At 42.4% G+C, this 242,277-nt stretch overlaps 12 protein-coding genes and 1 pseudogene across 44 annotated transcripts; 3 read left to right on the forward strand and 10 right to left on the reverse strand.

Annotated features, from left to right (window-relative positions):
• Nucleotides 1–268: 268 nt before the first annotated feature.
• aakb1 (5-AMP-activated protein kinase subunit beta-1) lies at nucleotides 269–3,088 on the reverse strand. Of its 8 annotated transcripts, none has more exons than XM_021604960.2 (8): nucleotides 2,931–3,088; nucleotides 1,880–2,065; nucleotides 1,552–1,721; nucleotides 1,329–1,422; nucleotides 1,133–1,247; nucleotides 836–969; nucleotides 640–708; nucleotides 269–443 (listed from the first exon to the last, which is right to left on the reverse strand). In XM_021604960.2, the coding sequence occupies exons 2-8, from the start codon at nucleotides 2,039–2,041 to the stop codon at nucleotides 366–368; spliced, it is 822 nt and encodes a 273-aa protein (XP_021460635.1). In that variant the 5' UTR covers nucleotides 2,042–2,065; nucleotides 2,931–3,088; the 3' UTR covers nucleotides 269–365.
• A 5,120-nt stretch (nucleotides 3,089–8,208) lies between these two features.
• On the reverse strand, nucleotides 8,209–28,750 carry LOC118965070 (transmembrane protein 233). Its single transcript, XM_036981822.1, has 5 exons — nucleotides 28,623–28,750; nucleotides 28,309–28,441; nucleotides 28,017–28,213; nucleotides 8,359–8,492; nucleotides 8,209–8,245 (listed from the first exon to the last, which is right to left on the reverse strand). The coding sequence occupies exons 3-5, from the start codon at nucleotides 28,203–28,205 to the stop codon at nucleotides 8,233–8,235; spliced, it is 336 nt and encodes a 111-aa protein (XP_036837717.1). The 5' UTR covers nucleotides 28,206–28,213; nucleotides 28,309–28,441; nucleotides 28,623–28,750; the 3' UTR covers nucleotides 8,209–8,232.
• Nucleotides 28,751–30,396: 1,646 nt separating this feature from the next.
• Nucleotides 30,397–53,770, reverse strand: LOC110525548 (RNA-binding protein Musashi homolog 1). Of its 12 annotated transcripts, none has more exons than XM_021605753.2 (15): nucleotides 53,633–53,770; nucleotides 53,253–53,293; nucleotides 52,298–52,379; nucleotides 52,046–52,130; nucleotides 47,034–47,075; nucleotides 46,235–46,327; nucleotides 40,582–40,630; nucleotides 39,837–39,919; nucleotides 39,614–39,731; nucleotides 38,632–38,712; nucleotides 37,693–37,749; nucleotides 34,651–34,707; nucleotides 33,282–33,415; nucleotides 32,590–32,635; nucleotides 30,397–32,425 (listed from the first exon to the last, which is right to left on the reverse strand). In XM_021605753.2, the coding sequence occupies exons 1-14, from the start codon at nucleotides 53,689–53,691 to the stop codon at nucleotides 32,594–32,596; spliced, it is 1,023 nt and encodes a 340-aa protein (XP_021461428.1). In that variant the 5' UTR covers nucleotides 53,692–53,770; the 3' UTR covers nucleotides 30,397–32,425; nucleotides 32,590–32,593. The 12 variants fall into 12 exon arrangements, with proteins under 12 accessions (XP_021461428.1, XP_021461426.1, XP_021461424.1 ...); XM_021605751.2 differs by having other exon boundaries at nucleotides 33,282–33,436; XM_021605749.2 differs by having other exon boundaries at nucleotides 33,261–33,436.
• Nucleotides 53,771–62,875: 9,105 nt separating this feature from the next.
• On the forward strand, nucleotides 62,876–88,693 carry LOC110525549 (hepatocyte nuclear factor 1-alpha). Its single transcript, XM_021605757.2, is given in 11 exon segments — nucleotides 62,876–63,513; nucleotides 67,434–67,633; nucleotides 83,176–83,356; nucleotides 83,509–83,711; nucleotides 83,920–84,065; nucleotides 84,555–84,696; nucleotides 87,349–87,495; nucleotides 87,649–87,764; nucleotides 87,933–88,014; nucleotides 88,267–88,294; nucleotides 88,296–88,693. Coding segments are annotated over 11 exon segments (1,623 nt in total). The 5' UTR covers nucleotides 62,876–63,226; the 3' UTR covers nucleotides 88,387–88,693.
• A 3,265-nt stretch (nucleotides 88,694–91,958) lies between these two features.
• On the reverse strand, nucleotides 91,959–95,630 carry LOC110525551 (protein CUSTOS). 8 transcript variants are annotated; one of them, XM_021605759.2, is made up of 6 exons: nucleotides 95,402–95,617; nucleotides 95,169–95,199; nucleotides 94,941–95,039; nucleotides 94,004–94,068; nucleotides 93,801–93,900; nucleotides 91,959–93,652 (listed from the first exon to the last, which is right to left on the reverse strand). In XM_021605759.2, exons 1-6 carry the CDS (start codon nucleotides 95,529–95,531, stop codon nucleotides 93,532–93,534), a joined length of 546 nt encoding a protein of 181 aa, XP_021461434.1. In that variant the 5' UTR covers nucleotides 95,532–95,617; the 3' UTR covers nucleotides 91,959–93,531. The 8 variants fall into 8 exon arrangements, 2 of the variants coding, with proteins under 2 accessions (XP_021461434.1, XP_036835573.1); XR_005052043.1 differs by having other exon boundaries at nucleotides 94,004–94,057; nucleotides 95,169–95,630; XR_002473771.2 differs by lacking the exon at nucleotides 94,004–94,068 and having other exon boundaries at nucleotides 95,169–95,231; nucleotides 95,402–95,616.
• Nucleotides 95,631–99,352: 3,722 nt separating this feature from the next.
• LOC110525552 (protein unc-119 homolog B) lies at nucleotides 99,353–103,232 on the reverse strand. Of its 2 annotated transcripts, XR_005052044.1 has the most exons (6): nucleotides 102,879–103,232; nucleotides 102,580–102,693; nucleotides 101,856–101,964; nucleotides 101,152–101,324; nucleotides 100,261–100,835; nucleotides 99,353–100,050 (listed from the first exon to the last, which is right to left on the reverse strand). XR_005052044.1 is itself a non-coding variant. In XM_021605763.2 (5 exons), the coding sequence occupies exons 1-5, from the start codon at nucleotides 103,114–103,116 to the stop codon at nucleotides 100,723–100,725; spliced, it is 747 nt and encodes a 248-aa protein (XP_021461438.1). In that variant the 5' UTR covers nucleotides 103,117–103,232; the 3' UTR covers nucleotides 99,357–100,722. The 2 variants fall into 2 exon arrangements, 1 of the variants encoding a protein (XP_021461438.1); XM_021605763.2 differs by having other exon boundaries at nucleotides 99,357–100,835.
• Nucleotides 103,233–103,781: 549 nt separating this feature from the next.
• Nucleotides 103,782–114,381, reverse strand: LOC110525553 (malectin). 2 transcript variants are annotated; one of them, XM_021605765.2, is made up of 6 exons: nucleotides 113,731–114,381; nucleotides 112,040–112,292; nucleotides 110,831–111,009; nucleotides 110,429–110,605; nucleotides 109,071–109,128; nucleotides 103,782–108,741 (listed from the first exon to the last, which is right to left on the reverse strand). In XM_021605765.2, the coding sequence occupies exons 2-6, from the start codon at nucleotides 112,245–112,247 to the stop codon at nucleotides 108,494–108,496; spliced, it is 870 nt and encodes a 289-aa protein (XP_021461440.1). In that variant the 5' UTR covers nucleotides 112,248–112,292; nucleotides 113,731–114,381; the 3' UTR covers nucleotides 103,782–108,493. The 2 variants fall into 2 exon arrangements, with proteins under 2 accessions (XP_021461440.1, XP_021461439.1); XM_021605764.2 differs by lacking the exon at nucleotides 113,731–114,381 and adding an exon at nucleotides 112,653–112,844.
• Nucleotides 114,382–115,401: 1,020 nt separating this feature from the next.
• Nucleotides 115,402–136,240, reverse strand: LOC110525554 (calcium-binding protein 1). 3 transcript variants are annotated; one of them, XM_021605766.2, is made up of 7 exons: nucleotides 135,234–136,231; nucleotides 118,778–118,808; nucleotides 118,520–118,663; nucleotides 118,302–118,411; nucleotides 118,098–118,172; nucleotides 117,918–117,990; nucleotides 115,403–117,378 (listed from the first exon to the last, which is right to left on the reverse strand). In XM_021605766.2, exons 1-7 carry the CDS (start codon nucleotides 135,933–135,935, stop codon nucleotides 117,353–117,355), a joined length of 1,161 nt encoding a protein of 386 aa, XP_021461441.1. In that variant the 5' UTR covers nucleotides 135,936–136,231; the 3' UTR covers nucleotides 115,403–117,352. The 3 variants fall into 3 exon arrangements, 2 of the variants coding, with proteins under 2 accessions (XP_021461441.1, XP_036835575.1); XR_005052045.1 differs by having other exon boundaries at nucleotides 115,402–117,378; nucleotides 117,918–118,172; nucleotides 135,234–136,239; XM_036979680.1 differs by lacking the exon at nucleotides 115,403–117,378 and having other exon boundaries at nucleotides 117,414–117,990; nucleotides 135,234–136,240.
• A 6,965-nt stretch (nucleotides 136,241–143,205) lies between these two features.
• Nucleotides 143,206–165,122, reverse strand: LOC110525555 (aspartate beta-hydroxylase domain-containing protein 2). 4 transcript variants are annotated; one of them, XM_021605768.2, is made up of 4 exons: nucleotides 164,728–165,122; nucleotides 146,106–147,306; nucleotides 145,700–145,813; nucleotides 143,206–145,517 (listed from the first exon to the last, which is right to left on the reverse strand). In XM_021605768.2, exons 2-4 carry the CDS (start codon nucleotides 146,968–146,970, stop codon nucleotides 145,408–145,410), a joined length of 1,089 nt encoding a protein of 362 aa, XP_021461443.1. In that variant the 5' UTR covers nucleotides 146,971–147,306; nucleotides 164,728–165,122; the 3' UTR covers nucleotides 143,206–145,407. The 4 variants fall into 4 exon arrangements, with proteins under 4 accessions (XP_021461443.1, XP_036835578.1, XP_036835580.1 ...); XM_036979683.1 differs by lacking the exon at nucleotides 164,728–165,122 and adding an exon at nucleotides 164,287–164,708; XM_036979685.1 differs by lacking the exon at nucleotides 164,728–165,122 and adding an exon at nucleotides 158,278–158,299.
• An 11,723-nt stretch (nucleotides 165,123–176,845) lies between these two features.
• On the forward strand, nucleotides 176,846–186,553 carry ggt5a (gamma-glutamyltransferase 5a). The gene is made up of 12 exons (XM_021605770.2): nucleotides 176,846–177,222; nucleotides 179,763–179,890; nucleotides 180,005–180,100; nucleotides 182,979–183,165; nucleotides 183,391–183,551; nucleotides 183,773–183,919; nucleotides 184,143–184,273; nucleotides 184,812–184,996; nucleotides 185,146–185,237; nucleotides 185,369–185,475; nucleotides 185,727–185,837; nucleotides 186,026–186,553. Exons 1-12 carry the CDS (start codon nucleotides 177,056–177,058, stop codon nucleotides 186,170–186,172), a joined length of 1,659 nt encoding a protein of 552 aa, XP_021461445.1. The 5' UTR covers nucleotides 176,846–177,055; the 3' UTR covers nucleotides 186,173–186,553.
• Nucleotides 186,554–200,203: 13,650 nt separating this feature from the next.
• Nucleotides 200,204–217,943, reverse strand: LOC110525558 (leucine-rich repeat-containing protein 75B). Its single transcript, XM_021605771.2, has 4 exons — nucleotides 217,306–217,943; nucleotides 212,356–212,484; nucleotides 210,802–210,917; nucleotides 200,204–202,729 (listed from the first exon to the last, which is right to left on the reverse strand). The coding sequence occupies exons 1-4, from the start codon at nucleotides 217,588–217,590 to the stop codon at nucleotides 202,138–202,140; spliced, it is 1,122 nt and encodes a 373-aa protein (XP_021461446.1). The 5' UTR covers nucleotides 217,591–217,943; the 3' UTR covers nucleotides 200,204–202,137.
• Nucleotides 217,944–226,876: 8,933 nt separating this feature from the next.
• LOC110525559 (glutathione hydrolase 1 proenzyme-like) lies at nucleotides 226,877–232,743 on the forward strand. The gene is made up of 12 exons (XM_021605772.2): nucleotides 226,877–227,067; nucleotides 227,258–227,388; nucleotides 227,475–227,564; nucleotides 227,921–228,113; nucleotides 228,474–228,634; nucleotides 228,770–228,919; nucleotides 229,950–230,086; nucleotides 230,243–230,430; nucleotides 230,648–230,775; nucleotides 230,925–231,037; nucleotides 231,170–231,283; nucleotides 231,397–232,743. The coding sequence occupies exons 1-12, from the start codon at nucleotides 226,895–226,897 to the stop codon at nucleotides 231,541–231,543; spliced, it is 1,725 nt and encodes a 574-aa protein (XP_021461447.2). The 5' UTR covers nucleotides 226,877–226,894; the 3' UTR covers nucleotides 231,544–232,743.
• A 2,668-nt stretch (nucleotides 232,744–235,411) lies between these two features.
• Nucleotides 235,412–240,917, reverse strand: LOC110525220 (annotated as a pseudogene).
• Between the last annotated feature and the right edge of the window lie 1,360 nt (nucleotides 240,918–242,277).

Consider the following 242,277-nt stretch of genomic DNA (forward strand, 5'->3'; position numbering starts at 1 on the left):
TGCAAAAGCAGTCTAACAAGGTAATTTCTGGACTGAATCCAATAACTTTTTGTCCACCTTGGTTTGTGTATTTATATGGCTATCTCCACTTTCTGGTGTAGTGTTGTAGCAGCTGGTTTTGTCTCACCATTACACAATGATACTTTTCCATTAACTAGCATGATAAGCGTCTGTTTGGCAAATGCAGGTATTTTTCCATGCGCTAATATGAAGATATCTGAACATTTTAACTCTTAAAAGGTCAAGTGGTCATATTATTTACAGATCATCTGAGATAGAGAGAAGTTTAATCATCGATATAAAAAACAGAATTATACAAGAATAGATTTGAAACGTTTCTAGGCAGGACGCACATGATGGCATGATTAGATCGGCTTGTACAGAAGTGTGGTCACATACTTCTTTTTGTAGCGGTGAGTTGCGCTAAGAACCATCACCCCATCCTGAAAGAAAATAAAATAGACATGGATCAGGCAGGAATGTCTTGAGATGCAGAGTTGAGGTCTATTTAACACAAGATTTGAATTGCGCTATTCTATGTCAAATTCAACTGACAACAGGGAATGTAATTGACCCCATCTCTGCTGAGGTGTCTGATCTAGTGAGGAAACAAATGAGTTGAGAGCAGCAATGATTGACCTTGATGGAGAGGGCATAGAGGTGGTTGAGCATCACATGGTTGGGCTCTGGAAGAAGGGCTGGGTCACACTGTTCAGGATATAGAAAACAAACAATTAGCACTAAGAAATTGACATCAATCAGAGAAAATAAAAACATATTTCCATAATCATGACTCCCAATGAAGGTGTTCTCAATCCTCTGAACCATCACTCACAGACACGCCAGTGTCCTTATTGAGTAGGACTTGCAGCAAGTGTGGTGGCAGGATGGGGGGGTTCTTGAGCTTGTCGCTCGTCTTGGTTATGTATGGGTCCTGCTGGTAGGGTCCCGGAGGGGAACTCGAGAGGTCTGAAATCACAGGGACACATACTATGATTTAATGTGCAGTAAACCATCAGGTGAAATTAGGCACGTTAATTAATTTACCATCAGAAATTAAATGGCCTTCAACACTAAATGGAGTTGTTATTGGTAAAACACATAAATTATGATGGTAATCAAGCATCAGTACCTGACATGTCTGCACATTCCTGAGAATCAATCATGAGGGCATCAAACACCTCAAAGTCAGTCCTCTTCACCTGAATGACATTATTGACCGTGCCAGTTTTGGTCGTCAACACAGCCTGTGAAGGATGAAATACAGTTGAAAGACTGAACACAGAGGGAATGGTATTATATCATTCCGACAGAGGGTTTGTACTCACCCCTGTCGGGTCGAGGGTCCACTGTCCATCTACACAGAATTTGTACTGGTGTTCTCCCTCAGGCAAGTCCACAACCGCTGCAAAGTTGTTCTGGCTGGGTCAGAAAAATAACGCAATACAAAGAATATTGAGCAGGTAACATCATTCCATTTCAATCCGTATCAACTATTCACATTTTGCCAAATTAAAGTGCTTTTTTCAGGTTTTCCCCAAACCTGCTCACCTTTTGTTGAGGGGAATCTTGGTGGCCCAGTTGTTGAATGATCCAGACACAAAGATCTCTTTGCCAGCGCCTGTCCAACGGAACACAGTGGGCTTGGCCTGACTGGGACATTTACTGTCACTCTCAAGGTCCCGCTGCCAGGCTAGAAACTCCTGAATCTCCTGAGGAGCCTGGCACAATTGGACTCACATTAACATCATCACTACACATGGAGGCCCACAGAAAAAAAAAGTTGGGTTTAGCCTGCCCTACAGGCAACCTTGTAAATACTTCCATGTAAATCTGAATGAATTAACCTCTTTAGACTTCACTATCTATATTTCTGTACATTTTTAGCCTCTCTGGTGTTAAACAGGTCAGCATCATCTGTGCTGTCCATGATAATCTTGGGCCGTGCTCCATCCTTGGCACCTTGTCCATCGTCACGCTGATAGGGCCTCTCACCCTGACCTGCACTGGCCCGCTCACCACTGCTGCTGTTGTTTCCCATTCTGACTCAGCAACAACCACTGCACTGATCATCAACACACAAGTATGAAAAAATGATCAACAACAATAATACTGTTAATATAGTACACATCAGCCCTGATATATACAAGGAACATTGACATAACGTAATATGAATATATCTTCTAATATCTGACATTTACATGACAGAAAATATTATCAGAAGCTGGCCTGGTTGAACATTTAGCCAATCTGAGCATTTCCTTGTTGAACAGACACGCTTGCACCAGGGTGGGACAGCAGCGTTCCTGTGTATATTAAGGCACGTGCACAGTGCCGACGTCAGATATGGCTCGGGAAAACATACCTCAATCCAGGGATGAGAAATGGGTTGTGCTCAGAATTGATAACTAGGACAAAAACGGCAGTTTACTTAAAAACTATCCGTCATTCAATCTACTCGGTGTAACAGTTGGGATAATGGGACGATTCGAAGCCCATTTCTCATCCCTGATTGAAGTAGGGGCCTATGTTTCCAAGCCATATCTCGCACAGGCTACACCGTGCCTCAATATACACAGGATGTAAATAAGCAGGATCGAATCAGCTGGCGAATCCTCCACCAAAGCCTATTGTAATTAATTGAGAAATGGCCAAGACCAAAATGTAAGCATTTTATAAAATATCCCCGTCTCCTGACATGACCAATACCCCTACCCCCAACACAAACTTGCTCGCAAAAACAAACACTGGCGCAGACACACACTGACATTAGGTTTGCGTTTCTGTGCATCAGCAAAAACCATATGACCTACTATATATACCACCTATGGCAAAAACTGCCTCGCTACTCAAACTTAAAACACATCACATCCGGAAGATCCATGCCAAAGTAACATTGAAGTAGGCCTAATTCTTTTCACTTTTCTTACCTTCCTTTAATTTCTGGAAATTATAATACTGGGAATCTACGCTATTGTATTTCCTATCGCCATTTTCCCCTGAACGGGTAAATTGTAACCTAACCCAAAGACAGACTGTAGGCTGCACGAGCACACACCTCTTCCTGTTTTTTCGCATTCGAAGTCACGCCTGTCTCGGAATGATTTTTCAGACCATTGAGTACAGTACAATTTCAAAAACTAGTGTAACCTTTTCTAGGTCACAACAGAAAACACTACTGTGAAGCTGGAGCAAATTTTAGGAATGGCCATGATGGATTCCTAGGTTTAAAAAAGGAAACGTTCAGGGCCCGGTTTCGCAAAAGCATCTTAAGCCTAAATTTATTTTAGAACCATAGAATTTATCCTATGGTTCTAATTATGAATTTAGCCTTAAAGTGGCAATCAGCATCTGAAACAACAACACGTGAATTCGCTCCTGTTTCGGCAAAAAGCCAAGGAATGGGACTGGAGAAATGTAACAACTCTCAAATTCATAGACAGAGCTATGGATTCAAGGACTGACCATCCATGATATCACAATTATAGTTTTAACCATGTTTTGAGGCTATATAGTTTTCGTTTACATGTACTTTGTTTACCAATATTGGAGTAAAACAAGTTTATATGTTGGGTTCTGATGTGGTATGACAGTTATACAAAGCTCACGAGGCATTCTTCAAGAATCAAGTAAAAAAATTAATGTAGGGAACTGCAGATTGCCTCTTTAAGATGATTTTGGGAAACACTCCATGAACAGACCTGGGTTGTGTCGCTTGAACTTTTGCTACGTTGCGGTTTGTGCTGAACTACACGTTTTTCCAAAACGTTATGTAGGATCTTGAACAGACTTTGAGAAACGTTGTAAAATAATTATAATAATTTGTACACTGCAAATTGACGACAACTAAACTGAAAAAGAGATTGAATTTGAAAATAACAATAATTTCATACCTGGATTACATTGATAAAGGATCACATTCTCTTTTTTTATTTGTGTGAATACTTGGGAACAGATTTCCTGAATGATTTTATTTTTGGATGAATTCCTGGTGATTCTGGTGATTCTATATGTCTTTTTTTAAATTATTATTATTATTTTTTTAATCAAAATGTTGTTTTTTTGTTTTTTAAAAACTTTTATTAAACTAGGTAAGTCAGTTAAGAACAAATTCTTATTTACAATAACAGCCTACCAGGGAACAGTGGGTTAACTGCCTTGTTCAGGGGCAGAATGACCTTGTCAGCTTGGGGATTCGATCCAGAAAGTACCTGCCGCCACTTTGGGGGCCTGTCATGCCAAAGTGGCGGCAGGTACTGTCATGCCAAATAATGTCCCCCGACCAAATAGTGTCCCCCTCTACGTCACAATGGGATTTGATAAACTATTAGTGTCTGGGTGTTGGGCAGAACCCCTAGGTCCTGGAGAACAAGAGCAGAGTTAAAGGGAACAGGGTAGGAGACAGAGACGTAAACAAGAAAACACACAGGTTACTCTTTACTTGAAAAGATTTGATGGATTAGTGCAGTGTTATAAATGGAAGATATGTACTTTTCAAAAGTTTTGAAGGTATAGCCTACCTGAAGCTGGTCCCCCTCCGACTCAGAGCACAGAGAATTAGACTGATCTGAACTCTCTGGTTCTGGTGGATGGGATACCTCCTGGGTGGCTCGGACAGTCAACGGTCCTAAAGTCATTAGGAGAGGTAAATTGAAGAGGTACATTTTTATAAGCTTAGCATAACTACAATTTCTTGCTTTCTCTAATATCAACCAAAGCTTAACATACTTTGTCTATTGGGCTTCACTGAAGTGTAGGGCGTCAATGCTTCCAGTGGTCGACCGTCCAACTGTCCAACTGCAGAAGATTGTTTGCTTCCACTCAGGTAACCCTAGGAAGACAAAGAGAAAAATATCAGTGTTAGGGAAACTAAAACTAGCTCCAGGTTATTTTGTGTGAAAATACAAATAGTGATGATATTTTTTATGCTCACTTTATCAGACGGTGACCCCAGCTAGGAGCAAAAGAGCAGCGAGGTTTCCCAGGTCACACCTTCCTTTCATCCTTCTTCCAAACCAAGCAATTCGCCCGGATGTCGTAGCACTTGTTCCCCTTCTTGACTCTGCTCCGGTAGCTCTCCTTCTGTTTCTCCTGCGTCTTGTCCATGTTCAGTCTCACCTTGATTGATGACAGAAATACATGCAATTGTATTTCATATTACAAATACATTTCTTACATATCTCTTGGAGGGCCAGAAAATAAATTAACAGCAGACAATAATTTTTACCTGGTCAAAAACCTCCACGTCCTTCTCAGTCCGTGCCTGAAGGTAGTACTCAAAGGCGTTCTGATCTGGTTCGACAACCTCCACCACATCAGGTGGGGTTTCCTTGATTTGAAAATACGTTATACAAACATAGCAATAGACAAACAACAACACTAAGTCGATCGCAAATTTGAAAGACTACAGCATATACAATAATTGCATATACAATTGCATTGTACTCGGAGGGAGGAAAGTGATATCTATTGACAATGTAAGATATTGAAATATGTCTGATAATGTACCATGGAATGTGTAAAAAATAAATAAAACAAACCATTGGTGACAGAAGATAACCTATAACATCCATGCCTGTCCAGAGTTCACGACCTCGGTCACTCAAGATGACCTCAGGAAAACCGTGGGTGTTGAAGATGTCCACCATCACCTTGGAGGTGGCCTAGCTAGTCTCGTCATTGATGGGTATCATACAAAGCAACATTTATTTTTGGTTCAAAGCACCCTTTTTAATGGGTTACAGAAGGGAATTGAGAGTTAAGCACGTGCTCTTCCTTTACTGACTGGCTGTCCACCTCCAATTCCCCGGCAGAAGAAACGTAGGTTGATTTTGGCAATCATGCGCTTCACTACGAAATGGCCAGCATGCATCTCGGTCAGAACGGCCTCCTTCTCCTTACCACATAGAGGGGGACACTATTTGGCATGACAGACCCGTCATATAGCCTAGCCATACTGAATAGATGCATTTTACTTTTATTTTTAGTAACATTGAATCAAGTTTTTGATAGCCTAAAATAAATAATATGGAAATGCTGTGCAAGTGGGGTTTACACTGATAAAACATCTTTGGCACTTATCAATCAAGTTTTAGAAGACTAATATCACGTGTCTGTCTCATATAGTTGGACGACATAACATTGTATCTGTCCCATTATGGCATCTCTGAGAGCATGGCCAGCACCATTGAGGCCATCTCCATTTTAAAGTAGTACATTTTCTTCCTCTATGACTTCTATGAGTTGGTAAACAAACTGAAAGGGTGCATACTGGAGTGTGTTGTTTGAACAGGTATAACGCCAAGGTTGGCGACTTACTACCAACTGCAGTTATGAAATGTTTGTTTACAAGTATAATTCATTGGCGGATCCCTTTTGATGACCTGGATGGAATTATGTTATCGTTTCTTAACCCATAGGAAGTCCCACCTGCTGACTACTTCAAAATGATGGAAGTCCTCAATGGGGCTGCCGATGTTAAAATGGACTTTTGGGAACTAGAGTCCTCTATGGTCTGTTTACACATATGACTCCTGATTTAGATATCCTACGGTATCCCTGCTCAACCATTGCAGGTTGACTTATTCCTCTAATGCTTTCACACGGCTATCCAGTTTCACCGTCTCACAACTGGGCCACACCAAAATATACACTGGGAAACCAGTCTCAAAGCTTTCCTCAGAGGCTCCAAAAGGTGTACCCACTTAGATAAACTCAGACTGGGGTGTGAAAAGCAGTCTTAGCAGGTTTGTATTTTTTTATTTTTTAACATTATTTAAACAGGAAATCCTATTGAGACCAATACTTCTTTAACAAGGGAGCACTGCACACAATCATACAAATTAACAAAATTGACAGTTTACAGTTTTGACCCTGAGGTGTAAAAAAAGTTCTTATTTTGTGCATGGATTCAGTTTGCTGTGCACTGCTCAATGTTGAATCCTTAAATTCTTGACTGAAATGAAATAAAAGATAAATGATCATCGTTCTCATCTTCACCATCTTCATCACCACCACCATTGCATCATCCAAATAATGACTAAGGGATGTTGGGTTGTTGAAGCCATCGTTAAGGTACTAGCTAAGTGCCAGGCCTCTATTTATAGCCTTTAATTATGATGTTATTACATATCAGAATACAGGATCCTCCAGACTCTGCAGATTGCAAAGGCTGTGAAGGATACGTGGGAATGTGGGACATGGGGCATGAGGGGGGAGTAAGGAAGGCAATCAGCCAAACAAACAATCTCACCCATCAGTGCTTTAACATGTAAAAAAAATCACTTTTGGCTTCTTGGTGTATGAATAAGTACATGTATGCTTGTGTGTGTCTGTGTGAGAGAGCGAGAAAGAGAGAGAGGTCATGCAGGTAGAATGTCAAAATCAAACGCTAACTTTAAAATTGCACAACATTTATTGGAATACAACACACACGTTCTTTACCACAAGTGGCTGAACATCCATTTCAGTTCCATAGTAAAAGTAATAAAATATGAATACATAGTAAATTCTACATTCATCAGTACTATTTCATTTGTATAATTTGTCCATTAGATTATAAAATATAAGACAGAGCAGCTGTAAGACAACATCAGGCTATGATACAGGAGAACACCACAGGGTATATGGCATGTTTGTACTGAACCCTATCTGTGTTCACATTTCATTAGGATCATGCAAGCTCTCAGTGCATCAACAACTGTTTGTCCTTTAAACAACCCTACATAGATTTTACTCTGTCTAGATCTACAAAATGAAAAACATACACACATAGAAATGAATGACAGGAATTATGCCCCTTTAACCATCTGAGCACAATTCATTTGCCTCTGCCCTTCAGGTTGGTGTACAATACTTTTGTGTTTTTGGTATGTATAAACAATAAGCATTCATAAAAAAATGTATAAAATGCTACTGTACAATACTGACAATATAATGCTTTTTTAAGTTTCATGTCAGAAAATGATCTGTGGGCTGGTTCCTTAGACTGCATGTTCCATCAGATACGGCCAACAGCATACTGTACATTACAATAAGACCGCTGAATGTTGCTTTCTGTTTTCACTACAAAGTAAACTGATGTGAGGGTTATCATGATAATAATACAGACAAGATGATCCATCCCAGGATTCAAAGGCTCAAGCCCGATCAGCAGATGATGCTCTGAAGAATGTCTGGTCTGATCATGAAAGTGCCCAGAGAGGATCCTTGCCATCTTTCATCCTCCAGCATTCATACAGCATGCTATGGAATTGAAGAGATAGAAAAGCAGAAAATAGTTCATTATTAAGATCTCCCTATAATTCTAAATGAAGCAAGAAAAACATTATTATGAGTATGGAATCAGGTACACTGATGGTTGTAAAGTGCACTATGGATAAGATCAGGAAGATCAGGAGGCCAATGATCATGGAGGCTATCGCCATGTGAAAGGCTTTCCTACCGAGCCTCTCGGAACCCTCATAGTCCTCCTCATCATAACTGTTCTGAGACTTCAGAAGACAGGAGAGGGAGAAACAGAGAGAGAGGGCGGGAGGACAAGAACAATGGGTACAGTTGAGGCAGAGCAACAGAAAATATCACTTTTAAACAATTGGAACCATTAATCAAGAAACGGTGTAAAGTTTTCTATAATTATTCATCAATAACCATTACTGTAACAGTGTACACCATTAGTGGACACTGGGGAGATACAGGTAGGTTTAATCCCAGCCAATAAATCATCTAATATTTAGCCAGAGATTCAGAGGGTGACACACCAGTTAAAGAGATCATAATACTACGAATGGAGGGAAGAGTGACTCTGTATCATTGGTGAGTCAGATGAAAAGGCTGGACTGGACTTGTAAACACTCAATCATTTCTATGGGAAACCCTTCTGGCACTGATCAGTACACTTCTCTGTTTCTCACCCCGTCCCTGTGGCATCTTAAATTCATCTTTATATTAAGGTTTGTCAGAGTGCTGTGGATTACTCAGTGTCATGTGCTCCTCATCTTGTTTCTCACAGCCACAAAGCTGCAACAGCTGCCATTGGCACACATGAGGTTTAATGGATCCTTAAGTCGATCTAATTAATATAATAAAATAAATCCATCAAAATCAGTCTGTTTGAGAAAGAGATATCTGTTTACCACATCTGCCTGTTTGCCTTCCTCATCTGCTGTGGAAAGTGGCAGAGCTACAGCCTTGTTTGTCAGACTCGGGGCCTCATTTAAAACCGTTGCGTACATTTTATACTAGATATCTGCTTGCACCATTTCTGAAAAGCCTGCCCATGCACGCAATATTGAGATTAATAAACTTGGTGCACACCATAAGTAGCCTATGCATTTTTCCCTAATAAATCAGACCTGTCGTAAAACTGTGCGTGTGAACGAGCATTATAACTCCGCCTAAAAATTGCCAACCATTCACCTTTTATGGTGACAATAATGTCCTTATTTGCTGTATACTTTGGAAGTATTAGAACTAGGCTAAGACACCATCTAAAGGAAATAGCAATGGAAAAGTGTATCAAATGTTTTTGGAGAATGTTTTCTTTTGCAGTGATATTTGGTGTAGTCTAACTGACCGTTTCTGAAAGACAAAAATAATTGCAAATTGTTGTCCACCTGTAAGCACACTGTTTGATTTCAATAACGTTTTGCATTTACTTTTTCCCGAACCTAAATATGTTGCACTGCCTGCGAATTCTGAAACATTGCCTACTCTGAAAAATATGAAAACTACAGTAGGCCTACTTACAGTGGTAGCCTAAACATTTCAATGCAAAGCATCAATTGTGTATCAACTGTCTGTTCACCTGTTCAATTCTACTATATGCATAGAGCAAAAACAGGAAATTAAAAGCCTATTTAATACCTGTAGGCCCAATTAAATTAGACATGCACATGGCAATTTGTTGTATGGCTACTTTGGGAATATGAACTCATGTCCAGAAAAGGTGAAAACTATTGCAAAATATATTTATTATATGTATTTTGTATTATATTTATCAATTAAATATTGTCTACTCCAGAAATTTGACATTACATTATTCAGACGTAGCCTACAAAAGGTGAACCATCTGTTCTACGTTAAACTGAGCTTCATTTCCGATCACAGAGCTAAATAGTTGTAATAGCTTAACTACGCTGAACCAAAATATAAGTAGCTTATCTACACTGAACCAAAATATAAATAGCTTATTTACACTAAACCCAAATATAAATGTAACATGTAAAGTGTTGGTCCCAGAATAAAATAAAAGATCCCAGAAATGTTCTATATGCACAAAAAGCTTATTTCTCTCAAATGTTGTGCACAAATTTGTTGACATTCCTGTTAGCGAGCTTTCTCTGTTGCCAAGATAATCCATCCACCTGACCGTTGTGGAATATCAAGAAGCTGATTAAACATCATGATCATTATACAGATGCACCTTGTGCTGGGGACAATAAAAGGCCACTCTAAAATGTGCAGTTTGGTCACACAACACAATGCCACAGACATCTCAAGTTATGAGGGAGTGTGCAATTGGCATGCTGATTGCAGGAATGTTCACCAAATCTGTTGCCAGAGAATTTAATGTTCATTTCTCTACCACAATGTTGTTTTAGAGAATTTGGCGCTACTTCCAACCGGCCTCACAACCGCAGACCTCGTGTAACCACGCCAGCCCAGGACCTACACATCCGTAGGATCGTCTGAGACCAGCCACCCAGACAGCTGATGAAACTGGGTTTGCACAACCAAAGCATTAATGCACAAATGGTCAGAAACCGTCTCAGGGAAGCTCACTTGCGTGCTCGTCATCCTTACCAGGGTCTTGACCTGACTGCAGTTCGGCGTCATAACCAACTTCAGTGAGCAAAAGCCTTCCATTGCCACTGGCACGCTAGAGAAGTGTGCTCTTCACTGAAGAGTCCCGGTTTCAACTATACTGGGCAGATGGCAGACAACGTGTATGGTGCTCAGTTTGCTGATGTCGACTTTGTGAACAGAGTGCCCCATGGTGGCGGTGGGGTTATGGTATGGGCAGGCATAAGCTATGGACAACGAACACAATTGCATTTTATCGATGGCTATTTGAATGCACAGAAATACTGTGACGAGATTCTGAGGCTCATTGTTGTGCCATTTATCCGACGCCATCACCTCATGTTTCAGCATGATAATGCATGGCCCCATGTACACAATTCCTGGAAGCTGAAAATGTCCCAGTTCTTACATGCCCTGCATACTCACCAGACATGTCACCCATTGAGCATGTTTGGGATTCTCTGGAACATCGTGTACGACAGCGTGTTTCAGTTCTCGCCAATATCCAGCAACTTCGCACAGCTATTGAAGAGGAGTGGGACAACATTCCACAGGCCACAATCAACAGCCTGATCAACTCTTAGGTTAAATCAAACATATGCACTACAACTGCCTCTGCAATGCAATGCTGCAGGGCAAATGCAGCGTTCCATTGGAAATGAATGTACTTCTGGTGTACCAAAATGTAAAATGTAAAATGGGTTTGATTGAGGCGTTACACCTCGATCACACAGACAGCTTCATTGCGTTTTGGTACACCATAAGCAGTGGCGACCCATCATTCAGGGCAGGTGGGACAATAAAGCTGCATACACACATGGTCTCTTTTTTGTTTTCTTGAGTAAGTCAGCTCCAAAATGCAGGTGTTTCAGCCTAGCTCCGTGCTTCTGCGGTGGTGGAACGAGCCAACAGAAAATAGGAGCACTGCACCATGATTGGCTCAGTGTTCTGTCACTCAGTTTAAGTCCTTAGTAAGGGTAGACATCCAACATTTTAGCCCTTTGGGTCCTGCCATAGAGTTATATTACAAGTGCCCTTCCAAGAAGGCTCAAGGTCATTGGCCACAGATAAAATTACGTCAAATCATGTTATATGTACAGTAGCTTTGATTGGACTGAGGATGTCAAGAGTCTTAGCTAGCAGTCATCATGAATTAAGTCGACAATCTACTAGCACATCCTTTTAAATCCTTGTCATATGAAGAGAAATAATGAAGAGAAATGATAGATAAAATGTATCGTTGCTCATCGGCCATTGGACATAAAGATTACACAACAAGTTGAAAATCGCAAATTCAACAAATGAGTAATCTGTAAAGAATCAGTGGCTAACTGCAGGCATTGCAAAGCAACCACTAACGTTAGCCTGCTATTCATTGGAGTGCTGTGTGTTTTTTCCCCAGAATTCCCACCATAAATCCAGAGAATGCCAGACTTTTATGACAAAATTTGCAAACAAAGGACTGCCGCGCCACCTTCAAAAGGTGAGTCCAAAAATGTCTTGTATGCTGCTGCATAAATTATGTTATATGCCAGGGAGATATGTATACTGTAGCTAAGAAAGTAACACTAAGTGTATGTTGTGTAGTAAGCTGTTTGTAGCCCATGTGCCTCACCCTAATAATTTGGTATATTTTAACCAACGCGTTATTGTAAACACATTGTTCATGGCTGGTGTGTGCTTCTTTTTGTACAGCATAGACAGTGCTACCGATAGTAGTGGTGGTGCTTGGCTTGCACATGCAAATTCAGCACACCAACATTCTACAATAGAATTGTGTTATTTAATGTGTCAATTGAAAAGCTTATTTAACGTGTCAAATAGTCTTATATGACGTGTATTTTTTTTGACTCTCAAAGACCCAAACGACGTGCAATGTGCCTCACCCTAATAATTTGGTCTATTTTCACCTCTCAATTTCGCCTACTGTTCTAACTTGGTGCACATGTAGCCTATAACCTGTTTTATAGAAATGTAATCATTGAATATTGTAAGAGCTTTCATTGTCTGTTGATATGTCCCCTGTATTTATCCTACGGTTCTGACTTGGTGTACGGAGAGAATACTGTAAGAACGGCCCATGTTCTGAATTCTTTTGCTGTATAAAAGTGCTGAAGAAATAGTTATATTGACTACGTCCGTCATCGCTTGCTCATTAATGTCTTAATCAAAATTACGGATTGCCTCTTATCCTCTTGTCGTCCCCTTGTGCCATAGTTTGCACATCTCAACTGTCAGTAGAAACCACATTTTTTAAGCAAGTCAGCCATATCAACTATGTTTTTTTAAAAGGCAGTAAATGAGGCTGAATGAACAGTTTTGCTGCCAGATAAGGCCTCACTGAAAGCCAGGTGTAGCAGTGGTAAGGTGTTGGGATAGCTTTTTGTAGGCCATAACAGTTTGTGGGTACCGTTTGTCACAGTTATAGTGAAATTAATGTATTTAGTGTTGTGGCTTTGCTGGCATGCATCCCACATGTTTTGTTTGTTTGCCCCACTAAGATTTACATGCTAAAATCGCCACTGAAAAGTACATTCATTTCCAATGGAACGCTGCATTTGCCATGCAGCAGGCAGAGGCAGTTGCAATGCGTTCTGTGTATGTTTACTTTATTGAACGTGTGCGTCAAACTGTATGCGTAGACGTCTTGACAGACAAGGTAGCAGAAGGTGAATGTTGAACTTTTGTTGCATACATATACAGATGACGTCCTTACAGAGTAGACTACGTGTGCTTCAATTAGCTGGCTCGGTGCAGTAGGAGGAAGATTTTTGTGTGTGAAAAAATATGAATGTCTAGATTACACTATCCCGCGAATCTCCCGCAAAATCATCTTGTTGTCCCACATTTGGGTATTTTCATTTAAATGTGGTCACCCACGTCTGAAGGTAACCCGGTACCATTTTTTTTAAATGATGGAAGTATGAGTAGTTTTGTGGCAGGAAAAAAAAGGGTTAACTGTGTCTCTCTATATATATATATCCTGAGCTTTCTTATATCTCCTAGATATAGGACAGACACTTCAAAACCTTATTCCTGATGATACATTTTGGACTGTTTTGCCATTTATGAACGTGTTATTCAATGCATTTCTAATGGCTGTAGTAGTAAAGGCCAAATTCAGTATTTAATAAAAATATATAGAGTATACACAACATGGCCAAAAGTAGGTGGACACCCCTTCAAATAAGTGGATTCGGCTATTTCAGCCACACCCATTGCTGACAGGTGTATAAAATCGAGCATACAGCCATGCCATCTCCATAAACAAACATTGGCAATAGAATGGCCGATACTGAAGAGCTCAGTGACTTTCAACATGGCACTGTCATAGGATGCCACCTTTCCAACAAGTCAGCTCATCAAATTTCTGCCTTGCTAGAGCTGCCCGGGCAACTGTATGTCCTGTCTCCAGAAACAACGTCCGCACAAGAACTGTTCTTCGGGAGCTTCATGAAATGGGTTTCCATGGCCGGGCAGCAGCACACAAGCCTAAGATCACCATGCACAATGCCAAGCGTCGACTGGAGTGGTGTAAAGCTGGAGCAATGGAAACGGGCTCTCTGGAGTGATGAATAACGCTTCACCATCTGGAGTCCGACGGACTAATCTGGGTTTGGCGGATGCCAGGAGAATGCTACCTGACCCAATGCATAGTGCCAACTGTAAAGTTTGGCGGAGGAGGAATAATGGTCTGGCTCTGTTTTTCATGATTCGGGCTAGGTCCCTTATTTCCAGTGAAGAGAAATTGTAATGCTACAGCACACAATGACATTCTAGACGATTCTGTGCTTCCAACTTTCTGGCAACAGTTTGTGGAAGGCCCTTTCCTGTTACAGCTTGACAGTGCCCCTGTGCACAAAGCGAGGTCCATACAATTTTATTTTTTTAACATGGTATTAATTGTCATTTTTTACAATTTAACAATCATCAGAAAAATACGACACAGATAATTCCTCGTTACTCCTTCCACCTACACAAAACAGCATGCTACATGGGAGCACATCGTACAAAACCCTTCCCTCCCCAACCCATTAACACCCCCCTCCCTCCCATCTACCAGTATTAGCGTTGATGATTAACAAAAACTAAACAGAATGACCCTCACATTCAATGTAGAAAATAAATTATCAACGCAAAAACAAATAATACATTAAGAAAGAAAATAATAATGAGGCAGCTAAGGTGACGTCTCTAGAAACTGCTGAAAGTCCCCACAGACCTCAGTAAATTCAAAGGGTTCATTACGTGAATTGTAGTAATTTTTTCAGATGGAATATAGCATGTTAGTTTTAACCACATCTGCTTGCTTGGCGGAGTGTCACTCTTCCATTAAATAGCTGTGCATTTATTGGCTGCCAATTGAATTAATCTGGTTTTGCAGTCATCTTCAAGAAGAATAAGGGAAGGATCTAGTGGTACAGTCATTTTAGTGACCTGTGATAAGATCTGAATAATGTTATTCCAATAATTGCCTTGCTCAGGGCAGGACAAAAACATATGCATAATATGTGTGTTAAATTAAAGATGCTGAGCATCTAAAAAAGAGCTTTTCTCATCCTCAACAATGAGACCAAGGTCATCATGCCACTTCATGCAAGCCTTCAGAGCGTCATCGTACCCCAACAGACCTTGAAGACCAGAGTACACGTAAGAAATTAAACCTTTGACCCTGTCACGGTGAGTGAATGAGGACCCAAAAGCGAATTAACTTAACAGAGCTTCTTTAATTACCAAACATAGGTAGGTTCAGACAGACCGGCAGATTCCGACAGGACAGGACAAGGTTACAGCAAACATGACGATAGTCTGGTTCAGGCATGAAACACAACAAACAAGAATCCGACAAGGACAGGAACAAAAACAGAGAGAGATATAGGGGACTAATCAGAGGGAAAAAGGGAACAGGTGGGAAACGGGGTGACGAGGTAGTCAGGAGGAGACAAGGAACAGCTGGGGGAAAGCGGGGGAGAAAAGGTAACCTAATACGACCAGCAGAGGGAGACAGGGTGAAAGGAAAGGACAGAAAGACACAACATGACAATACATGACAGTACCCCCCCACTCACCGAGCGCCTCCTGGCGCACTCGAGGAGGAAACCTGGCGGCAACGGAGGAAATCCTCGATCAGCGCACGGTCCAGCACGTCCCGAGAGGGAACCCAACTCCTCTCCTCAGGACCGTACCCCTCCCAATCAACGAGGTACTGGTGACCACGGCCCCGAGGACGCATGTCCAAAATCCTGCGGACCCTGTAGATGGGTGCGCCCTCGACAAGGATGGGGGGGGAGGGGGGAAGACGAGCGGGGGCGCGAAGAACGGGCTTAATACAGGAGACATGGAAGACCGGGTGGACGCGACGAAGGTATCGCGGAAGAAGAAGTCGAACTGCGACAGGATTAATGACCCGAGAAATACGGAACGGACCAATGAACCGCGGGGTCAACTTGCGAGAAGCCGTCTTAAGGGGAAGGTTCTGAGTGGAGAGCCAAACTCTCTGACCGCGACAATATCTAGGACTCTTAGTTCTACGCTTATTAGCAGCCCTCACAGTCTGCGTCCTATAACGGCAAAGTGCAGACCTGACCCTCTTCCAGGTGCGCTCGCAACGTTGGACAAAAGCCTGAGCGGAGGGGACGCTGGACTCGGCGAACTGAGATGAGAACAGCGGAGGCTGGTACCCGAGGCTACTCTGAAAAGGAGATAGCCCGGTCGCAGACGAAGGAAGCGAGTTGTGGGCGTATTCTGCCCAGGGGAGCTGTTCTGACCAAGACGCAGGGTTGCGAAAAGAAAGACTGCGTAAGATGCGACCAATAGTCTGATTGGCCCGTTCTGCTTGACCGTTAGACTGGGGGTGAAAGCCGGAAGAGAGACTGACGGAAGCCCCAATCAAACGGCAAAACTCCCTCCAAAATTGAGACGTGAATTGCGGACCTCTGTCCGAAACGACGTCTGACGGAAGGCCATGAATTCTGAAAACATTCTCGATGATGATTTGTGCCGTCTCTTTAGCAGAAGGAAGCTTAGCAAGGGGAATGAAATGAGCCGCCTTAGAGAACCTATCGACAACCGTAAGAATAACAGTCTTCCCCGCTGACGAAGGCAGTCCGGTGACAAAATCTAAGGCGATGTGAGACCACGGTCGAGAGGGAATGGGAAGCGGCCTGAGACGGCCGGCAGGAGGGGAGTTACCGGACTTAGTCTGCGCGCAGACCGAACAAGCAGCCACGAAACGACGCGTGTCATGCTCCCGGGTGGGCCACCAAAAACGCTGGCGAATGGAAGCAAGCGTACCCCGAACGCCAGGGTGGCCGGCTAACTTGGCAGAGTGAGCCCACTGAAGAACGGCCAGACGAGTAGGAACGGGAACGAAAAGAAGGTTCCTAGGACAAGCGCGCGGCGACGGAGTGTGAGTGAGCGCTTGCTTTACCTGCCTCTCAATTCCCCAGACAGTCAACCCGACAACACGCCCCTCAGGGAGAATCCCCTCGGGGTCAGTGGAGGCTACTGAAGAACTGAAGAGACGAGATAAAGCATCAGGCTTGGTGTTCTTAGAGCCCGGACGATAAGAAATCACGAACTCGAAACGAGCGAAAAACAGCGCCCAACGCGCCTGACGCGCATTAAGTCGTTTGGCAGAACGGATGTACTCAAGGTTCCTATGGTCAGTCCAAACGACAAAAGGAACGGTCGCCCCCTCCAACCACTGTCGCCATTCGCCTAGGGCTAACCGGATGGCGAGCAGTTCGCGGTTTCCCACATCATAGTTACGTTCCGACGGGGACAGGCGATGAGAAAAATACGCGCATGGGTGGACCTTGTCGTCAGAGAGGGAGCGCTGAGAAAGAATGGCTCCCACGCCCACCTCTGACGCGTCAACCTCGACAACGAACTGTCTAGAGACGTCAGGTGTAACAAGGATAGGAGCGGATGTAAAACGATTCTTGAGGAGATCAAAAGCTCCCTGGGCGGAAACGGACCACTTAAAGCACGTCTTGACAGAAGTAAGGGCTGTGAGAGGAGCTGCCACCTGACCGAAATTACGGATGAAACGACGATAGAAGTTCGCGAAGCCGAGAAAGCGCTGCAGCTCGACGCGTGACTTAGGGGCGGGCCAATCAATGACAGCTTGGACCTTAGCGGGATCCATCTTAATGCCTTCAGCGGAAATAACAGAACCGAGAAATGTGACGGAGGAGGCATGAAAAGTGCACTTCTCAGCCTTCACAAAAAGACAATTCTCTAAAAGGCGCTGGAGGACACGTCGAACGTGCTGAAGATGAATCTGGAGTGACGGTGAAAAAATCAGGATATCGTCAAGGTAAACGAAAACAAAGATGTTCAGCATGTCTCTCAGGACATCATTGACTAATGCCTGAAAGACAGCTGGAGCGTTAGCGAGGCCGAAAGGAAGAACCCGGTATTCAAAGTGCCCTAACGGAGTGTTAAACGCCGTCTTCCACTCGTCCCCCTCCCTGATGCGCACGAGATGGTAAGCGTTACGAAGGTCCAACTTAGTGAAAAACCTGGCTCCCTGCAGGATCTCGAAGGCTGAAGACATAAGAGGAAGCGGATAACGATTCTTAACTGTTATGTCATTCAGCCCTCGATAATCTATGCAGGGGCGCAGAGACCCGTCCTTCTTCTTGACAAAAAAAAACCCCGCTCCGGCGGGAGAGGAGGAGGGGACTATGGTACCGGCGTCAAGAGCTACAGACAAATAATCCTCGAGAGCCTTACGTTCGGGAGCCGACAGAGAGTATAGTCTACCCCGGGGGGGAGTGGTTCCCGGAAGGAGATCAATACTACAATCATACGACCGGTGTGGAGGAAGAGAGGTGGCCCTGGACCGACTGAACACCGTGCGCAGATCGTGATATTCCTCCGGCACCCCTGTCAAATCACCAGGCTCCTCCTGTGAAGAAGAGACAGAGGAAACAGGAGGGATAGCAGACATTAAACATTTCACATGACAAGAGACGTTCCAGGAGAGGATAGAATTACTAGACCAATTAATGGAAGGATTATGACAAACTAGCCAGGGATGGCCCAAAACAACAGGTGTAAAAGGTGAACGAAAAATCAAAAAAGAAATGGTTTCGCTATGATTACCAGAAACAGTGAGGGTTAAAGGTAGCGTCTCACGCTGAATCCTGGGGAGAGGACTACCATCCAGGGCGAACAAGGCCGTGGACTCCCTTAACTGTCTGAGAGGAATGTCATGTTCCCGAGCCCAGGTCTCGTCCATAAAACAGCCCTCCGCCCCAGAGTCTATTAAGGCACTGCAGGAAGCTGACGAACCGGTCCAGCGTAGATGGACCGACAAGGTAGTGCAGGATCTTGAAGGAGAGACAGGAGTAGTAGCGCTCACCAGTAGCCCTCCGCTTACTGATGAGCTCTGGCTTTTACTGGACATGAAGTGACAAAATGACCAGCAGAACCGCAATAGAGACAGAGGCGGTTGGTGATTCTCCGTTCCCTCTCCTTAGTCGAGATGCGGATACCTCCCAGCTGCATAGGCTCAGCTCCCGAGCCGGCAGAGGAAGATGGTAGTGATGCGGAGAGGGGGGCAACGGAGAGCGCGAGCTCCTTTCCACGAGCTCGGTGACGAAGATCAACCCGTCGCTCAATGCGAATAGCGAGTTCAATCAAGGAATCCACGCTGGAAGGAACCTCCCGGGAGAGAATCTCATCCTTTACCTCTGCGCGGAGACCCTCCAGAAGACGAGCGAGCAAGGCCGGCTCGTTCCAGCCACTGGAGGCAGCAAGAGTGCGAAACTCAATAGAGTAGTCAGTTATGGATCGATTGCCTTGACATAGGGAAGACAGGGCCCTGGAAGCCTCCTCCCCCAAAACAGATCGATCAAAAACCCGTATCATCTCCTCCTTAAAGTCCTGATACTGGTTAGTACACTCAGCCCTTGCCTCCCAGATTGCCGTGCCCCACTCACGAGCCCGTCCAGTAAGGAGAGATATGACGTAGGCGACACGAGCAGTGCTCCTGGCGTAAGTGTTGGGCTGGAGAGAAAACACAATATCACACTGGGTGAGGAACGAGCGGCATTCAGTGGGCTCCCCAGAGTAACACGGCGGGTTATTGATTCTGGGCTCCGGAGATTCGAAAGCCCTGGAAGTGGCCGGTGGATCGAGGCGGAGATGGTGAACCTGTTCTGTGAGGTTGGAGACTTGGGTGGCCAGGGTCTCAACGGCATGTCGAGCAGCAGACAATTCCTGCTCGTGTCTGCCTAGCATCGCTCCCTGGATCTCGACGGCTGAGTGGAGAGGATCCGAAGTCGCTGGGTCCATTCTTGGTCGGATTCTTCTGTCACGGTGAGTGAATGAGGACCCAAAAGCGAATTAACTTAACAGAGCTTCTTTAATTACCAAACATAGGTAGGTTCAGACAGACCGGCAGATTCCGACAGGACAGGACAAGGTTACAGCAAACATGACGATAGTCTGGTTCAGGCATGAAACACAACAAACAAGAATCCGACAAGGACAGGAACAAAAACAGAGAGAGATATAGGGGACTAATCAGAGGGAAAAAGGGAACAGGTGGGAAACGGGGTGACGAGGTAGTCAGGAGGAGACAAGGAACAGCTGGGGGAAAGCGGGGGAGAAAAGGTAACCTAATACGACCAGCAGAGGGAGACAGGGTGAAAGGAAAGGACAGAAAGACACAACATGACAATACATGACAGACCCCTTTCCTCTCCAGCCACAGTTTATCAGTTATAGGTTTACACATGGACTGAATCCTACCTCCATGCCTAGTGGCAATATAATGCCTAACCTGTAGGTACTTGAAGAAATGAGTTTGAGGTAACTGAAAATGAAATGGCAGTTGTTGAAAGTATAGTAGTTCAGCTTCTCAATACAGATGACCAAATGTTTTAATTCCTTTGTTGAAACAAGAAAATGTAATAGCATCTCTCAGGGGTTTGGGTAAGATGGGGTTATTATAGAAAGGTGTTTGTTCATATATAGATTTATACCCTTCTGTTTGTTTATGGACTTCAATCAATAAGTGGAGCGGCAGGGTAGCCTAGTGATTAGAGCGTTGAACTAGTAACCGGAAGGTTGCAAGTTCAAACCCTGAGCTGACAAGGTACAAATCTGTTGTTTTACCCCTGAACAGGCAGTTAACCCACTGTTCCTAGGCCGTCATTGAAAATAAGAATTTGTTCTTAACTGACTTGCCTAGTAAAATAAAATAGTATTTTTAATGAAAACGTTGTTTATGAGACCTAGCAAAGCTTTAGGTGGGCTAATGTAAGGTATATTTGCCAATATTGCAAGGGACAGACACTCTTCCGCTATCTGTCTCCAAGAGGGTGAACTTGTTGTATTTTACCATACCCACACAGCCTTTACAGTAATACAACTGTAAGTCAGGTAGGGTAAGTCCTTTTTCTGAGTATGGTTGGCATAAAGTTGTAAGTTTCACTCTTGGGGGTTTCCCTTTCCACAGAAATGAAGACATCTTCCAATTAAGTTGTTTGAAAAAAACTTTGGGAATAGGAAAGGGCAAAGTTTGAAAAAGGTACCAAAGAATTTTGGTAATATGTTAATCTTTACACAATTGACCTGCCCAGTAAGAGAAATTGGTAAATCCCACCATCAATCCAATTCTTCCCCAACCTTTTTGAGAAGTGGAGTATAGTTCAGTTGATATGTCTTAATAATTTCAGAAAGAATTTGCAATCCAAGGTATGTCATTTTCTGAGGTCTCCAAGAAAACAGCTGGTCTAAGATTGGTTTCTGCATAGCTGCCCTGTTAATAGACATAATTATACTCTTCGATAGGTTCATTTTATACCCTGCAAAGGTCCCATATTCTTTCAGGATGTCAACTAGAGTGAAATTTCTGGTTTAGTGAGGTAAAGCAAAATGTATCAGCATATAGCGAGACCAGATGTTCACGCCCACCTATACGAACACCATGGATGGATGGATGAGATCTAAAAGCTTCTGCCAGTGGCTCTATAGCCAAAGAAAAAAGGAGAGGACTAGCGGGACAACCCTGTCTTGTGCCACGTGATAGAGAGAACTGTGAGGAAATGTTTCCATTAGTCAGGATCTGAGCTACCGGACATTTGCACAGTAATCTAATCAGACCTACATACAGTGCCTTGCGAAAGTATTCGGCCCCCTTGAACTTTGCGACCTTTTGCCACATTTCAGGCTTCAAACATAAAGATATAAAACTGTATTTTTTTGTGAAGAATCAACAACAAGTGGGACACAATCATGAAGTGGAACGACATTTATTGGATATTTCAAACTTTTTTTAACAAATCAAAAACTGAAAAATTGGGCGTGCAAAATTATTCAGCCCCTTTACTTTCAGTGCAGCAAACTCTTTCCAGAAGTTCAGTGAGGATCTCTGAATGATCCAATGTTGACCTAAATGACTAATGATGATAAATACAATCCACCAAGTCTCCGTATAAATGCACCTGCACTGTGATAGTCTCAGAGGTCCGTTAAAAGCGCAGAGAGCATCATGAAGAACAAGGAACACACCAGGCAGGTCCGAGATACTGTTGTGAAGAAGTTTAAAGCCGGATTTGGATACAAAAATATTTCCCAAGCTTTAAACATCCCAAGGAGCACTGTGCAAGCGATAATATTGAAATGGAAGGAGTATCAGACCACTGCAAATCTACCAAGACCTGGCCGTCCCTCTAAACTTTCAGCTCATACAAGGAGAAGACTGATCAGAGATGCAGCCAAGAGGCCCATGATCACTCTGGATGAACTGCAGAGATCTGGGTGGGAGACTCTGTCCATAGGACAACAATCAGTTGTATATTGTACAAATTGTACAAATCTGGCCTTTATGGAAGAGTGGCAAGAAGAAAGCCATTTCTTAAAGATATCCATAAAAAGTGTTGTTTAAAGTTTGCCACAAGCCACATGGGAGACACACCAAACATGTGGAAGAAGGTGCTCTGGTCAGATGAAACCAAAATTAAACTTTTTGGCAACAATGCAAAACGTTATGTTTGGCGTAAAAGCAACACAGCTGAACACACCATCCCCACTGTCAAACATGGTGGTGGCAGCATCATGGTTTGGGCCTGCTTTTCTTCAGCAGGGACAGGGAAGATGGTTAAAATTGATGGGAAGATGGATGGAGCCAAATACAGGACCATTCTGGAAGAAAACCTGATGGAGTCTGCAAAAGACCTGAGACTGGGACGGAGATTTGTCTTCCAACAAGACAATGATCCAAAACATAAAGCAAAATCTACAATGGAATGGTTCAAAAATAAACATATCCAGGTGTTAGAATGGCCAAGTCAAAGTCCAGACCTGAATCCAATCGAGAATCTGTGGAAAGAACTGAAAACTGCTGTTCACAAATGCTCTCCATCCAACCTCACTGAGCTCGAGCTGTTTTGCAAGGAGGAATGGGAAAAAATGTCAGTCTCTCGATGTGCAAAACTGATAGAGACATACCCCAAGCGACTTACAGCTGTAATCGCAGCAAAAGGTGGCGCTACAAAGTATTAACTTAAGGGGGCTGAATAATTTTGCACGCCCAATTTTTCAGTTTTTGATTTGTTAAAAAAGTTTGAAATATCCAATAAATGTCGTTCCACTTCATGATTGTGTCCCACTTGTTGTTGATTCTTCACAAAAAAATACAGTTTTATATCTTTATGTTTGAAGCCTGAAATGTGGCAAAAGGTTGCAAAGTTCAAGGGGGCCGAATACTTTCGCAATGCACTGTACTTAGGTCCAATATTCATCCTCTGTAAAACTTCAAACAGTTAGGTCCATTTTATGCGGTCGAAAGCTTTTTCCGCACCTAATGAAGCTGCCAGTACAGGTTCTTGGTCATTCTCTACATAATGCATAATATTAAATAATCTTCTGATATTATCAGGAGATGAGCGGTTTCTGACAAAGCTTGTTTGGTCCATATCAACCAAGTCAGGAAGAACCTTATCTAGTCTAAGAGCTATGAGTTTTGCAAGAATCTTATGTGAAGTGTTCAACTAAGTTATTGGTCTATGCGACCCACAAAGCAGAGGATCTTTCCCAGGTTTGAACAAAACTGTGGTCAGTGCTTATTCAAGTGTGTCTGGGAGCTTTTCTGTCTCTATGGCATAATTAAACATATCTCAAAGAGGCTTGATTCGTTTGGGTAAAAATGATCTTTAGAATTCAATAGGGAATTCGTCTAACCTTGGTGATTTTCCCCCAGCAATGTTGAAAATGGGTTCCCTAATTCCCTCAAATGTATTCTCTTTCTCATAGTACTCTCTGTCCTTATCAGTTATAGCTTGTAAATTGAGTTTGTTCAAAAACTTATGTATTGTGGCAGGGGCATCCCCTTCAGACTTGTACAGTGTTTCATAAAACTCCCCTAAAGACTAGATTAATTACCTCAGGACCCTGAACAACTGCATTATTTGTTAGCCTAATAGAGCTAATATCTCTACCAGCTTCCTCTCGCCTTATCTGCCAAGCCAGCAACATTCCTGCTTTATCATCTCCATGTTCATAAGACTCCTGAACATCTAATGAAATGGCGACCCAGACTATTTGCATGCCCCCCCATTTTACATGGCTGCTACTCTCTGTTAATATATATGCATGGTCACTTTAATAACTCTACCGACATGTACATATTACCTCAATTACCTCGATACCAGTGCCCCCACACATTGACTCTGTACCGGTACCCCCTGTATATAGCCTCGCTATTGTTATTTTACTGCTGCTCTTTAATTATTGGTTTATTATTTATTTCTTATTCTTATTTATCTTACATTTTCAAGGTATTTTTATTTATTTTTTAACTGCATTTTTGGTTAGGGCTTGTAAGTAAGCATTTGACTGTAGGGTCTACACCTATTGTATTCCACGCATGTGACAAATATAATTTGAAGGGGGTAGATCCAGAATTTTGGGAATAGTTTCCTTCTACAGCCTCCGGGTAACCTTGAAATCACAAATTCGAGCGCTTTTGGAAATGTTCGTAAGAATCTAATTTCTACCCGAGTTTAGAGATGGCGTCTTCCAACTTCTTGCACTTTTGATTCACGTCCTAGCGGACATCCAGGATGGCAGCCTGGTGGTCAGCATGGTCTTTTACTAGCTTTGTCACTCGTCCCTTTGACTTTCTGGTTTTAGAGGAGTTTATTGACCAGCACATCAATTTTGCTGAGGCGTTCAGAAAGTGTCTCTTGGATTTTTGTTACACCCTTGTCCATCTCCATTCTGAACCATGCTGGTGCTTATTCCAAGCTAGCATCCGTCGAGGCTGAAGAAGGGCTGTCAGAGGTTGACGCTTTTCCATGCCTCGTCTGAGGCTTTGCTAGATTGGGCATCTTTTGTTTTGGCGATAAAAGAGATGTTTTAACTTCCAACTCACTATTAATGAACAGGTAAACCATGTCAAAATGCCTTAACATTTTATGAAAGTTCAAGGGCGCTACGCAGACAGGTCTTGTTAGAGCTTCGCCATTGCTGGAAGTCTACAGAAATTATTTGTTGAGATCGGTGTGGAAGAACTTGACTGCTCTGCACAGAGCCCTGACCTCAACTCCATCTAACATCTTTGAGATTAATTGGAATGCCAACTGCGAGCCGGGCCTAATCATCCAACAACAGTTTACGACCTCACTAACGCCCTTGTGGCTGAATGGAAACAAGTCCCAGCAGCAATGTTCCAACATCTAGTGGAAAGCCTTCCCAGAAGAGTGGAGTCTGTTATAGCAGCAAACGGGGGACCAACTCCATATTAATGCCCATGATTTTGGAATAAGATGTTTGACGAGCAGGCGTCTACATACTTTTGGTCATGTAGTGTATATATTAATTTCATACCTACAGGGAACCTAAAATGTTATGCTACGACCATATTAAAACAACCCCCCCCCCCCCCCCCCACCCCCCACCAACGGCTTAGGCTTTTTGGGGTTAATGAAAAGGAAAGGAGAAAGTTAACAGTGGTGATTGCTCTACTGAAACTACAAAACCCTATCAGATACAGATGGAGGCCATCCAGAAGTGTGCCTCTCCACCCTAACCCCCCTTGCTGTTACTTCAAAAACAATATGGCTTTACTCCAAATTTGGACACTCAGGGCTGAATACTGGTGTGTTAACTCAGACAGTCACACAAATCATACATTGATGTCACATACTCTTAATCAGTCCATACAGTGCCTTGCAAAAGTATTCACCCCCCTTGGCGTTTTTACTATTTTGTTTCATTACAACCTGTAATTTAAATAGATTTTTATTTGGATTTCATGCAATGGACATACACAAAATAGTCTGAGTTGGTGAAGTGAAAACATTTAAAAACCTGTTTCAAAAAATACAAAACGGAAAAGTTGTGCGTGCATATGTATTCACCCCTTTGCTAAGAATCCCCCAAATAAGATCTAGTGCAACCAATTACCTTCAGAAGTCACATAATTAGTTAAACGAAGTACACCTGTGTGCAATCTAAGTGTCACATGATCTGATCTCAGTACATATACACCTGTTCTGAACGGCCCCAGAGTCTGCAACACCACTAAGCAAGGGGCACCACCAAGCAAGCGGCACCATGAAGACTAAAGAGCATTCCAAACAGGTCAAGGCCAAAGTTGTGGAGAAGTACAGATCAGGGTTGGGTTATAAAAAAATATCCGAAACTTTGAACATCCCACGGAGCACCATTAAATCCATTATTAAAAAATGGAAAGATTATGGCACCACAACAAACCTGCCAAGAGAGGGCTGCCCACCAAAGCTCACGGACCAAGCAAGGAGGGCATTAATCAGAGAGGCAACAAAGAGACCAACGATAACCCCGAAGAGCTGGGCTTTACAGAAGAGTGGCCAGAAAAAAGCCATTGCTTAAAGAGAAAAATAAGCAAACACGTTTGGTTTTCGCCAAAAGGCATATGGGAGACTCCCCAAACATATGGTAGAAGGTACTCTGGTCAGATGAGACTAAAATTGAGCTTTTTGGCCATCAAGGAAAAAGCAAACCCAACACCTCTCATCACCCCGAGAACACCATCCCCACAGTGGTGGTGGCAGCATCATGCTGTGGGGATGTTTTTCATCGGCAGGGACTGGGAAAATGGTCATAATTGAAGGAATGCTGGATGGCGCTAAATACAGGGAAATTCTTGAGTGAAACCTGTTTCAGTCTTCCAGAGATTTGAGACTGGGATGGAGGGTCACCTTCCAGCAAGACAATGACCCTAAGCATAATGCTAAAGCAACACTCGAGTGGTTTAAAGGGAAACATTTAAACGTTTTGGAATGGCCTAGTCAAAACCCAGACCTCAATCCAATTGAGAATCTGTGGTATGACTTAAATTGCTGTACACCAGCGGTTGTTAGTTATGCACACTCAAGTTTTCTTATTTCTTGTTTGTTTCACAATAAAAAGTATTTTGTATTTTCAAAATATGTTGTTTAAATCAAGTGATACAACCCCCCCCCCCCCCCCCCCCCCCCAAAATCAATTTTAATTCCAGGTTATAAGGCAAGAAAATAGGAAAAATGCCAAGGGGGGTGAATACTTTCGCAAGCCACTGTATGCTCTTCCTGCCCCACAGTACTGCTGTTGATGAGGGGAAACTATAATCACAATAGTCATTGTATTGTGCAAAGCTGTGTCCATTTACTTTGGTTGTCTAAACTCTCCCGGAATGTTAACCCTCCAACACATCTGGGATCTGGGATTTGACACAGTCGTGGACATTTATCCTATCCTATAGTTGAACTTCAGCTCCATTCATGGCCGAGCACACATCGTCAGCATTATGTGTACGTGTGTGACGCTGACAGGGGTTCAAAGAGTTGGATAGGCTATTTTTGTAACTCATGAGACTGAACTTCACAGGCACACTGACTCATTAGCCATTCAGTGATCATACACCACTGACACACTTGCACTGAGACAGGTGCATCACACAGAACAGCATGTATACTTTCAAATAAACTGTTGTGCCACAAAATTACCATGAAGAGTTGTCATGGCTGAGATTTCACTCATGATATACTGCTAATAAAATGATCAGTGTTTCTCAAACATTTTTAAACACAGTCAAAATAACCAGTCCTCAATACCTTAACAGTATCCATATCATTGATCCATCCTCTTTACATCATGCCTGTCTAAAGATGAGACGTGTACTCTATTCTTGACCAACATTGAGGTAGAGGCAAACTCTTGATCAGACTCACCAGTACAGAGAAGACCAGAGCCACGATGTTAACAGGCCAGGCTGGGCAGAAGCAAGTGAGGATGGTCAGGTAGACATAGTTCTTCAGAGGGGGGATCTCCTGGGCCTCCCTGCCCCCCAAGTGGTCAGCACTCACATCCAGCAGCTGCTTGGTCTTCACCTCTGTTGGCTGGGGCGTCCCTGGAGACATTGGACCGGCTAAACAGGTCACACTGGTCAGTCAGAGATGGACAGAAAGGAAGTAGAGGAGCCAGGTAAAAAAGTAAGCCAATGTATGGGAGGAAAAACCTTACCTGGGGACGAGTGTCTTAAGACTGTCTTAGGTGTGAGAAGACTGAAGCAGACTAGGGGCTCCAGCCAGAGATGAGAGATGACCTAATTACTTTCAGGGGTGAATACTATCCTTCTTCTGAGAAAGGAGGGGCACTAGAGGACGGAGAGAGGGAGGGACAGGGAAGAAAGTGAGATGAACAGAGTTCAAGACAGAAAAAGTGAAGAGAAAGTAGATTAAGGCATGCACATAGGGCCCGATTCCAATTTAGTTAATTATGCCTTTCTTACGCACGTCTTTCCTACACACTTCTCAGTAGTTGGTATTCAGACTTACCTTGTGCAGGTGCTCAATGGGCTTTGCAGGCGTGGTTCCCTTGCACGCATTGAATACATGTAATTCAACAGCTGAAAAACCCTCCCACTTGCTGGCAACAGATTTTCTCATGGAATTTTCATTCAATAGGGTTTTCAGTACATTTATCTGAAGCCATCCCTTTAAATACAGCGTACCTTTAAGTATGAATGTTGTCCACACTCACTAGAATATATGGAGAGAACGAGTTCAGAATATTAGGGATAATGTAAGAAAGCCATTAAAATATTTGCGTTTTTTTCTGATAGAAATAACACCATTCTCTATGCACTGCAATTTACTTCATAAGAGCATAGTTATTATTGAACCTTTATTTAACTAGGCAAGTCAGTTAAGAACAAATTCTTATTTTACAATGACAGCCTACGTACAATATTGGATAGGAGTGAGACGTGGGGTGCGTTCGATCGGATTACTTATGTTAAAATCGGTGACCAACTTTCAGTGTGTTGCACTGTGGGGATATAAATTGTCTGACTTGTACCTACATTATCATGTTTGAAGGTATGACCCAGGTGCAGACAGTGTTGAAGAAACAAAAGTTTATTATTTAAACAGGGATAGGCAAACAGGTCAAGCAGGCAGGGGTCAATAATCTAGAGAGAGTGTAAGGCATCGGAACAGCAGGCGGGTTTAGGGTCGGGTCAGGCAGAGGTCGGTAATCTAGAGTAGAGGCAAAGGTACAGGCGGGCAGGCAGGCTCGGTCAAAACTAGAAAACAGGGACTATAGCAAAGACAGGGTGCACCAGGAACCACTGGTAGGTTTGAACAAACAAAACAAACTCACACAGACAGACAGACAGAAAACACAGGTATAAGTACCCATGGGATAATGAGGAAGATGGGTGACACCTGGAGGAGGGTGGAGACAAGCACAAGGACAGGTGAAACAGATCAGGGCGTGACATACATGTCGACTGCATGAACTTTACAACAACCATGTGATAAAAGGTCCTGAAGTTTTGACTGCAGTCTATTTAAATTTTCTTCAGTTGCTCGTCTCTAGCGGCAACTTGCAGCCATCGCCTGCATTGTGGGAGGCACTATTTGTGTTTTTGTTTGACCCATGCGAATAGGACCAAAAACATGACTGAAACAGGAAGTAACTTTGCTGCAATTCACTAGTATACAGTGGATATATTTGAGGCTCTCTCTCCCCAATTGACAGTATAATGTAGGCTACGCACATATTTAGTGTGTGATATGGGGTTGGAGACATGTTAATTTTGACATTACAAGTAAAAGCCTTTTTAAACAATGGCAACACTGCCATGTTGCACTGAGCTTTGCAGTTGGAAAACTACATCAGTGTCTCACTTTTGGCTGTATACAGATGTACCTCCTCTGACTTCACTCTTCGACTTTCAACAGCAGTCGCATGCTTCAGCCTTACTACTCAAACAAGCCCCATGGTGTTGGAGGTTGGGAGATTATGGACAAGTCATGGACCATGATGTTTGTGTGCCTCTGCCCATTGTAAATGGCTCAGAAGAGTAACTTAATAACAATTCACCTAAGAATCACTACTTTGATTACTTTTCCGTTATGCTTACATTTCCAATATGGATGCATAACAGTTAATCTAAATGACTAAATTGCTTTTTTTTTAAACTTTTCATGTAAACCTTTTGGAGCTTAAATCCATCCATTACTACCCCCTCCCTTCCTCCTCTCATACTGTTTCTAACCCTTTTCATCAAAACAATGTTTGGAAAGACAGTTACAACGCAAAGAATGAATGGAATGTTTTAAAATAATTTATTAGGAATTTTAAAAAGTTTTTTTTTCCGAAGAAAAAAAGAAAACAGGAAGAAAAATAACTGAAAGAGGGTTACAGTGTTGACAAGAACATTACCTTTCAGAGTAAACACAGCATCCAAAGGCTGCAACACCGTGGCAACCAGCAGGCTTAGAAAAATATCAAAATCTACAACTTGGTGATAGAAATTGACAGTGCCTCTTTTTCTTAAACTAACCATAACATTAAAACACTTTATTTTGACCTCCCAGTGCAACAATGTAACATTTCTGAACAAAAGGATTGAGTTCTCTTAAAAAAGTATATTGCTTCTTTTGAGTTTCATGGCTACAGTCTGTGTCGCCCAGCAGATATGTAGTGTCTCTGTCGGTGTGGAGGAGGGGTTGAGAAATACATACAATCTCATCATGGAGGAGCCTCAGGACCACCTCTGAGATAGTGTTCATTTAGAAATGAAAAAATCCCTTCCACACACCGAAAGAGACAAGGAAGTTCAGTAACAAACCAAAATAGCAGTAATACGTTCACATTTACCACCAATGTATCCATTCCCTGACAATACATTTCACACATGATGCCAATAAGTGTGACCACATATAGCCATACAATGCACACACACACACAAACGCGCACTCACACACATCAACACAATCTGCAGAAGAATTGAGTCGTAAAATCGTACCATTGTGAAACTGTTTTACGACTGTTTCTGCATCCTTGTCCTTCATTTTCCTTTACAACCATTACATATAAAAAAAAATGATCATTCTAAAACAACAATAAAATAAAACAGTACCAAGTAATGAGGATAGAAACAGCTAGTTTTTCTCATATTAAAGGAGTATCCCAACACCCGCGTCTCCCACGTTAATGTAACATCTCAAGCTTTCTCTCTCCCAGTGCTGATAAAAGGGATTCCTGGGTGAATTCACAGTATAGGAGAAAACCCTTTCACTCTGACAGGGTCAGGCTCACAACCAAGACAAGTAAATATTATGAATCAAACAAATACATCAGTAATAAACCCTCCAATAAAACTATATAACTTCATGTTAGTGTCATGAATGTTGTCCAGTGGAAAGAGAATGATAAAACTGACTTGACAAAAACACAGTTTGTGTCTGACAATACCTGTGATGATGACTGACCTCCCGTCTCTATTATACTATGATATGGAACAGTCTGGATTTCCAGTCTGGGTTTCCAATGAAACTATAAAACCATCTGCTGAAAACAAATACCATCGTACCATTTCCCCTGCCCTCCCAACACTCTTCATTTTTTTTGCAGAGTCCAAAATACAGTTATATTTACAATATTTTACAAAAACAGACATCACACGGTTCAATCTGACTGGAAATAGACTCAAGACTATCAATTTTGTTACTTTGATCATTATTAGTATAACAAATGCTTGTTCAAAACCTACCAAGATATACATTTTCAACATTGTAATACGTTTTTTTAAATTTAATTAATTAATCAGACATTTTCTGTTAAAATTCAGTATGAACTAAAAGACAAATATACACTTATTCAATAGAAATTATTGTTCCAGTCCTTCACATATTTCGTACCTGGAGATCACTCTTTTTCCCTCTCCGCCTCTCAATAAAACACCTTCTGACAAAAAAAATCCCGAAAACTAAACAAAGAATCAAGACATGTGAGATTACATTACAATTTTCACAAAACATTTAAGTGAAATAAAACAAAAGAAAAAAGTAGCTAGAATTATCTGTATGTCTTTCTAATACAAGCAGAAACATTTAAAGGTTGTTGTTCCTTTCTGCTAACTACAGTAACATGTTAGACAGGAGGTGATGTTAAGACAGAACACAGGAAGTCTGAAGAAGAGAGATCCTCAGCGGGAGGAGGGGCGGGGACATCAGGGGTCAAGGGTCAGGGTCCAAACTGCAGGGTCACACAGCCAGAGAGGAGTAACCATAGAGAGTCGGATCAGCTCAAAGCAGTTTCAACTCCTTCCATCTCTCAGATCACAGACCTGCGGAGAAATGGAGACAATGTTTATTTTATTTTCATGTTTCTATTAGACAACATATCTATACATTTGTTACAATAAATGTACAGAAAGTTAGTGATTCATTTGAATGGAACATGACACTTCTGAGTATGTGATGCTATGGGTGGGTGTAGTAGCAGACTCACTCTCTCAGTGATAGCCGTTAGTGAAAGCCGTAGCAATCAGAGGGCCCTATAGGGAGCAGTGAGACACACAGGAGTGATTAGAGGGCGCGCCCAGTCATTACAACACAACACCAATATCACTCAACAATACAATAATACAACCCTCACTAAATCTGCCAGACAAGTCTGTCAAAATAGACAGTATAGATAGAATCTCATTACACGAGAGCAACATTACTTGTTCATTTGACCTTTAAAAAAAAAAAAAAAATCACACAATGACAGACAGTTGCTCATACAGTCATAACTATGGGGTTTTGTATTGTGTATTTATAAAGTGTATTCTTGACATAGCTCATTCTAATATTTCTACTACTGTACATTGCATTTTAGTTACACTGTTTATACACCGGATAAGTATTTACAGTGCAGTCAGAAAGTATTCAGACCCCTTGACCTTTTCCACATTTTGTTACGTTACAGCCTTATTCTAAAAATTATGAAATTGTTTTTTTTCATCTGTCTATTTCAAACAATAATTTTTTGATTTGACTTGATATTGCACTCAATCTATAAACACATGCCAAGATCAACATCTTAGAAGCACTGCTATGAGGCATAGATATTCTTCCTATGACAAACTGAACAGATAGTTTGCATTACCAAAAATGAATAGGGTCTAAAATACCTACGTGATAAGGGCTGTGTCTTACCCCCAGACTATGGCCAAACCCAGTGCTTGGGGAGGGGCTTGCAGCGCTGAGGTAGCTGCTGACAGCAGACTCCTGATTGGCTGCTGCATACAAGTCTGCCATTGGCCCAGGGCTGCTGGTTCCCAGGAACCCTCCTGAACGAGAGGGGGTGGAGCCTAATATATCAAATACAGATGCAAATAAGTGGACAGTCACAGAAGAAATACTGTACAACAACCAGACAATTTCTCCATTCAGTCATACCCTGGCAGAGATACAGATGACAGAGGTTTTCAGTCTTTCAACCCCTCATACCAGTGGAGGCTCCTCAGAGGAGGAAGGGGGAGGACCATCCTCCTCAGTGAATTTCAGAAAAATTGTGAAACATTAAAAAAAAATATTCCTTTTTTGATTAAACTGTACTAAATATATTCACATCACCAAATAATGAATTAAAGCACATTGTTTTACAATGTAGGTCTACAGTAGAATCAACAGCCCTCTGTAGGGTAGCACCATGGTGTAGCCGGAAGACAGCTAGCTTCCGTCCTCCTCTTGGTACATTGACTTCAATACAAAATCTCATGGTTCTCACCCACTTCCATAGACTTACACAGTAATTTCCGGAGGACGTCCTCCAACCTATCAGAGCTCTTGCAGCATGAACTGACGTGTAATCCACCCAATCAAATGATCAGAGAATGAATCTAGAACATTTTAGTGGCCCCCTTCGTGACAGCGAAGAGGGGGACAAAAAGTTTTAAAGTTAATTTCCTTCAATTCTGCACATTTTGCCATGGGACGTAGAGAAAATGTTGCCATTTTAAAGCAAGTTTGCTGCAATTCTACACATTTTGCCAGGGGGTGGAGGCAAATGTGTACCGTTTTTAATATGATAACTGATGATCAAAGGGCCCCATGCCGGTCAGTAATCAACCACGCTTACTAAAAGTTTAGATAGCTGGCCTCTAGACTAACTTACCAATCAAAAACATTTTAGTTGACATGATCTCATTGAGTGAAAAAATTGCACCTTGTGTATTCTATTATTCTAACTCTCAACAGTAAGTTCTAATTTTTAATTGGTCCGCATGCCACCAGTTGCCCATCCCTGAGCTTGATGTGCGAGACGGTATTGAACGTGTCACTGTCTGTCACCTTGATTACTCAAATTTGTCTCTTGACCTGTGCACCTACATTGTAAATGTTTATTCGTAGGCTATGTTGTAGCAACCTCGTGATGGGTATAGGGAGAATCTGCGTATCATGTAGTGGCCTAAACCTATCACTGTTACATTGAACTGGGTGAATGGAATATGAATGACAGTCATCCAATATGCTGTAATAGAAGAAAAATCATCGTCCCTCATCTTAAACAGCACCGACATACCTCTAGCTACTGCTGCTGCCGCTGCTGCCATTGGTCCGTATGCCGACAGAGGAATGGCTGACAGGGAAGAGGAGGTACAACAGGTTACACATCCAGCTCAGGCTGCAAAAACATGCATGACCTCTCTAGACAAGTCAGTCAGAAAATGAGTTTTACCATTATCATCGACATCATGTCAAAACTCTAACATATGGAGCTACATAGCGATGCAGGTACACTACCGTTCAAAAGTTTGGGGTCCCTTAGAAATGTCCTTGTTTTGAAAGAAAAGCTCATTTTTGTCCATTAAAATAACATCAAATTGATCAGAAATACAGTGTAGACATTGTTAATGTTGTAAATGACTATTGTAGCTGGAAACGGCAGATTTTTTATGGAATATCTACACAGGTGTACAGAGGCCCATTATCAGCAATCATCACTCCTGTGTTCCAATGGCAAGTTGTGTTAGCTAATCCAAGTTTATCATTTTAAAAGGCTAATTGATCATTAGAAAACCCTTTTGCAATTATGTTAGCACAGCTGAAAACTGTTGTTCTGATTAAAGAAGCAATAAAACTGGCCTTCTTTAGACTAGTTGAGTATCTGGAGCATCAAATCAAATCAAAATCTAATTTTATTAGACACATGCGCCGAATACAACAGGTGTAAACCTTACAGTGAAATGCTTACTTACGAGTCCCTAACCGACAGTGCAGTTTCAAAAATTACAGATAAGAACAAGAGATAAAAGTAACAAGTAATTAAAAAGCAGCAGTAAAAATAACAATATATACAGGGGGTGCCAGTACAGAGTCAATGTGCGGGGGCACCTTATTAGTTGAGGTACTATGTACATGTAGGTAGAGTTAATTAAAGTAACTATGCATAAATGACAACAGAGAGTGGCATTGGTGTGGAGAGGGGAGGGGCAATGCAAATAGTCTGGGTGGCCATTTGACTAGATGTTCAAGAGTCTTATGGCTTGGGGGTAGAAGCTGTTAAGAAGCCTCTTGGACCTAGACTTGGCGCTCCGGTACCACTTGCAGTGTGGTAGCAGAGAGAACAGTCTATGACTAGGGTGGCTGGAGTCTTTGACAATTGTTAGGGCTTTCCTCTGACACAGTCTGGTATAGAGGTCCTGGATGGCAGGAATCTCGCACTAGCCTCTGTAGTGCCTTGCAGTCGGAGGCCAGCAGTTGCCATACCGGGCAGTGATGCCTCCGATGGCGCATCTGTAGTACTTTTTGAGGATCTGAGGACCCATGCCAAATCTGCATCAGCATTTGTGGGTTTCGATTACAGGCTCAAAATGGCCAGAAACAAAGAACTTTCTTCTGAAACTCGTCAGTTTATTCTTGTTCTGAGAAATTAAGGCAATTCCATGAGAGAAATTGCCAAGAAACTGAAGATCTCGTACAGCGCTGTCATGTTGGCATGAATGATCCGGGAGACAGGCGCAGGAATGCGTAATAGCTTTTTTTATTCAGCCAAAATTACGGCGTGCCGATTAAGGGCACGGGGACGAAGACCAAACAAACACGTACACAAAAACACAGGGTTGAAACCCAATGATTGTCCCATGATTTTCCCGTTATGTCAAGCAAAGAGGCACTGAGTTTGAAGGTAGGCCTTGAAATAAATCCACAGGTCCACCTCCAATTGACTCAAATTATGTCAATTAGCCTATCAGAAGCTTCTAAAGCCATGACATCATTTTCTGGAATTTTCCAAGCTGTTTAAAAGCACAGTCAACTTAGTGTATGTAAACTTCTGACCCACTGGAATTGTGATACAGTGAATTCTAAGTTAAATAATCTGTCTGTAAACAATTGTTGTAAAAATGACTTGTGTCATGCACAAAGTAGATGTCCTAACCGACTTGCCAAAACTATCAACAAGAAATTTGTGGAGTGGTTGAAAAACGAGTTTTAATGACTCCAACCTAAGTGTATGTAAACTTCTGACTTCAACTGTATATACAAATACTAATCAGTGGGAATAGGGGACAGGTGTGCGTGATGAAAGTTCTGGAGGGATCCGTGACAGTACTCATTAAATAGTACCCGCAAAACACCAGTCTCAACGTCAATATGGAAGAGGCGACTCCTGGATGCTGGCCTTCTAGGCAGAGTTGTAAAGAAAAAAACATATCTCAGACTGGCCAATAAAAATAAAAGATTAAGATGGGCAAAAGAACACAGACACTGGACAGAGGAACTCTGCCTAGAAGGGCAGCATCGCCTCTTCACTGTTGACGTTGAGACTGGTATTTTGCGGGTACTATTTAATGAAGCTGCCAGTTAAGGACTTGTGAGGCATCTGTTTGTTTCTGGCCATTTTGAGCCTGTAATCGAACCCACAAATGCTGATACTCCAGATACTCAACTAGTCTGAAGAAGGCCAGTTTTAATGATTCTTTAATCAGAACAACAGTTTTCAGCTGTGCTGACATAATTGCAAAAGGGTTTTGATCAATTAGCCTTTTAAAATGATAAACTTGGATTAGGGGCGGCAGGGTAGCCTAGTGGTTAGAGCGTTGGACTAGTAACCGGAAGGTTGCAAGTTCAAACCTGGGGGCTGACAAGGTCTGTCGTGCTGCCCCTGAACAGGCAGTTAACCCACTGTTCCTAGGCCGTCATTGAAAATAAGAATTTGTTCTTAACTGACTTGCCTAGTTAAATAAATAAAAATTAGCTAACACAACTTGCCATTGGAACAGATGGTTGCTGATAACGTACCTATGTAGATATTCCATTAAAAAATCTGCCGTTTCCAGCTACAACAGTCATTAATTAAATACCTACACTGTATTTCTGATGAATTTGATGTTATTTTATTGACAAAAAAATGTGCTTTTCTTCCAAAAACAAGGACATTTCTAAGTGACCCCAAACTTTTGAACGGTAGTGTATATTAACAAAAACACTGATGAGTGCAAGCCCACGACTCTGTAATGTGTAATTACTGGTGTCACTGTGTAATAACTAGTTTGTAGCACAGTAAAGGGGTGTGTAGCAGACTGACAGCAAGCTGCTTGTAAAGGCCAGAGGAGGGACTGACCTGTGAGCTCAGGGGGGTGGGATGATGTCAGAAGGGGGGTCCTCTCTAAATGGAATTCTAGAACAAAAACATCAGAGTGCTGTTGAAACACACCACCAGTGAGGCAAGGGACACACTTATCCGTACACACACACACAGACACACAGACACACAGACACACAGACACACACAAACACACACACACACACACGCACACATACACACACACACACACACAGACACACACACACAGACACACAGACACACAGACACACAGACACACACACACAGACACACAGACACACAGACACAGACACACAGACACACAGACACACAGACACACACACACACACACACACACACACACACACACACACACACACACACACACACACACACACACACACACACACACACACCTGCAGGGAACACACAACTAGGGTGACAAAAGGGGAACACAACACTGAGCTGGAGAGATGGAGTAAGAGGAAGAAATGAAAGAAGAGAGGGAATGGGAAGTGGCAGATTGACGTAGCCGAATAATTCATTCGCCTAACTGGTCATACAAGCCTAATACATGGATTAAGAATATACTGGCCCTCACAAACACACCCACTCTCTCTCTGTCTCTTACTAACACATACAATCACACACAAAGCATGCAAAGCATATGTAATTCCACTCCCTGATATTTACAAGCAGCCAATGACACACACAGAGTGCTTTATGAGCTTCCATGGAGGCATGTGTGTGTATTGGTTAAAGAGTTTGTCTGTATTTTGTGGGAGCTATATACAGTATGACGAGTCTAAACACACACCAACTGCAAATGAATAAACCATTACACAACCATCGTCAAATGATTGGACTCCTCTACTGATCAGTGATGGTCCAGGGAACGGGCAAAATGGCCATGATTGACTCAAGGGAGTATGAATGGGTGGAGGAGTAGCTTCTTACCAGGGAATTGATAGGTATATCCAGGGGTGATGCCAGTGTAACTTCGACTAGCATATGTAGCTGCCTGGAACCCTGGGTAACCTATGGTGAAAGGACAGTCATGGGTCTGTGTTTGAGTGAAACAGTGCTGCCCCCTGCCTGTGAAAGAGGATACTGTCAATGTAACAACAGGTTCATAGAAACAATGCAGTCAATGACATTCTCTAGTCTAGATCAGCCAATAGGATATTTAGTGTAGGTATGCTCAGCCCACAGTTGATCTAACTTAACAACTGTACCCTTGACTATAATTCCCCTTGTCCTGCCAATGTCATTGTGAATATTGCAGTTCTCAGACTGAACAGTAGATGATGGTGGTGTCATATAACCCCAAATGACAAAATGACATGCTGATTTCCTTACCCTGTAAGCAGTCTAAGGATAAGGTATAACAGCAATCCATGCATTGGTGAAAATTGCTAATATCGGTACCATAACTTCAATGGGATTTTTGCCACAAATGCTAAAACATTAGCATTTGGAAACAGTGCCAGGGAAACTAAGCCAAAGCATGGATTGCTGTCATACCTTGTCCATTGACTGCTTACAGGGTAAGGAAACCAATGTGTCATTTGGGATTTCATAAATAGCAGTATTACACACATACAAGAACTACTTTACCCTAAGACCATAGATTGCATAAATTCCAGGGTACAACGTTAGACTAATTTGGTAGTACATGTTTTAATAGACTTTTCAGTTGGCAGGCTCAAGTATGGAATGATCTTATTATGGGGAGATGATCCTATAAAGAGTATGACATCTGTCCCCTAGCGGTTGTACTTTCTGTGGTAAATGATCTCCACATGATGTAAAAGATGATATTACGAGAAGATTCTTTACAGTGTTTCAAAATCATTTGACGATATGGAGTAACAAGATATAAGGGGCCACATCATTATCGTTGGCATTACTGTCGTCCGCATCGTCACTATGAGCTTACCCAGCATGCCGATACCCAGCATGAAAGCGTCCATGCCATAGGGCATCACCCGAGAGCGCCCCCTGGCCGAGCCCATGGGTGACATCACTTCCTTGGGCTGAGCCTTCTTACACTCCACCTGTCAGAAACACAAGAGGGGGAAAAAACAGTCAACAACTGTACCTCTCACAATTACATTGTGTATTGAATTACGAAGGATTGATTTACGCCCTTCTTAGCTCACCATTTTGTTATTTATCTCATGGAAGTGGATCTCACACACTTTATCTACCACGTCCTCATTCTCAAACGTGACAAAGCCAAATCCTGGAGTAGACAAAATACAAATCATGTATGTGAGGAGGTTCAACTCGTGAAGCATTGTGCACGACACAATGGATTAAAGCTCTTGTTTCCATTACTGAACATCTCAGACCCAAGTTTGGGTAAATCCCTTCTACTGTCTCTAGGGGGTTAGAGTGTGGGGCTAATGCACTGCTGCTAACCCCCTCCTGTATTAGGTCCTGTAATAACTGCTTAGAATGTTGGCACCCTCCCCCCTCTGGGGTGCTGTTCCTGGCTCATCCCCTCCTCCTTCCCATCCCTCCTGGCTAGGCCAGCGAGCCTCCCCTCCTCCCTCAGCCCAGTAAAGCTGGTGGGCTGTCATAATCGATCAGGCCCAGGGTGGGGAGGAGGAGCTTAAGGAGGCTTTAACCTGATCCCGATTAACGGACTAATTAGCCTAGCCTCGTTCCTCTCCTCATGCTCAGTTCTTCCTGTTCAGCCTATGGGGGGGGGGGGTTGTGTTTTTTTTCCTACTAGCATTGACTTTGCTGATAGTTGCTTTCTGGAGAAAAGTTTAACTTACTCCGATTGTGATACGTGGTTGTCTAACGTAGCTAGCTACCTTAAGATGAATGCAATAACTATAAAAGTGTCTGCTAAATGACCAAAAAATTGTTGTTGAGGATACAGAGATTTAGTCTCACCTCTGTGTCTGTTGGTGGTCTTGTCAAACATGAGCATGGCATCGTCAACCTAGACGAAACAAACACAGAGTTGTACACACATCACCTCAAACAACGCACGCTCGCACCATATTGTCTGACCTCATCCCTTCTCAAGTTCTGCAGGGAGGCTCAGCAACAGATGGATAGAAAGGGCAGAATGAGGAGGAGGGGGGTTACAAAGGAGGAGAGGGAAAGATAATAAGAAAAAAAACCTGAAAAAATCTTGAGGGGACATTTGTGGTGCATGGGCACAAGATGGTCGCTAGGAAAGGCTTCATTCATGCCAGAATCAGATACCCTTCACTGTTAGATTTCCTGCCTCTGAACTGCATTGTCGCAATCTCTTTGAAAAAGAAGACATAATCCATCCTTGTTCCCCCTACTTTCGAAAGTTTGCCCTTCCCATGGCAATTGTGCAAGAAGTTCTCCTAAAGAGCTTTATCGGGCAACAAGCACTATTTGTGAAGAGAGAGAGAGAATGTGTGAGAGAGAGAGACAGAGAGAATGGTAAGGGGGTACAATAAGTAAAGTAAAAATGTGGGCAAGTATAGAATTGATGACAAGAAGAGGGACTGGGGAGAGAATACGGGTATAGACCATAGTGAGGTAGAGATGAGTGTGTGTGAGAGAGTGAGAGGAAGAGAGAGTGAGAGAGAAGATACAGTGTCGTGAGATAAAGGTGGAGACTGAAAGTATGGGACAAAATAGGGAGGGAGGAGAACAGAGAGAGACAAAGAATGGGAGCAAGAGAACAAAGAGGTGTGGAGGCTTTGTCTGTTGGCAGAGCCAGCCATAACTCCGCCTCTCCTTGTGCCCTTTCTCTCTCCCTCTCTGTCCCCCCTTCAAAGTGAAGAGACCCAGGTATAACCTTTAACTGAACATAGACTAACACCTTTCAATACAAAATCAAATTTAAAAAAGCATGAAATATCACACACCTATTATAATTCAAATAAACTCCTAAATGAATCTGAGTTTTCCACATAAAATGTGTTTCGGTTTGTAATAAAGCCATTGACAGGTGTACATGGTTCCACTTAACTTTTTGCCAGAACCATTGACAGGCCTATACGGTTCCACCCAGAACTGGTACATTGTGTTAGTGTCAGTGAGTGTGTGTGTGTGTTCGTGATTGGGGATATCATTGGGCAGCTTGCACGCAGAAAGGTCAAGGGTGAGGGAGGAGTGCCTCCAGCCAGTGTGAAAGAAGACCTGTTGGTCTTAGCCCTCTCAAATCACTGACTCCTTCCACTCTGACATTTCCCTATCACCCCTCCTGTCTCCCTAACCAGGACTGCCTCTTTCTAGGCCAAGCCCCATGACACAGCAATGAAACACCACAGACAACGTCACTCCACGGTTTACACCACCAAACTGTACTGAATTAGAAGCTGAATTATATGCTGAAATCTAAAACTCGCAAAAAGGCAGAACTGACACTTAAGATATGTTATTCACATGTGCTATAGAGTCATCAACAGAGATGAACCACAAGCACCCAGTGCAATTAAAAGTTAAAACAGTAATAATGTCCTCATTTAACAAAATCAATAACTGTCCTTGAAATCTAGATATTTCAAACACGGGACCTTTTAATGGCGCACTGGACAATATTTCCCTCTTCCACCGTTCATCCTCCCTGTCATTCTCTCCCCAACTCTCTCTCCACCCCCTTGTCCAGAGCAGGACAGAATACAAAAGGTCCAGTGAGGCAGTATAATCAGGAACTTCCATGGATGGCTGGAGCCTACATTTCTCAATCCATCCATCTCTCTCATTCCATTCAAGCTGTTTTATGATTGGGAGTGAAGCATTTCATGTGTCACATACAGTATTGTATATGATAGATACAGGAAGTACCATTTCAACTATCAAGACTTCGAATGTAATATTACATAATCAAACTCTGCCCTGACTGACTAGACTAGACTGACTAGTGGCTGACTAAACTACATAAATGAGCTTTGCCTCAGCCTATTACTGGGGTTGAAAGCTAATCTAGTTAGCATCCAGGCTCATTGGTTTATCTGATTTCCTATTGAATTGCACCGTACCGTACCTTGCCTGTTTAAAATAGGTACAGTGTCAACAAAAAGTAAGAATATTTTGAAGATTCAACATAGGAGTAAAAGTGCTCCTCCTTGTAAATACTAAACTCCTGTACAAACAAACAAAATATTTGCCTAGCTTTGTTCAAATACCTAATAGTCCCACTAAATCCCTGCACCCCATCTCCTTGGCCTAGTTCCCCTCCCTCTCTCTCTCTCTCTCTCTCTCTCTCTCTCTCTCTCTCTCTCTCTCTCTCTCTCTCTCTCTCTCTCTCTATCACTCACCCTTAATTTATTCTCTCCAGTCTACATTTCAAGACCCTTGGAATCTATGGTGGGAAGAGTAAAAACAGTACACTACGGATATTCAAATAATTATCTATGAACTGATGACAGACTGGAAGTGAAAAGTAGGTTGGTTTGGGTCTGTTTTGACCGTTGGTCAACGAGTGTTATTGTTACACAACTCCTGGGTTGACACACCCCCCACCCTCAACACAAAACCCCTTGCCCGCTGAATTACTTGGGGACAATGGGCAAGCCGGGTCACCACGGTAATGGGCCAGGAGGGGGTTGGGGTAGAAGCAGCTGTTACATCAGATTAATTCAGATTCTGATAATCCCTCCCCACCATTGCCACACACACTCACTCCAAAACTTTTTTCTCCCTATTTTCCCTAACTTAGCCTAGTGCTCCATACCTCCCTAAGCCTGTCCACTCTGGTTCTACTCTCTCTATCCCTCTTCTCCTCCACCCCTCCCACAAGTAACTCTCCTTCCTTCCAAAGCAACTCTTCTATTCCACTTAATTTGTACACTTTCCTCAGCAATCAGTTTCATCTAAACAACAAAGATGTGAGACGTGTTGAGGAAAACACTGCCATGGAGAAGGATACAACATCACACTCATCTCCACTCCCTCCTCCCCTCAACAACAGTCTAAGAAACAGATCCACCAGCCCTCCAGTGTCCGGTCTGGAGCTCTGTTGGTCGGCTACTGTGTAGCAACCTAGCCGTGCCAAAAGCCGGACAGGAAAGCCATTGTAAATTACGATCGGCATAAATCCCTGAGGTGAATTATTTAAAAGTTGGCTACAAATCAATATATTTAATGAAATAGTGATCCAGTCCGACTACTACATTTGTCGTCACACAGGACCACTTGCTGACACAGACCAATCACGGGTCGGCAGGCTACGAGAAGGCTGCCGGTTCACTCTCTCAGGCAGGATGAAAATGACTACATCGACCATGATCCTTTGCTAGCTACGGCCACTTTCACAATGACATGTAAAGATTTTTTGGTGCCATTCAGCAATAAGGCGCCCTTCAAATTCAAATACTTCCGGCTTCATGCGCCATCAGGAGTTTTCCATAGGAATACGTGAATGACGTCAGCACTATTACTATCTACTGGTTTTAATGGCTATGAGATTCAGAGACGTTTACTAGGACAGGGGTTCCCAAACTTTTTCACTCAGGCCCCCCTTCCAGCATTGGGAACATCCCACACCACCCCTGCACGTGCACCCGCCACATCTATTTCTATAGGCACTATTCATAACAGAAACTGTTGTCGGCAGAGAGAACATTTTGCAGGTTTAAAGCTTTTTTCCTGCAATTCTACACATTTTTGTCATGGGTGCAGAGATATTGTGCAGTTTTAAAGTACATTTTCTTGCAATTCTATACATTTTGCCATGTCTAATGTGTATTCATGTGATATTTAAGTGACTCAAACATTACAACTAAATCTTTAGGCTAAAAAAACCTAGCTAAAAAACATGAGCTGACATGGGCTAGTTGATCTGGACTTTTCTGACAAGTTATAAATAGCTCTTTAAGGTATAGATGAGGAAAACTGATGATGCACTAACCAATTTTGAAATTGCACCTTGTGCATTCTACTATTACAACTTTCAAGAGTAAGTTGAAAGATGGACCCCCGCACCACCCCTGTCGACCCTAGGGGTGTGTGCCCCACAGTTTGGGAACCACTGTACTAGGGCTGGGAATTGCCAGGGACATCACGCTATAAAATTGTCACAGTACTCAGGTGCAGATACAATATGTATCGCAATTCTACAGGGCATTTGGAAACTATTCAGACCACTTCACTTTTTCCATATTGTGTTATGTTACAGCCTTATTCTAAACATGGAATAAATATTTATTTACTCATTAATCTATACACAATACCCCATAATGACAACGACAAAACAGATTTTATGAATTTGTATTAAAAATAAAAAAACAGAAATACCTTATTTACATAAATATTCAGACCCTTTGCTATGAGACTCGAATTTGAGCTCAGGTGCATCCTGTTTCCATTGATCATCCTTGAGATGTTTCTACAAATTGATTGGAGTCCACCTGTGGTAAATTCAATTCATTGGACATGATTTGGAAAGGCACACACCTGTCTATATAAGGTCCTACAGTTGACAGTGCAAGTCAGAGCAAAAACCAAGCCATGAGGTCGAAGGAATTGTCCGTAGAGCTCCGAGACAGGATTGTGTCAAGGCACAGATCTGGGGAAGGGTACCCAAACATTTCTGCAGCATTGAAGGTCCCCAAGAACACAGTGGCCTCCATCATTCTTAAATGGAAGAAGTTTTGAACCATCAAGACTCTTCCTAGAGTTGGCCGCCTGCCCAAACTGAGCAATCTGGGGACAAGGGCCTTGGTCAGGGAGGTGACGAAGAACCTGATGGTCACTCTGACAGAACTCCAGAGTTCCTCGGTGGCAATGGGAGAACCTTCCAGAAGGACAACCATCTCTGCAGCACTCTACCAATCAGGACTTTATGGTAGAGTGCCCAGAAGGAAGCCAATCCTCAGTAATAGGCTCATGAAAGCCCGCTTGGAGTTTGCCAAAAGGCACCTAAAGGACTCTGACCATGAGAAACAAGATTCTCTGATCTGATGAAACCAAGATTGAACTCTTTGGACTGAATACCAACTTGAACCTGATCGGACATCTCTGGAAAGACCTGAAAATAGCTGTGCAGCGACGCTCCGAATCCAACCTGACAGAGCTTGAGAGGATCTGCAGAGAAGAATGGGAGAAACTCCCCTAATACCGGTGTGCCAAGCTTGTAGCATCATACCCAAGAAGACTCAAATCTGTAATCGTTGCTAAACGTGCTTCAACAAAGTACTGAGTAAAGGGTCTGAATACTTATGTAAATGTAATATTTCATATTTTTGGTTTTATTTAAAAAAAAAAGTTTTTTGCTTTGTCATTTTGGGGTATTGTGTGTAGATTGATGAGGAGGTAAAAAAAAAAAAAAAATTAATCAATTTTAGAATAAAACTGTAACGTAACAAAATGTGGAAAAAATCAAGGGATCTGAATACTTTCTGAATGCACTGTATATGTATCACAGCTTATAACGCTAAAAAATAATTACATGTTGGCACACCATTTAAAAAGAAGCTTGAGGCCAAGCTATAGGAGGAGAAATACCGAAGTGTTGGTGCCGGTACAACCGACTAGCGCTAGCTAACTACCTAGCTAGCTAAATAAAACATTTTAAAAAGTCACATTCAATAGCAATACTAGCTCACATGCTGCTTACCTTTCCGAACTGGTCGAAATACGCCTTAACATCCTCGATGGTCGTGTTCACGGACAGACCTCCAACAAAAATCTTCTTGGTCCGAGTCACTAGCTGCAAGGAGAAATGGGTCAGTTTATTAATGGATGGAGAATGAATTCATGAATGAGTAACTGTGATAAAACCAAAGGTTAAGATCAACCATTAATGGTGGCTGTCGTTGGGTAGCCTGGTATTGTCCATCATATATTTGTGTTATCATCTCTCATGTGTTTCGTCTAAATTCTAAAATAATTCAGGTGTCATTGGAAAAACCACCAGCAGGCATGTTTCCAATCTCCCCTAAAGCTCCTAAAAGATCGCTTTGCATGACAAATAAAGGAATCAGATGAAATAGCTCTGCCCATGTATAACCACAAAATGGTCATAGACTTTATGTTGATCTTTCTGCCATCCCGACCAACAGTACAGTACATTATTAACATACTATTGCACTGCTTATGTAGAAAATGACTTCTGCTACCACAATCAGCATTAATGCCGGTGAACTTGCCGTATACACTTTAGGCTCTTGAGAATATACCATGTACATTATTGTGCTGTATAAGGTGTTAACAAAAGCCACTTGATCACATAAGAGTGTACGGAGCACAGTGATGTCACAGGAGCAGTCATGTTCATCTCATTACAAGGCATTAGCCCAGATAGAATGTGAAGAGCTAAACACAGCAAGCACAGGCTAACCTGCTCCCTCCCAGCAATGTCATTCACACTGGACTGATTAAGCCCTGACAAATAATGACTAGACTGGCTCACTCACCTTGGGCTGGGCTCTACGCGGGAACGCAACTTTCGGATCAATCTAGAGGAGGGAGTTAAGAGGAGAAAGGCCTGTTTACACACACAGCTCAATACAGATCAACTAGCCCATGCAATCAGGTGGATCTGTGTGAACCAAGTCCATGGTTATGGTCTCTTTGATGCTGCTCCTTGCCTCATCCTGTAAGGGTTCCTTAGCATGGGTGTTTGGGTTATAAAGCTACACCAGTACATAGGTCATTATGAGACCTAGAGGAATAAGACAAGTAGAGGATAGATAGAGGGGTAATTGTTTCCACAAGGTGGGGCATAGAAGGTGAAACAAATGTTGAGTATAAAATGTGCTTTCTCTTTGAAGAAATGTTCTCTTTTCAGCATTGTTGGAAAAGGACCCACGAGTAACCATTTCCCTGTTAGTCTACACCTGTTGTTTACGAAGCATGTGACAAATAAAATGTTTTGAATTGAAAGAATCTGCGGGTAGATTTGGAACTAAGTAATTCTCATTTTAACTTCATTCTCGTCAATAACCAAATTGGCCTACACCGTGCACTGGCCAGAGCTGGTCTCAGATGTACTGAACACTGATCCAACCTCAGAAGTGCTGGTCTATTGGTGTGCTTGTGCAGGTAGAATGTGTGGGAATGTTGGAGTGACAGAGGCACAGAGGTGCCTCTCCTCTCTGGCCCGCCTGCCTTCCAAAGCCCTCTCCTCCTCTCGTCACCAACATGTGACATGTGATCTCCTGGAATCTCACACAGGCACTACAATCACAAACACATCTCACCTCCGCAAAAAAAGGACAGAGAAAGAGACAGACACAGTGAGCTAAAGAAAGGGAGAAACAGCACAGAACAAGAGGAAGACAAGGAGGGAGAATGGACGGATGCAAACAGAGGAGAGAGCCATCAACCTCACACACTGACAGCACATCAGCCTCATTTTGTTTGTGTTTGTTTGTTTTTGCCTCCCTCTCCCACTAAGACAATATGATGATCTTGTGCGCTATTTAAAAATCAACCGTGTTTTCATCCCACAGTTCTTCCACTGGGTTGACCTCTGCTCTAAAAGCATCAGTATACGTGAGAGCTAAGCTATCACTTACAGTGCAGAGACTGACATATTGGTCATTTTATGATGATGATGATGATAATAATAATACTAAATAAATATAATAACAATGCAACTACATAAACTGTCAGGTCAATTGTAGATTCACCAGGATATGTGTAACACAAAAGCCAAACCCATTTGAATTCATACATTTACAATATAGTAATTTACTCAGATTGGATAAAGAGTAACTACACCATGCCAAAAAGATGCAACTATAGAGACTATAGTACAGCAATTGGAGACCTCTAGCTATAGTATTAGTCTATACTGATCTAACAGAACTAAAGAATGACTAGACTACTCCACGCTGTACTGTTGTTATGCTACGAGACAGTAAGACAGTACAGTGCTAAGAGCACTATATTAGTCCGTAACCATGACGGGGACGAGCAGAACTACAGTAAACAGCTAGAGCCTCTATGGTAAACCACGTGTGTTTACCAGAGTAAAGTACAGTGTTTAGTCTACATGTGTAGTGTTCTATAGAGCAGTGTGAGAAGGCTAGGCTAGACTGGACGAAGTATCGGATGCAGAGTCTACTGTTTAGTTCTATGGTCTCTAGACTACTCTGATAGTCACCTCCGGTCACCAACCCTCCTGATGTCCAACACTCCTGTGCACATTCAAAAACAAACAAACAGACAAAATCAACATAGAGCAACCAACACACATCCATGGGGGAAATATGGACATTAGACAGGTGAGGGAACTTTTTAATAAAAGTATTTTTTTTAAACAAAATTAATGTCCCGAATAAACAATTGATTTTTAGAAAAAATGAAATGCCCCCTTTCTTCTATATTTATGACAAAATAACAGGCATAATCATGCAAATTGAATAAAAAATCTAATGATCACATATTTATTAGATGGTAACAGTTCCAGGATGCTAAACGTGGCAGAGGTGTTGGTGTTGGAGAGACAGGCCAGGCCGTAACCCAGGCTCACCCCCAATGTCCACAGAGCTGAGTCTAAGAACAAGGCAAGGGGGTTTATCAAATCAGAACAATCCCTTTGATCAATTACTGTCCAACCATAGGCAACAGTTGGTGAGGTGCACGACCCATCCTTAGTTAGCAACACACACAAACTCAGGGGTCAAACACACTGTCAAGTAAAATATCTGTGACTCAGAAGTACAACCCAAGCATTTTTCCTTCAATCCTATTAGCTGCTTTGTAGATCCATACTAATCACAGATGGGGTGATCCCTCCTGCCACCTTCCCTCCCTTCCTCCTCCTCATCTTCTTCTTCCTTCTGGGTCAGCTTGTAAGTCTCTTCACATTAGGGTGAACTGAAACATCGTATTCTATAATCAATAGAATTATTGATTTTAGGATGTCTCAAACTGCTTTGATCTAACCTGGACGATTTTGAGGACAGGTGAATATGTTCCTTGTCTTAGGACTGAGCACCTGCCTTGTGGGTGCATAGCAGGTGTGGGACTGCACCAATGTCCATATTCAGGAATGAGTCCGACAGACACAGTTCTCCATGTTTAGACAGAATATGTTCTACAAGCTGCAGGGGTCTTGAACACTCTGTAACTTGAAGCACTTGAAGTTTAACTACTGTTTTTATCATCAATATACTGTATATCTGCCTATTGAAGTATCCTTGTGCTAAAGCTATGCTGGAGAAATGTAGGATGATATAATATCTTGTAAAACTAATTTTCCCACAAACACTATTCTAAACCTTTAACATCCAATGTCACTCAGATAGGGCCATCTCTATCAAAATCCCATAGCAGCCAACCAGTCTATCCCCCTCCGTCAACTTGTGTCAACTAGGACCCAATAACATTTAGTTGTAGACACCATGGGGAGCTAGTATAATGTTACAACAACATAATATAATAATTCTGCATAGATGGGTAGATGGGCTACTCAAGTCACTAGCAGACAGTGTGCTAGCAGCTACAAATAAAAGTCCATTAATTCCTCTCCAACTCTGAGAATAGTTGCCCTCTACTCTCCCGTCTGAGTAAACCTCTCTCCATTCTTGTCCTGGAGCAGTTCAGTCTGTCAGAGCATGGCACATTCTTTCTGTTGCCACTGGAGAACTCTCTAACAGGATAACCTGCCTGTGGCTGAGAGAGAGGAGAGGGGGCAGGGTATTCTCTCTAAACTAAAGCCTACTCTACTCACCATCCCACCCCTGCCGCTGGTCACTGAGCCTTCTCCTTGCCAGAAACACACACTCTAAAGATGCCACAGAGCACCATCCATGCAGAGCACAGTCCCACCCTGTTACCAACCACACTCAGCCAAGATCCCTCCAGCTGACATCACATTGATCTAACCTATTATTGCTCTAGGGTTTTGCTATGAGCTTAAACTGTTGGCTAGTTTGGTATTGAAGAAATTATCATTTTCAAATATGTTGGTTTTGTGTCCATTTTCTTTGGAGGGAAGTATCATGGAGACAAAAAAGCCATGGCGACTAACCATTAAAACCCTCATTCTAAGTTATCATCATGCCAAATCAGACTGCTGCAGTAACTTTTGATTTGGTCAGACTTTGGTATATTGTTTATCCACAAACCACTTTCCATACTTCTGTACAGAATGCTTGTGCAAAACTACTGTACCACTTTGAAACTGTCCCGTTCCCATCCCATGAAGTGCTCCACCCTAAGTATGACCCCTTTTAATCCTTCATTCCTTCCTGAGTGGTGTCCTCTTAAGTGTCTACAAATCTTCCTTGTGTGTATCTGTAGATATGTTGAGATGGTGTCCCGCTCCAAACACAAAATGGGAGAAAGAGCCTCAACACACTTCAATACACTGATCTACCCCCAGCCATCACTGATCTGCCCACAGCCGCCACCACTCCCACCCTGTAAAGGGGAACTCAGCCGTCCCTATGGCGACCAACGGGCAGCATTGTTCCCAGACCAGCCCACATTCATTACTGACAAAGACACACACACACACAACAGAGTTTTCAAACACAAGTTACACACATTCCCTCACGCACATGTACACATAGAAACAGGTCATGTCTGAAACAATGGGGCAATCTTTGATTTGGCTAATGAAGTTCTGAAATGTCTTTTAGTTTTCCCACAAGTGATCATAATGCCATTCCATATGGTAGTGGTTGTTCTGACACTTCCTATGGAATAGCACCTATATGATGTTAGGAAAATCACTATCTTGCCCCAACTACATCAACATCTGTAGCTTACTGGTTTCAGGGTGCAGAGGCACACATTAATTAATAGATTTGTTCACATAAGACATATTTGCAAAGTGAAACACAAAACAGCATGCGGAATGTTTGATGATGAGTTTGCTATGAAGCAGAGACTGTGCTATTGAGCACAACCCTGTCTGGGTCCCCCAGTTACCATGGAAATTGACACTGAGTAACACTTTCTTGACTGTTTCACTGTGGGAGGGTGAGGGGAGAGAGCACATTCTGTAGCCCAGTCTATTCCTGAGCTTTCCTCCATGGTTCAACGTGTACATTTTAGATCCCATTATACTTCACGTGTGAAGAACACTTGTAAATCACAATGGGAACAGCATTCCAAAGTATTTTACTAGTAGCCTCGTTTATTAGTCCAATTTAAATTAAAGTTAGTAATGGCAACTTCTTTAATAGTGCCAAATAAAGGCAATAATGTAGGCTTATCTATATTTACTTCATTTTTTATTTATATTCAACTTATTTCCTAGAGATGATGCAAGAACTTTAAAAAAGTAGAACAAGTAGTGTATGTCTGAAAGATTATTCAAAGTGACCAAACTGCTACAGCCATTTGCAATAATGTTTCAGTTAGTTCTTGAGAGTGGAAACATGTCTTGTAGTATTGGGTGAAATGGAAGTGATAAGACTTTAAGAGTATGCTCGTCTACATGAACACTGTTAGTGGTTTAATAACTCACTGTTTTTGAATCCAACTCATGCCTGGTTACTGCCGAAACTGAATCCACACCGGCCTGGTCAACAAAAGTGACAAATCCAAAACCCCTTCAAAGAAATATCAAAATATGCAATCATTAAACACAAAGAATCGACACAGATAATAATCTGAATATAAATGAACTAGACCTATATCATTACTAGCAGTTGAACTGTTGTGTTGTGACCGAGCGGGCTTTTCTGATAGGGCGCTGCACCGCGGACGCCTCCCTCACCTCGAGCGCTTAGTAACTGGATCCCGCATCACCATGCACTCTTTCACCTCGCCATACTTGCAAAAGTACTCTTTCAATCCCTCTGAAATAAAGAATAGTAAGAAATTGTGCGCCAACAAAAATGTATGTCCGTAGCATAAGCCTACAGCAGGTGGTGTGTGACATATAGCCTACTACGGCAGAATTGTAGCCACCATTGTTAAACTTTCTGATGGTCGCAGTCTGTGATTGTCTTCAGACATCAACAATGCTACTGTCCAGTGTCCAGAAATGAGAACGTAAAATAAGGGATGTTTAAAGTTGACAATGACAGCCTATACAGAACATGCTCCCTTAAAATTACATCAACCTACTTACCGCATAAAGAGTCAATTATGATCCAATGATAGAATCTGGACAAAAGTCATCCCCCAAGAGATGCTAGAAAAGCTCTCTTACTATGTTATAAGTGTTCAATTATTGTCTTGAACAGTCTTGAAGAATTATTGTTCAAGACTTATTGGAATTATTGTCTTGAATTATTGTCTTGAACCTGTTGCCAAGGTTTATCGATCAGAACTTTTGTAAACTCCTTTTCCAAAATGCCACACATTTTTTCACGGATTTATAGCCTAAGGCCAATTGTAGTTTTTTCTAATTACTTTAGGATTGGTTTATTTTCAACTTGGCATTCTTTATTGTATCCCCCTGTAGGCTTCTGATCTGTGTTGAATGAGCGCTTTGATTTCAGCATTGGACCACAGATTTGATTTATATAGACGGCAAGTGAGAGTAGTAGCCTACAAGTAGCACAACTCATTCATCACTTTTAGAAATCTTGAATCAAAACAATGATTTTTACAGATTCTTATTTCCAACTCTCACTTTGTATTTTAAACAGCTTCATGACCGAGAATTGTATAAGATAATAAACGGCGTAAAGTTTGATAAAGTTTTGAGGCGATAATAAGCTTACCTTGTGTCGTCTGCCAGCTGAGACCGCCTATGAACATTTTGCTAAAAAAAAAGAACACATGCAAGTGTAAATGTAACATGTAAGCTTTGATGTTAGGTAACGAGGACAGTTAAATTATTTAGAAATGTCGACCCGTTATATAAGTTATTATAAATTAGAACACCGTTATTAAAACCAAAATATATTTTCTCTGTCCACAAAAATACTATGAATGAGCGGTCTCTCAGAAGATGAGCACTGCTACCAACAACACAAAAAGTGCGAGCATGCTCTCCTTCATCTCAATACTCCAATAGGAAGTTTCTTTCAACTCATGGGCTTGTCTTGAAGGTGTATCCGATCTCAGGACTAGGTAGAGCCGACGGGGAAGGTAAGTTTACCATGGATCGTGAGGGGAGTCCGTGGATGACAGGCTGCTCTGGCTCCTTTCCATCTCCATTCCGTGCCCGTGTGTTCAGACTGTACCGTATGGAAAAGCAGGCAGAGTGGAGTGATGGGGCGGGGGTTTGGCCAAGGGTTTTAAGGGGGGAACGGGCTGTTGCAGAGAGAAGGGAGGAGTATATCGGGCTCAAGGAGAACTGGTAGACTCCTCCTCTCCCTGTGCCGGCTAGTTCCCCTCATCCGCGTCAGCGGTGCACGGCTCTATCCTATACATTATTTCGAAATTACGCACGCTTATTTTACGCACGCTTATAAATACAACAATTTCTTAAAATGTGTAAAAGATACAAATAGAGATATCAATAAAGGTATTCTAATTTGGATAAATGATAATATTGTATGAAATAATTGGAATTATAATTTTTGTTCAAATCAAATCAAAGTTTATTTGTCACGTGCGCCGAATTCAACAAGTGTAGTAGACCTTACAGTGAAATGCTTACTTGCAGGCTCTAACCAATAGTGCGAAAAAAGGTATGTGTGTGTGTGTGTGTGTGTGGGTGGGGGGGGGGGGGGGGGGGGGGGGGGGGGTGTAAGTGAAGAAATAAAACAACAGTAAAAATACATTTGAAAATAAGAGTATCAAGGCTGTATACAGACACGGTTAGTCAGGCTTATTGAGGTAGTATGTACATGTAGGTATGGTTAAAGTGACTATGCATATATGATGAACAGAGAGTAGCAGCAGCGTAAAAAGAGGGGTTGGCGGGTGGTGGGACACAATGCAGATAGTCCGGGTAACCATTTGATTACCTGTTCAGGAGTCTTATGGATTGGGGGTAAAAACTGTTGAGAAGCCTTTTAGTCCTAGACCTGGCACTCCGGTACCGCTTGCCATGCGGTAGTAGAGAGAACAGTCTATGACTGGGGTGGCTGGAGTCTTTGACAATTTTTAGGTCCTTCCTCTGACATCGCCTGGTGTAGAGGTCCTGAATGGCAGGCAGCTTAGCCCCAGTGATGTACTGGGCCGTACGCACTACTCTCTGAAGTGCCTTGCGGTCTGTTGTGGTCTGGGCACCAAATATCATACCTGTTTAAGGTGTTAAGCTTGGCCATATTAATATTTGAAAATAGAAGTAGACGTGTAACGTGTGCTACTATGACTTCTGCCAAGAGGTCTGGGCCTTTATGCCACAGGAAAGATGGAGCTTGTCCAGTTATTGCATGACCACTGGACCATGATGGCTGTTTCCCCTCAGTCTCTACAATGGTGTCAGTGATGGGATATTTCAAGAGTTATAAAATGTCCTTTTGTAAGTGGGCTTCAATCTGTAAGCATTGGATTTATTAAACTTGTGTTCCCACTCCTTGATAGATGAAAATGTACAGGCCTCTTCCTAGAGATTTGCCTCTAAGGCACAGGAGGTAGTGCACTCTCCCTATAACCTCAGGGTTTCTGGTTCAAACCCCACTGTGGGTGCTCCCACTCACTAGGTTTAACTGGGATTCTCTTTCAACAGGTGTCTTGAAAAGAGAGTCATTTTTATTAGTTTGACAAATGGTTTACAATGAAACAATCCTAAATTGAATGTGCTAGCATCTCTTCATTCAGTTGGATAACAGGATTGAATTAACTGGCCCACAGGCCTAATACATGTGCTTGAGTTCACCCAACTCACTAAGGTGACATAAGTTGCTGCAAAACTTTACAAGACATAGTCAACAAAACAAATGACTAGGTTTGATGAACATTAACACCAAATGGCGCTCACACTAACCCATATTGTTTCCAATCCTGTACAGCCTACAAGCTTAGAATTCTATTTTGTTTCACAGTAGGTCATATATAGTAGTTGTTTGTTAGCTTTCTGACCACTGCATTACTAAATATACAGTAGCTTGCCTTTATAAATCTGCTCTCCAATTTGAATCAATCTCCCAAAACATGCCATTGTACAATTACAGTATAGGCTATCATGAAAATGTGCCCTTTTTTGAGAAAATGAAACTTTTAGGTCTAACTGATGTTCTTTGTTCTTTGAAAGACAGACCATCATATCAGTGTCCACGTAGTTTTAAATTCTGTGTCAGTGTCTCCAGGCCTTGGTTCGCCTACTCCTAACACTAGCATCAGTAAGACAGTCCCTCACTTTGGCAGGATCCACCCACCACCCCCCCCCCCCCCCCCCCCCCCCCCCCCCCCCATAACCCCCTGATGAGGGTTGTGTTTCATATAGGAAGTGGTTTTGTGCAGTGTGCTTGCTCATTCACTGCTGGGTCTTAAGTATTTAATTAGTCCCAAAGCCAGCTCCACCTAATCTCCTCTCCAACACCGACTCAACATGTGACTCGTTAACCGTTTGGAGGCCGATCACAATGTCGCTTCTCAGAACAGCCATTCTAATAATTCAAGCAATGGTAATACATTAGCACCAATGCCTAGAGTGATAAAGGTAAACAATGTTGTTGATTCACATGCCTCTGAAAGACTGTTGAGGGAACTCTGGGAAGTCTAAACTGCATTAAAACTTCAAATTGACTAACCATAACTACTGTATTATCAAACAAGCCTCTGGTTCTTCAACTCCCCTTTACACATGCAGCTTGTTCCATTAGGAGGTGCACTCATGACAAGCTGTTAAACTAATTCCAGATTATATTAAGAACAAGAATATCGCTCAATATGTGAAACGGCAAACTTTCTTACATTCCTATTGCCATGTCTGTTGACTGGTTTTGAAACTGTTTATTTGTTTGTGCTCTGGATGATAAACCCTGTGTGTGAAGTGTCCATGAGGTTCATACTGGGTGAGTTGTTGGACGTTGTTGGAGACACCCAGCGTAGGCTACACAGCCTCGGTCCTCAGCAGAGGAATCTCCAAAAATGGGACAGGGCCTATTCGGGCAGGAACTAAGGGGTGTGTTAAATTTCTGCATGCATGATCAATGGGGTTGAATAGCGTGTGGGGTAGAGGGGGGTGGCGGGGCGGTATGGACACAATGCTGAGAGAGGAGGGGACAGAAATAGGGAGAGAGGTTGGCTGACTAATGAGACTATGAGGAGGACAACAGGAAAACAGTAGCTCTGTTCCCTTTTCAAGTAAAGAACATGTAAACTGGTTCTGTGGTTCTTTATTTCTAGAAACAGAAAATACAGTAGGTTACATATTAACACAGCACACTTTTTAATATAATACAAAAATTACATAACTGCATATTTACTTTCTCACACGAAATGTATGCTAGAATGTGTGATATAATGCACTGTATGGGATTTAAATGCAGTACAAGCCACACTACCATGCCCCCTGTTTCCCTCGCTAGGCTGTCCTCTGAACAGTGCAAACTATGGCACAATGGGACTTAATTACTGGTCAGAAAGATAGAGGGAGTCCTGTTTCTCAGAGTTTCCCCCCTTTCAAATACTGTACAATGCCATCTTCCCTAGGGTAGGGCGGGTGAGGAGAGAGAGCTCAACACAAAAAGGCAGGTGATAGGCTGAACCCGGAGGAAGGCATAAGGTAAGAGAGGGGGAGGGAGAGAGAAGGAGAAAGGAGAGAGTTATTGGAGTTGAATCCACACTGAAAGCAACACTACCAATACAGCATAGCTACAATGCCACCTGCAGGGGTTCTTAAGTATTACTGATTCCGAAGTAAGCATAAAGTTAGACAAAATCATGACAGATAATACAGCAGATGTATGGCATCTAAAAGCTACGTCAATCAGACCTCATCTGTCTAAGATGACACAATCATGCTCTCTAGTGCTGTGCAGGACAACACCTACTTTCATTTTCTCTGTCCAATTCATTCCTAACATGTCTCAACAGACACCTATCAGGTGTTCTGTTACGGTGCGTGAATGAGGACCCAAAAGCGAATTAACGTAAACAGAGCTTCTTTAATGACAAAACATAGGTAGGCTCAGATGGACCGGCAGATTCCGACAGGACAGGACAAGGTTGCAGCAAACATGACGATAGTCTGGTTCAGGCATGAATAACACAAACAAGAATCCGACAAAGACAGAAACAAAAACAGAGAGAGATATAGAGGACTAATCAGAGGGAAAAAGGGAACAGGTGGGAAAAGGGGTGACGAGGTAGTTAGGAGGAGACAAGGAACAGCTGGGGGAAAGAGGGGGAGAAAAGGTAACCTAAAACGACCAGCAGAGGGAGACAGGGTGAAGAGAAAGGACAGAAACAAGACACAACATGACAATACATGACAGTACCCCCCCACTCACCGAGCGCCTCCTGGCGCACTCGAGGAGGAAACCTGGCGGCAACGGAGGAAATCATCGATCAGCGCACGGTCCAGCACGTCCCGAGAGGGAACCCAACTCCTCTCCTCAGGACCGTACCCCTCCCAATCTACTAGGTACTGATGACCACGGCCCCGAGGACGCATGTCCAAAATCCTACGGACCCTGTAGATGGGTGCGCCCTCGACAAGGATGGGGGGGGGGGGGGGGGGGAAGACGAGCGGGGGCGCGAAGAACGGGCTTGACACAGGAGACATGGAAGACCGGGTGGACGCGACGAAGATATCGCGGAAGAAGAAGTCGCACTGCGACAGGATTAATGATCTGAGAAATACGGAACGGACCAATGAACCGCGGGGTCAACTTGCGAGAAGCGGTCTTAAGGGGAAGGTTCTGAGTGGAGAGCCAAACTCTCTGACCGCGACAATATCTAGGACTCTTAGTTCTACGCTTATTAGCAGCTCTCACAGTCTGCGCCCTATAACGGCAAAGTGCAGACTTGACCCTCTTCCAGGTGCGCTCGCAACGTTGGACAAAAGCCTGAGCGGAGGGGACGCTGGACTCGGCGAACTGAGATGAGAACAGCGGAGGCTGGTGCCCGAGGCTACTCTGAAAAGGAGATAGCCCGGTCGCAGACGAAGGAAGCGAGTTGTGGGCGTATTCTGCCCAGGGGAGCTGTTCTGACCAAGACGCAGGGTTGCGAAAAGAAAGACTGCGTAAGATGCGACCAATAGTCTGATTGGCCCGTTCTGCTTGACCGTTAGACTGGGGGTGAAAGCCGGAAGAGAGACTGACGGAAGCCCCAATCAAACGGCAAAACTCCCTCCAAAATTGAGACGTGAATTGCGGACCTCTGTCCGAAACGACGTCTGACGGAAGGCCATGAATTCTGAAAACATTCTCGATGATGATTTGTGCCGTCTCTTTAGCAGAAGGAAGCTTAGCAAGGGGAATAAAATGAGCCGCCTTAGAGAACCTGTCGACAACCGTAAGAATAACAGTCTTCCCCGCTGACGAAGGCAGTCCGGTGACAAAATCTAAGGCGATGTGAGACCACGGTCGAGAGGGAATGGGAAGCGGCCTGAGACGGCCGGCAGGAGGGGAGTTACCGGACTTAGTCTGCGCGCAGACCGAACAAGCAGCCACGAAGCGACGCGTGTCATGCTCCCGGGTGGGCCACCAAAAACGCTGGCGAATGGAAGCAAGCGTACCCCGAACGCCAGGGTGGCCGGCTAACTTGGCAGAGTGAGCCCACTGAAGAACGGCCAGACGAGTAGGAACGGGAACGAAAAGAAGGTTCCTAGGACAAGCGCGCGGCGACGGAGTTTGAGTGAGTGCTTGCTTTACCTGCCTCTCAATTCCCCAGACAGTCAACCCGACAACACGCCCCTCAGGGAGAATCCCCTCGGGGTCAGTGGAGGCTACTGAAGAACTGAAGAGATGAGATAAAGCATCAGGCTTGGTGTTCTTAGAGCCCGGACGATAAGAAATCACGAACTCGAAACGAGCGAAAAACAGCGCCCAGCGCGCCTGACGCGCATTAAGTCGTTTGGCAGAACGGATGTACTCAAGGTTCCTATGGTCAGTCCAAACGACAAAAGGAACGGTCGCCCCCTCCAACCACTGTCGCCATTCGCCTAGGGCTAAGCGGATGGCGAGCAGTTCGCGGTTTCCCACATCATAGTTACGTTCCGACGGTGACAGGCGATGAGAAAAATACGCGCAAGGGTGGACCTTGTCGTCAGAGAGGGAGCGCTGAGAAAGAATGGCTCCCACGCCCACCTCTGACGCGTCAACCTCGACAACGAACTGTCTAGTGACGTCAGGTGTAACAGGGATAGGTGCGGATGTAAAACGATTCTTGAGGAGATCAAAAGCTCCCTGGGCGGAAACGGACCACTTAAAGCACGTCTTGACAGAAGTAAGGGCTGTGAGAGGAGCTGCCACCTGACCGAAATTACGGATGAAACGACGATAGAAGTTCGCGAAGCCGAGAAAGCGCTGCAGCTCGACGCGTGACTTAGGGACGGGCCAATCAATGACAGCTTGGACCTTAGCGGGATCCATCTTAATGCCTTCAGCGGAAATAACAGAACCGAGAAATGTGACGGAGGAGGCATGAAAAGAGCACTTCTCAGCCTTCACAAAAAGACAATTCTCTAAAAGGCGCTGGAGGACACGTCGAACGTGCTGAACATGAATCTGGAGTGATGGTGAAAAAATCAGGATATCGTCAAGGTAAACGAAAACAAAGATGTTCAGCATGTCTCTCAGGACATCATTGACTAATGCCTGAAAGACAGCTGGAGCGTTAGCGAGGCCGAAAGGAAGAACCCGGTATTCAAAGTGCCCTAACGGAGTGTTAAACGCCGTCTTCCACTCGTCCCCCTCCCTGATGCGCACAAGATGGTAAGCGTTACGAAGGTCCAATTTAGTGAAAAACCTGGCTCCCTGCAGGATCTCGAAGGCTGAAGACATAAGAGGAAGCGGATAACGATTCTTCACTGTTATGTCATTCAGCCCTCGATAATCTATGCAGGGGCGCAGGGACCCGTCCTTCTTCTTAACAAAAAAAAACCCCGCTCCGGCGGGAGAGGAGGAGGGGACTATGGTACCGGCGGCAAGAGCTACAGACAAATAATCTTCGAGAGCCTTACGTTCGGGAGCCGACAGAGAGTATAGTCTACCCCGGGGGGGAGTGGTTCCCGGAAGGAGATCAATACTACAATCATACGACCGGTGTGGAGGAAGAGAGGTGGCCCTGGACCGACTGAACACCGTGCGCAGATCGTGATATTCCTCCGGCACCCCTGTCAAATCACCAGGCTCCTCCTGTGAAGAAGAGACAGAGGAAACAGGAGGGATAGCAGACATTAAACATTTCACATGACAAGAGACGTTCCAGGAGAGGATAGAATTACTAGACCAATTAATGGAAGGATTATGACAAACTAGCCAGGGATGGCCCAAAACAACAGGTGTAAAAGGTGAACGAAAAATTAAAAAAGAAATGGTTTCGCTATGATTACCAGAAACAGTGAGGGTTAAAGGTAGCGTCTCACGCTGAATCCTGGGGAGAGGACTACCATCCAGGGCGAACAAGGCCGTGGACTCCCTTAACTGTCTGAGAGGAATGTCATGTTCCCGAGCCCAGGTCTCGTCCATAAAACAGCCCTCCGCCCCAGAGTCTATTAAGGCACTGCAGGAAGCTGACGAACCGGTCCAGCGTAGATGGACCGACAAGGTAGTGCAGGATCTTGAAGGAGAGACAGGAGTAGTAGCGCTCACCAGTAGCCCTCCGCTTACTGATGAGCTCTGGCTTTTACTGGACATGAAGTGACAAAATGACCAGCAGAACCGCAATAGAGACAGAGGCGGTTGGTGATTCTCCGTTCCCTCTCCGTAGTCGAGATGCGGATACCTCCCAGCTGCATAGGCTCAGCACCCGAGCCGGCAGAGGAAGATGGTAGTGATGCGGAGAGGGGGGCAACGGAGAACGCGAGCTCCTTTCCACGAGCTCGGTGACGAAGATCAACCCGTCGCTCAATGCGAATAGCGAGTTCAATCAAGGAATCCACGCTGGAAGGAACCTCCCGGGAGAGAATCTCATCCTTTACCTCTGCGCGGAGACCCTCCAGAAAACGAGCGAGCAAAGCCGGCTCGTTCCAGCCACTGGAGGCAGCAAGAGTGCGAAACTCAATAGAGTAGTCTGTTATGGATCGATTACCTTGACATAGGGAAGACAGGGCCCTGGAAGCCTCCTCCCCAAAAACAGATCGATCAAAAACCCGTATCATCTCCTCCTTAAAGTCCTGATACTGGTTAGTACACTCAGCCCTTGCCTCCCAGATTGCCGTGCCCCACTCACGAGCCCGTCCAGTAAGGAGAGATATGACGTAGGCGACACGAGCAGTGCTCCTGGAGTAAGTGTTGGGCTGGAGAGAAAACACAATATCACACTGGGTGAGGAACGAGCGGCATTCAGTGGGCTCCCCAGAGTAACACGGCGGGTTATTGATTCTGGGCTCCGGAGATTCGAAAGCCCTGGAAGTGGCCGGTGGATCGAGGCGGAGATGGTGAACCTGTTCTGTGAGGTTGGAGACTTGGGTGGCCAGGGTCTCAACGGCATGTCGAGCAGCAGACAATTCCTGCTCGTGTCTGCCTAGCATCGCTCCCTGGATCTCGACGGCTGAGTGGAGAGGATCCGAAGTCGCTGGGTCCATTCTTGGTCGGATTCTTCTGTTACGGTGCGTGAATGAGGACCCAAAAGCGAATTAACGTAAACAGAGCTTCTTTAATGACAAAACATAGGTAGGCTCAGATGGACCGGCAGATTCCGACAGGACAGGACAAGGTTGCAGCAAACATGACGATAGTCTGGTTCAGGCATGAATAACACAAACAAGAATCCGACAAAGACAGAAACAAAAACAGAGAGAGATATAGAGGACTAATCAGAGGGAAAAAGGGAACAGGTGGGAAAAGGGGTGACGAGGTAGTTAGGAGGAGACAAGGAACAGCTGGGGGAAAGAGGGGGAGAAAAGGTAACCTAAAACGACCAGCAGAGGGAGACAGGGTGAAGAGAAAGGACAGAAACAAGACACAACATGACAATACATGACATGTTCATGATAAACGTTAAGCTTCAACATCCATTCCATTGGGCTTTTACATTACAATTTATTTGAAATAGTATAGTATAGTGTAACCAGCCGTAAATTACATCAAGGCAGGCCAAATATTAATTTTGCTGTCATCCTTATTGGATCCTAAAATGAATATCTATAAGTGTCATAATGAATTGTGTCAATTTTGAATATATTGAAAAAAAATGAACATTATAATTTGTAATGGTTGTATTATTTTTTTAACCTTTCATGTATGTGTGTTATACAGGAAGGAACCTGTATGAATGTGCATGTGACAGGAAAAGTTCATTTTCATTTAGAGTTTTTGACTGCACTTTGCTCACTTTTAGGATTGGAGGGAGATGGGGACAAAGTTCAAAGAGAGCACATGGGGAGTAAGGGGGAGGAAGATAAAAACTAAAAATAAACATTTGAAAGCTTAACAGCAGGTGGAGGGCTTAAACCAGATAGCTCAGAACGAGACAAGAAGAAAATTGAATGGGGGAAAATGAAATGTATTTTCCTGAACTGAAGAAAGACAGAAAGGTAATGACTCCAGAAGCCACAATTCTTCGTCTTTTGTGTAAGCGCTTGACTGCAGTGTGTCTGTCTTAGTGTGTGAATATGTGTATGTTTGTGACCTGTGGCCTGCGTAGTCTGTGTGTTGTGCTAGTGAGGTAAGGTTTAGGCAACAGTGTAATGGAGGGAGAGGAGAGGAAATGGGGCCCTGGGCGTCTGACTAATCTCCAAAATGAGCTTATCTGGGCACTGCTGGGCTCTGGACTGTCCCGGGAGGTCCTGGTCCAAGCACTGGAAGAACTGGAGCAAGAGAGGGTCACCCCTGGAGCAGAGAAGGGGGACAGGGGAGATGGAGAGAGTTCGGAGGAGGGAGAAATGGATTTTCCACCACCAATATTCCAGGAGCTGGAGGCACTACCCTCAGAGGAGGCAGCCAGACAGAGGGCTCTGGTCGACCAACTTCTGCAGTAAGTAGCTCCCAAATCTCTGCCCTCCACCCTATCCTCTCCTTAACAACATACACATCAATCTCTTCATTTCATCAAACCTCATCTAGTAATACAACAACAAAATTGGCACATCCCTTTGCTGTGGTTTTATTTTCTCACACAAGCTTTCAACTCATTTGTTAAAAATTATTTAAAAACAAATACATTTTGGGTGGTTACTTGATTCTGTTTTCCATTCTCTTTCTTTTCTGCTATCTTTTCCTGATGTTTTCTCACCAAGAAAAGAGTACAAATAAGTGAGTTGTTCTTGGTCTTTATCAAATTTGTTTCCCCACTCCCCCCTTCCTCCCTCATTCTCCTGCCCCCTCTTCCTCTTTATGAGATCTCTCTCAGCCTCTGAGGTGGATTTAAAGGAGGGTTCCTCCTTTCCTGATTACTAATTACCCAGCATTATTCTCTGGCCATTTCTATCGCTGAATGAACTGCATGCATGGGTTAAGATGAACAGAAATGTGCTGTGTGTGTGTGTACTTACTGTGTGTGTGTGTGTGTGTGTGTGTGTGTGTGTGTGTGTGTGTGTGTGTGTGTGTGTGAACAGATGTTAGTCAATATTTACTACAACTTGGAAGGCCATTTCATTTTCACCACATTTCAAACTACAACAAATACCTCATATTTTGGTATAACTGCTCATTGTATATAGCTTAAAGTTGGCAATTGTACAACAATTAGCATGAAAACACAGAACTTGACCAATCATGCCTTAGTATCAAAATGTATCAAACATAGATAAAGCACTCCCCCTTCCTCCCTCATTCTCCTGCTCCCACTCCCCACTTCCTCCCTCATTCCCTTGCTCCATTCCCCACTTTCTCCCTCATTCTCCTGCTCCACTCCCCCATTCCTCCCTCATTCTCCTGCTCCACTCCTCACTTCCTCCCTCAATTGCCTGTTCCACTCCTTACTTTCTCCCTCATTAACCTGCTCCACTCCCCCTTCCTCCCTCATTCTCCTGCTCCACTCCCCCTTTCCTCCCTCATTCTCCTGCTCCACTCCTCACTTTCTCCCTCATTAACCTGCTCCACTCCCTACTTCCTCCCTCATTCTCCTGCCCCCACTCCCCACTTCCTCGCTCATTCTCCTGTTCTACTCCTCACTTTCTCCCTCATTCTCCTGCTCCACTCCTCACTTCCTCCCTCAATTGCCTGTTCCACTTCTTACTTTCGCCCTCATTAACCTGCTCCACTCCCCCTTCCTCCCTCATTCTCCTGCACCACTCCCCCTTTCCTCCCTCATTCTCCTGCTCCACTCCTCACTTTCTCCCTCATTAACCTGCTCCACTCCCTACTTCCTCCCTCATTCTCCTGCCCCACTCTCCACTTCCTCCCTCATTTGCCTACTCCACTCCCCCTTCCTCCGTCATTCTCCTGCCCCTAACCCCTCCCTCATTCTCCTGCACCACTCCCCCTTTCCTCCCTCATTCTCCAGCTCCACTCCTCACTTTCTCCCTCATTAACCTGCTCCACTCCCTACTTCCTCCCTCATTCTCCTGCCCCACTCTCCACTTCCTCCCTCATTTGCCTACTCCACTCCCCCTTCCTCCCTCATTCTCCTGCCCCTAACCCCTCCCTCATTCTCCTGCACCACTCCCCCTTTCCTCCCTCATTCTCCAGCTCCACTCCTCACTTTCTCCCTCATTAACCTGCTCCACTCCCTACTTCCTCCCTCATTCTCCTGCCCCACTCTCCACTTCCTCCCTCATTTGCCTACTCCACTCCCCTTTCCTCCCTCATTCTCCTGCCCCCACTCCCCACTTCCTCGCTCATTCTCCTGTTCTACTCCTCACTTCCTCCCTCATTCTCCTGCCCCACTCTCCACTTCCTCCCTCATTTGCCTACTCCACTCCCCCTTCCTCCGTCATTCTCCTGCCCCTAACCCCTCCCTCATTCTCCTGCACCACTCCCCCTTTCCTCCCTCATTCTCCAGCTCCACTCCTCACTTTCTCCCTCATTCTCCTGCACCACTCCCCCTTTCCTCCCTCATTCTCCAGCTCCACTCCTCACTTTCTCCCTCATTAACCTGCTCCACTCCCTACTTCCTCCCTCATTCTCCTGCCCCACTCTCCACTTCCTCCCTCATTTGCCTACTCCACTCCCCCTTCCTCCGTCATTCTCCTGCCCCTAACCCCTCCCTCATTCTCCTGCACCACTCCCCCTTTCCTCCCTCATTCTCCAGCTCCACTCCTCACTTTCTCCCTCATTAACCTGCTCCACTCCCTACTTCCTCCCTCATTCTCCTGCCCCACTCTCCACTTCCTCCCTCATTTGCCTACTCCACTCCCCCTTCCTCCCTCATTCTCCTGCCCCCACTCCCCACTTCCTCGCTCATTCTCCTGTTCTACTCCTCACTTTCTCCCTCATTCTCCTGCTCCACTCCTCACTTCCTCCCTCAATTGCCTGTTCCACTCCTTACTTTCGTCCTCATTAACCTGATCCACTCCCCCTTCCTCCCTCATTCTCCTGCACCACTCCCCCTTTCCTCCCTCATTCTCCTGCTCCACTCCTCACTTTCTCCCTCATTAACCTGCTCCACTCCCTACTTCCTCCCTCATTCTCCTGCCCCACTCTCCACTTCCTCCCTCATTTGCCTACTCCACTCCCCCTTCCTCCGTCATTCTCCTGCCCCTAACCCCTCCCTCATTTTCCTGCTCCACTCCCACTTCCTCCCTCATTCCCCTGCTCCATTCCCCACTTCCTCCCTCATTCTCCTGCTCCACTCCCCCCTTCCTCCCTCATTCTCCTGCTCCACTCCCCCTTCCTCCCTCATTCTCCTGCCCCCACTCTCCACTTCCTCCCTCATTTGCCTACTCCACTCCCCACTTCCTCTGTCATTCTCCTGCCCCCACTCCCCACTTCCTCCCTCATTCTCTTGCACCCACTCCCCACTTCCTCCCTCATTTGCCTGCTCCACTCCCCCCTCATTCTCTTGCCCCCACTCCCCCTTCCATCCTCATTCTCCTGCTCCACTCCCCCCTTCCTCCCTCATTCTCCTGCTCCACTCCCCCTTCCTCCCTCATTCTATTGCCCCCACTCCCCCCTTCCTCCCTCATTCTTCTGCTCCACTCCCCCCTTCCTCCCTCATTCTTCTGCTCCACTCCCCCCTTCCTCCCTCATTCTCCTGCTCCACTCCCTCCCTCATTTTCCTACTCCACTCCCTCCCTTATTCTCCTGCTCCACTGAACACCTCCTCCCTCATTCTCCTGCCCCCTCTTCCTCTTTATGAGATCTCTCTCGGCCTCTGAGGTGGATTTAAAGGAGGGTTCCTCCTTTTCTGATTACTAATTACCCAGCATTATTCTCTGGCCCTTTCTATCATTGAATGAACTGCATGCATGGGTTAAGATGAACAGAAATGTGCTGTGTGTGTGTGTGTACTTACTGTGTGTGTGTGTGTGTGTGTACTTACTGTGTGTGTGTGTGTGTGTGTGTGTGTGTGTGTGTGTGTGTGTGTGTGTGTGTGTGAGAGAGAACAGATGTTAGTCAATATTTACTACAATTTGGAAGGCCATTTCATTTTTTCATACCTCATATTATGGTATAACTGCTCATTGTATATAGCTTAAAGTTGGCAATTGTACAATCATTTGCATGAAAACACAGAACTTGACCAATCATGCCTTAGTATCAAAATGTATCAAACATAGATAACTTTTGTATATTTTAATATACATAATAGCTATGTTATGTACTATTGCTAGCCATGAAGGTTTGTGTCACAGCAAGTAGGCTATGTTTCTGGGTATTATTTCAAGTGACCGGAGAGAGCTGGACTTTGCCCTACTGTGCGTCCCCTTATCTCTTGCCAACATCCCTCTCTTTCCCTCCCTCCCTTTATGCGCATGAGTTTTGTCTGTGTGTGTATGTGTCTGTGTGTGATAGGAAGGATCCATGGCATGTGGCAAAACTGGTGAAGAGCTACATGCAGCAGCATAACCTCCCCCAGAGAGAGGTGGTTGAGTCCACAGGCCTCAACCAGTCCCATCTCTCCCAACACCTCAACAAAGGCACACCCATGAAGAACCAGAAACGGGCTGCTCTATACAGCTGGTATGTCAGGAAGCAGGGCAAGATTAGCCAGCGTGAGTATTTGGCCAGCTGATAAGCTGACCCTGCCTGTACTGCAATATGACATTACAGTATGGACTCTCTAAGTGTAACATTTACACTACCGTTCAGAAGTTTGGGGTTACTTAGAAATGTCCTTGTTTTTGAAAGAAAAGCAATTTTTTTTGTCCATTAAAATAACGTAAGAAAAGATCAGAAATACAGTGTAGACATTGTTAATGTTGTAAATGACCATTGTAGCTGGAAACGGCTAATTTATTTTGATGGAATATCTACACAGGCGTACAGAGTCCCATTAGCATCAACCATCACTTCTGTGTTCCAATGGCAAGTTGTGCTAGCTAATCCAAGTTTATAACTTTAAAAGGCTAATTGATCATTAGGAAACCCTTTTGCAATTATGTTAGCACAGCTGAAAACCGTTGTTCTGATTAAAATAGCAATAAAACTGTCCTTTAGACTAGTTGAGTATCTGGAGCGTCGGCATTTGTGGGTTCGATTACAGGCTCAAAATGGCCATAAACAAAGAACTTTCTTCTGAAACTCATCAGTCTATTCTTGTTCTGAGAAATGAAGGCTGTTCCATGCAAGAAATTGCCAAGAAACTGAAGATCTCGTACTACTCCCTTCATAGAACAGAGCAAACTGACTCTAACCAGAATAGAAAGAGTAGTGGGAGGCCCCGGTGCACAACTGAACAAGAGGACAAGTACATTAGATTGTCTAGTATGAGAAAGTCCTCAACTGACAGCTTCATTAAATAGTACCCGCAAAACACCAGTCTCAATGTCAACAGTGAAGAGGCGATGCTGGCCTTCTAGGCAGAGTTGCAAAGAAAAAGCCATATCTCAGATTGGCCAATAAAAATAAAAGATTAAGATGGGCAAAAGAACACAGACACTGGACAGAGGAAGATTGGAAAAAAGTGTTAAGGACAGACAAATCTAAGTTTGAGGTGTTCGGATCAAAAGAAGAACATTCGTGAGACGCAGAAAAAATGAAAAGATGATGGAGGAGTGCTTGTCGCCATCTGTCAAGCATGGTGGAGGCAATGTGATGGTCTGGAGGTGCTTTGGTGGTGGTAAAGGGGGAGATCTGTGTAGGGTAAAAGGGATCTTGAAGGAAGGCTATCATTCCATTTTGCAATGCCATGCCATACCCTGTGAACGGCACTTAATTGGAGCCAATTTCCTCCTACAACAGGGCAATGACCCAAAGCACAGCTCCAAACTATGCAAGAACAATATAGGGAAGAAGCAGTCAGCTAGTATTCTGTCTAAAAGGGAGTGGCCAGCACAGTCACCGGATATCAACCCTATTGAGCTGTTGTGGGAGCAGCTTGACCGTATGGTATGTAAGAAGTGCCCATCAAGCCAATCCAACTTGTGGGAGGTGCTTCAGGAAGCATATGGGGTGAAATCTCTTCAGATTACCTCAACAAATTGACAACTAGAATGCCGAAGGTCTGCAAGGCTGTAATTGCTGCAAATGGAGGAATCTTTGACGAAAGCAAAGTTTCAATGACACAATTATTATTTAAATTAAAAATAATTATTTACAAAGTCTTGAATATATTTCCTATTCATTTTGCAACTAATTTCATGTATGTTTTCATGGAAAACAAGGACTTTTCTAACTGACCCCAAACTTTTGAACGGTAGTGTATGTCAAATCATGACTACCTCATTCATTAATATTCACAATTAATTACCATAAATCTACACTGAGTGTACAAACCATTGAATACTCCCCCCCCTTTTGCCCTCAGAACATAAATGTATAATTGTTCTGCAATTTATAGGCTATATCAAAATCAAATCAAATCAAATTTTATTTGTCACATACACATGGTTAGCAGATGTTAATGCGAGTGTAGCGAAATGCTTGTGCTTCTAGTTCCGACAATGCAGTAATAACAAGTAATCTAACTAACAATTCCAAAACTACTGTCTTGTACACAGTGTAAGGGGATAAAGAATATGTACATAAGGATATATGAATGAGTGATGGTACAGAGCAGCATAGGCAAGATACAGTAGATGGTATCGAGTACAGTATGTACAAATGAGATGAGTATGTAAACAAAGTGGCATAGTTTAAAGTGGCTAGTGATACATGTATTACATAAGGATACAGTCGATGATATAGAGTACAGTATATACGTATGCATATGAGATGAATAATGTAGGGTAAGTAACATTATATAAGGTAGCATTGTTTAAAGTGGCTAGTGATATATTTACATCATTTCCCATCAATTCCCATTATTAAAGTGGCTGGAGTTGAGTCAGTGTCAGTGTGTTGGCAGCAGCCACTCAGTGTTAGTGGTGGCTGTTTAACAGTCTGATGGCCTTGAGATAGAAGCTGTTTTTCAGTCTCTCGGTCCCAGCTTTGATGCACCTGTACTGACCTCGCCTTCTGGATGATAGCGGGGTGAACAGGCAGTGGCTCGGGTGGTTGATGTCCTTGATGATCTTTATGGCCTTCCTGTGACATCGGGTGGTGTAGGTGTCCTGGAGGGCAGGTAGTTTGCCCCCGGTGATGCGTTGTGCAGACCTCACTACCCTCTGGAGAGCCTTACGGTTGAGGGCGGTGCAGTTGCCATACCAGGCGGTGATACAGCCCGCCAGGATGCTCTCGATTGTGCATCTGTAGAAGTTTGTGAGTGCTTTTGGTGACAAGCCAAATTTCTTCAGCCTCCTGAGGTTGAAGAGGCGCTGCTGCGCCTTCTTCACGATGCTGTCTGTGTGAGTGGACCAATTCAGTTTGTCTGTGATGTGTATGCCGAGGAACTTAAAACTTGCTACCCTCTCCACTACTGTTCCATCGATGTGGATAGGGGGGTGTTCCCTCTGCTGTTTCCTGAAGTCCACAATCATCTCCTTAGTTTTGTTGACGTTGAGTGTGAGGTTATTTTCCTGACACCACACTCCGAGGGCCCTCACCTCCTCCCTGTAGGCCGTCTCGTCGTTGTTGGTAATCAAGCCTACCACTGTTGTGTCGTCCGCAAACTTGATGATTGAGTTGGAGGCGTGCGTGGCCACGCAGTCGTGGGTGAACAGGGAGTACAGGAGAGGGCTCAGAACGCACCCTTGTGGGGCCCCAGTGTTGAGGATCAGCGGGGAGGAGATGTTGTTGCCTACCCTCACCACCTGGGGGCGGCCCGTCAGGAAGTCCAGTACCCAGTTGCACAGGGCGGGGTCGAGACCCAGGGTCTCGAGCTTGATGACGAGCTTGGAGGGTACTATGGTGTTGAATGCCGAGCTATAGTCGATGAACAGCATTCTCACATAGGTATTCCTCTTGTCCAGATGGGTTAGGGCAGTGTGCAGTGTGGTTGAGATTGCATCGTCTGTGGACCTATTTGGGCGGTAAGCAAATTGGAGTGGGTCTAGGGCAGGGGTGTCAAAGTCAAATGGACGGAGGGCCAAATAAAAAAATCAGCTACAAGACGAGGGCCGGACTGTTCGAATGTTCATTGAAAAATTTTTAAATGACGCATATAGTCTAGTGAACCTAATTGAACCTACTGAAAACCTAACAAATATATTACAATATGATCAGATAAATAAAGCAATATTTTCTTATGGCTCTGTCAGTAATCTTTAATTTTCAACAGACACAAAAGACAAATTTCCTTTATATAAATATCCCCATAACATGAACATTAAATGAAAGAAACCGGTATTCAAGGCACCATCAGTAGACTATATTTTCTATTTTAGCAAAAGTGGGCTAAATTTACTTCAAAGAAAAAACAATAATAGCAATTTTCTATCATCCACTCAACTGAAATATTTTTAAAATATAATTGGATTGAAATACAAAAAAATAAAGTGCAAAAATCTATTAATCAAAAACAACACTTTGTTTAAGGAGAAGTAACATGCAGTGAAAACAAATATTAAATTTTAACTTTTAAACTTGAACTGAGTAAAAACTCTAAATATGTGATTGCACAGTAATGTTCACTTGTTTGAGGTTGAGGGTGATACTTGGTGGTGTCCCATCTTTTCCACAAGTTCATCAATGTTCGGGGTAAGGCTCTGAGCTGAAGAAATCCTCAGAATTGAGTGGAGGTGTTCAGCAGTAAGTCGACTTCTGTGTGATGTTTTGTTCAGGTTCATCAAAGAAAACAGTTGTTCACACAGGTATGTGCTGCCAAACATAGACAACGTTTGAGCAGCCTGGATGCGCAGCTGGGGCATATTTTTCCCTCAGTGCATCATTGCATTGGAGGTCAATCAACTCCATTTGGAGGTTTGGTGGTGAGCTTTCCACGTCAACAGCAAATGGGTTACCGAGCAGTTCCAACCTGCTTTTTTGTGCTTCAAAGTCAGCAAATCGGCGTCGAAAGTCAGTGGTAAGCATACCTATTTTATCAGCCAACTGTGTGCTCGGGAACGCACTGGTAGAGAGCTTCTCTTTCATGGTCTGGCAGCTGGGAAAGTGGCTCAAATTTTCTTTCCGCATCTGCGTCTCCCACAGAGTCAGTTTGGTTTTAAATGCCTTCACTGTACTGTACATATCAGAGATGACACGATCCCGACCCTGCAGCTGCAAGTTTATTGCATTCAGATGACTCGTAATGTCACACAGAAAAGCCATTTCACACAGAAACATTTCGTCTCGGAGTTGTGTTGTGTCTTTCCCTTTGCTGTCCAAGAATAGACAAATCTCCTCACGAAGCTCGAAACATCTTTGAAGCACCTTTCCCTGGCTTAGCCATCGCACCTCTGTGTGATAAGGCAAATCACCATGCTCCGTTTCTAACTCCGTCAGAAATGCCTTGAACTGGCGGTGATTCAAACCTTTGGCTCTGATAAAGTTAACTGTGCGCGTGATGATGCTCATTACATGCTCCATTTTCAAGGCTTTACCGCACAACGCTTCCTGGTGTATGATACAATGATAAGCTGTCAGCTCACCTGTCGCGTTTTCCTCTTGCATCTTTTCCCGTATCTTCGCCACCAGTCCGCTCCTGTGTCCACACATCGCAGGTGCTCCGTCGGTTGTCAAACCCACGAGTTTTTCCCAAGGCAGCTCCATCTCATTTACACATCTTGACACCTCTTCATACAAATCATGCCCCGTAGTTGTGCCATGCATAGGACGTAAAGCCAAAAACTCCTCTGTCACGCTTAGGCTGGAGTCCACTCCGCGGATGAAAATTGACAACTGGGCAATGTCAGAAATGTCGGTGCTCTCATCCACAGCCAAGGAATATGCAATAAAATCTTTTCCCTTTTTCACAAGCTGCTCTTTTAGATTGATGGACAACTGGTCTACTCTCTCGGCAATGGTGTTTCTGCTCAGACTCACATTTAAAAAGAGTTGCCTTTTTTCTGGGCAAACTTCGTCACAAACTTTAATCATGCAGTTTTTGATGAAATCCCCCTCCGTAAATGGCCGGGCTGATTTAGCGATCTCTTCTGCCAAAATAAAACTGGCCTTGACAGCAGCCTGGCCTTGTGATTTGGCTTTTTTGAACAGAGCCTGTCGAGATTTGAGGCCTCGTTTTAATTCCTCTGCCTTTTGTAGCCTTTGTTCCATGTCCATATTCTTGTTTTTGTCCGCGTGTTTCGTTTCATAATGTCGTCTCAGATTATACTCTTTCAGTACCGCCACACTTTCTCCACACAGAAGACACACAGGTTTTCCAGCTACCTTCGTGAACATATACTCCGACTCCCACCTTGTTTGAAACCCCCGGTTCTCAGTATCCACCTTCCGTTTTGCCATTTTTGATGGGTATCTGAAAGTTAATTTTACTGTGATGCTGACGACTGCTGTGCCAATAAATATTGAAATGAAGCAGCCTACTGCTCGGTGCGTCACCTTTGCATTGTGGGAAATGTAGTATTGGTGCGTGTAAAAGATCTGCGGGCTGCCGGCTTGCTGCGGGCCGGTTCTAATAATAAATCAAGATCATCCCAGGGGCCGTAAAAAACCTTCTTGCGGGCCGGATGTGGCCCGCGGGCCTTGACTCTGACATATGTGGTCTAGGGTGTCAGGTAGGGTGGAGGTGATATGGTCCTTGACTAGTCTCTCAAAGCACTTCATGACGGATGTGAGTGCTACGGGGCGGTAGTCGTTTAGCTCAGTTACCTTTGCTTTCTTGGGAACAGGAACAATGGTGGCCCTCTTGAAGCATGTGGGAACAGCAGACTGGTATAGGGATTGATTGAATATGTCCGTAAACACACCGGCCAGCTGGTCTGCGCATGCTCTGAGGGCGCGGCTGGGGATGCCGTCTGGGCCTGCAGCCTTGCGAGGGTTAACACGTTTAAATGTCTTACTCACCTCGGCTGCAGTGAAGGAGAGACCGCATGTTTTCGTAGCAGGCTGTGTCAGTGGCACTGTATTGTCCTCAAAGCGGGCAAAAAAGTAATTTAGTCTACCTGGGAGCAAGACATCCTAGTCCGTGACTGGGCTGGATTTCTTCCTGTAGTCCGTGATTGACTGTAGACCCTGCCACATGCCTCTTGTGTCTGAGCCGTTGAATTGAGATTCTACTTTGTCTCTGTACTGGCGCTTAGCTTGTTCGATAGCCTTGCGGAGGGAATAGCTGCACTGTTTGTATTTGGTCATGTTACCAGACACCTTGCCCTGATTAAAAGCAGTGGTTCGCGCTTTCAGTTTCACACGAATGCTGCCATCAATCCACGGTTTCTGGTTAGGGAATGTTTTAATCGTTGCTATGGGAACGACATCTTCAACGCACGTTCTAATGAACTCGCACACCGAATCAGCGTATTCGTCAATGTTATCTGACGCAATACGAAACATCTCCCAGTCCACGTGATGGAAGCAGTCTTGGAGTGTGGAGTCAGCTTGGTCGGACCAGCGTTGGACAGACCTCATTGAGGTTATATGGCGTTAGTGTGAAGCCTATAAGCCTAATTAAGCTACAGGTAGAAAAAGTTCATGTTCATCCACTGAGGCAAAAAATAACAATCTGATTTTAACTCAATAAGATAAAAGCTGTGAAATTGAGAGTTGAAAAAGAGAAGGGAGGGCCAGAAAAATAGACTGTTTGGGAAAGATTTGGTGAAGTGGTAAAAGAGGATGATAGCAGTGCCGGCGATGTTATGTGAGGCATTCTAAAGTCATAAGATAGGGACTTCAAATAGGCCTATGGCACGTCAAGGGAACTGTAGTCTACTGTTCAGATGGGTTAAATGGAAACTGAAATCTGGACACTGACTGTAGGTCTATAACCTCTAATATAGCCTTAATATTAACTCCTGCAGAATAAATGATTTCTTGCAGTAAAAAGACACCAAAATGTAGGCTAAATTTTGACTCCGGAAAAGGAATGGAGAAATATGATTTCTTTCTTTGCTGAAAGCTTAGGAGAATTCGAATGTGCAGTTAGTTACCGTCTGTTGGTTGTGCCATCTTTATCAGCATCATAAACGCTGACAACTCAACCACATAAAATATGCATTCAAGCCAAACTGAAATCTTATCAGAAACACGTTGGTTCATTTTCACAGCTCTCTATTTCCTTACAACCGGTCAAACTGATGTCATTTGGAAATTTAGCATAGAAAAGCTTTTTTGTTGTTATTTATTGCATTTTCTTCCTGGTCCCTAAAAGTCTTTGCTCAGCGAAAGAAGCAAATATGACTGAGAACTTCACATATGTCAACTGGATTGAAGCATTCATTCTATCGATCTATGACATTATTTTTGAAGAGCAAGGTTTTATTTAGTCTTCTAGGGCAACATATAGCCTAATGGCAGAAGAGAAACTGCATGTATCTAATAATAGACAAGTTAACTAACAAATATCCTACCAAAATGAAGGAAATTATAAGCAGAAACATATCTAAATCAGGCAACCCCTGTCAAAAAAATAGTTCTGCTGTCTCTTAATGACTTATTAAGTCATTAAAACTCAATTCTGTTACCAAATCTTTAACGGAATTACTGCAATTGTGTCACGTGTGCTCCCTCTCCGGCCTCTAGGTCACCAGGCTGCTCTTTATGTTATGGCGCACACCTGTTACCATGTTCCGCGCACCTGCGCGTCATCAGACTCACCTGGACTCCATCACTTCCCTGATTACCTTCCCTATATATGTCACTCCCGTTGGTTTCTTCCCTAGGTGTTATTGTATCCGTTTCAGTTTCCTGTCTGTGCGTTGTTCATGTTTCTTGTTTTGTTTATTAAATGATGCACTCCCTGAACTTGCTTCCTGACTCCCAGTGCACTCATTACAAATTAAATAGGCTACAATGGGAAATCATAGTAGTCCCAAACCACAGTTGGATCTCAGTTGCCACTGTCCTCCCTTCCACTGGCATACTGTTATGTTCAGCTCATAACTTTTTCTCTCTGTCATTTCGTGGTCAAAACAAGACTGTGAAAAAAGTCTGGACAACCCCTTCCTCTCACTCTGCCACTCTCTTGCTCTACTCTCTCTCTCCAGTTAATGCCACCTCTCCCAGCTCTTACTGGCACCTACCATGACACCTACCACCTACCCTCTTTCCATTTACTGTAATAAGCATCCTCACCCATTGAGCACTGCCCGACACCGGACGTCCATGGGCGTTCAAAAGTAGTTGAAATTCAGTCAGCCCGCCCTGGCCTGACCAAATCTGAACCAATCATAGACTATGTTTCTCAAGTTTGGCGAGCACAGTACAGTAGAACACAGTAGAGAACAGAGTGCAGTACAGTAGAGCACACTAGAGTAGGGTACAGTATACTGTACTTAACATATCTACTTTTCTCTACCGTGATGTACTGTATTGTACTGTACTCTACTGTGCTGTACTGTGATGTCCAAACCTGTGAAACATAGACGTCTATGATTGTTTAAGATTTAGTCTGGTCCGGACAAACCAAATGTGGCCTTGTTAGGGGCCAGAGCTCCTTACAGTAATAGCCAGTGTGTAGAATAATACCCAAATGTGTACCTATTCAGGATACATCACCATGAAGAGAATGATATTCCTGTCCATAATTATGCATTTCTGTATAGTAGCTTACAGATCAGAGACCCATGATGTCAGGGCTGGTTCCAGGTATAAGCTACATAAGTGACCGCTATTTTTAACTTATTTATTTAACTAGGCAAGTCAGTTAAGAACAAATTCTTATTTACAATGGCGGCCTACCCCGGCCAAACCCGGACGACGCTGGGCCAATTGTGCGTCGCCCTATGGGACTCCCAATCATGTCCAGATGTGATTCAGCCTGGATTCGAACCAGGGACTGTAGTGACGCCTCTTGTATTGAGATGCAGTGCCTTAGACTGCTGCGCCACTTGTTATGGGGCCCCGACTCAAATGATTCTTATTAAAAAAAAGGAACTTAGTCGAGAGTTAGAATAGTACAACATTAAAGGTGCAATATCTACATTTGGTTGTGCATCAGTAGTTTCTCTTCTTATGTCAGTCACTGACAGTCTCTCAATTAGCCCATGTCACAGTGTTCATTTTGGCAGCTATTTTAGATTTTGTTTTAGTCTTAGTTTTAGTCTAAAAATTCCTTTTTTTCAGTCAATCACATTTGAGTCATTTTTATCCATCCTTAGTTTTAGTTATTATTAGTTGACTAAAACTCTGGACAATTTCAGTCTGGTTTTTGTCAAATAAGTCAATGCATTTTTTTTTGTATCAAATAATGAATATTTAGGCTACCTCTAACTTCCATTATGTGCACATTCAGATAGCCTCGTCCATCTAGGCCTACTGTCCCCTCTTATACCTTTATTGGCAACATTGATAATGTGGCAGATTGTAACCAATGCCAGCCATATTTAACCATATAGGCTATAAAGTAGGGTTCCCAAACTAGCGACCCGCGGGCCAAATGGTTTTATTTGGCCTTGCAATTCTTCATTTTTGGACTTAAAAGACTGTAAAAAGACCAGGAAATCAACTCAAAGGGATTTTAATTTAAGCATTTTGTTCCCATGTATTCCCATGCATAATAGAGACATGTGACAGTATACAAATGTAAGCAAGGTTTGAAATGATAATGTTTTAGTCAAAGATTATATCTGTTTGGGCTTCTTGCGGTCAATTTGCAGTCTACAAAATATTTGTAATTATGTTCCGGACCCCGACTAGCCACTCTCTAAAAAAATCGGCCCGTGGATTAATCTAGTTCAGTGGTTCCCAAACTTTTATAGTCCTGTACCCCTTCAAACATTCAACCTCCAGCTGCGCACCTCCTCTAGCACCAGGGTCAGCGTACTCTCAAATGTTGTTTTGCCACCATGGTAAGCCTGCCACACACATGATACATTTAGTAAACATAAGAATTAGTGTGAGTTTTTGTCACGACCCGGCTAGTCGGAGGTGACAAAGAGCTCTTATATCACCAGGGCACAAATAATAATATAATAATAATTAATAACTTTGTTCTTTATTTAACCATCTTACATATAAAACCTTATTTGTACATTGAAAAATGTAAATAACTCACCACAAGCTAATGAGAAAGGTGTGCTTGAAAGGATGCACATAACTCTGCAATGTTGTGTTGTATTGGAAAGAGTCTCAGTCTTAAATAATTTTCCACACACAGTCTGCACCTGCATTTAGTTGTCATGCTAGTGAGGGCTGAGAATACACTCTCACATAGGTATGTGGTTGCAAAGGGCATCAGTGTCTTAACAGTGTGATTTGCAAAGGCAGGATACTCTGAGCGCAGCCCAATCCAGAAATCTGACAGTGGCTTCTGATTAAATACAATTTTCACAGAACCGCTTGTTGCAATTTCGATGAGGCTCTCTTGTTCAGATATCGGTAAGTGGACTGGAGGCAGGCTGACGAATCCAGTTGTTTGTGTCATCCGTTTCGGGAAAGTACCTGCATAATTGCGCACCCAACTCACATTTGACATTGTCCGTAAGCTTGAGTTCATTTGCACACAAAAAAATCATACAATGATGGAAAGACCTGTGTGTTGTCCTTGTTAATGCAGACAGAGAAGAGCTCCAACTTCTTAGTCACAGCCTCAATTTTGTCCCGCACATTGAATACAGTTGCGGAAAGTCCCTATAATCCTAAATTCAGATAATTCACGGGAGAAACAACATCATCCAGATAGGCCAGTCGTGTGAGAAACTCGTCATCATGCAAGCGGTCAGACAAGTGAAAATCATGGTCAGTAAAGAAAACTTTAAGCTCATCTCTCAATTCAAAAAAACGTGTCAATACTTTGCCCCTTGATAACCAGCACACTTCTGTATGTTGTAAAAGCGTTAAATGATCGCTGCCAATATCATTGCATAGTGCAGAAAATACACAAGAGTTCAGGGGCTTTGCTTTAACAAAGTCAACCATTTTCAATGTAGTGTCCAAAACGTCTTTCAAGCTGTCAGGCATTCCTTTGGCAGCAAGACCCTCCCGGTGGATGCTGCAGTGTACCCAAGTTGCGTCTGGAGCAACTGCTTGCATGCGCATTACCACTCCACTATGTCTCACTGTCATGGCTTTTGCGCCATCAGTACAGATACCAACACATCTTGAACACCAAAGTCCATTTGATGTCACAAAGCTGTCCAGTACTTTAAAAATATCCTCTCCTGTTGTCCTGGTTTCCAGAAGAGGATGTCTTCCTTAATTGACCTCCCATAAATGTAACGGATATATACCAGGAGCTGTGCCAGGCCCGCCACGTCTGATGACTCATCCAGCTGTAACGCACAGAATTCACTGGCTTGTATGCAAAGCAGTAATTGTTTCAAAATATCTCCTGCCATGTCACTGCGTCTTGAAACAGTATTGTTTGATGAAGGCATTGTCTGTATAGATTTTTGGGCCTTTTCCCCCAGCAGTGTCACTGCCATAGCCATGGCATCAGGAAGAATTAAGTCCTCCACAATAGTATGGCGCTTGCCTGTCTTAGCCACTCAGTAGCTCACCATATAAGACGCTTCTAGCCCTTTCTTATTAATGGTATCTGTTGCTTTTATACACTTCTTACTACTCGAAAGTAGTCTTAATTCTCAAATTGGCCTGTTTTGTTTCTAAATGTCTGCGCAAGAGTGAAGGTTTCATCGAGTTGTGAGATAGTACTTTTGCACATATAACACACTGTGGCTAAGGAAAGGCACTACTCCCAATATAAGTGAAGCCCAAATCAATGTAGTTCATCAAATTTGCGCCTCTTCGATGGTCCAACGTCTCTGTCTGTTGTTTGGTGCTTTTCCGGGTAAGGGAGCTACTGTCAGTGTCCATGCTAGCTGGGCTTACAACAAATGTAGAATTACTGATGCTAGCAGAGCAACTTGTGTCGTCGACAAGTGCAGGTGTAGTACTGCTGGTAGTAGCAGTACTACCAGTAGAGCTGGTATGTGTCTCTATGGACGAGGGCCATACTTTTTATTTTTACCATATATCCATTTTCAAACTGAATGAGCAACAGCTACGTTTGGCTACGTACAGACCGTTAGTGGAATTCCTGCGAGAGAGTAACGGTTAATGTGATTGGATGTTAATTATTTGACTAGGCTACCTGTATTTGACATTGTGTTGTTATTTCGCTCAACACTAGATGGTTTCATTTTATTTTTGGCAGTGAAACGAGGCTACTCAGGCAAGAAAAAAACCTCACCCAAATGTATAACCATGTTGGAAAATATAAATGGGCTGTATGAAAATGTGGGGAAAAAAAGAAAAAAAGAAAAAAAGAAAAAAAAAGTGAATCACATTTTTATTTGGCGTACCCCTGACGGCATTGTGTGTACCCCTGGGGGTATGCATACCCCAGTTTGGGAATACCTGATCTAGTTGATGATCTCTGCTATAAAGCCTTGGCTACAGGTTCAACAATTTACAGCTCTGATTTTCTCCCCATCATAACCGTCAAGGGTGTAAATAACAATGGTTTCCTCGAAAGGGGATAATTTGAGCTTTACAAAAATGCTAGAAGTATTACTTTTTTCAACAAATTGCACAAAAAAACCCAACATCCGCAACTTGCATTTGCGGACTGCGGGAACACAGATGAGAGAGTAGTAGTGCACACGGGAAAATAGAGCTTCTAATGTGAGGAAAGTAAAACTAGCCTACATGAAAGTAAGAGAGAGTAAACATTGTTTCTAGATGAGGTCAGTTACAAGTCAAGTGTCCTGGCTTCGCATCAGTTCAAAAAGATTGATGAGTGACTGAAGTGACCGCTTGGGAGCTGTGCGGGAGAGCTGGGCAGATTAGCTCAATCAGACCGTGCAACTGAGAGAAGTCAATTCTGCCAAGAATTGCATGAAATATTCTGCATGCATTCTTAGGATTGGACAAAACAGATAAAAGGCGCTTCATGTCAAATGTAATGTCCATTAGTCTCACATGGAGTTATTGTCTCGTCCCATTTTCGTCAACTACACTGAACAAAAATAAATGCAACATGTAAAGTGTTGGTCCCATGTTTCATGAGCTGAAATAAAAGAACCCAGAAATGTTCCATATGCACAAAAAAACGTATTTCTCTAAAATGTTGTGCACAAATTGGTTTTGCCAAGATCATCTATCCACCTGACAGGTGTGGCATATCAAGAATCTGATTGAACAGCATGATAATTACACAGGTGCACTTTGTGCTGGGGACAATGGAAGGCCACTCTAAAATGTGAAGTTTTGTCACACAACACAATGAAAAAAGATATTTCAAGTTTTGAGGGAGTGTGCAATTGGCATGCTGACTACAGGAATGTCCACCAGAGCTGTTGCCAGAGAATTTTATGTTAATTTCTTTACCATAAGCCGCCTCCAACGTCATTTTAGATAATTTGTCAGTACATCCAACAGACCACGTGCATAGCGTCGTGTGGGCAAGTGGTTTGCTGATCTCAGTGTTGTGAACAGAGTGCCCCATGGTGGTGGTGGGGTTATGGTATGGGCAGCCATAAGCTATGGACAACGAACACAACTGCATTTTATCGATGGCAATTTGAATGCACAAAAATACTGTGACGAGATCCCGAGGCCCTGTATTCCCAGTCATGCAAAATCTATAGATTAGGGCCTAATGAATTTATTTCAATTGACTGATTTCCTCATATGAACTGTAACTCAGTAAAATCAATGAAATTGTTCCATGTTGCGTTTATATTTTTGTTCAGCATAAAATTATAAGTAATTGTAATAGTTAGGTCTTTTATTGGGCCATCATGATAAATGAGAATTTGATTTGAACTGACTTGCCTAGTTAAATAAAGGTTGAACATTTTTTTCAAAATGTTTTTTTTCCAGGGCTTCAGGAATAGGTCGTTGACAAGTATTTTTCGTCATTCATTGGTTACAAAATGAACACTGGCATGTCAGCAACAACATTTCAAATTGGTAAATTTGTATACTCAGCTATCTAAACTTGTAGTAATCATGGTTGAATTACCAACAGGGCACGCAATTTCACTTAGGGCCCCCAAAAGGTTAGAGCTGGCCCTGAATTCCGTTACCATAATTCCATTGCCAGATGTAAAACCACTTCACTTACTGTAGTTCAATAACCAAAATATTTGTTTTTCAAACTCAAGGTGCCATGTCATAGCTGACACCCAGTTATTTTTGAAGCCATCTTTGAATCTTAATTCGGAGCAGATATTTAACCGTTTTTGGTAAACGTGAACGCATAAAAAACTGAGGGAGATTTTACCGTAATTCTGTTACCAAACAAACTTTGCATCTGCACACTTCTTCTAGTAAATGTGTTTTTGTTCAATTGTCTGTGTACATTGTTCAAAATAGTCCTTGTGTATAGAGTTGAATGGTTTGTTAAACTTTGAAATCAATGTTTTTTGTTTGGCATACATTTTAAAGTCAAAGAGTAATTCCGTTACCGTGGAATGTAATTTTTTTAAATATATTTTTTTAACCTTTATTTAACTAGGCAAGTCAGTTAAGAACAAATTCTTGTTTACAATGACGGCCTAGGAACAGTGGGCTAACTGCCTTGTTCAGGGGCAGAACGACAGATTGTCACGCCCTGACTTTAGAGAGCCTGTTTATTTCTCTATTTGGTTAGGTCAGGGTGTGATTTGGGTGGGCATTCTAGTTTTCTATTTCTTTGTTGGCCAGGTATGGTTCCCAATCAGAGGCAATCTATCGTTGTCTCTGATTGGGAATCATACATAGCCAGCCTGTTTTCCACCTGAGTTTGTGGGATCTTGTTTTTGCACAGCTGCTGTATAGCCCTGCAGAATTTTATGTTTGTTGTGGTTTTTGGGTGTTCATCTAAAATAAAGTAAGCTGTACATTTTCCTCGCTGCGCTTTGGTCTCATTCCGACGACGGATGTAACACAGACTTTTACCTTGTTAGCTCAGGGATTCGATCTAACAACCTTTTGGTTACTGGCCCAATGCTCTAACCACTAGGCTACCTGCCGCCCCAATTGCCCATTACGTAACCCCTGTTACATGTATTCCGTTATTACCCAATATGTAACATATTAAGTTCCTGTGAATTATCCCTATGTTTAAAAATATATATAACACAATCCTGTCTGAATAATACTGATACTAATGTAAATACTGGTATTAATATGACGATAGCAGATGAACAATACAAAAATATGCATGTTTTCCATGCAGAGTTTACCAATGCCAGTCATGGCCTTGGGACCGGAGAGGAGCAGGGAGAGGACATAAGGAAAGGACGGAGGAACAGGTTCAAATGGGGACCCGCCTCCCAGCAAATCCTATTCCACGCCTATGAACGACAGAAGAACCCAAGTAAAGAGGAGCGAGAGGGATTGGTGGAGGAGTGTAACAGGTGAGATAGAGGGGAGGGGTCAGATGAAAAATAATGGAAATGGTAAGAAATGTTCCCAGTTTCAGTGCAATGGAGGAGCTGTCATTGTAATTTTAGCGTGCCCCTTTTAAACATGTTTTTCTTGCTCTGGGGCCTTTCTGACTCTCCCTCAGGGTTGAGTGTCTCCAGAGGGGTGTGTCTCCGTCCCAGCTGGCTGGACTGGGCTCTAACCTAGTGACAGAGGTACGAGTGTACAACTGGTTTGCTAACCGCCGCAAGGAGGAGGCATTCCGCCATAAACTGGCTCTCGATACGCCTTACACCAGCCAATCAGCAAGCACCACCAACCACACTCTCTCACACAGCCCTGTGCAAGGTATCACTCACTAAGACCAAAGTGAATAAAAATATTAATTAATTTAATCCACAAACAGCATAATTAATCATTCATGTTGTCCTCAGATGTTCTGTTATGTACTATTATTAGTACCACGATACAGAGGAACAGAACCAAGACTGCCAGGGTGCAAAATGTCCTTATACCAGGAAACACCTGATCCTAACTCATCCTAACACTCTTCCAGGCATGAAGTACAGCCAGCAAATCCCATGTGACAGTCTGGGATCAGCAAGGGGTCGCAGTGGAGACCGAGGCTTGGGAGGCCACCTGGCCAGCCCCATCCAACTTGAGCCCAGCCACACACTCCTGGAAACACACTATCACAAACTAGTGAGATCACCTACCATTATACAGTGCATTTGGAAAGTATTCAGACCCCTTCCCTTTTTCCACATTTTGTTAAGTTAGTCTTATTCTAAAATACCAACAAATCCTCAATCTACACACAATATCCCCATAATGACAAAGCAAAAACAGTTTTTTGAATTTTTACAAAACGTATTAAGAATAAAAACAGAAATACCTTATTTACATAAGTATTCAGACAATTTGCTATGAGACTCGAAATTGGCAGTGAAACGAGGCTACCATATTTATTACATCATAATATAAGCCAATGAGATCACAATCCATATCATCACAAGTGATAGATCATCATGTAAGCCAGTGAAATTACAAAGCCATATCGCATAAAACTAGTAAGATCGTACAATACTTCCCTCCATCATAAACCTTTGAGTTTACAAAGCATCTCAATCCTCACAGTAATCTATGGCTGTGGTTGTCACTATCTGCCAACCACCCTTTTTCCCATCTCAGGTATCAGGAGGTGGTCCACTGCCCCCAGTAAGCACCCTGACCTCACTCCACAGTCTGTCTGCCTCGCCTTCTCCCCCCCAGGGACTCGTCATGGCCTCCTTGCCCAGCGCCATGAGTCTGGGAGAGTCCTCTCTCCTCATTGGTAACTTATGACATTATCAATCATAGTCTGCTGCTGGAAGATATATGTGCAATGGCTTTACATCAACTGCTATATTGTGGATAAAAAGTTACCTGTCTAACAGAACACAGAGGGTTTTCTTTCATGGAAGCCTCTCCAACATAATCCATGTAGAATCAGGAATTCCCCAGGGCAGTTGTCTAGGCCCTTTACTTTTTTCAATCTTTACTATTGACATGCCACTACTATTGACATGCCTATGTATGCGGATGACACAACACTATACACATAAGCTACTACAGCGAGTGAAATCACTGCAACACTTAACAAAGAGCTGCAGTTAGTTTCAGAATGGGTGGCAAGGAATAAGTTGGTTCTAAAGATTTCAAAAACTAAAAGAATTGTATTTGGGACAAATCGTTCACTAAGCCTCAACTTAATCTTGCACTAAATAATGTGGAAATTTAAAAGGTTTAGGTGACTAAACAGCTTGGAGTAACCCTGGATTGTAAACTGTCATGGTCAAAACATGTTGATACAACAGTAACTAAAATGGGGAGAAGTCTATCAATAAAGCGCTGCTCTTCCTTTTTAACAACACAATCAACAAGGCAGGTCCTACAGGCCCTAGTTTTGTGACACATGGACTACTGTTCAGTTGTGTGGTCAGGTGCCACAAAGAGGGCCCTCAGAAAATTACAATTGGCTCAGAACATTACTGCCTTAATGTTGCTGGACCCGAGGAAGAGTAGCTGCTGCCTTATCAGCAGCTAATGGGGATCCTTAATACAGTTGAAGTCAGAAGATTACATAGACTTTTTCAACCACTCCACAAATTTCTTGTTAACAAACTATAGTTTTGTCAAGTCGGTTAGGACATCTACTGTGTGCATGACAAGTCATTTTTTCCAACAATTGTTTACAGACAGATTATTTCACTTATAATTCAGTGTATCACAATTCCAGTGGGTCAGAAGTTTACATACACTAAGTTGACTGTGCCTTTAAACAGCTCGGAAAATTCCCATGGCTTTAGAAGCTTCTGATAGGCTAATTGACATCATTTGAGTCAATTGGAGGTGTACCTGTGAATGAATTTCAAGGCCTACCTTCAAACTCAGTGCCTCTTTGCTTGACATCATGGAAAAATCAAAAGAAATCAGCCAAGACCTCAAGAAAAAAAATTGTAGACCTCCACAAGTCTGGTTCATCCTTGGGAGTAATTTCCAAACGCATGAAGGTATCACGTTCATCTGTACAAACAATAGTACACAAGTATAAACACCATGGGACCACGCAGCCGTCATACCGCTCAGGAAGAAGACGCGTTCTGTGTCCTAGAGATGGGCAAATCAATCCCAGAACAACAGCAAAGGACCCCGTGAAGATGCTGGAGGAAACAGGTACAAAAGTATATATATCCACAGTAAAACTAGTCCTATATCGACATAACCTGAAAGGCTGCTCAGCAAGGAAGAAGCCACTGCTCCAAAACCGTCATAACAAAAACAGACTACGGTTTGCAACTGCACATGGGGACAAAGATCGTACTTTTTGGAGAAATGTCCTCTGGTCTGATGAAACAAAAATAGAACTGTTTTGGCCATAATGACCAAAGGGGGATGCTTGCAAGCCGAAGAACACCATTCCAACCGTGAAGCACGGGGGTGGCAGCATCATGTTGTGGGGGTGCTTTGATGCAGGAGGGACTGGTGCACTTCACAAAATAAATGGCATCATGAGGCAGGAAAATTATGTGGATATATTGAAGCAACATCTCAAGACATTAGTCAGGACGTTAAAGCTTGGTTGTAAATGGGTCTTCCAAATGGACAATGAGCCCAAGCATACTTCCAAAGTTGTGGCAAAATGGGTTAAGGACAACAAAGTCAAGGTATTGGAGTTGACATCCCAAAGCCCTGACCTCAATACCATAGAACATTTGTGGGCAGAACTGAAAAAGCGTGTGTGCGCAAGGAGGTCTACAAACCTGACTCAGTTAAACCAGCTCTGTCATGAGGAATGGGCCAAAATTCACCCAACTTGTTGTGGGAAGCTTGTGGAAGGCTACCTGAAACATTTCACCCAAGTTAAACAATTTAAAGGTAATGCTACCAAATACTAATTGAGTGTATGTAAACTTCTGACCCACTGGGGATGTGATGAAAGAAATAAAAGCTGAAATAAATCACTCTCTTCTATTATTCTGACATTTCACATTCTTAAACTAAAGTGGGGATCCTAACTGACCTAAGACAGGGAATTTTTTACTAGGATTAAACGTCAGGAATTGTGAAAAACTGAGTTTAAATGTATTTGTCTAAGGTGTATGTAAACTTCAGACTTCAACTGTAAATACAAATTCTACACATGCGGGCGGCAGGGTACCCCGAGCTGACAAGGTACAAATCTGTTGTTCTGCCCCTGAACAGGCAGTTAACCCACTGTTCCTAGACCGTCATTGAAAATAAGAATTTGTTCTTAACTGACTTGCCTAGTTAAATAAAAGTAAAATAAAAACATCTCAAATGGCTCTAAATCTGTGCATATTATAAATCCACTGTAGTGTATCGTTTCCTTTTCTAGTGATGATCAGAAAACTGTCAGATATCAACTTTAATTGACATTTACAAAGTAGCCTAATCCATGTTTTCCTGGCCTGTTGGTCAACAGGTCAAACAGTACCTGTCATCAACAACATGGGAGGCGGGTTCACCACCCTTCAGCCAATCTCTTTCCAGCAGCAACTCACACAGCAGTTTCAGAATCATATGGGCCACAGTTCTTTCATGGCAACCATGACAGGGCTTCCATGTCACAGTAAGGCCACAGTGGCAGCATGTTATTCCTTCATTTGCCCTGTTGACATAAATACATCTATGAAACAAGGAATACGTGACATAATAAAACAGCTAGAACTAACAAGGGTTTCATAAAGTATCTCTGCGCCTGCTCTCAATTTCTCCATTGCAGTGTACAGCAAGTCCGATATGTCTCCCTACCCTCCGTCCAGCCTACTGTCCCAAGCCATGGTTGTCACTGACAGCAGCAGCCTTGGAACACTGACCAGTCTAAGCGCAGTCAGACAGGTACTGTGAAGCCAAATATTAACCAATATGAAAGTGACGCCATTAATATTCGCTTACATATAGGCTAAGTTATAGGATACAGGTACAGAAAAGTCTAGACTCACCGGCTAATGATCAGAAATAGTATTAATGTGGATTGAATCTGATAATTACTTTTGCATTGGTTAGATTCTGACAACAGACCCTGAGGAGGAGACAGAACCCATCCAGGATGACTCTCTACACCTGCAATCCCCTTCACCTGTGCCAGGTAAGAAACATCACTCTGGTGTGAAATATTTCCGTGAAGATGCAGTTTGACACTACAGGGGAGATTCAAGACATAAAAAAAAAAACTTAGCGTAACACATATTTCAAAGTCATTTAACCCATGGTAAAATATAAATATAACCCATGGTATTCTCTAGTTGGCAGTGAAAATAGGGAATTTTAAATGCAGGTTTGTAATTGGAATGTTAGTAGAGAACCTGGAAACTAATAACTTACTATCGCTTTTTTCTAGTTTCCTCTGGGAACTTAGAGTTTTATCCTCCCTGAAACTCATCCACCTCACCTCCGCTCATCTTCGCCGGCAGACATCAACTCCTACATTCCTGAACATATGGTCTCTACTGCACAGTAGCAACAGAATGTAACTACTATGTAATGTGAAGGGCTGGGGGTAGAGGAGGTGAAACTAAATGTTTTACAGTAGGTAGAGAACTGGAATAAAGACGCAACACAAATTCACGAAATTTGCATAAAAACTATCTCTGCAGTAACATTTTCCAGAGAAGCCATATTTCCCATTCTGCCAGATGCAGGCAGTACCAGTGAAAATGTGGACACACCTACTCATTCATGGGTTTTTCTTTATTTTCTACATTGTAGAATAATAGTGAAGAGATCAAAACTATGAAGCTTTGATGCAGTAGGGACTGGTGCACTTCACAAAATAAATGGCATCATGAGGCAGGAAAATTATGTGGATATATTGAAGCAACGTATCGCTGCAGAAAAATGTGGACACACCTACTCATTCATGGGTTTTTCTTTATTTTCTACATTGTAGAATAGTGAAGAGATCAAAACTATGAAATAACACATATGGAATCATGTAGTAACCAAAAAAGGGTTAAAAGGATTCTTCAAAGTAGCCACCCATTGCCTGAATGATAGCTTTGCACACTCTTGGCATTCTCTCAACCAGCTTCACCTGGAATGCATTTCCAACAATATTGAAGGAGATCCCACATTTGCTGAGCACTTGTTGACTGCTTTTCCTTCACTCTGCGGTCCAACTCATCCCAAACCATCTCAATTGGGTTGAGGTCGGGTGATTGTGGAGGCCAGGTCATCTGATGCAGCACTCCACCACTCTCCTTCTTGGTCAAATAGCCCTTACACAGCCTGGAGGTGTGTTGGGTCATTGTCCTGTTGAAAAACAAATTATGGGAATGGGAATGGCGTATCGCTGCAGAATGCTGTGGTAGCCATCCTGGTTAAGTATGCCTTGAATTATAAATAAATCACTGAGTGTCACCAGCAAAGCAACATCACACCTCCATCCTCCATGCTTTATGGTGGGAACCACACATGCAGAGATCCTCCATTCACCTACTCTACGTCTCACAAAGACACAGCGGTTGGAACCAAAAATCTCAAATTTGGACTCATCAGATCAAAGGATATATTTCCACTGGTCTAATGTCCATTACTCGTGTTTCTTCTGCAGCAGAGGTAACTCTGGGTCTTCCGATTGTCTGGCGGTCCTCATGAGAGACCGTTACCTCATGATGCTGGTTGAGAGGATGCCAAGAATGTCAAAGCTGTCATCAAAGCAAAGGGTGGCTACTCTGAAGAATCTCAAATATAAGATATATTTAGATTTGTTTAACACTTTTTTGGTTACTACATGATTCCATGTGTTATTTCATAGTTTTGATGTCTTCACTATTATTCTACAATGTAGAAATAAGTAAAAATAAAGAAAAACCCTGGAATGAGCAGGTGTGTCCAAACTTTTGAATGGTACTGTACATCAGGGAGACTCACTGCCAATTACCAGTCTAGTCACTTGAAGAAGCTGCCTTACTATTAGACAGAACATTTGATTTGAACAGTGTACTTAGTACACAGGGTGTCACACACAGCCTCACCTAAATCAATGCAAAAACTGCTGAGCCATTGATCCCCGTTTTACAATGAACACATACACTCACCGAACAGTTTATTAGGTACACCCAACCAGTGCTTAATTTGTAAATCGTCACCTGGGGGGGCTCTGCAACCTCGCTCTTAGGTATCGGAACGCATAAAAAATAATCCCCTTTATAATAAAGTATTGTAGGCATATCATCGCATGTGTATTTGTGTTTTACTTTGTAAAACGCACGCACGCACACACACCTAGGCTATTTTACTTTGTAAAACGCACGCACGCACGCACACCTAGGCTATTTTACTTTGTAAAACACACGCACGCACACACACCTAGGCTATTTTACTTTGTAAAACACACGCACGCACACACACCTAGGCTATTTTACTTTGTAAAACACACGCACGCACACACACCTAGGCTATTTTACTTTGTAAAACGCACGCACGCACACACACCTAGGCTATTTTACTTTGTAAAACGCACGCACGCACACACACCTAGGCTATTTTACTTTGTAAAACGCACGCACGTACACACACCTAGGCTATTTTACTTTGTAAAACACACGCACGCACACACACACACCTAGGCTATTTTACTTTGTAAAACGCACACACACCTAGGCTATTTTACTTTGTAAAACACACGCACGCACGCACACACACCTAGGCTATTTTACTTTGTAAAACACACGCACGCACACACACCTAGGCTATTTTACTTTGTAAAACGCACGCACGCACACACACCTAGGCTATTTTACTTTGTAAAACACACGCACGCACGCACGCACACACACCTAGGCTATTTTACTTTGTAAAACACACGCACGCACACACACACACCTAGGCTATTTTACTTTGTAAAACGCACGCACGCACACACACCTAGGCTATTTTACTTTGTAAAACACACGCACGCACACACACACCTAGGCTATTTTACTTTGTAAAACACACGCACGCACACACACACCTAGGCTATTTTACTTTGTAAAACACACGCATGCTGTTCAAAGAGGTCTTCCCTCACTGTAAATCTCACATTTGAGAAGGGCCCACAAGTTCTCAATAGGATTTAAGTCGGGTGAGGAATGGGGCCAGGCCCTTATTTGGGCATCTTTGAGGCCCTTGCTGGCTTGCCAAGCAGTTGAGTACTTGGATGCATGTGTTGGAGCATTATCCTGGATAAAGATCATGGCCTTCTTGAATGCTGAGGACTTCTTCCTGTAACACTGCTTAAAGAAAGTATCTTCCAGAAACCAGTAGTAGGTTTGGGAGTTGAGTTTCAGACCATCTTCAACCTGAAAAGGTCTAACTACCTCATCCTTAATGAAAGCAGCCTATACCAGTACCCCTCCTCCACCTTGCTGGCACCTGACTCCCATCCATCAAGTCACTCTCATTTCATCTGCCCATAAAACCTTTGGGCAAAGAAATACCTGAAGACAGATTTGTCAATCTTGACACTTCAACTTGTGAATCTTATTCAGTGGTGGTCATGTTTCAGCCTTCTTGACCTTGGCCATGTCTCTGAGCACTTGACACCTTGTACTTCTGGACACTCCAGGTAGGTTGCAGTTGTGGAATATGGTGGCACTGTAGGAAACTGGGTTCCTGGTAGCTTTAAGTTTAATTTCTATCAAGTCTTCTGCCGCTTTTCTTCCCCATGTGTTTTTTGCGCCCCAGTTGACTATTCGCAAACACAACGTTTGATTGTCCGGTGGTCACGCCTCAATAGTTAGGTATTTCAAGTGTTGCTTCCGTCTGAAAGGTATTTTACCATTTTTGACTTTTCAGTGTCAGTTAAATCTCTTTTTTGGCCCATTTTATCTGAGGTAATGAAGATGCCTAATAATTATGCACACCTTGATATAAGATGTTATTCACTTTCACCACACCCTCCCTCATTACACAAATACATATCACCTGAAAATGATTAAATCCAATAAGCATTCAAGTTTATATGGTTTGGAATTGGAAAATATGCATAAAGATAATAAGATCAGAATACTCACTTGTCCAATAACTGTGCACGCAGGGTAGTCCTTCTCATTGTGTATTCTGAATTATTTAATTTCTTTCTGAACAGACAGCAGTAATTCTATAACTTTGGCAAATGTATTTCAATAAATCAGATAAATAATTGTTCATGCCATGAGAGGTACCGGATCAGGCCAAATAGTCCAAAACGGAGAGGTGCCAGATCCTGTTCTGGCAAGATCTAACTGAAATGAAGCACTGCACCCATCAAGTGCCGGTTCAGACCCCCTTTGCCTCCAGAGCAGCCTGAATTTTTCGGGGCATGAATTCTATTAGGTGTCGGAATATTTGGTTGCTCAATTGGTATCAAGAGACCTAACGTGTGCCAGGAAAACATTCCCCACACCAGTACACTACCGCTACCAGCCTGTACTGTCGACACCAGGCAGGATGGGTCCATGGATTCATGCTGCTTACACCAAAACCTGACTCTGCCATCAGCATAATACAACAGCATTTGTCGGTGATCGCATCCCCACTGTAGCCGCTTCTTCTTGTTTTTAGCTGATAAGGAAAGGAACCCAGTGTGGTTGTCTGCTGCTATAGCCCATTCGTGGCAAGGATCGACAAGTTGTGCGTTCCGAGATGCCCTTCTGCGCCATTATATGTCTATTTGTGGCCCGTCTGTTAGCCTGCACGATTCTTGCCATTTTCCTTCAACAAGTTGTTTTTGCCCACAGGACTGCCACTGACTGATGTTTTTGTTTGTTGCACCATTCTCTGTAAACCCTAGGCACTGTTGTCCGTCAAAAGCCCAGGAGGGTGGCTGTTTCTGAGATACTGGATCCGGTGCACCTGGCACAGATGATCATACCATGCTCAAAGTCGCTTAGGTCACTCGTTTTGCCCATTCTAACATTCAATTGAACAGTAACTGAATGCCTCGATGCCCGTCTTATATACCAAGCCACAGCCAAGTGACTCACTGTCTGTACAAGCGATCCATTTTTGTGAACAGGGTATTGTACCAAATAAACTGGCCAGAGTGTGTACGTTATCAACAAAGAATTGTTAATAAAAAAATCATTGTAGCCTCCTGCTCATAAATTTACATGTAAGTCGAATTCAGTGTAAACAACGTCCTTTACGAAACAAGGCATAGAACAAATTGTGTTTTGGGTAGAGAAAACGGTAATCAAATATCTTGTGAAAAACGTATTTCACATTTCTGAAAGTTCACATTGTTATTTTCTGGAATGCAATCTACATTGTACAACATTGCTGTGATATAAGTGTATGACCTGACCATGTTATAATCAGTGATAAGATTCCCAAGTACAACAGGTCTCACAAGTATGGAACAAACAGCCAACATCCCAAATAACAGCACACAAGTCTCTCAGTGCTTTTATACTTCATCTTTCATCGGTGCCTTTCTTCTTCTTCTTCAGGGGTAAAATGTCCTCTTCTGGCCTCTTCTGCTCCTCATCAGATTTAGCATCAGGTGATGATTCTCCACAGTGCTCTACCTCTCCACACTCCCCCTGGAGAGCTTTCCTTTTCTTATTTTTCTTTGGGACAGGGCTGTTATTATGGTCCTCTCTTTCTGCCTCCTCTCCTTTGTTGTTGTTGTTCTTCTTCTTCATTTCTCTGAGCTGGGGGACTCCGGCAGGGAATGTGTAATCTCGCTGGGGAGAGCTGATGATAGGAGGTCTGTGACTGACACTGCTGCCTCTCTCAGTCTCATCTCAATTTCACTGTCACTAGAATAACATTGCAGAAACAAACATTTATTACAGTATGCAATGCTACTGTATAAGGATTCCTCCAAACGTAGAAATGAAGGTGACATCAAACCACCTCACACATCCCAATGGTTAAAAGGCCAGGCCTAAATAGAACAACCATCACCTTGAGCTGGAGATGGGCCTGCGCCTTACAGGAGGAGGAGGGGGATCAATGGTAAACTCTCCTGGGACAGATGTGGTGAACAGCCGGAAACCTTCCAAACCTAGAAATAAGATCAAGACCAAAACCAGCATCTACATCACATCACACATTTTGTAATTACTGTACCAGTTTCAATGCAAACCAATTTATGGATAAACCCTAACCATCTTCACATTTGGTTGACTCTGTGCAGGGTCTTGATGTTTCTGCAGATATCACTGAAATATAACTGAACATCAAATTTCAAAGTTGGATTAAAGTAGGCGACTGAAAAGTAGACAGGTGATGGTAACATGAGGCAAAGGCTATAACAGTTTGATGTAGCTAGCTAAAATAGTAAAACTGATGTTTATTAACATTTTCCCCATGACAAATAAGAAATACCTGTCAGGTTCAGGAATGGCTGAAGAATTGCAACATTTACCCTAGAACTAATGCTGCAGATAGCAATACTGGGTGATTTGAAAAGTCATAGTCAATCGATCAATAATATAATAATTATTTTTGAAAAAAATGTTTCATTAAATTTATAATCTGTAGAAACGATGAGAATAGAAAGGTTCAGTACTTTTGTGAAGCATCACAGCAGAGTTGAAAAATATATGGCAAATATAAATCCAAAATGGATGGTGTTAAGGGATAGATAGGAGGGGTTGAATGGAACTGAAGGGTGGGACTAATAACAACAAATGGTGTCTGTAAAAAGTATATAGGTTCAGAACTTTTGTGAAATAGCACAGTTACAATAGAAATCAAACTGGATTGACCTCAGAAATAGAAGGCCAGGACGAAAAACAAACCAAATATAACTATTGTAAAATAGATTGTCTGTAAAATGTGTAGAGTATGTGTAAACTGAAGGTAAGCCTAAGTATGATTGTTTATTAGTTTACTCCAGTTGGGGGAGGGGTGGTAGGGTTTGCAGAGAATAATAAAGGTATATTCTAAATTTAAAAAAAGTGTGTGTAATATAATATTATTTTTTTTTAGCTCAAAAATATATGGGGGATTCGAAATAGCGCAATTACATTGATGGAAGCAAAAATCTATCTAAATAAATATATATATATATTTATTTATAAATAAATATAAAATAAATACCTGTCAAGCAGAGCCCCTAATTTATTTGCAACGTGCGCACGGAACTCCGGGGTCGTCTGCAACTCCTTCCCATCATGTTCATGTTTAGATACAGCCACACTGTTGACCATGGTATATCATAAAACAGTATAAGCGTAGCTGGTAAAGCGAAGCTTGATACAAAACCTCTACTCACGATGAGTCAAAAATAGATGGGATAGCAGGATTTCAGAGTAAATTAAAACTTACCGACGGGATTGCTTGACATTGCTTACCCCATCTAAAGCAATAGTAGTTACTGTTAGGACGTTGCTGTCGTTTTGGAGAAAGATAGATTTGCTCGTTGGCTCAAGATTTCACACACTTAGCTAGCCATCTCCCACCCCACATTTGTTGTTATGACTAACTGTTAGCGTTAGCTAGATAACTACACTCTGGGTCTTAGCTAAAGCAAAGGTACACTAAAGTTTGGCCGAATTTACCTGCCGGGTTGGCATTGTGTGTGCCATTAGTTCCATATGTGCCAAAACTCCAAGCTGCTTCCTTAAAATGTTCTAGATCTTCATCTTCACTGCTTGAGTCTTCGGCCATCGTCCCAACAGGCGCTGACATGTTGGATCGAGCACGTGTGACAACAAAGCAATGCACTATGGGTAATTAATTATTTCAGGGCAAACGGTTGTCACAAGTTCCCCAGCCACAATGTCCAAATTGGCTATGTATCGTAAACATTTATAAAAACACAAATGAGCTTTTTGGTCTTAATTTAAGTTAGGCACAATGTTTGCAACGTGGTTAAGGTTTGGTTTAAATCTTATTTTAAGATGATAAATTGTAGAAATGGACGTGGTATAGCCATAATTATGACTTTGTGACTGTGGTAACTAGCGGCAAACCAGCACACTACAATGGTTAGAGCTTGACGAGTGAAACCAACATTTTTCTTCAATTACTTTTGATAATTTCCCCTTCGTTCTGCAGAATATAAAAGGCAATGTTAGGTGGGCTTCTAGTTCTTACCAGATCCTCACTAAGTAGACATCCAAAGATGTAGACAATAGTATGTGATATAGAGTCTATGGTTCCTGAAATGTAACATTCAAGACACCACACTGTAGTCACTGAGATGTCTGACAAAAAACACATTAATCTATAGTCAATAAAAATCAATGGGGTTTCAATTTACTCAGTATGTGGGTCCAACTAAATAAGAGTGAAAAATTATATCAGTAGCGACCATTTTGTAAAATCCATAATTAGTGTTAATTTCAAATCAAACTTTGCCACAATACAAGTGTAGACCTTACCGTGAAGTGCTTACTTACAAGCTCTTAACCAACAATGCAGTTCAAGAAGAGTTAATAAAATATTGACAATAAAAAATAAAAGTAACACAATAACTAGGCTATATACAGGTGGTACAGGTACCGAGTCAGTGTGCGGGGGTACAGGTTAGAGGTAATTTGTACATGTAGGTGGGGGTGAAGTGATTTTGCATAGATAATAAACAGCGAGTAGCAGCAATGTAATAGTTCAGTGGCCATCTGATTAATTGTTCAGCAGTCTTATGGCTTGGGGGTAGAAGCTGTTAAGGAGCCTTTTGGTCCAAGACTTGGAGCTCCGGTACCGCTTGCCGTGCGGTAGCAGGGAAAACAGTCCATGACTTGGGTGACTGGAGAGTCTGACAATTTTATGGGCTTTCATCTGACACCGCCTATTATATAGGTCCTGGATTGCAGGAAGCTTGACCCGTGATGTACTAGGCCTTATGCACTTCCCTCTGTAGCGACTTACGGTCAGATGCCGAGCAGTTGCCATACCAGGCGGTGATGTAGCGGTCAGGATGCTCTCAATGGTGCAGCTGTAGAACTTTGAAGATCTGGGGACCCATGCCAAATCTTTTCAGTCTCCTGAGAGGGAAAAGGTTTTGTCATGCCCTCTTCACGACTGTCTTGGTTTGTTTGGACAACGATAGTGTGTTAATGAGGTGGACACCAAGGAACTTGAAACTCTCGACCCGCTCCACTACAGTCCTGTTGATGTTAATGGGGGCCTGTTCACCCCGCCTTTTCCTGTAGTCCACAATCAGCTTCTTTGTCTTGCTCACATTAAGAGAGAGGTTGTTGTCCTGGCACCACACTGCCAGTTCTCTGACCTCCTCCCTATAGGCTGTCTCATCGTTGTCGGTGATCAGGCTGTTGTGTCATAAGCAAACTTAATGATGGTGTTAGAGTCGTGCTTGGCCACTCAGTCGTGGGTGAACAGGGAGTACACGAGGGGACTAAGTACACACCCCTGAGGGGCCCCAGTGTTGAGGATCAGACGTGGCAGACGTGTTGTTGCCTACCTTTACCACCTGGGGGCGGCCCGTCAGGAAGTCCAGGATCCAGTTGCAGAGGGAGGTGTTTAGTGATGAGCTCCGTGGGCACTATGGTGTTGAATGCTGAGCTGTAGTCAATGACCAGCACTCTCACATAGGTATTCCTTTTGTCCAGGTCGGAAAGGGCAGTGTGGAGTGCAATAGAGATTGCATCATCTGTGGATCTGTTGGGGCGGTATGCGAATTGGAGTAGGTCTAGGGTATCCGGGGAGGATGCTGTTGATGTGAGCCATGACCAGCCTTTCAAAGCACTTCATGGCTACCGAAGTTAGTGCTACGGGGCGGTAATAATTTAGGCAGGTTACCTTCGCTTCCTTGGGCACAGGGACTATAGTGGTCTACATGAAACATGTAGGTATTACAGACTCGGTCAGGGAGAGATTAAAAATGTTGTTGAAGATATTTGCCAGTTGGTCCATGCATGCTTTGAGTACACGTCCTGGTAATCCATCTTGCCAGCGGCTTTGTGAATGATGACCTGTTTAAAGGTCTTGCTCACATCGGCTACTGAGAGCATTATCACACAGTCATCCAGAACAGCTGGTGCTCTCGTGCATGCTTCAGTATTGAATGCCTCGAAACGAGCATAAAAGGCATTTAGCTGGTCTGGTAGGCTCGCATCACTGGGCTTTCCTGGGTTTCCCTTTGTAGTCCGTAATAGTTTTCAAGCCCTGCCATATCCGACGAGCGTCAGAGCCGGTGTAGTACGATTCGATCTTAATCCTGTATTGACACTTTGCTTTTTTGAAACCGGCAGCTCTAGTTTTTAGCTCAATGCAGATGTTGCTTGTAATCCATGGCTTCTGGTTGGGATATGTACATACGGTCACTGTGGGGAGGATGTCATCGATGCACTTATTGATGAAGCCGATGACTGAGGTGGTATACTCCTCACTGCCATTGGATGAATCCCAGAACATGTTCCAGTCTGTGCTAGCAAAACAGTAGCGTGGTATCCGCATCATCTGACCACTTTCGTATTGAGCGATTCACTGGTACTTTCTCCTCAAGTTTTTGCTTGTAAGCAGGAATCAGGAGGATATAATTATGGTCAGATTTGTCAAATGGAGGGCGGGGGAGAGCTTTGTATGCATCTCTGTGTGTGGAGTAAAGTTGGTCTAGAGTTTTTTTTTCTCCCTCTGGTGCATATGTGACATGCTGGTAAAGATTTGGTAAAACCGATTTAAGTTTGCCTGCATTAAAGTCCCCGGCCACTAGGAGCACCACTTCTGGGTGAGCATTTTCTTGTTTGATTATGGCGGTATACAGCTCATTGAGTGCGGTCCTAGTGCCAGCATCGGTCTGTGGTGGTAAATAGACAGCTACGAATAATAGATGAGAACTCTCTTGGTAGATATTGTGGTCCAAAGTTCATCAAAAGGTACTCTACCTCAGGCGAGCAATACCTTGATACTTCTTTAATATTAGACATTGCACACCAGCTGTTATTGACAGAAAGACACACACCCCCACCCCTTGTCTTACCAGACGTAGCTTCTCTGTTCTGCCGGTGTATTGAAAATCACTCAGCTTGATATTATCAGTTTTGTCGTTCAGCCATGACTCGGTGAAACGCAAGATATTACAGTTCTTAATTTCCCGTTGGTAGGATATTTGTAAGTCTTCAATTTTATTTTCCAGTGAATGCATGCTAGCAAGTAGAATTGATGGCAGTGGGAGTTTGCTCGCTCGCCTACGGATTCTCAAAAGACAGACCGATCTGCTTCCCCTCTCTTTTCTTCAAGCAAATGACAGGGATCTGGGCCTGTTCACAGGAGAGCAGTATATATCGTTCTCGTCGGACTCGTTAAAGGAAAAAGCTTCTTCCAGTTCATGGTGAGCAATCCCAGTTCTAATGTCCTGAAGTTATTTTTGATCATAAGACAGTAGCAGCAACATTATGTGCAAACATTTTTTTTTACTAAAGTTACAAACACACAAAAAACCCAGCACAATTGCTTACGGGCATGTAAAACGTCAGCTATTCTCTTCGGCGACATCTTAACAATTTGAGGGCGCTATTAGAAATACAGAATTTATAATGGTGGATGCCATCACAATTTTCCATCAGCAACTGTAATTATTAATAATAATAATAAAAAAAATACACATATCACAAGTCTAGAAAGTGATTATCATCACATACCTTCCACTGAGCATTGACCTGTAGTTATCATTTCATAGCTGAAAAATATTTTACCCACAAAATCTTTTCCAGCCTTCTTTTTACTGTTGATGAGTGTTGGAGGAGATGTGTAGCGGAGCACAGCTGATCGACAGCTGGACTTGACAGGGATTTCTCTCACACACAAAGCCTTGAGTTTAACAGTCTGAATACAAAGGCCCATGGAGAGGTTTAATTTAGTGTTGGGAGGCTCTGTATCACTCCAGCAGGCACAAACACACTGCAAGTAAATTTACAGCACTGTCACAAATGCTAACAACTTAAAAAGGCCAGGGGTGCCATCTGTGACTTACTACCAATGGCAGTTAATACAAAAATGTCTCATAGCCAACAGGGATTATTGGTTGTATATACAGCTAGAGGTGAAATGGGACACCCAATATGAATAATACAGCTTCTATCAAGGCAAGATTTCTAAGTCATGGAGCATTTGTTAGTCTCACAGCTGAATATTTAGCCCACTATCTGAGGAGGAAAGACACAGCAAAGGATAATGATTGTTACTAGAGCACAATGAGTAGCAAAAATGTATTTACTTGTTCAATCAAATTAGGTGGTATCAAAAAGTTGTAATTGGCTTGCCATCTGTCAACTATTGTTGTATAGACAAAATAACAACATGCTCAACTTCAACCAGTGTTCATCTTATGGGCTAAAATATCCAGTAATCAACATTCACTTTGGGATCATGTAAAGTTCCAGATTCCCTCTGTAGAGCCGTTTGGTAACAGAGTGGCCTTTCACCAGGGAAATGGCAACCCTGAAAAAAATGACAATTTGAAAAATTGAAACTAATATTATTACATTTGAATGAGTGTATTAGATCATTAGGCTGATTAGTTACACAAACCCACAAGATATGCCTAAATGTATTCCAACAAAAACAAGGATATTGAACTAACTAACTCAAGGCAGATTAAAATTATACGAATTAAAAGTAACCATTTAAATGTTCGAAAAGATTAAAAGAAAAACATGTTCAACATTACAAAAGAGTGATTGACAACAGTTTCCTATGAGTCCCAGCAACAGAGGGGTACGGGGTAACAAATAAATGATCAACTTGTTTTGAAGGCAGACATGGTCCTGTTTTCCCAAACCTGGGGCTGGTAAAGTTTGTTGGAATGTCTGAAGTGGAGGAAGTATACTCCTGTTCCCAAAAGGGCTATATTGTGGTTGTGTTCTGGGGCAATGTGACCGCTGCGTTGCATTGCACACAAGACGCTAATATTCAGGCACTACTCGCCCCCATCGTAGGCGTAGTCTGCCTTATTGTGCATGATCAGTTTGTTGTCCACAAAGTAGAAGCTGTCTGACCTGGTCTCATACGGGTGCTCCACCATTAGGCAAACTTCAAAAGAAAGAGGGAAAAAAACAAAACAAGGGATTTCAGTTTGGAAATAACTTCATAAGGAACAGCAGAATGCACATTAGCCTGGCTTACAGTAAATTACTCCTGAAGGGGATCCATGTGACTGTCTAGTACCACATTACATTACTTACCTTACAATTTGAGTGGCTCTGTATGGATGTGTATAGTATACAGACTTGGCTAGCTATGTTGTGGCCAGTCTGAACTTTAGCTTGTAGGACACAGGCTAAAACAAAGATGATAGACAAAGTGAGAGGGGGCATTGCTGGTGCGCTCCTACTACTATTAGACTTACTGAGGTCCTCAGGGAGCTGGGGAAACTCATAGATATGTTCACAAGTGTTGCAGCTGTTTGGGATGCAGAATCCGAAGTCAAAGTCAAAGTTCTTGAGAACTTTATCCTGGAAATAATGCCTCTCTATCATGCGAAAGCTGTTAACAGGCCGGTCCCCCACGGTGAACTCCACACTGAAAGCGGGGAAGAAAGAGAGGCACTTGAGATACTGGTAGGGACATGCTGAACATAGCTGCATGAAATGGCTTAAGCCACTAGAATTGAAGCTTTATTCATTAACCATCTATATTTCTAAAAGTCAAAAAGAAGGATGATTATTTCAATTGTATTGTTGCCAGCCATGTAAAACAACTTTAGGAGAAAAGCATTAAGTGTGTTGTCAGGGCTCTGACAAATCGTCTCTGTAACCACAGTTGGATTGGTTGCCAGAGCTGCAAAGCCACACCAGCAAACGAAATTGAGCATGAAACTGAGATCATGATTCGTCTGCATAAGTAACTGCTGAGTTATAAGCAATGGACCTGTACTGTATTTGAGGGTGCTAACAGCATACTAGAGCTTGAGGTAAGCCTGCCATATTGAAAAGCAGAAAGCACATATATTATGAAACATTTAAGTATAATCACAGTATGTGGTTTTTCAACTACGAGTTATATGACTTCTAATAATGAATGTGGTGTTTCCTGTTTAATCCACTGATTTACGTTGCACCAACAGTCCGCAGTCTGAGGAAGGCCGGCGTAAACTGATACCGCACAAAGCGTCCAGCACTGGTGTCTACGTCTCCATTCTCTTCTTCCTCATCTTCAGGGTCTGATAGAGAACATGAATTAAAATGGAATTGACATCCAAATAAGTGTCAACATGTCATCTCTGATTTCAACCTAAAATTGTATCTACAACATTTGTGTAAGGACTACATCAATTATCATAGGGGGAATAACTTGGCTTGTGTTATGCCTTACTTGAAATAATAGACTGATTCATTTGGTCTGGGCCCTTCTAAGTAGACTTAGCGATACTACATCATACACAGCGGGGCAACTTCCTGCTTACTAAACGAATGCTAAAATCTGCCAAGACTATGGGCATTCTCATTTATACCTTCTAATGGGGCAAGTCCTCATTGGAAAGAGAAAATATAGTGGCAGATTTGAGCATTAGTTTTGTACCCCAACCTAATAACACGAGTGCACCGTCAGCAGTGGTTTTTCCAACTAGGCTGTTTTACAGCTTGAGCCTGGTGCCCTGTTCAAGTTGACAGTGACCTGGACTTGATTTCTATAAGTAGGAATACACTCCAATGTGTATAATGATGTCATATTGCTGAGTTTACCTTTAAGATGTGGCCTATCCAAGCTATTTATGCTGTGCCAAAGTGTGGTGGAAAAGTTGAAACTTCATGCTGGGCAAGACATTTGAGTTTACCACAGTTGTGAGGTTTAGCAATCTCAAAGAGCACTGTCCCAGTCTCCAGATCTCTAATCTTGAAACGTGTGAAGTCAATATTGTAGACATTGTCCTCAGGTTTACATAGATAATCTGGAAGGAAATTCGTAGTTAGAAGCACATACAGACAGGGAATCTGGTGTGTTTACGGATTCTTTGTTTGGTTACCTCAAACCATTGGTGCAAATTTAGCTTGCTAGTTCACTAACAAAGGGAACGTTAGCTAGAATACATTAACTTGAATTTTATCCAAATCCCATCAACGCCGGCACACATACCCCGTGTAACAGCACGCAGACCAAGGACTTCGTCCGGTGTGATGTGTCTTCCTAGCGCCCTTAGCTCTTCTTCTGTAATAACAGGCCGCTGTTTATCGGTTTGATTTCGTCGCGATTTGAGTCTCTTCAGTACACCTCCACCGGACTTTCGCTCCCTGGAATTTGCAGTTGGGCCGATATCGGTGTCCGGTCCTTTGACTGTGGCTGCAGTCTTGTTTCGAGAGTTAGAGCCGCTCATATCTTGGTTGTTTTGTGTTTGTTAAGGCGACTGTGTCGATGGCTGTCTGCAACTTTTACTAAATTCAAGATGGCGAAGCGTCTCTACGGAGAACATATGCTGAGAATAGTCGATTGTAATTGGCTTAAAACGCTAGGTGGTTACCATAGTTACCAGTAGGGCGGACAGTTTAGAAACGTAGCGAGTAAATTGAATTCCAGTTAGAACACCAGCGGTAACGTTCAGTTGCGGATAGAAATGCCACGAATCGATCCGACATGATTCCTTGATCTACATGTCAGAGACATGTTTGTTCTACATATCCTATTTATATCTTAACGTTCCAAAACATTGTGTCCTGCTGAACGCGCAGCCGAGTATGGTCCAACTTCATTAGTATATTGAGCAATTTGACCATACCTATGCAATTTGCCCATGCACTACATTTATATAAAATATAACGTCTCTTCTTACATCTCTCATCTGCATTACTGTCATGTCTCTCTACATGTCACCCCAATATAAATATCTCATTCTACTTCTAAGGTTTCCCCATTACTTATAGTATCTCAACGATATACAGCATGTTGAACAGTTCACTTACATGAGGGGTACTACAATAACCCCAAGGATAGTAAAACATGAGATAAATCATATGGAAAACATTTGCCAGAACACCAGTTAGATAAAATAGCACATTTATTTAAAAAAGAGACAGCATTTATCAGCAGTTCCCACTTAGATGTTATTTGTAGAGCCACAACTGAGTATGGAGGGGGCATCTCAAAGGACTCCATCAGTCCACCTGCTGCATGAAGCCCTCATGGGGTGGGAGAAATCAATAAGTAGAGTAGGATTCCTTATTGACATTGATCGCTTTCTTTCACATTCACACTAATTAATTCATACCCTCATTCTGTGATTCATAAGACTGTGTATGGACTGCACAAGAGTGTATGGTTGTTCCGTCTGCACCTCAGTAGGGCTAATGGGAGAGTGGTGTAGCAAGTATTTGGTTCTTATCTTAGGTGAGCTCAAGTAAGGTTAGGATTTTTGCACACTAGGACTTGTGGGCAAAAAAAATTAAACATCCAATGAAGTAATCGAAAGCACACCAAAAAAATGGAACCTCAAAGCTGACAATGATAATGCACAACTGTATTCAAATTCAAGGCAACAGGGATTCAATTAAAATAAAATGTACAAACAACAAATGACAGACAAATGCTTTGAAAATAAACCAAGTAGTCACACCACTAAAACATCCTGGTAAAAAGTCAAACAAAACAGATCCTGAGAAAGAATAAAAAGCTACAAATCCTTTAGTCATTAAGCAAATATCTCAGATTAAACCCCTTTCTTAAACTATACATGTAAAAATGTCCATGCTTCATCAATCTCCTCTCTTCCTGACAGTCAGTGTGGTCAGTCAAGACCTTTTCTTTTCTACAGTGCCACCGTTGTAACTTATCCCCAGCAGAAATGCCAGTCTTCTTTAAAATTAACTATTAAAAACACCTCAATAGTAACAATATTTAGATTAGAAAATAACCGCTGTCACACTACAATAAGTGTGATATTGTACCTTACAGTATATACACACGCAACTGTGTAGCAATTTCAATTAGCCAACAAAAGATTGTAACTTTGGTACTGAATTAAATAAACTTTTTTTCATTTTTTCAAATAAGTAACAAAGGTGCTTCTCTCTTATTAGATACTGTTTCTTTTTGTAAATGTATTTTTTATACAAAACAAATCAAACAACTATCAGCTGACCAAGTATTGTAACCTCTCCCTTGTTTTTTTCCAGCAGCATGGAACATAGAGGGGGAAACCACAAGAGTGAGAGAGAATTTATAACACCTGGATCATCTATTTGTCAAGTATTCAGCAAGTATAAAACCAATGACAAGTGTGGAGAGGCAAGTGTAATAGGCTTGGTAAAAGATTTTTCCCTCATGGAAAGAGCTTTGTTCCTGATACAGAGGCAGTTAAACACAAAAACAATGCAAACATGCAGCTACTGACTTCCAGGCTAACTGTACTGAAGGACATATGGATATGTCCGTGGAACACCTCAGAGATTAGTAATAACAAAATGCTGCGGTCCACTTTAAGGCAAGTTTTTTTTAAACAGCTTCAGAAAGGAATCAAAGGGCCTAAACTTAAAATATTATTTCATGGAGAGATGGGAAAGAGGGAAAATATTCCCTATAGTGAAACATGTACACACATCTATAGATACTCACATGTGCAAGGTAAATATAGATCATAATTAAGACTGGTGCAAGCCCACCGTTTATACATGTTGATTTGACTGATTGCACACTTTTCAAACTAATTTGGGGAGCTGGCTTTTAGAAACACTTTTCCCTGGGAAAAGAATCACAATTTAATAATTGTTAAGTTGGCTGCTCTTAAGCTTTCTACTCAAAGCCAGTTTCAATTTAGGCTACCACTGACAATCTTGGTTGGCCTTAGTAAAAGTTGTGTAACAACTAGTTCTTTCCAACTCCCCTCACTTTCTAACCTTCTATGTAGCTGTGTAGCTGACACACACACACACACACCCTACATTTATATTCCAATATACTAAAAGAATCCAGCAGTTTTTCCATGAGGACTTTACATAAATAGTAAATAAATACAAAATAAATGCGTAGGCCCTTCCGGTTATTCATTCTAATGACACACTGTATTGGGATAACTTCTGATGTTTACGTTATATCTTGACCTAGTACTTAATCATCACTCCAGCACCAACATTGTGAGTTAAAACATGAAATTATATCAATCACAGTGTTATGAACAGAGGATTACTGGGAGTTTTATAGAACAAAATTCTACAACACAAAACACTTTGGTGAATCAAAAGAAGGCATGCACAGCCATGAATGGAAAAGGCAGTGACCATGACAAAGGACTACACTACATGCATCTCTGTGACAATTCAGACATGTTACTGATTCGGGACCTGTCCCACTTGCTTGAGAATTTGTTTAATTACCAGGTCCCTCAATGTTGGCAAAGTAACTAACTTAATCACTCTATACTATTTCAGATAACCTTTCAGAGGTGGCCTTTCACCAGATGCAAACCAAGCTAATGTACCGTTAAGTGGAAAACACATACAAGTTAGAGGGTTTCATCAATGTGGTTAAATACCATGTAAACCCTCAAAGGATTCAAACTCTCCAGGGCTGGAACATTAAGGCTTGTCCTCTTGTCTGGGACAAGTTAAAAAAAAAAAAAATTGTACAACATTTTTTTTTAAAGGTAGAGAAGAATAATATAGATTTGGAGTTGTCTGAATGGACAAGTAAATGTTTTTTTTGTTGCACAAAATCAAACAATTACTCAGATCAGAATTAAATCAGAGGGGCCAACATTGGAATAACATTTACATCTATTTTTCATGTACATAAATAAAAAAAGCCTACATGCCAAATTCTAGGTGATATGCATATTGGCTGCAGCTTCATGTCCAAACCGATGCTGACATGAGGCTCTGTAAAATGTAGCCAAACTTTAATGAGACTGTTAATTACATAAATATAGGCAAACACCAGTCATTTTTTACAAATATAATGAAGGAAAATTAACATTAACGTTTAAAGGCTTGAGGCATGGTTTGTTCAGATCAAATGGTCACAAGACCGGAGACAGTGCCTGTTGCGCACCACACATCACCCACCTTGAATCTGAGCAGAGGTGGTCAGCATTTTAACTATAAACTTGTTTAAAACCTGGATGTTTTATGTTATTTTATGAAGCATGGCTTACCTTGTTTAAAAGTAGCCTAGCCAAAATACAACCATAGAAATGTTGAAGTAATTATTTTAAACACCTAACATGCCAAATGTTCTATTGGTTTTCACATTTATATTTTATTGTCGAGCAGCCAAAGGCATAATCCTAGTCATATAAGTAACCCATGCTAGTTGATGCATCTTTAGATCTCCCCTCTTTCTTAATTTCTAACAGATATTTTTTTATCTCTGTCACATGAAACCACTCACATGTGCGGTGCACTTTTGGCAACAGTTTTCCCGCTAATAGCATTTCGGAACCTTCCCAGATAGCACAGCCATGTGCACATTGTTGAGCATATAATATGAAGAAATAATACTTAATCAACATTTTAAGCTAAACGGTCTGATCTGTTGTATCAGCCTCATTGTTTTTTTTGTCTGTTTTGAACCGTAGACATTTATTGTCCCAGGGACAACAGGACACCCTTAATTTCAAGCACTGGAAGACAAGTGGCTGAAAATGTTAAATGTCAAGCCCTGCAATTTCTGATAACTCTATAGTCTAGCTGTCTCGAAAGGTACCTGCTAGTACAGACAGTTATGCATGCCAGCACAACAAGTAGACTTCTTACCTGTGACCACATTTGAGGAAACTTGCATTGTTATATGAAACAGCACAGCATGGTATAGTCCCATGGAGGTACACATGCATTTTTAAACACGTTATGCAACATAATTGTGAAATCCACCTTAGATGTGAAAACACAATCAGCCTTCTTTTCAAACAGCACATGAAACATCAATTCTCCGCCATAGAATAGACTGAGGCTGTAACAGTACAGACTTGTTGAAATTATTAGCATGTTGTTTCTCAACAAATTATGGCACAACTTTGTATCAAAAGCTCAAATAAATTGTAGCTTTACAACACTAGCAAGTTTGGTGATAATCAAGCCCAAAAATAAAGTAAAAAAAGAGCAAGCAAAAACATTCAAATGCCTAATTGGCCAAATTGGCAACCGTCTCCCACTGTCCCCTCCAATCTCCACCAAACATACATTCTCTAAAACATCTTCCAATTTCCAAATTTGTAAGAATCAATAGATTTTCTGGATATTATCTCCTGTATCATCTGTGACTAAATACTGGGCCTGACTTTTGTTGATCACCATAGCAGCCTATCTGCATTCACTTCAAGCCACACCTCATCCAAAGCCATACTCATCTATAAAGAGGGACAGCCAATCACATTTCAGCACCCCTCTGTATAGTCCCAGCCTCTTCCTACAAGACAAGACAAACCTGGTTTGAAAGTGGTCAATCCTGTCTCATGCGAGATCATGTCTTTGTGATGTGATAATTTGAAACATGGTGGAAATGTGTAAGATGTACAATACACACAAACTCACTCTCTCCATCCCCTTTTCTCTGTGTGACCTTAAAGTTAGTGAGGAAGGCATTTTATTCTGTCACCTGCACTGCATTCCAAATTTGTTGTCTCTTTTTTGTCCACTTAATGCCATTGGCTCTCGTGCTTACTCCTGTCTATTTGCCTAGACTTTCCTTGTGTCTCTTCCTTGTCCGCCCCCCCCCCCTTCAGTCTCTTGTCCATCATGTTCCGTTTCCCCCTCTATTTTACATTCTCACAGCCGACAGAGGCAGAAGAGTGTAGGGATGAACACCCCGAATGCCACCAGGATAGGGAACATGAGGCTGCTATTGTCGGCCGCATACGGGTTTGGTGTTCTGGGGCCTGACTGGACCCTGTACTTGGGAGCTGTCGAGGTACTCTTCTTACCACCCTCCTCTCCTGCCTCAGACTCCTCTTCTTCCTCCTCCTCAAGTTCTTCATGTTTCTCCAGTCCAGGGTGAGGCTGAAGTTTTGGTACATCTGCGATGCACAAAATATAGAGATGGGAGAGATCATGGGTTTAAAGATATGGTTGAGTGAAATTCATTTCATGCAGAACTTAGAGGTAAGACATTGAGGAGAGGGTGTGATGTCTTTAGATTGTGCATACAATTAATTGTTTGAGCAGCCAATGAATAACGTTATTGAAAAAGAATGTGAGATAAAAAAAGAGAGCAATCATTTTGTAATACAACATTCCATTACAATTTTTTTAATAATTTCAGAATTATTTAGACAACATCTTAGAAAATGCTATTTTTCACTGGCACTGCCGAATATTCTCCTGTTAATAGACTGATGAGGCTCACCATCTAATGTCCCCTTCATCACATACAGAGCACAGACCTTGGGGTTGTCGTAATAACCCTAAGAAAACAAAGGGCAGGTTATCAGTTCACAGCAGAGAAAGCCATGTGTCAAATGAACATACAGAGAAATACAGTCCTACCATTATTTGCACAAAAAAATGACCCAGAAAAGGTATAAACAAACACACAGTCATGGCCAAAAGTTGAGAATGACACAAATATTAATTTCCAAAGTTTGCTGCTTCAGTGTCTTTAGATATTTTTGTCAGATGTTACTATGGAATACTGAAGTATAATTACAAGCAGGATTTCCCTACAGGCCAGACCCTCCCTAACCCAGACGAGGCTAGGCCAATTGTGCGTCGCCCCACGGACCTCCCGGTCGCGGCCAGTTACGACAGAGCCTGGGCGCGAACGCACATGGCTGTGTTCTTAGGCAAAATTGTGAGTTAGCCCACTCCCTTGGCTGAGAAGCAACCCCACACATGAATAGTCTCAGGATGCTTTACTGCTGGCATGACACAGGACAGATGGTAGCGCTCACCTTGTCTTCTCCGGACAAGCTTTTTTCCGGATGACCCAAACAATCGGAAATGGGATTCATCAGAGAAAATGACTTTACCCCAGTCCTCAGCAGTCCAACCCCTGTACCTTTTGCAGAATATCAGTCTGTCCCTGATGTTTTTCCTGGAGAGAAGTGGCTTCTTTGCTACACATCTTGATACCAGGCCACCCTACAAAAGTCTTCGCCTCACTGTGCGTGCAGATGCACTCACACCTGCCTGCTGCCATTCCTGAGCAAGCTCTGTACTGGTGCTGCCCCGATCCCGCAGCTGAATCAACTTTAGGAGACAGTCCTGGCGCTTGCTGGACTTTCTTGGGCACCCTGAAGCCTTCTTCACAACAAATGAACCGCTCTCCTTGAAGTTCTTGATGATCCAATAAATGGTTGATTTAGGTGCAATCTTACAGGCAGCAATATCCTTGCCTGTGAAGCCCTTTTTGTGCAAAGCAATGATGACGGCACGTGTTTCCTTGCAGATAACCATGATTGACAGAGGAAGAACAATGATTCTAAGCACCACCCTCCTTTTGAAGCTTCTAGTCTGTTATTCAAACTCAATCAGCATGACAGAGTGATCTCCAGCCTTGTCAACACTCAAGGCTGGAGTGTTATGAATATTTGTGTCATTCTCAAAACTTTTGGCCACGACTGTACATTCAGAGTTGTGTGCAGGTAATCATGACTTTAGTGCTCGACTTTAATTTGAGGACACATCTGAAAAATATTTTTTAAATGGGTCAGGAGAAGAGGAGAAAACATTGAGCAGTGACACACTTCAGTTGTGTCAACTCACCTTGACAAACTCCACAGTGAGCTTGCCGTTGAAGGTGGACACCTCCCCCTGAACACTCAGTTTACCGCGGCGTATGGAGAAGGGCACAATCTCGTCATGAGCTGTACTGTGACCCACCCGCTCAAAGATATCCAGATCTTTCACCACCACATGGTCATTAAGACGCACGTCAAATACCTGTAGAATGTCAAAGGTATTTATATATTACTAATAAATTAACTTGCAATAAAACATCTGTTGGAAACTGTATTTTTTTGGAAACTATCAATATCTAAGTTCAACAACATTATTTGCTGCAAAATTAGAATAACATTACTATGACTTACTGTTTACAGTAGTGATAACTTTGAGATCTAAACTGAAAACATATTTTGATGATTTGATTGGAAAGCTGAGTGGTACCTTCTGCTGAGACTGAGCAAAGTAGACCTCTGCATACTTCAAGACAAGTATATAGTCTCCTTCCTCACGAATCGGCACCTCATAGCCAAAGGTATCCTCATTGTAGCGCTCTGTCTGGTAGAGAATCTGGTCCTCAGGACTAGAGCGCAATATGGGCAGACGCACTCCATAATCTGAAGCTAGAGGGAAATACAGAGTAGATTGTTCACTATGTTGTCGATTTATAAGCAATTCAGTCACATATGCACCCAACACACTCCTTACATAAGCTTACATAATACAAGCCCATTTGCTTACCCATGTACTGGAACAGTATAGTGATGGCTGCATACATTTATTTACTGTACTTGCACACAAACTGTGAAAACCAGGAAAATAGCACATGCATTTTATGGCTGATAAGGTTCTTTTAAAAATGTGAGATGCAAACTTGCTGGCTAACAATAGCTTGGCATGTTAAAATATTCATGACTTATCTGTTCTGGCAAGTGAGAGGCGATACCTGTGCCAAGTGTCAATGTTTCCTTAACTGTCTGGTTTCTATTTGCAGACAGACCCATTTGGTCTTTAGTTTTACTGGGATGGATGTCAGAAACAATATGAAATGTCGCTTCAGAATGAAGTGTGTTTAAAAAAATCTATGAACATGCAGTGGAACTAAGCATAGCGGCTATAATTCATCAAACAAGAAATGTCATCAATATATCCTTTACCTCAATATACTTTCATTTTAACTGCTCATGTTTTTAGTTTCCAATTGATTTTAAAGAAATACATTTCTGAATATCAGTCATTATCACTTTCCTAGTTAAAGGTTACATAAAAATAAAATAAACATCACAGTTGAGTTTACTATTCTTCCATGAGATGGTTCATTTTCGAAGGAGAAGCTCAACAAATATGACAGCACTACTAATACTGACTATTCATTAGGTTAAATCGGTTCAATAGCAGAAGTCAAAACAATACATGAGTTAGCTTGAAATATCTTCTTAATGGGAAATACACACCTCTACAACCATATGATCACCCTCTGGCAGAAGCAAATATTTCACTTTCTTTTAGCCAAATGGCTACAATTGGCTAATTTCACACAGACTGGCTGGCTATGGCGTTCAATTCAATTTAGAAGTCACATTTGCTATTATTAACAGGAAATTGTAATCTAATAGAGCCATTTTGATGACCCAGCCATGCCTACATACTCACCTTTCCCAAGCTTTCCTTCCAATGGATCCTTCTTGAAATGAATGCCATGCATGTCTGTGTGAGCTTCCCCGCCAGCGTTCACTGCCCAGATAACTCGTTCAGCAAGGCCCCCACCATCCGCCAAACAGTGTTCAGCCAGCAGCGACAACACCACCACCACCACGACCAGCCCGGCGACCAATGGCACCGTTACCCGCCGCATTGCCATACACAGCTTGGTACAAGCAGACACACACGAGTTGGCCCAAGGAAGCTGTGTGAGAGAAGGCATCAATTGTAGCTAGCTAGCCAACTAGCATAAATGACAGCACAAAACCCTCCCACCCCCTCCCCAGATAAGGTAGTCAAATATATTTAGGTAGCTAACTATCTGACTAACATTAGCCAAGTATGACTGCTGAATGGTTGCAGCTGGCAAATGTTCGCAACCACTAAACATGGCTAAATCTCAAATACTCTCAGGTAAACGAACAGCCTCGTTGGCCTTCACTATAACTAGTTAGAGTTGAGCAGTCTCATCTGTTAGCTAAAAGCTATCTGTGTGGCTTGCTAGCTGACTTAATGCTCGGTCATCAACGTTCCCAGAAGCTCTAGCGGAATATGATGTTCTTACGTTGCAAAATCTTTGGTGCAACTTGCTTCTATGCCTGTTTGCTTCAAATCGAAGTCCACAATCTACACTGCAGCTCTCATTGACAGCAATGATCGTTTAGTCTTCTCTGCCAAACCGGTATAACTGACGTTGATTTCCTCAGATGCACACACAGTGCATGAAGGCTGAGGCGAGAGAGGGTGTGAACATGCTGGTTCACTGTAGAGAGGAAATGAATGACTGAAGTGACAACCAATCACATTGCATTAGTTTAACATGTTTTCTCTCTCTCTCTCTCTCTCTCTCTCTCTCTCTACATTTATTTATATATATATATATATATATATATATATATATATATATATATATATATATATATAGAAAGAGAGAGTTTAGCATATTCATAGAAATGCATCGGATTCACGAATCAAATACAATTCCATACCACCAATGTATATCAACGAGCTAAGGTTCTGTTTGATGTAAAGCTGTTTAGTTGGAAAAATGCAGGTGAAAGAGACACACAATTACACCTGATGGGAGTTATTCGTAATTGTATTAATCTTCGAAAATAAAACATTTAGAATAGAATGTATATACGAATTTCATAAAAACGACAGTTGCAGTCCACATGTATGCGATGTATTTTATGCAAACTTGAAGGACGAAAGTGATATCAATTTCCTCAAAAAAAGTGTTTAAACGACTGTAATGCAATGGCCCTATTCCAGGTCGTATTTATTGTGGTTGTGCAGTATTCAGATGATCCAATTTCACAATGTTAGGAGAAGTGTCAACTTCTCAGGAAGAACATTAATATTATACGAAACAACGTGGCGCTCGATAAGTTAAAACTCTCTCTCAGACATTTTGTGATCTGATAATCGGCGCAGCGCTACTACAATATGGACGACCTGGAACGCAACTGATGTCTGAAATTTTGGCCAATCAGGAGAGTCCAACGCAGCGTGCTTGCAGTGCACCCTGGGTTTGTCAAAAAGAATGAATGAACAAATAACGTTGCCGTAGTAACATTTGACGCTTAGATTTAATATGAGGGCTCTCTGGGCAAAGATGGTTTAGATCAGTGGTCACCTACCTTTTCTGAGTCAAGATCACTTTGGCAATCAAAAAACAAGCCGAGATCTACAGCTAAAAAAAAACAACAAAATAAAGAGTTCTGCAGAAATGTGGCCTAAAACGTTATCCCATCATAGTGGCTATTGTCCTATGCCCGTCCTGCCAATATTGTTATCCTCAGACCATATTGTAGGTTATTTCAAAATTCGAGCTTTGATAACAAAATAGATCAGGTGTAGCATTTGCAAGTGATCTTCAGGTCGGAAAGTCGGAGCTCTGGAAATATGCTGAGTTTCCGTCTTGGAATTTCGAGATGGATGTCCGTTCAAAATGATTTTTCCCAGTTGGATCTCGTTTTTCCCCCCAAGTTCCCAGTTGTCTTGAACGCACTGGAGTCAGAGATTTATTTTGTTATCAATTCTCGAGTTTAGTCTCAGTTGTGAGACTGACCAGAGAGAGGGGACAATGCCTTCCACCTGATGGCGAAACTCGAGTCGCATTGCATCTGCCTCATGCACAAATTCATGCTATGACCAGAGAAAGTGAAATATTCCTAAATATTAAAACAGACACGACGAGCTGCTAATAATAGCCTGATCACCGACAACGATGAGACAGCCTATAAGGAGGAGGTCAGAGACGACAACAACCTTTCCCTCAATGTGATCAAGACAAAGGATCTGATTGTGGACTACAGGAAAAGGAGGGCAGAACACACCCCCATTCAAATCGACGGGGCTGTAGTGGAGAAGGTCGAGAACTTCAAGTTCCACATCACCAACAAACTACCATGGTCCAAACACACCGAGACAGTCGAGAAGAGTGCCATGTCTAGGTCCAAAAGGCTCCTTAACACTTTCTACCCCCTATGCAGTCACTTACCCCCTACATACATGTACATTTTACCTCAAATTTACTCAATTCTTCATTGCTGTGACTTGCTTGCTAGTTGGGATTTTTCTGATCATGGTAGGCTGCGTTTCATTTGATTTATTCATCTCGGTTTGATCGCGGGGAGGCACTAGTAATGTCTGCATTTTTCGGTTTGGCTATTTGTTTCAAGTGTATTAGTCTATAAATACATTTCTTTGCCAAAATTCGTCATCTCTCCCATGTCGTATTCGACTTGTAGTTGTTCTGAAATGTTTATTGCTTGCCTACATTTTACTCCCTCGTCTACATTTAATATAACACATATACATTAATTATTAATTTCGGTTGCCTATCCGTGAAGTTGGTTCTATAGAAAGTATATGACTCTGATGTGTGCCACAGAAAGTATTTGACTCTAGCCTCTAGCCCCCCCTTCTAATTTCCTTAATTTTGTGGCTAGAGTCAAATACTCTCTGTGGGTCACACGACTGGTCAACATGAGTTACCAAAATTATTCCGAAGTGTGCTAGGCCTTGCAGTTCCAAAATAGAAGGGGGGAATTTCGGCAGGCAAGAAAATTGACGTTCTAAAATGTTTATTGCTTGCCTACATTTTCTACCTCCTCTATGTTTAATATAACACACACACATTAATTATTAATTTCCTTTGCCTATCCTGACGTGAAGTTGGTTCTATAGAAAGTATTTTACTCTAGACTCTAGCCCCCCCCCCCCCCCCCCCCCCCCCTTATAATTTCCTTAATTTTGTGGCTAGAGTCAAAACGTTGTCATTAACTCACTCATATAAACAGCAACTGTATTCTTTAAAAGTATTTATCTGAACATGGTTGTAAAAGTTATGAATTCTCACGCTGGCTAGTATCAAACTTTCTGTCGCCGGGGTCTTCCTGTCTTGGAAGCTTGTAGGCACGGTGATGTGAGCTATCCGATTGGCCAGCAGAGTAGGCGCACTCGATTTAGCCACAAATCTCCCTGGTCTGCCGCGATCGAACAATTGGTGACCACTGGTTTAGAAACTGTGCCATGGGTTTTGATCAACCACAGACCATGCCGATATGTTGTCACTAGAAAAACACAACCTGTAGCCCACATAATCATATCAACAGATGACAATTCAGCAATACACACAACACAATTCACACACAATATGCATACAGCGAACACTATGATGAAAGAAACCTGCACCTGACTTTTTTTTTTAAAGTGCTGTGTAGCTAGCTGTATGCTAACGATTAGACAGTTTTATCTCGTGCATCTCTTGAGTTTCGAAAATTGAGAACATCAAGAACTCAAAACAAAATGTATTCTAGACATTTACCACACGATGGAGCCCGTGTGGATTTTGGGTCATGTCCAGACAGACGGTAGGGAACAAAGAAGAGAGATGTTGCGCCGCTCCTGCGGATCCAGGTGGAAGAGCGAGACAGTTGCCATGACAACTTGTTCTGTTCCAGCCAGCCAGTCATTCGCGCACCATTGTTGTGTCCTGGTACCATGAAAACGTCTCTTTAGTAACTGAAGTCTACAAATCATTTCTGTTCTGTCAAGGTCGGCCTTTAGCCATATCTATTTGAATATTTTCTTAAATGTTGATATTGTTTGAGCCCAGAATGGTCTAGGCCTATTGCTCTGTATTGTTTATCCATATGCAAAAAATGAAAAAGAAGGTTTGATGTGTCAGTCCAATGTCCTTGTGAGACACTTCTTCACTTCACAGAAGCCCCTAGTATGGGCCCTTTACATGTTTGTCTGGTATTGCAATAGTTCAATCTGTCTCTTCTTTCCTGGCTTCACACCATATAGCTATTTCCCTGGGACTTATTGCAACACTGGAAAAACAGGTTCACAAGTAGACATTTATTTTTAGTAGATTGCGTGGCCTACTTTATACATTAGACAATGTATTACATTTACTGTCACACCCATACAGATAATACTATATTTAAAATTAGGTTTGTCTCTGGCATGCATAAAAACAGCACAATGACAAACTAGGACTCTGCAATTTATTTGTCAAACTGTACAGACAGACAGACAGACAGACAGACAGACAGACAGACAGACAGACAGACAGACAGACAGACAGACAGACAGACAGACAGACAGACAGGATACTGTACACATAAACCATCATGTTTATGCACTGCACACAAATGTGAAGAAAAGCTACTATTTTCCAGATCTGGGAAAAGCGTGTTTGCTGAGGTCCTCTTAGCTCTTGCTTGTCCCATAAACCCAGTGCATTAGAGAGGATCTGGTGCATTTATGGTGCTGGGTAAACACAGTGATCACCTCACAAAAGATCACAGTGACAAACACACACACAAATAAGACTCTCTGCTTTTCTCACTCTATTACCCAAACTTGAAGAACATATCAGTAGTCACAAGAAATATTGCCATTTAAAGGTTGAGAAACAAAACTTGCCTAAACAGCAGGCTACACACAAGTGTATACAGTTCGTGGAGGGTTAATAGTGTGGAAACCATTAGCGGGTCAGTCTGTAAGCTACAGTAGAACCTGTCTAAGTTGGAATGTGGGGCTTTTAGGGAAGAACACTATTTTGAGCAGTACCGTGGTCTTCCGTTTCTACTTAGAGGTAAGGGCTTTAATTCCAGTTTTTCTCAGGAAAAGATAGCTCAGAGGTCCAAGTATTTATTCCGTTTTGCTCATTCAATGATGATGACAAAGGGGCCGAGGTTCACATTCAGAATAATTAACTTGAAGCCATATCGACCATTCCTCCTCTCAGCGGGACATCATTCGTACAAACTCTGTGAAAAGAGAGGATAAGACCTGTCAAATATTAGAAGTTCAGTCTGTGTGTGTGTGTTACAATATGCAGAGGACATGCAGACTGTGTGAAAGTGGACAGTATCATATGTTACTGCACGTCTATTTTTGAGTCACAGTGACCAGTGGGCCCCATAGTTGTCTGCAGCCGACAGACATATTGAATACTGTATCATAATGCATTTACCAGTTTAAGGATTGGGGTATAGGGATTGTGTTCTCGCTGTTATAAGGAAAACACAGGAGGAGACCACACTTTCCTTACATGGTTGAAACAGGCCGTTTGCAAATGTCAAAGCTATTTGAAGCTTTGCCAGAAAGTGGATAAAAGGAAAGAAATATCATGAAATTGAAGAGTAAGGAAGACCAGTTGACATCAAGTGTTTACGAAGCACTCCTGTCCCATTATCTGAAGACTAGCTTGCACACAGCATGAATAGCAAAATCTCTAGCTATTACAATATTGTCTGTGATTTTATTATTCTGTTGGTATAGATAAATAAACTCTGCATCAGCTTACCTTCAAAGTCAACATGCCCATCACCATTCAAGTCGATGTCCCTCAGGATATCTTCTAAGTCCTTGTGGCCAACCTACAGTCCAGTAACAAAGGAGGAATACGTGTGTGTAAAACAACGTTTTTAGTAGTGATGCATACATCGGTTAAGCTACTCAGACAGACTTCATTCTGTAACCTCACCTGTTGTCCCAGCAACTTCCTCATGGCTTCTCTCAGCTCAGATGTGCTTATCGCTCCATCACCATTGGTGTCAAACTTCATGAGGGAAAAAACAAATGATCACATTCATAATCCAGAGCATGAAATATTAGACCGACAGGCAATAGAACTACTTTTCTCCGTAATCACCCTCTCCTCCCTCTCTCTGGCAATCCAGTTTCTCACCTCTTTGAAGGCATCTCTCAGTTCTTTTACACCAATCATATCTGCAGTTTCAGCGAGAAGTTTGGGGCCCATCAACTCCACAAAATCCTCAAAGTCAACATGACCTCCCACTTGCCAAAAAGAGAAGGAACAAGGGAGAACATGTTAGGGGAGGGAATTAGCAAACCATGGTGTAATGCACCTGTACTGCAAATATCTAGACTAGGGCACACTCTTACAATTCATGTTGATCTGTTGGCTCAGTTCTATCAACTCCATTTCAGTAGGCATGTATCCCATGGTTCTCATACAGTTTCCCAGGTCTTTACAGCTGATGAAACCATCTTTGTCCTTATCAAACTCCTTAAAAGCATCCCGCAACTCTGCAGAGAGAATACAGAGAAAGATTACTCTCCTGTAATCTGAAAACTCATGCCACTACCAGAGACACAACTACAGAGAGACAAGCACAGGAACATTTGTTTTTCATTACTTACCATCAATCTCCTCTGGCCTCAGGTCTCTGTCCTATTGGGGCAAAGAAGACAGTGTCAGTGTAATCAGAACTTCAAATAAAATTAAGTTATTAACAATTAATAAATAAAGATTATGATTAAGTTGTTTAGAGATAACAATTGTCAAAGTCCATCATATTATATTCCTACGCTATCTGATGTTAACAATCCCAGGAACATAGCGACTTCAAAAGGTGAATCTGCGGTCTGCGCCATGATAATCCTCTATCTATTCTGGTGGAACTCAAGCAAGGGACAATAGCTATATAGTCACTGGAATGTTTTCAAACATCTTAATGACTCCCATTCAGACTGCTCCCAGCGTCATCAGAGACAGAGCACAACCGGGAAACGCATGTCTTTCAGTCTGCAAGGAATGTAGCTATGTTCTTTTTTCAGCTCTTGCTTATAATGAAAGCAACCTTTAAAGGATATGGAGGACAGAGAGAGAGAGAGAGACATATCCCAGAACCGTTAGGGGTTAATCTGCAGGGAGAAGTGTAAACACAGTGGCCTGAAGAAATACATTTGGTTAAACATCAAACGGCCATCAGAATCCTAAATTAATCCAATAATGTAACAAACTGCAGGGGTTTATTTTGACATCAGTCACAACACAAACATAGAATGTAAAAGAAAGAGGGTCGACCAAGGAGTACAGTAGCCCCAGGTAGGTAAGTCCCTGTTTGCGGTCTCATCCACATATTTGTACTTTATCTGCCAAACACATCATGTCTGGTTACATTTAACACACACACACACACACACACACACACACACACACACACACACACACACACACACACACACACACGCGCACACACACACACACACGCACACACAAAGTATACAAAGCATTAAGAACACCTGCTATTTCCATGACATAGACTGACCAGGTGATTCCAGGTGAAAGCTATGATCCCTTATTGATGTCACTTGTTAAATCCACATCAATCAGTGTAGATGAAGCGGAGGATACAGGTTAAAGAAGCATTTTTAAGCCTTGAGATAATACACATAGATTGTGTATGTGTGCCATTCAGAGTGTGAATGGGCAACACAAAAAATGTAAGTGCCTTTGAACGGGGTATGGTAGTAGGTGCCAGGCGTACAGGTTTGTGTCAAGAAACTGCAATGCTGCTGGGTTTTTCACGCTCAACAGTTTCCCATGTGTATCAAGAATGGTCCACCACCCAAAGGACATTCAGGCAACTTGACACAACTGTGGGATGCATTGGAGTCAATATGGGGTAGCATCCCTGTGGAACGCTTTCGACAGCTTGTAGAGTCCATGCCAGACAAATTGAGGCTGTTCTGAGGGCAAAAGGGGGTGCAACTCATAATTAGAAAGGTGTTCTTAATGTTTGGTATATTCAGTGCATATGTGTTTGTGTGTGTCCAGACTTACTTACAGCCTGCCTCATATCGGCCTGGCTCTTGAGCAGGAAGATGCAGGTGGGCCCCATAATGTTGTGAATGAGAGCGCAGTTTTGTGCTAGGGTTATGAGCGGCTCCTGATAGGCCCCTCAAATGGGGAGGCCCCTTTCATCACAGGACTGCACCACCTCTGTACTGCCTCCTGTCTTCCTGGACCAGCTTTCCAGGGGGGCCAGGGGGGTTCAGGTATAGGGGGACAGAGACAGTGTTAGAGACGCGTAGTCAACAGCAGCTTTGGGACAGAATGAACTCAGAGGTAGAGTTGAGAGGGAGTAGTAAGTCAATTAGACGTGTATAGCGTCAGTGAGTCTCTAATTTCTCAAAAATCTACATGCCTTGTCAAATAAATCTGATAGAAAAAACAAACATTGTAAGGTCTGTAGTGCATAATATCCTTTCATATGAACGACCTGCTCAATGTGTTTCGGACCCTACCTTTGACCTGTTAATTATGTCATGCTGCAGTCATGTTGTAATGCTTATCAGTCAGTAGCTTGTGCTGCTTGCTACTTTATCAAATTTCCTTTATGCTAGTCTAGCAGGAATTATCGACAGCTTTCACACCCAAAAGCCCTCTCCTGTTTAATAAATTACTCCCATTCATCCTACTCCCACTTCCTAATTTATTAAAGTGATTTTTTTTTACATAAACCTTTCACACAGCAAACATGACTGATTGCAATAGTTATAGTAGATCTGCTAATGCTGCCAGCGGGATGGGGTCTGTTAGCAAGCCTTTTGGCACATCAGTGGAGACTTTTACAGTGCTTGTTATCAGTAACGTCACACTTGCTGTCAGTAAAATGTGTTCTAAATGTGAATGTTTTAGTGTGTGTGTGTTTGAGACAGAGAGAGGGAGAGAGAGAGAACAAGAGAGAGAGAGAGAGAGAGAGAGGGCGTAAAAGAGAGGGGTGGAGGGACTTTATATCCACATCAATAAAAAAGTGTGGACAACTTTCCATTCTTTCATCATAACAGTTTACTGGTCACATCATGTATACTGTCTTACTGTCAAAACGACAGTAAGCACACACACATGGGGAAGGTGAGAAAGACTAGTGGATGAAAGGCAGAGAATAGATGGAAGAGAATATACTTTCTTTCAGTGAACTAGGACTGCACTCACAAGTGTATTCCATTCAACTCTTAATCCTCTACTAGAACCTGGATCTGCTTCTAGAACCTGGATCTGCTTCTAGAACCTGGATCTGTCCATCATTCTACACTGATGCCCAAGACCGACCATTTGTGCCAAAGACTTCACTTGCAATTTTATCCCTACGACAGAGCAGAGTTTCAAGAGGCAGGCCAAGTATAGGTATAAATAGTCATGGTAAGAGGCATTGTGAAAGTAGTAGATGCCCCCAAAAATGTTTTGCTGTCGTGAGTGAAATATAATTTTAAAAACGTGGCCTGACATGAGTAGACAAACAGTATAAAAATACTCTTCATCGCTTTGTAAACTAATTTACACAGATGAAGAGCTCTACAGTCTACAAACTGTTATGAACTTTACTGTATATGTAATAAATCAATGACAAGTGACTTGTTCTTCTTCTAGTAATACAGTACCAGTCAAAAGTTTGGACACACCTACTCATTCAAGGGTTTTTCTTTATTTTTACTATTTTCTGCATTGTAGAATACTATGAAATAACACATATGGAATCATTCAGTAAATGAAAAAAGTGTTAAACAAATTAAAATATATTATATATTCTTCAAAGAAGCCACCATTTGCCTTGATGACAGCTTTGCACACTCTTGGCATTCTCTCAACCAGCTTAATGAGGAATGCTTTTCTAACAGTCTTGAAGGAGTTCCCACATATGCTGAGCACTCGTTGTCTGCTTTTCCTTTACGCTGCGGTGCAACTCATCCCAAAACATCTCAATTGGGTTGAGGTCAGGTGATTGTGGAGGTCAGGTCATCTGATGCAGCACTCCATCACTCTCCTTGGTCAAATAGCCCTTACACAGCCTGGAGGTGTGCTTTGCGTCATTGTCCTGTTGAAAAACAAATGACAGTCCCACCCAAGCTTAAACCAGATGGGATGACGTATCACTGCAGAATGCTGTAGTAGCCACGCTGGTTAAGTGTGCCTTGAATTCTAAATAAATCACTGACAGTACCACCAGCAAAGTATCCCCACACCATCACACCTACTCCTCCATGCATCACCGTGGGAACCACACATGCAAAGATCATACGTTCACCTACTCTGCGTCTCACAAAGACACGGCGGTTGGAACCAAAAATCTCAAACTTGGACTTATCAGACCAAAGGACAGATTTCCACTGGTCTAATGTCCAATGCTCGTGTTTCTTGGCCCAAGCAAGTCTCTTCTTATTATTGGTGTCCTTTAGTAGTCGTTTCTTTCCAGCAATTCGACCATAAAGGCCTGATTCACACAGTCTCCTCTGAACAGTGGATGTTGAGATGTGTCTGTTACTTGAACTCTGTGAACCCTTCTTTTATGCTGCTGCTACTCTCTGTTTATCGTATATGCATAGTCCCTTTAACTATACATTCATGTACATACTACCTCAATTGGCCAGACTAACCAGTGCTCCCGCACATTGGCTAACCGGGCTATCTGCATTGTGTCCCACCACCCGCCAACCCCTCTTTTTACACTACTGCTACTCTCTGGTCATCATATATGCATAGTCACTTTAACCATACCTACATGTACATACTACCTCAATAAGCCTGACTAACCGGTGTCTGTATATACAGTGCCTTGCGAAAGTATTCGGCCCCCTTGAACTTTGCGACCTTTTGCCACATTTCAGGCTTCAAACATAAAGATATAAAACTGTATTTTTTTGTGAAGAATCAACAACAAGTGGGACACAATCATGAAGTGGAACGACATTTATTGGATAATTCAAACTTTTTTAACAAATCAAAAATTGAAAAATTGGGCGTGCAAAATTATTCAGCCCCCTTAAGTTAATACTTTGTAGCGCCACCTTTTGCTGCGATTACAGCTGTAAGTCGCTTGGGGTATGTCTCTATCAGTTTTGCACATCGAGAGATGTGCATTCCTCCTTGCAAAACAGCTCGAGCTCAGTGAGGTTGGATGGAGAGCATTTGTGAACAGCAGTTTTCAGTTCTTTCTACAGATTCTCGATTGGATTCAGGTCTGGACTTTGACTTGGCCATTCTAACACCTGGATATGTTTATTTTTGAACCATTCCATTGTAGATTTTGCTTTATGTTTTGGATCATTGTCTTGTTGGAAGACAAATCTCCATCCCAGTCTCAGGTCTTTTGCAGACTCCATCAGGTTTTCTTCCAGAATGGTCCTGTATTTGGCTCCATCCATCTTCCCATCAATTTTAACCATCTTCCCTGTCCCTGCTGAAGAAAAGCAGGCCCAAACCATGATGCTGCCACCACCATGTTTGACAGTGGGGATGGTGTGTTCAGCTGTGTTGCTTTTACGCCAAACATAACGTTTTGCATTGTTGCCAAAAAGTTCAATTTTAGTTTCATCTGACCAGAGCACCTTCTTCCACATGTTTGGTGTGTCTCCCAGGTGGCTTGTGGCAAACTTTAAACAACACTTTTTATGGATATCTTTAAGAAATGGCTTTCTTCTTGCCACTCTTCCATAAAGGCCAGATTTGTGCAATATACGACTGATTGTTGTCCTATGGACAGAGTCTCCCACCTCAGCTGTAGATCTCTGCAGTTCATCCAGAGTGATCATGGGCCTCTTGGCTGTATCTCTGATCAGTCTTCTCCTTGTATGAGCTGAAAGTTTAGAGGGACGGCCAGGTCTTGGTAGATTTGCAGTGGTCTGATACTCCTTCCATTTCAATATTATCGCTTGCACAGTGCTCCTTGGGATGTTTAAAGCTTGGGAAATCTTTTTGTTTCCAAATCCGGCTTTATACTTCTTCACAACAGTATCTCGGACCTGCCTGGTGTGTTCCTTGTTCTTCATGATGCTCTCTGCGCTTTTAACGGACCTCTGAGACTATCACAGTGCAGGTGCATTTACACGGAGACTTGATTACACACAGGTGGATTGTATTTATCATCATAAGTCATTTAGGTCAACATTGGATCATTCAGAGATCCTCACTGAACTTCTGGAGAGAGTTTGCTGCACTGAAAGTAAAGGGGCTGAATAATTTTGCACGCCCAATTTTTCAGTTTTTGATTTGTTAAAAAAGTTTGAAATATCCAATAAATGTCGTTCCACTTCATGATTGTGTCCCACTTGTTGTTGATTCTTCACAAAAAAATACAGTTTTATATCTTTATGTTTGAAGCCTGAAATGTGGCAAAAGGTCGCAAAGATCAAGGGGGCCGAATACTTTCGCAAGGCACTGTAGTCTTGCTACTCTTATTTTCAAATGTCTTTTTACTGTTGTTTTATTTCTTTACTTACCTACACACACACCTTCACCCCCCCCCCCGCACTATTGTTTAGAGCCTGTAAGTAAACATTTCACACGTGACAAATAAACTTTGATTTGATTTGAACGTATCTTCTGCAGCAGAGGTAACTCTGGGTCTTCCTTTCCTGTGGCGATCCTCATGAGAGCCAGTTTCATCATAAAGCTTGATGGTTTTTGCGACTGCACTTGAAGAAACTTCCAAAGTTCTTGAAATCTTCCCGATTGACTGACCTTCATGTCTTAAAGTAATGATGGGCTATTGTTTCTCTTTGCTTATTTGAGCTGTTCTTGACAAACTATGGACTTGAGCGGTGTTTGAATACCCATAATAACATACTGTATACAACGTACTTAATGAGTATATACTACATACTATTATTTCATTTTAGTATACTGTAAAGGAACAGTATCGTTTCAGTTGAGCAAACTAGCGATTCGCCTGTTAACCGGAAGTTGATGGTGTTGCTATGCAACCTCTTGCTAGCTTGTTTGCATAACAAATGACAAGCTAGACATTTTATGATGTCGAGTGTGTTCGTAAATTCAATCTGGAGTGCCAGAGAGCGCTCTGGGCATTCGTAAATTCAGAGCGTTGTCAGATTGTCCATTCGTAAATTCAGAGCGTTTTGCTCTGGCCAAGGAGTAGGGTTAGTGATCCGAGCATTCTGACCTTACAACGGCAGTCAAGCACCCAAGCTAGCTACTTCCAGACACAAATGAGAGAGCACCTCACTCTGACCATTTTACTCACCCTAGCAGAGCTGGTTAGGCTGTTTTCATGTTATCCAGATTGTTGGTGACTGTAACTGTGCTGCTGGATACAATTTAATTATTCTTTTTTTGGCAACTTTTACTGACACTCTGACTCTGGCACACTCTGAAATCGGAGTAGATAGCCAGAATTAACAATGTCCATTGAGAACGCACAACAACTATAACACTTAGCTAAGAATTACGTGAATAATCAAGTCAATAAATGTTGGGTAGTTATTTAGCATATAGTTAATATACTGCCTGGCAAGTTTGATGTATTAGCCAACTAGGTAACTAGCTAACATACCGGTACATACTTCTGTAATGCTGTGTGTTTCATAAGGATAGCGTAGCTAACAAATTGTCAGCCAACATAATGTGTAACCTAACTTATTTAAAAAGTAATTTCTTTATTACATTGCTAAACATTTTCTTAAAATTTGACATAATTAGTTAAAGCAATGCATTTGTAACCACTCTCATCGGACATCGGCTGCATATTTTCCACCATTTTCTTCAAATCTGAAAATGTGAAGCCACGTCCATTTTGGAATGAGTAGGTGTGTCCAAACGTTTGACTGGTACTGTATATTTGACATAATTGTCAGGTGGTAGATTAAAACAAAAATAAGCAGTGGATAGTAACAAAATAAAGTCTCCTCATCAGAGCAACAGTTTCACACTCCAACTGTAAATATGAAGGTTCCTAAATACACCACACAGTAGTAAAGGCAGTTCTAAAATTAGGTGCAGTAAAAAACCCTTTCACATTTAATCACTTTTCCAATTAGCATATCTCTGTACAGCATTTTGTACAAATTGTGAAATAGTCCAGCACATGGGAACAGACACAAGATAGACAGCTGCAGAGGTAAAGCACATGCGCTATAGTCAGGGTTGGGTAGGTAACTTTGTAAATGTAATCTGTTACAGTTACTAGTTACCTGTCCAAAATTGTAATCAGTAACGTAACTTTTGGACTACCAAAACTCAGTAACGTAATCTGATTACTTCAGACTACTTTACCCTTAAGAGGCATTCAAAGAACACAAAAAGGATCCATCAAATGCATTTGGTGTGTCATCATTGCGGTCTCTGACTTTTCAATGCTGAATTGAATGTCATTAATAAAACAGAAAAGTGTTATGTTTTTTTTCTTCTCGCAAACATCCTTTCTGAATTTAAAAGTAATCCAAGAAGTAATCATTTACTTTTTCAAATGTATATGTAATCTGATTTCAATATTTTTTTCTGGTAACGTATCTGTACAGTTAGTTTTTTGTAATCAGATTACATGTAACTGATTACATGTAATCAATTACTCCTCAACCCTGGCTACAGTGCATCACATTAAATACAACCTTACCTTTTTGGAGAGGATTCTAAAAAGAGATTTTACACAGTTCCCAATGGTAGAAAACAAGGGTTTGCACCAGACTTAAAAAGACGACAAGGGTCTTTCTGAGAGGGCTTGGAGGAGAGGAGAGTTAACACAGGTTTGAGGTAGAGCCATGTGGATAGAGGTCGAGAGCTTCAAGATTCTTGGTGTCCACATCACCAACAAACTATCATGGTCCAAACACACCAAGACAGTTGTGAAGAGTGCACGACAATGCCTATTCCCCCTCCGGAGATTTGGCATGGGTTCTACAGCTGCACCATCGAGAGCATCCTGACTGGTTGCATCACTGCCTGGTATGGCAACTGGTCGGCATCTGACCGCAATGCGCTACAGAGGGTACTGTGTACAGCCCAATACATCACTGGGGCCAAGCTTCCTGTTGTGCAGGACCTGTATACCAGGAGGCACTAAAAATGGTCAAAGACTCCAGCCACCCTGTTCTCTCTGCTACCGCATGCCAAGCGGTACAGGACCGCCAAGTCTAGGTCCAAAAGGCTCCTTAACAGCATCTACCCTCAAACCACAAGACTGCTGAACAGTTAATCAAATGGTAACCCGGACTAATTGAATTGACCCCTCGTTTTTTGTTTCATGCTGCTGCTACTCGCTGTTTATTATCTATGCATAGTCACTTTACCCCTACCTACACTACCGTTCAAAAGTTTGTGGTCAATTAGAAATGTCCTTTTTTTCCATGAAAACATACATCAACAGAGTTGCAAAATGAATAGGAAATATAGTCAAGACATTGACATGGTTATAAATAATGATTTTTAATTGAATTAATAATTGTGTCCTTCAAACTTCTCTTTCGTCAAAGAATCCTCAATTTGCAGCAATTACAGCCTTGCAGACCTTTGGCATTCTAGTTGCCAATTTGTTGAGGTAATCTGAAGAGATTTCACCCCATATGCTTCCTGAAGCACCTCCCACAAGTTGGATTGGCTTGATGGGCACTTCTTACGTACCATACGGTCAAGCTGATCCCACAACAGCTCAATAGGGTTGACATCCGGTGACTGTGCTGGCCACTCCATTATAGAGAGAATACCACCTGACTGCTTCTTCCCTAAAAAGTTATTGCATAGTTTGGAGATGTGCTTGGGTCATTGTCCTGTTGTAGGAGGAAATTGGCTCCAATTAAGTGCCGTTCACAGGGTATGGCATGGCATTGCAAAATGGAGTGATGGCCTTCCTTCAAGATCCCTTTTAACCTGTACACATCTCCCACTTTACCACCACCAAAGCAACTCCAGACCATCACATTGCCTCCACCATGCTTGACAGATGGCGTCAAGCACTCCTCCAGCATATTTTCATTTTTTCTGCATCTCACAAATGTTCTTCTTTGTGATCCGAACACCTCAAACTTAGATTAGTCTGTCCATAACACTTTTTCCCAATCTACATCTGTCCAGTGTCTGTGTTCTTTTGCCCATCTTAATCTTTTATTTTTATTGGCCAGTCTGAGATATGGCTTTTTCTTTGCAACTCTGCCTAGAAGGCCAGCATCCCGGAGTCACCTCTTCACTGTTGACGTTGAGACTGTCACGCCCTGGCCTTAGTAATCTGTGTTTTCTTTATTATTTTGGTTAGGCCAGGGTGTGACATGGGTGATTTATTGTGTTTCGTCTTGTCTAGGGGTTTATTAGATTTATGGGGTTGTGTTCAGTGTAGTTGTCTAGGTGAGTCTATGGTTGCCTAGAGTGGTTCTCAATCAGAGGCAGGTGTTTATCGTTGTCTCTGATTGGGAACCATATTTAGGCAGCCATATTCTTTAGGTATCTGGTGGGTGATTGTTCCTGTCTCTGTGTTTTGCACCAGTTAGGACTGTTTCGGTTTTTCCACGTTTTCTTATTTTGTATAGTGTTCACGGTTTCATCTTTCATTAAAAGATGTTTATAAATAACCACACTGCATTTTGGTCCTCTCCTTCCCAGGAAGAAAGCCGTTACAGAGACTGGTGTTTTGCGGGTATTATTTAATGAAGCTGCCAGTTGAGGACTTGTGAGGAATCTGTTTCTCAAACTAGACACTAATGTACTTCTCCTCTTGCTCAGTTGTGCACCGGGACCTTCCACTCCTCTTTCTATTCTGGTTAGAGCAAGTGTGCGCTGTTCTGTGAAGGGAGTAGTACACAATGTTGTACGAGATCTTCAGTTTCTTGGCAATTTCTCACATGGAATAGCCTTAATTTCACAGAACAATAATAGACTGACGAGTTTCAGAAGACAATTACTTGTTTCTGGCCATTTTGAGCCTGTAATCAAACCCACAAATGCTGATGCTCCAGATACTCAACTAGTCTAAAGAAGGCCAGTTTTAATGCTTCTTTAAAATCAGAACCACAGTTTTCAGCTGTGCTAACCGGGTTTTCTAATGATCAATTAGCCTTTTAAAATTATAAACTTGGATTAGCTAATACAACTTGCCATTGGAACACGTGTAGATATTCCATAAAAAATCTGCCGTTTCCAGCTACAATAGTCATTTACAACATTAACAATGTCTACACTGTATTTCGGATCAATTTGATGTTAATTTAAATGGACAAAAAAATAGCTTTTCTTTAAAAAACAAGGACATTTCTAAGTGACCCCAAACTTTTGAACGGTAGTGTACATATTACCTCAATTACCTCGACTAACCTTTACCCCCCCCCCCTCCCCCGCACATTGACCCGGTACCGGTACCCCCTGTATATAGCCTTGTTATTTTGTGTTACTTTCTTCTACTATAGTTTGTAAATATTTTCTTAACTTTTTTTTCTTCTTAAAACTGCATTGCTGGTTAAGGGCTTGTAAGCATTTCAAGGTAAGGTCTACACATTGTATTCGGCGCATGTGACAACATTTGATTTGAGGTAGAGTGTAAGAATTATTGAGAGAGAGCTGAGCTGCTTAGCACCTAACGAAAGTGGAAACGACAGTGACAGGACCAACAAAAACAGTAAAAGAGAGGGAGAGAGAAGGACAGAGGGAGGGAGGGAGGAAGAGATGGAAAGGGGGGGGAAAGGGGGAGGTTGATCCAACTTTCCCATGAAATGCACAAGCTGAAACAAATAATGCAGAGAGAAGATGCCGATCCTTTACCCACAGTCTCCTTCCGTCTCTCTCAAAACACATGACACATTTCATTACCTACACAAACATACACGATTCTAATCAGCAGGAAGGTTGTGCAGCGATATTTAGGGGGCAGCAGGTGTTTAAAAAAAGGCACATCTGTCTAAAAGCGGCAGGATACCATTTTCTGGCACATATAAAGAATGCAAGCTTGACTAAACAACATCAACAATGTTAAGCAAATATATAACAAAATGAGGAAAATATGCAGGGAAATTAGCAAAAGTATTTGTAACAATGTTTTTACCCTGCGTTAAGTGCAGGTTTAGGTGGGACTAATAGTGATTCATGGTTTAATGAATGGATTATTATATACTGCTGTGCCATTGAGTGTTTTTAATTCCACTTTCTCTCAAATGCCAAGCCATGAAAATGATCCCTGACTGTTACAGTACTGATGAATAAAGTAGTAGACCGCTACACCTCAATAATTTTGTCTTTCAGGCGTATCAGAGGGGGCAATTTGCACTACGGTTGGTTGCACTGCCATTGATATCACAGTTATCACTGTGAGACAAATACAACATGCCCCACTCATTTATTGCACCATTTCCTTAAATTGTTCATCAATAGGCTATAAATGTAAAACCAGCTAAATATGCAGCTACTTTGGGAGACAGGCAATGAGAATTGGCTGACACGTTGGATGACAGTGAAACACGCAGATGGTGTAAGTTATTTGTACAACATCTCTGATATAACCTTCCTCCCTCGCACTCTCTCTCTCGCTCTCTCTCAGGTGATGATTAATCTTGGTAGGAGCATATTTAGCTAATGTAGCACTCTTTCTCAGAGTTATGGTGAACTTCATCACACATCTGATCAGAGCCATTCTTTGATTTGCTTGCATCATGTTAGCATCATGCAAATGTGTACGCATGCACATCCACATGTAAACAGTACACATCAAACTCTGTTCAATTTCACACCTGGTTTTAAGCACTAGATGGAACTGACTGTAAAATGACACAGTTCCTTTAATTGTGCCTGTAAATAATTAATTGTAAATGTACAGGTACACCAGAGATGAATACATTTTTCTGCTCAACTGTCACCTGGCTCTCTATCTCCTACCCTCTATTTTCCCCATCATCCCTCTATCCTTCACTCTCCTCCCCCCTCCCAACTCCACCACTCTGTAGACAATGACAAGGTCACACTGACCTAACAGATACAGAGCCAAATGAACAGAGAACGTCATGGAAGGGGAGGGAGAGAAAACCATGGAGGGGGGGGGGGGGAACATTGGAGCATTGGATTAATTTTGGAACATTCTGTTATACCGGTAGTCTGTAAGAAAAAAAAGCAACTAGGTAGAATGAGATGGCTGCTTTATTTGTCTCAGAAACATTGTGTCTTATAACACATGCTTCATTGGGATCTAATAGAAGATGTGTTACGCTTCTCCCTGTGTCTCACCACCTCTCAATTAACGTGTCATAAAGAGCTGATTCATATTGCGCTTATGTTTCACTGGCACACACTTCCTGACTGACTCACAGATGACAGGGAAAACACACAAGAGAAAAAACAAATATGGAAATAGATTGACTGCTGAGCTGAGGGTTGTCACAAAGACCCACTGACTTCATTGTTAGAAGCACCAAAGCTTCAGTTTGCAAACGCTCATCAAAAACACAAAAGGAAACTAATTAAACATTGAGAACACATAATATACTCCACCTAATCCGTAGGACACTTATTGAATAGATTATAACCACAGTATGAGGCATAGCATATCACAACACACCATCACCATACAAGTCCCAAGAGTGATCCACAAAGTCAAGAGCCCATTCCATGATGCCGCACACTCCCAATGACAGACCAATACCAACTTCCTCTTTATGAACACTAAGTACCCCAGTCTGCAGAAGGGTCAGCACCCGCACATTACTATGTTTACAGAGCAGGGACACAAATCATTCACTAATATAGCAATGTTTTCTGATCTAATCATGTTGAATTTTGAGCAATACTAATACATTATCAGTGTCCTCTAGCGTAAAGTGTCATTATAATGCCTGAATGTAGTTACTTCTAGAGGTCGACCATGTCACGTTCGTTATAAGGATCGGACCAAAGCGCAGCGTGGTATGCGTACATTCTTATTTTTTTAAAGAATGAAACACTGAACAAACTAACAAAATAACAAAACGAAATGTGAAGCTATACAAATGAGTGCTGACAGGCAACTACACATAGACAAGATCCCACAAACACCAAATTGAAATGGCTACCTAAATATGATCCCCAATCAGAGACAACGATAAACAGCTGCCTCTGATTGGGAACCATATCAGGCCACCATAGACATACAAATCACCTAGACCTACAAAAACCCTACACATACAAAAAACCCTAGACAATATAAAACTAGCGTACCCACCCTAGTCACGCCCTGACCTAACCAAAATATATAGAAAACAGATATCTACGGTCAGAGCGTGACAGACCAATTATGATTTTTCAAACGATACTGATTATTGGAGGACCAAAAAAAGCCGATACCGATTAAATCGGACAATTTTATTTATTTATTTGTAATAATGACAATTACAACCATACTGAATGAACACTTATTTTAACTTAATATAATATATGAATAAAATCAATTTAGCCTCAAATAAATAATCAAACATGTTAAATTTGTTTTAAATAATGCAAAAACAAAGTGTTGGAGAAGAAAGTAAAAGTGCAATATGTGTCAGAAAGCTAATGTTTAAGTTCCTTGCTCAGAACATGAGAACATATGAAAGCTGGTGGTTCCTTTTAACATGAGTTTTCCAATATTCCCAGGTAAGACGTTTTAGGTTGTAGTTATTATAGGACTATTTCTCCCTATACAATTTGTATTTCATATACCTTTGACTATTGGATGTTCTAATAGGCACTTTAGTATTGCCAGTGTAACAGTATAGCTTCCGTCCCTCTACTCGCTCCTACCTGGGCTCGAACCAGGAACACATTGACAACAGCCACCCTCGAAGCAGCGTTACCCATGCAGAGCAAGGGGAACAACTACTCCAAGTCTCAGAGTGAGTGACGTTTGAAATGCTATTAGCGCACACCGCGCTAACTAGCTAGCCATTTCACATCGGTTACACCAGCCTAATCTCGGGAGTTGATAGGCTTGAAGTCATAAACAGCACAATGCTTGAAGCACAGCGACGAGCTGCTGGCAAAACGCACAAAAGTGCTGTTTGAATGAATGCTTACGAGCCTGCTGGTGTCTACCATCGCTCAGGCAGACTGCTCTATCAAATCATAGACTTAATTATAACATAATAACACACAGAAATACGAGCCTTAGGTCATTAATATGGTCGAATCCGGAAACTATCATCTTGAAAACAAAATGTTTATTCTTTCAGTGAAATACGGAACCGTTCCGTATTTTATCTAACGGGTGGCATCCATAAGTCTAAATATTCCTGTTACAATGCACAACCTTCAATGTTATGTCATAATTATGTAAAATTCTGGCAAATTAGTTTGCAACGAGTCAGGCGGCCCAAACTGTTGCATATACCCTGACTCTGCGTGCAATGAAAGCAAGAGAAGTGACACAATTTCACCTGGTTAATATTGCCTGCTAACCTGGATTTATTTGTGCTAAATATGCAGGTTTAAAAATGTATACTTCTGTGTATTGATTTTAAGAAAGGCATTGATGTTTATGGTTAGGTACACGCTAGATAAACTAGTAAGATAAACTAGTAATATCATCAACCATGTTTAGTTAACTAGTGATTATGATTGATTGATTGTTTTTTATAAGATAAGTTTAATGATAGCTAGCAACTTACCTTGGATTCTTACTGCATTCGCGTAACAGGCAGTCTCCTCATGGAGTGCAATGTAATCAGGTGGTTAGAGCGTTGGACTAGTTAACTGTACGGTTGCAAGATTGAATCCCCCGAGCTGACAAGGTATAAAGCTGTCGTTCTGCCCCAGAACAAGGCAGTTAACCCACCGTTCCTTGAAAATAAGAATGTGTTCTTAACTGACTTGCCTAGTTAAATAAAGGTGTAAAAAAAATACAGATTTTCGATTGTTATGAAAACTTGAAATCGGCCCTAATTAATTGGCCATTACGATGAATCGGTCGACCTCTAGTTACTACTGTATTCCATGTGGCTTATAAGCATCAACGGTAGTTGACATATTTTGACATTTACACAACCATCCTAAAACAATTGCTTGAGCTATAGATAGGCATAGCCTAAACACCAGTAAATCGACTATGTGAAGGCCTATGTCACTATGGAGATTAAGCTCTGTGCATGAATAATAATTGGTTGTTTATTTCTGGGCAATAATTTGAATATCTATATACACATCCAGCACATGTTTGGAAAACACCTGTTCGGAGCGCAGTGACATCTGTGAGGAACATCTAACATCCTTTCATCGTGACGAGATACTTCAAAGTGACTAGGCTACCTTCAACGTGACTAGGCTACCTTCAACGTAACTAGGCTACCTTCAAACAGCAAAATACAAAAAAGATAGTTATATATATTTTTAAATCAATGTATTTATGAATATGCAAATCACATTGATTTCAGTGTCATACAAATGGACACTTCAGAAGCGTTCTACTCTGTATCTCTCTCTCCTCTGCCTCTTTCATTCCAATGTGTAGGCCTACTACTGTACATCCATGCTGAGAAACCATCAATCGAGACATGGCTTTATATGGCAATGTGTGTAGCTGTGAATATTACAGAGGCAGAGAAATCTGGAACGTTAAGGCTAAATCACCTGTGACATCATGGTACATGTGAGGATAACAATTTGTGCACCAAATGTGGCCATTACATTTCTGGATAATTTTATGTGAAATGTACAATGAGGACAGCCTATATGGTTCCCTTTTCACAGTTCATTAACATAGAAGCTCTAATAAGAAGACTCACTGAAGCCCTCTGTGCTTTCAGAGACAAGCTCATCCATTAATAATGTCATTGATTTACTGGGCTCAGTGAGCCAGGCATATTCAATGGCTGTACGATTCCACTACAAGACAGTAATGTGACCCTCAAATACTATAGTTTTCATGCACTATCAATTACATTCAGACTACTACCTCTAGCTGAGATCAATACTGATAATGGTAGGCTTTCTCCCTCTTAAGAAATAGCCTACATTACTAGGCTAAATAGGCCTTATTGATTATGAAACTATTTGAAGAAGCTTAGCCTATAATTTGTGATTGCAAGTGAATTACTATTTTTCATAATTAAGAAATTATTTTAATTAAGAATTTAATGTGTATTATGTTTTAGGCAAGGGTCTTACCTGTCCAAAAACCGAGTTGAGAATTGGCCGCAAAAAGTCAGATTCACAAGATGCTGCGCTGGACCTTCGAGAGCGGTGAGAGGATCGGCTGGATACGGGGATAGGCGAGGAGGAAGCTGGGGACGGGATGCTGACATCCACGCTAGCAGACGAACTGGCCCTTGTATGGTCCCTCGATTCAAACAAGAGCGCGGTGTCGTCTTTGCAGTCTGAGTGGGGCTGCATGCCTATTCTGGGGTCTAAACGGGTAGGGTGAGTGTGGCTGTGGTGTTGTGCAGCTGGCTGGTCGTCCCGGGTCGTTTTCCGGTGGTGTCGGTGATGCTTGGATGACTTGCAGCGTTCTCTCACACCTCGAACCACACCATGTTGCTCAGATGGGTCATCCTGGGAGTGGGCGGCGGGAACGTTGCCATGTGGGGCGTGGGGCTGGCTCTTACTAGCTCGGGTCGTCGCCCTATTCCGGGTACCGAGGAGCGAAGGGTGGCACAGGGGTCTCCTCGCAGTAACGTCGCACTCTGCCGACCAGAAAGACTCCTCTGCGGCATTGCTGCTCACTTGACTTGCAGCTGGACGGTGGTGATGATGATGATGATTTCGGTCGGTTCCTGTCGTACGTTCAGGGAAGTGTGTCGATCTTCCGCTTGCCGAGGAAGATTTCAGCAATGAGGTCTTGGATTCGGATTTGGGAAAAGAGGAGCTCATGATTGTCTTGCTTCTAGTCTCGTTTCATCCGGTTAACCTACTCATTGCCGTTTAGTTACCCATCAAATATGTCATTTTCTCATATTGTCGGCCCTTGTAAGGTAACAACAACACCATAGCTGCCTTCAAAAGCTATCCTTAAAAGTTGCATTTTACCACCTGATTGCTATGTGGCCCGGCCGCTGATGCAGGGCGCGCGCAGACGCGTAACCAAAATCATAGTGATGAGGGAGAGCACGATGTTCACGTCGCGTCATCCTGTCACTAATGTGAACGTCCCTGGAACCCTGAATTTACCGTGCGTGTTCTGTTGTGGGAGGACCAAACACCGTGCTCATAAATGATTGCGGTAGGCTATGCTGTCTTCAATTGGAATGGGTCATAATTCAGCAGTACATGTCAATGCCCATCTCTCGGTTGCCAGCTATGGTAGGCTACATCTCTATTGATTTAAACAGAGAGGGCTAAACTCCAAAATGAATGCAGATAATAACTATGGATATGGAAACCCATTTTCTCAACCATTTTTTGAAAGTTCCAAGGCAGTAGTTTTTATCTCAATTAATCAAATATTTTTGGGATAACAATTAAGTACCTTACTGTAATTGTTTACAATTAAAAGGGTCAAAAATAAGCAAAAATAGCTTCTTAGCAAAGAGCAATTTCTGGAAGGGGTCTGAGTGGGGAGGGGGAAACTGAAAACTAGCTGTTATTGGCAGAGAGATTTGGAACTCTCTTTCTTATTGGTCTGTTAATTTACCACCTGGTGATGTCAACAGGCAGGCCAAAACTCCATCCCACCAAAACAGGGAGAAATTTCAGGTGGTCTTTTCAAACAGCTCTTACACTAAAAGGTCATTATCATAATTCTCACAATTTCACATATTATTCCAACCTCATAGTGTGGAAATATATATAAAGCACAAGACGATCACGTTTTTTTGACTGCACTGGGCCTTTAAATGTCAATACTATCTAAAAGTTGAGATAGTAGCCTATGTAAACATTGAGATACCCAAGTAACATTTTTTAGATACTAACCTACCTGAAAATGTTGATATAGTAGATCATAGAGGATATGTTTCTTAATTTGTAGCATTGTGTGGCGATTTCCATCTATCAATTCAATTCAATTCAAGGGCTTTATTGGCATGGGAAACATGTGTTAACATTGCCAAAGCAAGTGAGGTAGACAACATACAAAGTGAATATATAAAGTGAAAAACAACAAAAATTAACAGTAAACATTACACATACAGAGGTTTCAAAACAGCAAAGACATTACAGATGTCATATTATATATATATATATATATATATATATATATATATATACACAGTGTCTTAACAATGTACAAATGGTTAAAGGACACAAGATAAAATAAATAAGCATAAATATGGGTTGTACTTACAATGGTGTTTGTTCTTCACTGGTTGCCCTTTTCTCGTGGCAACAGGTCACAAATCTTGCTGCTGTGATGGCACACTGTGGAATTTCACCCAGTAGATATGGGAGTTTTTCAAAATTGGATTTGTTTTCGAATTCTTTGTGGATCTGTGTAATCTGAGGGAAATATGTCTCTCTAATATGGTCATACATTGGGCAGGAGGTTAGGAAGTGCAGCTCAGTTTCCATTTCATTTTGTGGGCAGTTTTGTGGGCAACCTTGTAATTGTTCATATGAATTCTGAGCATGCGTGGCGATTTTCCTTTACACAGCCAAAGAGACAACTGCGTTTGTACAATAGAACCAACAGGGCTAAGCTTGCTTTATGCAGGGTTGCATCACGTAGGCATTTAAATCTGTAATTGAAAAGTTACTCACACAGTATTTAATCACTAATGTTGATTGATTAATTCCAGTCAATCCTTTTGTATTGAAAAGTACTAGGTAACCTAACCACCCGAAATTTGAATATTAACAACATTTGATCACATTCACATTTTCTTTTAACACAAATAAATTGGCGTATTTTATGCTATAAATACAGTACATGGCTTAGTCTATAAATTAAGGATGTTAAAATCAAATGTTATTGGTCACATACACATATTTAGCAGATGTTATTGCGAGTGTAGCGAGATGCTTGTGTAGCGACGTGCTTGTGTTCCTAGCTCCAACAGTGCAGTAATATCTAACAATTCACAACAATACACACAAATCTCAAAGTAAAATAATGGAATTAAGAAATATATAACTATAAAGGATCAGCAATGTCGGAGTGGCATTGACTAGACTACAGTAGAATACAGTATATACATCACAGGAGGCTGCTGAGGGCAGAACGGCTCATCATAATGTCCAGAACAGAGAAAATGGAATGGCATCAATCCCCTTGAATCCATGCGTTTGCTGTATTTGATACCATTCCACTAATTCCACTCCAGTCATTAACACAAGCCCCTTCTCCCAAATTAAGGTGCCACCAACCTCCTGTGATATACATATGAAATTAGTAAAACAGTATGTAAACATTATTAAAGTGACCAGTATTCCATTATTAAAATTATCAGTGATTCCCTGTCTATGTACATAGGGCAGCAACCTCTAAGGTGCAGGGTTGACTAACCGGGTGGTAGCCTGCTAGGGACAGTGACTAAGTTCAGAGCAAGGTACTGGGTGGAGTCTGGCTAGTGATGGCTATTTAACAGTCTGATGACCTTGTGATAGAAAAACAGTTTTCAGTCTCTTGGTCCCAGCTTTGATGCACCTGTAGAGCAGAGCGCATAGACTTCTCTAGGCTACTGCAGCTGTGGTTGTTATCAGTAGGCTACAGTTGACCAGACTACAGTAGGCTACAGCTGATAGTTATCTAAACATTTCGAGATATTATCTAAAAAATGTTGAGATACTATCTTGACATTTTGACTGACAAATCTCAAAATCTTTAGATAGTATCAACGGGAATGGGCTTCCATACATATTAACTGTCAACCTCCTCCTACTTGCATGAATATTGATGTTGCTATGTGTAACGGATGTGAAATAGCTAGCTAGTTAGCGGTGGTGCGCGCTAAATAGCGTTTCAATCGGTGACGTCACTTGCTCTGAGACCTTGAAGTAGTGGTTCCCCTTGCTCTGCAAGGGCCGCAGCTTTTGTGGAGCGATGGGTAACGATGCTTCGTGGGTGACTGTTGTTGATGTGTGCAGAGGGTCCCTGGTTCGCGCCCGGGTATGGGTGAGGGGACGGTCTAAAGTTATACTGTTACATTGATGCTGTTGACCCGGATCACTGGTTGCTGCTGAAAAGGAGGAGGTCAAAAGGGGGGTGAGTGTAATGGATGTGAAATAGCTAGCTAGTTAGCGGTGGTGCGCGCTAAATAGCGTTTCAATCGGTGACGTCACTTGCTCTGAGACCTTAAAGTAGTGGTTCCCCTTGCTCTGCAAGGGCCGCGGCTTTTGTGGAGCGATAGGTAACGATGCTTCGTGGGTGACTGTTGTTGATGTGTGCAGTGGGTCCCTGGTTCGCGCCCGGGTATGGGCGAGGGGACGGTCTAAAGTTATACTATTACATATGCACATATGGATTCTTGCCAAAAGCTTGCTCAAAAGCTTCCTCTATGCTCGTGTAACGGGAGTCAGTTTGTTGCTAATAGCTTCCCCCAATGTCTGACTGTCCCATACGGGGCTTGAACCAGCGATCCCCTGCTTCGCAGCACACGTGACTGCCTTTCTTGACAACCCAAAAACTACAGATTGGAAGGCTCCATCCTCAACATTTCAAGCTAGCTGTGTAGTGATCTTACGATATGTTCTTAACTACGTTACACATTATCAACTGCATTTATGGACCATTGTAGTGGGTCTAGGGTTTCTGGCATGGCTGGGTTGATGTGAGCCATGACCAGACTTTCAAAGTACTTCATGACTACCGACGTGAGTGCTACGGGGCGGTAATCATTTAGGCAGGTTACCTTCACTTTCTTGGGCACAGGGAGACTATGGTCTGTTTGAAACATGTACTGTAGGTATTACAGATTCGGGCCAGGGAGAGGTTGAAAATGGCAGTGAAGACACTTGCCAGTTGGTCCGCGCATGCTTTGAGTACACGTCCTGGTAATATGTCTGGCCCCGTGGCTTTGTGAATGTTGACCTGTTTAAAGGTATTGCTCACATTGGCTACGGAGAGCGTGATCACACAGTTGTCCGGAACAGCTGGTGAGCTCATGCATGCTTCAGTGTTGCTTGCCTCAAAGCGAGCATAAAAGGCATTTAGCTCGTCTGGTAGGTTCGCGTCACTGGGCAGCTCGTGGCTGGGTTTCCCTTTGTAGTCCGCAATAGTTTTCAAGCCCTGCCACATCCGACGAGTGTCAGAGCCAGTGTAGTAGGATTCAATTTTAGTCCTGAATTGGTGCTTTGCCTGTTTGATGGTTCGTCTGAGGGCATAGCGGGATTTCTTATAAGCATCCGGATTAGTGTCCGACCCCCTGAAAGTGGCAGCTCTAGCCTTTAGCTCAGTGCGGATGTTGCCTGTAATCCATGGCTTCTGGTTGGGAAATGTCAGTACGGTCATTGTGGGGACGATGTTGTCGATGCACTTATTGATGAAGCCGGTGACTGAGGTGGTATACTCCTCAATGTGGATGAATCCCGGAACATATTCCAGTCTGTGCTAACAAAACAGTCCTGTAGCGTAGCATCTGTGTCATCTGAGCACTTCCATATTGAGCGAGTCACTGGTACTTCCTCCTTTAGTTTTTGCTTGTAAGCAGGAATCAGGAGGGTAGAATTATGGTCAGATTTGCCAAATGGAGGGCGAGGGAGAGCTTCGTATGCGTCTCTGTGTGTGGAGAAAAGGTGGTCTAGTTTTTTTTAAACCTCTGATTGTGCATGTGACATGCTGGAATAAATTAGGAAAACGGATTCATGTTTGCCTGCATTAAAGTCCCCGGCCACTAGGAGCGCCACTTCTGGATGAGCATTTTCTTCTTTGCTTATGGCCTTATACAGATCGTTGAGTGCGGTCTTAGTGGCAGCATCGGTTTGTGGTGGTTAATAGATGGCTACGAATAATATAGATGTGAACTCTCTTGGTAGATAGTGTGGTCTACAGATAATCATGAGGTATTCTACCTCAGGCGAGCAATACCTTGATAGTTCTTTAATATTAGACATCGCGCACCAGCAGTTACTGACAAATAGACACACATCCCCGCCCCTCGTCTTACCAGAAATGTTATTATTCTGCTGGATGTGTAAAGCACAAACAGGGAAAGATTTGCATACTGTATGTTATGGTCTTGTGAAGGCCAATTGAATTCTGGCAAAGAATATGTTAGTTTATCTCAGCATGTCTACAGGTTTTCCCTTCTTCCTGTTTTTGTTTGCTTGGAAATGTTGATACTGGAGACTGTTATCAGAAGAAACTGTAACATAGCATTTATAGTGGCTAAGAAATGGATTGCTATTAATTGGAAGGTTGGTTATCCTCTCACAGTATATGAAATAAATGTCAAGGTATGTACACTAGATTTGTTTTATTACAAGATTTTGTATTTGTATTCAGTACGAATCCCCATTAGGTGCTGCCAAGGCAGCAGCTACTCTTCCTGGGGTCCAAACACATTAAGGCACTTACATTACACATAAAACAATGTAATATTATTACACCATTACATATCTACAATACAAAATGCATAATACCGCCATATAACAATGTATAGAGTGCATGTGCTAGTGTTTATACTGTGCAACTATCATAAGGTCTGGATGCCTTATATGGAATACTATACGACAAAAGGAGTCTTTATTGAAAACATTTCCACATCAGCGGAGTTACCTATTTAGGCAATCCCTAGCTGCTGGTCTGCTCAGTCCGGGTGTGCAGGTAGCTCGGGCTGGCTGGCTGGGCGATCTGGTTGAAATTGAAAACAGAGGATGTCTTAATAAAGACAATCAAAAGTTAAGTCTTTGTACTTTATTTGTAACAGTTGTTAATATGTTAGGCTATTGGTTAAAGGTGCAACACAATATTGATGATTGAATTATCATTGATCTAGTTCAGTCTTATCAATCACTTAACAAATAATCTCTTACCTAGCTTGTTGACTGTGGGCATTTTTGTTGACTTTTTTGTTGTTCTAAATAGAGACTGATTTGATTGTGTAGAAATTAAGGAAATGTGCTTTAGACACACCCAAAAATGGGAGGACCCCAAGACCCCCCACCAAGTTATGCCCCCCCACTTCTAAATCCAAAATTGCACCTCTGAATAATTGAATAGTCCCACTACTGATTCACTTGAATCATCACTGAACTCTGAGGTGCAGGGTAAAATATGACCAATTTTCACAAATGAACAAATTGCAGCTTTATGCAGATGGACCAAATTACAAAACAGCCTGATAAACTACTCAAACTATGCTGAACAAAAATATAAATTCAACAATTTCAAAGATTTTTCCTGAGTTACAGTTCATAAAAGGAAATCAGTCAATTTAAATAAATACATTTAGCCCTAAACTATGGATTTCACATGACTGGACAGGGGTGCAGCTATGGCTGGGCCTTGGAGGGCACAGGGCCACCCAATAGGGAGCCAGGCCCAGTGAATCCTAAATTAGTTTCCCCCCACAAAATAGCTTTATAACAGACAGAAATACTGATCAGCAGAAATATGTGGTATTGTGTTGTGTGACAAAACTGCACATTTTAAAGTGGCCTTTTATTGTCCCCAGCACAAGGTGCACCTGTGTAATGATCATGCTGGTTAATCAGCTTATTGATATGCCACACCTGTCAGGTGGATGGAAATGTTCACTGACAAGGATGTAAACAAATGTATGCACAATTTGAGAGAAATAAGCTTTTTGTGCGTATGGAACATTTATGAGATGTTTTATTTCAGCTCACGAAACATGGGACCAACACTTTACATGTTGCGTTTACATTTTTGTACAGTATACTTAGTCATATGTAGAAGAGTAGTAGCCCCAGAACAGGTGTTCATTCCAGTAACCATTTTTTTTTTACTGACTTCACACTTTTTTTTTTTTACAGTGCATTATAATTCCTCTGCTGCTAAGGTTGAGTAGCGTAGATGTGTTAGTGTACTGGCCTTGCTTTGCTTCAGTGGAATCTCTATATTCACCTCTCCATCTGCTCATACTATATATGGCACACCTACGCCTCCTGGTGCCACTAATATGAAACTGCAGGACAACGTTCTACCCAAGGGTACTGATATGCAGACACACGCACTGAATACATAAGCGGTTACAACAGTGTTACCATGCACCAAATAGATTATGAATTCAAGACTGAAGCTGTCTGATTCAGATAATTTGCCATTTATTAAATACTGTTCAAAATGAATACAAATGCCACAAATATGACTATTGGGGAAGAATATCACCAAACATTTGATATGCAGCTGAAAAATCACAGAATGGTATAAAATGTTACTGAACAATAGCCAAACCACTTGATAAACATTTCAAATATCTAAAAATGAATGTCTCAAAATGACAAATACTCGGGAGAGAAGATGACAATGCAGTACCAGTAAATTAAGACCACACAATACCTACCGATTGTAAGACAATTATATTTCAAAACCTCTCAGATATGTTTTGTAATCCAACTCTATTTACATAAATACAAAGTTGATATCAAATACAACCAACAATATTACAACCATTAATTAGATAATTTACCAAATACACAGTGGCGTGTATTCATGGATGTCAAGGGAAGCCAAGCTCCCCAAAAAAATGTATCAAGAAAATAACATAAAATCATTTAGCATTCATCTCTCGGTTTCATAATTTTCCTTCAATTCGCAAGTCTAAATGTATCTCAGAGGAGAAAGCATCCGAACAAACGAAACAGCGCCCCCTCTGTCGCTCTACATGTATGCCATCTATCTGATTCTGTCTGGTCCCAACGACAGCCAGCATCAGATAGATGAATGACATTGTTGCCGCCCCTAGCATTGAATGGAAAGCAAGGAACGCCTGAGAGCATTTGGCCTCCCTTGATAAAAATAAAAAAAACTAGTTGCTCATCGTTGAGCTAAACTGTCTTGGCGCACCCCCCCAAAAAAGTGTCAATTGAAGTCAGCTTGGATTTTGGCGTCACTACTATCAAATCGCATTGAGAGCATACATCATTGATAGAAACAAGTTGAATTGTTGCATCTCGTTGTGTGTTGTTGTCTTCCAGTGACTAGCTAGCTAGCTAAAGTTTTCCGTTTCCTAAATTAGCCATGGATGGCGATAGGGATTTGGACTTATTGTTTTACTTAATTCTCTGTACTGGCCAATGATTATAACGGCATTCTGACCATTCATTCATACATTGTTGTGACCCTGGCCTGAGAGAGAATGTTAGTTCAACATGTAGCTAGATGTAGAAGACTAATGTTATCTAGCTAACATTGCCCATGAATGGAAGTTAGGCCAGCATGCATTTTAGACAGCTAGCCTAGGACAACAAAAAATAAAACCGTGTACTGTATGATAGACCGTTTCGTCAAAATGAAAGAGGAGGATGGCATTGGCATTTCTCTACAAGTAGGGCGAGTCAACATATTATTCTACTTGCACAAATGCGCACACGCACAAATAAATTAGATCCATGGACAGCCACATCATGTTTAGCTTACGTTGATTGGACTAAATTGTTTTTGGTATTTTTTAGTTCAGCGTATTAGACTAAGCAGAGGTGATTTGATGATGTTGAAATGTTGAAGTTGAAATGGTGCTGGAATAGTCAGAAACATTAACTTATTTGACCATGCTGTAGGTCATGTCTGTTACATGCAATATGCTTTGTGGACTAAACCGGACAGAGGTTGCTATCCGGGTTTTGTGATAAAACAAAGGTGGTTGAATTTATTCTGCCACTGTCTTCTTATTGTCTCGGTCTTTAGACCTATATAACACAGTCGCAAGGCATATGAATTAACAGGTTACAGAGCAAACAACGCAGTTATCACAACACATAGGTTGTAATATGGCTTTTTTTTCTGGCTTCCTCAGTGATTTCTCCACTACTGCAAATACAACCATTTCTCCTGTGTAGCAACACAGGCAGTCTCTAGCAAATAATTTGATTTCTAAAAAAAACATTTTCCATGTGCTTATCCAACTGTTTTTGTGAAAGCTGTATTGATTTCTAAAGGAGAGCACAGTAAACTATCACACATGGGCAGGAATAATCACAGATATAAGGATTGGGGCTGTAAACATTCAAATGTAACATTTTACATTACGTCTGTTTGGTCAAAGTCAGTAGGTGCTAAGAGTTACAGGGAGAGAGCCAATTCGAACAAGACAGAGAATATGTACACAGTGAGTGTGGGAACGGAACAAGAGACAAAGAAGAAGATGTCTCACCTCACTCACAGTGTTCTTTTCTCACCAACTCTCTCTTAAATTCTGACACATTCTCTGTCTCTCTTTACCTCTCTGTGTTTCTCTCTTTAGCTCTGTCTCTCTTCCTCTCCCCCCCACCCCACCCCACCGCCTGCTCAGCGTCCAGGGGTGAAGATGTAGTCCAGAGCCTGCCTCTCAGCAGCTGCCACATTAGGGTGCCAGAGGTCCACCATGAAGACCACCCTGGGGCCGTCCTCTGGGCTGCCTGAACATAGAGAAAACACAGATTCATGTTTTCCTCCAATCAACCCTTTATAACAGCTTAATAACACTTTGTCAGAATATTACACACACACACACACAAACACACACACACACACACACAACCCAGGGTAGAAAAAGGCGACCCTTTTCATCCCTCCTCACAAACAGCTGTCCCTCTCTCACCCTCATGGAAGGCCCTGTGGAGGAAGGAGTCATCAAACAGCAGACAGCTCCCCTCAGACCAGCACTGCGGCTCCCCTCCAACTACCAGCTCACAGGAAGAGGGCACTCTAAGACCTACAGAGGACAGACAGAAAGTCAGTCTATATAATTACTAAAGAAACTAAGGGAAATATTGTATGACACAAACACATATGAATATATTCTAAAATGTCAGCTGTATATGCTGCAAGCAAAGCAAGTTTTAAAACCAACCATACTATAGTGAAAATCATTATTATCATTGTAATACTTTCACAAAGACACAGGTGAACACATACATATGGGAGCCAGGTGCATTTTGGGAGCCAGGTGCATCCCTATATTTAACAGTGTTGTAGCCCTCCAGGGAGCTCCCTCCATTTCTTACCCAGGTGGCAGCGCAGCCTGACGTTGGTTGGGCCGTAATGCTCAGTTATCAGGGCTCCGGGGGTCAGCACAGAGAAGCAGGCATTTCCAAACACGTTGTTGGCAATGAAGGTGCGCAGCTGGCCCAGTACCCTCCAGGCCCGGGGGCACCTCCTGGCATTCAGGGCCAGCGGAGTTCCCTGGTTCACCAGGTAGAAGGTCCACCACTGGCCATGGGGGGTGCTGTTGGCCTTCCAGCCCGGAGGCAGGGAGGAGCCAGCCCGCGCTGGGGGGGCGTGGTAGATGTTCTCAAACTCAGCCAGCAGAGCAGGGAAGCTCCTCTCCAGCAGCTCCACGTCGTGTTTCTGTGCGTCCCGGGAGAAGAAGGGTGCTGAGGGCAGGTCAGGAAGGAAGAACACCTCTGGCCTCTGGATGGTGGGCCGGCTGGTGAGGTAGCGGCCCTGGTCTCGTACCCCTTTGTGTACCCTGCCCATGCCCGACCAGGTGTAGCGTTTGGCGTAATCCTGCAAGCTGTGGTACAGCCTCTGATTAAGACCCTCCCCTGTGTTGGTGCAGCGAAAACACTCAGTGGACTGGCAGTAAGCAAAGCCGTTCTGCTCCTCCACCCCTGACACTGGCCTGCCTTTTGCCCTACCATCCCCATCTGTGCTGATCAAGGCCCCCCCACCCCCTCCTACTCGACTGGGCTCATTGCTGTACCCCCCACGCAGGGGAGAGGAGCTGTGCTCACGACCTACCCTGTAACAGTACCACACAAAGAGCAGCAGCAGGCACATGGCTGTGCCAAAGGCACTGGACTCACAGTCCCTCATAGACTGCATCCCTCCAGCCACCATCTCCCTCACCCTTTCTAGTGACCACTCCATACTGGCTCCTCGCTAAACCCCCTGGCGGTCTGGTCTGGAGAAACTACTGTTGAGAAGGTCAATGACCAAATCTGTCTGACTGATTCAAAATAGTATTTTAGAGGAAAATCTTCCACAGGGTGTCTGAAAGGCTACTTTCTATAAACTCTTATCATCCCCCCTGCTGGATGCAGTCTGACACTATCTGATGACACATTCAGGCTCCAGTTTCAGCACTCAGGGATGAGGGGAGGGCTCCCCCTGCATGGCGTCTGGCTGTGCGGTATTTGTGCTGCTCCCTCCCTTTTTCATTTTAGACAAATGCAGACAGACAACATACCTCAGAGTGTCTGGCCTCTGCATCAGAAAGAGAGGGAAGGAAAGATAGGGAAAAGGTCATTAGGCATAAGCATTGCACAAACAAATACACTCAAGACTTTAGGCAGCATCTAATACAGAAGTAGAGTACCAACATGCAGATGTCATTTCAAGTTCAGTTTTCCACATGACTTCCCTCACTTAGTTCCGTATTAAACCAGCTAACTCCCACCCCCACACTCAGCTCTGGACACACACACTGCACCATGCACACACCCATACGGATGGCATTTCAAATTCAGGTCTCCACACACCTCCGCACTGCATTGTACAAAGCCATGAGTCACATTTCATGCATATGACTCATGGCTTCATGAATCATTTTTTCGGGATGGTAAAATGTTTTCAATATAAACTTAAACGACTAAAACCAGATATAAAAGTATGTATGTATGTATGTATGTATGTATGTATGTATGTAGAACATACCATGAAGCAATATATTTTTTAAATAAGATCATCTTTGAGGAAATAAAAACTTGACAAGGAGAATTTGAAATTTAAAAAATGGCATGGCATGGGGCCTCCATTGACTTTGTTATAATGTTTGAGTCAATCAGATAGCAAAATGTATAGAATTGCAGGAAACCAGCTTTAAAACTACAAATCAGCCCCATGGCAAAATGTGTAGAGCTGCAGGAAATTACCCATGAAACTGCAATTTTTCTCTCAGCGCCATGACAAAATGTGTAGAATTGCAGGAAATTAGCTTTAAAACTAAAATGTCTCTATGGCCTTTAAAACTGCCCCATTGGCCACGCCCACTACCCCCCACACTAACTTTGCCACCGCTGCTGGAAAAAATCCTAGGGGAAACACTGCAGAGAGATAGAGTGTGTGACAGAAAGAGAGAGCACGTAGTCGGATAACATTATGCATGAAACATAAATAGACAGTGTTGACATCTGCCTACATGAATCAATAGTGAGAGCAGCTCTAAGGATATGTATACTAAACGAGAGCCACTACGGTGTTCTAGAATAGCACTACTGTACTGGCTTGTTATACATTAGGGACAGTTAGAAATGTACTGGGGGTGTGCTGATCCAATTCTAGGTGTCCAAAAGAAAAATGCACCACCCTCCCAAACATAAAAAATATTTTCACATGACCCTCCCCTTGTACTGTAAAGTTTTTTTACACACCCCGCCCCCTCATAAAATTAACTCAAAAATAATTATTACCACCATAACTAACAATAACTGTAGCAACCCTGTGTTTATAAACGTGGATTTCGACTTTACCACTTCAGCTAACGGGCCTGGAGGTTAAGGGTTTGCCGACCACCACATCACTCTCCGCGCCTGTATCATTATACCACGATCAGATCCGTCTGCAGACAATGATCAGCTAGGGGGAAAATCAGGTTCTACATTTTGATGCTTTATTTATAATAATTTAAAATATATACACACACAACACATTTTCCATCAACAGGTTTCTGTGCCAATGCACCACACAGAACCAATAAGCAACGCATAACCGCACAACGATTAGACTTCCAAGTGCTTATCAACAACACAATCAAGAAGAGTATGTCAATCTCGACATCCCTCCTTACTCAGTATTGAAACTTTTGTGTTTTGTAACAGATGTCTCTTTTTCCATTAATTGAATGGCTGTTGCGCAGTTTGGATGCTGGAATTATATTAGAGTGGAGTGGATGAATGTGAGCAGTTAGCCGACAAAGAGACTTTTGGAGTAGCTTAAATCAGATTAGAACTCCGTCTCTTCGGAGGACAAAAGTAACTTTGTTACAAATACATCTGTACATAATATATTTCTATTTTATATACACATTTGGATTCATTGGATTCTTTGGACATTTGGATTAAAAGTGACCGGTACACATTATATATTTTATTTTCCCGTCTATTACAGATGAATAACTATTACAGATTAAATCCACCCCTCAGCTTCTCTCAACCCATCCCACCTATCTCCATAGACCACCCTCTCTTGATTTCCTTGTGCCATATACAGTGACCTCCAAAAGTATTGGGACAGTAACACATTGTTGTTTTGGCTCTGTACTCCAGTCACTTTTATTTTAAACAAGAATAGAATGTTTCTAAACACTTCTACATTAATGTGGATGCTACCATGATTACGGTTACTCATGAATCAATTGTGAATAATGATGAGTGAGAAAGTTAGAAGCACAAATATCATATCCCCAAGACATGCTAACCTCTATCCATTACAATAACAGGGGAGGTTAGCATTTTTCGGGGGTATGATATTTATGCCTCTGTAACTTTCTCACTCATCATTATTCAAGATTATCCGTAACTATGTACAAAAAGTGCTGTAACTTTTAAACGGTTCACCCGATATGTATGAAAATACCCTAAAATTAAAGCTGACAGTCTAAACGTTAACCCAATAGTCATTGTATCATTTCAAATCCAAAGTGCTGGAGTACAGAGCCTAAACAAAATACAAATTGTCACTGTCCCAATACTTTGAGCTCACTGTATTTTCAACTGTGCTGTGATGTCTTACATAGATTCTGAACCTTTCTAAATCTCATATTAAATCAACAGATTGTGATTGAAAGTTGAATATTTTGTTAAGAGTATTATGTTGTTGATTGATTGAGTATGGCTTTCCAGAACGCCCAACAGTGATATAATTTGTGAACAATGTTATGACTTTTAGTCACTCATGGACCTGTGACCAAAAACAAACTACATAATCAAATACAATTGTATTTATCACATGCACTGAATACAACTGGTGTAGACTTTACTGTGAAATGCTTGCTTACGAGCCCTTCCCAACAATGCAGTTTAAAAATAATGTATAACAAGTAAATAGTAACACGAGGAATAAATTAAAATACACAAGGGAACTATATACAGGGAGTACCCGACTAATTAAGGCCTGCATTTTGTGACCGTAGCGTACGTGTAGGTACACTATATATACACAGCAGTATGTAGACACCCCTTCAAATTAGTGGATTGGTCTATTTCAGCCACACCCATTGCTGAAGTGTATAAAATTGAGCACACAACCATGTAATCTCCTTAGACAAACATTGGCCGTAGAATAGCCCATACTGAAGAGCTTGGTGAGTTTCAACGTGACATCACCATAGGATGCCACCTTTCCAACAAGTAAGTTCGTCAAATTTCTGCCCTGCTAGAGCTGCCCCGCTCAACTGTAAGTGCTGTTATTGTGAAGTGGAAACATCTAGGAGAAACAACAGCTCAGCCGCGAAGTGGTAGGCCAAACAAGCTCACAAAATGGGATTGCCGAGTGCTGAATGGTCTGTCCTCGGTTGCAACACTCACTACCGAGTTACAAACTTCAACTGGAAGCAACGTCAGCACAATAACTGTTCATTGGGAGCTTCATGAAATTAGTTTCCATGGCCGAGCAGCCTCACACAAGCCTAAGATCACCATGCGCAATGCCAAGCGTCAGCTGGAGTGGTGTAAAGCTCGCCGCCATTGGACTCTGGAGCAGTGGAAACATGTTATTTGGAGTGACGAATCATGCTTAACCATCTGGCAGTCCGACGGACAAATCTGGTTTGGCGGATTCCAGGAGAACACTACATGCCCCAATGCATAGTGCCAACTGTAGTGTTTGCTGGAGGAGGAATAATGGTTCAGCCTAGACCCCTTAGTTCAAGTGAAGTTAAATTTTAACGCTACAGCATACAATGACATTCTAGACGATTCTGTGCTTCCAACTTTGTGGCAACAGTTTGGGGAAGGTCCTTTCCTGTTTCAGCATGACAATGCCCCAGTGCACAAAGTGAGGTCCATACAGAAATAGTTTGTCGAGATCGGTGTGGAAGAACTTGACTGGCCTGTACAGAGCACTGATGTCAACCCCATTAAACACCTTTGGGACTGCGAGCCAGGCCTAATCGCCCAACATCAGTGTCCGACCTCAGTAATGATTGTGACTGAAGGGAAGCAATTCCCTGCAGTAATGTTCCAACATCTAGTGGAAATCCTTCCCAGAAGAGTGGAAGCTGTTATAGCAGCAAAGGGGACCGACTCCATATTAATGCTCATGATTTTGTAATGAGATGAGTCCAAATACTCTTGTCATGCATGTACATCACGGCAGGGTAACGTGACTAGGCATCTGGATAGATAATACGAGTAAAATAAAGAACAGAGTAGCAGCAGCACATTATGAGTGTAAAAGGGTGTGCACATGTATTTAATAGTACAGTTGAAGTCGGAAGTTCACATACACCTTAGCCAAATACATTTAAACTCAGTTTTTCACAATTCCTGACATTTAATCCTAGTAAACATTCCCTGTTGTAGGTCAGTTAGGATCACCACTTTATTTTAAGAATGTGAAATGTCAGATTAATAGTTTAATTATTTATTTCAACTTTTATTTCTTTCATCACATTACCAGGGGGTCAGAAGTTTACAGACACTCAATTAGTATTTGGTAGCATTGCCTTTAAATTGTTTAACTTGGATCAAATGTTTCGGGTAGCCTTCCACAAGATTCCCACAATAAGTTGGGTGAATTTTGGCCCATTCCTCCTGACAGAGCTGGTGTAACTGAGTCAGGTTTGTAGGCCTCCTTGCTCGCACGCTTTTTCAGTCCTGCCCACAAATTTTCTATGGGATTCAGGTCAGGGCTTTGTGATGTCCACTTCAATACCTTGACTTTGTTGTCCTTAAGCAATTTTGCCACAACTTTGGAAGTATTCTTGGGGTCATTGTCCATTTGGAAGACCCATTTGCGACCCAGCTTTAACTTCCTGACTTATGTCTTGAGATGTTGCTTCAATATATCCACATAATTTTCCTGCCTCATGATGCCATCTATTTTGTGAAGTGCACCAGTCCCTCCTGCAGAAAAGCACCACCACAACATGATGCTGCCACCACCATGCTTCACGTTTGGGATGGTGTTCTTCTGCTTGCAAGCCTCCCCCTTTTTCCTCCAAACCTAACGATGTTCATTATGGCCAAACAGTTCTATTTTTGTTTCATCAGACCAGATGACATTTCTCCAAAAAGTACAATCTTTGTCTCCATGTGCAGTTGCAAACCGTAGTCTGTTTTTTTTATGTCGGTTTTGGAGCAGTGGCTTCTTCCTTGCTAAGCGGCCTTTCAGGTTATGTCGATCTAGGACTTGTTTAACTGTGGATATAGATACTTTTGTACCTGTTTCCTCCAGCATCTTCACAGGGTCCTTTGCTGTTGTTCTGGGATTGATTTGTTCATCTCTAGGAGACAGAACGCGTCTCCTTCCTGAGCGGTATAACGGCTGTGTAGTCCCATGGTGTTTATACTTGCGTACTATTGTTTGTACAGATGAACACGGTACTTTCAGGTGTTTGGAAATTGCTCCCAAGGATGAACCAGACTTGTGGAGGTCTAAAAATAAGATTCGGAGGTCTTGGCTGATTTTTAAAAATGTTCCCATGTTGTCAAGCAAAGAGGCACTGAGTATGAAGGTATGCATTAAAATACATCCATAGGTTCACCTCCAATTGACTCAAATGATGTCTATTAGCATATCAAAAACTTCTAACGCCATGACATCATTTTCGGGAATTTTCCAAGCTGTTTAAAGGCACAGTCAACTTAGTGTATGTAAACTTCTGACCCACTGGAATTGTGATACAGTGAATAAGTGAAATAACCTGTCTGTAAACAATTGTTGGAAAAAATACTTGTGTCATCCACAAAGTAGATGTTCTAACCGACTTGCCAAAACTATAGTTTGTTAACAAGAAATATGTGGGGTTGTTGAAAAACGAGTTTTAATGACACCAACCTAAGTGTATGTAAACTTCCGACTGTGTGTTTGTGTTGTGTCAGTATGCGTGTGTGTGTTATGTGTGTTACATGTGTATGTGTGTGGTTTTGTGTGGGCAATACCATAGAGGCAATACCAGAATAAGTGATCTAATGGTTCTGTCTCTTCGCAGCAAAATCTGCAAAGCTAACATGGTTGTATGCCCCATATCAGCGCCGTGAGAAAGTATTTGTCTCCTTTCTGATTTTCTCTATTTTTGATAGGTAATGTTAACAGCTCTTCAACCAAAGCCTACTATTAGATAAGGGGAACCTGTTCAAATAACAACAAAAAAATATTTTATTTATTTAATTGACAAAGTTATGCAACACCCAATTCCCTGTGTGAAAAAGTAATTTCCCCCTTACACGCAATAACTGGATGTGCCACCTTTAGCTGCAATGACTGCAACCAAATGCTTCCTATAGTTGTTGATCAGTCTCTCACATAGCTGTGGAGGAATTTTAGCCAAGTATTGCATGCAGAACTGCTTTAAATAGGGACATTTGTGTTTTTCAAGCATGAACTGTTGGTTTCAAGTCCTGGCACAACATCTCAATTCGGATTAGGTCTGGACTTTGACTAGGCCAGTCCAAACCTTCAAATGTGTTGCTTTTTAGCCATTTTCATGTAACCTTGATTGTGTATTTTGGATCATTATCTTGCTGCATGAATCATCTGCGCTTCAGCTCACAGACTGATGGCCTGACATTCTCCTGTAGAATTCTCTGATACAGAACAGAATTCATGGTTCCTTCTATTAAGGCAAGTCGTCCAGGTCCTGAAGTAGCAAAGCATCCCCAAACCACCACCATGCTTGACTGTTGGTATGAGGTACTTACTGTGGAATGCAGTGTTTGGTTTTTGCCAGGCATAATTGGACCCATGTCACCTAAAAGGTTGACTCAAGTTTACCAAAAAGCACCTGGATGGTCATCAACACTCTTAGAAGAATGCTCCATGCACGGATGATTCAAAAGTCTAACCCTTTGGACAACATCGGTCCCATTACGCCTGGCAAAAACCAAACACTGCAGTATCAAAAATGGACAAAATATGAGAAAAATAAGGGGGTAAATGCTTTTTCACAGCACTGTACATAACAGTCTGTTCATGGCAAGAATTTTGTATAATAAAAAATACATACATCTTAAATACATTTTGAAACAAGCGTTGTTTTGTGTATCAGTTCATAAACCATGTGCCATGGAATCGGCACATCGAAAATCTAAACTATTTTGCAACCTGTAAAAGATTTTGATCCTCAAATTAAAATGTGTATATTTTTGTATTTATGACCATTTTTGGAGGCCAATTTTAGTATTTAATAAAGGGCAGACAAGTTCCCTACCTTCTCCCCTTTCCACTTGCCTCCTCCATATTTGAGTTAACGCTGAAATCAGTTGGTTGTAATTTGGGATAGAGCAAACATTTCTATATTTTTGTTAACGGCACGTGACATAACTCCACCTTCCCTATTTATAAGATAATACCTTATTTTTTCCCCATAAAGAATGCTTTTTTTTAAATGTACTGTGCTCAAAAAAATAAAGGGAACACTTAAACAATACAATGTAACTCCAAGTCAATCACACTTCTGTGAAATCAAACTGTCCACTTAGGAAGCAACACTGATTGACCATCTGGACCTGCAACCTTGTGAGGGTTAACACGTCGGCTGCACTGAAGGAGAGCCCGCAGGTTTTGGTAGCGGGCCGTGTCAGTGGCACTGTATTGTCCTCAAAGCGAGCAAAGAAGTTATTCAGTCTGTCTGGGAACAAGACATCCTGGTCCGCGACGGGGCTGGTTTTCTTTTTGTAATCCGTGATTGACTGTAGACCCTGCCACATACCTCTTGTGTCTGAGCCGTTGAATTGCAACTCTACTTTGTCTCTATATTGACGCTTAGCTTGTTTGATTGCCGTGTGAAGGGAATAGCTACACTGTTTGTATTCGGTCATGTTTCCCGTCAACTTGCCCTGGTTAAAAGCAGTGTATTGCGCTTTCAGTTTCGCGCGAATGCTGGCATCAATCCACGGTTTCTGGTTTGGGTACAATAGTGATATTATATAATGTATGTATTCAAATAGCTACATTCTTAAAAACTGAACAAGTCTAATTCAGAAGTGTCAGATAGAACCTTTGCAATTGCACCCTCCTGAAAAAACAGATTTACATATGCCTCAGGATTTTGATACTCTGCACTTTAGGTGAGGACCTTAAAGTGAGGGTCTACATCCAAGATGGTGTAGCAGTCAGACGTGTGTTTGGTCTTGTCACATGTTAATATTGTTTTTCCTTGTTCTTTCGTATATATTCGTAAATATTTTATTATCACTTTCCATCTACGGACTGAATATACTCTCCTGCAACCCGCCTCACCCAATGTGGTACAGATCTGCTATTTTTATATACTTAAGAACCAGAACCCCCATCAAAAGCTAGCCAGGTAACTGGCTACTAAATAGTAGTCAGTTAGCCATTGCTAGGCCCTTCCCGGCTAGCAGTAGAAGCCCATCAGCCACTCCTTGGGCTACAATACCTGGACCCCCACCGACCCATCAGGACTGGACTACCGACGTAATTCCACCCAAAGTTTTTTTTCAACTGACTCCTCCGTCGCGACGTCCCCTGTATGCCCACCCGCTAGCCTGCTAGCCGCGGCCCACTAGCTGTCTAGAGCACATCGAACTGTTAGCTTAAGGAGGCCCATCAGACAAATTCTTTGGCCACTATACCTATTTTGCCAATTGGCCTGGTTCATCACACGGAGCACTGCTGATCCGTCCTCTGAACCAGAACCCCACAAAAGAAGCTAGCCAACTAACTAGCTACTAGCTAGTAGTCAGCTAGCCACTGCTAGCGGTCATCAGCTACCTTTAGCCCGGACAACTCTCGCCAGTCTGCACAGAGCGACTCAAACCACAACAAATCTGACTTATTTTTCTCCGTATCCCTACCGCAAACTCTGAACGTTTTTTCCTCTTCCTCACCTGGATCACCGCAGCCAGCTAGCTGCTATCCGAGTGGCCACTCCTGGCTAACGTTTCTGTCCCGAAGCAAGAACCAATTAGCCTGGAGATAGCCTTGCTAGGCCCATCTTCTAGCCTGCTAGCCGCGGCCCGCTAACTGTCTAGAGCACATTGGACTGTTAGCTTCAGAGGCCAATCGGACAAATTATTTGGCCACTATACCTATTCTAACAATTGGCCTGGTTTACCACACGGAGCCCTACTGATCCATCTGCCGACGTCACAGCACGAGGGGGCCACAACACACTTTTCCCGTCACGATGTCCCTGTCAAATGCTCCCTAAAATACTTCAGCGAGCAGGCCTTTCTAATCGACCTGGGCCGGGTATCCTGGAATAATATTGACCTCATTCCGTCAGTAGAGGATGCCTGGTTATTCTTTAAAAGTGCTTTCCTCATCATCTTAAATAAGCATGCCCCATTCAAAAAAAATTGAACCAGGAACAGACATAGCCCTTGGTTCACTCCAGACCGGACTGCCCTTGACCAGCACAAAAACATCCTGTGGCATACTGTATTAGCATCGAATAGCCCCCGCAATATGCAACTTTTCAGGGAAGTTAGGAACCAATATACACAGGCAGTTAAGAAAGCAAAGGCTAGCTTTTTCAAACAGAAATTTGCATCCTGTAGCACTAACTCCAAAACGTTCTGGGACACTAAAGTCCATGGAGAATAAGAGCACCTCCCAGCTGCCCACTGCACAGAGGCTAGGAAACACTGTCACCACCAATGAATCTACGATAATTGACAATTTCAACAAGCATTTTTCTACGGCTGGCCATGCTTTCCACCTGGCTACCCCTGCCCTGGTCAACAGCCCTGCAACCCTCACTGCAACTTGCCCAAGCCTCCCCCATTTCCCCTTCACCCAAATCCAGATAGCTGATGTTCTGAAAGCGCTGCAAAATGCCCTGTGTAGGGTGCCGTCTTTCGGATGGGACGTTAAACAGGTGTCCTGACTCTGAGGTCATTAAAGATCCCATGGAACTTATCGTAAGAGTAGGGGTGTTAACCCCGGTGTCCTGGCTAAATTCCCAATCTGACCCTCAAACCATCACTGTCACCTAATAATCCCCTGTTTACAATTGGCTCATTCATCCCCCTCCTCTCCCCTGTAACTATTCCCCAGGTCGTTGCTGCAAATGAGAATGTGTTCTCAGTCAATTTACCTTTAACGGATAAATTAAAACATTTAAAAGTAGCCTGTTCAACCTCTCTTTCGTATTGTCTGAGATCCCCAAAGATTAGAAAGCTGCATCGGTCATCCCCCTCTTCAAAGGGGGAGACACTCTAGACCCAAACTGCTACAGACCTATATCTATCCTACCCTGCCTTTCTAAGGTCTTCGAAAGCCAAGTTAACAAACAGATCACCGACCATTTCGAATCCCACCGTACCTTCAGTCCTCAGGCCGACTCTTTTCTCTGTATACATCAGTGATGTTGCTCTTGCTGCTGGTGACTCTCTGATCCACCTCTAAGCAGACGACACCATTTTGTATACTTCTGGCCCTTCTTTGGACACTGTGTTAACTAACCTCCAGACAAGCTTCAATGCCATACAACTCTCCTTCCGTGGCCTCCAACTGCTCTTAAATGCAAGCAAAACTAAATACATGCTCTTCAACCGATCGCTGTCCACACCTACCCACCCGCCCAACATCACTACTCTGGACGGTGCTGACTTAGAATATGTGGACAACTACAAATACCTAGGTGTCTGGTTAGACTGTAAACTCTCCTTTCAGACTCACATTAAGCATCTCCAATCAAAAATTAAATCTAGAATCGGCTTCCTATTTCGCAACAAAGCATCCTTCCCTCATGCTGCCATACATACCCTAGTAAAACTGTCTATCCCTACCGATCCTTGACTTTGGCGATGTCATTTACAAAATAGCCTCCAACACTCTACTCAGCAAATTGGATGCAGTCTATCACAGTGCCATCCGTTGTCACCAAAGCCCCATATACTACCCAACACTGCAACCTGTACGCTCTCGTAGAGCTGGCCCTCGCTTCATATCCGTCGCCAAACCCACTGGCTCCAGGTCATCTAGAAGTCGTTACTAGGTAACGCCCCGCCGTTATCTCAGCTCACTGGTCACCATAGCAGCACCCACCCGCAGCACGCACTCCAGCAGGTATATTTTACTGGTCACCCCCAAAACCAATTCCTACTTCGGCCGCCTTTCCTTCCAGTTCTCTGCTGCCAATGACTGGAACGAACTGCAAAAAAAAAAAAATCACTGAAGCTGGAGACTGATCTCCCTCACTAGCTTTAAGCATCAGCTGTCAGAGCAGCTCACAGATCACTGCACATAGCCAATCTGTAAATAGCCCACCCAACTACCTCATCACCATATTGTTATTTATTTTGCTCCTTTGCACCCCAGTACCGCTACTTGCACATCTATCACCCCAGTGTTTAATTTGCCATACTGTAATAATTTAGCCACCATGGCCTATTTATTGCCTCGCCCCCCTTATCCAACCTCATTTGCACACACTGTATATAGACTTTCTCTATTGTATTATTGACTGTATGTTTGTTTATTCCATGTGTAACTCTGTTGTTGTTGTTTGTGTCGCACTGCTTTGCTTTATCTTGGCCAGGTCGCAGTTGTAAATGAGAACTTGTTCTCAACTAGCCTACCTGGTTAAATAAAGGTGAAAAAATAAATAAAATAATGGGTTAAGAAAGAAGAATTCAACACAAAACAGTTAATATTCTTGATCAGCAAACCATTTTTTGTAGCTGCATATTTATTTATGTTAACCCTCTCTCCCTACATTTGCGCTGCACCCGATCCTATAGCTGTACCACAAATCAGCAACCTGTTCACTAGCGCAGTGGATCTCAAACTGTTTGACCTGCGGACGGCAAAAAGGAGGGGTTCAAAGTTTGAACTTTTTTACACATTTTGTTACGTTACAGCCTTATTCTAAAATTGATTAAATAAATACAAATATGCAGCAATCTACACATAATACCCCATAATGACAAAGCAAAAACAGTTTTGACATAAAAAAAACAGAAATTCCTTATTTACATATGTATTCAGACCCTTTGATATGAGAAATTAAAATAAGGTCAGGTGCATCCTGTTTTCATTGATCATCCTTGAGATGTTTCTAAAACTTGATTGAAGTCCACCTGTGTTAAATTCAATTGATTGGACATGATTTGGAAAGGCACACATTCGTCTATATAAGGTCCCACAGTTGACAGTAAATGTCAGAACAAAAACCATGACATGAGGTCGAAGGAATTGTCTGTAGAGCTCCGAGACAGGATTTTGTCAAGGCACAAATATGGGGAAGGGTACCAAACCATTTCTGCAGCATTAAAGGTCCCCAAAAGCACAGTGGCCTCCATCATTCTTAAATAGAAGAAGTTTGGAACCACCAAGACTCTTCCTAGAGCTGGTCGCCTGGCCAAACTGAGCAATCGGGGGAGAATGGCCTTGGTCAGGGAGGTGACTAAGAACCTGATGGTCACTCTGACAGAGCTCCAGAGTTCCTCTGTGGAGATGGGAGAACCTTCCAGAAGAACAACCATCTCTGCAGCACTCCACCAATCAGGCCTTTATGGTAGAGTGGCCAAACGGAAGCCACTCCTCAGTAAAAGACACATGACAGCCCACTTGGAGTTTGCCAAAAAGGCACTTAAAGACTCTCAGACCATAAGAAATAAGATTCTCTGGTCTGGTGAAACAAAGATTGGACACTTTGCCTGAATGTCCAGCGTCACATCTGGAGGAAACCTGGCACCATCCCTGCGGTGAAGCATGGTGGTGGTGGCATCATGCTGTGGGGATGTTTTACAGTGGCAGGGACTGGGAGACTAATCAGGATTGAGGCAAAGATGAACAGAGCAAAGTACAGAGAGATCATTGATGCTCCAGAGCATTCAGGACCTCAGATTGTGGCGAAGGTTCACCTTCCAACAGGACAACAACCCTAAGAACACACACAATACAAGAATGGCTTCGGGACAAGTCTCTGAATGTCCTTGAGTGGCCCAGCCAGAGCCTGGAATTGAACCCGATCGAACATCTCTGAAGAGACCTGAAAATCGCTGTGCAGCGATGCTCCCCATCCAACCTGACAGAGCTTGAGAGGATCTGCAGAGTAGAATGGGAGAATCTCTCCAAATACAGGTGTGACAAACTTGTAGCGCCACACCCAAGAAGACCCGAGGCTGTAATCGCTGGCAAAGGTGCTTCAACAAAGTACTGAGTAAAGGGTCTGAATACTTATGTAAATGTGATATTTCAGTTTTATTTGATACATTTTCTAAAATTTCTAAAAACCAGTTTTTGCTTTGTCATTATGGGGTAGTGTGTAGATTGAGGTTAAACAAACAATTGAATCAATTTTAGAATAAGTCTGTAACCTAACAAAATGTAAAGGGTTCTGAAGGCACTGTAATTCACCAGAATATGTTACATCTTCATCGCATAAGTCCTGAAGCTAGTGCGATGTTAGATATATAACCAGTACCACCTCTGCGGTATATAATTATAACTAGGGTTGTTGCAGTGACCGTATTACCAGCGGTCACAAGTCATGAAGGCAGTCAAATTCCACATGACCATTTACTTACGGTATTTAGGCTTGTCGAAGCTCTGATGCTGCTGCTGGTCATTAGGAGCCTACCAAACTTGTTAACTGTCTGGTACTCAGCACAATATTGTCCCTCTACTCCCTCTGACATCAATGCAAATGTATTTGAACATCTAATCAAACACTTCATGATGCGCAACATTTCTATTGGCTATGCAATTACGGGAGAAAAGAGAGTGATGGCCGCTAATAAAAAGAGGATCCCATGAGCGTTCTATAGACTAGGCCTACTATATTTATTAATCTTTCCTAATATTAAGCACAATGCTTATATTTACAACAGGAATATAGCCAACCTTTCCTGGTATGAAAATAAACCACAGGAAATGCGTCCATTTGCTATTTAAGTGCATAGATGACATGTATTTTTTCCGCTGCCCCTGTTTCGATACAGGTGCATGATAATGGTCCATTCTAAATCATAAATGTCACACATATATTGTTTAGTATATGTAAAGACAAGATTAAATCAAGAATAGTCTGATTAATTATATATCATCACTTGTGAATGATGCCCCGCATAAGAAACAATTCCTGTGTGACTTGTTCAAATCATAGTCACACACCTCATGTAGGCTTATATGTTTTAATAAGGTTTGCATCACAACTAAAGTGGCCAAATCATTTCTTAAAATTAAGCACATTAATTTGCTTTCCTCGTGAGTTTCAAGTTTGGGTAAGATAATTTAACATAAAAATGCACCTTTATAATAAAAGCATGACATGCATAATTGCATTTGCGGTCACTTTTGATAATGGTGTTTTCCGCTGATGGAACATTTGCGCTTATAGCCTTCTACCATGTGCGCATGGCTGTGCCTATAATGTGAAGAAATAACCTAATAGTTTATCAACATTTTAAGCTAAAACGTTCTGATCTGTTTCGTCACCCACATTGCATAAACAAGGTTTTTTGATGCTAGTTGTTGTATTAATTTGGGATCTATCGCATCCCACAACTGTCCCACTGTTAGGAATATTTATTTCTCGCACAGAATAGGTCAACTTTTATACTACGGGGGATAGTACATTGACATTGGCTATAGTTTTTGCTGTTCGTTAGGCCTACTCATCTTGTTGGCTGACGAAAAGAAAAAGTGGACAGTTCATCCAATATCTTCAATATGCACCTCGTAATTGGATATGGCACAACACAGCACTCCCGGCCGCAAAAGGCATGGATTTTTTGGGGTGCATTGTGGCCACAAAGGCGATGCCGCCATGAAACTCGAGGCATTATCAAGTGCTCGTCAAATTGTGAATGAGAGACTAATGAAGTGTGTACAGCCTGCGCAAAAAAAAAACAAAGCAGAGCTCATGCCTTTCAAGCAACTTTTTTTCAAATAATCATTAGTTTCACCATGCAGCCTTACAATGTATTAAAAATCAAAACATATAGCCCAACATTTGTAGAACTAAAGTTACATTAATAACTCTACATTTTGCATATTGGAGTACCTATTTCTTTGTTAACCGCTCAACACAGAATGGCCGCATGTGCACTCTCCCTCAAATCATTTGGAGAAAATATGTATATTTTATTCAGCTTTGTTCAATTGTATTATTCAGACTATAAAATAATATAAAATAATGCCACGGAATTATAAGTAAATCTTGTCTGTTAAACTAGTGTAGCCCACAGTCATAGCCACATCAGGGCAAGTCAGAGTATGCTTTTATTATTTTCTGAAATAGACTACATTTTCTTCATATCATGCTTCTTTAGACATGTCTAAAATAAATTATGGATTTATTGTTAAGGTGTAGGCTATATTACATGGATTTATTTGAGTTTTTAAAATGGCTTGTAGGCTGTGTGGAAGCCAGGAGATCCTTAATGTGTTTGTTAATTAACGGTCAATTACTGTGAGACCGACAGTTACTTGCTTGACAATCACCAGCTGATTAAATTTCGTGACCGCCACAGGCCTACTTATAACCCACCCAAACTAGGTCTACCTGAAATATGAAAATAATCAATGAATTCACCAGGTAGTCTATTTTTCTGGTAAAGATAGCTCTGTAGAGTGCTAGACTGATTTGTATATGGATAATATTAACGTAGGTAGGCTACTCTGTTTTTGCCAGCATCCCCTCAAAACCTTCTCACTGCGCTACTGTAGCTCACCCAACCTGTGTTAATTGACAGTTTTCTGGTCCAATCAGAGGGCAGAGTGTGGGTTTCACTAGCTAATCTGTTTATTTGCAAGTGCGATACCGTCTCTGGCTGTGTGGAGAGTAGCCTAATCCATGGATACTCTGTGCCACAAAATAAGTGACAAAACATTACAAATCCTGGCCAGATAATTTCAAGTAGTCAGTCGGGTCCCGAGTCTTGAGGCTCCAAGGTGAAGTCAAGTTATTTTATTTTCTCGAGTCAGACTCGAGTCCAAGTCATGTGACTCGAGTCCACACCTCTAACTGGGCCTGCTGGGAGCATATGATAACTTGGGAGAATGGTTCAGCAACAGACAACGCATCAGAAGAAAAATACAGGCAGACTGGCCTGCTACTGTGCCTTTCTATAATCTGTCAAGAGTAGACCCACAACTGATCCAAATGGAATGAAACATTCAGGGCTTTTGCGCCATTATTCAAATGACCTTTTCCACTGCAGTGCAAAGCCTAGAGTAGAATTATACTCACTTGAAAACAATAATGCAATTATTAATTGGATTGTGGTGTTGTAGGCTAGGTAGGATAATTTGATTGTTCTTAAACAAGATCAATAAGAGAGCTTTTTGAATTGCATGTCTTCACTGTTCTTTCATGCAATGATGCACCTGGCCTCTCCTCTGCTTGTCAGCTATTCCTCTATTTTGTGGACTTATTTTGAAAAATGCAGATTTTAATTATTTTGTGTGGTATGATTTCTACTTAACCTACTGCAGATCTGGACAAACAATCCACCTACCACTATTGTCACTATGAATACAGGGCAGGATAGACAGTTGATTGGTAGACTATATTGACCTATGTGTGGTATAGTAAGCATGTGGAAAAAGCATAGGGCATAAGGGAAGTACCAAAACACCTTGATAGGGGAGGCGCATGCAAGCAGAATAGGAAATCTGGCAATATGGAAGACAATATATAGTAACACCTGCAGAATGATGAATGTAAATCAGGGGGAAAAACGCACTACCCCCCCCTGTGCAAAAAAAAAAACCACTCCCCAAAGCAAAAATGTTTTTAAATGTTTTTTGACAAACACCCCCCCCCCCTCCAGTACTGTACATTTCGAACTGTCCCTTAGGAAAGTGAAACAGGATCATGGTATGTAAACAACCATGACGTGCATGAAGAGAACAAAGGATTAGCACCAGCATATATACATGAACAGTAACTGCAGTACGAAGCACCCACAATCACGAGTCACGACACAGACGAAAAGATACACTGTCACAAGAATACTATGCACTGCATGCAGTAAACATAAACACGTATAAGCAGAGCTCACAATGTACATAACTTCCTATGCATCTCCTGCAAAACCATCTCACCAAGAATGGTCCGGCAAACCTGCTTGGGCAGCCAGAACAGCCATCTCCTCAAGTGAACACAGCCCCGATCACAGTCCACCGAGACCGCACGCTCCCACAGAACAGCTCTGGCACAACTACATAGTTCACTCCACTGAGCTATAGCCTATATACGCTCGTTGTCTGCTGCCGTGTCTTGAGGAACTGTCATATTTAAAAACCCTACAGGAATGGGGACAACCATCCATAACACACTCGTTTCCCCTTTCTCAATTTCACCAATATTCCTGCCTCTAATGCCCTCATGATTGCCTACGTGTCATCAATCAATCGCATAAAATCACCACAGAATCGCAGACAGAATATTGTGTAAAGAGTTGTAAAAGCTAGACTTGTAGCCCATAGAAACAACTCGGAACGAATGCAACATGATAGGCCTGCGCAATAATAATAATAACTCACCCAATTGCCATGGTTGTGGATGATATCTCGCCTACAGGTTTACCTGCAGCTAGTGTCCTCTTTATCTAGGCTATAAGCCTATAATTACCTGTCAATCATAACTAGGCCCCTACTTAACTTGTGTTGTTGCATGACATTCACCGCGATATCTAGTAAACTAACAGCAGGCAAAGCACGTACAAAGCACCGCAGTGCAACAGGAAGTCAGATCAATCTACCCCGGTATAGGCGTACAAGCTAATCTTTAGATTTAAAATTAAACATAGGCCTTCGCAAATAAGAATGTAAATACTTATAAGCTATATGTGTCCGTAAAAATAACCTTAAATCGCCTTGTAATAATGTAGCCAGTAGCCTATAAAACTCTACAGGACAAAAGACGTGGGCAACTCATCCAATCCCTTTACTATTTAAACTACAGTTCCCAACATGCTTTTGTGAACTATGACAGGAACGTACATTTAATGCCACGTTCATGTATTAGTCGGAACTGGGAAATTCAAAAATGTCCGACTCGCTAACTGGTTGTAGTTAGCAAGTCGGACATTTCTGAGTTTCCTAGTTCCAAATAGCATATGAACTTGGCAATAGTCCACAAAAGCTGAGACGCGATAGTCCGACGTCCCATTGATCATCATAAATCACCAGTGGCGATTTTAGCATATATATCTTGGTGAGGCAAACTTTAAAAAAAAAAGTAAAATGCATGCCAGCAAAGCCACTACACAACACAACACAATACTAAACAATATGTGAATTGCACTATAACGGTGACAAACGTGCCCAGGGGGGACGTTTGTCTTCTCTCAGTCCTATGGCAAGATGTGCAGAATTGCAGAAAGCTAGCTTTAAAACTGCAAAATTTTCTCTAATCCCCATGGCAAAACGTGTAGAATTGCAGGAAAATAAACTTTAAAACTTAAATTAAATGTTTGGCCCACAATGTGGGGGGGCTGTCATGCCAAATTGTGTCCCCCTCTACATCACAATGGTATTCGATGAGTTCTAGCTTCTGTTGCTAGGGCTGTTGCTAGAACTTGAAACATTCTGACTGGATTACGTAATGAACCAAAGCTTCCTGGTTGGTATGCTGGTTGCTTGGAAGGAGGACACGGGCAGTTCTAGTTCTATTTGACCGCATAAATGCTGGCTCAGCCTGCACAAAATTATTACCTCAGAATTGCTCTCCAAGGATGGTGTTTTTGACGGTGACAACCTGCTGACTACCTGCTGCTTTAGAGGACTGAAAAGACTGGAGAGAACACTTTCTTTACCATGTATTTGTCTTTATATAAATACAAATAACAATATATAATTTAAACTGTTTTTAGATTGATGTTGCTAGCTACTGTACTTATAAACCCCAAACTGCCTAGTCAGCTAGCCAACTACAGTAGACTGCTAGCTAGCAAGCAAGTTACTGTAATTGTTATTGCAGCTTTCTGTTTGTATGTAAGGTTAGCTTGCACTTCAACGGCATCCCTCGAGGAGATGTCCATTTATCTTTCCAACCGGGTGAAGGAACGTTACTATGAAGACACCACTGTGTCACACCCTGATCTATTTCACCTGTCTTTGTGATTTTCTCCACCCCCGTCCAGGTGCCGCCCATCTTCCCCATTATCCCGTGTATTTATACCTGTGTTCTCTGTTTGTCTGTTGCCAGTTTGTTTTGTTTCATCAAGCCTACCAGCTTTTTCCCCTCTGCTCCTGTCTCTCGATTGTTCCTGTTTCCTAGTTTTCCCAGTGTTGACCATTCTGCCTGCCCTGACCCTGAGCCTGCCTGCCATCCTGTGCCTTTGCCCTACCTATCTGGATTACTGACCTCTGCCTGCCCTTGACCTGCCTTTTGCCTGCCCCTGTTCGATTAATAAACTGCTGTTACTTTGACGTTGTCTGCATCTGGGTCTTACCTGAAACGTGATAGTACGAACTGACCATGACTGTCCCAGCAGACTCAGACCAGCTGCACAATGCCATCTCCTCCCAAGGAGCCACCATTGGTAGGCATGAGGAATTGCTTCGTGGCCTTATGGAGGTGGTCCACACCTTAGCCGAACGCCATGACCTGGCGTTGGACATCTTGCTGGAGCAATTCTTCGGGTTGGCTGGGAGGCAGCCTACTACGACGGTAAACTCACAGCCCCTCAGTAACTTGGCTAGTAGTGCCACCTCACCGGTCACTCCGACTTCCCGGGAGCGTCGCTTACCTCCCCCGGAACACTTCAATGGAGAGCCGGGCACCTGTCGGGCGTTTCTAGCTCAGTGTGGCCTCATCTTCGAGCTTCAGCCCTCCTCCTTCCTCTCGGAACGCTCTGAGATAGTGTACCTTATCACGCTGATGTCCGGGAGGGCGCTCGCCTGGGCTACAGCTATATGGGAGCAACAGCCGGCTATATGCGTAAGTCTGGAGGAGTTCGTGGGAAAGGTCAAAGAAGGTGTTTGATGCCCCATTCTCCGGGAGAGAGGCTGCCCGGAAGCTATTCCAGCTTCGGCAGGACTCCCACAGTGTGGCAGACTACGCGGTGGATTTCTGCACGTCAACAGCTGAGAGTGCCTGGAACCAGGAAGCACTGTTCGACATGTTCCTACACGGAGTCTCTGAAGAGGTCAAGGACGAGCTTGCAGCCCTGGAATTACCAATGTATCTCAATTCCCTTATCGCCTTGACAATCGGGATTGATGGGCAACTACGGGAATGACGGAGGGAGAGGAAATTTGATTTTGCTCGTCGGTCCAAGGATTCCACCTCGCCTCCGAGGCATTCTGGAAGTCCCCAACGGTCCCATTGCCGAGAGAACCCGAGGCTACCCGAGGTTCCCTGAGAGTCGCCGAAGACTGCCAAGTTACCATTTCCCAAGCCTGTGCAACTAGGCAGAGCTGGGTTGTCACCAGCGGAACGGCTATACAGGCTCAACACTAAGAGTTGCTTGTATTTTGGGACTCATGGTCTGTTGTGTCCTCTTGTTCATTAAAAGACCAGGCTCACCGGTAGGAGTGAGTACTCTGGTGGGCCTTATGGAGAATTTTTCTTCTTCCCTGACTCGCACTCCGTTTCATGCCATTCTGCTGTGGGGAAACCAGTCAAAATCTCTCCGGGTCCTCATCGACTCTGGGGCTGATGAGAGCTTTTTGGACTCTACACTGGCTTTCGAGCTGGGCAACCCCACTCAGCCCCTCTCTGGGCGCTGGATGGGCGCTCTATAGGCCGGGTCACCCACAACAAGACTCCCATCAACCTACGTGTGTCAGGGAACCACAGCGAGGCTATCCAGTTCCTGCTCATTAAGTCTCCTCAGATTCCCGTGGTATTGGGATTCTCCTGGCTCCAGCGATACAATCCCCTCATTAACTGGTCTACTGGTGCCATTATGAGCTGGAGCCCATTCTGCCACACCCGTTGCCTGAAGTCAGCACAACCTTCCCCGGGACGTCTTCCTGGGGCCTCGGAAGTTGCCCCGGACCTCTCCTCCATTCCCGCGGGGCACCAGGACCTCCAGGCCACTTCGCTTCTGCCCCACCGACCATATGACTTCGGGATTGACCTTCTCCCTAGCACTACTCCGCCCCGGGGACGACTGTAATCTCTGTCGAGACCAGAGACCAAGGCGATGGAGACTTACATTGGGGACTCCATAGCTGCAGGATTCATCCGTCCTTCTTCCTCTCCTGCTGGTGCAGGGTTCAATGGAGAAGACGGGCAAGACCCTGTGCCCGTGCATCGACTTCCGGGGTCTCAATGACATAGCGGTGAAAAAACGCTACCCGCTATCCCTCATCTCCTCAGCCTTCGAGCCGCTCCAGGGGGCCACTGTGTTTTCCAAGCTGGATCTACGGAACGCCTACCACCTGGTGCGAATACGGGAACGGGATCAGTGGAAGCCTTCAACATGGCCAGCGGTCACTACGAGTATATAGTCATGCCCTTTGGCCTTACCAATGCCCCTGCTGTATTCCAGGCTCTGGTTAAGGATGTTCTCCATGTTGAACCGGTTTGTCTTTGTATACCTCGATGACATCCTCGTCTTCTCCCGCTCCACCCAAGCACATGTGTTTCACATCCGGCATGATCTCCATAGCCTCCTGGAGAACCAGCTGTTTATAAAAGCAGAGAAGTGCGAGTTCCATCGCTCCACCATCTCTTTTTTGGGTTACATCATTGCTGCAGGGAGTGTACAAATGGATCCCGGGAAGGTGAGAGCGGTGGTAGATTGGCCCCAGCCTACTTCCAGGGTGCAGCTGCAACGTTTCCTGGGGTTCGCCAACTTCTATCGCTGCTTTATTCGGGGTTACAGCACCCTGGCTTCCCCCCTGTCAGCACTCACCTCGCCCAAGGTTCTGTTCATGTGGTCTCCAGCTGCTGACCGGGCATTCCGGGACCTCAAACATCGCTTCACCTCCCATCTAGGTTAATCTGACCCATCCCGTCAGTTCGTGGTGGAGGCCGATGCTTCGGATGTCGGAGTGGGGGCTGTCCTGTCCCAGTGTTCTGCCCTGGACCTCAAGCTACATCCCTGCGCCTTTTTCTCCCATCACCTCAACGCCATGGAGAAGAATTACGATGTGGGGAATCGCTAGCTTCATACGGTAAGGATGGCATTGGAGGAATGGAGGCACTGGCTGGAGGGGGCGGAACATTCGTTCATCGTGTGGACCGACCACAAGAACCTGGAGTATCTCCGCACCACCAAGGGGCTCAATTCCAGGCAAGCTAGATGGGCCCTGCTGTTCAACTTCTCCCACTCGTACTGGCCGGGATCCAAGAATGTCAAGCCGGTTGCACTGTCACGCCGCTATAGCCACACGACTACTACCCCAGAACCCGAGACCGTCCTTCCCACTTCGTGCCTGGTGACGGCACTCAGCTGGGGAATAGGGAAGCAGGTCAGTGAGGCGCAGTGTTCCCAGCCGAACCCCGGGGGGGGTCCTGATAACCGGATGTTCATTCCTGACGCCATCCGCTCCTCAGTCCTGGAGTGGGCCCACTCCTCCAGGCTTGCCTGCTACCCGGGCTCCCGTCAGACCCTGGCTTTTGTGCGACAACGCTTTTGGTGGCCTACTATGGTCCTTGACGTGTCAGCATTCATCGCCGCTTGCACGGTTTGTGCACAGAACAAGACTACTTGGAAAGCTCCGGCTGGTCTCCTCCAACTTCTGTCTGTCCCTCACCACCCCTGGTCTCACATCTCCCTAGACTTTGTCATTGGTCTTCACCCGTCTGATGGAAACACCGCCATCCTGACCATGGTGGTATTCCAGAACCGACCACTTCATTCCTCTCGCCAAATTACCCTCTGCCAAAGACACGGCCCAGCTCATGGTGCAGCACGTCTTCCAGATACATGGTCTACCAGTAGACATGGTCTCCGACCGGGGTCCTCAGTTCTTGTCCCAGGTCTGGAAGGCGTTCTGCACCCTCATTGGGTTGTCAGCCAGCCTGTTCTCCGGGTTCCACCCCCAGTCTAACGGCCAGTCAAAGCAAGCCAACCAGGACCTAGAGACTACTCTGCACTGCCTGGTCTCTGTCAAGTCCACCACCTGGAGCCAGCAGCTTGTGTGGGTCAAATACGCCCACAACCCTTCCCTGCCTTGCCACGGGCCTATTACCTTTTGAGTGTTCCCTGGAGTATCATCCCCCACTCTTTCCTGAGTAGGAAGAAGAGGTTGGCATACCTTCTGCCCAAATGCTTGTCCACCGCTGTCGTCGTACCTGGAGGAGAGCCCGGTCAGCTCTCCTAAAGACCACCTCCAGGTATCGACGACAAGCAGATCGCCACCGGACCCCGGCATCGGCTAGGGCAGAAGGTATGGCTGTCTACCTGGGATCTGCCCCTCCAGGTGGAATCCTGCAAACTCTCCCCCCGGTTTATCGGCCCATTTCCCATCTCCAAAGTCATTAACCCCTCTGCTGTTTGTCTTCTGTTACCCTTTGTATGCATCCTACCTTTCATGTGTCCAGAGTTAAACCCATGTTACAGCCCTTTGTCTCCTGTTTCCTGGCCAACCCCTCTCCCCTGTCTCATTGACTGCCAACCGGCGTACACTGTCAGGCGTCTCCTGAATGTTCATCCTCGGGGCAGGGGGTTCTAGTACCTGGTTGACTGGGAGGAGAGGTGCTGGGTCCCCGCCAGGGACATCCTGGACCCAGGCCTCATCACGGATTTCCAACGCCGGCACCCCAGTCAACCTGGTATGTGCCCAGGTAGGACGCCAGGTGGCGCACCTAGAGGGGGGGGTACTGTCACACCCTGATCTGTTTCACCTGTTTTTGTGATTGTCTCCACATCCCTCCAGGTGTCGCCCATCTTCCCCATTATCCCCTGTGTATTTATGCCTGTGTTCTATGTTTGCCTGTTGCCAGGTCGTTTTGTTTCGTCAAGCCTAGCAGCGTTTTCCCCTCTGCTCATGTCTCTCGATTGTTTCTGTTTCCTAGTTTTCCCGGTGATGACCATTCTGCCTGCCCTGACCCTGAGCCTGCCTGCCGTCCTGTACCTTTGCCCCACCTTTCTGGATTATTGACCATTCTGTCTAAGCCTGCTTGTCGTCCTGTACCTTTGCCCCACCTATCTTGATTACTGACCTCTGCCTGCCCTTGACCTGCCTTTTGCCTGCTCCTGTTTGATTAATAAACTGTTGTTAATTCAACATTGTCTGCATCTGGGTCTTACCTGCAAAGTGACACACTGATCTCGACAAGAGGTGCAACATTCAGAGAAATTCACAATTTAGGCTAATGTTAAGCAGATAACTGGACGGATTTAGCTATGTACAACCATTTTTCAACAACCATTTTCCATCTAATGTTAGCTATTTGCTAGCTATACATATAGTTCAGTGGATGCTGCTGAGGGGAGGATGGCTCATAATATGGAGTAAATGCAATGGTATCAAACACGTGGTTTCCATGTGGTTGTTACCATTCAATTGACTCCATTCCAGTCATTATTATGAGCCGTCCTCCCCTCAGCAGCCTCCACTGTAATAGTTATATTTCTTATATTTATAGCTATAAGTTAAACCTGATCAATAAAAAGGATAGGTGTCAGCAATTATGGTAATTCCAAATGCACCCAACTAGATGTCTTCGCTGGGGGGAGGTGAGAAAGAGAGAGAGGTGGGACGAGAGTAGAAGACAGACAGAGAGAATGATGGGGAGAGAGTAACAGAGAGAGAAAGACAGCAGTGCAAATGTACTTAGACTTATTTCAACAACTCTTCTCTTCCAACTTGTTAGGCAATCATATATACCTACCGAGGAAGGATGGAAAGCTACACAGGAGTGTGATTTTTACTAAGGAGGATGTGCTGACCGAGATGCATGCTGGCCATTTCAGAGTGAAGCGCATGATTGGCAAAACCAACATACGTTTCTTCTGACGGGGAATTGTCAAGGAGGTGGACAGCTGGGCAAGTGAAATAACCTTTCAATCACATTCTATTATATCTGTTATATTATGAATTTCATTTTGTATGATACCTATCAAGAATGAGACTTGCGAGGCCACCTCCAAGGCGATGGTGGACATTTTCAACATCTGACCCCCAGGAGGAATCCTGTCCACCAGAACCAGTGAGTTCGGATCAGTCTGATTCTCTGTGCTCTGAGTCGGAGGGGAACCAGCATGAGGTAGTGTTGAAAAGTACATATCTCCTACTTATAACACTGCACTAATCCATAACATCAAATCAAATTTTATTTGTCACATACACATGGTTAGCAGTTGTTAATGCGAGTGTAGCGAAATGCTTGTGCTTCTAGTTCCAACAATGCAGTAATATCCAACGAGTAATCTAACCTAACAATTTCACAACAACTACCTTATACACACAAGTGTAAAGGAATGAATAAGAATATGTACATTAAAAAATATATGAATGAGTGATGGTATGGAACGGCATAGGCAAGATGCAGTGGGTGATTTAGAGTACAGTATATACATATGAGATGAGTAATGTAGGGTATGTAAACATATAAAAGTGGCATTGTTTAAAGTGGCTAGTGATACATTACATCAAGATGGCAAGATGCAGTAGAATGTATAGAGTACAGTATATACATATGAGATGAGCAATGTAGGGTATGTAAACATTATATAAAGTGGCATTGTTTAAAGTGGCTAGTGATACATTTATTACATCAATTTTCCATTATTAAAGTGGCTGGAGTTGAGTCAATATGTTGGCAGCAGCCACTCAATGTTAGTGATGGCTGTTTAACAGTCTGATGGCCTTGAGATAGAAGCTCTTTTTCAGTCTCTCGGTCCCTGCTTTGATGCACCTGTACTGACCTCGCCTTCTGGATGATAGCGGGGTGAACAGGCAGTGGCCGGGTGGTTGTTGTCCTTGATGATCTTTTTGGTCTTCCTGTGACACCGGATGGTGTAGGTGTCCTGGAGGGCAGGTAGTTTGCCCCTGGTGATGCGTTGTGCAGACCTCACTACCCTCTGGAGTAGTTATGGGCGGAGCAGTTGCCGTACCAGGCGGTGATAAAGCCCGACAGGATGCTCTCGATTCTGCATCTGTAAAAGTTGGTCAGTGTTTTTGGTGACAAGCTGGATTTCTTCAGCCTCCTGAGGTTGAAGAGGCGCTGCTTTGCCTTCCTAACCACGCTGTCTGTGTGGGTGGACCATTTCAGTTTGTCCGTGATGTGTATGCCGAGGAACTTAAAACTTACTACCCTCTCCACTACTGTCCCGTCGATGTGGATAGGGGGGTGCTCCCTCTGCTGTTTCCTGAAGTCCACGATCATCTCCTTTGTTTTGTTGACGTTGAGTGTGAGGTTATTTTCCTGACACAACACTCCGAGGGCCCTCACCCCTGTAGGCCATCTCGTCATTGTTGGTAATCAAGCCTACCACTGTAGTGTCATCTGAAAACTTGATGATTGAGTTGGATGCGTGCGTGGCCACTCAGTCGTGGGTGAACAGGGAGTACAGGAGAGGGATGAGAACGCACCCTTGTGGGGCCCTAGTGTTGAGGATCAGCATTGGAGTGGGTCAAGGGTGTTAGGTAGGGTGGAGGTGATATGGTCCTTGACTAGTCTCTCAAAGCACTTCATGATGATGGAAGTGAGTGCTACGGGGCGGTAGACATTTAACTCAGTTACCTTAGCTTTCTTGGGAACAGGAACAATGGTGGCCCTCTTGAAACATGTGGGGACAGCAGACTGGAATAAGGATTGATTGAATATGTCCGTAAAGACACCAGCCAGTTGGTCTGCGCATGCTCTGAGGACGCGACTGGGGATGCCGTCTGGGCCTGCATCCTTGTGAGGGTTGACACGTTTAAATATTTTGCTCACGTCAGCTGCAGTGAAGGAGAGCCTGCAGGTTTTGGTAGCAGGCCGTGTCATTGGCACTTTTTTTGTCCTAAAAGCGAGCAAAGAAGTTGTTTAGTCTGTCTGGGAGCTAGATATCCTGGTCCTCGACGGGGCTGGTTTTCCTTTTATAGTCCGTGATTGACTGTAGACCCTGTCACATACCTCTCGTGTCTGAGCTGTTGAATTGCGACTCTACTCTGACGCTTAGCTTGTTTGATTGCCTTGCAGAGGGAATAGCTACACGGTTTGCATTCGGTCATGTTACCGGTCACCTTGCCCTGATTAAAAGCATTGGTTCGCGCTTTCAGTTTTGCGCGAATGCTGCCATCCATCCACGGTTTCTGGTTTGGGAATGTTTAATAGACGCTGTGGGTACAACATCGCCGATGCACTTGCTAATAAACCCGTTCACCGAATCAGCGTATTCATCAATGTTGTTGTTCGCCGCAATGCGAAACATATCCCAGTCCACGTGATCGAAGCAATCTTGAAGCGTGCAACCCGATTGGTCGGACCAGCGTTGAACAGACCTGAGCACGGGAGCTTCCTGTTTTAGTCTATAGGCTGGAAGCAAAAAAATGGAGTCGTGGTCAGCTTTTCCGAAAGGAGGGCAGGGGAGGGTCTTATATGCGTCGCTGAAGTTAGAATAACAATGATCTAGGGTTTTGCCAGCCCTGGTTGCACAATCGATATGCTGATAGAATTTAGGGAGCCTTGTTTTCAGATTCGTCTTGTTAAAATCACCAGCTACAATTTTCTCACAGTAAAGTGTAACTTGTGTGTTTTCTTGTTTAAGTCTCTGTCTCCTACCCTTTTCCCTTTAACTCTGCTCCTGTTCTCCTGGACCTAGGGGTTCTGCCTAACACCCAGACGTGGATCTACCTGATGTCCTCCATTACCAACCACCCTCCAACTTTTCATTACATCATCTACAGCTACAGTTGTTGACATGTTGTCATTATCTGCTAAAATAATCTGCTCTATCATACCGAGCACATAATATGTGAGATACACAGATGAACTAAAAACACTAGCACTGCAAACACTCAAAACAAAGAGAGCAGCAGTGCCTGGACTTTGCAGTCTCCCTCTTCAAGTCTCCCTTCTGAGACTGGCTGCCTGTTGAGAACAAGTGACAGGCAGAATCTCGCAACCACCTCCTCTATATTCCAGACACCTGAATTCAGTATTTTTGTCTATGATTGCCATCTGAGTGCACAACAAATCTGTGAAAATAAATGAATGACACAATTGTACCAAAAACGATCAAAGTTTATGTGTTAAAATCTTAAATATTTCCTGGTAGGTTTTCACAGCTGTTTTACAAGGTGTTCATTATTGTAAGTTATCCTTTGATTGTATTTATTTGCTCCACATTATTCATTGTTGTTTCCTAGGATCTACAATAGATACATATATATTCAACCACAAGGGTGTACTAATGAGCTATGCAAGATCCATTTTTTTAAAAATCATAACAGAAGACTACTTGAAATGATATTATTTCAGTGTAGATTAGTGAAAGGCAGTTTAAAATAAACACATGACAGCCAGACAAGCCAGTGTATGAATCAAATAGATTTGCATATGAATGGAGTGGAAATTAGCTGACTTTGTGATCTGTAAGGTATGTAACTTTAATGTGAAAATAAAAGAGAGCCGCACACTCTTGGAGCTCAGATGCAAAAATGTAATACCAACATTTCGACAGCCAAGCTGTCTTCATCAGGGTATGACTTTATGTAACTTTAATGTGTCAAACAAATTACACGTTCTTTGCCATTTCCGAAACGTAGCAATGTTTAAGACATGGAAAGCTTACAAGAAAGCTTAAATTCTTGTTCATCTAACTGCACTGTCCAATTTACAGTAGCTATTACAGTGAAAGAAGACCATGATATTGTTTGAGGAGAGTGCACAATTATGAACTTGAAAATGTATTAATAAATCAATTAGGCACATTTGGGCAGCCTTTATACAACATTTTGAACAGATATGCAATGGTTAATGGCTGCCATCTAGTGGCCAAAATCAAAACGATGCCTGGGCTGGAATAATACATTATGGCCTTTCTCTTGCATTTCAAAGATGATGGTACAAAAAAAACCTGCATGTTTTTTTCTTTGTATTATCTTTTACCAGATCTGTTTTATATTTTCCTACATTAATTTCACATTTCCACAAGCTTCAAAGTGTTTCCTTTCATATGGTATCAAGAATATGCATATCCTTGCTTCAGGTCCTGAGCTACAGGATTTGGGTATGTCGTTTTAGGCAAAAATGGGAAAAAAGGGTCGGATCCTTTAAGAGGTTTTTAAACAGCGGAATTCTCACGGAAACCAGCCTTTTTTGCATAGCGATGATGAAACGAACGTCATTTAGGCCATAATGATCTCCAAAATTCTAATCATTAGGTTATCACAGCGTTGATATGGCAACGGACGCTAATAGTTTATCGAATTCCATTGTGAAGTACAGGGGACATTATTTGGCATGACAGGGCCCCCAACTAAATCTCATTTAGAGCCCCCAAAAAGCTAGGGCCGGCTCTGGGCTAATACTTGGTGGAATCGCTGGTGGTAATCTGTGCAAAGGTGGTTAGCAGTATAAGCCCATAGTTATTGTTTTTCCTACTGTCTGAACTATACTTACGAGTAATGTTGGCCAGTTAGGCTATGTTTAAGACAGTTACTGCATAGCCTAACTGCCCATCATTGCAAGGAGGTGCTCAGTTCCCCCAGGTATGATAACACGAGCCACTGTTCCATAATTCCTCTGGGCTCCGCCCACGCATTATGCTATGACCCTACCTACATTGGACCAGAGCATTGCTGACATGGGTATGATTTAACAACCTACGAGTTTTATCCTAAACATCTTCTCCTGTGACTCCTATGAACAATGTCAAAGAGGAGGAGTTTGCCTGTCCATCTGCGTTCGGAGTAAGGACATGGTGACAAAAGTTTTGGACGCCGCCGCAATTATAAGAGTGGACTGAAAAAACAAGCAATGGCCAGGTCTAAAGCAAGAATATACACGTGTATAGCTTTAACGCTAGTGAGCGCGATTGGGATAATTATTTTATGCACTGCATTCGCCAAGCAAAATTGTACGGAAGGGGTCTTTAGAAGCGCAGCTGTAGCCGCAGACTCGGAAATATGCTCAAAGATTGGACGGTAAGTGTTTACTGTTTATCCGTTTACCCCTAGGTAGGCTACAGTGGATTATAGTATTGTAGAGGTGGTGTAACTGGTATTCATTTATTTGACAAATGTATTATGGTCAAGTTTTCCAAAAACAAAAATGGCACAGTCGCATAGAGCGTACAATTTAGACTTAATCAAATGTTAGGAATGGACAATCCTTAAAGTCAAAACAGTTCCTCAGGCTCTAACACGGGCAATGTCACTCACTGTTAAATAGCCGAGAAAAGGAGCTGTCCGGTGCGGATATGTATGTGCGTTCGTCAAGCGCAGAGTCTTGAGTAGATAAAGTTGAACCCTAATCACTAACTTTGGTTATTCATACGTTAGGATTTACTGCCTATCTTGCCTACCAGTTTAATGAAAAATGTGGCCTCCTTCTACCCTCTCATCTGCACTGGTCAGTAGCTTATTGTTGAGAAATGTAAATAGGCAGTTTTTTTTTTTTATATTGAACCTTTATTTAACCAGGAAGGGCTCATTGAGATTTGAAATTTCTTTTTTTCAAGAGCGTCCTGGCCAAGATAGGCAGCACCAAGTCATTGTTTACTCCATGTGTAACTCTGTGTTGTCTGTTCACACTGCTATGCTTTATCTTGGCCAGGTCGCAGTTGCAAATGAGAACTTGTTCTCAACTAGCCTACCTGGTTAAATAAAGGTGAAATAAAAAATTACACAATTACAGACAGACTACTTGTAGCTTTTCATGTTATCTAGTAAAAACCATGGAATTCACAAGAGTATAACAAAATCATAAAACAGCAAATTAAAAACATTGCCAGGTCAGGGAATCAGTCTCAAAATCGTTCATCAGTGATTTAAAAGCACCAATCGGGACAAGTTCATCCAGTTTAAAAGTATTTTGTAAGACGTTCCAAGCCGATGGCCAGAGTACACAAAAGCCCTTTTTACCAAATTCAGTTCGGACATTTGGAACAGTTATCAGGATAATGTCCTGCGAACGAAGAGAGTACCCACCACATTTCTGAACAATAAAAATGCCCAAATAAAATGGTAGTAAACCCAAAATGGCTAGAGAAGGCCAGCCAACCCTGGTATACAAAGTGCAGTGGTGGTAAGTGTTTTGCAGTTTGAAATCAATCTTAATGTGCCATGGTAAAGGGTGTCAATTGATCTCAAACACTGAGCAGAAGCATTCATATATAAAATATCCCCATAGTCTAGTAAAGCCATAAATGTAGCTGATACTAGCCTCCTTCTGGCTTCAAAAGAAGCATTATTCCTAAAATAAAATCCCAACTTCAGCTTCAATTTTTTTGAAAGTTGTTGATTATGCAATTTAAAAGAGAGGCCATCATCAATTAAAATTCAAATCTCATTGCCCCGACAGGTAGTAATAGGTGAAATATATATCAGAGATATATTTCTTGCTTTAGAAAACACAATTTGTTTAGTTTTGTCAGTATTGAGGATAAGCTTCAATTGACACAAGGTATGTTGAAAAGCAGTTTGCAAGTTCTGGAAAGCTTTTGTGAGAGACGAGGCACAACAATAAATAACAGTATCATCAGTTGAGCATTTTCCACATTTTTGTCTAAATTATTTATGTAAATAGGGAATAAGAGGGGACCAGGTACAGAGCCCTGGGGCACATCATTACAGACAGACAATTTAACAGATATGAGCCCATCAAATTGAGTGCACTGAGTTATATTAGACAGATAGTTAGCAAACCATGCAACTGCATGCTCCGAAAGACCTACACTCGACAATTTCTGCCTCAGTATAGCATGATCAACTGTATCAAAAGCCTTAGAGAGATCAATAAAAAGTGAGACACAGTGCTGTTTTTTGTCAAGGGCTTCAGTGATATCATTTAAAACCTTCATGGCTGCTGTAATTGTGCTATGCTTATATATAATTATTTAAAAGAGTTGGATCTCCCCCTTTTTTAAAAGTGATAGGACAAATGCTGATTTCCAGATCTTTGGAATTTCATTACATTCCAGGGTTAGATTGAACAGATATGTAAGTGGTTCAGCTATGAAATCAGCTGCCAGATTTAAAAATCAAGAAGATCAGGACCCGCAGGCTTTCTCTGATCTAAGGATTTCAGGGCTTTATGTACCACCTGCACTGAGAATTGCAAAAAGCTAAAGGTTTGACCAGCTCTCACTGGTTCAACCACACAGGGTTGTACAGAGACGGAGGACACTGAATCAAACAGCCTACCAGATGAAACAAAGGGCTCATTGAAACAATTCAGTTATCAACTATATAATCGCTGACACAACACCAGCTATGCAACTACCTTTTTGTGTATCTATGTATTGTCTGAACTTTAAGAAATGAAATGAACATGCATTTGCATTCATAGCTACAGTATATATCCAGTACTTAGCAGATTTTACTGAGGCTATACATCTACAGTGAGGTTTGAAGCTATCAGATTAATTTAATTATAGCCTAGTGGTTCTTAGTATTATTGCACAGTCCACATCGAGACAGACAAATAGCCAGGCTCACTACATGCTATGTAAACCCCCATCCAGAGATATCCTGCAGAGAGGAGGATCGGCAGTAGATGGAGCCATTGCTGCATTACTGTGCACCTCTGTCATAAACCCGCAAAGTATGGGCATTGGCGGAGGGTCCATATTCACGGTGATGGACAGTAGCGGTAAGGACACTTCATCCCCCTGCTATGAGATACCACACAGACATCCAAATGTTAAAGTCACAGAGGGGGGGGAGATAAAAACTTTCATGTCATGTACATTTGTTTATTTCAAAGGCAAGGTTAAAATCATCAATTCAAGAGAGACTGTCCCTCAGGAGTTTAACCCTGATCTACTGAGTGGATGCCCACACACCTTCCAAATGATGACAGGTATTTGTAGTGAAAATGAGTGAACATGAACGTTGTCTTTCTTGACTTGTTTTTGTAGTCAAAACGCATGTCCTTCCGCTTTACGGTGGGAGCTGTTTTTCTTGTTGTTCGAGCTTTCTTTCCTGTTGGCATCAAGGTGGGAATTCTGTTGAACTCCAGTAATCCTGGGGCAGCTTGATCTTGCTGATTAAAGCTGTCTGTCAAGCGACAAGCCGACTATGCTGGTTTATAAGCAAGGATTTTCATTCTTTGGTATAAAGTCCTTATTTAATGATGACATTGAGAGCTAGTACAGTCACATCCAGACCCCAGACTCCTGTTCAGACCTGTTCAGACATGTGAAACGCCCCTGGTACCCTCCTCCATTGGCCTGTTTCATTCATAAAGCCTGCCTCCATTCTGACAGGCTGTCTGCAAATGCCAGCCTGCTTCTGGTTCTCCTCTCACTGTGAGGCAGATGGTTTTGCTGCTTCCTTTTGATTTCTCCCCCTTTCAATAAAATGTGATGTATAAATGCACCGAACAAGACAAAAGGGTCCTGTGGACCTTTTAAGCAGCATGTTGCTGTGTGCTGTAAGCCAAGAGCACACACAGTGAACAGCCAGTCAGTTGGCTTTGTTTTTAATACCACTAATCAGGTTGATATATATATATATATACAGTGCCTTGCAAAAGTATTCGGCCCCCTTGAACTTTGCGACCTTTTGCCACATTTCAGGCTTCAAACATAAAGATATAAAACTGTATTTTTTTGGGAAGAATCAACAACAAGTGGGACACAATCATGAAGTGGAATGACATTTATTGGATATTTCAAACTCTTTTAACAAATCAAAAACTGAAAAATTGGGCGTGCAAAATTATTCAGCCCCTTTACTTTCAGTGCAGCAAACTCTCTCCAGAAGTTCAGTGAGGATCTCTGAATGATCCAATGTTGACCTAAATGACTAATGATGATAAATACAATCCACCTGTGTGTAATCAAGTCTCCGTATAAATGCACTTGCACTGTGATAGTCTCAGAGGTCCGTTAAAAGCGCAGAGAGCATCATGAAGAACAAGGAACACACCAGGAAGGTCCGAGATACTATTGTGAAGAAGTTTAAAGCCAGATTTGGATACAAAAATATTTCCCAAGCTTTAAACATCCCAAGGAGCACTGTGCAAGCGATAATATTGAAATGGAAGGAGTATCAGACCACTGCAAATCTACCAAGACCTGGCCGTCCCTCTAAACTTTCAGCTCATCCAAGGAGAGAAGACTGATCAGAGATGCAGCCAAGAGGCCCATGATCACTCTGGATGAACTGCAGAGATCTACAGCTGAGGTGGGAGACTCTGTCCATAGGACAACAATCAGTCGTATATTGCACAAATCTGGCCTTTATGGAAGAGTGGCAAGAAGAAAGCCATTTCTTAAAGATATCCATAAAAAGTGTAGTTTAAAGTTTGCCACAAGCCACCTGTGAGACACACCAAACATGTGGAAGAAGGTGCTCTGGTTAGATGAAACCAAAATTGAACTTTTTGGCATCAATGCAAGACGTTATGTTTGGCGTAAAAGCAACACAGCTCATCACCCTGAACACACCATCCCCACTGTCAAACATGGTGGTGGCAGCATCATGGTTTGGGCCTGCTTTTCTTCAGCAGGGACAGGGAAGATGGTTAAAATTGATGGGAAGATGGATGGAGCCAAATACAGGACCATTCTGGAAGAAAACCTGATGGAGTCTGCAAAAGACCTGGGACTGGGACGGAGATGTGTCTTCCAACAAGACAATGATCCAAAACATAAAGCAAAATCTACAATGGAATGGTTCAAAAATAAACATATCCAGGTGTTAGAATGGCCAAGTCAAAGTCCAGACCTGAATCCAATCGAGAATCTGTGGAAAGAACTGAAAACTGCTGTTCACAAATGCTCTCCATCCAACCTCACTGAGCTCGAGCTGTTTTGCAAGGAGGAATGGGAAAAAATGTCAGTCTCTCGATGTGCAAAACTGATAGAGACATACCCCAAGCGACTTAGAGCTGTAATCGCAGCAAAAGGTGGCGCTACAAAGTATTAACTTAAGGGGGCTGAATAATTTTGCACGCCCAATTTTTCAATTTTTGATTTGTCAAAAAAGTTTGAAATATCCAATAAATGTCGTTCCACTTCATGATTGTGTCCCACTTGTTGTTGATTCTTTACAAAAAAAATACAGTTTTATATCTTTATGTTTGAAGCCTGAAATGTGGCAAAAGGTCGCAAAGTTCAAGGGGGCCGAATACTTTCGCAAGGCACTGTGTAAATGTATGTGTGTATATATATATATATATATACATACATACATACATACATACATACATACATACATACATACATACATACATACATATATATATATATATATATATATATATATATATATATATATATATATATATATATATATATATATATATATATATATATATATATATATATATATATATATATATATATATATATATGAATTAACATAAACTTTATTGAAAATGTTCATCTTCATTTGTAAACACAAAAAGAGAAATCTTCCGCAAAATATTATGTATTACCATGCCAGTCGAAATGTAATGGCTTAGCAAAATCCCTAAAGAAAATCAACTCATGAAAGGCTTAAACAATGTTTACTCCATTCAAAGTTTGTTTTTCAAAAATGTTGTTAATGTTAAAAGGCAAACACCAAATTGACTTATACTTATGAAAGTGGACAAACAAGCTATAATCAGTAAGTGATAGCAATCTCAGGGATATAAAATATACCGTGACTGTGACCGAAGACAGTTTCGAGAGAGCGAAAAGTGTCTAGAAAAAAAGTCTGATTTCCCCCACCCACACTCCTGGTTCCAGGCAGCCAATGGATTGGTGTCCCTGGAGAGATCCGTGGGTATGAGCAGGCCCACAGGTTGTTTGGGAAACTCCCATGGGCCAGCCTCTTCCATCCCACCATCAAGCTGGCCAGAGAGGGTTTCCCTGTACCCCAGGTCCTGGGCCGCTTTATCCCACTGATCAACACGGATGAGACCCTACCAGTACGGTAAGAACCACCCTGATCTTAAAGACTTAACATTATGGTAAGAGCAACATTGACCCTAAATGACTGGAGGAATCCAACTCATAAAGCCCACCCTAGAGTGAGACAATAAAACAGTATGATGAGTCCTAGATGTGTGGATGTATAACATGAAAAGTATTTCAAGAGAGCAAATGTCAAGCCATCATTCTGTCACCACATTGCAAGAAAATAATATTTGAGCTGTAGTCAGTTGTTTCTAGATAAGAATGGAAACCTGCTGAAGGTTGGAGACACTGTGAAGTTTGAAAAATTGGCTGACACATTGGAGATCATTGCAAACCAAGGGGCAGATGCTTTTTACACTGGAAAAGTAGCAGAGGATTTAATCCGCGACATAAAAGAAGCAGGTACACCAAATTCCATTATTGATAATCACCTCTCTTCCTTATTGTGGCATTGCTTTACAGCAAATATATTTAATTACAAGGAAGCTGCAAGTTTCTAATGCATTCACATTGATCACACCCAAATTATAATGTGCCTGTGGTATGTATAGGCATTTGGAGTGCTGATTAACTCATCAATATATTTAAATTTACGTTTTTGCTGTCTTGTAACTGTATTTTAGGTGGAACACTATCCATGAAGGACCTGGAATTGTTTAAAGTGACTGTGACAGATGCATGGACCATTCCTCTAGGAGAGTACCAGATGCACTTCCCCCCACCCCCATCAGGAGGCGCTATCCTCAGCTTTATCCTCAACATCATGAAAGGTTGGAATTGAATATCATTTTTTTTTTCATTTTAAGATGGACCCATATAACACTGACATGCTCTTATTTAGAGCATATAAGTAATCGTTAGCTTATTGATACAGTATTTGGGTTAACTGAAATTGATTGTAAAACATTTACGATTGAAAGCATCCTGAGACCAGAAAACTGGCAGAAAACCCACCTCCTTATTACATTTTCCTACATTTCCATTTTCCTATAGAATACCCCCTAAACTCAGCTTCTCTGATGGGAAAACAAAAGACTCTCACCTACCAACGCTACATCGAAGCATGTAAATTTTCTAACGGACTGAGGAAGTACATCCGTGATCCACATTTCAACTCAGAACCAGTAAGTTCCACAAGACTCCAGGCGTATAGGAAATCATGACATAGTATAGGTCAAGACCTGGGTGCTCGTAAATCTTTAATGATCTAAGTGCTGTTTTATCCCAACAGAGTACTCTCAGGGTCATGTTGAGCCACAAGGGATAATTATGGAGGGTGCAGCATCAGCTATTACTGATGCCAGCTTAGCTGTGCTCCAGTCTGAAATGACTTTCCATCCCTACCATGATCAGATATTCATGTGCTTCTTTCACAAATTGTTCAAAAGATGCCTCATCTCTGCAAACCTGCTAGACCTGAGACATGGCTGTATACACATAGGTGTCTAACTCCATGGGGTCACATGAGTCTGCAGCCATGCCTCAGGGCAAACACCTGCTTTTCAAATCACTCACACACAAAACAGCAAACCATGCATTCTGCATGATAAGATAGGAGGATGAAATGGGAAGTGGCTAAGTAGAGTTGCTACTGTAATGCAATATACAGTATGCTGTAACTCCAACCTGCCTGATCAAGGTCTATTTACTTATTTTGTCCAGAGAGCATTGAAGTTCACTGAGCAGCAGTTTGCTGACCACTTCAGGGCCATGATCAGCAGTAATGAGACCCATGATGCTCAGTACTACAACATCGCTCCATACCTGGACACCATGGGCACCACACATGTGTCTGTGATAGCTGAGGATGGAACTGCCGTCTCTGTTACCAGCACTATCAATCACATGTGAGTCAAATGTTATGCGCTGTGTAGAATCATAACAATAATCATCATTAGGGCTATGTCAGCAATGTATAATTGTCATTAGCTATGTATAACCATGTAACATTCACAATTCACACAATGACTTGTCAAATATCTTTCCCTTCACTCAGGTTTGGATCCAGAGTGTTCTCCCCTAAAACTGGTGTCATCCTCAATAATGAGTTGGCAGATTTCTGTGGGAAGGCAGATCACATTGTTGCAGGTAATGTGACCTCCCAAAATATTTCCTGAGTGTTTGTAAGGGTGGCTGTAAAATAAACTGATAGTTTCTTGGACATTTCATTTGCTTTTGTAGCCTCTCCTTGATGATTTGTTTTATGGTTTGGCTTGCAGGTGAGCAGCCTCCCTCCTCCATGTCCCCTGTTGTCCTGCAGTCCAAGTATAAGACTCTGGTGATTGGCGGGTCAGGTGGCAGCATGATCACCACAGGGATGGCCTTGGTAAGTGACCATGGTAACAACTATATTTGATCAACATATACTTTGTGTAATCAAATAACAAATACCTGAATAACACCAAAACTCACCTAATGTTCATAAATCTACTGTGTGACCAATATTTTACTGTATGTTTTCTAAAACACTCTGTACCTTAAACACACCGCCATGGTAACATTCACTTTAAGTCCACACACAGTCACAGTATTAGCAGTCTTCCTCCTCATGGTCTCGTATGTCTGTCTCTCTCCCAGACCCTCATGAACCACCTGTGGTTTGGGAAGAGTCTGGAGGAGGCCATCGCTGCTCCCGTTGTGTTTGTGGATTCCAAAAACGCACTGAAGTTTGAACCTGACTTTGACAAGGTAACACCACACATCATGGGCACTCAACGATTAAAGAAGTATTCAGTTATGTTTCTGAAGAATATTGTTGGTCTTTCACAGATTTACACATCGGAGAATGTAGTATTCACAGGTTTCCATATGCAGTGTTCTCATACTTCAGTGTGTCTGTACTCCTGTTCCTAGCACTTTCTTCCTCTCTCCCTAAGGCTGTGGTGGAGGATCTGAAGAATTTTGGGCACACGGTGGAAGATCAAAAGTACTTCTACAACGTGGTCAATGCTGTAGAGAAGGACATCGGTTGCATCCAAGCCGTTTCAGATTCCAGAAAGATGGGCAAGGCAGCTGGTTATTAGTCTTCCAGACTGTTGGTCACTGACTCTGGATATATGTAGATAGTATTCCAACTGTCAATATAGAGCTACTGTAGCTATAGCAAAAACATGGTTCTGGTTATGCCTCAGACAAAATGTGGTTGTGCAAACAGTATATGCTTCTCATCCCATTTACTACAGTATCAACAGGCAACGTGTTGAACAGCAACCTCTGATATTGAGTCACAAATAGGAGCATACTGTATTTCATTGTAATGTAGAGGATGATTGAATGCTAGATCTGTCCTGTCTTCTCTTCCCCATCCCTTTTTCTAGAACTTACTGGATATCATTCCAGTACTGGAATGTATGTACTTAATAATGTACACTGAACAAAAATATAAACACAACAATTTCAAAGATTTTACTGTGTTATAGTTCTTACATGGAAATCAGTAAATTGAAATGATTTCATTAGGCTCTAATCTATGAATTTCACATGAATGGGAATACATATGCATCTGTTGGTCACAGATACCTTAAAAAAAAGAAAGGGCAGAAAACCACCATTTGCCTCATGCAGCCAGTGTGACATATTTCCTTTGCGTAGAGTTGATCAGGCTGTTGATTGTGGCCTGTGGAATATTGTCCCACTCTTCTTCAATGGCTGTGCGAAGTTGCTGGATATTGGCAGGAACTGGAACATGCTGTCGTACACATCGATCCAGAGCATCTCAAATGTGCTCAGTGGGTGACATGTCTGGTGAGTATGCAGGCCATGGAAGAACTGGGACATTTTCAACTTACAGGAATTGTGTACAGATCCTTGCAACATGGAGCCGTGCATTATCTTGCTGAAACATGAGGTGATGGCAATGGATTAATGGCACAACAATGGGCCTCAGGATCTTGGCACGGTATCTCTGTGCATTCAAATTGCAATCGATAAAATGCTATGTTCGTTGTCCATAGCTTATGCCTGCCCATAGCATAACCACACCACCACGGGGCACTCTGTTCACATAAGCAAACTGCTCGTCAACATGACACAATACAGATCCTTTGCCATCTGCCCGGTACAGTTGAAACCAGGATTAATTTGTGAAGAGCACACTTCTCCAGTGTGCCAGTGGCCATCTAAGGTGAGCATTTGCCCACTGAAGTCGGTTATGATGCCGAACTGCAGTCAGGCCAAGACCTGGTGAGGACGACGAGCACACAGATGAGCTTCCCTGAGACTGTCTGACAATTTGTGCAGAAATTCTTCAATTGTTCAAACCCAGTTTCATCAGCTGTCCGGATGGCTGGTCTCAGACGATCCCACAGGGGAAGAAGCCAGGTGTAGAGGTCCTGGGCTGGCATGGTTACACGTGGTCTGCGGTTGTGAGGCCGGTTGGACGTACTGCCAAATTCTCTAAAACTAAGCTTATGTCAGAGAAATTAACATTAAATTATCTGGCAACAGCTCTGGTGGACATTCCTGGTGTCAGCATGCCAATTACACGCCCCCTAAAAACTTGAGACATCTGTGGCATTATATTGTGTGACAAAACCGCATATTTTGGTGGCCTTTTATTGTACCCAGCACAAGGTGCAACTTTGTAAGGAGCATGCTGTTTAATCAGCTTCTTGATATGCCACACCTGTCACGTGGATGGATTATTCTGCCAAGGAAAAATGCTCACTAACAGGGATGTAAACAAATTTGTGCACAAAATTCGAGAGAAATAAGTTTCTTGTGCGTATGGCACATTTCTAGGATCTTTTATTTCAGCTCATGAAACATGGGTCCAACACTTTACATGTTGCATTTAGATTTTTGTTCAGTGTATATGGAAGGAACCTTTTAATACCTGAAATGCAATATATTTTTGTTATATTCTATTTTAGAATTGATGCTGAATTCATTTCTGTTGATGGTTTCGTCAGTTTGATACTTTAGTTGTACTTTTCATATTAGTATTATAACATAGGTCTGTTTATTTTACATATGTTCTGACCTAATGAAAGTTTAATATATTTGGTGGTTACAAACTTAACAGGCCCATAGCCAAATGGTCTTTATCTTTTATTCATACACTGTGGGACACCTTTGTGATGGAAATTCTACCCGTAGTCAATAATGAGGAGAGGCAAAATTAAGGTATTACTTTTATTAAAAGATTTGTTATAACAAGGAGGCTGGTCACCGCACCCCCGCAGGTGGTGGAGTGAGAGCCTCCTGAGTGGAGTTAGTATATATGCCAGAAGCTAACTCGGGATAGGTGCAACTTCAGATATGATGTACAATGGTTCCAAACACTAACCCCACACATCCCGTGCCAGACCTTGGGCCCCAAATACAAATAACTTGTTTTGTTCAGTCCTAAGAACTTAGAACATTTGTTGTCACTAAGTTTCCACCTTGAACTAGGGGAGAGAACAATCTCCCCCTAGGAAGTGACTGACGCACAAACACTGTGGAGACAAGTGATTGGTTCCCCATTATTCACGCCATCCCTTCACATGGTTTGCAATGAAGACACACAGTTCACATATGGAAACAATATTTCCTTCTGACCACCTTTGCCATACTCCCAGCTGATATTCTGCATAGCCACAGCGACATATGATAGATAAGCATGACTTCTCCCCTCTCTGGACCCAATGTGACTGAGGCCCATTTGAGGGAGGAAGTGCAGCTGCCAACACCAGAGCCCAAAAGGAAACATTCTAATAACAAGAGTTGCAACAGTTCAATCATATAAGCATATTCTGCAATACAAGACATCTTAATTATCTTCGTTACTTAGTTAAAGAGACTCTCAAGCCCAATGCCTAGGCTTAAAGGATATTTTAGTACACAAGCATTGGTAGGGTTAAACATAATTTCCCTCACATTCCCCACTTAAGAAACTAAAATTTTCTAAACCTTCAATTAAAGCCTTACGGCGTTAAAATAATCTTAAAACAATCTAAACAATAAAAACCCTTCTGGGGCTCGGCACTGCCATACATGGTAAATAACCTCCGTTGGGTTACGGAGTTTAATCCCTTTTTTTACCATCAGCACAGTCTTCTCTACATCAAATCATTTTTAGAAAATGACCATTGACTCTGGGACAAAGACGTCCCTTTAAACACCATCTGCAGTTGCTCCTCTTAAGACAACGTTTACAAACCAAATGGGCCATCAGATCAATTTGGGCCCTGTGCTCATAAATGTAATTTGGAAACGGATATTATAAGGGCACAGGGCGAGACCTAGATGCAGATGTTCGAGTCTCTGATATTTATTGTAATCCGAGGGGCAGGCAAGAGAATGGTTGTGGACAGGCAAATGATCATAAAGAGTCTAGGAGGTACAGAGTGGCAGGCAGGCTCGAGGTCAGGGCAGGCAGATACAGAGTCAAGGTAGGCAAGGGTCAAAACCGGGAAGACTAGCAAAGAAAGGAACACACAGGAGGACAGAATAACATGCTGGTTGACTTACAAACCAAGACCGACTGGCAACAGACAAACAGGGAACACAGGAATAAGGACCCAGGGACTAACGGGGAAAACAAGTGACACCTGGAGGTGGGTGGAGACAATCACAAAGACAGGTCAAACAGATCAGGGCGTGACAAATATGTCAAAAAGATTAGGATCAGTGTAACTCTCAGGCTCAGAGTTCACCCACTCCATTTACCAGAGCATGCTGAGAATAGTGTCAACATCTTTAGCACACAACTTCTTTACCTATGTCACAATTAACATAACCTCTCTTGGGTAGGGGGCAGTATTTTTACCTCCGGATGAAAAGCATGCCCAATGTAAACTGTCTGTTACTCAGGCCCAGAGGCTAGGATATACATATAATTGGTAGATTTGGATATAAAACACTCTAAAGTTTCGAAAACTGTTACAATAATATCTGTGATTGTAACAGAACTGATATGGCAGGCGAAACCCCGAGGACAAAACATCCAGGGAAAAAATAAATTGAGGTCATAGGATTTTCCAATTGTTTTCTTTGGAATACCCTAATTATTAGGAACCTAGTTGCAGTTCATATGGCTTCCAGTAGATGTCAACAGTCTTTAGAAATTGTTTGATGTTTTTCTTTTGAGAAATGAAGAAGTAGTGCTATTCATTGTAAGTGTCACTCCAGGTGGACTCTACAGTTTTGGTGCGCGTGAACTGGAATGCGCTTCACGTTGTTTTTATCCGATATTAGAAACACTTTATTCCGTCTTAAATTTGATCGATTATTTACGTTTTAGAGTACCTGAGGTTGGATTAGGAACGTTGTTTGAAATGTTTGGACCAAGTTTACAGGTAACTTATTAGATACTTTGTAGGCATGTTGGGCGAGTTGAAACCGGTGAATTTCTGAATCAAACGCGCCAAATAAATGGACATTTTTGGGACATAATGAAGGACATTATCAAACAAAAGGACCATTTGTGATGTTTCTGGGACATTTTGGAGTGCCAACAGAATAAGATCTTCAAAGGTAAGGCATTAATTATATCACTATTTCTGACTTTTGTGGCGCACCTGCCCGGTTGAAATATGATTTTCATGTGTTTGTATGCGGGGCGCTGTCCTCAGATAATCGCATGGTTTGCTTTCGCTGTAAAGCCTTTTTGAAATCTGACACAGCGGCTGGATTAACAAGAAGTTAAGCTTTATTTTGATGTAGAACATATATTTTCAAGAATGTTAAATATTTGAATTTGGTATTTTTGAATTTCGTGCTCTGCAATTTCACCGGATGTTGGCCAGGTGGGACGCTACTATCCCAGCTGATAACATCAATCGAAACAATCAATCCATAATACATTAATTGCTTCACTCATGTAGTTATTCACATACTAAGAACATGCTCAAGTCAAATGGTCAGTTTTCAAAAAATCATTCAGTTTCCAATCATAATCAGAACCCAATAAATTATCGTACCCAAAATTAGAATACAACGCTTCAGTGATTCACATTGGTCCCCGTACTCAAAGTTAAAACCCTTCAATTTAGCACATCGACACTAGCAGAATATACATCTATATAAACATACAGTATAATTATCCATAATTATAGTATCCACTTTCGTATCATGATTATAACCACAGATCATTTTGCCAATGCATTCTTAATCTAAATAACTACATTTAGCATTGTGTACACCTTTACAATCAACTTGATGCCCCAAATTAAAGACAAGCCTAAATCAATTCTCGGCATAGTTGTCCACGAAGTTTATCACAAAGCTAAGGACTCTGGAACTAAACACCTCCCTCTGCAACTGGATCCTGGACTTCCTGACGGGCCGCCCCCAGGTGGTAATAGTAGGCAACAACATGTCTGCCATGCTGATCCTTAACACTGGGGCCCCTCAGGGATGTGCACAGTGCCTTGCGAAAGTATTCGGCCCCCTTGAACTTTGCGACCTTTTGCCACATTTCAGGCTTCAAACATAAAGATATAAAACTATTTTTTTGTGAAGAATCAACAACAAGTGGGACACAATCATGAAGTGGAACGACATTTATTGGATATTTCAAACTTTTTTAACAAATCAAAAACTGAAAAATTGGGCGTGCAAAATTATTCAGCCCCTTTACTTTCAGTGCAGCAAACTCTCTCCAGAAGTTCAGTGAGGATCTCTGAATGATCCAATGTTGACCTAAATGACTAATGATGATAAATACAATCCACCTGTGTGTCATCAAGTCTCCGTATAAATGCACCTGCACTGTGATAGTCTCAGAGGTCCGTTAAAAGCGCAGAGAGCATCATGAAGAACAAGGAACACACCAGGCAGGTCCGATATAATGTTGTGAAGAAGTTTAAAGCCGGATTTGGATACAAAAATATTTCCCAAGCTTTAAACATCCCAAGGAGCACTGTGCAAGCGATAATATTGAAATGGAAGGAGTATCAGACCACTGCAAATCTACCAAGACCTGGCCGTCCCTCTAAACTTTCAGCTCATCCAAGGAGAAGACTGATCAGAGATGCAGCCAAGAGGCCCATGATCACTCTGGATGAACTGCAGAGATCTACAGCTGAGGTGGGAGACTCTGTCCATAGGACAACAATCAGTCGTATATTGCACAAATCTGGCCTTTATGGAAGAGTGGCAAGAAGAAAGCCATTTCTTAAAGATATCCATAAAAAGTGTAGTTTAAAGTTTGCCACAAGCCACCTGGGAGACACACCAAACATGTGGAAGAAGGTGCTCTGGTCAGATGAAACCAAAATTGAACTTTTTGGCAACAATGCAAAACGTTATGTTTGGCGTAAAAGCAACACAGCTGAACACACCATCCCCACTGTCAAACATTGTGGTGGCAGCATCATGGTTTGGGCCTGCTTTTCTTCAGCAGGGACAGGGAAGATGGTTAAAATTGATGGGAATATGGATGGAGCCAAATACAGGACCATTCTGGAAGAAAACCTGATGGAGTCTGCAAAAGACCTGAGACTGGGACGGAGATTTGTCTTCCAACAAGACAATGATCCAAAACATAAAGCAAAATCTACAATGGAATGGTCAAAAATAAACATATCCAGGTGTTAGAATGGCCAAGTCAAAGTCCAGACCTGAATCCAATCGAGAATCTGTGGAAAGAACTGAAAACTGCTGTTCACAAATGCTCTCCATCCAACCTCACTGAGCTCGAGCTGTTTTGCAAGGAGGAATGGGAAAAAATGTCAGTCTCTCGATGTGCAAAACTGATAGAGACATACCCCAAGCGACTTACAGCTGTAATCGCAGCAAAAGGTGGCGCTACAAAGTATTAACTTAAGGGGGCTGAATAATTTTGCACGCCCAATTTTTCAGTTTTTGATTTGTTAAAAAAGTTTGAAATATCCAATAAATGTCGTTCCACTTCATGATTGTGTCCCACTTGTTGTTGATTCTTCACAAAAAAATACAGTTTTATATCTTTATGTTCTAAGCCTGAAATGTGGCAAAAGGTCGCAAAGTTCAAGGGGGCCGAATACTTTCGCAAGGCACTGTACATAGTCCCTTCCTGTATTCCCTGTTCACCCACGACTGCGTGGCCAAACACGACTCCAACACCATCATTAAGTTTGCTGACGAAACAACAGCCTGATGGGGCCAGGACAACAACCTCTCCCTCAATGTGAGCAAGACAAAGGAGCTGATTGTGGACTACAGGAAAAGGTGGGCTGAACAGGCCCCCATTAACATTGACAGGGCTGTAGTGGAGCGGGTCGAGAGTTTCAAGAAACGAGGCACAGGTGCAAATAATAACTGGGAACAAGGGAAAACAAAATGGTCAAAAAGCCCAATGGGGGCATCTAGTGGCAAAACCCGGAACAACCCTGGCCAAATCCTGACATTACCTAAACTATAAAACCCTGTCCTCTGCTGCAAATGTCCCACTACGGACCCAACAGATAGCCTGTTTTACCCCAGCGGACTAAAACATGGCATTAGTTGTCTATCCAAAAACCACCATTAACTAATAACAGATTTCCATTCAAATTATTAGAAAGCATTGTTTTCATTTCAGTCTACCCAAACAATTTTACTCTATATTTTTAATAGCAACTCTGCTTCCCACTTATTAAATGTCCATGACTTTTAAATGAACATGTAATGCTCCAAACAACATGCATCCGCAACAGTTCACAAAGAAAAAATACATTTCGATGGGAGCTAATAGTTCACAATGATAGAGCCTCTTTCTGTCCACAACATCAATACATTCCTTTTGTAGCCTTATATCATCATGCAATAATTACCCATGTTTAATTATCAACTTTGATCATGGTCACAGATCTATCGCAATTGCCTATCCGCTATTATTAGAATTCATAAGATTTAGTAATTGTCCCTTCTGATAAGGCTACAGGTAATAAAACAAACACCTGCTTTAAAAATTGTTTTAACAAGCATATATTCAGTTCATAACCATATCATTAATATTTGATTCAGTGATATAAATTATGACATCATTCCTAGTAGCCTATTCTATCAGGCGATTAAGGAGTTATCAAAATTGAACTAAGCAAGCTGGAAACGCGTCCAGTTTATAGCTATAACTTTCTAAGAAAAAACATGGCAATAGTTGAAATCAGAAACAGTCAGTAACATAGACCCAATGCTATTGAAATGACCATCAAATTCCGCAAATAGCCCAATTATAACAGTCTGTTTGCAGTCTTAACATCTGGCACACAATTGACCAGAAAATAGCCTTGAAGTCAGATCAAGTGTTTCTCCACAGAGATTTCCACATGTGCAAAGGGGATTTATTCACAATCATAGCAGTCGAAAAAATTGAATCGGCAACCATTAACTCAAAACCAGATCTTGCGCCTTGTAATGAAAGCAGATGATCTTTTCTCATGCAACATATTTAAATGACTTTACTACGTCACATTAACTCCGCAAAGATAATTAGTTTGATGCAAACACTAATTTGGCATTGTGTGACGTATAAATGACATCAAGATTCCATCTTAATTCACTGTAATTGTATGTGATGCCGATGGGAAATGGCTAGCTAGTTAGCGGTGGTGCGCGCTAATAGTGTTTCAGTAGGTGACCTCACTCACTCTGAGACCTGAAGTAGTTGTTCCCCTTTGCTCTGCAAGGGCTGCAGCTTTTGTGGCGCTATGGGTAACGATGCATCATGAGTGACTGTGGTTGATGTGTGCAGAGGGTCCCTGGATGGGACAGGAGAGGGACGGAAGCTATATGGGAAAAGGATATATTCAATAAATATAGCAACTCATCTTTAACTGCAAAAAAATACATTTTTTCAGGCCTTAAGGGCAGTTTCTCTCAATGTTTTACCTGGATGGAAAAAATCCCATAAGCATTTAGACAGTCATATAATGCTTCAACCTTTTATCAAATGATCCATAAAAGGGGACCAACTCAGAAAAAACGTGTATTTACTATTTTCCCACCCGACATAGGTCTACGTCTGGGTGCACAAGTTAGTATATTATTTATCATTTAGTTCCATCATTACTTCATCAAATCTCTAGTAATCGATTATACACACATACAATTTGTCACGTTTCCACATTTTCACAGAATCCATATATAACGCTAGAATCTTAGGTACTCACATTAATGAACCCCTGCATTTCCAACGACTCCCCCTTGCTACATGGCAGCTCTGCAAACACTCCCAGCAGAATCCCAAAAATGTAGACTTCCAGAATTATAGACTTGCCCCTACCCCGTGATATTCTATGATGGGCAGTGATGGACAGAACCCCAAGATAACGCCATATATCGAAACTTATTATCCATATTTAAGTCACAAATTCCAATCTCATATTATGCTAATTTCTACATGTTATTATAGAAACTTCAGATGAACACTTATTTCTACACTCACACAACTCACATATCACATTCACACACACATAGGAACACAAACACACAGGAGAATGAGACAGACGAGGAAAACCCGGTAGCGCTGTTATTAGATTTCAAAATCTTGGTTTACTTGTAAATGGTTGCCAATATTACCCTCAGAGTAGTGCCTAATCAATGGACCCGAAACAGGATGTTGTCTCCGCACGGGAATGTTACCTATTGCAACCACTGTGGTACACCTCCTTTTATGTTGACCTAAATATGCAAAACTGCCTAAAGAGTACCTGTGTCTCCTATCTAACTATGTAACACGGTCCAAAAATCCAATAACAAAACACTCACAATACCATCTAACAATAGTAACCCAGGGCATGCCTGTTTACCTCATTTACAACAAAACATTTGATCAATTACATACACGTTACAAATTTAACTTCACCAAATCAAATACCCTCGCAAGGAATCACCTGCACTCTGGTCGCTCGTTCAAATACCCTTTGGTAAATGAGCTTTGCCAAGCTGAGTGCACTCGTGCTCTGGTCCTCCACTCCACACCACCTCACCAGATCCTACTGTGATCAAATCAGTACCACGGATCTGGAATCATGGTATCCCACAACTGGCTAATTAACAATTATGTCCAAGGATACCTCACTTAAACACACTTATCAATTCCACTAAGTCCTGCGAGTTACTTCAGCTGTGGCCCTCTTAAGGAAGATTTCGCTCCGAGCGTACCCTCAACAGGGGCTTCTACATTTAAAAAAAAATTATTTATTATTTTGTTAACCCTATTGATTAAATGAACCAATCTCACCTCTCTCCTTATGCTATGTTCGGAGGTGGTATCCACCCACCCCGTCTTCCTGTTGGATCCTTAGGCGGGTCTCAGTCTGCTCCTCCTCAGGAGTGCGGCTTCCCTGGGGTCCCAATTTGGAGCCCCCTGTGCACAGTTTTACCCAGGTCCTTGGGAACGGTCAGAGGGTGGAGATACACCTCCTGGCAAGCTCGCCAAGAATGTGTTGGAAATTCAACTCTTAATCAATAATGAGGAGCGGCTTAATTAATAATCAATCAAGGTATTACTTTTATTAAAATACTTCTAACAAGGAGGCTGGTCGCCCCACCCCCACAGGTGGTGAAGTGAGAGCCCCCTTAGTGGAGTTAGCTTCTGGATTATATGCTGTACACACATACACACACCATGTCAGGATAGGGCAGGATAGGTGCAACTTCAGATATGACGTACAATGGTTCCAAACACTAACCCCACACATCCCGTGCCAGACCTTGGGCCCCAAATACAAATAACTTGTTTTGTTCAGTACTAAGAACTTAGGACATTTGTTGTCACTTAGTTTCCACCTTGAACTAGGGGAGAGAACAATCTCCCTCTAGGTGGAGGTGACTGACGCACAAACACTGTGGAGACAAGTGATTGGTTCCCCATTATTCACGCCATCCCTTCACATGGTTTGCAATGAAGACACACAGGTCACATATGGAAACAATTTTTCCTTCGGACTTTCTTTGCCATACTCCCTGCTGATATTCTGCATAGCAACAGCGACATGTGATAGATAAGCATGACTTCTCCCCTCTCTGGACCCAATGGGACTGAGGCCCATTTGAGGGAGGAAGTACAGCTGCCAACACCAGAGGCCAAAAGGAGACATTCTAATAAGAGTTTCAACAGTTCAATCATAAAAGCATATTCCGCAGATAAGACATCTTAATTATCTTTACCTTTGTTACTTAGCTTATATGAGTTAGTTTCTTTAACTATCTCAAGCCCAATGCCTAGGCTTAAATAAGGATATTTTAGTACACAAGTATTAGTAGGGCTTAACAGAAAATGTTCCTCACACCTTATGAAAACATTCACTGACCCTTAAATACAGACCACTGTTGGATAGGCATACTGTATGTAATATCTGATTTGTCATGGGAGGGGTATTATATTAGCTGCGGTCTATCAAGTTGTAAATGATGGACAGATGTTGAGGTTACACAGAATGTTAATATCAAGTGTCACATATTATAAGAGCATCCTACTGTTGAAGCCCTGAACAGAACAGTCCTGAAAGCATTGACCTGGTCCTCTGTATGCCTGAGGGTGCAGAGGGAAGAGCTGGTCTGCTCCAGTTGTTAGAAACGGAGAGCTGTTGTGTTGTTATTGGGCCTTAATGTTTTACAAATGAAACACTCTGTGAGGAATCAGTAGCCCCGTTTATACCTGCCGCTAACATGCATCCTTTGTACTGATGCTGTCCTGATCTTGCCCGTTTACAGTTATAATATCTGATCAAAATCAGTTCACAATGCATTTTTAATTGTCTACACCTGTCTAAAAATGTGGGCACAATCCGAATGATCAGGACAAAAGACGCATGTAGAACCAGGTATAAACAGGGCTAGTGAGTCAGCTGGGCATGTTTCATAAGCATAGCTCATCCCTATTGAGATCTGCAGGGTATTTCCGCTGCTCTGTACCAGATTGTATTAGGAGCTGTCTATCTGTTTGGCTTCTTGCGGTTTTCCTTTTTTCCAGGGTGCTGTAGTATACAGGGGATGGAGCAAGATAATGGGATCAGTAAATGGCTCATTGCAGATACAATGCTCTTTCCTGTATCAATTTTTCTGAAGATGAGACTCCTCTTTTGTTTCTGTTTTGAGTGTCTGATTAGAGCAAGTACTGTTGATACAAAATATGTTTACTTTAATACTGTAAATTAATCAGAATTCATTCTAATAAATCTTTTGGTATGATTATCATTGCTGGTCCGGAAGTCATTAGAGTAGTAATTGAAGTAAACAATAGATAAATGGCATCGCTGTAAGATTGAAGGGACTTCGATGGCAATTGTAGAAACCATCATTGTGAATATACACTATATAGTATGTGGACACCCATTCAAATTAGTGGATTTGGCTATTTCAGTCACAGCCGTTGCTGTCAGGTGTATAAAATTGAGCACACCACCATGCAATCCCCATAGACAAACATAGGCACTAGAATGGCCCGTACTGAAGAGCTCAGTGAAAGGATGCCAACTTTCCAACAGGTCAGTTTTTCAAATTTCTGCCCTGCTAGAGCTGCCCCGGTCAACTCTAAGTGCTGTTATTGTGAAGTGGAAATGTCTAGGAGCAAGAATGGCTCAGCCGCGAAGTGGTAGGCCACACAAGCTCACAGAACAGGACCGGCGAGTGCTGAATCGTGTATCGTGCAAAAATCTTCTGTCCTGGTTCGGCTAGGCCCGTTAGCTCCAGTGAAGGGAAATCTTAACAATACAGCATACAATTACATTTTAGATGATTCTGTGCTTCCAACTTTGTGGTAATAGTTTGGGGAAGGCCTTTCCTGTTTCAGCATGACAATGCCCCCGTGCTTAAAGCGAGGTCCATACAGAAAGGATTTGTCGAGATGGTGTGGAAAAACTCGACTGGCTTGCACAGAGCCCTGACCTCAACCCCATCAAACACCTTTGAGATGAATCAACCCTATATTAATGCCCATGATTTTGGAAGGAGATGTTCGATGAGTCGTGTCCACATACTTTTGGTCAGGTAGTGTAGCTATTAAACAGAAAGTAAAGCATCACACAAAATGATCCTCACCTTGATTTAGCAGAAGCAGGCTTAATTCTATCATCTATTCAAGTGTGCTTCCTCCTAACTCATTATGCAAACATTATTGCTCTATCAGACAAAAAGGATGGGTAACGATCATCTTTGAATTTCAGATCAGTGCTAACTATTCACTGGACAAAGGAAGGGGATACAGCACAATGCATTTTATGACCTTTAAATACATTTTGTGATTCCCTTTTCAAAAGATACCCAGGAAGCCTTTAGTCATGAGCAAGGGGATACAGCAAGGATGATGCTGACCACACCGTATTTTATGACCTTTAAATACATTTTGCAATGTATTTTACGACCTTTAAATACATTTTGTGATTCCCTTTTAAAAGAATACCCAGGAAGCCTTTAGTCATGAGCTCTGTGAACATAGTAGATACAGCAAATCTGCTCATGTCTTAAAATATTCGCAAACAAGCGAACTAAGACTTTCACATGTATGATGTTTGACTTGCTCTGTAAGCAAGACCCAATCTACAAGATGTGGTGTGGGCAATCCTTGACTGTTACAGTGTATATGTCTGACCTAGATAGAACATGGCATTTGCGACCTGGGAGGTGTGACAGTCACACTGTGCTGTGACCTTATGGGAGCCACCTGGTGGAAATGCCACATTACCATCTGTGGCGGCTGGAACAAAAGGCCGGGGAGGAGAGGACCAGGGACAAGACCTTGTGACTGCCACCCTATCCCTGCCCCTGTGTTGCCCTGGTGCATGATGGGAGCTTAAGGTTTTTACTAATGGGATGCAACAACGCAGACAAACCACTCCACTGGCACACAGACACACAGTACCCCCCCAACCCCAAAAACTCTAGCCTAGCCACCCACATCAATCACCTCTCAAGTCTGCATAGCCGCTTTGTTGTTTACAGACACTGGTACACTTCCTCCTGCTGTTTGTGCCAATGACAGCGGCAGACAAGTCAAAACAACCCAAAGAGACAAACAATTAACTCATCACATTTGTTGCTAGCGGTGTCATTATTAAATCACCTGCACCCCCACTCAAACACTCAATCATGACTTTAACATAGAAATTAAACTTAACTCGGGCTCTTGTGACCCTTATGCCAATCTTACTCTTCTCTTTCTGTTACACTTCATCCTGCAAACAGTTGCTTAGAGTCAGTTTTTATTGGCAGTAAAATGTCATTCTAAGTATGGCACCACATACAGATACAATGACCCAGAGTTGACAAATAGTATAACAATGACACACAATGCTAACGTATACAGTGTGAGCAAAATATTTTCCTACCATAGTCCCATAAAACCATTACAACACCTTTGATATTTTTTAAACATACACATATTGTACATGAAAAGTGATGTCCTGTGCTACATTTCAGTGTACATTTAATGTCAGTGAAATGGGGAACATTTGTTGCTAGCGGTATGTCATTAGTTTATTAATACCTTGCCCTTGTGTGTCCTCTAATTGTTCCGGCAGAGGTTAGAGTGCTCATTTTCACAATGAAATAACTACAATAAATAATACAAACAGTTACAACAGTAATCAGACATTATACAACAGCAAACACACATTAAACACCCTCACACATATTCAATCAGACGATACCAGTATATTACATCCAGTTATTCAATTATTGTTAATAGCAGTTTGCTGAATGACCTTTATGTATATTATGGTGTCAGTGTGGTTAAGCTTCTGAAATATCATTGTGAAAAATCAATATTGATATTAGGATGAATTGGTAAAAACAGCTTCATGCATCAATGAGAGAATGAAATGGATCTGAAGTCAAATCCATTTCTCACATTTCTTAAAGTGCAATACAGCATGGAGCTCAGCTCCAGTTGGTAAACCCAACTGACCTATTATGTGCTATTTCATAGACCACCACTATCCAGCACTACACTCAGCCCACCCCGCTGATTATCAGTCCTGGTAATAGCCTACAACTGATATGTAACAGTCATGTTTCTCCCACAATAAACAAACACACATATAAACAAACGCACATATAAACAAACACACATATAAACAAACACACATATAAACAAACACACATATAAATGTTAATAACGACATATTAGTACAAAGGGTGTCAGTATGTGATTCCATTTGGTACGTTCCTCACTACAAAGAGATGAATGAGTCCACCCTTGGGGCTTGTCTGCACTGTCATTCATCCCACATGTGTTCTAAAATGATAATGACTAAAACAGCTAAATACAGTGGTGAATCTCAGAGTTTTGGCAACAGCGAACAATCAGTCTATTGTTGAGTCCTACCTGTTGTCTTCTAAGATGGCTTTATTCACCAGCAGTGCACTAAAATAGCCTGTGGAAACACAACAGAGCCCTGTTATGTGTCATCATTTACATCTACGTAGGTATTCACAAGTGGACATTTCGAAAGGGGGGCGGGGGGGGGGAGCAAAAAGTCTTGACTTAGCAGTTTTGCCAGAATCACGTGACGGTTCGTCGGCTGTATAGTCTGTTGAACTTGTTTCATAGCCTTTGTTGAGAGATTAACAGAGAACACACAATGTGGAGCTAGGCCCTGCCTGCCAGGGATAGTCTCAGTGACAGTCCTGGTAGAGAACCTGGTTGGGACCTACTGCTTCCAAACCAACAGCAGCTCATTAGACCACCAGCGTTATGCCGCTCCTCCGTCAAGCCGTCTGATCTGAAGTCCTTGGGATTTGCTCCACAGCTGCTACTTTAAGAGGGCGAGAGAGAGAGAGCACCTTTTCCTAAATTCTTCTAGCCCACCTCCAATGAAACCGCACCTCGTTCCCAGGAGCACCATCCACCAACACAGTAAGTCACCAACATAATCAGTTACTGCAGTGGTCTTGTGTTGGTTAACTCATAGATGGCGAGAGATTATTTGGTGGCTGTGTTGGAACGATGGTCTCTGGAATGTGTGGCGCTAAACATCCCTCGTGCCACAATGGGTGACTGGGCTCATGGTGTAAAGGGCAACATGGGAAAGGTAGGAACTTGAAGCTGTGGGAAGGCCTTTCAAACACAGCTGAACCGAGCCAGGGGGACTTCAACTCATCACCTCTCACAGTAGTGTAGTGTGAAGTCCTTTGAAATCTTTTTCCCCCCTATAGCCCATGGCTCCAGCTCGTCTTCATCTTCCTCCCCCTCCTCTTCCCCTGCCTCCTCCTCCTCCTCGTAGTGGCTGGGTTCCTCAATGGAGGTCTCCATGTGGTAGCAGTAGGGTTGGCCCTCTGTGTACTCATAGATGGTGGGCAAGCTGCTCTTCAGGCTGCAGCGGCGTCGCAGGGCCACTAACAGGGGCTGGGGCATGGTGAAAATGTCAAAGTTGTTGCCCAGATCAATCCAAGCCAGGTTGGAGAACTTCTTTGGGTCTTTCAGGATCTCAGTCAAGTCTTTGACTATGGCCAGGGTCAGCCGGTTGCCGTTGAGGGCCAGGGTGTTGAGTTTGGGCAGAGACCCCAGGACCGGTAGCAGGACACGGAGGTTCTCATCTTGGAGCTCAGTGAAGCTGATATCCACAGCCACCACTGCATCCCCACTGTTCTGAAGGTAGAAGGCCACGTGGCGAACATCTCGACTGGAGAGAGGTATGCCAGACAAGTCAACTGTGTCAGTGGATACTTTTCTCTGCAGGGTTGTCTTGAGACTGTAAAGAAAAAAATTGTTGGATATTGACCATTATTTGAGACATTCTTGGATATGAAAGTACAAACACTCAGTTAAGATATCTCAGAGCTTACACTCTTAGAAAAAATGGTTCCAAAAGGGTTCTTTGGCTGTAAGCCTGTGGAAATGGTTCTACATGGAACCCAAAGGGCTCTACCTGGAACCAAAAAGGGTTGTTCTCCTACGGGGACAGCCGAAGAACCCTTTTAGGTTTTAGATAGCATCTTTTTTTAATGAATGAGGGAAATAGAGGGGCTGAGTACTGACATTTTGGTCTTAACTGTATCATCTAAGTGTGTAAGCAGGGAGCATGGCCCTTGTGTCATATTGTGTTTCCTGTGATGTGTAAAGGAGGGGGGTTGGGCACGCTTGGAGCGGAAGGCTGATATAGATTCTGCAGCATGAGGATTTAGCAGTGTACACAGTGATGGGCCAAAACATCCGAAACATCCAAGCTCCTCATTCAGAGAATGAAAAGCATTGCCTTCCTTATTACCAGGAGCCAAAAACACTCACCATCTGTTTATATAACACTTCATTTGAAAGCCAAACCAACCTGTTTTAATGACTGAAACAAGAAAATATCTAGACAGACAAACGGCAGAAAAATGAGTTATAGATTTGGGATTGTGGCAACATGAGAGGGTGGCAGAAATATTTGATTGATAAAAATATTTAACACTTTAAGCCATCAAAGAGAAAACATGGAATTAACAGATTTTACCAGTGTAGAAAATGCATTTGATAGCGTAACATGCTGACCAAACCAGACAAGCGCGTGCATCCACTATCGCGCGCACGTTGATTTTGTCCACCCACACCAGAAGCGATCAGGACAAGCAGGTTGAAATATAAAAACAAACTCTGAACCAATTATATTAGTTTGGGGACATGTCAAAAAGCATTAAACATTTATGGCAATTTAGCTATCTATCTAATTTGTCCTGGTATATAAACATTGTTAACGAGCGCACTGAGAGTCAGGAAGCAAGTTCAGGGAGTGAGTGTTTTAATAAAATAAACATAACATAATACAAAACAAGAAAACACAAACAATGACGCCTGGGGAAGGAACCAACAAGAGTGACATATATAGGGCAGGTAATCAAGGAGGTGATGGAGATCAGGTGAGTGTCATAATGCGCTGATGTGCGTAATGATGGTGACAGGTGTGCGCGAGAACGAGCAACCTGGTGACCTAGAGGCCGGAGAGGGAGCACACATGACAGTACACCCTCCCGGACACGTGACTCCAGCCTCAGGACACTGACCAAGATGACGATACCGGGGATCAGGAGCGGACAGGTCACCTCTGCTAAGGCGCGGGAACCTGTCGATCCAGCTGAGGCGTGGGATGATGGTGACCTAGAGCGCCGGAGAGAGAGCATACGTGACAGTACCCCTACCTGGTGCATTTGGCTCCAGCCACAGGACGCCAACTACAGGGACGATCCCGTTCACCCAGCTGAAGCATGGGAGCCTATCGAGCCCGCTGAAGCATGGGAGCCTATCGAGCCCGCTGAGGCATGGGAGCCTATCGAGCCCGCTGAAGCATGGGAGCCTATCGAGCCAGCTGAGGCATGGGAGCCTATCGAGCCCGCTGAAGCATGGGAGCCTATCGAGCCCGCTGAAGCATGGGAGCCTATCGAGCCCGCTGAAGCATGGGAGCCTATCGAGCCAGCTGAGGCATGGGAGCATGTTGATCCTGCTGAGGTATGGAAACCCGTCGAGCCAGCTGAGGCAGGGGAACCCATCGAACCCTCTGAGGCATGGGAATCCGACAAACCTGCTGAGGCCTCCCAGGTAGCTTCGGTTCTGACACCCGGACCTGTCATCACCTCCAAAACAAAAACAACAACAATAAACACTACCTGATGCTTCCCTTTGGTGAGGCGGCATTCCGTAACGATGTGCGCTGAGAGTCGGGACTCAAGTTCAGAGAGTGAGTGTTTTAATAAATGAACATAACATAAAAGAAAACACGAACAATGCACAGACATGACACAGAAACAATGATGCCTGGGGAAGGAACCAACAAGAGTGACATATATAGGGCAGGTAATCAAGTAGGTGATGGAGATCAGGTGCTGATGCGCATAATGATGGTGACAGGTGTGCGCTAGAACGAGCAGCCTGGTGACCTAGAGGCCGGAGAGGGAGCACACATGACAACATTGGGTTGTTATTTTACCTGAAATGCACAAGGTCCTCTACTCTGACAATTAATCCACAGATGAAATGGTAAACCAAATTTGTTTCTCCTCATCTCTCCTTCCTTCAGGCTTCTTTGGACTTCATATGGCTTTTCTTCTTTGGACTTTATATGGTGGTTGGCAATCAACTTCTAAGTGACCCCAGTCTTCATTTCTCAGAACAAGAATAGACTGACGAGTTTCAGAAGAAAGTTATTTGTTTCTGGCCATTTTGAGCCTGTAATCGAATCGCCAAATGCTGACGCTCCAGATACTCACCTTGTCTAAAGAAGGCCAGTTTTAGTGCTTCTATAATTAGCACAACAGTTTTCAGCTGTGCTAACATAATTGAAAAAGGGTTTTCTAATGATCAATTTGCCTTTTAAAATGATAAACTTGGATTAGCTAACACAATGTGCCATTGAAACACAGGAGTGATGGTTGCTGATAATGGGCCTCTGTACGCCTCTGTAGATATTCCATAAAACAATCTGCCGTTTCAGGCTACAATAGTCATTTACAGTAACAAAGTCTACACTGTACTGATCAATTTTATTTTATTTTAATGGACAAAAATGTTGCTTTTCTTTCAAAAACAAGGACATTTCTAAGTGACCCCAAACTTTTGAATGGTAGTGTATGCTACTAAAAACCAATGAGAAGATGGGAGAGGACGGACTTGCAGCGTGTTGAGCATCACAAATAGACCCAGATTCTATTTCAGCGCCTGGCCACGCAGACGCTCGCGAGCAGTGTGTGTGCAATGATTGAATAACATGCATGTGTAAATTTATTTTGCAACGTTCGCGCAAGCAATGTGTCCGGTCTGGTCAGCATGTCAGTTGTGTTGCTTCAGTGGACAGAACAACTTCTCTGTGAAAGGCAGGTGTGGGTTCCATTTGATGTGATGTGGAAATTGAATACATTCAACATGTGACTGAGAAGCAAAACCTTAAGGCTGGATATCTGTTTCAGTGCATGACCTCACATCATGAGCCTATCAGAGAGAAATCCTCATGCCCTTTGAAAGATGACATTTGTGTGATCTTGGTGTCCACAGACGCTTAGATTTGTATTAAAGGCATTGCACCTTGATGTTGCTTTAGTGCTGACTTTCAGGAATTGGAATAGCATGGCAATGGCTCATTCTGAGCAATAAGGAAGAGAGCCCATTGATCTAATGCACTGTTCTGCTTCATACAATCACAATACAATTGTACACTGCATTCAGAAATTATTCAGACCCCTTGACTTTTTCCACATTTTGTTGCGTTACAGCCTTATTCTAAATGTATTACATTGTTTTCTCCCCTCATCAATCTACACACAATACCCCATAATCATAAAGCAACAAAACGTTTTTTTGAACATTTTGCAAATGTATAAAACATTTTAAAAATATGGAAATATCATATTTACATAAGTATTCAGACCCTTTACTCAGTACTTTGCTGAAGCACCTTTGGCAGTGATTACAGGCTCGAGCCTTCTTGGGTATGACGCTACAAGCTTGGCACACCTGTATTTGGGGAGTTTCTCCCATTCTTCTCTGCAGATCCTCTCAAGCTCTGTCAGGTTGGATGGGGAGCATCACTGCACAGCTATTTTCAGGTCTCTCCAGAAATTTTAGATCGGGTTCAAGTCCGGGCTCTGCCTGGGCCACTCAAGGACATTGTCCCGAAGCCACTCCTGCGTTGTCACCACAACATTTTGAACAGAAACGCAATGGTTCATTGAATCAGTCTAATGCTTCGAACACACCAACAAAAAAATGTTTCACTTTCTGCTACCAATTCTGTCAAGCCATCTAAATCCAACGTATGGACCACATCGAACGTACACACCACACCTCTGCAACGCAATGCTGCAAGGCAAACACAGCGTTTCATTGGAAATGAATGTAATTCTGGTGTACCAAAATGCAACTACGCTGTCGGTGTATTCGAAGCGTAAAACTTTGCACACACACTGCTGCCATCTAGTGGCCAAAATCTAAATTGCACCCGTGCTGGAAAAATACATTATGGCCTTTCACTTGCATTTCAAAGATGATGGAATATCTCTTACCAGATCTAATGTGTTATATTCTCCTACAGTAATTTCACATTTCCAAAAACTTCAAAGCAGTTCCTTTCAAATGGTATCAAGAATATGCATATCCTTGCTTCAGGTCCAGAGATACAGACAGTTAGATTTTAGGCAAAAATTAATAAAAGGGTCCGATCCTTAACAAAATTTTGAAAAAGGGCATTTTTCATATAGAGAGATGCTATAACGTATTGACATTTATTCACACCAGGCTTTATACTGCACAGTATAGTGTATATATGATGTACTGTGGAAGCAATGTGTGATGATGAGCAACATAAACTTCATCTGCGTATTCCCTGCTCCTCATACACATAATTTCTGTGCTCTAGGAACAAGAAAAGAAACGTCTCAGTCCCTGAATAAAGAGTGTCTCTCTCTCTCATTTATGGCCTTTTTAAAGGAATCAATATTGTGGCCATTAAATACAGAGGAATTTCTTATGAGGGTCTGAGGGTCACTGTAAATTAGAAGGCTCATTGTTGAAAAAACACAAAAGTACTGTTTTTAATTACCTGGGCATGTTAATCTGCTAAATATATTGACTGTCAAAATGAAGAGCCCCTACAGAGACAGATTGCGCTGAAAAAGTATTCCTGCTATACACTATAGTTGAGAATAATTTCTTCAAGGAGACCATTTTCTCCACACATCTCCCTTGGGCTACTGCACAGCTCACATAATTTTGTTTTTGCAAAGTCATTAATGTTTAAAGCACCACTCTCTATTATTCATCTGTTCATCTCCTGTCTGGACTACTGCAAGACACTGTTGGCTGGGCTCGCCGCCTGGTGTTCAACCTTTCCAAGTTCTCCCATGTAACCCTGCTCCTCTGCACACTCCACTGGCTTCCAGTCAAAGTTCACATCCACTACCATAAGACCATGGTACTTGTCTATGAGAAGCAAAAGGAACTGCCCCTCCCTACCTTTAGGCGCTGCTCAAACCCTACACCCCAACCCGAGTACTCTGTTCTACCACCTCTGGTCTCTGGGCTCTCCCACCCTACGAGAGGGCAACTCCTGCTCAGCCTGGACTCTGCTGTACGAGCTCTCCCTAATTCTAGGACAGTAGAGTCCCTACCCATTTTCCAAAAACATCTGAAACCCTACATATTCAAAGAGTATCTTAAATAATCCCACAGCACCACCCCCCCCCCCCCCCCCACACACCCCGTCCTCCCCCCAAAACAACTTGCCTTTCGTTAACTAACACTTGCACCTGTATTTTCCCCCTACTAGCACTGACTGCTGATAGCTACTTTATTGAGGAAAAAGGTACTTATTATGACTGAGATATGTGGTTGTCCCACCTAGCTATCTTGAATGCACTAACTGTAAGTCACTCTGGATAAGAACATCTGCTAAATGACTAACATTTAAAAGTTCCCTTCACAGCCACAGAAACACTGTGGGACAGGAGCAGAATGTCATGTCGAGTCAGACTGATCAGTCAGGTTACCGCTCCTTATTGCCCCCTCTTCACCCCAGGTGTCTGCTGCAGGTCTGACATTTCAACATGTGACAGACAGACAGAGAGGAAGTGGCCATGCAAGGTTTCCAACTGTCATAATCCTCAGCTGTCTCCTGTGTGTACAAGGGCCCTGTGGATTGACCCGCCATGTTATGATGTCCCTCAGATATACTGAACCTGTATCCTCATTAATGTCATATACAGTAGTATACAAATAAATCAAATCAAAGTTTATTTGTCTCATGCGCCGAATACAACAGGTATTACAGTGAAATGCTTACTCACAGGCTCTAACCAATAGTGCAAAAAGGTATTAGGTGAACAATAGGTAAGTAAAGAAATAAAAACAACAGTAAAAAGACAGTGGCGAGGCTATATACAGTAGAGAGGCAATAAAAGTAGCTAGGCTACATACAGAAACCAGTTAGTCAGGCTGATTGAGGTAGTATGTACGTGTAGATATGGTTAAAGTGACTATGCATATATGATGAACAGAGAGTAGCAGTAGCATAAAAGAGGGATTGGAGGGTGGTGGGACACAATGCAGATAGCCTGGCTAGCCAATGTGTGGGAGCACTGGTTGGTTGGGCCAATTGAGGTAGTATGTACAGTACATGAATGTATAGATAAAGTGACTATGCATATATGATAAATAAAGAGTATGTCTAAACCTATGAAGAGGAATTTGCAAATTAGCCAGGAGAGAAAAACCTCGTTTTAAACAGAATATGCCATGAAAGATCTGTGTATGTAGCTATAGCAGTTAAATGTATTGTGATGAGACTTTATAGTTGGTAGTTATTATGCATTTGTTTAGCAGGGTGGTATAGCTGCCTATCTGTGTGAATTGCATAGCATTCGATTTGTGACTGCTTGTGCAGTAACTCCTATCACAGGGCGGCAGGGTAGCCTAGTGGTAGCCGAGTGTTGGACTAGTAACCGAAAGGTTGCAAGTTCAAATCCCCAAGCTGACAAAGTAAAAATCTGTCGTTCTGCCCCTGTTCTGAAGCCGTCATTGAAAATAAGAATTTGTTCTTAACTGACTTGCCTAGTTAAAAACAGTTGAATCAGCAATAACATGTAGGTTCAAGAATATTTTAGCAGAAACCCTTTATTTTGTGATTTTCTACAACTCAACTAACTTTGAATAGGGGAACACCTAGTGCCATTTGAGTGTTGAATACGGGTGAGTGTAGTTTCCCTAGAGCGGAACATAACAAGCAATGGGAGGTGATGACTAATGTTTGTCCTGCTGTTTGCCTCAGACTGTGTGAGACAGTCGCTCTCTGCAGGATTTATGGAGACAGCTGAATGAATCAGTGAAAATAACCACCTCATCTACAAGTTCCACATGGGAAATTGTCCTCTCACATTCTAAGATTCTGTCAGTGAGTCAGTCTCAACATAATCTAATGTCTCTCCTAAATCAGGGGGACATCAATGTCTGTAGGTGCATAAAAGCCTTGCTTGAGTTTAACTGTACATTAGTTGAGCAGCAAGACAAGGAGATATTGGAATCAATGTCTTGTTTCACTTGATCCTCATGTTACTATCATTTTGATACTTACTCATTATTCTCTGTCTTTTCATGCTGTTACCTCAGACTGAAGCACAATGAGAACAACTCATCAGATCATGTTCTCTTCTGCTTATTTTCTATTCATTTAGAAAATTGATTGTTTCCACTGTCAATCCATCTGTAAAAATGTAAAATTAGCAATTGCTGGAACAAGTGTAGTCACATCCTGCTTTTTTCGTGTATAGAATTACTAAATACCTAGATACAGAAGAACTTGTCAATTCATTTGCCACCTATTTCCATATGAATTATTTGCACATTAATGCATTATGATGACAAGAAAACTGGTTGATATAAATAACCTGTTTTCATCTAATGGATTTTATTTTTATACAACCCCTCTATTTCCTCCCAACCAAACTGACCACTTTTGTAGTCTGTATGGAGACAGCCTGTTCTGAGTCAAAGAGGACTGAAACCATTGCACAATTCATTGCTGTGGTGACAGCAGCACCACACAGAGGAATGACTGACACTTCTAGTTGCATCTATGGTCCTGCCCTGCCAGTCCAGAGGCCGCTGTGTCCCAGCCCTAGTGAATGTCAGCCAAACCCACTCAAAACCCATTTAGATGATGTCTAGGGTGGTGGTCAGAGGTCTGGGTGTGGCACTGGCACCATTTCAAATGGCGGTGTTAAGATTTGGGCAGTTTGGGGAGTCAGGGTTCATGGAGCAGTGGCTCAATGTGTAAAAGACTTATGGCAAGACGGAGGGGCTTACCAGGCCTGGGACTTCCGTCTGGACATGCTCTGTCTGAGCCACTTGGAGTGAGGGGTCAGGTGGTAGATCAGCTGTCTGCAAATCTTATCTGACGACTTGATGGTGTCAGCATCCTTCTGGGGGTAGATAAATCACCCAAAACACAGAATGAAAAGTCAAGTACAACAACCAAAGAATAGCCTGTTTTTAGTTTAGTTCCAAATATGGTTGTCACTCTTTGAGACCACATGAAGTATAAACAAAACACAGCAAGTATAAACAAAACACAGCAAGTATAAACAAAACACAGCAAGTATAAACAAAACACAGCAAGTATAAACAAAACACAGCAAGTATAAACAAAACACAGCAAGTATAAACAAAACACATAAAGTATAAATAAAACACAGCAAGTATAAACAAAACACAGCAAGTATAAACAAAACACATAAAGTATAAATAAAACACAGCAAGTATAAACAAAACACAGCAAGTATAAACAAAACACAGCAAGTATAAACAAAACACATAAAGTATAAATAAAACACAGCAAGTATAAACAAAACACATAAAGTATAAACAAAACACAGCAAGTATAAACAAAACACATAAAGTATAAACAAAACACAGCAAGTATAAACAAAACACATAAAGTATAAACAAAACACAGCAAGTATAAACAAAACACAGCAAGTATAAACAAAACACAGCAAGTATAAACAAAACACAGCAAGTATAAACAAAACACAGCAAGTATAAACAAAACACAGCAAGTATAAACAAAACACAGCAAGTATAAACAAAACACATAAAGTATAAACAAAACACAGCAAGTATAAACAAAACACAGCAAGTATAAACAAAACACAGCAAGTATAAGCAAAAAACAGTACATTATGTAACTGCTACATCTTTGAGAAACGTTATTGATTGAAATACAGCTTTAGATCATGAAAGGACATTTTCAGCTCAGTGTTCCCTTATTCTTAAACCGTTGTTAATCTCTGTCATTCTAGACCGTTCAAAACAACTGGAACAGGGTTCTGTTATTGAATGCTACATTAAGACTGTTGCCTTGAGCTGTTCCTGAGCAAAACACAATTTAGGTGCCTTGATGGAGCAAAGTAAAAGTAATCAAAGGCTGTGTGCAACAGTGTGGAAAACAGGAGGGACGGTGAGGAAATAAAGATGCTATTTCTATTCATTGTCTGTTATGTAAAGTCGGTTACTTTCGGCATCTCCATCCCATTTCAACATCATTTGCCATCATGTGTAAATGTTGCATAACTGAGAGATTATTCTATCATTGCTTTATCAATATTTTTATGTAAACAACATCCAGTTGGTCTGTATGGTAATAGCACACAGACATTATTATAGGACCAATCAATGTGAAGCCAAACCACGAGGAGAAGCAGTTGCAAGACAATGTGGAAGACCTTCCCCCATAATGATTGTATTGTAACAGCATTTCATTCTATTCATGACTCGTTCTCTTGACGTCTTGATTTCTGGGAGCTTGATTCCAAGCCAAGCAGACAATACGCCATGAGATGAGTGTTGTGGAGAGCTTACCTTCTTGGGACACTGCATCTCACGAGCCAGGCTGAGCAACAACTCATGGGAGATGGGGTCCACCAGGTTGAGAAAAGCAGCATTCTTATATAAGATGTCATTGAGGGATGTGCCTTCCAAGCCCAGATCCTGCCAAATCAGACAAGAAGAGACAGTATAACTCAAAGAGCCTTTTTGTATTTCATGAAAACAATGAATTGTGTAAAGACAGCAGCATTATCACAGACACACCCGACTGGTAGGCTATATTGTGAAATGAAATATGATCAAATCGACGCATCTGCTTTAATGACATTAAACAATATATGGTATAAAGTGGGTATTGAGTGTCACGTTCTGACCTTAGTTCTTATGTCTTTGTTTTAGTATGGTCAGGGCGTGAGTTGGGTGGGTTGTCTATGTTCGTTTTTCTATGTTGGGTTTTGTGTTTGGCCTGGTATGGTTCTCAATCAGAGGCAGGTGTCGGGAGGAGGAGAGGAGGGAGGAGGGAGATTCTCATGGGAGGAGATTCTGGACGGAGAAGGACCCTGGGCACAGGTTGGGGAATATCGCCGCCCCAAGGCAGAGCTGGAGGCAGCGAAAGCTGAGCGGCGGTGGTATGAGGAGGCAGCACGGCAGCGCGGCTGGGACGAGAGGCAGCCCCAAAAATTTATTGGGGGGAGGCATACGGGGAGTGTGGCTAAGTCAGGTAGGAGACCTGAGCCAACACCCCGTGCTTACCGTGGAGAGAGGTGGACCGGGCAGGCACCGTGTTATGCCGTGAGGCGCACGGTGCCCCCGGTGCGCAGGCATAGCCCGGTGCGTTACATCGCAGCGCCTCGTATCGGCCGGGCTAGAGTGGGCATCGAGCCAGGTGCCATGAAGCCGGCTCAGCGCATCTGGTCTCCAGTGCGTCTCCTTGGGCCGGGGCACATGGCACCAGCCCTACGCACAGTGTCCCCGGTTCGCCAGCACAGCCCAGTGCGGTCTGTTCCACCTCGCCGCACTGGCCTGGCGACGGGGAGTATCCAGCCAGGTAGGGTTGTGCAGGCTCGGTGACCTACAGTGTGCCTCCACGGTCCGGTCTATCCGGTGCCTCCTTCACGCACCAGGACTCCGGTGGCAGCCCCACTCACCAGGCTGTCTCTCATTCTCCTTCCTCCAGGTGTTCCCGTCTTTCCAGCGCTGCCAGAGTCTCCCGTCTGTCCTGAGCTGCCAGAGTCTCCCGTCGGTCCTGAGCTGCCAGAGTCGCCCGTCTGTCAGAAGCTGCCAGAGCCGCCCGCTAGTCAGGAGCTGCCAGAGCCGTCCGTCAGTCAGGAGCTGCCAGAGCCGCCTGTCAGTCAGGAGCTGCCAGAGCCACCCGTCAGTCAGGAGCTGCCAGAGCCGCCCGTCAGTCAGGAGCTGCCAGAGCCGTCCATCAGCCAGGAGCTGCCAGAATCGCCGTCACTCCGGCGCTGTCGGAGTCGCCCTTCACGTCGGGGCTGCCAGAGTCTCCCGCCTGTCCAGTGCTGCCGGAATCTCCCGTCCATTCAGGACCCGTTGCTAGGTCCCCAGTCCGAGGTTGGCGGCGAGGATCACCACTCGAAAGGCGCCATGGAGGCGGGTTAAGAAGCGGGTAATGACTATGATGGAGTGGGGTCCACGTCCCGCGCCAGAGCCGCCACCGCGGACAGACACCCACCCAGACCCTCCCCTATAAGTTCAGGTTTTGCGGCCGGAGTCCGCACCTATGGGGGGGTACTGTCACATTCTGACCTTAGTTATTTTGTTATGTCTTTGTTTTAGTATGATCAGGGCGTGAGTTGGGTGGGTTGTCTATGTTCGTTTTTCTATGTTGGGTTTTGTGTTTGGCCTGGTATGGTTCTCAATCAGAGGCAGGTGTCGTTCGTTGTCTCTGATTGAGAATCATACTTAGGTAGCCTTTTCCCACCTGTGCTTTGTGGGTGATTATTTTCCGTTTCAGTGTTTGCACCATTCGGGACTGTTTCGGTTTTCATTTTGTTTCTCTTGTTCTTTTTGTATTCTGTATTCATTCTCATTAAATTACATTATGGATACATACCACGCTGCATTTTGGTCCTTCGATCCTTCCTACTACTCCTCCTCAGAAGTGGAAGAAGAAAGCTGTTACATTGAAACTTCCCAGAGATAATAATGTTGATGCTACTGTAGATTGGACACAGATAAGCACATTTTTTTGTTTTTGTTAAAAAATATGAATTTAAAGGGGGCGAAGGCTTTCATCTGAAGAGAGCTCTACCTGAATACTGTAATGTGCTTAATGTGCCTTGCTCCAGGCAGAAGCATTTCTTTTGGGATATCCACCCACACCTCAGTGATTTGGAGTTGCAAAGAGCTTTAGCGTACCACAGTATTGCACACCCTGTATCTCTAACTTTAGCACTAACTGGTGTCCTTATGATAAATCCTGCAGTATATGAGAGTTCAATAAACATTCAATAATGGATGAGCATTTGCTTCTTCTTTTGATGTTTAATGAAGCCTTTTGTTTAGGCCTGCCATTGGGCAATACATTCTAAACATTAGTCTAAAAACAACTTATCCATGAATGGTGCAGGCAATTTTTTTTTAGGGTAGACTGACACGAAAGAGTTGCTACATGACAGGTAAAGTTAAAGGCATATGAGTGAGACTGCTGCCCGTAACAAGCTACAAATCAGAGCCAACTGGATTAAAAGATGTGCATACACCTTTTAAGACGTGAATTAAGAATTAAGTAAGGAGAGAAGAAATGGAACAGAAAAGAACAATTTTCACAGGCTGAATAAGATAGCTGTCATGAGCCTCAGTTCTACAAAGGCCTAATTAGCCTGCGGGGTAGAGATAGACGTGCACATTCAGCGAGATATGAGAGACAGGGAGGATGGACACACACACACACACACGCACACAACAAAAGGCCTTGATTGCAAAGGACAGTTTGAGTGTGAAGCCGGCAGACTTCCCTTTTAACAAGAGCAACAGTAAACACAATCGAGACACAAAACGAGCCAGATTCTCCTTCTCTTTATTCGAGAAGACAGGTCTAAAAATAATTCCCTTCTGTTTTGTTTGTCCTTGTGGCCCACATCTGATCATCTCAGAGGCATTAAAACATGATCAATACAGAAGTAACCACACCAGGTCTGAAGCAACGAGGAGTCTTTTTTAATGGGATGTTGTGAAGAATAGACTTTACCACTTTACTGCACATGCAACATGATGAACTCAGTTGCCTATACACGTACATGTTCATTCAGTTGTTACAGTACCTCTAACCTAACCATAGCACGCCCGTTAACTCTACAGTGGATGATGGATCACCTCTTTTAATTAAGTTACAAACCAGAATGTAATTTTTGAGACCCGTCTCCATTTGCAACAGCCTGAATGCTGATAATGTGAGGCGTATTCAATCAAAACAGGGTCCCCTGTGATGTGGCTGTCATGCCGTTTTGGCCCCCTGGGTTATCTCTGTGCCTTGATTAAGGATCTTCTACGCTCTCCTCTATCAAGTCCTCAGCGTAATTAACTACAGATTGGACAACGTCTGATAGAGAGAGGGGCTTACGCTTGAGCTAAAAAAACAGGTCTATCACAGATACTGTTACAGCGCATCAACAGTCTTATTGTCATGCCCTCGGTATTGTTATTGAAATGACTATTTTCAGCTGATAACATGTTTTGAAATCTTGATCATTCCTTAGAAACATGATGCGTAGATTGCGAATAAATAGAGCAAAATCCAAACTTGACACAATGGTTTCTGCTTGGGAATTTTCAAGCCATCATGCATTCCTGTGTCTTAGTGTGCTACTAACCATGACTAAGCATGTTGTGTAGCAATCATTACCAATTCGATGGTCCAATTAAATGTATACAAATACTATGTCAATGCTACCTTCTATATTTGAGCTATGTGAATTGACATATAAATATATCCTGTATAGCTGAGGCAGAACTTGAATTGATCCATATGTAAATGATGTGATTTTCTGTATTTCTGGAACCATAGACTGTTCATTCTCCTGCTATAACTGCCGAGGTCCATTACAGAGAATGGTCTGGCAGCAAGATGCAGTGGCAAATGAACTAACCTTATTATCAGACATTTAAGGACAAAACACAAACAAAATAGGATTTAATTCAATTGGTAAAAATCAGGTTTTCCTACAAATGTCAATACTAAGCATTTTACATTATCATTACACGTGTGGAATGGCATAAGATAATGTAGAAAAATAGGAACATTTTGTTAATAAAAAATGACTTCTACAGACAGTGACACAGTCCCATGTGACACCACTGCTGTTGCACTTAGCATTGCCTATTCATGAGAATATATGCCAGATTCACTCTATATATGGCAGAGTCACTCTAAACTGGTATGGCATCCTGTTTCTGCTATTATTAGAAAATCTGAAAAAGGGCATGCACTCAGACAAATCTGTGCAATATGCTATGTATATCATATTGTGAATAGTAACTGTGATAGTTATTTGAAATAGCAGCAGCACCTGCATACTATGGTTTATAGCGGTGCCAAGGACATTACCAGATGACAGAGTTGACAGTGAGAGTGGTGGGCGGGCCTAATAGTTTACAAACACCTCCTTCCATAACGGGTCAATAGGAGGAACACCTGTGGCACTCTGTTGGCAGGTACTTAAAATGGAGGTGAAATAATGTAGCGCGCCTACAAAATGTGTAATATTCTGACTCATCCACGACAGTCTAAATTATGCTCTCTACATATGGGGCAATGTATCTGTTTGAAATATTAAAATCAAAATTGTTAGGATGGGATTGACCAAACACATGATGATGATCAGCAGCGCACACTAGTGATGACAGCTATTTGTCATGACAGCAGATCGATGCAGGCGACGTCAGCCTACTGTGCGCAATCATGCTTGATTCGTGTGCAATAATTCCAATTAAATGTATGTAGATACTGTAGTGTGTCCTCACCTTCCTCAATAGTTTGAGCACGTCGGTTGCCTGATCTATCCTGCGATCACGGAGCAGCTTTTGTATGTCTCGGATCCATGCCACTCGCCTCACGTAGGGACTGTGGTTGGACCTTCGCAGCATCCCCGGCAGTTTGTCTGATTTCAGAATCATTGTAAAAAGAAAGTCGCCGCTGCCTCGACTTCCACCTCTGTCGCTTTCTCCTGTGCTGTCAAGATGCTTGCGACCCCTTTTCGTAAAATTCTCATTGTCCAGACTACTCTGTCTGCTTAATCTAGAACCCATATTTCAGTATTTATATCAACAGTAGCCTATTTTACAATTGCATAATTGCACTACATTAATATCTAGAAATATAAATATTACTCAGTTCAATAGCCCATATATTATCTGTAGTCTGTATTGTCGTTGTCAGACGACAACCTCCAATACAGAGAGCAACAGAACAATATTCCTGATTTACCGGATATTTAATGACTGTCTGTTGCGCGCATGACACATTTACGAGGACAGACGAATGCTCTGTTTTTGTTTTGATCTCTGATGGTCTACGTGTGCCAGCTTGGTCAGGCGGTGGATGCTCTTCTTGTCATTCCCTGCCTGTCCCTTTACGCTGTTGTTTAGGTTTGTGCTGTGTTGCACAGTAGACACCAGACTCGTGGCGCGCATAACCAATCAGAGCCCTCTTGTGGCATTGCACGCTGCACGAAGTTACGACACGCCCTTCTCAATTTCAATTTAGAAAGGTTTACATCTGAAGGGCAGCAGAGTACACATCATTTATTATTGCACACCTATTGTAAATGTGTCTATAACTTTACAACCTTAATTTACTGTGACACTGAACCGTATTTCCGTATTTCCACATGGATGGTTGTTTGCGTTGGCTATTTTAGCATGTAAATCTTGGTTGGACAAACAAACAAAAATTGTGGGATGCATGCCAGCAAAGCCACTACACAACACAACACTAAACAATGCATTCATTGAACTATAACGGTCAAAACGGTGCCCACAAACTGTTAGGGTCTACACAAAGCTGTCCCAACAGTAGAGTCCCAACACCTTACCACTGCTACGCCTGGCTTTCAGCAGAGCCTTATCTGGCAGCAAAACAGTTCATTCAGCCTCATTTACTGCTTTAAAAAAACATAGCTGATGTGGCTGACTTGCTTAAACAAATGTGGTTTCTACTGAAAATTGAGATACATATTATGGCGTAAGGGGACAACAAGCAGATAAGTGGCAATCCGTAATTTTGATTTAGACGTTATTGAGCGAGCTAGGACGGACTTGGTCAATATAAATATTTGTTCAGCACTTTTGATATGTAGAGTGACAAAATTCAGAAGATGGTCCGTTCTTACATTATTCTCCCTGTACACCAAGTCAGAACTGTAGGTTAAATACAGGGGGCATGTAAGCAGACAATGAAAGCTGTTACAATATTTTATGATTACATTTCTCTAAAACAGGCTATAGGCTACATGTCCACCACCAAGTCAGAACAGTAGGCTAAGTTATGAGGGGGAAAGGGACCAAATTATTAGGGTGAGGCACATGGCCTACTAACAACTTACTACACAGCATACACTTAGTGTTACTTTCTTAGCTACAGTATACATATATCCCTGGTATATTACATCATTTATGCAGTAGCATACAATACAATGCACTTTTGGACTCACCTTGTTGTGTTGTGTTCACTTAAACAGGAATTTGCGTGGCTGTTCTTCTTGTGGGCAAATTATGTAATCAAACTTTGTCATCAAAGTTTGACATTCTCTGGATTTATAGTGCTTTCAAGACAACTGGGAACTCTGAAAAAAAAACACGCTGAATAATGATCTTCAGGTCGGAGCTCTAGAAGAGGTCAGAGTTCCCGACTTGGAATTCCAAGTTGGATGACCGTTCAAAACATGTTTTCCCAGTCGGAGCTCGTTTTTTTTCCAGAGTTCCCAGTTGTCTTGAACTCACTGAAGTCTAAGATTTCCCAGTTCCGAATTTCCAGTTGTTTTGAACGTGGCAAAAGTCATGCTGGATTGACAGCATGGCCAATGTAGTCAACCTTTTCTGGATCATGGTGTTGCATGTGAATGTTTATCCTTTTAAGCTTGGAAAAGAGACCCTTCAACCCAGACTTGGACCACACACCCTCTCTACTGAATAGCAGGCTAGTGATTGCTTTGCAACGCTTGCAGATAGCCACTGATTCTTTCCAAACCACTCATTGTTGAATTTGTGATTTCCAACTTGTTGTGTAATGTTTATGTCCAATGGCCAATGAGCACTGATATGTTTTATCTATAATTTCTCTTCATATGACAAGGATTGAAAATGATTTGCCAGTAGATTGCTGACTTGATTCATGATGATGATTGTTTGTATGTATGATGTTGACGTAATCAGTCTAATCAAAGCTACAGTATGTGATTTGACATAATTTTATCTGTGGCCAATGACCTTGAGCCTCCTTGGATGGGCACGTCTAATGTAACTCTATGTGACCACCCAAGCAGTTTTGAATTTTCGAGCTCTCTCCGTAGATCGTGTAGTGACATAGTCCCCATGAGTAACAGAACACTGAGCCAATCATTGGGCACCTAGAGTACATTACCAACCCTTACGCTCCGTGTTTTCAACTGGCTGCCCCACCACCACAGAAAGCACTGAGCTAGGCTGAAACACCTGCGTTTTAGAGCTGCCTTACTCAAGAAAACAAAAAAGAGACCACGTTTGTATGCGGTTTTATTAACTCAATGTTGTTGTGTTTTTTTTTAACATTGTTTGCAAACTGATATGTGATGTATTCATGCAAAATGGAATGCAAAACAAGGTGGGGCTCAAGACAGGTGGGGCTCTGCCCTGAATGACGGGTCACCACAGCTGAGCTCATAGAGTTCTGTCTTACTATCCAGGTCTGTGCCCAAACAATTTGAGCTTCTACTTTAAAAAATCCACCTTTCCAGAAACAAGTCTCACTGTTGCCGCTTGCTATAGACCACCCTCTGCCCTGGACACCATATGTGAATTGATTGCCCCCCATCTATCTTCAGAGCTCGTGCTGCTAGGTGACCTAAACTGGGACATGCTTAACATCCCGGCCATCCTGCAATCTAAGCTTGATGCCCTCAATCTCACACAAATTATCAATGAACCTACCAGGTACATCCCCAAATCCGTAAACACGGGCACCCTCATAGATATCATCCTGACCAACTTGCCCTCCGAATACACCTCTGCTGTTTTCAACCAAGATCTCAGCGATCACTGCCTCATTGCCTGCATCCGTAATGGGTATCCAGATAGCTGATGTTCTGAAGGAGCTGCAAAATCTGGACCCCTACAAATCAGCCGGGCCAGACAATCTGGACCCTCTCTTTCTAAAATGATCTGCCGAAATTGTTGCAACCCCTATTACCAGCCTGTTCAACCTCTCTTTCGTTTCGTCTGAGATTCCCAAAGATTGGAAAGCTGCCGCGATCATCCCCCTCTTCAAAGGGGGTGACGCTCTAGACTCAAACTGCTACAGACCTATCTATATCTATCCTACCCTGTCTTTCTAAGGTCTTCGAAAGCCAAGTTAACAAACAGATTACTGACCATTTCGAATACCACCGTTTCTGATTTATTTTATTTCACCTTTATTTAACCAGGTAGGCCAGTTGAGAACAAGTTCTCATTTACAACTGCGACCTGGCCAAGATAAAGCAAAGCAGTGCGACACAAACAACAACACAAAGTTACACATGGAATAAACAAGCGTACAGTCAATAACACAATAGAAAAAAAGAAAGTCTATATACAGTGTGTGCAAATAACGTGAAGAGCTAGGCAATAAATAGGCCATAGTAGCGAGGTAATTACAATTTAGCAGATTAACACCGTACCTTCTCCGCTGTGCATTCTGGTTTCAGAGCTGGTCATGGGTACACCTCAGCCACGCTCAAGGTCATAAACGATATCATAACCGCCATCGATAAGAGACATTACTGTGCAGCCGTATTCATCAACCTGGCCAAGGCTTTTGACTCTGTCAATCACCACATTCTTATTGGCAGACTAAACAGCCTTGGTTTCTCTAATGACTGCCTCGCCTGGTTCACCAACTACTTTTCTGAAATAGAGTTCAGTGTGTCAAATCGGAGGGCCTGTTGTCTGGACCTCTGGCAGTCTCTATGGGGGTGCCACAATGTTCAATTCTCGGGCCGACTATCGTCTCTGTATATATCAATGATGTCACTCTCGCTGTTGGTGATTCTCTGATCTCCCTCTACGCAGACGACACCATTCTGTATACTTCTGGCCCTTCTTTGGAAACGGTGCTAACAAACCTCCAAACGAGCTTCAATGCCATACAACTCTCCTTCTGTGGCCTCCAACCGCTCTTAAATGCAAGTAAAACTAAATTCATGCTCTTCAACCGATCGCTGCCCGCACCTGCCCGCCCGTCCAGCATCACTACTCTGGACGGTTCTGACTTAGAATATGTGGACAACTACAAATACCTAGGTGTCTGGTTAGACTTTAAACTCTCCTTTCAGTCTCACATCAAGCATCTCCAATCCAAAATTACATCTAGAATCGGCTTCCTATTTCGCAACAAAGCCTCCTTCACTCATGCTGCCACACATACCCTCGTAAACATACCCCCATCCTACCGATGCTCGACTTCGGCGATGTCATTTACAAATAGCCTCCAACACTCTACTCAACAAAGTGGATGCAGTCTATCACAGTGCCATCCGTTTTGTCACCAAAGCCCCATATACTACCCACCATTGCGACCTGTACGCTCTCGTTGGCTGGTCCTCGCTTCATACTCGTCGCCAAACCCACTGGCTCCAGGTCATATACAAGTCTCTGCTAGGTAAAGCCCCGCCTTATCTCAGCTCACTGGTCACCATAGCAGCACGCGCTCCAGCAGCACGCGCTCTCACTAGTCACTCCCAAAGCCAATTCCTCCTTTGGATGCCTTTCCTTCCAGTTCTCTGCTGCCAATGACTGGAACGAACTGCAAAAATCACTGAAGCTGGAGACTCATATCTCCCTCACTAGCTTTAAGCACCAGCTGTCAGAGCAGCTTACAGATCAATACACCTGCACCAGCTCACAGATCACTGCACGCCCATCTGTAAATAGCCCATCCAACTACCTCATCCCCATACTGTATATATATATTTATCTTGCTCCTTTGCACCCCAGTATCTCTACTTGTACATTCATCTTCTGCACATCAATCACTCCAGTGTTTAATTGGTATATTGTAATTACTTGCCACCATGGCCTATTTATTGCCTTACCTCCCTTATCTTACCTCATTTGCACACACTGTATATATACTTTTTCTACTGTATTATTGACGGTATGTTTGTTTATTCCATGTGTAACTCTGTGTTGTTGTATGTGTCGAACTGCTTTGCTTTATTCTTGGCCAGGTCGCAGTTGTAAATGAGAACTTGTTCTCAACTTGCCTACCTGGTAAAATAAAGGTGAAATAAAATAAATGAAATAGAAACGGAATCAATATGCTGTGCATTAACTACGCCTAGGTTCTTGAAACGGGTCTTCTTTTGAGCGCACTATGAAAGTAAATTTATCAACTATAAACTGTGTGATTTATGGTATCAAATTGTTTGATATTGAGATTAATTTTTAGGAATTGGAATTGTGTCAAGTGTTATGACATGGTTGGCAATGATGAAATAAGGTGCAATTCGTTGTTTAATGGGCCACTCACTGTGTGATTAAATTCTAATCATTGTGGACTCCTTCAGAAATTATATTATACATTCAATAAATTATTAAAAGTAGCTTTACACATTTAAAATTCAATGTGAAAAATATTTTTGTCGCAAAAACCTTTTAAGTACTATTTGTTAACTGCTTGTTAAATCATTATCTGGGGTTTAACCCTCTGTTCTGTCTAGTGTAGGATGGCTACACCCATTCCCAGCCAGTCCTATCCAACTACCTTTTATGTCATCCTCCAGTGTTTGTCTGGACAAGTATGGTATGTCTGGCCAAATCAACATTACTGAACACTGAACATGTCATTTGATTGAGGCAATGTGCTGTTGCTGTGTGCCAAATCTGGTTCTGGCAATTTAATGTGGTTATAAAAATGATTACACATGCTGATTATGTTGATTACCGGTCAATTACCGTGAACAGAACATGTGGTTGAGGTCGAAAGTAAGTAGATAATCATATTCTTTGGAGTTTGTTTAATAAATCAGTTGTGCTGCTGGACACAGGACTAAATGTTACTGAGTAAATAACTTGTTGAAGTGTCTTTTTGTCTCTTCTGAACCCTGGATATAGGCTCATTATTGTTCTTTTATTGTTACTTTATTTTTTACTTTAGTTTATTTAGTAAATATTTTCTTAACTCTTATTTCAATTAAAACTGCAATGTTGGTTAAGGGCTTGTAAGTAAGCATTTCTCCGTAAGGTCTACAACTGTTGTATCCGGCCCATGTGACAAATATAATTTGATTCGATTTTCCTTAACACACTTAAACCTGTGCGCCTGGCAGCTACTACCATACCCCGATCAAAGACACTTAATACATCTTTTGTCTTTCCCATTCACCCTCTGACTGGTACACATACACAATCCATGTCTCAATTGTCTCAAAGCTTAAAAATCCTTCTTTATCCTGTCGCTTCTCCTTCATCTACACTGATTGAAGTGGATTTAACAGGTGACATCAATAAGGGATCATAGCTTTCATCTGGATTCACCTGGTCAGTCTGTCATGGAAAGACCAGGTGTTCCTAATGTTTTGTACACTCAGTAAATCTAAGTTGTTTTATAATGGTTGACTTTAATGGAGCTGGTCAAATAAAAATCACCTCTTCAGTGCCAGAAAACAGTGAGTGACATGCACTAGACTCAAGGGACAGCCTCTGAAATCCACACGAAAGGTAGGATGAAGCCTACTCTTGTTCAACAGTTTAAATTTGACTCAAATATGTGTGATAAAAAATACACAGCGTGCTCCATGGAGGACCTCTGCATTGGGATGACAGTGATGAGATTAGACACAATAGCTGGGGTGCTCTATGGGTTCCTTTGACAGTGGTCCATCAAGCAGACATACCAGTAGGACTGACTGCATTCTGGAATAGCTACTGAGGTTGAATTTAGAGGTGGTGGTGGTGGTGGTGGAGGGGGGTTGAGATACTTCTTTCACTTCTGCTGCCAGTTTATATCTCTGTGCTTTGTGACTACTCAGGCATCTCAATGGCACTAAGGACACAGGCAGAATAATCAAAACAGACCACATCACAAGCTGGCTGCTACTCCTCTTTCTATTCTGGTTAGGGCCAGTTTGTGCTTTTCTGTGAAGGGAGTAGTACACAGCTTTGTATGAGATCTTCAGTTTCTTGGCAATTTCTTGCATGGAATAGCCTTCATTTCTCAGAAAAAGAATAGACTGATGAGATTCAGAAGAAAGTTCTTTGTTTCTGGTCATTTTGATCCTGTACTCGACCCACAAATGCTGATGCTCCAGATACTCAACTAGTCTAACGAAGGCCAGTTTTATTGCTTACTTAATCAGAAAAAAAACGTTTTCAGCTGTGCTAACATAATTGAAAAAGGGTTTTCTAATGATAAATTAGCCTTTTAAAATGATAAACTTGGATTAGCTAACACAACTTGCCATTGGAACACAGGAGTGATGATTGCTAATAATGGGCCTCTGTACGCCTATATAGATACTACATTAAAAATCTGCCGTTTCCAGCTACAATAGTAATTTACAACATTAACAATGTCTGCACTGTATTTCTGATCAATTTTATGTTATTTTAATGGACAAAAAAATATATTTTCTTTCAAAAACAAGGACATTTTAAATTGACCCCAAACCTCTGAACGGTAGTGTACATCTATATACAGTGAGGAGAACAAGTATTTGATACACTGCCGATTTTGCAGGTTTTCGTACTTACAAAGCATGTAGAGGTCTGTCATTTTTATCATAGGTACACTTCAACTGTGAGAGACGGAATCTAAAATAAAAATCCAGAAAATCAAAATCGTCTAGCGGTCTAGGCCGCTGCCTCCGGTGCATACAAAGACTTAATGTTTTTTATATACACAGTGCCCGTCATAAGTTTTGACACACCTACTCATGTGAAGAGATCAAAACTATGAAAAAACACAAATGTACTCATGCAGTAACCAAAAAAACTGTTAAACAAATCAAAATATATTTTGTATTTGAAATTTTTCAAAGTAGCCAACCTTTGCCTTGATGACAGCTTTGCAAATTATTTGCATTCTCTCAACCAGCTTCACCTGGAATGCTTTTCCAACAGTCTTGAAGGAGATCCCACATATGTTGAGCACTTGTTGGCTGCTTATCCTTCACTCTGCAGTCCAACTCATCCCAAAACATCTCAATTGGGTTGAGGTCGTGTGATTGTGGAGGCCAGGTCATCTGATGTAGCACCATCACTCTCCTTCTTGATCAAATAGCCCTTACACAGCCTGGAGGTGTGTTGTGGGTCATTGTCCTGTTGAAAAACAAATGATACTCCAACTGAGCACAAACCAGATGGCATGGCGTATTGCTGCAGAAAGCTGTGGTAGCCATGCTGGTAAGTGTTCCTTGATTTCTAAATAAATCACTGACAGTGTTACCAGCAAAGCACCCCCACACCATCACACCTCCTCCTCCGTGCTTCACCATGGGAACCACACATGTGGAGATCATCCGTTCATCTACTCTGTGTCTCACAAAGACACAGCGGTTGGAACCCAAAATCTCAAATTTGGACTCATCAGACCAAAGGACAGATTTCCATTGGTCTACTGTCTATTGCTCATGTTTCTTGGCCAAAGCAAGTCTCTTCTTCTTATTGGTGTCCTTTAGTGGTTTCTTTGCAGCAATTCGACCATGACGGCCTGATTCACATAGTCTCCTTATACCTTGTCACAACACAACTAATTAGCTGAAACACAAGAAGAAGGAAAGAAATTCCACAAATGAACTTTTAGGCACACCTGTTAATTGTAATGCATTCTAGGTGACTTCCTCATGAAGCTGGTTGAGAGAATGCCAAGAGTGTGCAAAGCTGTCATCAAGGTAAAGGGTGGCTACTTTGAAGAATCTATTTATATTTTGATTTGTTTAACACTTTTTTGGTTACAATATCATTCCATATGTGTTATTTTATAGTTTTGATGTCTTCACTATTATTCTACAATGTAGAAAATAGTAAAAAATAAAGAAAAACCCTTGAATGAGTAGGTGTGTTCAAACTTTTGAATGGTACTGTATATATATTGTTTTGTATCTATTTTTCTTTTTAAGTCTTTGTTTGTTGATTTGATAGAGAGATTATGGTGAAATATAGAGTGCTGAAATAGCAGTTGGCTGGATTGGAACCCATGCTGCAGCAGTACATGTGCACCGGAGACATGTGCATCTAGCGGCTAAACTGCTAGATCACCCACCCGTAGCTTACTACTTTTAATGATCTAATAAATTCAATCAATCAAGAATAAATATACCTGTAAGGTTCCTGTCTAACTGTAAGATGTGTTGGTGTGTTGGTTCCCCTGGGCAGGAAAATGGTCAGAAAATCCCTGGTGGCTGGGCTGGTAGTTTTGCTGGTGGCTGCAGTGGGAGTGTTCGTGGGGGTGTTCATGGGGATGGGAAACAAGAGCCCCATCTCCCCCTCAGACCATTTCTACTCCAAAGCTGCCGTGGCTGCAGATGCTGGAACGTGCTCTGAGGTGGGGAGGTAAGTAATGTTACACTAGACAACTAATTCCCTTTGATACAATGATTCATGGTACGCAATCAAATGACAGGACATGATTAAGCTCTACAAGGAGAATTACGTGTGTGTGTGTGTGTGTGTGTGTGTATGTGTGTGTGTGTGTGTGTGTGTGTGTGTGTGTGTGTGTGTGTGTGTGTGTGTGTGTACCTAGGGACATTCTGAAGAGGAATGGCTCAGCGGTGGATGCATCTATCGCTGCCCTTCTCTGTGTTGGCCTCCTGAACGCTCACAGCATGGGCATTGGAGGGGGGCTCTTCTTCACGATCTATAACGCTTCCACAGGTGAGTCAGTGTGTCCTCAAGCCTACACAAATGACAAAATGCTAATAAACACATCCATGTCTGCATTTTCTATCACTGCTCGACAGGGAAGGTTGAAACCATTGACGCGAGGGAGACAGCACCCATGAACGCGACAGAAGACATGTTTGGCAATAACACCCAGCTTTCTCGGAAAGGTACCAGTTCTACTGTTCTAGAATGTACGTCAGGTACAGGATAGGTTAGGCAGGTTCTGTGGTTCAAGATAACAGCTGAACAGTTATACGGTAGCTGGAGTGTATCACAGTGAGATGGGGATAGAGAGAAGATGACACTGCGAGAATAGTATGAACCTTCTGGCATCCTCTTCCCTGGTTTTCCATCATTCTAAGGAACATTAGGTCTAACTGTCTGCATCATATGCATGGGTACAACAAGGGGGCAACTGTTTCACCTGTCAAAATGAGGAAATATACTGATATGTATTTCAAATCCTTTGTGAGCAGGGTTTCAACTTTGTGCAAATGGTGGTAAAGTCTTCTCTGCATAACAGGTGGATTGTCTATTGCCATTCCTGGGGAGATCCGTGGTTACGAAATGGCACACAGGAGACATGGCAGGCTGCCATGGAAGGATCTGTTTGAGCCAAGCATTGCTTTGGCACGCATCGGTTTCCCTATAGGCAAAGCCCTGGCCAAAGCCATCTCCAAGAACAAGGACGCTATTCAAGGAGATGCCAATATGTGGTGAGGACAGGACAAACACTGAAATGTTGTTGATTTTATCTGTAAATTCTATATTACTACTACAACCACTTCTACAAATGTACCTTTTAATATCAGCGTGAATGTAATGCTCTATGAAGTGCTGTAATAGGATTAGTTGATTTTATCACAGAGTACCACATATTTCAACCAATAAAATGTGATTACTTTGATGTCATTCATGGCTTCCTCTGTGATTTATTATGACCACTGATGATTTATTTGATTGGCCACTGTAAAACCGATGATGACAAAGCCATGGGAATTCTGGTCCTTTTATTCTATGGGTTTGCTTGAATAACTCCTGATAATAAGTTCTCTGTTCTTGATTTTGTACTCCAGTGAAGTGTTCTGTGACTCCCAGAAAAACATCCTGAAGGAAAATGACATCGTTAAATTTCCCAAATTAGCAGACACCTATGAGAGGATAGCAGAGGAGGGACCGAATGTTTTTTACAATGGGACAATGGCACAGACAATTGTGGATGACATCCAGGCAGCAGGTCTTTACATTTGTGCATTATAAAATCCTATTACATCTCATCATTCTTGTTGTACACTATGAGGATGATCAAGCGACACAGATCTTATAGGCACTGTGTCGATGTGCTTCTTGAGCAGTTATTTCCTCTTCTCAGGAGGGATTATAACCCTGGAGGACCTGCTGGAGTACCGGCCTGTGTTGAATGAGAACCCACTGAAGCTGACCGTGGGAGAGTACACCATGCACGTCCCAGACGCCCCCTCCAGCGGCCCAGTCCTGGCACTCATACTCAACATAGTGGACGGTGAGCAGCAGCCTAGCTAACTCTGAGTCTGGATTTCAGGTTTCCTTCCCCTGTACTCCGCTTGGATACTGTTTCCGCCCCCTCCGTAACCACCACCAACCCTCTACACTAATTCAGCCACAGTTAATTCACTCATTTATAAACATTGCATATGCACAAAATATGTCCCAAAACATGCGTGCGCCAGTTTTCACTCAAAAGTTGACATTTATAAAAACTGAAGTTGACTGAGAATGTGCTTATCCTCCCGCAAACTTTAGACCATGCGAAGCCACAGTTTGCAGTGGTTGAAGTATTGCATTTCAAGAAGGCAACAGTAGCCTAGTAGACTTGTCCAAATGGGGAATAAATTCTGACTTATTCATAACAAAAAACAGGTAGCTAAATATAATAAAAAGATCCAATAATTTGCTGTTAGTGAGAAGAGCAAAAACTAAGTTCTTGACATTTTCCGGATTGATTGACCTTCATGTCTTAAAGTAACGATGGACTATCATTTCCCTTTGCTTATTTGAGCTGTTCTTGACATAAAATGGACTTGATCTTTTACCAAATTACAGCTATCTTCTGTATACCAACACTACCTTGTCACAACACTCACTCACAACACTTGGTTCAAATGCGTTAAGAAGGATGAAATTTCACAAATGAACTTTTAACAAGGCACACCTGTTAATTGAAATGCATTCCAGGTCATGAAGCTGGTTGAGAGAATGCCAAGAGTGTGCAAAGCTGTCATCAAGGCAAAGGGTGGCTACTTTGAAGGATTTCAAATATAAAATATATATATATTTGCTTAACACTTTTTGGGCTACTGCCATATGAATGATTTCATGGTTTTGATGTCTTCACTATTATTCTACAATGTAGAAATAGTAAAAAAAATAAAGAAAAACCTTGGAATGAGTAGGTGTGTCCAAACTTTTGGCTGGTACTGTACATTAAATCTACTGTATCTCTGATAAACTAACAACTAGTTATTTTTTAGGCTGAAATATTACATCAATATTTTTTGTGTTTTTTTCTTCAGGGTATAATTTTACTGGCACGAGTGTCTCTACGGCCGAAAAAAAGACTTTGACATATCACCGCATCGTGGAAGCATTCCGATTTGCTTATGCCAAGAGGAGCAGACTAGGGGACCCACGCTATCTCAATATCACTGATGTGAGAACCCTGATTCCCATTTTTCAAGTACACAGTTTCACTCACAAATATATCTTTGACTTTGAAATAAAGATGGTTTGTAGTTGTTTAAAGAATAGGCTGTTCACCAACTGAATTCCTTTTTTTTTTTTACTGATGATTTAATATTCTCTCCAGCTCATCCACAACATGACCTCAGACTACTTTGCTGATGGGATCAGGAGTAAGATCACAGATGACACCACTCATCCCGACAGCTACTATGAGCCAGAATATTTTGTCCCTGACAATCACGGAACAGCACACCTGTCCGTCATAGCAGAGGATGGAAGTGCTGTGGCTGCCACCAGCACAATCAATCTATAGTAAGAGTCCCACAAGGCAAGACCTCCTGAGACAATAGGACTAATGAATACATAATGCTACAGGGTAGATTATAGATATCCAGAGACAGATCATTAATATAGCAGACACTCTAAACACCCTTTGCTTGCCGATGGTCTTACTGAGGATTCTCTGTTTTCATTTAACCGTTAAATAACATTCATAGGATATGTAACTCCTATCATTTCCCATCTTCAGTTTTGGCTCCAAAGTCATGTCCCGATCAACTGGCATCATTTTCAATGATGAGATGGATGACTTCAGCTCTCCACACATCACCAATGGCTTTGGAATCCCTCCATCTCCTAACAACTTCATCCAGCCTGGTGAGATAGTATAGGAACTAAAATCTATATCCTTATTGCCGGTAAGCTACTGAAAGTTCTCAATTTACACATGGCCCCAATTTGAGCCTTGGCTGGTTTGTTTTCTGAGAATAACTTTGTCTGAATATTTAACTGTCTCTCTGTTTTAGGTAAAAGGCCTCTATCTTCTATGTGCCCAACTATTATCTTGGACAAAGACAATAGAGTTAAAATGGTGGTGGGAGCCTCTGGTGGAACAAAGATCACCACAGCGACTGCCCTAGTAAGTCTTGAGCCGTACAAATAAATTGATAATCTAAAACAGATAAAGCCTACACATGACAGCCATCTATCCTTGCATTGTGATATCGTGATGAATCAGAGTATAAGTAGCTTCCTTTTCTCATTTACATAGGTGATTCTGAATTCCCTGTTCTTTGACTACGACCTCAAAAAAGCTGTGACACAACCTCGAATTCACAATCAACTTAACCCAAATATGACAGTAGTGGAGCATGGCTTTGAAAAGGTGGGTAATTTTGAACAATATTGCATAGAATATTGTTTGATGAAAAAATAAAAAATTCATTTGAAAAAGCTTTTGGGTAACTGAAATGTAATCTGTGCGTGTGTGTGTAATAGAGCGTATTAGATGGTCTGGCACAGAAGAACCATGTAACAGAGCTGCTGATGACTCCTGGATCAGTAGTTCAGGCGGTGGTGCGACAGGGGGAGCGGCTCTGTGCTGAGTCCGACCCCAGAAAAGGGGGTTATCCAGCGGGCTACTGAGTCTCCATAAAGAAACAGGGCCATTAAGAGACAGGGCCATAGAGAGGCCGTGTATCTGCAATGAAACAATGGCTCCTCAAGGAGGCACAGCCACTTTTTCTTCAGCCTAAATTCCTTTCAAGACATGGAAAATGACTTTATTCCACATCAATACCTCCTCTCTTCACACCAAATAATCAGCAACTTTTATTTGCTTTTATTTCAGCATTATTTATTTTTGTGTTTTGAAAAAGAAGTGCGATTGCAACTCTGAGAGTGGCATTTTTAAAATCCTTGCTGTATCAAGAGATCCTTGTCAATTATCCTAAAGAAAGAAGTTTATTTATGCAATGCAGTGGGGTAGCAGAACGCTGGACTGTAACTGTCATTTCCTGCTGGTTGTAAATACCAATGGGCCAGAACTGAAATGGACACCATGGATCACCTGATGTACATTCTGAAATAGTTTGCTTATGAAATATTAGCCAACATATTAGTCAATTTACTCTGTGATGATGAGCAATCATTCTGTTTGACAGAAAAATAGCCATTTATCTGAGATTTAAGAAAGGTCATGTTTTAGGGGATAATGTGAACACCAATATGAAAGGTTGTCAAAGTAGTTTGTCTCTGTCCATTGAACAAATCAAATATAGAGAAATTACTGTTTCGTCTCTCCATCAAGGAAAAATGGTCTGTATGTTTTAACCATGTAAAATACCACAGTTGGTCACTGAAAACTCCTCGACTTCCACCTCAGGTCTTAACAGGTCAGGTTGTCAGATCTGTTGGTGCTTTATGGGTTGGCTAAAGCACAAACAGATCTGTCAACCAGGCTACAGGTCTACCATCTGCCTTATGAAGATGTTGGTCACAGGTAGCTACATTTTTATTTTCATGAGAATTCTGATCTGTAACTCTAAAACAGTGATTTCTGTTTTACTGATTTCATCTCAACTCTGCCCATTGCCCATGGGGGCCTTCTGTTAATAAGGGCTCAAATATGGCTGCCATTGACCTATTCAAATGGTATTTTTATATTTTTTTGTGATGAGAATTGTTAAGAAAGACACATTTTTAATGTTTAATATCGAGTAAGTGAATTTAGTGTATTTAAAAAAATACATGTGCAGATATATTTTTTTAAACTTGCATTGTTCTCATGCCATGCTTGTTGCCATGCTTGTTGCCATGCTTGTTGCCATGCTTGTTGCCATGCTTGTTGCCATGCTTGTTGCCATGCTTGTTATTAAACATTTTAAACAAATACATATTTCACATTACTCTGCCTGTTCCCCATATTCTGAGGAACATCCTTCTCTGCTTTGATAACTGTAACCTAACTGCTGAACGAATGTTACTGTAGTATGAAATCAAATTATTGAAGCAAGGATGTAGCAGAATGTTTTACAGTACACAATATGTTAATAACAGCTACATTATGTCTAACCAACTGACTGAAGTACCATTTCATACAAAAACATTTGGCTCAACTTCCTTTAACAGTTTGAAGAACAAAATACCCAGCAGTTTCCTTCTGACAAATCTTGGCAAGATGTGGCATTTGGCACCAGCTGTGGCTTTTACAAAAACCTCCAATTGGATTAATCACTGAAGACATTGAACTGCCTGTGCTTCCATAGACCAGTGAAGTATAGGAAGCTAAATAGACAATAAATCACACATAGGATTCACCCTAAATACTTCCTCTCTATCAAACCGCTCTTCTCTTTTATGAGGTTCTCAATAACTGAAAAGACAAGCATGCTAATAGACCTCACCAGTAGGACTATAGGTGGCAGAGTTGGTGACTTGGCAGTTGAATAAAGAGTCAAACATTTAACAACATAGATGTGAAAATCTCCATGAGAATGATATACACTAAATTTACAAAACATTAGGAACACCTGCTCTTCCCACGACATAGACTGACCAGGTGAATCCAAGTGAAAGCTATGATCCTTTATTGATGTCCCTTGTTAAATTCACTTCAAAATCAGTGTAGATGAAGGGGAGGAGACAGGTTAAAAGTATGTGGCCTGAGATACTATCTGTGTATACTCTACTCTCTTCTTCCTTGTGAGAGTGAAATGATTCATATTAATTCAGACAGCATTCAGCCTGTGGGCAGATGGGGAAGGATGGTTAATGAAGCTGTACATTATATACATAAATAGTAAAGCAAGTGTTTTTCAATCCTTTGACACAGCTCATCTTAACTGTGGAACATATCCCATTCCCTGACTACTGTGATCCTTATGACAGCACAGGCCTGAACAGAGTCTAGTGTCAACGTTGAGGCTCAGTGCTCACATACAGGGGAGGCCACTGGTGCAGGGAACATCTAGCGTCAATGATCACATAGCCCATCTAGAGTTGTCTGATGAAAAGACCAGCCATCCCACGGCTGTAGCTCCCTCCATCTCCAGAGATATAAACACGCACACACACACAAGAGCAGAGTGAATTATGCAGCGTGTGTATATTTACTGTGTGTATTTACACAGGCTCTGTCCCGTTTCTGTTCCACGAGGCCCACCATCTGTGTGTTTATAGAGTGAGGTAGCTAACACGCCTGGGGCCTTACAGAGTGCTTCTTGTGCAAACATTCAGAAACACACAACTTAAATTGTCGAACTTTCAACACCTGGACTAAACCTGCATGTTAATGGTAAGAGTGATTGTGCAATTGAACAGAACAACATTCTTCCTGTCTAATGTAAACTGTTGAAATCAACCAAAAAAGTTGAAGTAATGATGACAATGCATTTTTCCTTGCGAGAGGGACATGAGGAATTTTTCAAAAACTAACCCACTCAAACGTTAGTCAATTGCCTTTTACCTAAGTTGGTTCTAGTTTGTACCTCTGAAATGATTAAAGAGCCAGAATGAAATATTTCAAGGCTCAGGGCTGTTTCAGCATGTCACTGCTTCCTTTCAGTAATAAGACTTCTGTGTTTGCAAACCAACGTTAGGTAATGTTTTAAATGCTATTAGACTAAGCTTATTCTGTATACAAACCAAAGGGCAATTAAGGATATTCAAAAGATTCAAATTGTTTCACAAGACCTTTTCTTAGATCAGTGTCATTATGAAGAGACAATGTGAACGTAGTGGCGCTCATGACTGGCACATTAAAAAATGACCACTCTTAGAGGTTGCATAAATCTACACCAGACTAACCAAAACAATATGCAGTGTCATTGCTTCGCTCAGTTTCCCACAGAATGTGTTACGTTATGGCACACACACGGAGATCTAATTTCAGTTCATCTCAGAACTATCCCATTAAAATTAGGGAATATTTTCACTTAATTTAAATAGTTGAAATTACATTGTTCATTGGTATGCTCCAACTGAAGAAAAATCACCTTGCTCTCTAAAACGTATTCATCTTCTGCCCGGCTCTGATATTACGGTCATTCATCATATCGTGGTGGGTAAAACTGACTCTCCCTGACAGCTCGGTTAAGCCTTCCTCATTCTCTAAGCATAGATGATTAGATGCTCTATGCTAGACATCTCTGTCTTGACCTCTGATGAGATCCCACCACTGGGACTTTGAAAAATATGTTGATGATATCTATTCTATTGACATCCTTCAACAGAGGCAATGACAACCTCGAAAGGATTCTTTCCTGAATAAAGGTAAAACTCATTGTGGACTACTGGTATGTACCCTATGCTGAAATTCAAATACTATGTGGGTGTTTTGTATGCAAATTAAAATGCACAAAGGTTGTGGGGAGGCCCAGCCAGGCTGCACTTTTTCTCCAATAGCTGTGATCGCCATCTAGTGGTAGTGTAGTCAGAAACATTTTCAGGTGGAACAAATTATAGTGATTTTCAGGTTCGCAGTTTCACAAGAAAAAAGGACAACAAACTTAAGATTTAGAGACTTGAAGTTTGATCTTTATATTGTATAAAAATGATACACATTTGCAATGTAAAATTGGGAGTGCCTAAACCAGTTGTTTCTCTACTAATGCAGCAATTTGAAACAAAAGATAGCGTGAAGTTCATGACAAAGACAGAGTACACCAGTATATGTACCGGTCTGTGTTAGGGTGGTGATGACTGTTCAGAGTCGCATGGCGACGGCTGCCCCCGGCGCCTGCAGCTCCAGCAGGTGGAACAGCTTGGCACATTTGTTGCATTGGGGGGTTTGGCCCAGGGTGTGGTGCAGTCGGGCCTGCAGGTAGTGGATGTCCCACAGACGCCCCTTACAGTCCAGCATGGAGAAGTAGGCTACAGCCTCAACCAGAGTCTGCATAGCCAGGCCCAGACCTGGAGGGAGACAACAGGGAATCAGACGTTTGGGTTGTGTAAATATCCAAAATTGTAGTGTAATTCTCATTGCTGATACTGCTCATGTGACTCAAAAGAAAATACAACGCGGAAAGACTCCTATGTGTACTCAAATGATAAAGTCCTCCTAACCACCAACAAACATGTACATTTCTTTGAGAAAGTGATACGAAGCTTTGCTGTTGGGGATGTGTGGTACCTGCATGCCTCTGACCACTGGGCTGGGACCCAGCAGTGGCCACCTGACAGTGGGCTGGCAGCAGCAGAGCTCTGCCCTTATCCATGACTGCTCATGGGCCAGGATGGGATAATAAAGGACACACAGAGTCTGTTACAGCACTCCCAGTATCAACTGGACAGGGAGACAGAAAACAACACAAACTATTGATGGAGTTTTTAAATATAACCCAGTATGAATTTCCTTGTTTTGCCTACATGTGGGAGTATGCTTTGCATACAGTATATAGTTCCGTCTAAGGTCAAGAGATTAAAGATTTGTATATCTGAGAATATGTGTGTATACACCAAGCATACCAGGCTTACATATTGCGTGTGTTGACCTGAGTGAAGGCCAGGTGCAGGATAGTCAGAGACCAGGGCATGTAGATGGTGCTGTCTGGCCAGGGCCTGCAGCAAGAGAGCAAGGGCTGTGGCAACACCTGACGACTCTCAATGCAACTCTGCAATGGCCAGCATCACCCTGCACAAGGCACACACACAAATATAAAAACACAGCCACACAACCCTTAGCCAAACAAATACTGTAGCTTTGACAAATTGATAAACACATATTCAAACAACATTCTAGGACTCCATCAACAGATGAGGTCTGGTGTTTTTATTTAGTGTCCTGGCCCACCTGATGCTCATCTCTGAGTACTTGGTCTTCTCACAGTACAGCTGCAGCCTCTGCAGGATACTGTACGCTTTAGTGGTCCGGTTCAGCGCCTTCGGCACTTGAGCTTTCCTGTTAACACAACACATACACAGGTAAACTGCCAAAATAAAGGAAACACCAACATAAAGTGTCTTAACAGGGTGTTGGGCCACCCCGATCAGCCAGCAGCTTCAATGCACCATGGCATAGATTCTACAAGAGTCTGGAACTCTATTGAAGGGATGCGACACCATTCTTTGAAAATAAATTCCATCATTTGGTGTTTGTTGATGGTCGTGGAGAACTCGGGTGCCGCTCCAGAATCTCCTATAAGTGTTCAATTAGGTTGTGATGACAGACAGCCATGCATATGGTTTACATAGTTTTCATGCTCATCAAACCATTCATTGACCACTCGTGCCCTGTGGATGGGGGCATTGTCATCCTGGAAGAGACCACTCCAATCAGTATAGAAATGATTCACCATAGGTTAAAACTCAGAATGGCTGTGAATGTATTGCCGTTTAACTTGCCCACCAAGGGGTTGAGTAGACCAAAACCATTCAAGAAAAATGTACCCCACACCATAACAGAGCCGCCAGAACCCTAATTCACTCAAGTGTTTCCCTTATTTTGGCAGTACCTGTACATACAGTTAACTAGAACAGTGGTTCCCAAACTGTGGGACCGAGGGGGGGGCTCAGCATGGTTTTAAACTTACTCTTGAAAGTTGTAATAGTAGAATGTACAAGGTGCAATTTCAAAATTGGGTAGTGCATCATCAGTTTTCCTCATCTATACCTTAAAGAGCTATTTATAACTTGTCAGAAAAGTCCAGATCAACTAGCCCATGTCAGCTAATGTTATTCTTTTTCAATTTTTTTTTTTTTTTTGGGGGGGGGGGGTCAAGTCTAAAGTTGATGGATAGAGATGAGTAGGAGTTCAGATTGCCTCACCTTGGCATGTTGGGTGTGAGGGGGAAACTGCTCCTTCAGATGCTTCAGGACCTCAGACACAGCCCCATACAGGCCCTGGAGGGGGGGGGGGGTCAAGTCTAAAGTTGATGGATAGAGATGAGTAGGAGTTCAGATTGCCTCACCTTGGCATGTTGGGTGTGAGGGGGAAACTGCTCCTTCAGATGCTTCAGGACCTCAGACACAGCCCCATACAGGCCCTGGAGGGGGGGGGGGGGGTCAAGTCTAAAGTTGATGGATAGAGATGAGTAGGAGTTCAGATTGCCTCACCTTGGCATGTTGGGTGTGAGGGGGAAACTGCTCCTTCAGATGCTTCAGGACCTCAGACACAGCCCCATACAGGCCCTGGAGGGAGAGAGGAACAGGAGCTAAAACAAGTTTCACTCACAGTCAGTACCAGTGCACATCTCCTGAGATGTAATCTGGATCACATCAATGCTTGTGAAACAGCCCTGAGGGAGATGGGACAGAAGACAGATGGAGCCAGAGACAGAGGTGGGAAGAGGTGTACTAACTACAGTATCTGTTCAGCATGCAGCTCAGCCAGGTGGCAGAGGGAATTGTGGTTCACATTGCTGCCAAATATGTGAGTGACAAGCAGGTTTTGTTATTTTATATTCAATTCATTGCAGTTTGAATCTTTTATTTTTAGTGTGGACTCTTTATGTCAGGGAATGTCAGAATGAGTGAAGGAGACCCACCTCTTGCCATACATCATCCATATGGATGAAGTCTGAGCCAGCCTGATGTCTATGAGCTCTGACAGGCTGTGCTTCCAGCACTTTGCAGGATGTCTGTGTCCTTCAGAGCATCCATGAGCTCATGGGCTGTCTTGCCCTGGATCGCCCCCTGCTGGACCAGGGAATGAATGCCCAGATATGCCAAATACTGAGGAGAGAAAATCAAATGAAAGGAAAGCCCCTCTGAAAACTATTTTATTTGTCACATGCTTCATAAACAACAGGTGTAGACTTAACAGTGAAATACTTATTTACGAATCCTTTTCCAACAATACAGAGTTTAAAAAATATATATTTATATATTTACAGAAAAATTGTGTTAAGAGGAATTATTAACAACAAATAACAATGAGTAAAAATAACATGGCAGGGATACAAAATAATTGCAGTAGCTATGTAGAAATAGGTAGGGATAAAATGACTAGGCAACAGGATAGACAATAGGAAGTAGTAGCAGCGTATGTGGTGAGTGTAAAAGTGTGTGTGAGTTTAAAAAAAATATATAATAATTTTAACTTTATTTAACTAGGCAAGTCAGTTAAGAACAAATTCTTATTTTCAATGATGGCCTAGGAACAGTGGGTTAACTGCCTGTTCAGGGGCAGAACGACCTTATCAGCTCGGGATTTGAACTTGCAACCTTTCGGCTGCTAGTCCAACGCTCTAACCACTAGGCTACCCTGCCGCCCCAGGTATCAGTATGCATGTGTGTGCATGTTGGCGTATGTAGCGTGTGTGTGTATTTGTGTGTTGGGATGCCAGTATAAGCATGTGTGAGTAGAGTCCAGTGTGTGTGGGTGCATAGAGTCAGTGCAAAAAAGGGTCAATGCCGGTAATCCGGGTAGACATTTTATTAGCTATTTAGCAGTCTTATGGCATGGGGGTAGAAGCTGTTCAGGGTCTTGTTGGTTCCATATTTGGTGCACTGGTAAGGAGGATGGTGGTAATGTGAGGGATAGTAATCACCTGGATCTACTGAACCGCCATAGTCAGGAAACTGAGAGGCTATTGCATAAAACGGTAAGTAAGCCTGGAGTGCTCCAGTCTCATCTGCAGGCATATGAAATTCTTACCAGTAGACAGAAGTGGACATCCATTTTCACAGAGTCTTCAGTTAGCGCAGAGCTGTCAGGTCCTTTCATCTGTTCCAGCGTGTAAAGCCAACTCTGAAAGAGACAAATACATTAATGGATGATTACACAGGTACAGTATTGGTGCTGAGAATGTGAAATAGACACTGACCAACCTTGACTACACATTATGTAAATACTGTATGTTGGGCATATAACACAAACATAAAATCTCCTACCAGGCAGTGCTGCAGGCACACGTGATCATTGGACACCTGGGCGATGCGGATTGCCTCATGTAGAGCCAGGTCAGCCTGTTGACTGAGTCAAGAGTTGGAGTTGATTTTCATTTTGACATGAATCAATACTGCATACATAAATTGTAACTGATATTGATACAGACTTTCCATATCTATGCCCATCACTACTCACTAGTGACCAAAGCGACAGTGCAGTGGTGCCAGGTTGAGGGCAGCGTAGGGAAGACTTCAAAGTCTCAAATAGGGTAAATGAGAAATATGCAAACTGCAAAGGATAAGCTGATGACACAGTACTCCCCTCTACTACCACCTCTACTTTTAATAACTCATGCAGTGGTGCTGTGTCCAGCTCCTCCTCCATCCTCTCCCCTACAGTGTCATCTGTGCTGGTGAGGTCCATGTCAGAGTCATCTGCAGTCAGGGCAGGCAGCCCCACCTGGCCATCACCAGGCTGGGCGTAGTGACTGTGGTAGTAGTGCTGCAGGGCGTTGTACAGTTTGTACACATGTTTGAAGGGCAGCTTGATGTAGGCCAGGAGCATGTGTCTCATGAACAGACCTAAAAACATAGAGGACGCAGTCATGATGAGAGACAAGCATTCAGTGAGCAATCCTACAATCTGTCCCATAAATTCAAATGAAATTCATATAGCAGTGCTCTCTAACTAGACACAGTGTTCGTTTGATCTGACCTTTGGATCAAATGATGTGTACTTTCCAACAACACTGGTCTTAAACGCCTCAGAATCAATAGCACTGAAAGGAGTGCGGAGGGTGACATGCAGCACTGACCTCTTACATTACAGGCCTAGGTAACTGCAGTTGACTCATCCATACTGGAGTTTCACAGCATATTCTGTTTGAGGGCAAAATTCTTCCCGTATTCAGGAATTGGCCATGAGTCAAGTCTGGACCCTAATACATAGACAAAACCTTTGATAAAGAAAAGCAAGCAATTTACAGTGGAAAGTAGAAGCTGTAAAGGTGAACAATAAGATATTCCAATCTGTTGTAGAGGCAGGATGAGTTTGTTCAAGCGCCTTCTTTCCTGAAGAGCAATTGTTTTTGACGTGGTCATCTCGTACAGTAGGCCAAAACGGCGATGTACGGAGTCACCCAATCTTTGATGCCAAACACATGGGCATGGAACACCCCATTGGTTATCATTGGGTTGAAATACAAACTTTCATGTACTCTTGACATTGTTTAAATTGAAAAGGTAACTAGCTAAGTTAGCTTCTAAATATTATAAAGTTACTTTTCAACAACGTTGTATGAAGCCAAATAATCAAGAAAAACATGCAACAGTTCGCAAACCATGTTATCAAGCTACTGTAGCTAGCTAACGTTAGCTAGCTAGACTGATTTCCTTGCTTGTTAGTTAACTACTTGAGAGACTGGCTAACTATCTTATACTGTAGTGAGCAATTTTAAAGTCTGCAACATATGGCATTATTGACAGTAGTACTTGTATGAATTTGAACAACATCTAGATGTTAACTTCTTCGATGAGTTTGAACGGCGGTTGGAATCCAATAAATGTTCCATTGCTGCCACCTACTATATTGGACTATAACTCCCTTATATTATGCTTAATTGATTTTTTTTCCAACAACAACTAAAAAGTAATAAACAAAAAAATAACCATACTGATCTACGCAACAAACACCCTGCCCTTTTTCTGTCCCTACCTAGTGACGTGCTATATGGCCACGCCCCTAAATGTAGGTACATACTGTAGAGTCGATTACAGATTATTCAAATGAAATTGTATTTGCCACATGCTTCGTAAACAACAAATGTCAAATAATAGTGAAATGCTTACTTACGGGTCCTTCCCAACAATGCAGAGAGATAGAGAAAATAGAGAAATAATAGAAAATAAATAAGTACTTTAAGTTTTTCTCTGGTAGTGGTAGAAGTTTATTTATTTTTTACATTAAGCCAAGCAGTTAAATATAGTCAAAGTTATATTTAGTAAAATAATTGGTCTGATTCGTTTGATAGACTACACTATCAACCGTATTACTTTGGATTGTGGGGCACTTAGATCACATCACAAATAACTACACTCAGACTAGCCTACCACACTTTTATAAACTATCCTACTAGAATACCACAGTATATGCACCTGTAATAATAGAGTACAGAAGATACGTAGGCATTGTTGAAGTTTAAAATAAATTCAAAAACGTTAGAATGTTCGCAGGTTCAGCAACGGCTGAAGAATTGGAACATTTACTGTACCTGGATCAAAAATCTAATAATATGCTTAGTAGAAATGTTTATCTTTAATTTACAATCTGTAGAAACTATGAGAAAGGAAGGTTCGGAAAATTTGTGAAACATCACAATATATGGCAAATAGAAATTAAAACTGGATGGTGTTTTATTAATGTCACTTTAATAATGTTTACATATCTTGCATTTCTCATTGTATTATTTATTTATTTATTATTTTGTACCTTTATTTAACTAGGCAAGTCAGCTAAGAACAAATTCTTAGTTACAATTACAGCCTACCAGG

Source organism: Oncorhynchus mykiss, chromosome 6 (assembly GCF_013265735.2).
Source record: "Oncorhynchus mykiss isolate Arlee chromosome 6, USDA_OmykA_1.1, whole genome shotgun sequence".
Taxonomy (NCBI): Eukaryota; Metazoa; Chordata; class Actinopteri; order Salmoniformes; family Salmonidae; genus Oncorhynchus; species Oncorhynchus mykiss.

Coding starts and splice junctions, on each gene's coding strand:
- aakb1 (XM_021604960.2), bottom strand. CDS start 2,041: ATGGGAAACAACAGCAGCAGTGGTGAGCGGGCCAGTGCAGGTCAGGGT. Junction 1,423..1,551: donor AAGATTCCCCTCAACAAAAG/GTGAGCAGGTTT, acceptor TTTCTGACCCAG/CCAGAACAACTTTGCAGCGG. Junction 444..639: donor TCTATGCCCTCTCCATCAAG/GTCAATCATTGC, acceptor ATTTTCTTTCAG/GATGGGGTGATGGTTCTTAG.
- LOC118965070 (XM_036981822.1), bottom strand. CDS start 28,205: ATGTCTCCAGGGACGCCCCAGCCAACAGAGGTGAAGACCAAGCAGCTG. Junction 8,493..28,016: donor CTCTGGTCTTCTCTGTACTG/GTGAGTCTGATC, acceptor TGTCTTCTGAAG/TCTCAGAACAGTTATGATGA.
- LOC110525548 (XM_021605745.2), bottom strand. CDS start 53,691: ATGGAGATGGAAAGGAGCCAGAGCAGCCTGTCATCCACGGACTCCCCT. Junction 52,131..52,297: donor CCAGTTACTAAGCGCTCGAG/GTGAGGGAGGCG, acceptor ATTTCTTTGAAG/GGGTTTTGGATTTGTCACTT. Junction 37,750..38,631: donor ATATACCTATCAATTCCCTG/GTAAGAAGCTAC, acceptor TTTTTGTTCTAG/AATTCCATTTAGAGAGGACC.
- LOC110525551 (XM_021605759.2), bottom strand. CDS start 95,531: ATGTCAGCGCCTGTTGGGACGATGGCCGAAGACTCAAGCAGTGAAGAT. Junction 95,200..95,401: donor ACACAATGCCAACCCGGCAG/GTAAATTCGGCC, acceptor CTATTGCTTTAG/ATGGGGTAAGCAATGTCAAG. Junction 93,901..94,003: donor GTCAACCAAATGTGAAGATG/GTTAGGGTTTAT, acceptor TCTTATTTCTAG/GTTTGGAAGGTTTCCGGCTG.
- LOC110525552 (XM_021605763.2), bottom strand. CDS start 103,116: ATGAGCGGCTCTAACTCTCGAAACAAGACTGCAGCCACAGTCAAAGGA. Junction 101,965..102,579: donor TGCTAAACCTCACAACTGTG/GTAAACTCAAAT, acceptor GTTCTCTATCAG/ACCCTGAAGATGAGGAAGAA. Junction 100,836..101,151: donor CCAGCTCCCTGAGGACCTCA/GTAAGTCTAATA, acceptor TTTCTTTTGAAG/TTTGCCTAATGGTGGAGCAC.
- LOC110525553 (XM_021605765.2), bottom strand. CDS start 112,247: ATGGCAATGCGGCGGGTAACGGTGCCATTGGTCGCCGGGCTGGTCGTG. Junction 110,606..110,830: donor TTGCTCAGTCTCAGCAGAAG/GTACCACTCAGC, acceptor GACATTCTACAG/GTATTTGACGTGCGTCTTAA. Junction 108,742..109,070: donor GATGAAGGGGACATTAGATG/GTGAGCCTCATC, acceptor TGTGCATCGCAG/ATGTACCAAAACTTCAGCCT.
- LOC110525554 (XM_036979680.1), bottom strand. CDS start 135,935: ATGAGCTCCTCTTTTCCCAAATCCGAATCCAAGACCTCATTGCTGAAA. Junction 118,809..135,233: donor TCAACTCGGTTTTTGGACAG/GTAAGACCCTTG, acceptor TTGCCCCAATAG/GACAGAGACCTGAGGCCAGA. Junction 118,173..118,301: donor TGAGAGATGCCTTCAAAGAG/GTGAGAAACTGG, acceptor TCCCTCATGAAG/TTTGACACCAATGGTGATGG.
- LOC110525555 (XM_021605768.2), bottom strand. CDS start 146,970: ATGGAGTGGTCACTAGAAAGGGTGAGGGAGATGGTGGCTGGAGGGATG. Junction 145,814..146,105: donor CAGGCTGCGCTGCCACCTGG/GTAAGAAATGGA, acceptor TGTCCTCTGTAG/GTCTTAGAGTGCCCTCTTCC. Junction 145,518..145,699: donor CCACAGGGCCTTCCATGAGG/GTGAGAGAGGGA, acceptor CTCTATGTTCAG/GCAGCCCAGAGGACGGCCCC.
- ggt5a (XM_021605770.2), top strand. CDS start 177,056: ATGGCCAGGTCTAAAGCAAGAATATACACGTGTATAGCTTTAACGCTA. Junction 184,274..184,811: donor CACATTTCAACTCAGAACCA/GTAAGTTCCACA, acceptor TATTTTGTCCAG/AGAGCATTGAAGTTCACTGA. Junction 184,997..185,145: donor ACCAGCACTATCAATCACAT/GTGAGTCAAATG, acceptor CCCTTCACTCAG/GTTTGGATCCAGAGTGTTCT.
- LOC110525558 (XM_021605771.2), bottom strand. CDS start 217,590: ATGGGTTCTAGATTAAGCAGACAGAGTAGTCTGGACAATGAGAATTTT. Junction 212,485..217,305: donor TGCTCAAACTATTGAGGAAG/GTGAGGACACAC, acceptor CTGATTTGGCAG/GATCTGGGCTTGGAAGGCAC. Junction 210,918..212,355: donor AGATGCAGTGTCCCAAGAAG/GTAAGCTCTCCA, acceptor ATCTACCCCCAG/AAGGATGCTGACACCATCAA.
- LOC110525559 (XM_021605772.2), top strand. CDS start 226,895: ATGGTCAGAAAATCCCTGGTGGCTGGGCTGGTAGTTTTGCTGGTGGCT. Junction 227,068..227,257: donor ACGTGCTCTGAGGTGGGGAG/GTAAGTAATGTT, acceptor GTGTGTACCTAG/GGACATTCTGAAGAGGAATG. Junction 228,920..229,949: donor CATACTCAACATAGTGGACG/GTGAGCAGCAGC, acceptor TTTTTTCTTCAG/GGTATAATTTTACTGGCACG.